Here is a 253489-nt window from a genome sequence, read left to right as displayed (position 1 = left end):
TGGTTTGTTATTATTCTCCTTCCAGTTTCATCTTTAAATATTCTTGGATGATCTGGCTTAATTGGTTCTCAAGTCAAGGTGTCTTAAAACTTGTTTACCTGACACTATTCCTCAGAGTCTTATGAGGCAATGCTGCTCATCTTCTTCCCCCATCCTCCTCTGTCAGATGTTTCAAATTGATTTATACTCTGAGCCAGTGTTTCCCTTGCTTGCCATCTCTCTCTCCTTGGCAAGGAGATCAGATCCTTCCAGGAGATCAAGTTGTTGCTGGCTGAGGCAGTTTCTAATCTCTTTTGGCCTGTAATTGATTTTACATAGGTTAAATTTCTGAAGGAAATGAAGATCAGCTGTATTGTTGTTTGTTTATTTACCCATTTCTTATTTTGTCATCAAACAGCTTGTTTAAATAGGTCAGGTAAGAGCCATTTTTTATGTACTGCAGACCCTATCTTGTCATTTTTAGTTTTTTAATTTGGTGCTCATTTTGACCTTTGTTCCAACAAATATATGCTCTGACTAAACACTGGCAGCTGCTTAAAATATAACCTCCATGTTTGTAACTAGTTAATTTCTGTATGTTAAAACATTGCCAAGATATCATGGTGTTATTTGATGTGATTTGTCTAGTAGAATGTGGGGCATGGGCTTGAGGACAGCGACTGTCTTGCTTTTGTACTTGTGTCCAAAAAACCTAGTCACAGTGTCTGGCAGATAGCATAAAATACTTGCTGACTGATCCAGTGCCTACTGATTCTGTTTTTGAAGAAAATATACATAATAAGTAGGCATAAGACTTCTCTGCAGTCTACAATCCTTTTGTATCTTTTGCTTTTTATCTTAAGTTATATATTTTGACACATTGTTCACCTTGTTCCCTTTTGCATAAGTCACTGAGTATTAAAGTATTTGGTGATTTAATTTGTGGAGGGGGCAGGAGTGTAAAATTGCTAAATTTCCCATGTGAACATTTATACCTTGGAAACCAGTAAATGTTACAAACCATGGCTTGATTTATTGTTTTGTTTATTGTCTAGATTTAAGAAAGGGATAATATAAATTAAACTTTAAAATGTGTCTAGATATACTTCATGCTTTCCTTAGGAAAGCTGATTGTTAAGCATTTACTAGCACTCCCCTGAGAGAGGGTCTTATTTAGTTGTTTAGTGAGTTTTTTCTACCTTAGTCTCCTTTGTAAGAGATGCACATTAGGTACAATTATCTCCGTGGTAGTTTTTTTGTGTATGTTCATCATGAGCATTGAAATGGAGGATGACCAAGAATCCCATGAAACTGGGATTCTTGATGCATGGGGCTGTGCATTAAAATCCAACTCTACTGCTTTTTTTATTCTATTTTATTCTCCCAAGGAAAATCTGGGAGTGGTAATTCTATCTAGCTGCAAACTCTTTATTACCTCCTGGTTTAATTTATATTAAAAATATCAAGATTAACATGACTTGGTTCCTCTAGTGATGTGTTGACTTGTTGGTCATTGGACAAGAACTGTATATTTAGAATACCAACAATTAGACAACAACTACTGGCAGCCCCAAAGTGGTGGGGTTCTAGCAGGACTCTCTGCCCCCTTTTGTTGTTTCTTCCATCTCAGCACGTTCACTGAGAAAAAATGGGAGTTACACATGACTGAGAGCGGCTTCATCTTTTTCTTTGTTTTGTATGATGCCATATTCAAAGAATTCATCACCTAGCATCTGGCCTACTGGTGATAGACCTGTCCTTACTCTTAGCTAGGTCAGTTTGTGGATAGCAGACACAGTATGAAATTGGGACCATGTTTTAAAGTATGGAGCAAACGAGCCAGAGCTAGGGTCCTACCAGCTTAAGAACTCAAGGTCACCACCATATCAGAGGAATCAGAACAGGACTTTGGTCAGAAGGAACCTCAAAAGTGATGTTGTCCAACCTGAAGCTTTCTGTGGAAATAGTACATCTCCGCTATTGCCTCTTATGATATAATTGGGGGCCAGATGGAGGCATATGGTTAGGTAGGTTTGGAACTGAATGCTTGGTTGGATCCAAAGAGTTAACCAATTAATAAACCAATGTCAACATAGAAGAAGGTCTCCAGCACAACTCTTGGATCTGTCCTTGGCCCCATTCCATTCAACACCTCTAGCAATGACTCACAACATTGCTAATAACTGCCACTGAAGGCATAAGTGGCTGTTTATCAAATCTGTGGGTAACATCAATCTGGGAAGGAGAGCTAACATTTGTATGATAGACACGAATAGATGAAATTAACAAGATGAAATTTAACAGGGAGAACTATCAAGTCTTATACTTGGGTTTCAATAAATCATCTGTACAGTTGAGGAAGAGGAGTCACATAGCTAGAAAGCCAAGTAAAAACAATCTAAGTGTTCTTGCCGCTGTTGTTCAGTGGTTATAAGATCATTGTGAGTTAACAATGTGACGTAGCAGCCAAAGGAACTACAGAAATTTTCATTTGCGTTAATAGAAGCAAAGTATCCAGAGAGTGAATACAACCCCTGTCGCATTCTGTTTAGTCAGACAATGTCTGGAATATTGGTGCAGTGAATTCAAATCCAGCCGCAGACGCTTATTAGTCGTGTTACCCTGGGCAAGTCACTCAACCTTGTTTACCTCCATTCCTCATCTGTAAAATGAGCTGGTGAAGGAAATGGCAAACTACCCCCAGTCTCTTTGCCAAGAAAACCCCAAATGGGGTCACAAAGAGTCGAGCATGACTGAAATGACTCAGTAACAACAACATCTGAAACATTCAGTTCTGGGAACCATATTTTAGAAGGGATGTTGACTCTGAATTCATCGAGGAGGGCAACCCAAAAGCTGAAGGGACTAGAAACCATGGCATCTGTGGATCGTGACATGGAGAAGGAAAAGCTTAGGTGTACGATGCCAGAATTCACATATTTCAAGAGTTGTCAGGTGGAAAAGGGATTAGCTTTGTCCCACTTGGCCATGGAAGGCAGAACTAAGAACAACATGGGGAGAAAAATTTGAACCTAATAGAAGAAAATCAGGAATTCCTGATTCATGCTTCAGGGAAGTGTTGGACCAAATGATCTCTTTGGTCCCATCAAACGTTGAGCTTCTATGATTCTATTGCAAGTTCCAGGCATTTAAGTCCTCCAGAAATAGCCCATGGTTTCAAGCCATGGAAGATTGAGGAGGAATTTTTCTTGCTTTTTATTCTGCAGCCAAAATGAAAGGCTCGTACATTCAAAAGCCTCTGAAGGGCCAGGAACATATCTACTTACGGCCGAGGGGCTTATGCTACAAGCCTTGTACAGAAGGGCAGTGGGCACTGCACAGAGGTAGCTTGTACTCTAACGTGTACCTAGTGCAGGGTACTCCTAGTTCTCAACCCTGAACACCAGGTAGAATGACTTGAGATATGAAGATATAAGGCAAGGCTTTCCCAAGCTCCATTCTCCCTAACATGCATTTTTTTTGGAGGGTAAGGATGGTCTGGACCTGTGTTTTCACCAGTATGGGATTCCCCCAATATGGAAACTCCTTCCATGAATTCATGTCACCAACTTATATGTACCTTACAGTTTTAGAGGGAAGCAGCTAGGTGGCTCAGTGGATAGAGCACTGGGCCTGAAGTCAGGAAGGCCTGGGTTTAAGTCTGGCCTCAGACACTCACTAGCTGCATGACCCTGGTCAAGTGACTTAACTTTTGCTTGCCTTAATCCACTGGAGAAGAAAATGGCAAACCACTCCCATATCTTTGCCAAAAAAAAAAAAAAATCCAACCCATATGGGGTCACAAAGAGTCAGAAATGACTGAATGACAGTTTTAGAGAGTTGCTTGGGAACGCAGAGAAATTAAGAGGTTTCCTCATGATCAAACAGTTTATATGTAATAAGGATGTTACAGAGAGGCAGGGCTGGAACCCAAGACTTTCTGACTCACAGGTCTGCCCTGTATCTCTACCATGCCTTACTCCCTCTCATATAATTTACAATGAAATAAAGAATCCTGAGTCATTCCAGCATCCTCTTTAGCAGAACTGTAAGAATTTTGTACCAATGGAGTCCCACAAATAATGACGGTGTCCTTCTAAAGCAAAGTAACCGGAGAGATGGAAGGGGAGTCTCAGCTGGTGTCTGCATGTTCAAGGACAGGACGATGTCTTCAAATGCCTGCTATGATCCTGGCCCACATCCACAAGCAGGGAGAGTCTTAGAGGGGTGAGACCTCAGAAAGAGGCCTGACTTTTTCGGAGTTAACAGAGATGAGGTTCCCATTCTTGGAGGTCATATTTTCCAGTTCAGCAGTCACTTTCTTATTTCAAGCTTTTGGAAGCTGGGTGCTCCACTGGGTTATAGATTCTCGGGGCTGGAAGGGACTTTGGAAAGGTGCCTGTTCCTCCACCCCTTGCCTGACCAGGCTCCATCGAAATGGCCTCAGATAGATAAGAATCTGGACCTTCTTTAAGATTTTTAGCAAAGGAGAGTCAGCAATGTCCCTTGGTAACTTGAATGTTTATTTTTAGTATATGTTTTCATAGAAATGTCTAATCCATCTTTGGTCTCTCAGAGGTGGGGGAGCCAGGCGTTCCCTTTAAGCCTTCCCCTGTGCCCTAGATTTCAAAGACCAAGTGATTTGGTTCCTCTTTTCGGACCTGCCAAGCTTTCGCTTGACCCTTTCTGTGACCTTGCCTTCATGCTCTGCCATGTTTCCATTTCCCGCCGATCTATTTTGAGTGAGTCCTTGTCTCTGGGCTGGAAGGCGCTGCCAAGTTTCTTGATCTCCTCAGCCCTCCCTTTTCAAAAATCTCTCCTCTGTTGCTGTGGGACTTTGCTGGGGACTCCAGGGAAGGGGAATCACTGTGGGAGAGGTCTCTCTCAGTTTGGCGCCATTTCCAAAAATGCCTCTCACATTCAAAAGAAGTTTGAGGTGAGGGAGTCCTCACAACTCACACATACCTAGCAACTCAAGGATGGGTGGGGTTAGCGAGTGGGGAGGATGAAGGAACAGTCTGGTCATTTCCTACCACACTCTATAAATCCTAGCCAGGTAATGGGTATGCCAGGAAACTACTCCTATAAGAACTGGAGAGAGGTGGACCACAAGGGCAAAATGTGCCTTCAAAATTTTGCCACTTCTGCAGGATCTTGTCAGGGGTTAATAGTTGTGTCAATCTGAACCTATTAAATCTGGCATGTCCTCTAGAATCTGCCCTGCGACGCTGGATTCTCCTCTGAATTTGTTTTCTTGGCTTGCTGAGACAAAACCCCAATCACCTCTCTGGCCATACCTCTGACCCTTTCCAAACTCTTCCCCCCAATCCCAGACTTCTGTACTTCACTTTTCTTGTGTTCTGAGGCCAGCATCTTCCCCAGTGCAGGTGTCAATGACTGGCCATCAGTTCAACCCTGAATCAGATGGCTCTTTGGTGACCTCTGCTGGTGGTGGTAATCCCTACCAGTTCCTGGCCTATCTTCACAGGAGCTAAAAACATTCTTCTCAAACCTATGGGCCTAAAATTTGCCAAATTTTCCACCTTCCCTAACTCTATTAAACATTTTCTATCATTGTCAATGTTTGTATAATTTTTAATATTTTTATTTCTTTAGTACCATAGATTTGTAACTGGAAGACATCTCAGACTGAGAAACTGATGCCCCAAGAGGGTAGTTGACTTACAAAGGGTATTCAAGGAGGACTAGTACCTCTGGAGTAAGGACTTGCTGAGCCCTTTTCAGGGCTGCCTGTCCACCTTTGGTGTCCACCTGGCATTCAACTCTCACCTATACCTCTAAGAAACTGTAGCATGCACAGCCACACCTCAGTAAAGCCATCTTGGCAGACAGGCTAAACCAGGTTGAGGGTTACTGACAGGCCTCAAATCTGTGATGAGTTAAGGGAATGACCACCCCAAGCAAGTAAAGACTTTCCCCAATGGAATGGGTGGAGTAGAACAATTTGTTCCAAAGCCCATGCAGGTGGCTGAGGAAGGTGCTGTGTGTGGCTTACTTGGAGCTTGATCGAAGACACCAAGGTCAGCCTCTGCATCCCAGGATCCCAGGCCATTGACAGTCATCCTGACTTTTGTCTTGCTGCTGGACTTCAATGACTCTAGAAGTGAGTGAGGCTGTGCAACTCTGGCTCATTTAAATCCAGTTCTTGAAGAGCAAGTCAGGATATCACCCATGATGTCACCAGTCCTCTTTGATGGACAGAAACAAGGTCACAGCCTGGTTTTAGTCCCAAATAAGCATTTTTGCTTTACTGTTGGTTTTATTTTTCCTTCATTTTTCTAGAGGCACTTTGAGAATTTTTTAGCTAAAAATTTTTAAATTCAAAATATTATCATCTTGTAGATTTCACTTAAGCTACAACCAGACCCTAATCAAAGCCTGAGGCTTTCAGAGCCGAGGGCCCTTAGGGCTTAGTGTTCAAGTGGAATCAAAGTCAAAACAGTCTGAGGTCATTAAGGGAGAGGCAGTGAGTCCATCAAGCCAGAACATAAAATCCAAGTTGGGGAAAGTCAGAAGAGGTGAGAACTGGATAAGCTGGACCAGAGTCAACCAACAGAGCCAAGGTTGGATACACAGGGGGATCTCACAGAAATCAAGGGGAAGGAAAGTTGAGGATATATAGCAGGTTGACACGAACTACAGGCTGGAGGGTTGGAGACCACTCATTAGCTTTGAGAGAGAGAGAGAAACAGACAGAGATAGACAATCAGAGACAGACAGACAGACAGAGACAGAGAGAAACAGACAGACGGACGGAGACCGAGATACACACACATACACACAGAGAGAAAGAGAGACAGACAGACTGAGATAGACAGAGAGAGAGCGAGACTGAGATAGACAGACAGAGAGAGAGAGACAGAGACAGAGACAGAGACAGAGACAAAGACAGAAACAGACAGAGTCAGAGAGATAGACAGAGAGACGGTGGGGGGAGCTGGAGGCAGGCAGACAGAGACAGAGATGGAGAGAAATAGAGACAGACAGACAGGCAGACAGAGAGACAGAGACAAAGACGGAGACAGACAGAGAGATAGACAAAGAGAGAGGCAGGGGTGGCTAGGGGCAGACAGACAAAGACAGAGATAGAAAGAAACAGAGAGTCCTAGAAAATTATATCAGAGAGGCAAGGAGGGCACATGACTATTATGGTTGCTACGTATTCATATTATGTATTCTCTAGGTACATCCTAGAGGTGTCAGGGAGAGACTAGAAATTATTGAGTAGGTGTCAGATCTGTTCTTCAGGATGATCACTTTGACAGCTGAGTGGAGAATGGATTGGAGTGGGGGAAGACTTGAAGCAAGCAGGCCAATCAGAACACCATTGTAATAGTCCAGGTGTGAGGTGATGAGAGCCTGCAACCAAGATGGTGGCAGTGTCAGAGGAAAGAAGGGGCTGTATGCAAGAGATGTTACATAGATAAAATCAATAGGCCTTGGCAACAGATTGGATACAAGGGGTGAGAGAGAGTCAAGGGTAGATGATACCCAGGTTGTGAGCCAGTCTCTAGGAAGATAGTGGTGCCCTCAAGAGTAATAGGGAAGTCAGGAAGAGGGAATAGTTTGGGGGAAAAATAATGATTTGGGTTTTGGGCATGTTGAGTTTAAGATGTCTACAAGACATCCAGTTTGAGATATCCAATGGATAGTTGGAGATGTGAGTCTGGAGGTCAGGAAAGAGGTTTAGGCTGTGTAAGTGGATTTTGAGAATCATCACCATGGAGATGGTAATTCAATCCATGCAAGCTGTTGAACACCAGATAAAATAGAGAAGAGAGAAGGCCTAAGACAGAGTCTTGTGGGACACCCACAGCAGACATGGCCTGGATGAAGATCTAGCAAAGGATATTGAGAAGGTACAGCCAGATAAGGTAGGAAGAAAATCAGGAGAGAGCAGTATCACGAAAACCAAGAGAGAAGAGAGTATCAAGGAGAAGAGTGTGGTCAACAGTGTCGAAGGTTGCAGTGAGGTCAAGAAGGATGAGGATCGAGAAAAGACAATTGAGAGATCATTGGTAACTTTGGATAGAGCAGTTTCAAATGAATGATGAGAGCCAAAGCCAGACTGTAAAGAATTAAGAAGAGACTGAGAGGAAAGTGGAGACACTGATTGTAGACACTCTTCTCAAGGAATTTAGCCCAAAAAGGGAAAACAGATAAGGAACAATAATAGCTAGCCAGGATGGATAGATCAAGTGAGGGTTTTTGGAGGTTGTGGGAGACATGAACATGTTTGTAGACAGTAGGGAAGCAGCTGGCATACGAGGAGAGATTAAAGATAAGTGAGAGAGTAGGGATGATAGAGGGGGTAATCTGCTAGAAAAGACAGGATACAATGGATTTATTCATGCACATAGAGAACTTAGGCTATTCCAGGAGAAAGTCCACCTCCTTATGGGAGACAGAGGTGAAGGAGGCAATAGGAGCAACTGGATGATGTGAGATGAGGAGAGAGAAGAGGAAACTCCAGGCAAATGTCCTCAATTTTTTCAGTAAAATATGAAGCAAGGTTCAAAGCTTAGAAGGCGGGAGAGGAGAGTCATGGGAGGTTAGAGGAAAGATGAAAAGGTTTGGACCTTCATAGGAAAAGACCCTGGGTAGTATGAAGTTGATTCTGGGAAAGCCACTGCCGGGGGAAAATGGAGCATGGTCAGGCCAGGGAACATTGACCTCGGGTGGAACCCAGGCAGTAGAGGGAGGGTGAAAGAGCACCATCTTGGAGCTTCCTTGGTTAATCATTCTTGCTAACTACTTTCTAACTTACTAAAGGAAAAAAAAGTGTTGTCACTAAAGGAAAAAAAAAGTTTTGAAATCAAATTTTTGTGCCTTTTAATTGTCACTGCCCAGAGACAAAGTTCTAGCTGCTCTGCCCTAGTTACAGTTCTACTTGCCTTTGGCCAGACATTGAGCACTATGTTACCCAAGGTGTCTCTCTGGCTTAAGCTGCCAGGACACTCAGAGCCTAAACAGGAGTAATGTTACAGTGACAGTAATTCCTCTCCAACTGAAATTAAAGTGTAACAAAGAATCATATAGTGCTTTCAGTTTTAAGAAGTACTTTAATCATGATAACCTTGTGATTAGTAGTGACAGGTTTAGTATCCCCATTTTACAGATGAAGACACTGAGGTTCAAAATGGGGAACCCTTGTCCAGAGTCATACAACTAGTGACAGAACTAGAACTCCAGCTCAGTTCTTCTTACTCTTCTTACTCTAAAGATGTACATAAAAGCCATTCCTCATACCAAGTGCCCAGTGATATCTGTACTCTAGGCTCCTTTTAAATGCTCTCTCCCTTCACACACACACACACACTCTCTCTCTCTCTCTCTCTCTCTCTCTCACTATTTCTCCTCTCTCTCTCCTCTCTCTTCAGCCTGTAGTACATTTAATTTTATAAGCCACTTCTAATCCTTTTGGAAATCATCAGGATGTAAATGATAAAGGAATAAAATATCAATATAAATTCTGTGCAATAACTCTCCAGTCATTTTGACAGGGTCTGGACTAATTTACCTTTGCAATGAGGATCAATCAGAAGAAAGACCTCAAGATTGTGGGAAGTGGTGGCAGGGGGCACGGTGTCTCACATGTAGTAGGTACAAAATTATCATCAGGCCTAAGACTATTTGGATGGTGTGCTCAGTCTACTGACTCAGCTATGGCTTTGCACACCAGCTAGATTCTCCCTAAACTGCAAGAGCATTTGCATGATCAAAGCTTATAAAAATATTTAAAAAATATTTTATCTTTCTCAATTACCTGTAAAAACAATTTAAAATTTTTGAGCTCCAAATTTTTTCCCTCTCTCCTCCCTATTCCTTGAGAAGGCAAGAAATTCAACATAGGTTATACACGCAGAGTCACATAAAAAACATTTCCATATTAGTCAGATTGTGAAAGAAAACAGACAAAAAACCAAGAAAAATAAAGTTTTAAAAAGTATGCTTCAATCTGCACTCAGCCTTCATCAGTTCTTTTTTTCTGGATGTAGATGACATTTTTCATCATAAGTCCTTCAGAATTGTCTTGGATCACTGTATTGCTGAGAATAGCTAAGTTGTTGATCATTTGTAGCGGATCATTATATGATACCATTGTTACTGTGTACAGTATTCTCCTGGTACTGCTCATTTCACCCTGCATCAGTTCATGTAAATCTCTCCAGGTTTATAAAAGCAATTGTCAAAGGAACCGAATTATCCCAGGGTTTGGAAAGGACCCCAGAAGCCTGTTGGTCCAACTCTCTTTGAATGAGAAACTGCTCTTCAGTGACCGAAGATCCAGAAAGGAGAGTTCTTGCCACTGAAGTCCTTGGCATTGTCAGATGGTGCAAAGTCAGTAACAGATAGGTTTTTATTGGTGGGAATAATGTTGAGAAGGGGCATAACTGTCTGCTTCACCACTGCACTCTGAGGACTACGGGACCTTTCCATATGACTTGCAGCTGAAACCTTCCCTATGTATTGTTTCCTCTATTAGAATGGGAGCTCCTTGAGAGCGGAGAATGTCATCATCATCTCTCCCCCACACTTAGCATGGTGCTTTGCACAAAGCAAGCCCTTGATAATGCATTAGTCCCTCATTCACTCTCTTTCATTCATTCATTCAAAAATATCTCTGATCACTGGTCATCCAGGCTCAGCTTGAAGATTTCTCATAAGAAGAATTTCCCCACTTTTTCTTTCACTTTTACATAGCTCTATCTTCTTAGGAAGTTTTTCCTTGCCCTGAGTCCCAAGCCATCTTAGCTTTCATCTATCCTTTGTATTCTGCTTTTTGGGGTCAGGCAGAACAAGAATAATCCCTTTTCCACATGATAGACCTTCAAATATATCTATCATGTTCCCTCTCCCCTCAACTGCCCAAATCTTCTCTTCCTCAGGGTAAATATCTTTTATTAGTTCAATCAACTCCCAATATATTATTATCTCCCTCTTGGGGGCAGCTAGGTGGATAGAGCACTGAGCTTGGAATCAGGAATACTCACCTTTATGAGTTCAAATCGAGCCTCAGATATTTACTATGTGGCCCTGGGCAAGTCACTTAACCCTATTTGCCCCAGTTTCCTCATCTGTAAAATGAGAAGAAAATGGCAAACCACTCGAGGATCTTTGCCAAGAAAACCCCAAATGGGGTCACAAAAAGTTGACAGGACTGCACAATAACAAGGCTTTTTGAGGAGTCTTATTTTATTTTCATTTACATTATGGCTGAGAGCCCCTGGGATGTGTAAGCTCCCTGAAGGGCAAGAGCTATTTCATTTCTCTCTTTGTAAACTCTGAAGAGTTTTCTTGCATAAAGTTGGTGATCAATTAAAGTTAGTTGAACTGAATTAAATTAAAATAGTTCTGGCTTCTCTAAACCTCTGAAAAGTGCTGACTGCAATATCAATGTGGAATATTGCATGTCATCAAATGTGTTGGCTGGTTTTGCCAAAATGCTTTTCCTCTCTTTCTTTTGAAAATCTTTGTTACAAAAGATGGCTTGCTGGGCAAGGGGAAGGGGGGAAAGAATATATTAAGAAATGAATGGGATGGGAAAATGAAAGGCATTAATTTTTTTAAAGATAAAAAAACAGCAACAGGTCATTCCAAACTAGGGGAGGAGAGGAGACACAGAGACAGAGACAGAGACAGAAAGACAGAAAAGAGAAGAGAAAAGAGAAGAGAAGAGTAAAGGAGAGAGGAGGGGAGTGGAGGGGAAGAGAGGCAGAGAAAGGAGAGAGAGAGAGAGAGAGAGAGAGAGAGAGAGAGAGAGAGAGAGAGAGAGAGAGAGAGAGGGAGGGAGAAAGGAGAGAGAGAGGAGATGGAGGGGGAGAGGAGAGAGAGAGACAAAGAGAGACCGAGACAGAGAGAGAGTGTCTAAAAGGAGCCTAGAGTTGGATATCACTGTGCACCTGGTATGAGGAATGACTTTTAGAGTAAGAACTGAGCTGGAGTTCTGGTTCTGACACTAGCTATATGACTGTGGACAAGTATTCCCCTCTTTGAACCTTAATGTCTTCATCTGTAAAATGGGGATACTAAGCCCATCACTACTAACCACAAGGTTATCATGATTAAAGTACTTCTTAAATCTGAAAGCCCTAGTTGATTCTGAATTGCTATACTATTACTTCTGTTAGAAGAGCAATTATTTCCATGGTAACATTATTTCTACTTAGGCTTTGAGTCCAACTCCCTTATTTTACAGATGTGGAAGCTGAGGTGCAGTGACTTGCCCAGGGTCACACAGCTGGTGCCTGACGCCTCATCTAAACACAGACCTTCCTGTGGCCTATCCACTACACCAGGGGTTGGCAAACTAGGGCCCAAGGCTCATTTTTGAACAGCTAGAGAGCTAAGAATGTTTTTTATATAATTAAATAATATTACATATATTTATGTATATGTAATACTGCAACCTTATTTAAAAATTTTAAAGCCATTCTTAGCTTGCTGGTGCACAAAAATTGGCTGGATTTGACCCTCTGGCCCAGTTTACCACCTCCTATACTACTATCATGCTGCCTCTCAAGTCATGATAGTAAAATTATGTGACTATGGGACTGGTTGATTAATCACACACAAAGAATAGTCAGCATGACCTTGGAGGAAGCCATCTAGTGGCACGTTCCCAAAGTTCTGACCCGACCCTGTGCTATTCGACATTATAATTACTGGTTTAGATACACACAAAGATGGCAAGTTTGTCAAATTTGCAAACGACATGAAGGTTGGAGCTCGTGAAGAGTCCAGATCCAAGAAGATATCAAGAGGTAGAATCAAAGAAGATTAAATATGACAGGATAAGTGTAGGTGCACGTTGCTTCCAAAAATCAGCTTCATAAGACAGACAGCAGGGTGTAGCTGAACTTAGAGATCCAAGACCTGAGTTCAGCTCTTGACTACACCACTCATTACAGGTGTGATCTCAGCCAGGCTCATCACTTAGCTTGTATGGGACTCAGTTTCCTCATTTGCAAAATGAAGGTTCAGACTTGATGCCTCCTAAGACTCCTTATGGTCCTATATCTACAAAACTATAAAGCAATATTCCATACCAATAGTTTACTAAATCTTCAAGGGAGGGAAGCTCGCTCTTGTCGGGGGCCACACTTGATCATTATAAATAAAGATTTTCAGTTTTGACTTTTTTTCATTTTAGTTTTTCGCATCATCTTTCAAATAAATCCCTTCTCTAAGACCTCCTTAAACAAGTATCCCTTATAACGTAGAATAAAAAAAAGAAAGGAATTCAGAAAACTAACCAACGTATCAATTGACTCTGTAATGTTCCTACCTATAGTCCCTCGCTTCTGAAAAGAAGGGAAGGAGGTGCATTCCTCTCCTTTTGTGGAGCAGGGACATGACCATTATAATTAAATTGTCTTTAGTTGATGTATTTATTGTATTACTTTCCTAGTTCTCATTGTACTTCATAGAAGTTTTCCCATGGTTCTCTGTAATCTTCATATTCATTATTTCTTTTCTTTTTTGATGGACCAAAAAGAAAACTTTATAGTTTAAGAAAGTGGAATCAGATTTTTTTAAAAGGCACAGTAATATTCTATTTTATTCATTTATCACAATTTGCTTGGTCACTCCTGGGGGTGTGCTGGTAAATGTTTAATAAATGGCTCTCCAGAAGAAGAAAAAAGTATGAATAACACATTCGCATTATTAATATTGTGTCCATCAGAGAAAATGTCTAGAAAACAGCACAATTAAGAAAAAATTAAATCAGGCCCTGATTTGTAGTTTGTAGATTTCTGAGGTATAGATACTCACACTAAAAAAATTTCACCATTAGCTCTCAAGAGCTAGAACCAGCTGACTCCAGGATGCTCCTGGTTATCCTCCAATCACTGGGCACCTACTTTGCTTAAAATTCTTTGCTAACAAAAAGTGTTGACAGTGAATGTTTTGGTGTATGTGGGACAAATTTTATTACTGTCTTTGACCTACTGAGATAGAACAAAAACTCTCCTTGGGAGCATGTGCCTAGCAGTGGGATCTCTGGGTCATAAAGTGTGAATATCTTAGTTACTTTTTCAAATTAAAAAAATGTATTTTCAATTTATGGAATAAAACAAGCATTCCCAAAACATCATAACTTTTTAAAAAGATGGTTGCACATGAAACTGCAAATCTATCATATTGGATTCCTTTTAAATATGTAATTTATATATTAAATTATATCTTAGTGATTTTTAAAAGCATATTTCCATTTTCCAAACAGCTGAACCAATTCACCCCTCCACCTGTGTATCTGACAGTGCCTGTCCTCCCATAATCCCTTCAACACGATTTTCCTCTTTTGCCATCTTTGCCAATTTGCTGGTTGTGAGGTAAAAACTCAGAGTTGTTCTGCACTTTCCTTATTATGTGTTATTTGGAGCCATCTTTCATATGGCTTGCATTCTTTTCCTAATATGAGCTGCTCATATCCTTTCACCATTGATTCATTGAACCCAAGCCCTCTGACTCCAAATCCACTTTTCACCGTCCTGCCGCTTTTGGGTGCTTCCGCCATTAGAATGTGAGCTCTTTGAGGACAGACACTTTTACTCTTTCTTGTCTTTGTATCACAAGCACCTAGTACAGCATCTGACACATTGTACGTACCTAATGCCTTTTAATTTAAAATAAATTATTTCTCCATTTATTCATTCTGGTTGATACGTCTTATACAATTATGAGCAAAGGTTCATAAAATAAGGAGAGGGAGGAGAAGAAAAAGAAGACATGCATTTTGTACATGCATTTATTACAATTTTTCAACATGAACAACATTCACTGTTCTCACAATGATCCATCTTTACCTGTTTCACAATTAATACTCATTTGAACCCTGATGTACTATAAGGATAGGGGAACAGTAGTGTCCATTTGTTATTACAGAACTTACAACTATCTCCTCTACCCAAGGCCACTCTAGGCTTCCTGAGCCTGAGCTCTCTATTTTCTCTGGTACTCGCATTAACTTAAAGTCCAGTATGGCAAGTCATCATCGTGCCTGCTTCTGTCAGTCAACCTCAGCGGAGAGGCTAATGAATTAAAAAATATATCCTGTGTTTTGAAATGCCATTCCTCCTTCCATCTGAACCCATGTTGGCATTTGAAGCTCTTCTTTGAAATCTAATCCTGTCTCTTTCCTTACGCTGGTTCACTCCCCCCTTGCACATGCCTTTTAGGTCAATTGGTTTTTCTCTTCCACTCCAAAGTAACTGAGCACCAGTACGGTCCAATCCCCTGTGATTCAGGCTAATGCACTATGCATTAGAGCCAGAGCCCAATTTCCCAAGTCAAAGGGTTAAAGACTACATTGGATAGAAGGAGCCAAACCCTATTTGGATCTAACTTGAGTGGAAGCATGATGGACATTGTGTCCTGCACTTTCTCCCTCTCTCAGATGCTGGCCCTATTTCCAATAGTGATTTTCATTCTGTATTTCTCCCACAAACAAGTCCTAACAATAGTTAACAAGTGTCAAGGGGGCAAGGCGCATCTTAAATTGATCACAGGACTTAATGAGACACCTTTGCAAAGCAGGAGACATGCTGTTTTATGAGGGTAAAATACTAATAGGTAACATTTACATTTTGTTCTCACGACCTTGAAAGGCAAGTGCCATTATCATCCCCATTTACAGACGAGGAACAGACTGAGAGAGGTTAAATAACTTTCCCAGGGTCATATAGTTGGTAAATGTTTGAGGCAGGATTCAAACCCAGGTCTTCCTGACCCCAAGTCTGGTACGCTACCCATGAGGCCACCTCACTGGCTCCTCCAGATGGTCTTTTCTAGTTTGGGGTATTTCCAAAGAAAACACTAGGTCATAGATGTTAGATTAAGAATTTAAAGATCTTAATAGTGAATAGAGAAATTAAGGTCATCTAGCTAGAAAGAGGCTGAGGAAGGGATTTAAATGGAATTTAAACAAGAAAATTGGAATCAGGTGGGGCAGCTATGTGGTACAGTGGATATGTGGTACAGAGTGCTGGGCCTAGAGTCAGGAACTCACCTTGGTGAATTCAAATCTGGCCTCAGACACTAACTAGCTGTGAGACCCTGGGCTTAACTTAACCCTGTTTGCCTTAGTTTCTTCATCTGTAAAATGAGCTGGAAAAGGAAATGGCAAACCACTCTAACATCTTTGGAGAAAACCCCAAATGACAGACACAAGTGAAAAATGACTGAAATATATGGGAATCAGGACCTAAGCACATAGTTAGAGTGGGAAGAGATCTTAACGTGTCATTTAGGCCAACCTGCTTATTTTATAGATGTCAGAATAGCGACTTGTCCAAGGTCACACAGTTAAAACCTTGTAGAGCCAGAATCTGAACCCAGGTCCTTTGGCACAGAAAAGACACCATGACTGATGTGTATTGTTAGGAATCAGAGGGAACAGTTTTGGTGCAGTGGAAAAAGCATGTTGTGGGGAGCCATAAAAAGGAGACTCAAATCCTGCCTCTGTTATTTATTACTTGAAGACTATCAAGTAGTAACCTTAAGCCTCGGTTTCACCCATTTGTAAGATTGAAGATACAAATACTGGCATACCTCCTCCCTGCGCTTGAAGCTCCTATATATAAGGCTCATTAGTCAGAATATAACCAAATGGGGAAATCATTGAATTTCAAATAAAAAGCACTAAGCACCTACTATGTGCCAGACCTTGTGCTAGGTGCCAAGGGTGTTGTGAGAATGAAACTAAAATGAAAAGCACCATGTAACACCTAAAGTGTGGTATGAATGAATGCAAAGGGCTATTGTTGTGTCTTAGATTACTTTGGATAAAGACCATAGCTACCCCTCAGATTTCACCTCCATTTATTCCACAAACAGTAGAGATGCTCTAACAGGAAAAACTCTTGCTGCATGGGCACCAACATGCCCGATGCCTAGCGCACTGCTTTATACATGGTGGACACAAGAATTTGTTGAATGAAACATAGTTCCTGATCTGAAGGCTGTTAAAATCTAAGAGGAAATCTGTGCACAAATAACTCTGATTGGAGTGGACACCACATATACGTCGTGGATGCCAGAGGACCATGAATTTAGAACTGGATGAGACCTCAAAAGCCGTCTAGTCCATCCCCTCACTTTAGCCCGGAGAAGTTAAGAGACTTGGTCATGGTCATGAAGCTACAATCTATGGAAATGGCCTCCTAATAATTCGTTGTTCAGTCGTGTCCTACTCTTCATGACCCCATTTGGGGTCTTCTTGGCAAAGATATTTGAGTGGTTTGCCATTTTTTTCTTCCGCTCACTTTACAGATGAGGAAACTGAGGCAAACAGGGTTAAGTGACTTGCCCAGGGTCACACAGCTAGTGTCTGAGCTCAGATTTGAACTTGATGAATCTCCCTGACTTCAGGCCCAGAACTCTTATCTCCACTTCACCATCTAAGCTGCCCTTACCTAATAATCGATACACCATCTAAAAGTGGCTGTGACAGGGATGGGGTGGAGAAGTTTCGCCTAACTGAAGGTCCAAAGGAAGTGAGGATATTGCTTATTGAAGAGGTTCCTAATCTGCTCCAGATTGGACTAAATTATTTCTGAAGTAATGACTCAGAATCAATGCCTAGGCTTGGAAAAATGTAATGTGGAAGAGAGAAAGCTAAGGTATCACAGAATTATAGAGCTAAAATGGATTTTAGAGGCTTTAGTATAACCCTCTTATAAACAGATCACAAAAGTTGGGAGCGGAGAGGGGGATAAACTAGAAAAGCATCTAGAGAGCTCTGAGGAACTAGGATGCAAGGTCTTGAGATCAGTTAACAAGCTTATATTTTGGGGGACACATGGAAGATTGCTTTTCTAAGCAGGAACAACTGGTCAAAGCTTTGTCTCAGCAAGGTTAAGTCTGGCAGTTGTGTGTTTAAGATGAACAGTGAAGGGAAAGTGAAGAAGCTATTGGTGGGGAGACCACAGGGCATTAATTAGTGCTAAGAGGGACATCATCTAGTCCAGTGGGCTCTTAACCTGGGGCTAGATTTCAGGGGATTCATGAACTTAATTTGGAAAGGGAAAAAAAATTACATCTTTATTTTCCCTAGCTTCTGAAATTTAACATTTCCTTCAATTATTTAAAAACTTATTCTGAGAAGGGGTCCATAGGCTTCACCATAGTATTTAGGGGATCCATGACATTAAAATGACCAAGAATCCACGATCTAGACCAGAGGTAGGGAACCTGCGGCCTCAAGGCCACATGTGGCCCTCTACATCCCCAAGCGCAGCCTTTGATTGAATCCAAACTAGAGAGAACAAATCCCCTTAATAAAAAGATTGGTTCTGTAAAAGGACCTAGAGGGCCGCATGTGGCCTTAGGGGAAGTAGCATGATCATAAAAAGCCTATGAAAGAAATTGGATCTTGAACCAGTTATCTTGACACTTGTTACCTTATTCAGTCCAGGTCGACACCCAGGGGCATGATAATAAATGTTTAACAACCAGCTTTCCAAAAAAAAAAGTGCATGACATTTTTAAGTTTAATCTGCATCACTATCCATCACTTAAGTGTATACAATCACAAAACCATAAATCAAACCCTAGTTTGTAGCCTTTGCAGATTTGAGAGGTAAGGATCAACACTAAAAATTAACAATAGGCTCTTGACAGCTACTTCAAGCTGGCTCCACTACACCTGACTACACCCCACTTCAACAATCAGTAGATTGAGAAGGTCTAGGTGTAAAGTAATCAGAGTCTAAAATAAAATACAGGGAAGACAGTGGGATTGGAATAAATGAAAAATTGCGAGAGATTGTGAAAAAATGATTTAAGCACTGACAATATAGGGAGGAAAAAGGAAGAGGCCAAGACCACTAATTACAAGGTCAGTCAAATTTGGCTTGCCTTGAGCCCAAATATGCTTAAAAGCAAACTAAATAGGGAAACTTTATAAGTAAAATATGGGTATTTGGGTTAAGAGAAAGGTATAGCACCTAACCATTCATATTATCACTTCTGAGGGTAGCTGGTGATTTATCTTTCTAAGTTCAAATAAGGCTTTAGACACTAGCTGTGTGACCCTGGGCGAGTCACTTAACACTTTTTGCCTCAGTTTCCTCATCTGGCAAATGAGCTGGAGAAGCGAAACAGCAAACCACTCCAGTATCTGCCAAGAAAACCCCAAATGGGGTCACAAAGAGTTGAATATGAATTTACAACAAGAAACGGATGGCTAAGTTCCTAATAAAAAAATTTCAAAAGCAGATTGCTTTATTTTTTTCTCCCTAAAAGACAAAATTATAAAGCAATACAAGACACATGTATTGATTTTGTGTGGGATTTTAATAGCTACTTCTATCTCTAAACCAGAAACATAATTTTTTAAAGACATCTAATTCATTGACATTTTTTTCTACTTTGCTTCTAATACAATGATAGTGGTTCAAAGGTTTTGTTTTTTTTTGGGGGGGGGGGTTAATGTTTCAGTATTCTCCAACTTTCACCATTTTTTCCATCAATTTTCTGTTGAGATTTGAATTTTGCAAAGCTCAATGCCACGCAAATAATCGCCAACTTTGTAATCGCAAATTACAATTCTTGAGGAAGCTCTTGTTCACTGACATCCTCTCCCCTCAGCCCCACAAAAAAATAAATGTACTTTTCATTTTTGGAAAGTACTGGAATTGCCTAATGATTTTCTCAGGAGCATAGGGGAAGGGTTTAGAAATCACAATGGTAATGAAGAATAAAGGGAAGGGAGGAGACAAAGTTGTAAGGCTAACTACAAGACCAGATGTTTCCTCTTTTCTTTTACATTTTTAAGAGATTATCCAGATAGATTATATATTAAGATTTTGTTATTTGGATTTGTTTTCTTACCAGATTTGAGAGATGATTCCTTAACTGCCTTCTTTTTTCTCTTGGGCAAATCTAGCTAAAGCTACATCAAAGGAGCAATGAAGCATGGAGAAACTATTGAAATGACACCTCCAGAAAGAAGCCACTTGACATACAGAGTCATGTTTTTGAACAGATTTCATCCCATTTTATTTTTTCTAAACAGAATCATACAAAGACAAGGAAACATTAAAAGCAAACATTAAATCATCATCTCTAAATGGCTGCACTTACTGGTTACAAAAACGTTCATAATGTAGAAAAAGATACACTGTTGTTTACATGAACAAAATACTGCAAAACAACTGAACACAAATTGTGGACACATCAACATCTGGTGAATACACGGACAGCAATGTGTGGAGTTGTCATGTTAATTTCCACTGAACACCAGTCTCGGCGATCTTCAACTATTCCATGGTGACTTGGATTTCAGCACCACATATGAAGTGTGCCCTGTTACATCAGCTACTTTAAAACTGGGCAAAGCAAGAAGCCATTTACCCTATAATGCCTCCTCTCTGATCATCTCCCACATGTGCCCTCAGCAGGCAGATCTCCTTTTACAATGGTCACACTCATGCAGATAGACAGACATGTGGGCACCAACACACACAAACAGACATACAGCCCCACAAAAGAGAAGCCCATCTCCATGAGCATGAGAGTAGCATAATTCTGTATGTTACTAGAAATCTTGCTGTGAAATGTACAAAGGTAAGAGAAAGATCAACTATTTTTCCTAAAACACCATTTTGGCACACATTACACGTTCGATGATTTTTCCACCCAGCCGAGGGTAAAATTTTGGAGATTTTGGCTTCCTATTCAGCTGGATTCCCAGGGCATCTGTAATTCCTTCATGCTCAAGAGACCCGTTCCTGTGCAGAGGGGCTAGGAAAACGGGATTGGAAGAAACCTCACTCAATGAAAGATCCAGTGCTGCTGTTCTATGCTCATTAGTGACTTGGAACGTCTGGACTGTATGCTTATGCGCTTTCTGCAATCCAATGGGCTACAGAGGAAGGCTCTTCCCAACCTCCATATCCCTCCCTCCTCAAGAAGTCAATGAATTCTCCTAGAAATAAACAAGAAACCCTGGCCATCTCAATCCCTTTCTCCCTTCTCACCCTGGGGACAGTGCCCTTTTGGGGTTCTCTCTTTATGCTGCCACTTTATTCATTAAAATGTCTCTCAGGATGTATAAATAAATAAATAAGCCACAAATACCAAAAATTCATACCCCCCTCCCCAAAATAACCCTCTACAGATTAGATGTTCAAACTAGAGAATGAAAAGACCAGGAAATAAAGTGCAATAATCAAGCATCCATGTGAAAAAAAAAAAAACAAAACAAAACCAGCCTGTCCAGATCAAAGAGATTTGTCAAAATTGTTCCTCTGGGACACTGCTGCAGTCATGTGCTAAAAGGAGACTTAGGGAGATATCCTCAGAGGACAAGAATAGGTAGGAGAATTTAAACATCAAAAAAAAAAAAAAACTCACAAAAACGACGACGACAAAAATCTCAGTGCCAGACCCTGTTGGACATACTGGGCTCAATTAGAAAATGGATGATTTCTTAAAGGTTGCAATTCATTCTGACCAGGTAAGATGTCTCCATCTATCCTGGATTCTCCCAAAATGGTTTTCTTAGCTCTTATTATGAACAGTTAGGAACAGAGTGCATACTGACTAGCTGCAAAAAAGAAGCTGCATATCTGATACTGAAAATGTTGGCATGCCCACAGGTCTGCCATTTAACAGTTCCACTTGGAGTCTCAAAAGTATTTAAAGTTTACTTTTTACATATTGCACTTTTCGTTTTCAGGATACTTCTCTCCATGCAGCTGCTTCCCTTTTGGGTACTTAAGACATTGGCAACATTTCCAAGATGTTGGCTAGAGCTAGCTAGTGTCAATGCTTTCAAAGACCAAAAATTATTTATTTACAAACCAGAAAACTGAATGTAAAGATTGCAGCAGTTGGAGACAAAAGATACAGGTGTCAACAGCGATCTGAGTCATTTAAGAAAGTAGGAAAGAAAAGGGATATCAGAGAAAATATAAGAATTAGTTTGGGCAGCTTCTTGAAATATAAAACCTGGATTATCATATAACTTATAAAGACATATAAATGAAACACCTTTTAAAAAAAATCTCAGTAACAGTGGCTGCTCTTTCAAGACAACTGGAGCTGAATGGCCTGCCTTCCATGGACCAAAAGCAGATGTTTTGAGCATGGGCTTATTGTTATGAAAAGAGAATATAGACCTCATCCCTACCCAAGACTCACCCTCTGCACTTGAACTGCAGTAATGTGCTAGGGCAGGGATGGAAACATCCCTGGATGCTCATGGAAACACTAACATGGCTGGTCAAATGATTGGAGGGGAAAGGGGGAGAAGGCGAACTAATGACTTTTTAGGAAAGTAGCCAGTTTATTTCTTTATAAAATGTACCTCTCATCACCCAGAAAATAAACTTCAAGAACAAAAGTGGACTAAACAAATCTATGTTCTAGAGCTAGTAAAGCTAAAATGTAACAGTTAGAAAGACTGTTAGCAGGCACATACCAAGAAAAGTCTGAATCCAGAATGAGAAAATATCAGCTTTAGCCAACTTCATAGTTTATCACTGAATAAGCTCAGCTTCCCTGGCATCAGTTAAAAAACAAAAACTTAAGATTTTTTTTTAAAGATACCATCAGTTTCACCCTCAATGTTTAATACAATAAAGTAATGAGAGCATGATTATCAATAATTCAGATACTACAAATAAATCAGGTGGGTGGGGGGAGGCTTTTGAAATTCTTTTTAATTCTCTCACACACATTCATACTTCAGCTTCCTATCCCCAACCCCCTCCTCCAGATTTTTTAACAGTGCACACAGATAACGTTTCTTCAGTATTAACAAGAATTTTGCCCTAGGTTTAAAAAAAAAATCAGGTCACTTCTTTTTGTAAAAAACATACGGATCAGCAGACCAAGCTGGCATATCGTTTCAAGTACACAGGAACACTTCAACTGTTCAACTTCCAGGAACCCAAGACCCGCTTGTCCAGTGTTTCTATCCACCTAGATAGTCAGTGCCGCCATGTTCTAAAGAAGCTCTGGGTGGCCACCAGCAGCACTAGGAGTAGATGGTGATCACCTCCCGGCCTCCGCCTCTCACCAAAAGCACTCGGTTTAGTCCTTCTGTCAAAACTTCTAAGAATTCCATGTCTGTGAGGTGAGAGTTAAGGTACGTCATTGGTCCAGGGTGTTGAAAGAGGAGGGAAATAAGAACCAACCAACTTTTCAATCTGGTAACCTGAAACTCTACTGTTACCTTTTTAAGATAACTATGGTTTTATCTAAGGGAACAGGTGAAGAATCATTCAAGTTAATTTCTAGGAGATAACCTGACAGCTTCAATAGAAACAAAAGGTACCAATTAAGATTCCTCACTACATTTAAATCAAGTAATTCTTGAAAGGCAAACCAGAAAAAGGGAAAAGAGGAGAAGAACCATGAGAGCTGGAAGGGAATCTCAAAGGTCAAACCCTTCATTTTACTGAAACTGAGGCTGAGAGGTTTAGTAATTTCTCAAAAGTCACCCAGGTGTTAAGTAGCAGAGTGGGATTGGAGCTTTGAGTCATTTGGTTCTTTGGTCAAAAGCATTTTCCATTGTGCCAGGAAGTTTCTTCCTAGTCCCAGCCCAAGTTCATCTTCATTAATGAAAATGTAGCAGAGAAAGTGACTTGGGGGGGGGGGGGCAGAGGTTGAGAGGGGAGAGACAAGGTAGTAGGACTTGTGAAAGTTAATTTCAATTTTTGGATATGATGCTAAGCAGGGACAGAAACTTAAAACTGCAGCATCTATGCCCTAAATGAACAAGGTTAGCTCATTTGGGTAACCTAAGCATGTAGTTAGCTAATTGAAAACAGGGCTATGATTCATGACACAGTAAGCTACCAGGAAAACCATGATGCTCGGCAGGGTAGCTGAAAAACCGAGGGCAGGCATGGCGGGCTTTGAAAAAGGCTACTGACTGAGAGGAGCCATTCCTTTGTTAGGGACTGCTGCCATCTGAGGGAATCAGAGTGCTTGCTGGGAAAAGGCATTAGATAATTGCTTCCAATTTTGAGGTCTTTGTTTATTTCAAGGAAATATGTCAGTTTCTGGTTTCTATTAAGAATTACTTACATAAGCTGTATCACATTTTGCCAATGAAAAGAGTGCGAGTTCCCTCAATGGGGGCTGGTCTCTGCATTCTCTCAACCTGTTCACTGGAAGGGAAGCAGGCTACCAAGGGAACACTAGTAAAAATTAGATAAACTGTAAGCACAGGACCTCTGTAAGAAGGAGAAGTGCCCGAGGGGATGTGGGGGGAAGGGTGTACTCCTGATAATTAGGCTAATTACAACAATCGCCACCCCCCCCCCCCAAATTCCCTTGGCTATGAATCTGCCGCACAAGTGGTCAGAGAACTTTAATCTTAAAAAATGATACCGTGTCAGTACCTCAAAATTGGGAGCAATTACTGGTGAGGGATGATGAAATACTATTTCACAAACACTGTGGACTCACAGGGAGACAAGCATCACAAAATTATTAGCACTGTATATATTTGTAAATTTGTGGAGAAACCCTAAGGCACAAACAGCCTAAGAGGATTTCAAGAAGCACTGTAACAACTAAGTTAGAGGGCCAAACCAAGAAGTCCAGTTAGGTTGTATTCCTGAGATTATACAAGGGCAAGTACATTGTTCTCTATTGCTGGCCTTGCCATGTTGGTTTCCTTAACAAGGCAATTAAATCTAGCCTATCCATAGAAATACTGATTTTAATATTTATATCGATATAACACTTCGAGGTTGACAGAGTACTTTACAGATATCATCTATCTCATTTGGTGCTCAGAGCAACCCTGAGAGAAAGGTGCTTTCAATAACCCCATTTTACAGATGAGGAAACTGAGGCAAGCAGAGACTAACTGATTTGCCACGGTCACATATTTGATACATGCCTGAGGCCAGATCTGAATTTGGGTCTTCCCAAGTCCTTATCTAATGCTCTACCCACCTAAGCTGCTTCATAGTAGAGGCTAAGGGACGTGAATAAATAAAATTTGCATTAATCTCAAAACCCCATATTTAAGTCAATGGTTTGGAAAACTCAATTCAACAAGCATTTATAAAGTCCCTACTATGTGTTAGGCTTTGGGGATATAAATCTAAAAATAGTTTCTCTCTCAAGGAACTTACATCCTACCAGGAAAAAGCAGCCCTCTCATACTCCTTTTACCAGGGCTGCTCAGAATTATTTAACTGATTTAGGTCATACCTAATATTCTCCTTATTTTCATCCTTCCTTTTCAGGTCCCCTTTGCCCTTCCCGTTGAGATTTCCTCCCATGTCCATCATAACTATCTGGCATGTACATAGTTATTTGTATGTTATCCTATTAGAATTTGAGATCATTGAGCTAAGGAACCTTGTTTTTTGCCTTACTTTGTATTCCTAGCACAGTGCCTGGCACTGTCTGCACATGCAGACACAGAAAGACACAGAAACACACACACAGACACACCACTTGATAAATTCTTGCTGACTGACCTCCCAAAGAATTTCTCTGTTCACCCAGGTATTATTCTGTCTCCATTGTACTGGAAGAGCACAAAGGTTGGGTGGAGGGAAAGAAGAAAATTCATAACCATATCTAGAACACATCATATTTACTGGTAAGCTATTAGGCCTTTTATATCCTCATTCAGTCCAATCTCCCTTTTTTTATACAAGTCCATTTTTAAAAAAGAATCATTTAGTATGCCTTTAGATGTTAAAGAAAATTCTGTATTATGAAGGCCAGTGTTTAGTTACATATACTAGACACATGTGCTTCACCTATGGGACCTGTATCTTCTTACTGGTTCTAACCTCTGTCTACACACAAGCCAAGTGGACCATGGTGACCAAAGATGAATGTACAAAAACCTTGCCCTCCAGGGCACTCAAGCACTAATTTCCTACTTCTCCTCCAACAAAGACCACGGCTCAGATGCACCATGAAATAGTAGCTCTCCAGTTATAATGGGGGTGGGGAAGGGTATTCATATTTAAAGCCTGGTAGAATCAATGTGAACACTTTAACCCTCCCAGTGAGTCAGAAATGAAAGATCCAAGGGAGCCAGTGTAGACTTGTTCTTCCCTCTTTTATGGCCCAGACCTCATTTTATCTTATATCATAATTATTTGTGAAATGATCTCATCACCCATAATGACTGTAAGTTCCTTGAGGGTAAGGATTAACTTTCATCTTTATATCATCTATACCCTCTACAAATTCTTACACACAGTAAATAGGTGTTCAGTCAACATGTTGAATGAAAAAAGGGGAGAAGAGGAAAGAAACAGCTGAAAAGAAACAGTGTTCATACTCCTAGGAGTAACTGGGGGCCTTTACAATCCCAGATCCAAGATGGCACTAGTTAACTGGGCAGAAAGGGAAGTATAGTTAACTCCACTAAGAGAATCTTCCTGCAGACAGATGATCTGAGAAAAGCTGTTCTAGGGAGATGTTAAATCAACAGAATGGTCGGTTCAAAGGCAGGAAAAGCAGTAGCATAAACCTTAAGAGCCTGAATGTTCAGAATATTGGCTATACTGTACATTTGTTCAGTCCTTTTATGTCAAGACCAGATGCCACTTTATAAAAGCCTTCTTCCATCTCCTACAGTAATGTGGGAAATACCATTTCTCTCTTGTGTATAATGGGGAAAAAACAGAGGCTCAGAGGTTAAAGTGCAGTGATCAAAGTCCAACAACACATTAGTGATTTGGGAATATAATCTTGGTCTCCTTGTCCAACAAACTTGCCAAAATCACCTGGCCTCCTTCCATGCTCACTTACTAACACAAATCCAGTTTTCAGATACGGCAAGTAACCCCAGTATTTCCCAATCAGCAATTGGTATTTCAATTATCATCACCATTTGGACATTTTTATCTGATAAAGGCTAAAGTTTTCCATGTTCAAGTTCACCCCATCTATTATTCTTACTTATGCCCCCTGGGACTCCTTCATGCTTTTCAAATATTTGGAGGATAATGTCACTTTCCATTAAATGTTATTAGGCAAGCAAAGTACATTGAGTTAATTTAGTATTTTCTTGTAATTCAATCTCTGCAGTCTTTCTGTTTCCCCCTCCCACCTCATTATGTGCTGTTATGCTTATCTTAAATTTCTAACAGACACTCTTTTTCTGATGTTTTAGTAGTTCAACATTTGCTGATGGGATTCACCTCTTTATTCTAAATTGTGCCTCATCACCACTTTTTATCTTGATGTATAAAGAGCAAACATACAGTGGGCAGAGCTCTTGCCTTGGAATAAAGCTAGAGGCACCTAGGTGGCTTAGGGGATGGACTGCTGGACCTAGAGCCAGAAAGACCAAGTTCAAATCTGGCCTCAGAAACTTACTAGCTATGTAACCCTGGACGAGCTGCTTAAACTGTCTACCTCAGTTTCCTCATCTGTAAACTGGGGATGATACCAGTACTTCTCTTTCAGGGTTATTATGAGACTCATCTAACGTAATATTTATAAAACACTTTCTGATTCTGATGTCTAAAATTTTACATAAACGTTAGCCATTTTATTATTATCGTGGTTGTTATAGCAGCTAGGATTTCACTCTCAGCTCCACTAGCCACGTTGCTTTAATGCACACTACACAAAGAAAGAGGCTGAAGATTATGCAGACTCATGTCCCCAAAGACAGTCTCCTCCCCCTACAAGAAGACTGACTCTCCTTGAAGATGAGGGACAGTTTCATTTGTCTTAATATCCCCAGCACACTGCTGAGAAGAGGCATTTAATGAATAATGTCTGCTGAACTGTGAAATTCCCAACCTAAGCTTCCTCTGTTTGTTCAGACAGAAAACTACTCTTATAGAAACCTGAGAAGAGAACCACTGGATAGGCAGTGTGGTGCAGTGAAGAATGCTGGACTTGGGGAGCCAGGAAAATGTGGGTACGAATCCCATCCTTGACTCTTCTTAGCTATGTGACCCTCTGCAATCTGTTTAAGCCACAGTTTCTGCATATGCAAAATGGGGGTTGAATTCAATGGCCTCCAAAGTCCTTAGCGGCTCTAAATTTATGATCCCATGAACACAAAATTGCAAAAGGTTACCATTATTTGTCCACCTCAGCATAAAATCCATCAAAAGAAAGGATACAGTTTTCATCTCCTTGTCGATTTTTGGGAGGACCAGGCATATTCAGTAAGACCAGCTGGGCATCCTGGGATTTGTTGAGGACAACTCCATTAAGCTTCACTGCTGTATGCATCCTCCTGACGTTGGACTGGTTTCTAGTGTGTGAGAAGAAATGAAGCATTTATCACTACCAAGCCATGTTTTAATCCTATTCCGTTAAAAACCAACCATTCCTCTTAATCCTAACTGCCCCATAGTGTTGATGACAAATTTATATTTTCCATTGGTTAGAGCGTATGAATGAGATGAAAACCAACTAATTCAACTGACTTTCTCAGACTAATGATAATGTTGAAACTCACAGATGGATGTTAAATCAAATACTAGGTTTTGTTTTTATAATTAACAACTGACTTTATATAATGCTATAAACTTTGCAAAGCATTTGTATTTAAGGCTCACAATCACATAGAAAGATAGGTACAAGTATGATGGTGAGTCTTGACTGTGTCAAGTGTTGTTGGACTTAACCACATTTCCAGTGCTGTATGGGCATCTTTTATAGATAAACATTGAAAGAGAATAGCTACAAAATTATTTCTTAAAACTTCTATTCCACAGATATGCTATAGCAATGGAAAGAGGTTATTATCTACCCAACCTCCTCATTTTACAGGTAACAAAACCTGGGACCTTACTGGCAAATCATGTAAAAATACACCTTTGCAACATTAAGGCAACAGATAGCCTTTTACTACACATGTTTAACATGTGTTACAAATTAAGCATTTCATTGACATCTCTGGTGCCTACATGTGTGACCCTGAGGAAATTATAACCTCCATGGTTTGTAGATTCCTCATATGTAAAATGAAAGGGTTGATGACCTCCAGCTGACCCTATCATTTTAGCTGAGATTTTAAAAATAAAATTTTTTTCAGGATGCTCAAACATTTTCTTCTTAATAATAGCCAATAGTTAGCATTTATATAGTCCCTAAAGGTTTGCGAAACACTCATCTCATTTCATCTTAAAAAGCAAACTTTAGGACGTAGGTGAAAAAAAAAACTCCAAATTTAATTAAGCTTGATTTAAAAATGAATGCATTTCAAGGATACCTCTGATGCTATTATAATGCTTAATTATTTAAATTATTAATGGATAGTCATTGCTTTTTTAGATTAAAGTAAGAACCCATGGTCAATCAGTTTTTCCACCAGAAACACTCATTAGAGTGATCTCTAGTAGGTCCTCAATTAATCTTGGGCAGAGGTCATTCTTAAGACAGTGGTGTTGTTTGTCTTTCATCCTCAAAGAGGACTATGCCATCACAGTGGTGATGCCATGACATGCAAGTGAAGTGGATTTAAGTGAGGGAGGGCTGTGCAAAGTCATCAGCCTCAGTTTCTCCCCTGCAGCTATCTGGGACCAGTGGCAAGACATAGATAAGGATAATGAGATGGTCCTGGATGCAATGGAAGACTTTGACCTTTTTAAGCTAAGATTTTGTTGTTGTTTTTTAAATACATCTCAGTTTGACTGAGATGATGTCCATTCAGTGATTAAGGCTAGGTAAGAAATGAGGCAGAGAATGGCCTCTTTTACCTAGACATAAAAAAAAAAAATCTGGGGGAAGAGGGGCAAGGGAAAACCCTCAGGGTTTCTGGCCAAAAACAGAAACAACTGCTATTTATATTCACTGTGAGCCAATCAGGGCCCAAGCAATGGCCAAGTGGGACATGTCTTGGGACCTCCTGTTGGTCAACCAATGAGGGCCAGAGTGATTTGGGTTTAAGACATGGTCCTTAAGAAAAAAATCTAGCCTGTAAATCCCAAGATATCTTTCAAGGTTTCAGTAATCAAAATGTACATTCTTTTGGGTAGAACACTCACAGAAAAGGAATTGATACCCTATGTGGATAGAGGGAAGGGAAAGGAAGGAAGGGAAAGGAGCTGTATTGCCCAACTGGCCAGTTCCAGTTGGCTCCCCAATGGGGCATCTCCAACTACTACTCACAGAAGTAAATGGGAAAGGGGACTAGTCTTAAAAACAGAGGTCCTAAGTCTCAGGTCTAATATTTGTCAGCAGATCACAATGACTTTGAATCTCAATTTCCTCGTTTGTAAAATGATGATGACATCACTTGTACCTTACAGGACCATCATGGGGAAAGCAGCACTATATAAGCCTTAACATTCCACAGAAATCAGTTGTTATATAAATCTGATCCATTATACTTTCAAGATCTTGATTCACCCCATCACTGTCTAGCATTATTTCTGAGCGAGTATAAGTTTTTCTTTTTCCCTACGGGTCACCCTTGATTCAACTTTCTTGTCATATTATGTATTGAGATCTTTTAAGGAGGAAAAACAAAACTATGACTTACCACCTAAGTAAAAACATCAGAACAGAGGGAATGACAATTGTTATTATACCTAGAGATAAAATGACTGACCAAGGTGAAAGTCATTGATGCCATTATCAGTCAACTCAAGGACTCAGTTGGAAGACTGAACATTAGACAACCCAAGGCATGTATAAGTCATACCGCATCAGGACACTCTAATATAGTTATTAAATACACAGCTGCATGCACATTAACTACAAAACTAATATCTAATGTACAGAAAACAAGACACTGGTATTCTACATGTTTAGATTAAGAGAATGCCTATATCCTGCAAGGTTTGGGCAACAAAAGCCACATCAAAAATAAAAAAAATAATAAAAAAAAAAGGAAAGAAAAGCCAAGTCATAAGTGTTTGCAATGCAAGCTTGGCAATACGCATTTACAGTACATGTCTCCATCCAACCGATTTTTCTTAAGTTCCAAAATTCAATGCTAAAGTCCAATCATCTGGAATAGGATTATGAATTTGTTAGCTTTATTTTTAATCCAGCCAATTTAGTCAAAATAAATTGGGGGGGGGGGAGAGAAGAATGATGAATGTTGTATGTTGTCTGTGTATATAATTCAAGATATCCAATTGTAAATGTAAGAGTTCTGGATAACACATAATATATGTAAAATAGCTAGCCTTTATACAGTGCTTTAAAGATTGCGAAGCACTTTACAAAAATCTCATTTATCCTCATAAGAACCTTGGGGGGTAGGTACTATCATTATTCTCGTTTAATGGAGGAGGAAACCGAGGTAAACAGAGCTTAAGTCACTTGCCAAAAGTCACCAAGTGTCTGAGGTCAAATTCAAACACAGCTCTTCCTGACTTCCAGGCCCAGCACTCTATCCAATGCTGCCTCTACATTTAGTGTGTGTGTGTAAATACTTGCATATAGGCATATGTAGTAAATACATGTATTTATGTACACGATGTGTACATGTACATACACACATTTCTGTATAAAATGTATACATCACACACTACGTTAACATGTGTATACATGCGTGTACATGTAAATACATGTATTTATGTGTATGTTTATACCTACATTCACATGCCCATGGTCTCATGTTTTTAATAGTACTTTATTTTCCTCCTATTACATATCTCGACAATTTTTAGCATTTGTTTCTACAAGATTTTGAGTTCTAAAATTTTTCCCTCTCTCCTCTTCTTTGAAAATGGTGGGCAATACATGTGCTAAAACATTTCCGTATCAGTTACAGTTATGAAAGAAAAAACAGATCAAAAGGGGGAAAAAACTATGAAAAAGAATAAAGTGAAAAAAATGCTTCAATCTGCATTCAGAGTCCATCAGTTCTTTATCTCAATGTGGATAGCATTTTCCTTTGTAAGTCCTTTGTATATGTCTTGGGTCACTGTATTGCTGAGAAGAGCTCACACGCACACATGTGTGTGTGCGTACACACATATTATTTTATGTATGAAATTAAGAATCCAGGAATGTTAGAAATTAAGTGACTTGACAAGGTCACTTAATGTCTGGGTCCCCTGATGCTTACTTACAGTCCAGTGCTATTTGTACTGCAATATGTATCAGTAGAATATGCATTTACTTTTAAAGGCAGAGAACAAAACCAAACTCTATTATGACATTGCATAAAGTACATTAGACTAGGACCTGCTCTTAGTTCTGGCTAATGAACAAAGGTAACCCACGATTCATAATATTTCTCTTCTGGCTAGAAAACACATCAATTTCATAAAAGAAATTGTCATCAGAGACACTAAACAGGTAGTAAAAAAATGTACAATAAATTCTTTGGAACACCAGACCCCTTGGAAAATTGTAAGCTTGGCAAATAAAACTGCAGGTTTGGAATCTTTAAAGGTTATCTCCGTATGCCAAAGAATCATTTTGAAAAGACCATTTTTGAAGATTCAAATGGGAAACAGTTACCTCTCACAACTATTTACTTCTTTTAAAGGCCTGTTCCACCCCCTCCCCACCTCCCAAGGCACTCAAGCATATAAGGCCCCTTCAACATCCCATGCCAACTTAATGAATAGTACCTTTTTAAAAGGTGTGTCTCAACAAAGACTGTAATACTCCATAAACACACACTAAATAACTTAACGTTAGGTTTTTAAAGAGCATTATAAAGGTCCTTATTTGATAACAGAAGAGGAATAACCCTTTATCAGCACAAGTTATGAATAGATCAACTACATAAGGAAAAGATGATTGCTACAGCAAATGGAGAAGAGATGAGCTTTGGCAGGCAAGAGTTAATGCATGTACATTGTTGATGAAATAACCAATATTGTGAACCAGTTATTGGCCTGAAGAGAAAAACTGATGAAAAGGACAGAAGACATGAGTCATCCTTTGTTGAAATTTTCATTTTCAAGCACCACTATTCTAATATGAGTGAATCAAGGGCAATCAATTATAACAATAGGATTTTTTTTTAAATCCAGAGAAGACAGGATTCTAATAGGGATAGATCTCTGTAACAAATGGTGATAAACTAATTTGTAGCCACGGCTCACAGAACAAAAACAGGTTGAAGAGATGAAGGAATTCAGATTCTGAAATCCAGATTCCCAATCTCAGAAGGAAACTTACTTCTAAAATTCAAAGAATTATGAGAAAAGATGAAGAGGAGTCTGAAACCTCATTCTCACCAATATTATTGCACCCACTGGCCTAGACCTCTTTCTTATCCTCTTTTTACTGGGTATCAGTCAAATGCTTTCCCTCACTCTCTCTTCCTTCAGTCATCTCCCCGGAAGAGGTATTTATTCTCTTTGCCAAGGCAAAAATACCTGCCTACTCCAGCACATATCCACTCACTATCATCCCTTTTATGTCACTCATCATCTATTTCCCATCTATTGGTCGTCCATTCCCAAAAAACCCTCACTTGATCCATTCGTCATCACTAGTTATATATTCCACACCTCTCCTCCTCTTGTGGCTAAACTCTCCTTGAGAAGACTGTTTAAAATAGGTGCCTCTACTTGCTTTTGCTCACTCTCTGCAGTCTTGCTTCTAACCTCAAAATTCACCTGAGACTGCTGTCTCTCAAATTACCAGTGGTCTCCTAAATGCCAATGGGCTTTTCTCAATCTTCACCCTACTTGACTTCAGCTCTCTTCAGCTTCTGACACTGTCCATCACTCTTATCTCATTAATATTCCCTTCTCTCTGGGTTTCAATGAGGCTACTCTCTCGGGTCTCTTCTTACTCATTGGATTACTCCTTTGCCAGATCTTCATCCATCTCCCATCCACCAACTGTAAGCCATCTAAGGGTCTGTCCTGGATCCTCTTTTCTCTTCTTTCTTTACTATTTGCTTAGCGATCTTATGTTGGTACCTGCAATATCTACTCTTTCCTATCCTCAAGATTGCCATCTCCAACTTGGATATCTCTAACTGGATGTCCGGATCCAAAATTGAACTTATTATCTTTCCCCTAAACCTTCCCCTTCCCCCCCTTGCTAATTTCCCTACTACTTTTGAGCACACCTCCACTGTCCCAGGCACCCAGGCTCATAACCTAGAAGTCATATGACTTCTCACTCCCCTCACCCCCAATCTGTTGCCAAGTCCAGTTGATTTTACCTTTCTAAGATTTTCTGTATATACCCCCTTCTTTCTTCTGACACAGCCACCACTCTGCTGTAGGCCTTCATCATCTCCACAACTTGGACTATTAATATAGCCTCCTGACTTGCCTCAAGACTTTCCCCACCCTAGCTCATCCTCCATTTAGCTGTTAAATTGATCTAAAAGGTCTAACCATGTTATCACCTTAATTCAATCAATTCCAGTGGCTCCCTACTGCCAATAAGGTGAAATATAACCTTCAAAACCTTACTCCCCTCCCCACGTATTTTGCTACTGAATAACACCAGTTTTCTTGCTGTCCCTCAAACTCCATCTCCTGACTACTCTGGACATTTTCACTGGGTATCCCCCGTGCCTGGAATTCTCTCCCTCCTTACCTTCATCCCCAGGCTTCCTTCAAGGTCCAACTGATATATAAAGTTGATACAAAAAGCCTTTCCCAACAACCCTCAATGCTCAATCCTTTCGTTAATTATTTTTCATTTATCCTGTACAGATCTTGTTTGATTCTGGTCTCCTTGAGAGCCCTTCTTCGTACTCCCGGTGCTTAGTCCAATGCTTGGCACAAAGCAGATGCTTTAAAAATGCTTGTTGACTACTAATAGTATCAGAAAAGGTAGAATGACCATAATTAGATGGAATAAATAAATATGTTGATAGGAATGAATGAGGAATCATGACCTTGATTTCGTTCACAATCTTGTTTTTCAATTCCAATTTTCTCCTTGGTAAACGTAATTACAAAAAATTTTGTATAGAATGTATTTTTTAAAATGAATTTACACAGTGGATATAACAGCACGAAGCAAAGAAGGAATCAGCTCACACTATACACAATTATTCATCTCCCACTGAGTTGTGGAATAAATGCCATAAATTTGCCAGCCATATTTGTTTTTTCACGGCCAGGAGGAAATACAAATGGCAGAAATAATTGTCTTTCAGTGCCATTCACTTGGGTCTTATTCTGCCAATTTGCAGAAGTTATCAAGGTGAAAGCATACTCAAATTCATTTCTAAGATTGACTTTGAGCTAAGTATGCAAAGTCCACAAACTTTTTCCCCATTAGCTAGATAGCTGAGGATTTCTAGTTGCCTGCAGCAATAACCTAGCAGCTTTCAAGAATCTGTATTCCTAAACCTATCAGTCAAAAGCAAGAAAAAATGGAAAAGGATTTTTGACAAATTACATAGTGAGAACATATTATTTCCAAAATATTCTTATTTCCAAAATGTTCAGATCATTGTGAGGGGTATTTAAAATGAATAGACTTTGATATAAATGTATGAAACTGCTCATCTTAAAAAAAAAACTACTCAAATTAATTTGGATTTTGAAGGTAAAAGTGGTTTCAAATGAAAGTTTCCTTGAAATGTAGCTAATTTTAAAAAAAAAAGCAAGAAGCAGCAACATCCTTGATATTTTGGGATCATTGGATGATGGCCCATGGATAGACAGTCAAAGCCTTCCCCTCCAGAGGTACAAGACTTCAGAAAAACAAAGATTTTCAGATGCATCAAGGGTTTCTATTTATTTCAAATATTGGTCTTAGCATACTTTAGGAAAGGTATGTCATTTCTGAGCAGCTGGGCAGAACTGTTCTCATTGGCATATTAAATCTTAACTTTAGAGTGTACTTAAAGGAGAAAGTAATACAGAAAGTGCCATGGACACCTTTTTAGGTAATGTGCTGTTTTCCACTGTAACTAAAACATTAAAAAAAAATTAAGGGAGCAGGGAGGTCAAGAAATAGGACCTATTATAGTTGGGAAAAGGCTAAACGAATGGTACTAAGTGAAAGGAATATTATTGTGCTTTCAGAAAGAACAGATAGAAGAAGCATGAGAAAACTTTTATGAGATGATTCAAAGTGAAGTAAATGTAACAATAAACAGAATAAGGGCTATGGAAGTCAAAGGAAGAACAACAAACCTGAATGCTGCGTAATTATCACGCCTAGTCAAGAAGAGATAAGAAAATGCACCTCTTTGCAGAAGAGGGGGACTACAGGAGTGGAATATCGGATATACTGTCAGACTCATCTCATGGTAGTTTTGCTGACATTTTTTTCACTTTTTGTGTGATCCTTTGTAATAAGAGATAGTTTGCAGGAGGCAGGGTCAGGAAAGGAAGGTGATACAAAAATAAAAGATATCAATATTAAAAACAATAAGGAGAGAGAAAGGCTTAAGTAGAAGCAGGGTGATTGTTCCCATGGAGGAAAAATTTCCACCAGCGAAGCATGGTAGTAAACCCATTTACCATTCCACAAAGCATGGAAGAAGAAGAGTAAAAACATAAGGCATGTGTGCTACAGGTGAAAATTATTCAAGAATTTTACCACAGTGCCATGGTTTCCTTAACCTGACTCACTCTGGGATGAGTTTTTATAGCGCCATTTTATAAATCATCTGATTTAGTCATTTCAAAAGGGCTGGCTTCTTATTCTTGGTAACATACATGACTGACTAGATCATAAAATAACTTCAAATCACGAGCTGCTTCCTTCCCTCGCCCCAGGCATGCTTAGCACACCTGAAGTTGGGATCTACAGCACTGATCTGGAAAAACACCCTTCTGCCCCTCATGCAGGAAAACCACCTGGGGGAACCAAACCTTTGTCAAAAGTTTTGCAATTTTCCATAGAGTTGTAGTGATTTATCCAGGTGATAAATTTATATATGCTTATTATGAATGAATAACTTTAGAGGTGGGAGAAAAGCAAAACATCAAAAGCCCAAACTTGCAGGAGACATTATGCCAATCACATTCACATGCTTCAACACAGGGGTCAGGTAGATACCGTAACTCATGGAAAGGGCTTTTGATGAAGGAGACATGCAATGCAAAACACTAGAAAACAACCTAAAATAAATCAAATGTAACTTACAGATTTCCCCATTCTCTACATGGAAAAGAAACAAATATATAAAACATTGTTACTTCAGGAACAAACACATTACATTTTCAAAACAATTCCCCTTGGGGACTCAAGGCAAGTAAGTGAAGCACTTTCTTCAGAGAAAATGGCTTACCTTCCTGAGGGGAGTAATTCTTACTGCTAGGGCAAAGTTCGGTGCCCCTTGCCACCCATTTTTTGGGACAACAGAGCACTTCCTTTTGCTAGGATCACCCTGAACATTTTTCCCATTGATAATGCCATGTCCTCCCAGAGAACCTGGCATTGAGACATCTGAAAGTGCTGGGGTGAGCAGGAAACCAGCTCTGAGACACCCACTGGAGACCCACTGATGGACTGACTCATAAGGAAATCACCCCATTTCTCGTAAACTTATTTAAAATATTACTTTTTGTTGTTTCAGATCCCAGTCCATCATGAAGGGATATGAAGTCAAAATGGCAATTTAATGATAATTCCCAATAACAAAAAATTTCTACTTTTCTAGAGTGCATACAAAATGAAGAATAATGGTTTGGGAGGTAATGGACCAGCAAGCAATAATGAGAAATTATTAAGTCTTATTTCTGGCTAGCATGTATTTCTCTGACTTGCTCTGGTTGTATGTGAAGGGAACAAAGCCAGATCCCTTCATATCTTTCAGATATTCCTGCAGGGAAAAGAAAATAAGTAGATACTTGATTCTTTGCTTCCCATCATTAATAGAGAATAGCTTAGCCCAGTAGCTGACACATAGTAGGCACTTAATGTTTATTAAATATAATAAGGAGCATTGTTTAATCCAGTCCTCAAGGCCAAAATTAACTTTCTCCAAGCTCACTAGAATTTTCAGTACTAGATGACTACCAAAGTCAAATGGTTATCTCATCTTTTCTGATATTTTTTTTTATTTTTATGTTTTTTTTTGCTAAATGAAGTAGGGATTTTACCCAAAAGGTCAACACATCTACTCACGGTTTCAAAGTAAAAATGTCTCGGAATCCAGCCATGTTTGCGTCTTTGTTTTTATGTTTTTCAGAGACTAGTTTTTCCTTAGTCCAGGTCATCTGAACCTTCTCCGGTGCAGCCACTGCTTTCGTCCTGGCCACTGCTGCAGTGTTTCTGTCGTGTATTAATTGAGCCTGGGGTGAGGGGGAGGGAGGGAGGAAAGGAGGGAAACAGCAAAAGAGGAGAGTTTGTTTAAAGTCCAGCATTTGTGGAATACTTGCACAAAATCAAAGAAGCATCAACGGTTTTAGAAAACTAAGGAATAATGGTTGAAAACAGCTTGACCCCAAAGAGGGATCAAGGCCTGGATTTGATCTATAGGCAAGATTGTGAAGTAAGAGGCCCTAGTCTTCAGAATGTTCCCCCGCTTAATTTTCACTGCCCCTCTCTCCCTTCCCTCCTTTCTTCCAAACAGATGGCATGGGTCCTGATGTCATTCTCTAATTATCAAGGCCCTTCCATTCAGGCTGATCCACACCAGTCTGTAGGCAGTGCCCAAGCTCTAAAATACTATCTCTTCTCACACCAATCAAAATTTACTCTATCCATAATAACTTGATTAACTCTATGGACTCAATCGCTTCAGGATAGCTAACAGTCTTGTAAGCCCTTAAGAACACTTGACTTTTTCAGAGGATACAAGAACACACAAATGCCTTTATCCAAAATGATGCCTTTCTAATGGTGCACTGAAGCAGTGAGAACCATTCTTTGGGGGGGAGGGTGGATCTATGGTGGAGACAGGGGCCAATCCTAGGACCTCTTCATGCCATATTATCTACTGATAAAAGACAGTCTTGCTATAGATACATCAAGAACAGGTGGGATAGCAAGGGGCTAGAGGGAGAACACAATGCTCTACCAAAACAGAAACACACAACAGATAAGACAACACACGTAGTATTGTATAGATGTGCCACCTGAATAGCATTAAAAATACACATTTTTTTAATGCAATATCTAACAAGGCAAATCAAGGTAAAAATATGAAAGCAAGAAGCTTCTTCTTTTCATAGGCATAGAGTAAGCTTTCTTCCTTCCCTTCCCTCCCCTCTCCTACCACCTCACCCATGGGCTAATAAGAGGTACTTATAAGTATCTGTACCTCAGTTTCCCTTTCTACAAAACAGGCATGAAACAAAACATTTGCCTGACCCCCTGGAGGGATCTTATAGGGATTAATTAACGCTTACAAAAGGCTTTGAAGGTAAAAAGCTAAATATTATTATTATATTTAATTACTGAGTGGGTTCTTAAATGCATTAATTTTGATTATGGCTTGAAAAAAGATTTAGAAGGGTTTGGAATAGTATATTCCATCTGAGAAGATGTGAAATCGACCTATCCACAGCTTGCAGCAAACTCTGTGCCAACAGCCAAAGTCTAAAGTTGGCAATGAGTGACAGTAGGAACCTTGGTGGAGTCTGGAGATGGGGCTAGGCTAGCACTAATTTCAAAGCCTGCTCTACCAGCCAAAGCATTTGGATGTAATTCTCTCCTATTCCCTTCTCTATCAAACACCAAAACAGCAGCAACAACAAAAAGAAACGCCAAATATCAAATCACTCATTTTTTCCAGATTCCTACAGCCTCCCCACATTCGTTTCTGAGAGGCCTTACATTTATGAAAACAGGTTGGATTAGTAATGTCTTTCCTCTCAAGGAAATTATTCATGTTTTCAGTGGTTGCCTTCATTTTTAAACTTCAACTAAAAATCCAGGCATGATGGTAAACAAATCAGACCACCATTCAAATACTAGTTCAATGAGTGCTCATTTAGTCTGATATTATAAATGCCTCCTACAAGAAAGTGGATAAAAACAAGTTGGTCCAGTTGGAAGCATGCTGATTAAACTAATCCAGCAAAGATGTGAATGTGCTATTTCCCCAAAGTTTTTCTTGCTGAATCTCTAAAGGACACTTGGTAGGACAGGAAAGGATAGGGGCTTAGACCTGTGATTTCAATCCTATAGAGTATTCCCAGATAAGAAAATTCTTAGTTAACACAGGTGGCACCTTCTCTTTAATACGGAAATTTAAGGGTCATAAGAGAATTTTCCCCCAGCAGTGAGAGGTCAACATAGCGATTATGCCAAGATTTTCCTGGCTCTCTCTCTCTAGTCAATCTTGCTGTGTCTCTTTCACAAAATTCCTAGATCTGTAACTGAGACAGCAAGGGCAAAAGGATGGGGAGTGGGAGGGGGGAGGTGAGGGGAAGAGGAGAAGAAGAGATGTTAAGAGAAAAGCCAATCTGTAGCCCCTGGACAATACCCAGCTCCAGTTCACCAGGGATCCAGCTTCTATTAAATGAATTACAGCAAAGGCAAACAGACTGACCTGACTTAAGCCAAGCATACTCTAGGATGTCAGCATACAGGCCAGTACATTTTTACATTAAATACCCTACTGACTGTTATAAATTTTATTTTCTTACTTTAGGAAGTGAAGGCTAGTCTTCATAGCTCGTTGATCTTGTAGCACAGCTGTTGGCTCACAATTATTTTAAAATGAAGGAACACCGTTTACAAGGCAAAGAGGTTGGAATTCTCCTCCTGGAGGTAGCCACAGCTGTGTAATTTGGTGAAATGTATTCAGCCTACTCTGGTGAGTAAGTTGTATGGGCCTAGTTTAACACATTTTACAGTTCAGTTCTACCTAGAATCTGTCCCAAAAGTCTTACTACATACAAAGACTTTTGGGACACCCTGCAATATAACATTAACTTCACATTAAACACCAAATTTGTTTTATCTTATTAATGTAGTGTCAAGTGCCAAACCGACTGTACTTCTCTCCAAAAGCCTCACAGTATTGTGGGGGAAATCCCACAATTCTTCCTTACTAAAAATACTTATATAATTCCTCTGATTTCTGACCACAACAGTGGCCAGAAGTCTGTGGTTGTTTTGAAGCACACAGAGCTAAATCAGAAGAGATCATATTCATCAAAAGCAGGAAAATCATTAAAATATTTCTGAAAATACTGGAAAATAAATTCCAAGCAATTCAAACCCAATTCAAATCACAGCCCCCTAAAAAAGCTAGAGCAGAAATAATGACTTAAAATATTCCATTCTGCAGCAACTTGACACACAAAATCTTGCAAATAAATGTTAAAATGTAAGTAAAATGGTACGGAAAAGGGGAAAAAACCCTCAGCAGTTATAATTGAAGCTTTTGATTTCATATGACTATTCCAAATGAAATCAAGAAATTATATCTGCACCAGATGGGAAGAGAACAAAATAGTCACAGTGCTATAGAGATGGGCATATTCCTGTTTGTACAGCAAAAACACTTAAAGTGCCATATTTTATCACATAATTTAATTGGCAATTGAAAGATAGAATGGCTCATTTCATTCTTTCATCATGATAAAGCAGACAAAACATCAACAGAAACTGAAAGACAAGACTTTTTAAAAAATTAAACTACCTGAGTGAACTTGGGGTTGAGGAAGGAGGGTCAACAAGGTGACTTCAGATTGAGGTGTATGTTATCACCAATTAAGATGCTTTTTTGTTGTTGTTCATTTCAGTTATGTCTGAAAAACGGAGTGACCCCATCTGGGGTTTTCTTGGCAAAGATACTGGAGTGGTTTGCCATTTCCTTCTCCAGCTCATTTTACAGATGAGGAACTGAGGCAAACAGGGCTAAGTGACTTGCCAGGGTCATACAACTAATAAGTGTCTGAGGCTGGATTTGAGCTCACTCTGGTCTGACTGATTCTCGGGGTCTCTATCCATTGCGCCCATTAACATGTTACTAAATGGAAAAAGAATGGACTCTCTTTGCAGTGACCTAAGATATGAACAAGGCATTAGCAAAAATCAGATCAAGCTGGTTTTTGTTTTTGTTTTGTTTTGTTGGGGGGCGGGGGGGAGATCAAAGTTTCATAGTACTTCTGGAATCAAACTGATGTCAAGCCACATAACCTGATGATTCATGGCACATCACGATCTCAGGAGACTCAAACTTGTAGGTAATTCAAGGGCAAATGAAAGATGTGGGGTGGGTCTAAGTAGGCAATAACCTGCTACCTATAAAGGCAACTAGTGTGGGGACAAACATCATCAGGAGAACGTGACTGGCAAGAATGGATCGGTCACAAAGTGGATGTAAAGACACAAACAACCCATATGAGAATCCACAAATGGCCACAGCATTGGAAGAAGTTCCATGAGGGAGATCTTCGAATGTTAGATTTCTGCAAAGACATGGTCTACTGCATACTACTGCATATGATGAGAAAGCCTGGATCGCTTTAGTTCCACATTGGTGGCAGAGTCCACAAGAATAAGATTATGGAGCCAAAGAATGGAAGTAAATCAAATCATCCAAGTCCTATTTTTTCAAGACCATCAATAGCCACTTCTCTCACAAAAAATCATTTCCAAATTATTTGTGTAAGCTGGGAATTTAGCATGTCTGAATTGAAATTCATTGTCCAGCAGGTAGGAAGTTCAATCTTCATTTTAAACCAATACAGCCAATTAGCAGCCCTGCCCTCTTTCCACCAAAGGTATAATAAAGCTGAAAGCACAACTGAAGAGTGCCTTTGTTTAAACCAGTATTTTGCATCTGTGGAAGAGATAATTCTTTCTAGCCTCAAGAAGAATAGGTGAACAAGAAGTCCACCAAGTGTGGACCTGTTTTGCTTAGCATAAACTCCCATCACATTCAAATAAAAACACAGATCGCATTCCAAAGCTGAATGGAAATAATTTTTATACTATCTACAGCAGAGTTCCTTTCCATTTGGAAGGAATCTTGATTCAACACTGACAAAGCGTTGCGTAATAAAGGCGCTCTGAAAAAAATACCTTATGCTGTGTCTTGAGAGTTTTAGCCTGAGAGGCTTGAAGTAAATGTGTATATAATGTAACTCCCTAGTAATGAATTCTTAAGAGGGAACAACAGCAAGGAAGCCAGGAAGAATGCAGAATGGAGAGGCATTTCTAAAAGCTGCGTTTGAATCTTATTTTTGACACTAACTTGCTGGGTGACATTAGGAAGCTCACTCAACCTCTTTGCCTCAGTTTCCTTATCTGAGAAAAGAAAGTCAGCTGTTTCTACAAGGTTGTGGGAGAATCAAATAAGCAAATACATGTGGAGGCACTGAAAGTGCTACATTATCCACGTCCAAATAATAAGATCCTGGGGACTCAAAACAAATGGTTTCATTTGTAATACAGCAGTCTAATAACTTTAAAACACAAAATGTGTGGGAGGCAATAGAATGAGAGACTGATCTGAAAGATGGAAGATCTGGGTTTGACTTTTGCCCTGGGTTATACTGGATGTCATTCAGCTTCTCTGTTTCTCATTTTCCAAATCTGTAAAAATTAGGGGGTTGTGGAAGACTCCCCACAAGTACCTTTCCAGAGGCGGATTTATGAGCCTATGAAGATGTTTATTTTAAATTATAAAAGTACCAAGGCACAATCCAGACAGAAATCTCAAGAGGTGGTAAGGAAAAATATCAGTCAATAAAGAATCTGTACAGTTAGAAAAGTTCACAAAAGAAAGATTTCTGAATTAAATATACCCTCTTGCAGTTTAACAAGAAAACAGTTAAGAGTACACTGAATGGTAAATAAATATAACTAACTTTACGGAAAATTTCAGATTCTGAGATTGTTGAATTTATTGAATAGAATGGATACTTTGAGCCTGGTTTTTAAAAATATAATAACACTTAGTCACCATAATTCAGGATGCACAACTGTGGCACTTTAAGTGTTGGGATTGGGATGGAACGTGTAACCGGTACAACTTTAAACTACCTCTTCCTCTTGACTGTCATTAGGCAGCAGTGCCTGTACATCCTGACCAATGGACTGTGGACTAGAGCGGCTCTTCCTTCTGATAGAGCATCGAGACTCATTAGAGATGCTCTGAATCTGGGACATCAAGGTCACCAGGTACAAGTAGACAAAAGAAAAAAAAATCATTACTCGTAAGATAATATGTTCATATTTAAAAGGCACTATTATTATATTATTAGAAAAACAGTTATTACTACTACAATTACTACTGCTGCTACTAATACTAACTTATGTTTGATGTCTTCTGACCACAGATGATAGAACATGGAAGTTTTCTTCACTCAGGGAAAACAGCAAATTGGAATAGCTGGCTACATCCGCATAAACTTCTTAAGACCCTCCCCCACAAAAATATAATTTGAACATCAACCATAAAAAAAATTCATTTTGTCTTATTCCTTTTTCTACCTTCCAAATAACCACTAGTAACAATGAGTTGGGGGCAAACTGGATATTAAATCACATATGCAAATTTGTCTACTGAGCCTTAGACACAGGACACAATCAACCACACAAGTATCTACTGAAAATTCACTGTACTGGGTGCTGAAGGAAGAGATGTGGTCTCTGCTCTCCAGGAGCTTACAGATTCAATCGTGGTTTTTATTTATTTGCAACTTTTTGGAATGTAAATGCACTGTGTTCTAATGCCTCTGTTAGGGAGCCGAAGTCTTGCATAAGATGCTGTGTGCCCCATGACCTTCTTTTGCCAATTCTAAAGAGGCAATATTAAGTTCCTGAGTCAGAGTGAAATGGAAAGTAATTATCACAATCATCAGCTGCTGGGTTTTTCCACCCACATCCAGGCAAAGGATTATGTAGATGCATGTACCACTCACATTCTGCTTCTACCGAGGAGAGACACGCATCTGAAATGCAATACTTCCAAGTCTATGGGGTTTCAAGTAAATGTAAAAAAAAAAAAAAGTTTCAGAAACAGAATTACATTAGCTGTCCCAAACAGGTGAATGAGGAAAACCTATGGTGGGAACCAGGTAACAGGGTAGGGGACACACACATTCCCTTCTTTCTCATTTTGAATTTATGTTGAGGGGACCAGATTCATCTTCCATATCTCAGAAGGAGAGCCCTAACAATGGGAAAAATCAAACCTAGTTTTAAGGACTGGGTATGGTAGCTATAGAACATTTGCTCATTCATTCAACAAGTATGTAATAAGCATCTATTAAATACAAAGCAGTGTGCTAGGGACCTAAGAGCTCTGAAAGTATAAAAACATTAGCTTTGTAGAAAAAACCCAAAACACACGGTCCAGAAAGGTCCTGCTTGACATATGTCAATCACAGTGGCAGACTTCAACAAATGCAACTGGAACTTTTGTAGAAGGTTAGCCTTTCCTTTCCAAATTATATTTACAGGCAAATTGTAGTCTTATAGGATGCATGGGCCAGGATGTTACACAGGACGTGACCTACCTTTAGAAGGCTATGCATATAAGCTATGATAGAGGATAGATGCAAAAGCAGGAGGCAGAAATAAGTGGAGGAGGAGGGATAAAAGTAAGACTATGGTCACATCTGGTGGCTCCCTTTCCCTCACTGTATCAGCATACAAGGGTACTTGTTAGATATCTCTGGGGACACCAGAGAATCCCTGACCTCCACCTTGACTCCTCTGAATGGAAAAGCATAGCAGAAAGGGTCCTTTAAGCCACCTGCTGTTTTCTAAAGCTTGGAGAAGGGAATCTTCGAAGATTGTGGAGGAAGAGAAGAGATATATTAGAAGGCACCTTCAGGCTTTCTTCCTTGGAGAAGGCACCATGCACTTCTGACTAGTACCAAATAAATCTCTTTAGGGGAATTAATGGTTGTGATGTGGACTGTGTGGATGGTAGGGCCATACTGTTGTCCTACATATGGATAAGGAGCTTTCAGCTTTTCAGATGTTGGGATAACCTGTTAAGGTTTGCAAAGTGTTCAATATTCATTATCTCATTTGATCCTTACAACAAATCCTGTAAGGTAAATGCAACAGCTTTATTAGCCCCATTTCACAGATAAGGAAACTGAGGTGGAGAGTAACTTTTCTACAATCATACAATTATTAAATATGGGGCGAGAGGGGGGAAGTGAGACAGGAACAGGTCTTCCTAATTCCAAGGCCGATGCGCTATCCACTATGGCACTCAGCTTCCTCCTTGAGGGCAGGGTCCGTTTGACTTGTCTTCCTATCTTCCAGTGGCCAATACAGCGCCTTGCACATGTTACTTAATAAAGTTGATGAATTTAAATATGATACAGCTAAAGCTGTAGGACATCCGCTAAACTCTGCATTGCTTTATTCTGCGCCAGGGCACAATAATCCGGCTTCCTTTCTCAAGGAGCTGAAGAAGACACTGAAATAAGCTGGGAGGGAGAGAGCTTGGGGGACTATTAGAGCAATTGTGAAGGAGTGACGTAAGTCTGGGAATCTGCAAAGTCCTCGTATTACAGAGAAAAGAGCTCTTCACAGAAGAAAATGAGGGCAAACTTTACTGTCTACTATTTTCTTTTTCGGAAAGGACCCTAAGAAAACACATATTATCCTTATTATGGAGAGGTGAACAAAGCTTCCTTTTCAGGGCCAGCAAAAGCTGGCTGAGACTCAGTCATCTGGTGGAAAACAGCTTGAAAGCCATCAGTGACACCAAATGCATTTTACTCTCGTTATCTTTTCAGACGGGGTTTCCTTATTCTCTCCAGACTGGTTGCAAATTCACCAGCCACTTGGAGGCCTGATCCCCCTGCTGCTGACCAGCACAAAGCTTTGGCTTTCATCTCTGACATGAGCTGGTTTATCCCTCCTGCTCTCAATGGCGCACCATCGTGGTGGCAAGATACCCAATCGACTTCCCCAAATACAAGGCTATCCATCCACCACTCTCAGCATCCTCCCCTTAGCAGGGACTGCAGGGGTGAGCCACAACACCCAGTTGCATTCATTTTCTAATAAAGCAGTGAAGATAAAAAAAGTGATATGTGACCAGTAATCATATAGTAGGCTGCTTTTTTAGAATGAACCCTAATCCTCTTCCCCGACAATGCTAACTCCAGTTGAGACATTTGCAGAAGAAAAGAGTGAAAGCTACTGACTTACTACTTACTGACTCAAAATATCATGTGGTTGGTTGGTTAAGTGCCCATATCAAAGCAGACAAGAAGCGGCGACAACAGGCTTTTGATAGATCCAAGAAGAATCAGTCTTGCCTTAACAAGTTTAACAATTATTAACTACTTACCTATACCATGTGCCTTTCATCTGGTTATGCCCACTTTGTACACCTAAATAGCTATTCCTCGCAATGACATTTGGAATAAAAGGTTATTCGTTATTGTACACACTCTATCAACAGGAATCAATCTCAACACCAAAAATCTATAATGAGAAATGATTATTTTTTTCAGTTTCCTCATTTACAGAGATGAGGGGCACCAATGAGAATTTTCAGACATGAACCTCAAGGCAATCAATGCTTGTGCATAAAGTCAACAGGTTTACTACTGAAGTCATCAGAACCTGGGCTCAGGACACTTTTGTCCTCCCCTTGGTCCCTGATTTTAAAGGTAAGCATAGTGCCTGGCACATAATAAGCACTTAATAAATTGCTTGATGACTGCCCAAAGTTCAAGAGGGGGAAAAAAGAAAAAAGAAACTTAAATCTCAGGATGAAACAGCCACCAGCTGCCATGAAATTTTAGGTGACTTATGCTCAATGTTTCTCAGACAATTGGAGGTGAGAACCTCCCAGACTGAAGCAACTGTGAAAGGTGAAAACATAAGGTCAGGATCTTCTTTTCCACTACGGAATGAGGAAATCATGAAGTATTAAAGGAAAACTATCAAAGGTGATGTGTTATAGTAGAAAGAACCCTAGTTTGGGAGTAAGAAGACCTAGGTTTGAGTTGTTACTCTGTACCTATCAGCTATGTGACCTTGGCTAAGGTGCATCTGTGAAATCTGGCTCCAGAGGAAAGAACCAGGAATGATGAATGGGTGTATAAATTGCAAAGAGGAGAATTTACACTTGGGGTAAGGAAAAACTCACTAACAATTAAGGGGTAACAGGAATGGTAGTAACAGTAAGTCCCAAGTGAGGAAACGCCTCACAATTCTAGGTGTCCAGAAATGGAAGGAACTCCTAAATAAAGGCTAGAATAACCACTTGCTGGGATGATGTAGAGGGGATTCACGGTCAGCTATGAGTTGGACTAGATGGTCTTTAACGTCTCTCCCAACTCTGGGATTCTGCAACTGTTTCCTATCTATAGCTGGACCAAATAATCTGTTAAAGGCTTTTTATGTGTTAAAACTGTTTGATAAAGTAACAAATCTGATAGTAGGATTACTATACTATTTAACAGGATAAGAGGTGATGATCCCAGAAAGACATCTGTACAGATGTCTCATGCACAAGGACAGCATGACTGTGACCAGATAAACTGAGTAGATGGATCCCTGCCCACAATCTTATAACAGATGCACAGCTTTAAACAAGTCCTTTCTAGGACCTAGAACTTCAATGATGCCTCCATTTATACAGTTACATTTTTGGCCAGGAGGTAAGCAGTGGAAACTGGGAGGGGTGTGGCATCCCCCTCAGCCAGAACTAACCCAGGGGTGGGGAACCTTCATCCTCAAGGCCACATGAGGCCACAAGTAAGGCCCTTTGACTGAATCCAAACTTCACAGAACAAAACCCCTTAATAAAAGGATTTGTTCTGTAAAACTTGGACTCAGTCAAAAGACTGCACCCAAGGACCTAGAAGGCCACATGTGGCCTCCAGGCCACAGGTTCTCCACCCCTGGTCTAACCTACAGGCTACAGAAGTTTGCTTTACATGGCAATTTATTTCAGCTGAACAAGCGGGTGCTTCAGTGCTTTAAATTTCAACTTATTGAAATTTAATATCTCATTCTCTTCTACAAGGACAGGCCAACCAATTCTACTTTTCTCCTTTCCACTCCCTGATGTAATCCTCAGGGGAAGACCCAATTTGGCTCATTGGGTAATGTTTACATAACTGAATGAAAAACGTAATGGAGTCTTTTTGAATGGGGTCTTTTTGAAACTTCAGATATCCTTCACAAATGATATTTCAGATAGTGTATGGTCACTTGGATTTAAATTTTTTTTGGTCCCCCACCCCACCCCTCCTTTTGTTTTAAAATGAAAAGCTGGAGGTCTTGATGTTCATGGAGTACCCTCCAGGTGATTTATGGATACCTTGCTAAAGTTAGTAGTGCCTGAAAACAATTTCTGTGAATGATACTAATTAAGATCTTAAAAAACTATGTATTTAAAGCCATTAAGATCTGGAGAGCTTTAGAATACTACATCTTAAAAGCAAACTTGTGTTTCATAGTGGAAAAATACAATCCTGTATGAAGAAGATAGGTCTGAGGTTAGAGAAGTTAAAATACACACCACTGCAAACTTTAAATTGTTAAATATCAAAAATTTAAGTTGTAAAACTAAATGTGACAACTTGATTCAGTAACATGCTACAAGGTTAAGAGTAAGATTATCTCAGCATGCTATAAGATGAAATGTCTTCATAATTACATTGCAGTTTTGAAAAGAAAAGGTTATTTTAAAAGTTAAGCTTAGAACATACCTTTAAAAGGTTTATTACTCAGTAAACATTAGTAACACTGGAAAAGTGTTTTTTGCAAACTTACAACCAAACATAAATGCCGCAGAATGATTTACCTCTCTTTCTCTTTCATTCTTAGAAAGCTGCATCTGCTTCAACATCTGGGATCTCTGCTCCATCATTAAGGTTTTCTCATAGGTAAAAGCTGAAATATCATTTTCAACCTACAACATCAAGACATAAAGCAAAATTCATAAATAAAAAAGTTCTCATTTGTGACAAGGACATTTTCCATAAAAAGTATTCCTGTAGAGTATTACCCCTGTCTCACTTGTTTTCCAGAAGATGACTTCTGGAAGAGGTACCAGTACAGCTAGGGCATTTTCTCTTCTCTCCTCTCCTCCTCCAACACTTATCAACTAGACCAATACATGTAGCCTAGGTAACCGAGGCCAAGTGTCTAACCAGCTCTAGGCAAATGGAATTTTGCCCTAGGGTGCCAAGATGGAGGATACAGGTAGAAGGGAAAAGGGGAGAGGGACGGAGGGAAGGAGAGACAGAAAGAGAGAGAGAGACAGAGACAGATCCCCTCCCAGCCCTGTTTCTGACTTTCTGGACTAAATTCATGGCTGCTGTCACATCCTGGAATTTCTGAAATATCCTAATGAAACATGGTCACTTCTGTCATGGTGAACTGACTGTTCTCATAATATTTCTGCACGGAGACAGAAATCAAAGTGATATAAAAAGTCAGACAGCCTTCTCTTGATGCTAATCCCACTGGAGTTTGGGTATTTCTAGTATTTTCTTATGGAGCAAAGAGTCCTAGAACCCCCAGCAGGCCTGATGGGGAAAAGTCACATATATGTTCACAAATATGCTAAAGAGGTATTTTTCAAGTGTTTCCAGAAAAATACAGCTCTCCAGTGGAAAGGCAAAGTCTCACTTACCATTTCCACGACCTCGACCTCAGCACTGATTCGCAGATGGTACAAAAACATCTGAAGATCTTTCTTCATTTGAATGCTGTTGTCATCCATTTGGGCTACCGTAAAGATGCGCATTCTACACTTTCTCCAGACCTATCAAGAGCAAGGAAAGATACTTAAGGGTTTATTTTTTAAACATAATCATACAGATGCATGTGCACAGAAGCGTAAATGTATGCACCACAGCAGAACAATTTCTTTGCTCTCCACCTTAAAGCAATGAATGGGGAGAGATTATACTTTCACGGGTGCCATTTTTACAACTTCCTGCAAATGACCGTGAGTTCCCTATTAGTGCTCCTTCCAAACTCTGTAATTCTATTTACTTTGTATGTATTTTTGTATGTGTTTATCTGTGCACATGCCTCTTTCCAGTAGAATATAAGCTCTCTGAGGGCATGACCTATTTCATATTCTCTTTTTTATATCCCCAGTACCTAGCACAGTGCCTACCCACATAACAGGCTGAAATGCTTGCTGAAGTGAAATGAAATCAATTTATTTAGTAAATCTACCCAAGACACACAGCTGCAGGCCCAATACCAAAAGGAAGAATGGGATTCGTGTATGGAATCTTCTGCTAACCTTGTGCTGGCGAAGCAGAAATGGCAGCAGCATTAGCATGCCGCCGTCATGGACAATCCACCACACGTCTATGTTCCCCTCCCTAAAGCGCTCTTGGTTTTGTGGGAATGTGTCAATGTTTTTAGCCACCAACAAAGCTTGCTGTGCTGCAGTGGTATCTCGGATGGTATCTGTGGGGAAAAAAGCACAGATTCATTCAGCAGATGTGTACACCAGCAAAGAGTTGAGGCCAACAATTAAAAACAACATCCTAAGGTTCCTCTAGCAAATGGACTTCCAACTGTCGACAAACAGAAAACCACCTCCACTCTGAAGGCAGAGAAGGTCAAACCTGGAGAGGCAAAGCAACATTCTCCAGGCTGTATCTTTTGGCAGAATTTACAAGGAAAGGAAAAAAAAGGAAAGCCCAAAGGCTTTCAAGAAGCCATTCCTTTTATAAGCTGGATGGCGAGTCAGAGCCAAATGAGCTCAGAGGCATTCATTAGCATTCAAATTTCATATGCATTGCCTCCAATTATCTTAAGATTTCAAAGAACACCTGGGCGGTATGCATTCGTGGAAATGAAATGGTAGCAAGAGGCAATAAAGCATACAAACCAACAAAGTTCTTCCACGAGAAGGGGTTATCTGACTGTTTCCATGACTCGGGCCACGCCATGAGTACAGTGTTGTGCTTCATGCCACCCAAGCCAGCAGACTGAATTAAGTGGGACATTCCATCTCTCAAGCTGGAAGAGACCACCAACTGGCAGAATCCTTTGGTCTTCTCTACTCCCATCAGGGACCGGATGTTCTAACAAAAATTTAAAAATGGAGTATCACTTGCAATGAAAAGAAAAATAAAGTCAGTATCTAAAGGATAGATTCAACACAACAATAAGGATGGGCATGATACTGTGGTAGTAGTTTCTTTTCCCAAACATTGAATTATTTATTTTGAGTCTTCCAGCTACTCACAATCATTTAAATGAATAAAAGGTCAAATGATAAAACAGTTGAAGACAAGTTCCCAGAAGAAGAGCTGCAAACTACTGGTGACCATATCCAATAAAAGAAATTCAAATCAAAACAACTCTTAAGTTTCACCTCACACCCCAAATAGCAGCGACAACAAACAGGGAAAGTTGGAGCAGCTACAGAAATAAAGGTACACCAAAACAGTTATTAAAGCTATGGATTGGTTCTCCCATTCCAGAAAGGAATCTGGAATGATGTCTAAAATATTATTAAAAAACATCTGTATGCTTTGGCCCAGAGATACTAGTGCTAGGCACATGCCTAAGGTACCAGATGTGGCAAAATATTCAAAATGGTATTTTGCATGAGCAAAGACTTGGAAACAAAGTAGATGTTCACTGACTGGCAACGGCCAATGGGTATATAAGAATGCAATTATTACTTCACTATAAGAAACAAAAGAATACAAGGAATTAAGAGAAATATGAGAATCAATGCAAGTAAGAAGAATGAGGAAACATATACAATTACATCAAAACCCCCTGAAACTTAATGATACATGACAATGAGCTTGGTCCCAAAGAAATGAAAAACGCGCCTCTTAGGGGCAGCTAGGTGGCAGTGAGTAGAACACCAGCCCTGGAGTCAGGAGGACCTAAGTACAAATCTGACCTCAGATACTTGACACACTTACTAGCTGTGTGACCTTGGGCAAGTCACTTAACCCCAACTGCCCTGCCTTCCCCCCTACAAAAAAAAAAAAGCACCTCTCATCCTTTGCAGAAGTAGGGAACTAGCAGATGGAATGCCAAATACACTGTCAGATTTGTTTGATGTGTTGGTTAATTTTGTCAAACTACCTTTTGCCCTCCTTTGAAAAAAATTCTTTCCTACAAGGTATGGCTCACCGGGTAAAGGGAGTGAGGAAATGATATATTTGGGAATGAAAGTGATGTGGAAGAAATTGCTGATAACTTTTTTATTTAAAAGAATGAACAGATAATTAATACAATCTGTAACCAATCCTCTAAATTCTAAAATAATTCCACTGAATGTGCCATGAAGCTTTTCCTTGGTTCCTGCAAATGATGTCAGCATAGCACAGTAAAAAGAGCATTGGGCGTGAAGTCAGAAGCAATCAGATCTGTGTTCAAGTCCCAAACCTGCTATCTTCTGCTTGTGTGGCCTGAAGGAACCAAGTCCAGAAAGGTTAAGACTCAGCTAGTTATAAAATGAGGTCCCTTCAAGCTTTAAATGTAAAACAATCTTGTGTGAAAGATACTGGGCAAAGAGTGTTACACCATTTTGATTGGGGTGGTGCATGCTGGGTACGCTTGTCAATCACGTAGTACAATTCAAACTGGAGTTACAGAGATTAACCTAGTGTTGCAGGGTATAGATAACTAAATTTAGTGTCCTTTTCCTCTTTAATATGAAGACCTACAATCACACAAACTTCCCCATTATTTCATCCGGATGGCTCATACTCACTTTGCCATTTACATGTAGTTAGTTTAAAGCTCGGCCATAAGCAATCCTTCCTTTCTGAAATATTTGTGAGGTATTTTATGAGGCTCAAAAATAAAATACCAGACAAATGATACCTGGCACACCAGACAAAACAACCTTGGTGGTGGTGTTTTTTTATTGTTCCCACATGCAGCAGTGTTCTGGGGCACAAGGATAGCATTTGGCCTTTCAAAGGTTACGTGCAAACTGCATTTGTGGAATTCAATAAAATTTTAGCTCAAAAACTACACTGAGTTTTTGGAAATTCACAACATTTTGCACATTTTAGTAAGAGCTTTTCACTCTCTAACAATCATGCAGAAGACTGTATTAAATGAGACCTAATAGTTGCAGGGTTTCCAAGATAAGGAAATAAAAACAGGTAAGTATAAAGAGAGATAAGTATTTCTTTTGAGTTCGGGTTATTGTTGTGCATTCAGAATGAGTATCTAAACTGGGGAAGAGGAGGAATCTTCTGCAGTCTGATTCATAAGATCATTGTGAAAAATTTGAAAGATATCACCTCTTACTTTATATACCTATGAGAATCAAAAATGGAACATGTGAAAATAGCATGCCTGTGCGAATAGATTAAGGAAACCTTCAGAGTTAAATCCTATCTGGAAATGAAATATCATTCTGAATGTTTACCTGCTACAGCTACAACCGGGACAAAAAAAAAAAGGACAACTTTCTGCAATGAAGGTGGCTTTTAAAAACAGAGTCTAGAATATTTCTGGCTCATTTTTAACATCACCTTTATTTCCTTGTAAGAATAAAAAAGAAAGCTGGGGAGGGGAGGGGAGATTCAGCAAAACTAGACAACATAAATTTGAGACTGACAATGTTTCAGTCTCCCATATCTGCAAATAAAGGAGGGAGGCCCATTCTGTTTGATAATTTCAACTACTGTCATTTAAGGATGTTTGAAGGGCAGCTTGTGTTTACAAAGTTAATCACAGCCCAGTAGACAAACAGCTGTTCACATTTCCTCTTCCCACCTTGCCTCCCACAAATGAATGCTCAGGGGTTAACCCAGAAGCTCAGGAGACGAAGGAGCTGCTCCAGAAAGACTCCGCACTAAATACGACGATCTTTCTAGTTAAAACACAGCAACAGAAACATCCCCTAATAAAGAACTTATTTTGATAGTAGGTGTGTCATGTCTATTATAAAAATGTTTCTTTGCATACTGCTATTACCCTGTCCACATGACGGTACATGGATCCTAACAGCTTCAGCTACATCTAGTGACCACCAGTAGGGGCTTCCCCCCTGCCCATGCTACTTGTTAACAAAGCCTATTGCCAAAAATACAAAGAAACACATGCATACATACATATGTATACATACACATTCTCTCTCTCTCTCTCTCTCTCTCTCTCTCTCTCTCTCTCTGTCTCTCTCATCCACAAAAGGGTAGGTTTGGGAAAAAAATAATGAGTACTTATATTTGTAGAATTCAGTATGTAATCAATAGCCTTTCTGCTACTAATTACTGGAAGTACATATGGGAGTCCATATGCCAAACAAGTAATAATAGTCAACATTTTACTATGACAAGCATTCTTATGTCTTTGCAGTCAAACCCCAAATAGCCCTCCCTCTGCCATGCCAAAAGCAAAGTCTCTAATACACAAAAAAAATACTTTGAGGCAGGACTTACTCCAATCAAACTGATATGGTATAGTAGAAATATGGCCCATTGAGGGTCTGGACTCAGAACACCCAGGGTTTGATCTCCTATAAAGAACTATTTTACGGTAGATGTGTCATGGCTATTATAAAAGTGTTTCTGTGAATAGAGCTACTACCCTCTCCACATGAAGGCACATGGATCCTAAACAGGCTTAGCTACATGTCGTGTTCCGGACACCAACACTAAGGGCTTTTTGTCTGATGTTGCTTTTTTAATAAGGCCTGTTACCAAAATTCCCTAGTCTGGGTAAGGTCTGAATTTACAAAAACCAGTTTGAGAAAGATCTACTCCAAATTGAACTGATACGGTAGAAATATGGGATACTGAGGGTTTGGATTCAGAATACCTGGGCTTGAATGTTAGTTTGAGGGTAGGATTACATGAAATCCAAGGACCCTTTCTAGTTCTAAACCTATGCTCTAATGTAATTTAATTCATTGAGAGCCTACACTTGGGATGGGGTGGGGGTAGGGACAGGGAAGGGGAAGGAGGAAAAAAATGGAATTCAAAATCTTACAAAAAGTGGATTAACAATCTTGACATATAATTGGCAAAAATAAAATACTAGTATGTGGGGGGGGGGCAGAAATTTGTACACAGTTAATTGTCAAACAAATGAGGGAGATGTTAAGCCCAACGAGTGACCAGAGCAGGGAGAGGTCCCTGTACTGAAGTGATAGGAACATTTCACAAAAAGAAGGATTTCTACTAAGCTTTGAAAGATGACTAGGTTGTTTAAATAGTCAGAGAGGTTTGTCAAGGGCCATTCAGGGAGGTAGCAAAAGCAGGGAGAATGAAAGCGTCAAATTTGGGGCAGGGGTTCTCAAATCTCTTTGATGTCATGGACCCCTCTGGTGACACCTATGGACCTCTTCATGGGATAATGTTAAGTACATAAAATAAAATATATAAGATTATGAAAGAAACCAATTACATTGAAATAGTTATCAAACTATTAAAAGCAAAACAAAAATTAAGTTCATTGATCTCAGGTCAATAACTTTTCTACAAGGGACAGCAAGCAGTCTGGTCTAGCTAGTGCAGAAGATCCAAGAAAGCAGGAAACACTGGAAAAGTAGGTAGGAGCCTCACTATGGAAGATCTTCATTCTAGTACCCTAGAAAGCAGAGGTCCCAATCTTATTCCTAATCAATTGTTACTCCTCATGCTACAAGCTAGCACAACTTCAGCTCTTATTCCTATAAAATCAACATCTGTCAATGCCACGAAAAAAAAATTCTCTTCCCCCCTATTTCTCTAGGTACTCTTATTTCACTACTGATTCGACAATGACTTTGGAAATCTTGGATAAGTTCTACTAATCTGTCCTCTATCCTAGATCTCTTCACTTGGAGCTCTTCCCACTTTCTTGGTATAATGGAAACTTGGCTCCCCAAAGAAAATACTATACCCCCAGTTACATAAATGCTCCATTATTGAGAACTCTTCTCATCCCCCTCTTCCGCCTCCAACTTCCGCCTCCACATAGAGCCAACAGGAGGAACAGGTGTGTTCTTCACTCCTCCATGCTATTTCCAGACAATCCCTTTGCTGGAACCAAGCAGCCTTTCCTCTTCTGAAATTTACTCCATCCGCCTTTACTTCCAATCCTACGTTCCCCCTCCACTTCCAATCCTACATTCCCCCTCCTTCTTCAGCGAGTACCTGACTCAGTCTTTTTATGCCATTCCCTGCCCTCCTACTGGGGACTTACATATGTTAATATTCCCTCAAAGACAGTGGCTTCCCAGTTCAACCAGCTCCTAAACTCCCCTGACCTACAGTCTTCATTTCACCTCAGTCGTATAGCGATGGCGATCCACTTGCAAGAAGACACAGTTGTGGTAGAACCCTCGGTCCATGCTTGTCTTCAATACATGAAATTCCTTCAGAAGGACAAGCTGGGCCTGACCTTACAGGAATTAGCCCAAGCGTCTCCTGACAGGTGCTTAGCACACATCTGCTAACATGCTTATCCTGTAAACAATGGTGTGCTCATCAAGCTGACACATCTTTCAAAATATCATCTTTTTTTGGGTAATAACCTTGAAAACAATCAGTTTTGCTATTATCAGTTAATCCCAATGAGGGACCTGAGGGGTGGGGTGGGAGGGGAAGGCTGCAAACTCACTTTGCATTTCCTTAAAAAAAAAAAAATTAAGGTTCTGAGAAAAAGAAAATCACCAAACTTTCCCTATCATCTTCCAATTATTTCACAGCTGAGATGAGAAAGCAGAAGAGACTCCCTCCAACAAATTAGGCTGATTTTATTATACAAATTGGCTTTTTATCTAGCTACTTTAATTAATCGCAACTTTAAACTATAAATGGCTAGAGAATTTTGACTCAATTTGTGAGGTTATCAACCTGTCTGACTGCAAATTAGGCTTAATACCTAAGGAGGAGAATGAGGACCCCTCCCTGACCTCCCCTTCAAAAAAAAAAAACAAAACAAGCCCTAAAGAAGCACACATTCTCACTCTCTGCTACATTTCCTATTGTCCTTCATAGCCGCAGTAGGATGAGAATATAGTAGAAGAGATTAATAACAGGCATTAGTACTGTTACTGATATGTTATAGTTAACATTTATTTAATTTGTTGTTGTTTAGTCATTTCAGTCATGTCGGACTCTTCATGACCCCACTTGGGGTTTTCTTGGCAAAGATACTGGAGTGGTTTGCCATTTCCTTCTCCAGCTCATTTTACAGGTGAGGAAACTGAGGTAAAGTGACTTGCCCAGGGTCACACAGCTAGTAAACATCTGAGGGCAGATTTGAACTCCGGTCCATCCGCTATGCCACCTTTCTGACTCCAGGCTCAGCATTCTATCCATACCAACCATATATACATAGCTCTCATCTGATACTCACAACAATCCTGGGAGGTTAAGTGGTATTATCACCTCCATTTTTCAGATGAGAAAAATGAAGCAAATGAAGGCTTGCCCAAGGTCACACAGCTAGTCAGTGTCTGAGGCTGGATTTGAACTCACATCTTCCTGACTCCAGGACTGGGCTAGTGTTCTGCCCACTGTGCCACCTAGCTGCCCCTCATTTTAACTTTTAGTTAAATACATATAATTTTTACAAATAAAATTATAATTTAAATGAATTAAATTATAAAATAGGTTATAATTTAAATTAATAAAATAGACTTTAAAGAGCGAACAGATGGAGAAATTTGTTGACAGGAATTGCCACTTCCTTCATTTGGCATCTTCCACTAAGTCTTTAGAACCAAACGCAGAGCTTTAGCCAGTGCTTACATATTCACTTTTGATTATGCATATGTTTACTTGTGGCACATTTTTTTTGTTTAAATTTTAGGCTGCCTTCTATCTAGCCAGTCTCCCAGGCAGACATACCCTTCTATAAATGAGGTTAAGATCAATGAATTCAAACTCATTATGTGCTAGGATAAACTGAATATGAGGTTAATGGCTGCCAGCCAAGTAATTACTGCATTCCACAGAATCCAAAGGAGCTAGGCATTATCTGCTCCCCTCTATTACTGTAGAGGGTCAATAGATATGTGTCCCAAGACTGTATGAATGGAAGTTTTAACCAGCTTAGCAAAATGATTCCAGGTCCTCAAGATACAGTATATCACACCTAGTACTACAACACAGGGGAGAAAACCCACACCTCCTCCTCTGAGATGCAATGCTAGTTTCTACCTAGTCTGAAGTGAAACCCATTAAGATGTAGCTAGCCCAAGTTGTATTTCTAAAGATTTTCAGTCATTGTTTCAGAAATTCCTCAGGGCTGTAAATGCCACCACAGATTGTTTAGCTTTCTGCTATAACCTTCTTATGGAGAATGTGCTACATGCAGATCTCATTGGAGAGATCTGCAGGATAATTGTCTACAGAATAATTCTAACTTTCACATGTTGAAAACTGTGAAATTTAGTCCAAATTATGTAGGTTTAAAAATCAGGAGTTAGCAATCAAGTGGTCAGTGACAGGACCACTTCTCCAGAATCCTGAAGCAAAACCAACAACAGAATTAACGTTCATGGAGACTAACAATCTAACAGAGGTTCCTGGATTCAGATTAGAAGACAACAAATATTGCCAACTTCTAATCTCAACTCCATTCAGAGTTAAGTGTGAGTGAAAAGAATTACCCCTCTTCCTCTCCCTGCTGTTAAGGATAGCAATAAAAACTTCACATAGTTGCTCTCAAAGGGCTTCGTGTACAACTATCTTAGGTGAACCTCATAATAAAGTTGGTATTGAAAACTAAATCACAGTTAACATCCACAAAACTGAGTTAAGCAATTAACTTGCCTGTGCCCAGCAGCAAGCAGTCAGTGTTAGGGGCCCAGGTCGCCATGACTCCAAATCTAGTTCTCTATTCACTGGGCCATATTGCCTAAGAGACATCTGAGGTTTCTCAACCCAGTCAGCTGAAATTACAGTCCCCATGTCCTAAATATTAGAACACACTGTAATGGGAGACATTTCTATTTTGGAGAAGAAATGTTCTGAAGGTGCTACAATATGATCATTAAAAAAAACCAAGATGATGTGGATGGTATTTCTGGTTTTAGACTCAAAAAAATCACTGGTAAATTTTACGTGTGCTGATAAAGATGCATACTACATTAAATTAAAAATTAAACATTGGATGATGAAATTTAATTCAAATGCTGCTGCACTTCTGAAACGATACAATGAATTTTCTAACTATTAAACTGTTGGCTTATGCCATTTGTTCCTATTTGCCCCTAGATAACCAAGAAAAATGTCTTGGATGGGCGGAAAAGGGAAGGATGGGTGGGTGTATACCTCTTCAGCTCTCTGGGCTTCTTGGTGTTTATCCAAGTATGTTCCTTCCAGGACGGAGCCCACGATGGTTAACCCTTTGCCAGCCTTCAACTGGGTGGTGAATGAGAGTAACCTTGGATGCTTTACACACTGTTCGGAATCCAAATTCAACATCACCAGAACTTGAGGTCTGTGTATAAAATAAAATTAATAAGACAAAGAAGGAAAAATAAGTGACAGTGAATTGACAGATAAAAATAAAGGGGCTGCCTAGAGAACTGGTCTAAATGGACCGGTAGTTCAAGACTACTGTTTGTTGGTTTGTGGCACCCTCTGCTGGACAAAAAGTCTCATAGTCCTGTCCAAATTACAGTGAAGAATAATTGCTAGCAGAAAGACGACTGATTGCACACTGAATTCTTGCGTGCTACAAATATGTGAATCCGATTAATTTTTTCCCCAACCTACCCTTCTGAGTATGTGGGAGGGCCACAGGTGTTACATGCATGTTTTGGGATGTTTTCAATATATTCATCAGTTGTGCTGGTTTTTTCCCTCTATTTTGTTGTTCAGTCATTTGAGTCACGTCCAATTTGTCATGACCCCATTTTGGGGTTTTCCTGGCAAGGATTCTAGAGTGATTATCCAGCTCATTTTACAGACGAGGAAACTGAGGCAAACAGGGTTAAGTGACTTGCCCAGAGTCACACAGCTAGTAAGTGTCTGAGGCTGAATTTAAACCCCGAGCTAGTGCTCTACTCCCTACACCACCTAGCTGCCCCTCCAGGTCTGTAATTCTATGATTACCTCCAAAATGTCAGAGACCAATATTACCTGTATTCTATATTGGTTATACTTCTCCAAAATAGGGTAGGCAATTTTGGCATAAACATCCTTGAACCTCAAAAAAAGCACTCTGCTTCAGACCTCACCAAGACTTTGTTTTGTAATTCACTGATGGACTTTATCTCATCTCCTTTCCTGACTGTGAGTTCTGGAAAGCAAAGAATGTCTTTCTTCTAAACTCTGTATCTTCCCCAGCACCTGGTGCAGTATTCTGTACACTGTAAGTCATATTTCGAGGTTCTATTTCATTAGAATATGGTATTTTCATTTAGCAACCAGATTCTTGTTACTATTCAGTGCTGTACTTTTATCATTTATTTTAAAGACAAATTTTACATCGAATAATAATTTAAAATGCTAAAAATCAAAACCATAATTATTTAATTCCTGTTCTGGCTCCTGACTCAACACATTAAACTTTTAGCCTACTGAATAATGCATCGACTTAGCTTCAGATGGACATCACAATATGCAGATGAACAAGGAAGTAATTAATACTTGAGGTGTATACTCTCAATATATATAATCATATGTTATATATGTCACATATTATATACATAATATATTGTATACAATTATATATTATATTATATATGTAATACTTTCAAGACAGAATGATCATGGGAAACTTACCTCCAATTTTTAGTGTGAGGTGGACCATGTTCTACCCGCAATAATGCATAACGAGCAGCATTCAAAGATAAACCTCTTATCCCATCGCCCCATTCTTTCTCAGCTCTTAAAAGGAAAAAGAAAAAAGACTCACTTTAAACCAGATGACAATATATGCATCGGTTATGCTAACTTTTCCTTTCTCAGAAAAAAAATACTATTTGTCATATGGGATGGCTCTGCAGGAGGAGGGAGGAGGGTTACATGGGATACTATAGTTATGTAAGAAACAGAAAACATCAATTAAAAAAAATCATTTTTTAAAAAACCAGCTGATACAGAAATTATTATGTTCTAATTAAAATAAGGTCAAATGTCTATATGGGCAGGGATAGGAAGAAGGGAAATATGGTTATATAGATATACTTGCATACATACACACATACACACACACACACACACACACACATACACACACACACACACACACAAAATTATACACATAAAGAGAAATTAACATATAAAATAGGTAAAGAGAATTTGGGAGGGGAAGAGAAGACATTAGCATATGGATGGGTGAAAGCCAGAAAAGTTAAAAAAAGGTGGTCCTTAGATATTGTAAGAGGTGGATTTGAGGATGGAGTATATTCTAGACATGGGGGACAGCCAATGCAGAGATTAAAGAGAGGAGATGGAGTATGATGCATCTAAAACAGGTTTAAAAAAAAAAGCAGCTTGTCTTGCCCATAGAATGTGGGAAGGGGAAGGATGTGTTTTAAGGATGGAAATGTATATCGCCTCCACGTTGTGAAGGGCTTTAAACGCCGAATAGCAAAGTTGGCATTCTGATTTTCCAGTAAGTAGCTCAGAACACTTCACAATTTTTCAGGGGTTTGGCCCAATTTTCCATCAAACAAGATGTTAAAAATAAAAACCACTCAGGAAAAGTTTCTGTCTTTTGTTTTTGGACAGATGTGACTGCAGATGCTTGAACACAAGAGCTCTATTTTAAAGACTGATAAAAATAAGGAAGCAAACGAACAAGCATAGTCAATTTGTCCCCAAAGGATCATGATAAATCTTCCTTTCAAAAATGGTAGTATATGTATGTACACTACAATAATTAGACAGCACAGACACTACAGTCAAATTTTTTTAAAATTTATACATGGAGTGGAAAATTTAAGGGTTATTGTATGAACAAAGCAGACTTCAAAGCAGTCACCAGGGATTTGAGGCTTTTCTCATACATATCATCAGATAGGTACTGTGTCAAAAGACAACCAAATTTGAGCTTCACTTACTCTTCTCCCCCCAAATTGTGTATAGCTCTTGCCTATTTTTGTTTATGTTTGTTCTGTTTCGTATAGCGCAGGAACTAAGAATGGTTTTACATTTTAAAATAGTTTTATCGCATTTAAAAATGTAAAATACATTCTTAGCTCATGGGCCAAAATGTACCCAAAAAGGCAGTGACCTGGACTTCCCCTTGGGAAGGGGTTTGCCATCTCTGGGTTTAATCAAGTGGTGCTTGGAAAAAGAAAAGGGGGAGACTCATGGTTTCAATATAGGCATACATGTATATATACATACACAGTGCATACAACCAGTGCTGATATTCATTTGAAATTTCCCATATATTCTGAGCATTTCTGCCCTCTTTTCTATGAAACTGTTAAGTTCATTAATTCATAATAAGAACCCTAGAAATAAAAACTGTAAGAGAGAAACAGACCCACTTACCCTCTGTATTCAATGTACTTGTAGATACAGCCTGCAATAAGCATGGCAAACAAAGCATAGTACCAAGAGCAAATGAACATCAAGGCAAGACACAAGCTCATCCCAAGAAAGGAAAGAGCCCTGTGGAGGAAAAAAAAATTTTATTTAAAAACTGTAAAATGGAATTATTTTCCCCCATCAACTCTAATACTTCACCAAGCAGATAAAATTCACTAAGAATGGGCTGTGGAAAACAATAGAACCCAATCACTGCGTTGCAATAGTAAAGGTAGAAGGGCAAAGCTGGCAAGTTGGCTAAAGGTAGAAAGTTATTTTACCTGAGATATACGTGAATTAGTAGCCCTCTCTTGAGATAATATGGCACAAATTAGAAAAATGCACAATCTGTTGTCAAAGATAGTTTATAACTTTGATATTAATATATCTACGATGTAAAAAAATGACAAGACTCTGGCATGAATTCCATTAAAGAAACTAAAGCATTGATTAAAATGTTGCTTTGAGTGTCCAGGTTTGAAGTCAGCAAAGATATGACTAGGTGAGAAACATATGGTGTGTGAGAGGCAGTAGCATCATGGATGGAGAGCTAATTTGGGAGTCAAGAAGAACCAGGTTAATGTCCAGCCCCTGACCCATTCCAGCGGGCTGACCTGCAATGGTTCCAGTATGCTCTCAGAGCTCTGGGCAACCCTTAAGTCTGGAAGTTGCAGAAAAAGGTGCCATTCTGCACTAGCACTTTCAACAGGAGCTCCATTAAACCAATAAAATCACAGACTGGATTAAAAAGAACCAGTATCAAGAGTTATCCCAACATACAACCTCAAAGTTGTTAAGACCTAATGAACAGAGGGTACCTTTATCCACCAAATATTAACCATTAACAACTGAAAATGCTCAGTGAGCCTAGCACAATCTGCAGAAATAAACACAGTATTAACTTACCAGTGATAAAACTTGAAACGAGGACGCCAGTTCGGGGTACGCAGGAGAGTCTGTACAGCACAAGCCAAATTCACAAACATGTAGCACATGAGGAAAAACCTGAAGAGGAGAAAGTATAAAAGATCACACCAACGTCGCACAAATGTCAGAGTCTTCGATGGCTGCAGAGAGACCACAGAGCAGGAGTGGTTTGGCTAATTATCCTTGGCCAATGAAAACTGAGTAAGGGTAGGAAAACTGAAGGGCAGGCTGCCTGACCCTACCTGGTTCAATAAACAGGCAGAAAGTGAGTATCCAAAACATAAGCTGTTCTCATGAACAAGCCATCAATGAGCGCCCTAAGAAAAAATCCCCAGGTTCAAATGGATTCACAAATGAATTCTATCAAACATTTAAAGAACAGCTAATTCTGATGCTATATAAACTGTTTGGAAAAATAGATAGGAGTCCTACACCAAATTCCCTCTATGACACAAACATGGTTTTGATACCTAAACCAAAAAACAAAAGCAAAAAACAAAGAAAGGAAACTATAGACCAATTTCCCTACAGAATGAATGCGAAAATTTTAAATAATATCAAGGAAATTACTGCAATATATCACGGAGATCATACATATCAAGAACTAAGGGCTAGTTCAATATTAGGAAAACAATAAGCATAATTTTGACCACATCAACAACAAAAATAACAAAAATCATGATTATCTCAATAGATGCAGGAAAAAAACTTTTCAGAAAATACATCACATTCCTATTGAAAATTAGAAAAATTAAAAATTAGAAAGCAGAGGAATGGAACTTTCTGTAAAATGATAAGTAGTTTCTATCTAAAACCAAGAGTAAGCATTATCTATAATAGGGATAAACCAGAAGGCTTCAATCAGGAGTAAAACAAGGATGCCCATTATCACCACTACTATTCAATATTATACTAGAAATATTAGCTACAGCAAGAAGACAGGAAAAAGAAATTGAAGAATTAGAAAAGAAAATAACAGTAAACAAATCTATCACAACGATTGCTGGGGAAATTGGAAAGCATCTCGATAGAAACTAGGTACAGACCAACATCTCACACCAATTACCAAGATAAGGTCAAAATGGGTACGAGACTTAGACATTAGGTGTTATCATAAGCAAATTAGGGAGCATGGAAAATTTTACCTGCCAAATAGATGGATAAGAGAAGAGTTTATGACCAAACCAGAGACAGAGAAGATCACAGGAAATGCTTACATTAAATTAAAAAGGTTTTGTAAACAAACACACTACAGCCAAGAGTACAAGCAGGAAACTAGGAAAAGAATATTATAGCAAGGGTCTCTAATAAAGATCTCACTTCTCAAATATTTAGGGAACTGAATTAAATCTATAAAAATAAGAGCCATCCATTCCCTAACTAATAAATGGTCAAAGAATTTAAAAGGCAGTTTTCATAAGACATCAAAGCTATCTACAATCATATGAAAAAAATGCTCTAAATCACTACTGATTAGAGAAATGCAAATTAAACCAACTCTGACGTACTGCCTCACACCTATCACATTGGCTAACATGACAGAAATGGAAAAATGACAAACGCTAGAGAGGATGTGAAAAAACTGAAACTCCAATGCACCACTGGTGGAGTTGTAAATTGACTCAAATTATTCTGGAGAAATTTGACCCAGCAATACCACTACTAGGGTCTATAGCCCAAAGAGATCAAAGAAAAAGGACCTATATGTACAAAAATATCAAAGGTCTTTTGTGGTAGCAAAAACTTGGAAACGGAGAAGATGCCCATCAATTGTGGAATGGCTAAACAAGTTGTGGTACATGATTGTGATGGAATACTACTGTACTATAAGAAAAAGAGGAGCAGGACGGTTTCAGAAAAATCTGGGAAGTCTTAGATGAACTCATGCAAAGTGAAATGAGCAGAACCAGGATAATACTGTAACAAGAGTATCAGGATGATGATCAATTATGAAAGACTTAGCTATCTGATCAAGACATGATCCAAGACAAGTTTGAAGGATTCGTGATGAAAAATGCTATCTACTTCCAAAGAGAGAACTACTGAAGAGGTCTGAATGAAGACCAAAGTACAAAATTTTCATTTATTTTTCTTGCCTTTTTTTGCAACATTGCTAATATGGAAATATATTTTCATAATTTCACAAGTATAATTGATATCATTTGGTTGTCTTCTCAATTGGTAGGGGACTGAAGACAGCATGAAAACTCAGAACTCAAAAATTTTTGAAAAATGAATGTTTTAAAAAAGAGCGTGTGTGTGTGTGTGTGTGTGTGTGTGTGTGTGTGTGTGTTTGAAGTTAATTGAAGCCTTCTATAGCGTGGGGGAAGACAGGAGGAGGAGATAAATAAAATAAAAAGTACACAGCACAGAACAAAAGAAAATCTACAAGGAAGCATAGAAAAGCTTGGTTGCTTTGAAAGCAATGCATAAGATTTATTACACAGGTTTTATTGTTTTATATTTAATTGTTTTATATTTAATACTCTCTTCCGTTTTGCTGTATACATGGAAATGTTCTTTTTTTCCTTCTCATTTTGTATTAAGTTTAAAATGAATTTAAAAAATTCTGAAAGCTATTTTCTTATTAAAGTATTCCAAAAGGTTTTAATTACATTACCGGCAACTTAGCTCTGTGAATTATCATTCTCAGCCCTGTTCTCAAATCCACTTTATTATTTACGTACATGGTAAATGCTAAAATTTATTTCCATTCCTATCGAATAGGAAGCATGGAAAAGTTTCCTGAATACCAAAGGGTACAACGACCAAAAAAGGTTAGGAACCCTGAACTCAAGAGTTTGCCTAATAAACTCATGCACTCGCCCAGTATTCACTACCAAATCTTTTTTGGCAAATCTCTCTCTTTAGTGGTTACCTAGCTAACAGACTCAAGGTTCAACATTTCCATTCATGGTAACCTCCAGGCTTATTGTTGACTCCCCAAGAGTCTTGATTTTCCCATATACTGAGATATCAGGTCCTGTGTGATTCTTCTACAAAGACTCTCAGATCCATGGCTACGATCCCTGCCATCACTCTAGTGCATAAACCTAATTACTCTCTCTGGTCCAATCTTCCTCATCCATTCTGCACCCCCATATCTTTCTAAAGTCTTCCATCATGAGCTATACTAAACCCACACCTATCTTGCACAGTTCACCAAAGGCAAAGCCTCTGATCCATTCAAGTTGGTCTTAATTGTCCCCATTCATTTCTTTTTCTTCACTTCTACTTCTCGCCTCCTAAGTATTCCAATCCAATGGCCCTTCAAAGGGCAACAGCCATTGTGAAGCCTCTTGCAGATAATCTCAGTATAGGACTACCCCACTTCCTTAACTCACAGCCATGATCCAGACCACTTGTTGCCACCACCTCTGTGGCACAGCAGTAAGTAGACGATGTTCAATCAGGGGACCCAGGTTCAAATCCCATTTCAACAACTGTGACCAGAGGTAAGTCTCTTTCCTCATCTGTAAAACTGGAGTGGGGTAGGGCTAGATCACCTCTAAATCCCCTTCTAGCCTACACATATGATCCTATAAGATGATGTATTGTATTCTTTATGTATTTGTATATTACGTATTCTATTCTTTTAGGATTGTTACCCCACTCTTCATTAACATGGTTCCAGTTAGTCTGTGAGCTCTGTGGCCTGAGAGGGCATCTTCTTTATATGCTTACAATACTTCAAATAGACTATTTGTGCCCAGCCTGTGGTAGAGCCTTCCAAGCTCGTACTGGTCTGATCAGCCACAGTCAGACACCCTGTACCTCAACCCCAACACAGTGATGTCATTTTGGTCCTCTCAAATTTCTTTTTAAGATGCTAGGTTTTTAAAAATCAGGATATCTATTGTTAAGAGAGAAAGGAATTAGGAAGTAGAAGAATGAAGGAAGGGGAATAAAGAAGAGAGTAGTACTTTAAAAGTCAAACAAATGGAATTTACTCAAACAATATTTACTGTATTTCCATCCTGACAAGTGTACTTACATTGAAAGAATTGGTGCTACGCTGTCCAAGGAAGCAATCAGGATTCCTATTTCACAGATGAGAGCAGTGAGGAGTAAGGCCCATGTGGGCTCCCCATTTGCTTTCCCATGACCAAACACCTAATTCAAGTAAAGAGCATAAATTATTGTGATTATTTTTGAGTCCATTTTGCTGCAGAGGTATGACAAAGGACCACATTCCAGTAAACAAAAGTTCACTTTTTTTTTTTTTTTACAATTAGGGCTGAAAGAAAAAGTCATGCTCAGCTCTCTTTGTGCATGTAACTTTTTCTAAAGTTTTGCTATGTGTGAGGGAGAAAAACAAATAGTGAATTTTCCCAAAATGTCAACATAACTGCAAGACGAAACAACTCAAAAAAGAACCAAATGTTAGGAGCTAAACTGTTTAGCTGCTTCTGAGAAGAAATGTCCAATAAAAATAAGTAAAAGTTATCCTCGAGAACCCTGCATTTGTCTTAAAAAATGGATGACCCTGGAAGGAACAGAACTAGTAGTCCTAAAAACTGTTTTAGTTGGAAAGAGGATCAATGTGTATTCTCTTACTAGCTGACTGATGTACTGACCTCAAATTTGCAAAGGAAAAATGGGCCAAGATCAGGAATTGGCCCCCCCAGGTCCGCAAAATATATCAACTGGGCAGAAACATTCTTCGTGGCCAAACAGCAACTGCTTCTAGCCAAAAATAATTCTGCAACATATATACATCCAGCTGGTGGCATCAGTCAGCCACTTTTGGAAGAATTTTGTTGTTCATCTCCTCCTCCTGAAATACACTCCTCTATACTGTTCCTTCAATGCCTTAGTAGTGCAGGACGGTGACCTTGTATTCCTGAAGACCATGCCAACAGAAAATAAAATCCTAGCTCTGAAGTCTCTGGGGTTAGAAATGATAATGACTGTACATCTATTGGTCGAGGGCAATTACAGCTAAGTCCAGAAAGTGTTGGCACCAAAAGTCACGGGGTGGTGACTTGGGGGAGTAAGATAAATCAATTAGAGGCAGCTAGCTGATGCAGTGGATCTTGGAGTCAGGAAGATTTAGGTTCAGAGGCAGCCTCAGACACTTATTAGCTACGTAGCCCTGGACAAGTCACTTAACCCCTGAACTGATCTGGAAAATGGAGGCAAACAGAAGAAGGAAATGGCCAACATTATCTTTCGTAAGAAAACCCCACAGACATAGTCCACAGGGTCACACAGAGTCAGACAAGACTGAACAACAAAAATAACAACAATAAATCAATTTAGACTTAACCTGAGGCCTGGAAAGAATATGATATGTATCAATGGAGGGAGCACCTACTCTAATGAAGTCATAGATCCATAAAGTGCCTAATGGTAAATGGTGTGCTGTAAACATCTGCTAAAAGGTGTAGTAGGCACTAAATTTTTTTTAGCAGAACTTCTAACAGCAGTCTATGGCTACTGGGAAAAGGATACTCAACAAGTAGGAAAAATTTATCAGTTCACATAAATCATAAAATATCTCAAATATAGAAAACAGTTGACAAAATATTCCCTGGCCATTTTTTTTAAAACATTAAAAGCTAAACACATTTGTGGCACTTTTCATTTAAAGTGAAATGTAAGACGATATTTAGTTGGCAGAGAAACAATTCAAAGTGAAAGGGACACTGTTTTAGTGATGAAGATAAAAACAATATTCAAGGGGAGTTTTTGTTTTTTTTTTTTTAAAAGGAACATGATTCCAAACCAGGAATTTTTTCTTCTGCGTTAGTCAACTCCCTTTAAAGTATCATGCTCAATTCTGTATACTGTCCTATAAAGGGGACACTTACAAGCAATATCTCCAAAAGGACTGCAAAGATGGCAAGGGGTCTCAAAACACATCACCATACAATGACTAAACAAATGGCAGATGTTTAGCTTGAAGAACGGATGACAAGAGCAAGTTCTCAAATATTTGAAGGTCTGCCATGTAGAAGAGAGTATGGCTTACTCTCTGTAGCCTCAGGGAATAAAAAAAGGGCTAATGAATATAAGCTATACCAAGCCAAAGGCCTCTTTATAAAACAAGCTAACAATATGAGCCGTCTCAAAATGGAACATGTCTTTTTTGTTAAGTTATGAATTCTTTGCCCCGGAAAAATCTTCAAAAGATGAGATGGTCACCTCTTTAAAATGTAACTCACAGGATTCGTATGCATAAATTATTTCATGATATATGCACATCTCATTGGAAACCTTAATAAACTATATCCGTATGATGTTTTATTATCAAGACAGAGATAGTGTGGCATAATGGACAGAATGTGGGCTATGAGGCACGAAGTTATTGCTATTCAGTCTTATCTGACTCTTCCTGACCCCATTTGAAGTTTTCTCAGAAAAGATACTGGAGTGGTTTGCCATTTCCCCCTCCAGCTCATTTTACATGAGGAAACTGAGACAAACAGGGTTAGGTGACTTACCCAGGGTTATAGAGCTAATAAGTGTCCTAGTTCAAATCTGAACTCAAGTCTCCTCAACTCTAGGCCCAGAGCTCTATCCACTGTGCCAACTAGCTATATTTGAGGCAGGAAGAATGTGGTCTAACTTGGTTCAAATTCCTTCCTCTGATGCCTACTGGTGACCAGCTTTTCTAAGTGACAGAGAGGGTTTTGATCTATTTTGGAGCAAATTTTCACACTGGGACACTTATTACGGTTATCTTTAGAAGGGATTATTGTATTGAATGGAAGATTGGACAAGATGAGCTTAAAGGCACGTTATAACTCTAAGATCCTAGACTACAGATTCTTAGTCTTTTGGTTTGTATGATGGAGCCCTTTGGCATTCTGGTGAAGCCTATGGACTCCTCAGAATAATGTTTTATCTTATAACACACAGAATTACAAAGGAAACCAATCATTTAGAAATGTGGTAATCAAAAGAAATTTTTTTAAGTTTACCTAGCCCTCTTCTAGACCAACTAGAAGAAGTGTACATAAATCACTTCACACACCTTAAAACACTATAAAAATGTGCACTGCTCTATACAATTAAAGAAGGGAATGAGCATTTATAGAGTGCCTACTATGTGCCAGATACTGTGCTGAGCACTTTTTACAACCATTATCTCATCTGATCCTGATATTTCTGGACTGGTATTACCCTTATTTCCAGTGAAGGAAACTGAGGTAAACAGAGATTAAGTGACTTTCCCCAGGATCACACAGCTAGTGTCTGAGGCCAGATTTGAACTCAGCTCTTCTTGACTCCAAATCGAGCATTCTATCCACTGTGCCACAGCTGCCTCTAAAGACAAGACTAATTAATAATCATTAATGAAAGAATACTTTGCTTTTTGTTCTAAGATCATTCTCTGAAACTTTTGTATGAGATGATTCAAGTCAATAAGCAGTTTTCAAGGAGAGAGAAAACTGACCAGAAGAAGTGGACCATATTACTTTTTCCTGACTGAAATAATTTCATTGTAAATCATCAATATTAATAACAAAATGGTAAGTTCATCCTTCCTTCTCAAAGAGGCCAATGACATCAGGAGGGTGATATCTTGACTTGCAAGTGAATTGGATTTAAATGAGGCAGGAGTGTGCCAAGTCCTCAGCCTCACTCTCTCCTACAGAGTCATCGGGGTCCAGTTGCGAGACATAGGTCAAGATGACTGGTGATGGCCCCGGATGCAGTGGCAGACCTTGGCCTTCTTAAGCTAAGGTCTTTCCCAGGTCTCAGTTTGTCTGAGGCAACACCCATTCAGTGATTTAAGGCTAAGAAATTCATTAAGAAATTATTAATAATTCATTAAGAAATTAATCTTCATTAAGAAATGAGGCAAAAGCTGGCCTCTTTTATCAACTCAAAAAAAAAAAAATCAATCTGGGAGGAGAAGAATCTCTGGATTTCTGGCCAGAAAAGAAATAACTGCTATTTACACTCACTCTGAATCATCAAAACCCAAACAATGCCTTTGGGCTGGAACCTATTATTGGCCAATTAATGATCAAAGTCTTTTTGTTAAATCCATTCTGTAACCCATCTTTGGAGAAGACATTCATGATTCTAGGATACCATCTTCACTAGTAGCTTCCTTTAAAACTACTCCCTCTACTGCCCCTTCAGAGGCAAGCTATGCCCTTGATGGAGACATCTTTATTTTCCCTGTAGTGCTCATCTGGCACATCTGAGGGACAGCAGCATAGTTGTCAGGGCTACATTCCATGTGATAACATGGTTATAACTGTTTCTTTCCCTAAGTACCAATCTATCATTTCAGAAAAGCAATGTGGTTGTGTCTCCCTGGATAGCAAAGAAGCTCCTTGAGGAAGCTGTTCCATAGTTGGTACTTAATGACTGCCATGCCCAAGGTAGTGACAAAAGTCTTTAAAAAAAAAAAACACTTGGCACCTGTCCTCACCTGAAGGAATGGCACAATTCCATCTCTTGCAATAGCCTGCAGTAGCCTAGGTGCACCTGTTAAGCTCTGTAGGCCAGCCCCACAGGTAGAGAAGAAGGAGCCAATGACAATGACCCAGGGAGATGGCCAGGCCAGCATGCCAATAACAAGATTTCCTTTGAGGGCTTCTCCAAACCTAGAAAGGAGGAAAGGATGAGCCTGAGTATTAGTAGTGCCAGGTTTTTGAGGTGCTAAAGCACAAGCAGATGAGTTAATTGATTTTTTTCAAATTTCTTTGTTTTTTGATAGTTTTGCTAAAAGAAAAATGTAGCTAATAATGCAGACATGACTCAGCATTTTTGGTTCAGAATGAAGAAAATACTAATTAAAACTACCTTGAGGTGCTATTAAGGGCTCTACAACAGAAGACTATTCAAACTAGACTCTCTTATGTGGACAGGTGAGTATATATGTGTGTGTAGAATATGTTGTATATTATACACACATGCACAGCATAATACACTATTCTTTATGTTACACATAATATACTGTGTTATATTACATATACTGGATATTATACACACACGCAAAATACAATATGCATAATACAGAATATACAGTATACTGTATACACACACACGCACACACACATACAAGTAAGTAGGCTAATGTTGTGGGTGTATAACATTTTACTACAACTTTAAATAAAAAATGCAAAGGATTTCAATCCCCTATTTAAATGCTGCTTTGCCTGGTGAAATCAAAATTTGCATGTTAGAAACTAAAAATTAAAATGAACATACTTATCTCTCAAAATTACACCTTCTATACAGGCTCCAAAAAGTACAATGCAGGACAAATCTAGTTTGGTAAGTTAAGGGACAATGATAAGTCAAGAGAAATACAGAAATAAGCTCAAGGACTAAGGAAGATATGAAGAAGTGGGAGCTGGCTATACTGCTAGAAGCTTCTTAAAGGCACTTGCCAAAGAGCTCCCTACAGCATAATAGAATACTATGGTCTCAAAAGATTGAGAACATTCTTGCTCAGAATCATGAATCAGCAGGAAAATGTTTAGACTGAGGTATCTCCAATCTCCACCCCACCCCCAAAAGCAAGAACTAATCTTAAATTCCAAAATAATTTCTGTGTTAAAATTCTGATTTTTTTCTCCTTTTCCCTCAAATTTATTGAATAACTTTCTGCTAGGTTAAAAATAATTCTGTTTGCTCCAAGTATTTAGAAAAACGATAATTATGGCCACAGGCTTGAGAAATTCTTTTGGAAAAAGATATCTGCATTCTGATTCCAATCAGCACAGTTGTTAGGAAAGAAATTATCAGTGAAGAGAAGTGGGATGTGAAATTTGACATTCCACAAAAGACCAGAACAGAGGCACCTAACATCTCAACATCTTTGCCCAAAGGATACAGATAAAAGATGTGGTCGCAATTGCCAAAATTGTTCCAGTAGGGATGGATTTCTGAGCATCCCTCAAATCACCAGATCTGTTTGAACCTGCCATAATACCTAAAACACAGACAAAACCAGTTATTTTCGTCTATCTTATAAACTGTGAGAGATATGCGAACTTTTAAGCTGAAGTTAAGAGCCTATAGAAAGCCTTGTTTATTCAGAGATCAAACTCACCCACATCAGAACATGACTTCAATCTGCCATCTACAAAGCCACTGAACTCAAGCCAGATTGGTTTTTCTTTGGGCCCTTACCCCATTCAGATTTTTTTTACTCTCATTTAACACATAATTTCACCAATTCTGACTGTCCACCTTCCTCAGCCACCGCTAGCTAAGAGGCAATAAGCTAGCAAGGGGATGGGAAAACAGGCTGTCAAAGGGAAGTAGAGCCTACCATCTCAGAAATAAACTATCAATGAGCAACAAAACAAAGGTGAAATCATGTTCAAGATCTACTAAGTAGACAAGGAAATACAGACCACATTTTTTTTCCTATTTTTTGAAATATATTTTATTTTTTCCCCACGTTAAAACAATTTTTAATATTTGGGTTTTTTTTAATCTTGAGTTCCAAATTCTATCCCTTCCTTTTTCCTTGCCCTACCTCCCAAGACATTAAGCAATCAGATATAGGTTATACATGTGCAATTACGTAAAACATTTCCATATTTAAGACTACATTTTTTAAAAGAACTTCCTACAAAATAAAATAAATTGGTGAAAGGGGGATTTGAAGGAGTGACCATCAGACATCTAGAAAATTCTCTTAGGTGGAATACTTTGTTTCTTTATTGTTGCTTGGTACCTGAGGCACTACAGCATTGGTTTTTAATAACCAAATAGATTGGTTTTGATTCTATGAAGTGGTGAAACATACAAATGGCAAAGCAAAACTAAGGTAAACTTCCTAGTAACATGGACAAAAATTATGCTATTAAATAATATCACACTTTTAAAGATATATTCCTTCTCTTTCCTCATTCAAAGTGTCAGTGCTCACAGTCAGGGCTGGCTTTGTATCCCTTCCACAACAAGGCAGGTTAGGGATGTGGCATCCCTATGTTCTAGAAAATCTGTGTAAAATGTTTTGGCCCTGCCATCATGCCAGAGAAGAAGCCTGAATTATAATGGTAATAGAAGATAAAAAAAGATATTATACAATACTGTACATACATTTTATGCATTTCTGAGTTTCTAAATCTTTTCTGTCTTGTCTGCTGGTCTTCGCATGTCATCTATGGCTTCCACAAAACTCCCTCAAGATTCCCATTTAATTTAACTTCTTATGCCAACCTCAGATATAGCTAAACCATGATGGGAAAAAGTCGCAATGTGGAAGAGATAACTAACTATACTCACTTCTGTGCCAGGACATTATCTCTCAAATCTCAACAATTCCGTAACTAATCAGTAGGAGTGATCTTGCTAAAGGCCTCCTTCTTTATAATCTGAATGGCCCAAGGAAAAGGAATTCTTGGTAAAGAGTTCCAGCGCTAACTGATGTTACTACTTAAAATGTCACTTCTGGACATGGTCCGGGAACTTAAAAACAAAGTAAAATGAGATTTCGAGAAATATACTGCAATATAATTGGTTTTCCTTGTGAATATATATATTTTATTTCATGCATCTAAGCACATTATTATGAGAAGAGGGTCCATGACATAAAAAAAAAGGTCAATAGTCAAGTACCAGAGGCTATTATTATAAAGCGGCACAATCTCAAGTGTTGCTGGGTAGAAAGCAGGAGGGATAAGGGGGTCTGGGTGAGAAGAATAATGTTAGCTTCTTGTTTTAACTAAGTACAACTGTTTCTGTGCTGCTTATGGGCTACAAGTGCTGGTAGCACCCCTAAATTTCAGTCCCTTAGGGCGATGCTCACCCTTACCCTGACCTAGTTATACTCCACAGAGTATCATTTCCACCAAAAGGGATCCTGCTTCTTTCTGAACTCCAAGTGAATATAGCTGGCCTTAAAAATAGTATAATTGGTCTCTAGGACCCAAGGAAAATAAGTTAGTCCCATAAGGCCTTCTTTGATCCAACTTATGTTTAACCTTACAACAAACCCTGGCAAAGAGCTTAAGGTAAAAATTAAAGAAGACATTTTGCAGGTGCAAAAATTTGTTTCAAGGAAAGAGGCACTGACAATGATTGAAGGGGCTTCTTGGTCATATACGTGTGTGTGTGTGTGTGTGTGTGTGTGTGTGTGTGTGTGTATGCATGTACATCTGTGTGTACATATATGTGTGCGTATATATATAGCACCTATATATACATGTACATATATATGTGTGTGTGTCATATTTTTAAGTTTCACATCTTCATTCATCTATTTTTCTTATTCATCCAATATTATTGCATTATTTCTTGTAACATGAGAGAAAAATGTGGTATTTCCTAATTAAGTGTAGAATAATACAGATGGCTTTTGGGAAGAGGTTCATTCTCAGCCACTTGAAAAAGCATCATTTTTGCTTTGAATTAAGAGACTCCTTTCTTCAGTTTGCAACAACTCCAATTAATCAAGTAGAACTTGTATGGATCAGTGGTACTCAGCCTGTTCCAAGACTCTAGATTATTCTTTCTGTCCCAAAGATAACAGGATTAAATGTTGCCAGATGCAAGACATCCAAAGCTCCCCCAGCTCCAATAACATCTAAAGAGAGGGATCAAGCCTGCGTGCTTCTTGGCTTGGCTGAGGATACAGTGGAACACAGCAGCAGCTGGGTGGCTCTGGGTCTTAACAGCGCATCTGAAGCTCCTTAAAGATATTTTTACATGACCAATGGTAACAATTCCTTATCACTAAGTTAGAAGTTTCCTTATTCTATTCAGAGAAAAGGGAACATTTGCATGGTGACAAAGGCAGGTAGAAATGGCCTGGGAAAATTCCACTGGAGGCTGGAAAACCATTTCACTGGATTTAGTTGCTATTCATCTAATCTGACCCTTTTATGGAAGATAAGATGCATTCAAAGCTATTAAATCTCTCTCTACATGCAGTCATGCTGGGGTATCAAATGAGGACTATGACACAAACCTTCTGAGGATCTGGAACAACTGTGCTGGGCTGACTGTAGCCAAGATAGCATCCTGTCCCATTTAGAAACCCTTTTGTTGCCTCAAAGTAGTAGCACCACAACCACTGGTTCACCTAAATTGGTCTTTCAGAAAATCAGTGATGTTCTTTGACTAGAGAGGGAAATGATCTCTGGCTGACTAGCAGCTTTAAAAACAAAAGCAACATACATAAAGATAATCAGCTATCCAATCTCACCAAGAGGGCATGGATGATCATTCACCAGAAGTAGGTACTGACAGACTGAACTCAAGCAGATCACCCATTTAAAAGCTGAGCTATTCCTGAAGCATTACACTAGCCTGTGATGAAAAACAAGTCTTAAAATATGCCCTTTCAATTCTCATGAAATGAGAAGTGGTTGGGTCTAAAATAAGTGCTTTATGTGTAGAACCTATATCTGATTGTTTACCATCTCAGGGAGGGGAGAGAGGCAGGGAAGGAGGGATAGAATTTAGAACTCAAAGCTTCAAGTAAAAATGTTAATACAAAAAAAAAAGCAAGAAATATTGAATAAAATTATACCACTACTGGATTTAGGTATTTAAAAAATAAAATAGGTGCTTTACTATGTACGGCATTCTACAGTGGCCTCTTAATACTCAAGGCAACTCAAATACCATAAATTGCAGAGGTCTGCATTAGTGGTGGGAATCCCTACATGGGAAATCCTCCCCAGAGCTCCCAAAATATTCCTCTGAAAAACTGCAACACTATTCATAACACAGGTGACGTTGTCTTAAATAAAACTGCTTAAGATTTTGGAATGAAAAATACTAGCCTTTAACTGGAGAGTGTAAAGACTATAATAAATAATTTAGTTTCTATAATTATCAATGACTTCAGAAGACAGGAGAGTCCTGAAAATAGAAGGCTGGAATGGGAAGATAGAAAAAAAGAGCTCGAAGAGATTTGGGGGGGGGGTCATCTAATCCAATTCTCTATTTTGTAGATGAGGAAATTAAGGTTCAAAAGTTAAGTAACTTCACAGGACCTTAAGCGGAGATTTGGAGGGGACAGAGGCCTCTCAGTCCAACTACTCCGTTTTATAGACAGGTAAATTAAGTGCTATAAGCAGAAGTGAGGAAAGATGCAAGGATATTAGATATTTTATGGATGGATATTTTAAAATTGAGTCACCCTAAAACAAAAAAAAAAACCCCACAAAACATAATCTATACAATCCTATGGGCACTCTTTTATCAAAGGTAATATCCTGGGAGGTGGAAATCCAAGCTCTGAAAAGAAATACATAAATCCTAGAGAGTTATAATGTTTGTCCTTTTGCTTACAGCTTAATTAATTCTCCATACAAGTTGAAGCGGCATGTATTATATCATGTGCCAGTGAACCAGTCTTCAGTGAGCAGTGGAAGAAGAGTCTTCTGGACAATAGCTATGGTTCCCTTTTCCGGTTTTTGCTTTAATCTTCTACAGCCCCAAAAGATGAAACTAAATGTCTGGGACTTCCATGAGTGGCAGATTCTGTGCTATGAATCATTCTCATGATGTTCAAGAAGAAAAACATTTTGGAACACTTTTGGATAGGATACAGTTGTTTCTAATGCTGAAAAACTGGGCTATCCCACTAGCTAAAATTCCTTTTCAGTCCTTGCTTTTAAGACAAACTTAACTCTGTGGGATAAATAGGTAGCACATTAGATAGAGCACCAGGCCTAGAGTATGGAGAACTTGAGTTCAAATCCAGTCTCTAATGACACTGAGTAGCTGTGTGACCCTGGCCAAGTCACTTAAGCCTGACTGCCTCACAAAATTAAAAAAAAAAAAAAGAAATTTTAACAGGTCGACTATCTTCCAAAATTTAATGAAAATGTTACCTTAAACTTTGAAAAATAATTCCCACTGGCACATGATAAAATAGTACTTTATGTGATAAAGCACACAATTGGCTGACCAGAGAGAGTAAGTTAACACTGAAAATCATTCCCTTCCATAAAAGGTGTAGGTTTTCAAAATCACTCCAGAAATTTTAGTTCAGGTTACTATTATCTAGCTGTCTTTCTTATTCTTTTTTAAAGAATTTAAGAAAATCACTTCGGAAAAGGTAATTTGGGTAACTGTAATCCACAAAGCTTCAAGGCTCCTTGAGCCTTTGTACAAAGCACCGCAGGGGCAAAGCTGGAAGGAGCCTTGGACATCACCTGGTCCAGGGGTTCTTTCTTAACCTTTTTGTGTCTTGGAGCTTTTTGGCAGTCTGGTGAAATCTATGGATTCCTTCTCAGAATGTTTTAAATGCATAAAATACATAGGATTACAAAGAAAACCAATGATATGGAAATACATCTTTTTCTAAATATTTTTTGAACATCAAGCCCAAGCCCCATCTTTTACTGATCTCATATATATGCTCAACAAAAGTTCTACTTTATTTGTAGGGAAATAGTACCAGAACTTCTGGACCCCCACAACAGCCCTTTCCCCCAAAAAACGCAAAAAGGAAAAAAAACAACAGAAAACCTCCAAATGAAAGAATATGTTACCTGTCACAGATGGGAAATAAATTCCTACCAACATTGTAAAGTAGGTCATGATGTCTGTCAATACATAAGGCAGGCCGCTAGTTTTTGTTTCCTCTGGCACAGGGACTGAAGGCATATCTTTCTTTTCTACAAATGCTCCCTTATCTGCATAAGAACTCCACAGATTTTCTGTTAACAGAAAAGGGGAACAAAAAGATACTCTTATGAAACACCATTCCTTTGACTTGGAACTCAGTTATGGTCTTGAAGGAAATCACTTGGACTTGACAATGTCAATCTCAAGCCTTTGGTAGTACAAAATTAAGCAAGACCCTCTACAGGTTAAGATATTAGGGGTTAAAAACAAAACTCTTAAATTTATTTCAATAATTTATTTTTTTTAAATATAGTTCTCACCCAATTTATGCCTAGTCTTGCACTAAATAGCTCAGTGCTAATATTCCCCCACTCCAAGAGCTTCACTGTCTATAACACAACAACTTTGGACTCATCGGCATGGCTTTCAAGCCCCTCCCTACACTCCCTGCTCTATTGTCTGGTTCTGTAGATGTGGAAGCCCAGTGCTCTTCTTCCTAGATCAAGTGGTCTAAAAAGCTTTACTCATGCTATTCCCTCCACACCAGGGATGCCCCAACTCCAACCTCATTAAATCCAACCCTGCTTTCAAGCCCTCTGTATTTTCCATGAAGCCTTCCCCTGCTTTTCCTAGTCACAGCAATTTTGCTTCAAAAAACTGACTGTATGATGGTTTCATTTGTTCCCAACCAGGCTCCTTGAGAACACAGCTGTATCAGATATAATATCACATGTAGGCTCGTAGATTTTGAGCTGGAAGGGGCCCTGATGTGGTAGACAGAATCAAGAAGACCTGAGTTCAAATCCCACTTCAGACACAGCTGTGCATTTTAACCTCTATGTCTGTTTGTTCATCTGGCCTCCAGGGTTCAGTTCATAACATAATAAATACTCCACTAATGGAACACTAATACAAAACATGATGACGTTCAACTTAAGTAGGGGATGTGCATTTCTAGGATGGGATTTCTATCTAAATTCTCTATTTTAAACTTTGTCCATTTTCTACAAAAGGATGAGGTTACCAGCTTGTCTCATTAGAAGAAAAAAAGTAAATGCAGAAAAATCAGAGAGGATAGTTTTATTCCTATTGTCAATGCTCTTCTGTCCACCTTCCTTTTTCCTTTCTATCCATCATTTCTTCCTTTCCTTTTCCAAACAGCGTTTAACTCATTCTTTTTAAACTTACTTAGTATGACACCACTGGAAATCCCTGGAATTCCCTGAATTTCAGTCACATTGTTTTGATAAAAGTAATCATCGCATGTGGCATTGGGCATAGAACTGTTGCAGAAGAGTCGCCAGAGGTGTGTTGTTGTTACCGTCTCATTATTTATGAGTTGGAATTTAGCACAGACATCAAAGTCGCGATTTGATAACGTGCGATTCCCAAGAAGACAAACCCTAAACAGAATGAAAGCCAATTAGAAGAACATGGAGATCTTGTCTCTTTTCCTCAATTGGTCAAAACCACTGAGAATGCATCATATGGGAAATTTCAACATGAGACCCCTATCACACACCCACACCCACACACACAATGAACTCATCTTTAAATTCTCAAATTTAGATGACCCTAAGTCAGGCCTGCACAACGTACACCAAAGCAGCCCATGGGCAATATGCTGTACAGGCCTATTTTACATGCTCTACATTTTTGTAGGCCTCCTGAAATCCTGGTGGGCCACCAGCACTGTGCGGGCCATATGTTGTGCAAGCCTGCCCTAAGTGTAATGAAAGTGCTTAGCACATATAAGAAATGGGGAAGATACAGACTTCATAATAACCTGGAAAGACCTACATGATCTGATGCTGAGTGAGAGGAGCAGAACCAGGAGAACATTGTACACAACCACAGACATTGATTCTGTGATGAACTAACTTAGATAGACTTGGCTCTTCTCAGCAATACAAGGTTCAAAGACAGCTCCAAAGGACTCATGATGGAGAGAGCTGTCTACATCCGGAGAAAGAACTGTGGACTATGAATGCAGATTGAAGCAAACTATCTGCTCTTTTTTTTCTATATCTTTTTTGGGGGGGTTTGTTTCTTCTTTCTCATGATTCACTCCATTGAACATGGTTCTTCTTTACAACTTGACTATTGTATAAATATGTTTAATGCAAAGGTATATGTAGAACATATATCAGATTCCATGTTATCTTGGGGGGGAGGGGAAGAAAATTTGGAACTCAAAAATCTGTGGAATTGAGTGTGGTAAACTAAAAAGAAGAAGAGTGCTTAGCACAGTGCATGATACACAGTAGGTGCTATATAAGAGCTTATTCTCTTTTCTCTCTTCCCTGCTACCTGAATATACTTTAAAGTTTTAATAGAGATTGACGGGATATACATTTTCTCATCAGCAGTTACTCTGTATTGCTGCCTTACTTGTTCCTTAAGAACTCTTTGGTTTAAACCCATGATTTTTGTCAAAAAGGAACAATTCACTATAGGGAAAGAAATTCCTTACATCCATTGTAGACAGGCAACTCAACCATAACTTACGTAGTCTTAAAGAATTATTTGAAAGGCACTGAGAGGCTCATGGTAACAGTACAGAAAGAGGCAAGGGCAAACCTGGACCCTTTTGTCTCCAAGGGTATCTTACGCCATGCTACCTGCCTCCTCAACTTCCATACTAAAAAGATGAAATGAAATAGGACTTCATAGGCCCAGTGCCTGTTACTATAGTAACATAATGCTTGCTGAATTGTTTGGCTCCATGAAAAATTCAAATATCTCTCTCTCTACACAAACATCTCTCTAAACAGAAACTAGTTTTTCTCCATTCTGTTTAAAAAAAAAAAAAACCACCTCTTCTTCCCCAGACCCACTATGCTATTAACCTCTATGGCCCTTACTTAGCCCCCCGGGACACTGTTCCTGACATATATACAGTATATTACTGCATCTTAACTATGGATCCCAGGTCCTCATAAAGAATGCCAAGGTGCAAATTAAAATGACACCATCATCGGCTTAAATTACTAATTCCAGTGAATGAAGAATGGTGACCTGAACATTAAGAAGATCTCTTCTACAGAGATCGTCAAGACAGCAATGAATCCACTTACCACTGTTTATAACAACTACTCGGAGAAATCACTTTGCCCAACTATAATTTCTTCGGTCGTTTTCCTCAGTTGTGTCTGACTCTTCATGACCCCAGTTGGGATTTTCTTGGCAAAGATACTGGAGTGGTTTGCCATTTCCTTCTCCAGCTCACTTTACAGATGAGGAAACTGAGGCAAAAGGGGTAAAGTGACTTGCCCAGGGTCACCCAGCTAGTAAGGTCTGAGGCCAGAACTGAACTCACAAAGATGAGTCTTCTTTGACTCTAGGCCTGGTACTCTAACCACTGCGCCACCCAGCTGCCCCAAATATAATTTAGTAAAATGTTAAATTGAATAGTGTCATTTTTAACTGGATTAATGAAATTAAACTTGATTAATATAAGAAAAAAGATATCTGTGTCAGGATATTAACTGCTTGGGCAGGAAATTAGCTTTGCCCTAATGAAGGCTTTATTTATTGACTGACTGGCAGCATCTGGAGCTATGCTAATACTGATACTACATACATTAACAAGGGTAACAGAAGATTAAAGCAAGGCAACTTTAAGAGGGAAAATAAGCTTAAGGTCTCAGACTTTAGGGTTTCTGTAAAGACATCAATTGGAAAAGCCATTCTTCAAGTGCTTCAGAGGCAGCGAGGTAGTGCAACAGATAGAGCGCTGAAACCAGAGTCAGGAAGACCTAAGTTTAAATCCAGCCTCAGACACTTACTAGCTGTGTGACCTTGGACAAGTCACTTAACTTCAGCCTTGGTTTCCTCAACTGTAAAATGGGGATAACAGCACCCAAAGGGTTGATGTGAGAATCAAATAAGACAATATTTGTCAAGCACATAGCCCAATGCCTGGAGTATGATAAGTGCTTAAGAAATGCTTCTTTCCTTTCTAACCGAGGGCATTAACTCACCTCAGGTATTTGCAGTTCACAGATCATTCAAGTCAGACTTGAATTTCTGGAATACTGCAGAAAACCTGGAGAGTGATGTAATATGTGATATGTGGATTAAATAGTCTTCAAACCCTAACAAGGGCATTCATTCAGCCTCGGTTCTTTTAAAGACAAACAACCCTCATCCTTTTTAAGATATCAAAACAAAATAATGGCAAAAGATATTTTAAAACTCTTTCAACTCTTTTGTTTACAATAAATATCATAAAAATCACAATAAAAATTAATCCAAGGTACATAATTGACTGTGGGGAAAAAAGGTGAAGGGGACAACACCAAAGAATTCCTTCTCCCCTGCCCCCCCGCCAAAAACCCTTCAAACCTGACCACATACATGTCAATCAATACAAGAGTCATGAAAGACTGCACACACTGTGCACACTCACAAGCGTGCAAGTACAATTAAAAGTTTCCAAAAGCAGGCAGGACTAGACCACATCACACATCAAATAACATCTTGTTCTAGCTATTCGACACAGTACTAAATACGGACACTTGAAGCAAGGATGGGGGCATCTTACGGAATGTCCGGGGGATCGAAGGCGGTCTTGATGACACCAGCATAGATAGCAAGAATCGAGAGGATCACACAGGTCAGAAATACCAGGGCAAGCTTATTGACGTATTTTACGCCTACAAACACCACCATGGCCATCAAGGCGAGTGTGCATGTCCCATAAACTCGCATATTGTTGAGCATGGCTCCATTTTCTCCTTCGACGTCTTCTGCATGAAATATAGCAGCACTCGGACAGATGTAAGTCTGCAAGAAAAGAAAAACACGCCTTTAACATGAAATTTCTTAGAAGTGTACAGTTTTCTACCCATTCGAAAGATAAGTTTTTTGATCCCTGTAGGTTGGACACACCCCAAACATGTAACTTTTCTGGGATTTTCATCAATTAAGTTTTCTCCCCAAAAAGCTGATCACTGACTGTTCAGAAGAAATTGGAAGGGAAAAAAAGTGGAGCTATATCTAATAGTTTTCTCTGGCCCACAAATTCCCATCCATTAAAAAAAAAATCCACTCCTCTCCAATTTCTACGTGGTGACAGCTTATCCATCTTTCAAGAACCAACTCCAATGCTACCTCCACCATGAAGCTTTCTCTGATCTCAATCCCTCTCCATCTATAATCTCTCCCTCATTTGAATAGCATTTTGTACTTCATTTAGGCATCTATGATCTGATCTGTATATTTTAACACACCCACTAGACTGCTGCAGTGACATTTATAACTACATCTCTCCCTGTATGTGCATAAAGCACTTATTAAGGTTTTCCAACATGCCTGGCATGGTACTAGCACAACGTATCAGACACACTGGGTGACTGGGAATATGATGGTGGAACCGAAGGACACTCCACAGATTCAGGTTTCTATCTCTCCCATTCATTCGAAGGCATGAAAATATCATCTAAAAGAACCAACAGCTAAGCCAACCTGTAACCTAATTTCTTAAGCAGCCCCAGAGGAAAGAAGAGGGATTTGAAAGTGTTAGAAAGAAGGAACTAAGCAAAAGAGATACTGGTTAGTGGAAGTTTATCATTGACTGACGCATACGCCATGGCTATATTTAGCTGAAATTCTTAAATGAAATCAGCAGGAATTTGTTGGCAACTGTTTCCCAACATTCCTCTTGCCCCTCCTTGTTCCTCCACAAAACAAGCCAGCCTACCTGGGTGGCTAAATTTAGTAACTGATTTCAATGGAAAGATCTAATGTTCAACTCAATTAAAATTATATCTTTAGAGGCAAGCATACTTTGACAAAACTTTGTTGTTTTGTTTTTTGGAGGAGAGTGGGGGAGAATGAATCTAATGATAGCGAAGAAAACCACCAGAAGACTAGGAATCTCTAGGTTTTGTCACCATGATGAAAAAAAAAAAGACTTGGAAGATTTCCAGTGTAGATGGAGGCATCAGTCTGGCAGCCCTCAAGAAATAGCTGAGAACTCATGCTTTCCCACTATCCCAACTTTAACAGACTTGTTTTCTATCCTTGGTGACCTTGCAAGAGCCCATGGGTTCAGTGATCCATCATGAAGCAAATGACTCACTCTCACATCCAGAAATAAAATCCTAGTCTCTCTCCTGAGTTCTAGTCATATGAGCAACTACTTAGTTACTAGACATTTCAAACTGGTTATCACATAGGTATCTCAAACTCAACATGACTAAAAGAGAACTTACCTACCTCCCCAAAACTCATCTCTGAACCCTGCTCCTACCAGGGACAACACCAACCTCAAATCTGCAACCTTGGAGCCCTCCTAGACTCCTCATTTACCCTCACCCCACATATCTATTCAGTTGCTAGATGGCACTTTGGATCAAGTCCTGGGCTTGAACTCAGGAAGTTCAAATCCTACATCAGAGGCCTACTAGTCATGTGACCCTGGGCAGGTCATTTAATGTCTGATTGCCCTGGTTTCCTATTGGCCCTCTGCAAGTAATTTAGTGGCTGATTGCCTCAGTTTCCTAATCTGTAAAACGGGAACATTATCTACAAATCTTAAAGTATTGCACAAATGCAGGCTATTATCTGTCCCTTTCTTTCCACTCACAGGTCTACCACCCCTAGTTTTAGAACCTCATGGCCTCCCACCCGGACTATTTCAATCCACCCTTTCCAAACCATCTTCCACACAATGGAGAAAATAATTACTTCAAGTACAGAATGGACTATGTCACTCATTTGGACTCTGGGATCAAAGATAAACTCCTGTTTGTCATTTAAAGTCCCAACCCAACTTTCCAGTTATTACTCTCCTAAAATGCAATGATTTGATACAGCTAAAGTTGTCTCCTGGCTTCTCCTCACACATTTTATCTCACTTTCATGTCTTTTACAGGTTGTCTTTATGCCTGGAACACACTCCTGACCTCTCCCCTCAATTCCTAGTTTTCTTCACAGTTCAGCTTAAGCTTTATCCAATTCCCCTAAAAAAAAAAGCCTTGAATTTCTCTTGTATATACTTATGTGTGTACATGTTGTCTCCGCCTACAGTCCTGTAACCTCCTTTAAGAGCAAAGACTGCTATTTTTATCTTGTCTCCCCAGTGTTACTTGAGGCTCCAATAAAATCCCTCAGGTTAAACAAAGAGAAAGCTTATGTTTGGCATAGTCTCAAACTAAAGACCTTGGAAAGGCACAGAGCCACTGTAGGTGGAATAAAGCATGTGAGAGCAACAGTGAAAAGTGTGGCCTGGAGTTTAATGTCTATAGTGAGAGATTAGAGGATGTTTCATAATTAATGATCTTCTAGACAAATGATCTGTGACTTTTGATAACCTTTTTGAATAGAATGGCCAAGAGGTGTGGTGTCACAGATAGGAAGCTGCCCTTTAAGTCAACCTGGGCTCAGGTCCTGCCTGTAACATATAACTGACTGAGGCAAGTCAAGAAGCAGTTATTAACCGCTTACTGTATGCCAGGCACTACATGACCCTGGCCAAGTCCCTTAAACTCTTCGTGCTCTAGGCAAGCCTGCACTTGTCAAGAGGCTTTCCTCACCTGGAAGTTCTCTATAATAATGAAATTACAGGTGCAGTCCCTAATCTAATCCCTGTGAACGGGCTCATAGCTTTTAAACAACTGACCACAGCAACAGAGAGAAAGTGCATTTCAACAATAAAACAACCAACAAAAGACTTACCAAAAAAATCTCAATTGTTCCCAAAATATACATGGCTCCTGCAAAAGTGGTGCCCAGATAGAAACAGAGTCCGACTGCCCCTCCAAATTCAGGACCTAAGGACCTCGAGATCATGTAGTATGAGCCTCCAGCTGCAAAAAGCAGAGGAAGAAATGAAACAAAATCAACAACATGTTTTTATAGAGTAACTGAGGGCTGGAGTAACAAAAAACTGAGAGGGCAATTCTGCTTTCCATATGAAAAAAGGGCTCAGGTTCCAAGAAAAGGGATAGAACATTTTTTTTTTTAAAACGAGCCACAATTATAATTTTGTGTATTCCTGCCCAAATTAAAATGAAAGGCAACTGAACACACACATAGGCAAAGATATTAAGAACTAGTCCTATTAAAGAACATTAAACCCCTGAGATATTTGCTGTTACAGGTTCCTACCCCAAGCTTCAAAATGATAAAGCAACTTCAAACCAAAAACCCATCATTAAAGTAAACTTTGCTGCAGGCTGCATGTTGCTAACCTCTGTACTCTTTAGAAGCCTTTTCCAGCATATCATTTTAAGAACTAGAAAAACCTTGCTTGACTGATTGTTTAAAGAATACTACTAATGTCTAAGAAGCAAAATAAAATGCTTGTCTTTGTGATTTGTTATCTTCTTGGTTCAAGAGAATGTTATGTATGTGCCCCAGCTCTAACTGGCAAATTAATGTGAAAGGAATACTAGGAATGCCCTGTAAATTCACAATCACTTCCCGAAAGACAGAAACAACATTTCTTATAACAGACCAATTTTTATTTATTATTGCTGGGCTGCGAAGCTTATCTCAAATCAATAAGAGGCATTTTAGTTGGCATAAGTCACCACCACACTGTGCTTCTTCACGAAGGCAGCAGTGGTGATACTGAACCAGAAGTCAGGAAGACCTGAGTTCAAATTAGATCTCAGATGCTTAGTAGCTGTGTGACCCTGGAACAAGTCATTTTACTTTTGTCTGCCTCAATTTCCTTATCTGTGAAATTAGGATAATAATATCTTCATAATCCTGGAAAGTAGGTGCTATGAGACAGCACTGGCTTAAGCACTGCAAAAATGCTAGCTAATTATTAATAAGGCAGGCCTCCTTTCAATGGGCCATGCATAGAAGCAAAAATCATATGGTGGTTTTTATGAAAGCCACCTTCTCATCCAGTCACCACCAGCTAAACCTTATGGCATGTTTTCAAGACATTTTACATCTCACTTTTCCTTCCTGCCCCCATCCACAAGCCTAACATAGAGACACACCATATAACACACAACCACCCACCACCCGCATGGGTATGATTTATTAAAACATTCAAAAGAGAAAATAAATGGTTGATTTTCAAAGAAAATAACAGTTCTGTCAGGAAATAAAAATTCAGGATAAACAATGCTACTTCATGAAGAAAATGTAACCTTTCCATAAAGATAAGAGTGTTTAAGCTTTTTAAATGGCTAAAAATAGGCTGGTCTAAAAATACTCTTTAGATTAGAATGAATTGCTGTCTTATTTAATAGGAGACACACTGCACATTTAAAAAGTAGTATCTGAATATGGGAGCTGGTCATAAAACATGCTTAAGTTGCATGAGTCATTTTATATACTTAAGAAACACCAAAATGGTCCATTTGGAATAAGAAATCATTAAGAGCTCTTCAAGAGAAATATTAAGAAAACATCAGGAAGCGGGGTAGTTCATGCTCTATAGAACTTGGAGGCAGTGAGATCACTGGGGTCAGGAAGAGCCACACCAATTATGCAAGGCAAATTACTGCTAGAATTCAGGGGTCACCCTCAAAGACCCGATCTAAGACCCAGGAAGACCCTGCTAGGACGCTGATGCACCACATATGGCAACATTCACACAACAGTAATCACTACCAAATGTGAAGGAAAAAAAAACACAAAACCAGTAACACAGACAGTCCAGTTAGTGGGGAATGAGGGACCCTTGACAACTCAACTCCAAAAAACAACCAAGTAAAGAGCTACCAAATCCCTTTTGTTTCACCTCATTTAATTTCATAGACACCAGATGTTGGCAACCTCTGGCAAACAGAAACATTGTTAGCCCTGTCTTTGGAATAGCAGTCACTACCATAACTGGGAGAGCTGCTATCATTCTCCCCAAGGTCACGTTATAATTAGTCACTGAACCCTAAGGCCTCCTTGACAAAAGCCAGCCTTCAAAATACATTATAAATGTGAAACAAGGTTAAGAGGGTAGAATGGCCTAAATCCGTTACCTGGAACTACACCGTTTGTTGCTATGGCGCTCATAGATATTGCGGTCAGCATCGTCTGGAAAAAAGAAAATGTGAAAGAAAGCATGTTTTCTTAATCACTTTATTAAAAAATTTTATAAATTTAAATTTTATAAAATTTTAAAATTTTATTAAAAAATTTATAAAAAAGTGTTCACCTGAGAAATTTCTGGTCATAGCATTGTGAAGAAGTCAATTTATAGATACCATTTAAATTTCTCTGAAAAGCTCAAAGCATCTTTCTTAGTCATTTGATCCTTTAGAGTATTTTTGTTATCAACGGTATCTGACAAGTAAATTCCGTGATTTTATACCTAATATTCTAAAATAATTCCATAGAAGATCAGATTAGCTTCCTCTGGATTCCTAACTCCTAGGTATTACTCCTTTCCTAATACCCAGAACTGTCTTCTTTAAAAATTCAGGGGTGATCTTAGCCCCTAAATATAGTGTCCTTCCCAGTCATGCATTTATCCAACAAATACAGACATATCCTTCATAGGGGCAGCAAAACCAAAGTCATTTTGCCACTACAAAGTTAGGAAACCCTTATATGACACAATTTGGTCAACTACCCCTTTAAAAATAAGACTGTTTAAGAAGCATCAAAAAAAATACAGTAATATTTAGTAAGACCAGCACAGGGTCCTGCAACCTGACCACCAGGAGAGTGAAATTTGTGAATTTATATAAAGCTGTCTTTGATATCTCTGTTCTGACACATACAAGCTGTGTGCCTCTGACACATACAGGCTGTGCAAGTTGAGGGCAGGTCACTTAAACTCTAAGTGCTCAAAGCCAGAGGTGTAAAACTCAAAGCCTTTGGGCCAAATGTAGCCAACAAAACTCCTGTGCTCAACCAGAACTGGATTAGTAGTTGGCAAGTATTTAACAAAAATAAGTAAAAATACAATAAAGCAAAGATAGTGTTCACTTGTCATTTTCTCTGTCAATATATGGCCAACAGGATCTGTTTCTATTTGAATCTGACCCTACTTTTCTAGGCAGCATTCTAAAATTAGAGAAAATGACCATCTACACTGGTTCCAGTGATATCACACACTTGTCCATTCCCTAGTAACATCATTTCAAGAATGTTATTACAAAACCTATTAACATCAGTAGGGGTATACTTGTATGCAGCATGGCATCTTTTGCCAAGGGAAAAGGGAGAAAAAAACTTTTTAATGTGGTCTATGCCTTCGAAGTTTATAATCTAATTCGAGAGATAAAAGAGACACACATGAAATGTTTAGCTAAGGGCACTTCAAAGACAATATGAGATTAAGAGCTCAAAATGAGCCACACTTACAAGGAGAGTTCAGAGGAAAGATAAGAACCCTGAGGGAAAACCTCTGGGCAAAAAAGAGGACTTTAAATGGCTCTTAACAGATGAGTAAAATCGGAAAATCTGGACAGATGGCAGGAGGGGGAACGGGGGGAGGGGGGAGTCATTCAGATAAGAACATGGGTAGAAGTCTGAAGGCAGGAAAAGAACATATTTATTTGGAGGGTAGTGTAGGGAATACCTGGAACAGAATGTGGAGGAGGACCAGGTTGACTAGACAGAAAAGAAGGTCTGAATTTGGAGTGTTACCAGAGTGATACCAGAATACTTTCTCCTACAAGTAACAGATGACTGGAGAAGGATGGGGTGGTGGGGGTGAGGGTGGGGGTTTGAGAAGGGGATTGACATCATCCGATGTTGTGAATGTCCCCTTCCTTTTTAAACTCAGTGACTGATCCTACTTCTACTCTTACTCATTTACCTTTGATGATATACCCCTTCCTCAACCTGCCTTCCTTCCCCTCCCCTGGGTTTGCTCTTTTGGCCCCATGTTTACATCCATATGCATGAATGTGTATACACACACAAACATCTATTATGGCTATACACATATGGATATGCACACTTGTTCTATTTCCTGGCATCAGCCATCAATATGCAGATGCCTCTGAAACATATTTCTCCAGATCTTCAATATCCTAACATTTACACCACATCTTATACCACATCAACTCAGCCTTCCTGTATGGGATGTCTCTCCACTCCAAACTCAAAGATTCCAAATCGGATCACTATTTTCTTTTATAACATTCATTTTCTAAAATTTTGATTTCCAAATTCCCATCCCCCACCCCACCCCCCACAACTCCTTGAGAAGGCAAGAAATATATTGATTATACATGTGACATTACATAAAACACATCTTAACAAAATAAAACACACACACACACACACACACACACACACTTTAGAAGAAAAATAAACAAAGTGAAAAGGTTATGTTTCAAGCTGCACTCAGGAGTTCGTAGTTTCTCTCTCTGAAAGCATTTTTCACCATGGGTCCTTTGGAGCTGTCTTGGATCATCATCTTGATCAGAGCAGCTAAGTCTTTCACGGTTGATCATCGTTTCAACGTTGCTGTTACTGTATACAGTGTTCTCCTGGTTCTGCCCACTTCACTTGTCATCAACTCATTTAACACTTTCCAGTTTTTTCTGAAATCATCTTGTTCACCTTATAGTCCAATAGTATAAGGACTGCTACTGTTCTTAAAGGTGCTACCTTCAAGTCTCTTAGACTTGAAACTTTAGCATTACTTTGTTTCTTCTTCTCCCTCCTTCCTTATTGTCAAATTTTATTTTTCGTTCATACTCCCTTAAGTGCTTCTTTCTATCTATCCTTCTTGTACTAACTGTAGTTTAGGCCATCAATATCTCCTGCCTGGGATTATTTCAACAATTCTTGAGCTGGTCTACTGACACTGTATCCACCTTAAAAAAAATACCACTTCCCACTTCTAAAGATCGCAAAAAGACTAAAGATGTCTTTGTCAGCAGGGGCTTTCAAATATTTAAAACTCTCTTGATACAACAAACTTAAAAATCATCAAGTTTCCATTTATTTGTCTCTTAGCTCTGAACTTCAGTGACGTAAACTTTATTTTGCATTGTTTTGTGTTTTAACTGTCTCTCTCACCATTCCTAGCCCAAAGACAATTATTTGTTTTTAAACTGATCAGGGTAATTATCTTAAAATGTCTACAGTTAAACCATTTTTTAAAAGCCTGGAGAAAATATTCTGGGATTATAATTCACAAAATATAGAAATTTAAATCTAAAATGCATGAAGTATTTCACACCCAAAAGGTTTACCACTTTGAACTGTGCCAAAGCATTCAATTATCTCTATTAGTAATCACTTAGTTATTCCATTTGTGTATGTTGTCATCCGTCATCTACGTAGTTGAGGTCTATTCCAGTCCCACCACTGACGCCAACAAGCTATGTGACTTTAAACAAGTCACTCTCCTCTCTAGGTCTCAGCTGAAATGCCTCTGGGGATGGGGGTGGGGAATGACTAAATTGGTCTAGAGGTACCTCTCATCTGTGAAACTGATTCTAAAGCTTAATCAAGGAATAAACAAAGGGATAATTTTGTTCTCTTGTCAAATGCAGGCAGAGTAAAACATTTCACTCAGACTAACTAGATAAAATCAGTCTGAATTAGCAATGTGAATCTTGGGACTTTAATTTTTTTTGAAGAGATGCAATTTGCTTTCTTTTCATAAGTATAGTTTGGTCATACTGTATACCATTCTGCTATGCCAATATGAAGTGTTGTCTAGTAAGAGGGAAGAATGAGTACTAAATTAGCCTGTCAGTTAACTGTATGTAAACCATTACTTCAAGAGTATGCTAACATGGTTAAGGCAACGTCCTACTCACACAAGTACAGCACATGAACACGATGATGAAGGATTCAAGGATCCCCGCTGCGCCTACGATCCATGTTAAACGCAGAAACAGAATGACCCCAAGGATGTTCTGCAGGCAGGGCAAGTAGACCCCGATGAAGGTTCCCATCCGTGGAGCCTGAAACAGAAGGCAAATAAAATCTCAGACAACACGTCCTCAAATCAACAACATTGTCTTGATGCCTCCAGCAGAGTGCAAGGTCTGAGGGCAGGGATGTTTTATTTCTGGCTTTGGAGCAGCAGGGAATTTAATATTTCCACAATTCCTCAAAAGTTCTTTTGAGTCCATATGATAGAGAGATGGCCAACAGGGGCACTGTTTGATTTGAGGAGTCTTCATGGAATAATTGTTTAGAAGTCCTAGGATTTGGGAACCACAAGCGCAATACGTGCCTTCACTTTGTCCAATGAGAGAGTTTTATAAACTTATTTTGTCCAACATTCCCTTCAATTAAGACTACATAGCTACAACAGAAAACTCTGAAGCCAAATTGAATTATTATAGGCCCCCACCCTCTTCCATTCTAATTCTACACAAACCATCCTCTGTGACAAAGACAAACAGCTTTAAGCAAGCATACAATATAGAGTGTCCCAAAAGTCTTAAAACTGCACTAAGTCTTGGGACATCCTGTATAAACACACACCCACACCCTGTTTTATTTCTTGAGGGATAATTTACAAAAAAGGATCACTGAACAAAGTTTTCTCTGTGGTGATGTCTATTAAGTGATCTTATGCAATCTTAATATAACATACCAACAAATATTGGAAGATATCTTGTTGTACAAGAACTTTTATGGTTGAATTCTGTTCTCCTCAGAATGTTGTATTTTTTTAAATTAACAAACAGTAATCTTTGTATTCTTTAAAGAAGAAGCAGGAGGAAAAGGAGGAGGAGGAAAAGGAGGAGGAGGAGAAAGAAGGAGAAGGAGAAACAAGAAGAAGGAGAAGGAGGAGGAGGAGGAAGAGAATAGATTCTCAACGAAAATACCTTGATTTCTTTTCTCTTGCTATCTTCATCCTCCTCATGTTCGACCACACCCTGACTCAGATTGGTGTAATTTGCTAGTTTATTAAGAAGCGACGATACCATGGGGTTGCTATCCATTTCTTCCTGTTTGGATGATAGCACAAAAAAGAACATTTTGTTTTGCTGTAAGAATGCACCCTAACATTGGTATTTTTAAAATCTTCCAACTTTGAAAAGAAAAAGTACAAAGAAAAAAAAACCTCTGCTGACATGTAGTGAACAAACCACTCAGTGAAGGAAATCAGTCTCTTCAATTTACAGAGCATAAGTACTTACTCACCCTGAGTAAATGGGTAAATAAGCATTAGAGCCACTTGGGGAATGGTTATCAATGAAATCTGTCAGTGCTCAGGAGGCATAAAATTAAGACTTCTTCCTTCAAAAAAGGCAATTTGAATGGTGATTTAATTCAACAGTTCTCTTTTAACACCAAATACATACCAACATTCTTCCTTCTCTACCTGCTCCCCCAATTTACACCAATAAGAACAACCAAGAAGATTTTAAAAGGCTGTAATTCAGAAAAGGTGGATCTAGCCATTCACTCTTTTTTACTCACTGGCATTTTTTTTAATGCTTCAATTACTGAAGCACTGACATTTTTCTGTACATATTTTTGCAAGCTTTATCCTTAAAGTTTCAAATGCAGAAAAGTTTGGCTCAACCTTAGAAAAGTAACTTCGGGGGTGGGGGAAATTCATTTAACTCACCCTCAAACATTTACTAATTTACACAATAATAAAAAGGCAATTTGTGTCAATGATGAATTAACAGACTTTACCTTTACCAACAAATACCCTTGGTTAAAATTAGTTGTATTTGTACATTCACTACATAAAGGAAAGAAAGCAACTTACCTCAAACAGAGCCATGTTCTTTCCTTCATAAATATTCTCTCTTTCCATGTCAGTATTGTTAATGAAAGGGCTGTTTTCTCTTGGGGTCCCATCTCCTATTAGGAAGGAGAAGAAAAAAGTATTATTAGCCCATTTGGAAAGGAATCTAAAGCTGTAGCCAACCTGCATCCCTAAGAATCTGTCTCCATTCCCTTCAGGGTCACCACATCCATCACTCTTTAGAATATGATATATTAAGATTTTTAATCACACAGGACCATTGAGACAAAAAGGATGGATGTTTATTTGTGAAAGGGAGCAGCTTGGGACTGATTGTTGAAAGTACCGTACAGTTTCTAAATACTCTATGGCACGTTCTCCTTCCTATTGTGTACTGGTTCTAACTTATCATCTATTTGCAATGTCTATATGCCTACAAGTCTACTAGCAGATTGGTCATCCAATGCCTGTTACATTTGGACAACTGACAATTTTTATCATTTTGTTTTTTTCTATATGAATGACTAGATCACTCCCTTCTGTGGGATATATTCCATGACAGTGGATTATTTCAAAATAGCTGACTAGAAGGGGGTGGGGGGTAAGACCCACCATAAGAGTTATACTGGGGGCAGTTAGGCAGCTCAGTGGATACAGCACTGGCCCTGAAGTTGGGAGAGCCTGAGTTCAAACCCAGCTTCGGACACTTACTAGCTGTATGGCCCTGAGAAAGTCACTTAACCCCGTTGTCTCAAAAAGTTATACTGGAGGAATATAATATATGTAAATCAGCATAACAATGAGCTATTAACAGTAGGATTCTAATATATGTACATAAATAAGGAATTCCCAGGTCAGGGTACTTTATCAATGCAGATCAGTTTAGAGAGATGCCTGACCCAAAGTAAATTAACTAATCTCCCCAGGGGGCACAGACAGCATAGTTATCCCTTCCACATCCTGGGGGTTAGGAGGGTGATATCCCAAAATTTTTGGTCCTCTCTTCATACTACAGAAGAAGCCTAAATTTTTTCTTTTTCTTTCATGGAGTACCTTATTATAAAATTTGGGTTGACTGTTTGGTCATAAGCTGTATGTAGGTCAATGTTAAGTAAAAATACTTTTTCTATGTTGGTCTACAGGCCTTCTCATCATCTGCACAAAAATCCCAAAAATTCCCATTTAATTTCTTATGCCGACACACAATACGTCAGAACCATGATGGGGAAAGTCGAGATGTGGAAGAGATAACTTGTGTCAGAGGCAAGACTTTAAGGTCTTCTTGACCCTAAGGCCAGCTTTCTATCAATTGCTAACAGCAAGAAAAGGTGTCAAGGCAAACAAATTATAATAAATGTCCACAAACATGATATTGATTGTACTAAGAAATGAGGCTTCCGGGCCTCCAAGTGTGTCTCTTTGCCATTCTCTGGGTGGCAGTAACAACTCTGCTTAAACCAGTTTGACACAGACCTGGCTATCATAAAACAAACACAACCAAAACACATTCTTGTGGATGTGAAAGTTAGCAAACAAAGGGCTTTTCTCACAACAGCCCTGCAACAAAGTTAGTGAAGTTATTACAAATGAGGAAAATAGAACAGTGAGGGGAGAAGTGATTTTCTTTCAAGGCACAAGGACAGAAGTGATTTCCCCTCAGGTACAAGTACAAAGTAGTTTACACCTGACTGCATCTGACTCCTTTCAAGAACATCGAAAGATGCTTTTTTGGTGGTACAACGGATAGAGTACAGGATCTGGAGTCAGGAAGACCTGAGTTCAAATGTGGCCTCGGTCACTAAACTGGCTGTGTGATCCTGAACAAGTTATGTAACTTCTGTTTGCCTCTCCCTACCTTCCAATATTTGTAAAGCACTTACGTCAGTGCCCAGCACATAGTAAGAACTATAAATGCCAGCTATTATTATTTTGGGGTAACATGGTAAAACCTGACACCTGAAAGAAATGAAAAATGAGAAAATTCTTCAGCAAGAATATGGTGTTAATTCTGGCTCAGCAGATGATATAACTTGGAGGGGGGGGGCGGGGGGGTTGAGGAGGTTATGAAAACCAAGCTGAGCTTCAACATCCACTGACTTAGGTTTACTGAGGTTGCAGTCATTTACTGAGGAAGGGGAATCTACTCAGAATGTCACTCCAGCAATGCAAGGATCTAAAACAATTCCAAAGGACTCATGATGGAAAATGCCATCCACATCCTGAGTAAGAACTATGGAGTCTGAATGCAGAGCGAAGCAGACTCTCTCATGTTTTTTCCCATTCATTATAATTCTTCTATGCAACATGACTAATATCAAAATGTGTTTAATAGGAATGTATATGTAGAGTCTATATCAGATTGCATGCTATCTTGGGGATGGTGGGGGAGAAAATTTAAAACTTACGGAAGGGAATGTTGAAAACTATAAAAATAAATAATTTTTTTAAAAAAGAAAGAAATGCCAATCATTCATCATCTCTCAGCCTCAGTTTCCTCATCCGCAAGGTCCTTTTCCAGTTCCAAATATCCAACTGGAATCATAGATTCATTGGCTGTGCATGTTAAATGTACAAAAAGCCATCCTACATCCCTGTAGAGTCACCACTGATAGATGGCATCTCATAAGTTTCGATCATTTTAGTTCTTGCAGGGCACAGAATTTGAAGGAAAAACTCATTACAAACCTAAGGCAAATATCTCTGAAAATCGAGAACCTAAAGTGCACGGTCATAATGGGGGAAGAAAAGAAAAAGTAATATAAAATCGTCCAAAATGATGCAACTCACAACATGAGGACAATTTCCAGTTTGACACACAATTATTATTTATTACAAAGATGAAACTTTGCACATTTCTCTGCCCCTCTACAAAATTTACAGAATAGATCTAGATATATCTATAGCTCTACGGCTATATTACTTAGTATACACAAATTGGCCACAGAAAGATTCCCTATGCCAATGAAATCACAAGTCTGGAGAGGACAGGGTTATTATTTTATTGGTAGAAGGGACACCTAGTGACCAATGCAGATCAGCACTTGTTCTGATATATCTAGTTTTACAGAATTGCCGAGTACTTCTAGGTTAAATGACTTGCTCAGGGTCACACAACCAACAGGTATCAGAGATGACCCCAGATAGGCCTTGACTGAGCCAGCTAGGTGGTCCAGAGTACACAGAATGCTGGGCCTGGAGTAAGGAAGACAACTTTAAATTCAAGTTCAAATCTGGCCTCAGACATTTACCAGTTGTGTGCCCCTGGGCAAGCCACTGAAGAAGACACAACTGAACAACAACATTGCTTGATTCTGACCCAGTACTCATGTATTTACTTTCTCTCCTTATTTTCACTTGGAACAACGGTACTTCTACAGTGGTAGAGTAGCTATAGTGTTGGTCTTGGAATCAAGATTTGGATTTCCATGTACTTTTGATATTAGCGGCCATGTCACCTGGGAAAAGTCATTCTCTCTTCCCCTCTCTCTGTCTGTCTGCATATCTCTCTCTCTCTCAATCTCTCTCTCTCAATCTCTCCCCCCCTTCTCTCTCTCTCCCCCTCTTTTCCTCCCTCCTTCCCTCCCCTAGCACGGTACTACAGTTAGAATATTACATCATGAGTCAGGAATTCAAATCCTTCCTCTGACACAGAAGGTAACAAAGGCCTAGCCACTTAACCTTAGCCTCATATCTCATAAGCTATGATCTAATGAGATATAAATATTTTCCTTCAATGTCACAGCCCTTTGGTGACAGAATCAGGAAGCTAAGAGTATTTATACCTGTTGCCAGCTCTACCTAAACCTACAAGTAAGATATTATATGGTAGTGTCAAGTTCAAAATTCTCCAATATTCCCCCATAAACATTTACTCACATTTTAATGGCAAAAATTTCCTCCAACAGAATGAGAGCAAATTATGGAATTACCATCCAGCTCCTACTAAGACCCAAGAGTCTGACTGGCAATTGTTGGTCATACACCAGAATCTTAAATTATTACTAAAAAGAAAAAAAGTTTCATAGGCGGTCAGAGGAAATTTAAAGTCACCTAGTACAACAGCTACCTCAAAGAAATCCTAAAACAGATCTGTAAAGTGGCCATTTAGCCTTTGCCTGTAGACTTTCAGGGAAAGAGAAATCCACTAGCTCCCAAGAAGCTTATTACATTTTGGGGCAGCTCTAATGAAAATCTGTCTTTGCATGGAGGTAACCAGTCTTTTTGCAACTTTGCCCTCTTACCTCAAGTTCTGTCTACCGTGGCCAAGCAGAACAGGCCTAAGCCCAAGCCAAAAGATGACAACTAAAGAAAAATTACTTACTCTGGACCTGCTGAGTTAAATTCCATGCATGAATAAGATGAATTTATACATGTGGGTATAAAGATAAGCATACATATAAATATACTGGAAATATTCCTAGTCCTTGAACAAAATGGGCTTCACTCAACTCTGTGTATTCAAAAATCAGTTGGACAAATAAAGCATAGTTTAAAACGGGGGGGGGGGGGGGGGGGGGAGATGTAATGAGAAAGCTACTGTGACTCAGCTATAGTACAAGAAACTGGTCATTTAAACCACTGATACAAGTCACACATGCTTGACTTTATGCAAGTGATGCAATCTTGTGGAAACTGCTTGGGAGTAAAATAGTTATCTTCATTCCTTAGAATCAAAAAGGGGAAAAAAAGAATATATATGAAAGAAATACATGCTCTTGATATGTTCTTCCTATTTCCACTAAGAAAAACATTATCTGGCAATGTTACTACTCATCACGTTGCTAGGATTTCTTTGAGATACTTACAAAAGGTTATTTTTTTCCACTTTTACATACATTATAAAGGACTTTCTAAATGATATCTTCTTAGGAGACTCCAAACATGAAATCCCATCAATTTAGGGGGTAGGGGCAGGGAATGCAGTAGTTGCACTGTTACTCAGTTGGTTTTCAGTCACGTTGGACTCTACTTCATTTGTACTTTTCTTGGCAGAGATACTGGAGTGGTTTTTCATTTCCTTCTCCAGCTCATTTTACAGACAAGGAGATTGAGGCAAACAAGGTTAAGTGACTTGCCCAGTCACACAGCTAATAAATGATTTGAACGTAGGAAGATGAATCTTCCTGACTCCAGGCCCAGCACTATGGCATCACCTAAGCTGTCCTTAAGAGTACTACAGGCATACATAAACCGCTAGCTGGGACGGTGGATAAGACTGTGAACCTGGGGTAAAGAGGACCTGAGCAGATTTTGAGTTGATTTAAGGGAAAAACTCCCTGGAAGAGCTGCCTCAAAGTAGAATAGGCTACCTTAGGCAGTTAAATGCAATCTGGCCTGAGCAAAAACACTTTCACCTCTCTTTGCCCAGGTTGCACCGACCTCCTAGGTTTGCTGTGAGGATAAAATGAGATTTGTAAGTTAGGGGGAAAGAAGGGAGGAAGAATTTATACAACACCTACTATGTGCCAGGTACCATGTTAAGCACTTTAACAAATATTTCATTTGAATATTTTTAAGTTATATTTATACAGCTCTTCTTCTACCTTTAACCCCAGTGAAAAGGCTACTATCTTTTGGTCCTTTATTTCTAATACTTAACAAAATGCTTCCCACAAATTTAAACATTACACGTTAAATTAAAACTTAAAGCATAAATTAAATTAAAAATTAAAAGCATGAATTAAAACATTAAATGATTTAAAGATTAATTTATTTCCTAATATCTAAGTGGGTTGTTTTAGCACCTCTCCCAAGATACCTGTGAGACTCAGGACAAATCATTTAATATCTCTGGGCCTCAGTTTCTTCATTTGAAAAATAGGTAGGCTGCACTAAATCTCCTAAGGATCCTCTCCAAAATGGGCTTTCTATAGTTTTATATTATCAATGTATTCCTGATATGAATTTAATGTTGATGCAAAGCACACCAAAAATGAAAAAAAAAAATCAATTTTTTCAATTAAGTAATTCCCAATATGGGAAATCTCACAATAGGGACTGATTTATTCTACTTATTTTTCTTAACAGACTACGTATTTAATCATTAATTCTGTATGTACAATCAACACATTAATATAATAATTCTGTATGTACCTGCAGAATAATGGCCTATAGAGAAACCCCATTAGAAGGGGACCTCCTCGAGGGCAGGTAACCTGTGTTTGCCTTTCTTTGGGGAAATGGAAGGGAAAAAACATTTACGTAGTCCTACTATGTGCTAGGGACTTTACAATCATCTCATTTGGTCCTCACAACAACCAGTGAGATTAGTGCTGCTATTATCCCCATTTTACAGGTGAGGAAACTTAGGCAAACTGAGGATAAATGACTTGCCCAGGGTCACACAGCTATTAAGCATCTGAAGCTGTATTGGAACTCAGATCTTCCAGATTCTAGGCCCAGGTCTCTTTTCTCCACATTTAACATAGTTCCTGATCCATAATAAGTGCTTTGAAACACCCTGTGAGAAAAAAAAATCTTTAAAGACCAAACCACAAAAGACTAAAATCCATCTTAAAGAAGTTAAAAAGACCAGTCAACAAATTTGGCTGTAAATACTGCACAGCTAAAAGGAAAAGGGAAAAACATGGATTCCACACTTTTGTCATTTACACTGACAAATGTTTACATGGGTCCCTGTATAAATGATACCGAGCTACAGAACACACACACAGCCTAGTCCAAAGGTTCTGTCAAGGGCAAAATACAGTATGAGCCCCAGAAAATCAGGGACTGCTGTCCCGGGTGTCCTCATCTGAACTCTGCCCTTCCCCTAACATAGTACTCTCTGTACCCAGTACGTATTTAATTCATAATTGCTGACAAGCATTTATTAAACGCCTAGTATTTTCCAGGTTTGGAAACAGTTGCATAACATGGGAGACACTGGCAAAGACCTACCCAGCATGGCATGCTCACAAAGAAGCCACTGTACTCTATGGGAGAAGCTGAATTGCAGTAAGTAGCTCAAAAGAATTGTGAGAGGCACAAATTTAGAGATATCTCTACTCCAAAAGTTCACATGGACTATTTGTGCTCAACCTGTGGTATAGCCTTTCAAGCTCATACCGGTTTAGTCAGACACAATGTAACTTTACAAAATAACATAGTGATGTCATTTTGATCCTCTTCAAGGACAAAGGACAACAACCAACCCCTTGCCAGGTGCCCTGGGGGATACAGTATTTAATGAAGGAAGAAACCCATAGAGATCAATGTGGTCCAGGCACTTTGCTTTCTGAAGGCTTAATTTAATCCTAAACTTGGAGGATCTGGAGAACCACAGATCTATTCATCAGGTGATCGACCCCCTCATGCCACACATGAGGAAACCGAAAGCCTAGAAACCACAAGACCCTAGACGCTGAGCTGAAAAACGCTGTAGAGGCTACCTAGTCTACATACCCTCCTTTTTAGACACCTACAGGGAAGTAACCAATGTTCTACCACTGAACCAAGTTTTCAAAGTCCTCTAGCTTTCTTTTTTTCAAAACAATCCTGAGGTGGAGATGTAAATATTATTCCCACCTTACGGATGGAGAATGTGAAACTCAAGAGTCAGTCTCGAAGTTGGATACAGTCCAACTTACGCTTTAACAAAAATCCTGACAAGAATATCCCTAACGTATCCCTAACATAACATCCAGTCTCCCACTGACTTCCTGAAAAGAGGTGGGCCATCACCAGGCATCTTGACTTGTGTCCTACCATTGGACTCTGATGACTCTGATGACTTTGCACAGCTCCCTTAAATCCAACTAACTTGCAAGTCAAGATATCAATCACCCTGCTGCTATCACTGGTCCTCTGGGAGAGCAAAGGATGAACAACAATCCAGTAAAGGGAAACCCACTCTACTGCCTCAGGTGGCCTATTCTATTTTGAGGCAGCTCTTCCGGGAAGTTTTTTTTTTTCCCTTAAATAAACTCAAAATATGCTTCTTGGTAATCTTCACTTTCCTAATAGCTCTGGCCCCCTACGACAATACAGAGTAAGTCAATCATTTAAGTCCTTATAAAGGGAGAGACAAGATCCAAGAAAGACTTCCTATAGAAAATGGTGCTTAATGGTGCCTTACAGAAAAGGAAAGTTTCTACAACACAGGTGAGGAGAGAGAGAAATCCAGGGATGTGGGCTGGCCAATGCAGAGGCAGAAAGACAGAAGATAAAGTATCAAGCATAAGAAGCAAGTGTGGAAGGTACTGGGAACAGCCTGTGAAGGACATGAAACTGCAAATCTACTATGTAAAACTTGCTAAAATCATTATATATAATATATAAATGCCAAAGAAAGAAGTGAATAAATATTTCCTCCAAAAGGCAACAGGGAAATACTGGAGTTTAAGCAAGGGAGTGACAAGATCTCTGCTTCAGGAAAATCTGTTTGGCTGCCGAGTGACGGATGGATTAGAGGGGAAGAGTTTTGAGGCAGGGAGACTAAAGGTGAGGCTTTCACAATAGAAAAAAGGAGACGCATGTGAGGTTATGAGTGTAGAAAGTACAAGATGATAACTGAATGGATATGTGAGGCAAGAGAATGGACTCAAGAATCAAAGTGAGGTTGCAAATATGAGTGACAGGAAGGGTAATGGTTCTTAAATCTAATCCCTTAAATTTTTATTGTTCGGTCATTTTGGCCATGTCTGACTCTTTGTGACCCCATCTGGGGCTTTCTTGGCAAAGATAATAGAATTGTTTGCCATTTCCTTCTCCAGCTCATTTGACAGATGAGGAAACTGAGTCAAACAGGGTTAAGTGACTAGCCCCGGGTCACACAGCCAGTCCAGGGCCAGATCTGAACTCGGGAGGATAAGTCTTCCTGAGTCCAGGCCCAGTACTCTATCCCCTGGCTGCCTATCAACAAGACAGCCCTTCAAATGTTTCAGTAGCAATTTTGTGTTGTCCTAAGCCTTCTCTTTTCTAAAGTAAATTTCCCTAGTTCTTCTAACAAACACCCCTTATTGTTTTGGCAACCAGGAACAAAGAGACAGCTAGCTTCATATTAAGCAGATTTTTAATTAAAAATACAAAGCTATAGGCAAATAAAAATTCTTATTTGGCATGTAGTATTATCTAGTTGACTATGTTTGCAAACACCCCTACCTGTTGCTTGGATCAGCTGTATTCAAGAGATTGAAGACCCACAGATTTTGTTTCACAAACAGTAATTTTAAAAACTCCTGTAAATTTTTCCCGTCTGGCAAGGTTCCAGGAAAGATAAGCTACGCTACTCAAAAGATTAATTCTCAAATTACAATCTTGGTCAATTTGTTCACATGGATTAACAATGTTAGGCCTTTTCTTGATGGGAAAATGAATAAGTACTATCCAGTAAGGATGAGCTGCAGGATATGAAGGCAAAACCCTGGAGTAGGTAGGAGTCTGGTTTCTAGGCCTAGCTCTTCTACCAACCGTGAGTCTATGAACACCTCATTTTCTTTCTCTTGGACATTTATGGGATCACCTGTAAAAATGACTGGGCTGATATTAGCATCTAAGAGTTGGAGGATACATGAGGTCCCTTTTAGCTCCAAAATGCTATGATTCTATTGTTAACCTCTGAGATCAATTAATATAGCTTTAACTGGATTGTCTTTAAGAAACTTCCTCTCATTCTTATTTTAAAGAATTATTTACCACTAACGCCTTGTGCTGAGACACTGGGCAGCTAGGCAGCTCGATGGATAGAGTGCTGAGCCTGGGAGTCATCCTGAGTTCAAATGTGGCCTCAGACATTTACTAGCTGGGCAAGTCACTTAACCCTGCTTGCCTCAGTATCCTCATCTGTAAAATGAACTGGAGAAAGAAACGGCAAACCACGCCAGTATCTCTGCCAAGAAAACCCCCAATGGAGTCCTGAAGGGTCAGGGACAACAACTGAACAATAAAATATCTACTTCTTACAGTGAAAGACAGTGAGGGTAGGATGAGTATTGAATTTCTGGAATCCACACTAAGTAAAAATGTATTGACTCTTCACAGGAATTGACACCTTCTGGGTACAGCACTATAAGGTTTGGTCTTTGGAGGCTAAAAAGTTTTCTATCTCCACAAAGAATAAAACCAAGGAGTCATAGTATTCAATTCAATAAATATTTATTTAGCACCTATTATTATTTAGGCACAGTAAGCATGGAGGATAGAGAAAGAAGCAAAAGCTCCAGGAGCTTACAATCTAAAGAGGGGGACAACATGCAAACAAATATATTCAAAGCCAGCTATATACAGGATAGGAAATAATTAATAGAGGGAAGGTACTGTAACTAAAAGAGGTTGGGAAAGGCTTCCTGTAAGAGTATGAACAAAACAGGTTAGCTGACACTCTAGAGTCTGTTTCAAGATAAGTCAAAGGAAATAGGAGCCTAAAGGGAGAGGCCTACCTAAGGAGAAATCAATGCAGTTTGTCCTCCTATCCCTGCCTTCTTCAGCTTCTCATCTCCTTGCACCAAACAAAAAGTTGCTATTACTTTGAACAGATTCCACATTTTTCCCCTTTAACTCAAAAATGATAGTCTTGTTATAGAAAGATATTATTTAGTAATAAGGGACACTATACTTGAATATAAATAAAAGAAATTTTTAAAAACCATCTCTACGAGACACAGACTGAGGGTGGCAAGCAGGGGGTGGGGTGTGTGGAGGAAGAATATAGAAAGAATGAGTAATAAAAGTCAAAAAGCCACATGGAAAACCTCATTAAATGAGGCACCCTTTTAAAGAATATCTATAGTTTTTTTCAATTACTGTGAGAGGGATGGGCCATCCTATTAGCTCAATTTTTCAAGACAGGAGAAGAACCAGAGAAAGCTGCACATTTTCATAATTTTAACACTTATAGTGACCCTTACAAGGTATCTAACCCAACTCTCCACAAAATATATCCTTACCAGCCACGGCTCAGATTGAGGTTTGTGGCCACAGCAAGTACTGACCACTGTTAAGATCCCAACCCAGGGCAGTGATTCAGAGCCAGACGTATATTCAACATTTTTAGAGACTCCAAGCTGAGTTATGTCCCCATTCTTGAATCCAGGGATGCATCTCTCAATGGTAACACAGAAAGCTTACAACGTGGATACTGTTATTTTTTCTTTGTCTTATAACATAGTGGAACCACGTTGTACGCTGGTATTATAGGGTCATAGACACAATCTTCAGGAATGTTAGAGAAATTTAGTCCAATATCCTCTATGTATGTAAGGAAACTTAGTCCCAGAACAGGTAAGTCATTTGCTACTAAAGTAATATAGTCACACAGCTACTAAAGTAATATAGTATATTATATAATACATAGTAATATAATATATACAAGTCAGGTTTCCTGATGCGCCTCCTCCATACTGACTGGGAAACTGCCTTAAAAGTAGTACAGTGGGGGACTCTCACTCACTGGAAGAGTGTCATGTGATTTGACCGGACGAGACTCTGGGTAGTCTCCCGGCTTTGAAAACCCAGATGTTGGTGCCTTTCTCTCTGGTAACAATGTATGATCTGTTGATAACTGCGTGTTTGTTCTGTTTATATTGTCTGTTTGTATTTCCTCTGAAGTTCAGGGTGCTGGCTTTTCCCCCTGAACTAAGTGAATGATATATGTATGTTTGATTCAAGTGAGATTGTAAACCCCTTAAAAAAAAGTGGTACGGTGACTCCACTGGAAAACTAGTCCATAGCTTTTTGCCACTCGTGAAAAAATGTTTGGGGTCTGGGTAGTTCACAGAGACAAGAAGATAAGTAACACTGAGCAAATAATAAGATATTTTTTAAAAGGAAAGAGGAACAGTGATACCTTATTTTTTTAAATATAGAAAACAAGGGTCAAGGAGTACTGAGATGTAGGACAGACAGCTTTGAAAGCTATTGAATTAAATTATTATACAGTTAAAATGAAAGGCAAGCAATATGTAATAGAGACCTGCAATTTTATGTACGATCCTCTTTATTTCTATTCATTTATGTATATAGAAATGCCCGCTTTATTTGGGATTTAATTTCAGAATAAAAATAACATTAAAAATAGAACTTATAAAGTATACTGCCAACTTTACATAATAACTGATCAAAATTAACTCAGGTTATTCTAAAGTATGGCAGAATCTTGTAGTATTTTAAAGACCTCATTGCACACTGTCTATATAGTACTAAAGAGAGGAAAGGTATATGAGTTTGGAAGGTCCCAGAACTTCCCTTCTCTCCTCAAGCTCCCTAGGCCACAGTCTTCAGCAGGGGGATTCTAAGCCTTTGAAAGCTCCCTCACTACAAATTTCAAAAGGCCTCTGTCTTGGTGCCCATCCTTCACACCCACCAACCTTCTGCTCCTCTCCTGAATTAGAGATGGCCCCTTTCCTTGCCAAGACCAAATTTGCTCCTTGTGCCCTTAATTCCATCCCCATTTGGTAGCTCACAGCAATCACTCCTCCCTTCTTACTGTTCCCTCTATCTACTGGTTCTTCACCTACATTGCCAACAAACATGCCAAGATCTCCTCTGGCCTGAAACCTTCACTTAACTCTGTTGGACCCTCAACTCCTAGGAAAAAAAACACACTTGCTGCTCGCATTTCCTCGCTCTCCACTTTCTGCAGACCACTTGCCATCTGACCCCAACCCTCTACTAAAACTGTTAATGATGATCTCGAAAGATTACGTTTCAGGCACAGTCTTCTTCTGTTCTACTGTATTATAGGAAATGTTCATTTTATTTGATGTCTGTTCAGACTGGAGAAATGTTAGAACAGTAACAACATTCGCAAACAATGATGTCTTAAATGCTAAACTCAGTGGCCTCAGTCCTCATCCTCCTTGACCTCTCTGCTGCTGATGTTGCTTTTGACCTTCTCTCAGACACTCTCTCCTACCTAGGTTTTCATTAGGTGGTGCTCTCCCGGTTCTTCTTTTAATGGTTCAGGAAACTGAAGCAAAATGAAGATAAGCGTCAGGTCACAAAATCAGTGTCTCCGAGGCCAGACTGCTTCACCTAGCTGCCATAGACAGACAGACAGACAGACACACACACACACACACACACACACACATATGCTGCTTTCAGCATTTTCATGTATTAAACTAATGGGGTACATTCCTCCTAGTGGAATCTCTGGGCCAGCGGGTAGGAAATGGCCATGTTAGCTGTCCTATGTATATAATTCCAAATTGCTTTCCAGAACGGTTGCATTAATTCACATTTCCAACAGAAACGTGTTACTACACCTATCTTTCCCCAACTGTCCTCCCACACTGACTATTCTCAGATAGATGATTTCTAATTTCACTTCAAAACTGGATAAAGAAAAGCATTAGCACTACTCATGTTTTTCATAGTTGGTAAGTAGGGTCAATTTTTCTTCCAACAAATTGAAGCAAGAAGGGGAAAGATTACATAAAAAAGAATATTTCGCCTGAGAAACAAGAAAGAAATTTTCTCTCCGCTAAGAAAGAGCTGGAAGAGAAAAGAACATGCCAGACACTGTGCTAAGCCCTTTACAAGGATTATCTCGTTAGATCTTCAACAACCTCAGGAGGTAGATGCTATTATTATCCCCACACTATAAATGAGGCAAACAGGTGTTAAGTGACTTGTGCTCAGGGTCTTACATCTAGTGAGTAGAAATGGATTTGAACTCAGATCTTCCTGACTCTAGCCCTGGCACTCTATCCACTACACCACCCAGCTGCTCCAGAAGCAAAAGTATTGATGGAAACAGCATAGTAAAATAATAAAACCAACAGAGTACTAATCCAGAGGACACCACTAATCCCAGGTTGGTTTCTGTGTATTAAGTGAGCTTAGGTGAGTCACTTAAATTGTCTAGATGTCAATTTCCTTAACAATAAAAATAAAGGGAGTAGGACTAGAGCTAAACCCATGATTAAATAAGGATGAATGTACTATAGATGTGGAAAAAAGTAATGCACAAAGTAGAACTGAGTTAGGACAACTGACAAAGGAAAGAGCAGGGAACACAGACATAAAGAATAATACATCAGGAGACCATGGCTGGGGTCCCATGTCTGCCACAATTTTACTAGCTGTGTGGTCTTCACCTAAGCTTCAAATTCACCATCTGTAAAATGGGGATAAGATGAATACAGCCTGCCTCAGAGTTGTGAGGAAAGCTTTTGATCTACACGTGCGGACCATATTAATAACATTTTTGCAAGCAGGGATACATAGCTCCCCATGACGGTCAGCAGGGGGCAGCAGCAAGGCTAGCTTAGCTGTAATCTGGCACCGTCCTAGGGTGGAGAAAGCTAGCACAACGTGCAACCTGATGTTCATTCATCTACATTCCCAAGTCAAATGTTCCTGGATAGTGCCAGTAGCTAGATTTCTTATTTCTAGTGGGTTGGAGCACCAGTTACTCACTATATACGAAAGCCTGGGTAAGTCATTTCTCCGGAACTTTAAATTTTCTTGTGTGTGTGTGTGTGTGTGTGTGTGTGTGTGTGTGTTTCTCATATATAAAATAAGGGACTGGACTAAATTCTCTCTCTTCTCTCACTCACTTTCACTCCCCCCACCACCTCTTTCCTTCCCTCTCTCCCTCCCCTCTTGTCCTCCTTCAAAAACTATACCTCTGTTTAAAATGTGTATATATAGTCATGCAAAACACATTGCCAAAGTGACCATGTCTAGAAAAGAATCTCAGTCTATAGTCGAGTTCAGCATACCTCTCTTGTCTGTCCTGTCTTTTTTTCAGATAGCTATCTCACATCCAACACTAAATTAGTTGATTTCATCCATTTTAAGTATTCAAGTTATTGGTCTAGCCGAGAAGAGATCCCGTCCAAATTAATTTGTTGATCTTTCTGGATCTTTCCCTCCTATCCAATGTTAGCTATCCTTCCTTACTTGGATATCTAGAAATTTGGTATGCCTGCCATCTGTGCCCTTATACAGATAGCTGATAAAACTGGCCACAGGGCCATAGATTCCCTACAAGAGACTTAATTCCAAGATAACATCACACCACCCATAGCTACTCTTGGTTTCTGGACATTCATCCAGATCCACCTAAATGCACTCTATAATCCATTTCTATATAATAACTTGACCACATGAAGTTCATGAAAGCATTGTCAAATGCTTTGTTAAATCTAACTAAATTAAATCTGCTCTGCTCTAGTAATCCTACCAAAAAAAATGAAATGAGGCTGTTCATAACTTGTTCTTGATGTAATCATGTTCACTTTGTGATCACTGCTTCCTTTTCTAGATATTCTTTAACCATCCCTTTGATAATGTTTCAATATTTTGCCAACAAAATTGAGTCTGCTGGCCTTTGCAGAATCCACTTCCTTTGACAACGGAAGCAATATTTGACCTTGTCCAGTCGCGTAGCTTCTCTCACTCCCCATAATCTATCAAAAATCACTTAGTTCTCAGCAACTACCACTTTCATTACCTTAGTTTATGGCCTCATCTGAGCCTGCTGACCTCAGACTCCTCTAGAACAGCTAAGGGTTGGCTCTCTTTACACCATCCCTGCTTGTTTGGCTTCAGTTTCATTTCCCTCTGAGCCATTTCTGTTGTATCCTTTCCAGTCCAAAGGTCATTGCTGACCGACAACACAGGAACCGAATAAAAACTGAGGAGCTCCACCTCTTCTTCCCTTTTGGTTGGCTTCATCTCATTCATCCTCTACTGAATTTCCGACCCTTCTTTATTCATTCTCTTTCTCAGCAAACCGAGAAAGCAAAAACAGAATATTTCTCCTGAGAAACAAGAAAGCAAACTGACTACAGCAAACTGACTTGTGACTTAATTGATTGGGGAGTCGCTTAAAGTTCAAGACAATTTATTTTTCTTTGGTCAGATAACTAAAAGGCATTCTCTACTTGATTTAAGGAAAACCTTGCTAATAATTAGACATACCTAAAAATGACCTCCACTGGAGGTCTGCTTGACCACCATTTGTTGGCTATGTTATAGAAGAGATTCTTGTCTGGGTGTGGATTTGCACTAAATGACTTCTGAATCCTCTAACTGGGACTCCAGAACATCAGTAGCTGTATAAGCTATTGTGTATAAACAGTACATAGTTTATACTTCTAACAAGCAAACATTTTAAGTTTCATAGATATCTTACTTCATAAAAACATAAAGAGTTAAGTGTTGTATATATTTCCCAGTGAACAGAAAAATAACTTTTTTACTCAAAATAAGTTGGGGGGAAATTGAATACCCTGAAGAACAAGATGATTGGGGTGGCAACTGCTGGAAGCAGGAAGTCACTCAACACATTATCTACATCTCCAAATAAGTCCACATCAAAGGAGTCAGTGTGGTGTAGTGGGCAAAGCACCAAATTTAAAGGAAGATCCCAACTCCACCACTCTCTAGCCATAAGTGAACTTTCTCATCTGCTAAAACAAGCGACTGAAGCAGAGGACCTCTGAGGTCCATTCTACCATTAACACTCTACGGAATAAATTAATTTATAAGCCAAGGCTAATTTGTCCTGTGCATTCAAAGTTGATGTTACTCATGTTAAGTGATCAATTCTTCCAGTCACAGGTAGCACTGGGAGTCTGCTAATAACGTGTTATGGTGTGACAAAACCACTGGGACAATTTTTGTGACCAAGCAAGTTATTTTACTTTTCAAGTTCTTTTCAGCGCCAATACCCTAAGATCCTATAAAGCTGTGGCATCAAGGCCTCCAGAGATTTAAATTCAGTCTAGAATGAATTCCCAAACTCGAGTTTTTCTGGATGAATATGGGGAAAGCAACACAGGGCCCATTACCCCAGCTCTAACCTTCTTTCCAAAAACAACCATAGTTGAGAACTGGAAGAACCCCTGTAGGCTCCCTACCTAACCCAATCTCCTCATTTTATAGGAGCATCAAAGACAGAATTTGAACCCACGCCTCTGGACTCAAGATTCAGCTATCCTTCAACTGTACCATACCGCACCAATGCAGAAGTTAGGCCTATGTAGAAGGAGACAATCAAGCTAACTAAATACTTTGGACTAATTAATTAGTGCCTTTCTTCCCAGAAAGTGTCTCAAAGCAGAATTCTACATTATTACCTCAACATCATTACATTTCACATTTATATAGCACTGAAGGACTCCCAAAGCACTAGGGATATGCTGGTAAACGTTTAACAATTGGCTCTCCAAAACCAAGTTTAATCTGCCTATAAATGTTTTCTCCTTCACTTTCTTTTTTGTTTTTGTTTGTGGCCGTTGTGGACCACAGCATGTCAATACTGTCCATGTGGTTTTCTTGGCCAAGATACTGGAGCGGGTTGCTGTTTCCTTCTCCAGTAAATTAAGGCAAACGGGAGGTTAAATGACTTGCCCAGGGTCACAAAACTAGTAAATCTCAGAGCCCACATTTGAAATTCCATTTAAAGTTACTCTGAGCCCGCAGGTCTTCCTGACTCCAGGCTCTATCCCTGTTCCACCTGGCTGCCCCTATCACTTTTTTAGTCTATTCTAAACCATAATTAGGCATTAATTTGTAGTGTTTGCTTATTTCCAAAGTACCGTTCTCCGAAACCATTAACTCCAACATTCAGAATTATATAATCCGTACTTTAGAAATGAAAAAAAAATTGACTCAAGAGAGGGTGATGCTCATATCCGTGGAAGGATTCAAACCAATACAGATACAGATTTGGCCACCAGATCCAACACTATTTTCTCTGATACCACAATATCTCTACCTCCTAACAACTACCCCAGACCTTTAAAAATAGTATGGGATTCAAGTCCATATTTCAAATAAATATCAATTTCATCAAGGGAAGATACTCATATATCAAGGTTCAGAGTCATTTAATGGTAATTCAATTTCATATAATTAACTGGCTTTTTATTTCTCTCACGTGGTAAGACCTTGATAAAACCAAATACCTGTAATCTCTCCATGTGAGCTATTTCAGTGTCCCCTTACTACACCATACCAAAAACTAAACCAAACAATATCTTGAGGGTCTTTCATTAAATTATGACTTCAGAGAAAAGAAACAGACAAAAAGGAGTTTAGAGTTGTTTTGGATTGTTTTTTGGAGGGAGGGACAAGACATGTAGTTTGGTACAGAGGAACCCAGGGAAGAAATGGCCTCTACCAATGGGGATCTACACCTGCTGTGCAATTTTAAAGTCTTAGGGAGTTAACTTTTTGTAGGTAGAGATATACGAACAAGGATAAGAAGCAATGGACATTCATTTCTTTTTTTACTCTTTAGCAACTCAACTGAGAAAAAGAGTTTAAGGCCATTCAATCACTACCTTGATTGCCCTGCTAAAAAGGAGAAATTCTTAGTTACAGTGGGAAAGTCAATCAAATTTATTCATTACAGACCATGGTCTAACATCTGTACGATACTAGATACAATAAAGCAAGCTTAGTTGATGGTTTCAGGATAACATACAAACCCTGTAGGAGCTACAGGATTTTTGAAGATAAATATTATGAAATTTAAAACAATGTGGAGAAATGTTGTTTCCCTGAGCTGTACTCCATTAAAGGTTAACTGTTAAGACATTAGGTTGCAGTTTATTTTTAATCGAAATTTAATCACTACAATGAAATCAGAAGAAAAACTCCAATAAATGTGCTTTGGGGGGGGTGGAGCGAAGAAAAGCAGGAATACTTAAGCTGTCTCTAAATCCTTTTACATAGGGAAAGATTCTAGCAGCACAGTTACTAACCCTTAGCCTCTGCAATAATGGGGAGAAAAAAGACAGAAAATGCTCATTTTATGCTAAATTGAGGGAAAGAAATCAGGTACTAGCTTATGTTGTTTAACTCATCAAGTTTTTAAAAACAAAAATATTATCGATGTACAATACAATAGCTATCCACAGAAAGGAAGAAGAGGAGCTTGCTCTTCCTAGTCATTAAAAAAAAGAATTTAAGGGACAACATTCCCCCCACTCCGCACCCCACAAAACAATCACAACTCACCTGGGTTTGCCTCTCCTTCATAATCATGCTCACTCATAATAGTAGGATCAAAAGGTTAAAAACAAAATAAGGACGGGAATAGAAATCCTGACTCTTCTTCAGTGATCATGAGTCAACACAGCCAGGACAGTGAGTGACAGAGCACTGCCCCCGCTCACTTGTCTGCACGTCCTCAAATACTCTTAGGAAGAGTGAATTGTGGTAGATAATCCCAAGGCAAGTCCATCAAGGGTCTGGGCAGTTTATAAACCAGACACACGGCACAGAAATCCAACCAGCTCTGCCCCCGCACAGCAGCAGCAGTAACACAGTCCAAGAGAATTAGGTAGAGGGATAATCATCAGTGATAGCTAAGGGGAGGGCCTAAATAACTAAGATCAGGTGTCCTCAAGTACCAACACTTAAAACAGAGGCTTCCCAGGGTAACTGCAGGTACGTTCTATATGCCCCTCCAACCAAGCCTTTGTGCCCAAGAACAAGCACGGAGCCAGCAGGCAACCACATTAGGGGAAAAGTGCAATAGGGAAATTAATCTGGTCTAATGGCTACACTGTCATCTGTCAAATGTTTCACGGTGGCTCTTGTGCGTCAGGTTTTTTAATCCTAGGTATAAGTAAAAGTGCACAGGATTAAATATAATACTCTCTATCACTCTTCCCCTTCTCTTCCCCCCACCCTCAAAGACCAACAAATTACACTTATTTTCCCCTTTAAGCTATAGGGCACTCAAGAATCTCACTTCTGCAGAAAGTTTTTTCAGGGGTTGTTCTTCTGACATCCACAATGAGCAACCACCAAAGTATGCCTTATGTTAACACTTAACAAAATTCATCTCTTACCGTCCATCACAGGATTACAGAAATAACCAGAATTGAGCAATCATCATGTGACCATTACTTTAGTCCCTCAGAGAAAGTCTCGGTTCCTCCTACATTTTTCAGAAGAGATTTTTAAACTCACTCTACTCAGCGACCTTTATATAAACAGTATGAACATAAAGGCCAAAACACCTGGCTCTCCTACTGACTCTGTATGTCTTTGGAAAAGGTCCTTCATTTCTCTGGTCCTCTGTGCACTGTAAATAAAGATCTCTAAGTTCTCTACCGGTGTAATTCTACAATAAACCAGAACACAACCTTCAGCAATGCTTCATAAGAAGGCCTTAGCAGCAGTAGAGGTAGTTCTTCATAACTAGGCCTGGAGATGTCTTAAAATGCTACAATCCAAATCCTGCTCTAGACACTTACTGGCTGTGTGACCCTAGGCAGGTCAATCAACCTTCCCCCAGCCCCAGCTTCCTCAATAGTAAGATAGAGGTAATAACAACACCTACCGCACAGGGTAGTTGTAAAGAGCAAATGAAGTAATATATGTAAAGTGCTTTTGCTCTCCACTGCTAAGTACTTAATAAACTTTTATCGGACTGGAGATCAAACCTTCCCTGCCATCAGGATGGCAAGTGGAACAACATATAGGGAGCATCCTGTAGCCAGAATGGCCTTTGTTTTCTTTGAATGACTCAGTTTACCTCATTGAGCTTCCCTGGACGCTGGGGCTTGCTCTTCCGGGGCAGGACCAGAACTTCCTGTGTGATGAGTCATGGGGCTGGCTGAGGGGAGGTGTTAGCTCCAGAACCTGGTCTACCCTAGGGGGAGGAGCCAACTCAGGAACCAATCGGCCCTGGTCATTTGGGCGGAGCTTGATGATGTCAAAAACCCTATAAGAGGGGAGAGGACAGCTTGAAGATTCTTCTCTTTTCCTTTTCCGGTTGGAGCCAGCGACAGTTACATCGTCAGTTACAGCGACAGTTACATCGTCAGTTACAGTTGCAGCTTCAGTTACAGACACAGACACAGCTGAGGCAGGAGCTGCCAGTGGCAGAACTGATCTACGGGAGGAAGCTGAACAAAGACTTCAGTCCAGTGGGTAATCTTATTACCATAAAAGGGGGAAACATGATTTTGCTTTACGCAATCATGTTTCTCTGTAGCCTCCTGGTTACTCTTTCAAGGCGTACTTATTGGGCCTGGAAGATTATGATCAACATATCAAAATGGGGTTGCTGGTTCATGGGTTGGTTACTGTTGAGCCTAAATAAATGTTTTGATTCTTCTGCCTTCTACTTTGAGAGTTTCTTATATCCGGCGGTTCCGAACCTTTCAGACATGTTTATGATCCTATTTGAGATTATAAACTCTGCCCTCCTGATACACATCCCTGGCTTTGTGCGAATCCCACCTTCTACAGGAAGCCTTTCCCTACCACCCTTGTGATTCATAGAACATTTCCAGTTTCTCCTACACTTGTCAGCCTCTAAATCCATCAGAGCCACTGAGTCCTGATCCCTGCTGGCTTTCATCACCATTTCCGCTTAAAAAGAGAGCCCATTCAAAGCGCTAACATACAGGATTTTGCACACTGTTTCCAGCTTTAGAGAGTAAGCTCCTTGAGGGCAGGGGCTGTCTTTTGCCTTTCTTTCAAACCCCATAAGTTAGCACCATGCCTGGCACATAGCAACGCTTAATAAATGTCTACTGATTGACTGACAAGCTGTAGTTTTATCAGGCAAAACAATTTTCAGAGTTTGGATTCTATTACTATGAAAAATATAACATAGAAAACTATAAACAGAACACATATGCATGTAGTATTGCAAAGCATATGTGTATATATAATATACAACACATATATTAATGTAAGGCATATAATAATATGCAATGCAAATATGATATTGGATATGTATAAGTACATATTGCTATATTAGTAAATATACATATTACTATATATTCTTACTACTGTATTAGTATACAGGGTGAGACAAAATTTCCAGTACTTGAACTCTACCATCAAAAATAAAAAATATTAAAACAATTCACTAAATACATGTATGTATATATATGTGCGTGTGTGTATATATATATATATATATATATATATATACACACACACACACACATATATAAAATATGCATCGGTATGCATATGTAAATACAAGTATATATATATGCACAGCGTACAATACGTCTTATGTATAATATGATACATAATAAAATGTGATACAATACATATTACTACATAGTCCTAGTACTATATTGGTGCCATAACATGTTCCAGAGCTAGAATTCTACTACCAGCAGAAATACTATCCATCTATAAACACACTATTCACTATATACAGTTCCTATGTGTACACAAACAGCATATATATAAATATAAACACACATAATATACAATGTACACACATTCATGTGTGCAGATATAAATATGTAATACAAATATTATACATATTCAATATGTATATGTACATATTGTTATGTTAATACAGATACATATTACTACATAGTCTTAATACTGTATTAGTATCAGGAAAAACAAACTAAAATGGCAGAGCTTGAACTGTTTACTATTATCAGAAATACAATATGTAAAAAAGTTGACTATATATAGAACATATATGTACATACAATATTTATATAGGCACGTATATAGCTACATAATATACAACACACAATTCATATATAATAAAATGTATGACAAAAATATTCAATGTGTATATATATGTTACCATATTAGGCCACATACATTACTACATGTACATATTGTATCGGTATATATTACTATGTACATGTACATGTATATTGCTACATATCCACATTATTATACTGGCAAACTTATAAATTACTATATATTACTAATCAGTTTACCACTAACCTTTCCCTCTTTATCCTTAAAGATCCAAATAAGCTCCTATTTATTCAGCCTCTAAACCCATCAGTCATTGAGTCCTGATTCCTGCTGGCTTCCATCTCCATTTCTGGTTAAAAAGAGAGCCCATTCAAAGTTCCAATATTAACGGAAAAGATCCTAAACAATGTCCATATCTGTCATCGGAATGATTTTAGCAACCTCTCACAGGAAAGGCTCTGAGCAAAAGGATAGAAACTATGGGATAGATTAAATTAAGAACATTTTAGGAAGTTAAGTGTGAACCACAGGGGATGTGTAATTAGGATATTGTGTATCATAATGAGGCAGGGAGAAAGGGGAGCAAGTCTTGAAATATAGGCTGTTCTGGGGCAATAAAAAAGCTTTATTAATGTATACTATCCTTGCTGCCTACCCATGCCCTACACCCCTACTTCAGCTTCAGGTCTCCCTGGCCATGAGTAAAGAGGTAAGATTCTGAAATGAGTTGGCCTAAAAAAAAGAGCAAAACTACCAAAGTTAAATAATAGTTAAACCTTTCCTCACTTGATTTAAAGGGTTCTTCCCAACGATGTACAAACTTTTTTTACTAAGAGTTTGAAGAGATTTCAACAAGTTACAAATCATGTTAATAAACTGGCCTTACAAATGGGTTCAGGAGCACTACTGTCCCTCTAACAAGTAGATCTGGGTAAGGTCACCTATGTCCAGATAAATGGATTGCAAAGAATGAACAACGTGGAACGAATTCAAGATTATTTATAATCCCTATCCCAGCAAATGCATTAATAAATTTAAATTACTTCCTAATGGCTCACTGGCAATCTAGAGGGAGGTTTCTCAATTTGCATGCCATAAAGCTTTGTCCTTAACCTGGATCCAGTTGAACAAAAACTTACATGAAGACATAATAACAGGTTTGTGAAATCTGCTATATTGAAAGAATGAGAACGTCTGTCTCCCAACCCCAAGTCTTGCCCCATCCAGTCCATCCTCCACTCAGATATCAAAGTGATCTTCCTAAAGCTTAAGTCTGATCCAAAACGCAAGAAGAACTAGAGGAAAGTAGAAGAATTCCCTTGAAAAATAGGAAGCTCTCTGCTGATTCATTTCAACAGATAGTTAAGTGCTTCCTGTGTGCAAGGGACTATAAAGAAATGGATCTAGTCCCTGCCCTGGCACCACTTCCCTACCTGTTTCCTTGGGAAAGAGACCTTTTTTCTTTTTTGTACTTGGATCCTGTTCATAACCCAGTACTTGACAAACAGGAAGCACTTAATAAATGCATTTTTATTCATTCACTTATTCTTTTTTTTTTCCTTTTTTAAAGTTTTAATGTGCAGTTTCAATTTCATCCACATTTTTATGAAGGGTCATTGTTATCTAAAAGATGGAACATAGTTCCCAAGGTTTATTTCCAATGTTTAGGCGGTATTACTTACATGAATGGGCAACTGGGTGGCACAGTGGATAAAGTACCAGGAAGTCAGTTAATCAGAAAGACTCCTCAAGTTCAAATCTGACCTTAAGACACTTACTAGCTGTGTGAACCTGGGCAAGTCATTTAATCCTGTTTGCCTCAATTTCCTCATCTGGAAAATGAGCTGGAAAAGGAAATGGCGAATCACTACTATCTTTGCCAAGAAAACCCCAAATGGGGTAAAAGAGTCAGAGACAGGGGCAGCTAGGTGGCACAGTGAGTACAGCACCAGCCCTGGAGTCAGGAGGACCTGAGTTCAAATCTGGCCTCAGACACTTGACACACTTACTAGCTGTGTGACTTTGGGCAAGTCACTTAACCACAACTGCCCTGCCTTCCCCCCTCAAAAAAAAAAAAAAAAAGAATCAGAGACAACTGATAACAACAAATCTGAGACTTCCTACAGTCTAAGACAAGAGTAGGGTGAGTATAGAATTTCTAGAATTGACACTCAAGTAAAAATGTATTGACTCACAGAGTATTGATACCTTCTTGGCATAGCGCTACACATGAGTGTTATTCTTTTTTTTTAATTTAAATTTATTTATTTAATTAACATATTTGGTTTTCAGCATTGATTTTCACAACAGTTTGAATTACAAATTTTCTCCCCATTTCTACCCTCCCCCCCACTCCAAAATGGCTTATATTCTGGTTGCCCTGTTCCCCAGTCAGCCCTCCCCTCTATCACCCCCCTCCCCTCTCATCCCCTTTTCCCTTCCTTTCTTGTAGGGCAAGATAAATTTCTACACCCCCTTGCCTGTGTATCTTATCTTTTAGTTGCATGCAAAAATTTTTTGGTTTTGAACATCTGATTTTAAAACTTTGAGTTCCAAATTCTCTCCCCTCTTCCCTTCCCACCCATCCTCCCTAAGAAGTCAAGCAATTCAACCTAGGCCACACATGTATCATTATGTATAACCCTTCCACAATACTACATGAGTGTTATTCTTGATAGCAACAAAGAGTCGGCCTAAATGGAACCTAATATTATGAAACTAATATGAACCATTAGCATAAAACAGGATTTTTGGAGCATTTTTCACTTATTTTGGTGCATTTGGGAGAATTCATTTTTACACTTAAAGGAGCAAGCAGGAAGAGATGAAGAAAAGTCAGAAAATTTCGGGACACCAAAAAGGCATGTGAAAATCAATTCCATATCAATGGAATTCTAACTCCCAGACTGGGACATAGTATTTTTATTGGCAGGAGCCTAGTATGATCCCTGCACTTGACACTTAGTAGGCAGTTCATTAATATTAATTGACACATTAATGAATTACAAAGACAGTCAACAGACAAGTGTCAAGGCAAATTGGAAATTTAATAAATAATAAATTTATCACAATGTATCTTACATCTTGATTATACAGAAACACTCTGACACAAGTAGTAATTTTCAAATTAATTTAAGGACTCCATTTTATGGAAGAAGAAGCTGCTTAGGGATGTAAACCAACTGGCTCACCTGACATCCTCATGGTTAAAAGCAGAATAGGACTTGAAATGTAGGCTTCTAATTCAGTCCTATTTAGATTTTTTAAAAATTTCCTTGAAGGAACAACTAGGTCCCCAAACACATCTGTCTCCAATCTTATAGTTCCTTTATTTATGCTATGGACTCCTTTGGCAATCTGGTGGTGCCTACAAACTGCTTCTCAGGATGTTTTTAAGTGAATAAAATAAAATATGTAGGATTACAAAGTTTATAGAAAAACTATTATTAAAATATTTCTTAAAAAATTTTCACAGACCCCAGGTTAAGAAGTCATTGCCTTGGAATAACTGCTCCAAGCAATAATTAGGTAACCTGATAGATGCAGGAAATCTATGGTGTGGATTACTGCTCATGATACCATGTCATTCCTTTCAACGTGGTGTTTACAGACAGCTGGAACTGGACACGCTCAGATTTGGGGAGCTTAGCTCTCATTTTTATTTCTGTCATCCGTTTATGTGATCCAGGGGAGTTTACATATAAGAAACAGGCAGACGGAACAAACATTTATTAAGAGCTATGTGCCAGGTGCTGTGCTAAATGCTAGGGACACAAAAAGGCACAAGAAACAGTTCCTGCCCTCAAGGAGCTTACAATGTAACGGGAAAGACAGCAGGCACGTAAATGTGTGTTTGTCTGTGTGTCAGTATATCGAGCTATATACAGATAACTAGAAAATAATTAAAAGGAGAAAATAAGAAGGGTTAGGAATGGTTTCCTGTATAAGATTGGATTTTAAATAGTACATAAAGAAAGCCAGTAGGAAGAGATGAGGAGGGATAGTATTCTAGGCACAGAAGAATAGGGCCTGAGATCCCTAATTTCATTGGTTTAAGGAGATTCCAGTAAAGAACTTCCCTCTACCAAGGCACCTTCTCTGTAATTCATAGGGAACTGTCTAGAGCAGTGGTAGTAGTAGTAGAACATGTGGCTTGACCATAACACTCCAGTATTGGCTTGAACCAGACTAAAATGCAATTGGGAAATTTTTTCAACAAAATAAAATTTTAAATTAAATAATGAATTAAATAAAAATAAATTTTTAAAAATTTAAAAAGAGTAAAATGTAAATAATATTACATTATATCAATACGCAGTCCACAAGGATCCTTATAGTGACTTGCCCAGAGTCACAGAGGAAATGTATGTCTGAAGCAAGTCTTGGACCCAGGTTCCCCCAGAACATCTCTTTATCCACTATACCATAACACTTTCCATTTAGTTTGTACCTATGATTTACCAGGGAACTTAGAAGGAAGATTAATTTCAGTACTGCTGGGTTTGGTTTTTTTTTTTGTTTTTTGTTTTTTTTTTTTTGCATATCAACTTGGATTCTACTACAAAAAAAGTACTTGTCTTGCACTTTAAATGGGTGTGGGGGTAGGGGGTTGGGGAGGGGGAGTCCATGATCCATAATTTCACACTCTTGGTTTAGTACAACCCATAATTCGCAGCCTTTACAGAAAACACCAATACACTATGTTTGCAAAGCTGACGCTGAGCCATATCAGTACAATGAGAACGAGAAGCTCTCACTAACACAGGCATAGCTTCAAAAGAAAGCTGCTACCCAAGTCACCAGTTGTCTTTTTAACATATCTATTCCCAAACTGAGTTAGTTGAAGCATGCGCAGCTGAGAGTTTATTAGGACTTATATCATTTGGCCTTTTTTTCTTTTTTTGCTCATATGTGTTATTGTTGTTTTAAATGAAAACTCACTTTGCCAAAGATGAGGAAAATGGGTTTTGGTGGTCAGTTCAACTAACCAAGTCCTATCCAAAGAAACACACAAATGAGAATTGTCCTCTAAAATATTTACACATATACACGGTCCTAAGTTTCCAATCGGGGTCTTGCTTTGGTCAGTATTTTCTCTTAAGCTTCAAAGATACCACTACTTCCTAATTATAGATAGGAAGCTACCCAGATGCTGAAAATTTCCACATTTAAATGAAATTATCAATGAATGGGGAAGGGAAGGGATGGATTGCTTATTGGGTATGTAGCTAGCAAAAAGTACATACAAAGATGACCTGTTAAACTATTAAAGGGATAATACTTAGCATAAAGGCAAATTAAAAACACAAACAGACCTTTAACTAAAGCATGTATAACTTCAGATTTTTTTTGTGTGTGTAACTGACAAAACCACACACCCATGAACAGCTAATGCCTTTCATTAGAAGTAACAGGAAGTACATTGTTAATTTCCTCTAGATAAAAACTCTTAACGCATAAGGTCTGAGGAAAAGTGTTGGCAAGCACCCGACTGAGATTAACTTGTAAATGTCATCTAGCAATTTCACAGGTTAACAATTATAGGTTCTGAAGGAAACTATGCCAGAACTTCTCAAAGCGATTTGATTCTTTTTAGTAAGATCAATAGCTTCCTTTGAGTAACCTTTTTTTACAGCCTCTTCAGATGCACATTTAATGGTCCATGGCTGCCTGCTCAGCTCAGTTGCTCTGGTATAACCGCATAACCGCTTAAACTTTCAGGGACTGTCTCCCTCAAAAGACCTTTCCTAACCCCCAGTTACTACTTTCTCTCTCTTCAAATCACTTTGTATAAGTCTCGATGAAAATCCCACCTTCTAGAGGAAGCCTTCCCTAACCCTTTTAATTCTAGTGCTTTCTCTCTTTTAATTATTTCCTAATTATCAACCATGTGTAGTTTATTTTATATGTATTTGTATGCTATCTCTCCAATTAGATTGGAAACTCTGGGGCAGCTAGGTGGCGCAGTGAGTAGAGCACTGGCCCTGGAGTCAGGAGGACCTGAGTTCAAATTCAACCTCAGATACTTGACACACTTACTAGCTGTGTGACCTTGGACAACTCGCTTAACCCCAATTGCCCTACCTTCCCCCCCTCCAAAAAAAAAAAAAAAGATTGTAAACTCCTTGAAGGCAGGGGCTGCCTTGCCTCTTTTTGTATTCACAGACAGTTCTTCTGTGAATCTAATGCTAACATTCAACAATGTGGTAATTATTAAGAGCCTACTATGACAGAGAAATCTAGGAATATAAAAACAAAAGATGTTAATAAAAAGAAATGGGGGGCGGAGCCAAGATAGCAGCTGAAAAGCTGGGACTTCGGTGAGCTCCCCACCAGGTCCCTCCAAAAAACTATAAAAAATGGCTCTGAAAAAATTCTAGAACTGCAGAACCCACAAAATAGCAGAGGGAAGCAGGGATCTAGCCCAGGACAGCCTGAATGATCGCTGGATGAGGCACATGGAGTGGAGGGAAGTGGAGCTCAGCGTGGGCGGCGGCAGGACCAACCAGACCAGCAGCAGGCTGGAACAGGCCCTAGCGCCCTGAATCAGTGAGCTGTGGCAGTTACCAGACTTCTTAACCCACAAACACCAAAGACAACAGAGAAGGTTAGTGGGAAAAGCTGCTGGGGACACAGTTCCAGCCACTGCCCCAGGAGCAGCGGGGGAGGTGCAGCTACAGAACTATAGCTGCAGTTACTTCAGGCCCCAGGCCCACGTGGTCGGAGGAATTAACTGGGGGATCAGAGCAGGCGTACAGAGCCTGCTTTAAGATTTGCCTCAGGTCTGGGTTGGTGGTTCTTGAGGAAGGAGGAGTGCTGGTGTGGCAGAGCTGGCTGTACAGAAATAGCTCTGAAACCAAAGGTGCATCCCCTCAAGCTTGGAACAAAGTACTCTTTGCTCTACAAGCAGTCATACTCCGCTGAAAAACTCAAGGGTCAAGTAAGTTGGCTGGGAATATGGCCAGGCAGCAAAAACGCACTCAGATTCAGTCTCAGACTTTGGAATCTTTCTCTGGTGACAAAGAAGACCAAAACATACACCCTAAAGAAGTCAACAAAGTCAAACAGCCTACACCAAAAGCCTCCATGAAAAACATGAACTGGTCTCAGGCCATGGAAGAGCTCAAAAAGGATTTGGAAAAGCAAGTTAGAGAAGGAGAGGAAAAATTGGGAAGAGAAATGAAAAGGATGCGAGAAAACCATGAAAAACAAGTCAATGACTTGCTAAAGGAGACCCAAAAAAATACTGAAAAAAATATTGAAGAAAACAACACTTTACCTCAAGTGGCAAAAGAGCTCCAAAAAGCCAATGAAGAGAAGAATGCCTTGAAAGGCAGAATTAGCCAAATGGAAAAGGAGATCCAAAAGACCACTGAAGAAAATACTACCTTAAAAATTAGAGCAAGTAGAAGCTAGTGACTTTATGAGAAATCAAGATATTATAAAACAGAACCAAAGGAATGAAAAAATGGAAGACAATGTGAAATATCTCATTGGAAAAACCACTGACCTAGAAAACAGATCCAGGAGAGATAATCTAAAAATTATTGGACTACCTGAAAGCATGATCAAAAAAAGAGCCTAGATATCATCTTTCAAGAAATTATCAAGGAGAACTGCCCTGATATTCTAGAGCCACAGGGCAAAATAGAATTGAAAGAATCCATCGATCACCTCCTCAAATAGATCCCAAAAAGAAAACTCCTAGGAACATTGTCGCCAAATTCCAGAGCTCCCAGGTCAAGGAGAAAATACTGCAAGCAGCCAGAAAGAAACAATTTGAGTATTGTGGAAAAACAGTCAGGATAACACAGGATCTGGCAGCTTCCACATTAAGTGACCGAAGGGCTTGGAATACAATATTCCGGAGGTCAACGGAGCTAGAATTAAAACCAAGAATCACCTACCCAGCAAAACTGAGTATCATGCTCCAAGGCAAAATATGGATTTTCAATAAAATAGAGGACTTTCAAGCTTTCTCAGTGAAAAGACCAGAGCTGAATAGAAAATTTGACTTTCAAACACAAGAATCAAGAGAAGCATGAAAAGGTAATCAAGAAAAAGAAACTGCAAGGGACTTACTAAAGTTGAACTGTTTTGTTTACATTCCTACATGGAAAGATGATGTGTATGATTCATGAGACTTCAGTATTAGGGTAGCTGAACGGAATATGCATATATATATACATATATATATATATATATACACATACACACATACACACACACACACATATATATACACACACACATGTTTACGTATATATATGTATATGTGAGTATGTATATATGTATGTATGTATGTATGTATGTATATATATATATAGAGAGAGAGAGAGAGAGAGAGAGAGAGAGAGAGCAGGCACAGGGTAAGTTGAAGATGCAGGGAAGATATCTAAAAAAAATAAAATCAAATTAAGGGATGAGAGGAATATACTGAGAGAGGGAGATAGGGAGAGATAGAATGGGGTAAATTATCTCGCATAAAAGTGGCAAGAAAAAGCAGTTCTGTAGGAAGAGAAGAGAAGGCAGGTGAGGGGGAATGAGTGAATCTTGTTCTCATAAGATCTGACCTGAGAAGGGAATACCATACATACTCATTTGGGTATCTCACCCCACAGGAAAAAAGGAGGAAGATAAAAAAAGGGAGGATAATAGAAGGGAGGGCAGATGGAGGTGGAGGTAATCAAAAACAAACACTTTCGAAAGGGGACAGGGTCAAAGGAGAAAATTGAATAAAGGGGGATAGGTTAGGAAGAAGCAAAATATAGTGAGTCTTTCACAACATGAGTATTGTGGAAGGGTTATACATAATGATATGCATGTGGCCTATGTTGAATTGCTTGACTTCTTAGGGAGGGTGGGTGGGAAGGGAAGAGGGGAGAGAATCTGGAACTAAAAGTTTTAAAAACAGATGTTCAAAAACAAAAAGTTTTTGCATGCAACTAGAAAATAAGATACACAGGCAAAGGGGCGTAGAAATTTATCTTGCCCTACAAGAAAGGAAGGGAAAAGGGGATGGGAGGGGAGGGGGGTGACAGAAGGGAGGGCTGACTAGGGAATGGGGCAACCAGAATATATGCCATCTTGGAGTGGGGGGGAGGGTAGAAATGGGGAGAAAATTTGTAATTCAAACTCTTGTGAAAATCAATGCTGAAAACTAAATATATTAAAGAAAAAAAAAGAAATACAAGCTTACCACATGCAAAACTCTGATCAAGACTTTGGGGCTTGCCTTGGAATGAATTGTGCTTAAGAGACTTCATCAAGCCACGTTTCAGTTCAGTGATGAAGACCTTATTGTCTAGCAATGCTATGCATTTCTCACCCACACACACATATTAGAAGTTCCATCAAATCACTTAGCTTACCTGTCCTTCCTGGACCTTGTCCATGGCCCTATGGAGCCCTGCCTAGCCCTCACTGATTGGCCAACAATAGGTCCCAGCCCAAGCTCCACTGTTTGGGCTATTGGGTCATTGTTTGGGCCAGATGTTTCAGAGTGAATGTGAATTAACTGTCTTTGTTTTGGCCAGAAACCTGGAGGATCTTCCCCTCTCAGACTGATTTTTTTTTAATTAGGTAAAAGGGCCTATTCTTTGGTTCATTTATTAACTAGCCTTAATCACTGAATGGCTGTTGCCTCTGTCAAAGTGAGAACCCTGAAAGACCAGTCATCCTCATCTATATCTTACCACTGGACCCAGAAGGCTCCAGAGCAGAACGTTAGGCTTATGACTTTGCACAGTCCTCCCTCATTTCAATCCAATTTACTTGCAAGTTGTGGCCCTCTTCCAACAACAACAATATGGTAAGAATACCTCTCTCTAGCCATGTAACAAGCTCATCTTTTTTAATCTTATCAAATCAAAATATGTGGATTTACATTTTAAAACTTAACAGTCAACGAAATAACTGCCTTTAATAAAATGGCAGGTAGTTCTCATAAGGTATTTTAATTGTCACCACCACCCAAGGGAGCAGAAGAAAAAGGAATTTCTCTTTCAAAGTTTCCACCCTGGAATATGCCATTTTCCCTTCACTTCTCCAAATATAAGCCCCTCCCCCAACCTAATAGTCTAATTGGAAGACAAGTTCCTCAACTATTTACTATTTATGTGGAAAATTCTTTACACTACTTAACTCCATGGTTCACTCACTTCCCCACCTTCAGCCAACCAAGATTTATTTAGCGTCTATAGAAAACACTTCAGTTGAAGCTAACTGTCAACACTAACCCCTCAATTGGCTGACTCACTCCTATACTCCCTCTTCCATCTGTAGTTTCCTCAATCCAGCGTCAACATTCCTCCAAGTCATCTTAAACCTTAATCGGACAACAATAATACCACAAAATGATTTTTCAGATGTTAATTCTCAAAGACTATCTGCCAAAATGGAGAAATGCTGTGACCAGCATTGGTGAAGGTGAATAGCAATACCTGTAAGAAATCAGGAAACCTTCAAGCATCTATTATTCAGTCACTACTTTACATTTTTATATTTGCTAGTAATTTATATAAATTTCTGGTTCCAAACTCTAATTCTCTCAAATCCTCTTCTGACACGCTGGACTTTGCATCATTCCAGTCTCCCTTCTCCTCCCTACAAGGTGATTCTTCAGTTCTGGCCTGTTGATCTCAACAGTCAAGTTTCCAATGTGGTTAACTGAAAGGAATACGTGACTTTCATTCAACTGTTTCTTTAGGTTTTTTTTTATAGCTAAGCATATACAAAAACCAGAATTATTGTGGTTTTTTTTAAGACACAAAGCAAGTTTTAAAGCACATACCTATGTACAATTAAGAATAAATTTTAATCTTTTTTTCCTTTTTATCTTGAAAGAAAAACTTTTAAATCTGTCATAAAACACATCAGCACAGCTTTCTGTCTCTAAATTTACCTCTGTTGTCTCCTTTTTCTTCAGCCTCTCCCTTACTCAGCACAGAAGTTACAAAAATTAAAAGACAAGAAAGCCTCTTTTCTACCCCACCCCTTATGCATCCCATCTGAGTGTTTAATTCAGCCTAAATGTGCAATTCATTCCCCTATCTCTATCTGCTACTGAAGTAAATCCTAAGGGATTAACTTCTATCCAGAGCTCTCCCCACCAACTTTACTCTGCCTGTAGAAAAGTGAAATGATGGGTAACCCTTCAGCTCCTGGGCTGCTACCCAGGTAGAGTTTCCACAGAGATGTCAGACTATGAAATGGCCAAAGGATCAGTCCCAGAATTCATCAGTTTGCTACTTTTTAGGAAAGTTGCACTGAGACTTGTGAAAAAAGAAGAGATTTCACATTGAGGGTCAAGCAGAAGAATGGCAGGCAGCCCTGGAGTGGTTTTGCCTCATCTTTGGGTGCCTGCCCCTCCACCTCTCTTCTACTCAAAGCTGCCACTACAAGATGGTAGTATCTAGAACTAATAGGATAGCCAGAAACTACCAGGAAATGACTGGCACACTGATGAGGCCTGAACCATTGGGGCTGTCTAGTTGCCACCCATGAAGAGGGCAGAGGGGGAAGGTCAGCTTGATGCCCCCTAATTCTTAGCTGACTTGTGGGAACCTCACTACTTGCCTCACTGTTCTGTTAAAAAAAGGAAAGCCAAATGGGATTTTCTTTTTCTCTAGTAATTTTTCCTTTTCTTAACCTTAAAGATAAAATTGGAGGTTCATTTACACTGAATGGTGCCTTAGCAACCAGCACCGACAACTCCCTTCTGATTCAACTGGCTTGAAGCAAGAGGTCAATGTCACAAAACAGAAGCTTATCAGACATTAACTTAAAGCATACTTGAACAGACCATGAAAAGTTTTGTTTTTTAAGCGAGTGATACAGTAGCTTCCCCATGACTACTCATGGTCAGTAGAGCATATGCTTTCAGTTTTTTCAGTATTGTTGTTCAGTCATGTCCAACCCTTCATGACCCTATTTGAGGTTTTCTTGGCAAAGATACTGGAGTGGTTTGCCATTTCCTTCTCCTGCTCATTTTACTGATGAGGAAACTGCGGCCAACAGGATTAAGTGACTTGCCCAGGGTCTCACAGCTAGTGAGTGTCTGAGGCCAGATTTGAACTCAGGAAGATGAGTTTTTCTGACTCCAGGTCTGGCATTCTATCTATTGCACTATCTAGCTGGCTTGTGACTGCATATTAACAGTCCAGCATTATCCCATTTGTGATCCACAGTACTCACCTGAGATGGGTGGTCTAGGGGGCCAAGAATGTATTTTTGTGACTATGGAATAGCTACCTAATTCCTGTGGGACTGAGACCATCACCTTGTCTCAAGTTGTATTCAGTTAAGGTAATCGGTCACAGATTAGTTCTTGACTGAGGTCACAGAAATCAAAAGGAACAGCTGATAGTAGACCAAAAAAAAAAAAAAAACGAGTATGACCAAGAACACATAACTTTCAAAAATACATAACTAGATGTAATTAATGAACTCAAGCACAGAATGGGAGAAATTCCATGTAAGATCATCCATTTCTTTGAAAAAAAGTTTCTAATCTAAAGGGCCAGTGTAAGTACAGTGGATTTTAGTGTGTGTAAAGTAGATTTTTGTTATTATTTCTTAGAGTTCAGTTTCCCAGGATCCATGACCATAACAATCTCTGTTTCCCATATATTAGATATGAGTTCCCAGGCTCATGGTTCAAAATATCTCCACCACGCTTGCGCAACATTATATAAGGATAAATAATATAAACATGTGTGCTGAAACTGTAAATATCCACTGCGAATGCGCAGTGAGATATAGGGATGAGGTGATGTAAACTTGTGAGGCTGTTGCTGGCAATATGCCTTCTTTGTCTGTTGCCCTATAAAAAGAGGTGGGCATTGGTCAGTGAGTTGGGGAAACTTTATGGTTGAATGCACAAGCTGGGATACTGTGTATGCCTTGATCAGCTCCCATCAAGGCCTGGGAGGGGAGAATCTGTGTTTGCCTCAATCGGCCCCCATTAAGGCTTGAGGGGATTTAGGGGAACCCTGTAGGGTTGATGGGTAGTCGCCCATCCTTCTTACTGGCCCCTGCGAGAAGGGTGATTAGGGAATACTGTAGGAGTTTGTGGTGCTTCTGTTATCAGAAATACTGTATTAGTGAAAACTAGACTAGAATAAAGGTTATTATTAACCCCTTTGAAGCTGCCTTTCCTGTCTGACCAGATCAAGAGTGAACCTGTAAGAGGCTGGAGTCCAAAGCCTCCAGTGCCTCCTCTGTGTGCCACCTGTCTAACAGCCAGCTATACCAAGATCAAACCATGTTTCCCCCCAAACTCCCCAGTGGCAGGGGATGTAAATAGAAAGCTAGCTTAGGACAACAGAAACACATTTTCTGGTAGTGATAAGATTCTGAATACAATTTTTTCAGTTGTTTCTTTAAATTTTTCAAGTTTAAGCATGATTTAGGAATGTCCTTTTCTTGGTGTTAAGCATCATAAATTTATGAGATTCAACAAGAGGGATATGAGGACTCCAGGTATATCTGTTCCATGGAAGCCTTTCATTAGCAAACAATGCAAACACCTCCATTTCAGAGAAAAAAATGAAAATCATCCAGAATACTTGCGTCAAGTCTACTGACAAACATCTAAACATTCAAACAATGTGACCAGGTTGCCCTTATAATCAGAGTTGCCTGGGCCACTGAGAGGTAGCTCAAGGTCACAAAGATGAGATCTGTCAGGAGTGACATATGGTGCAATATAGGAAAAAAATTGAATAACAGAAGAGAAAAGTAGGCACATGATACAATAGGTTTTATGAGTTAATGAGTTTCCTGTCATTGAATGTTCAGAGGCTTGATCAGACACCTGTCAAAAACGTCATAGGACGGCAATTTAGAATGCAAGCTGTGTGAGAAGCTGGACAAGAACCAAGGATGTAAAATTCTCAGCCCAATGGGCTAAACCAAATTAAAATATAACTGGGAAACATCCAATAAAATAGTTAAAAATACAACATAATGTTAATTTGTGGTTTTTCTAAGTCAATATGCTGCCCACAGAAATCAGTTCCTATTCTGAGCTTCATACCACTGAATTCTGGAATCAGATGCAGATTCAAATCCAGCCTTAGACACTTACTAGATACGTGACCCTGGGGAGGTCACTTAACCCTAGCTTGCATCAGTTTCTTCAACTAAAACACAGGATAAGTAACAGCACGCACCTGGCAAGGTTCTTGTGAGGATTAAATGAGATATTTATAAAGCACTTAGCACAGAGCCTGGTAGGTAGTAGATAAATTCTTAGTTCCTTTCCCTTCTCTACACAATAGCTACTTAGATACTGAACTTCAGAGTTTACCAAGTGTCAAGGCAATCCCAAGAGAGTGGGTAGTACAAGTGAGTATTATTTCTCATTAAGAGGAGGAAAAAGAGACAGACAGATTGACAGTCACATACCTGGCAAGGGGAAGGGCCAGAGATCAAACTGTGGACGTGTGATGGCAAGTGGATTACTTTTCTGCTCATACCATATGCCTTCCCCTCCATGAAATCTCTCCAAGGTCCCTTCCACCTAATTCTGAAATTCACAGGGCTCAGTTTCACCCTTATTTTTCATTTGTACCATGGAAACTGACCATCCTTGCTCTAAGATTCAAGTAATATTTATCCTTCAGAATACCCTTCACAGTGTTGTGAAAATAACCCAAGACCTGAAAGCTGAAGACCAGGGTTTAAGACGTGGCTCTAATATTTACCCAGAGGCACACGGATTCGAAGTCACTCTGAAGATCAGTTTCCTTATCTCTAAAATGGGAATAATACCTTCACTACCTGCCTCACAGGGTGGTTGTGCAGGAAATCACAGTAGAAATTTTGTTATTCATTATTTCTAAAACCAAGTACCTCCCCTAGGACTGCAATCAGATCCCTACGTTCTCTCCAGTTCACTTGGATCATTTCCACAAGAAGGCTCCAAAATGGATTTCAAATGTGGCATTTCAGCAAAATCAGTGAGTTCAATGCTTTGGTATGTATAGCTCCTGATTACATTGCCCTTTACTTGTCCCATCTCACATTACAAGCGTATCAAATGAAATACACAGTGGGCCCAAATTAGACTTCCATTATCTGGATGTGAGATCTTTCAACAGTCTTCCCAAGCAGCACAGGATTTCTTTCCTCTCTTTCCTCCACTAGGGTATTTGGGGAAAGGGCGTTAACTGCCGCTGCTCCTCTATTTACACTCTCTGGAGCCACTCCAGAAGAAAGTAACCTTTGTAACCAGCAGCCCAGAAAAGCACCACCAGCCTGGAAGCTGCCAGTTCCTGAGGTTAAGTCTGAGCAATAAAGATGCACTTAAGAGAATGGCTGCATTTCCTCAGCACGACGACAGCCCGGTTTCCTTTGTCTTTGGGTCTTCTAGGATTCCAAGGAGAGCGTTCCCCAGAACAGGAAAAGGATGTACCTAAAAGATATATTCATGACGGCATATACTGCAGTATAGTTATCTGATATGCTTTTCTCAATCTCAGGGGATAAAGGAGGGCAGGAAGGATAAGCGTTAAATCATTCATCAGCCTGAAGTCTAGGAATTAGACCTGATTATCTCACAGCATCTTTTCAGATTAATTTGAAAGGAGGGGGTGACTGTATCCTGACATTAGACCCTCAGCAACTCCAACATGCAAGACTGTTACTTCAAAATTAAAGGAAATTTTAAGTAGCATTTCTTTGCCTTGAACTGCCTAAGTGGTGATACAGAGGTCTCCTTTTTTAAGGAAATCATAGCTAACCTCTGGAGCCTACGTGATCCAAAAGATACTATATTTCTACCTCCTAAATGTTTCCTAATCCCAAAGGGAATGCACTTAGCGCAAAGAAACTGTGGGCTCCCAGTTTCTGAGACACAGAAAGATGGTTATTAGTTGAGCCTCCATACTCACCTATGTGGCCTTATCGCTTCTTAAATGATGGTTACTATTTATTTCTGTTCCCTGATAAAAGTAGCTACATAACACATTTTGAAATTCAAAATGTTACACAAAATGTTACACAGTTTTAAAAAAATAAAGTTAATCAAGCCCTACTTTTCACCCTCTCCTTATAAATTAATCTGAAAAGGACCTATGAGATAATCTGGTTTAATTCTTAGACTTAAGGCTGACAAATGACCAAAATACCCCAACCCCTGCCATCTCCCTAAAGGCTGAGAAAAATTGATTAGATATATCAGTAGATCAGATATTACAGTATATGCTGTCATGGATGCATCTTTTTGGTACATCCTCTCCTGGAATCATAAAATTAAAGAATTAAGAGCTGAAAGGAACCTTATAATTCATCCAGTCCAACCCTGCCATTTCACAAAGAACTGAGGCCCAGAAAGATGAAATGATTTGCCCAAGGTCAAACAGGTAGGAAAACCACTAAGAAACTGTAATCCCTGTAGGAAGAGCAGCAATTATTTGGGAATGCCCTGTCACTGTGGCCAAGTTACAGGGTATAACCACATGGCCTTGGTGTTTTGTAGTCACTTAAAGAAAAGAATTTACCCTCCCATCCCCCATTAAGCAGGTGTTGTATTAATGTGATCAAAATTCTTCCCCAACCATTCAGTAGGTCTCAGATAGGCCTAGGTGGGAAAGCTTGTTTGTAAGTAGGCCTAAAGCCCCTACTTACTAGGTGCTAAGCCCTCAGGGCCCTAAGGGGAGTTGCTAAGACCAGAACCAATGGTATGTGCACTGCATTCTAGTCAATCATTAATTCATCCAATAAGAGAGACCTGAGTTCTAGCCAATCAGATGCCGGCTATGACTACATAAAGAGAGCCCAGAACTGAGAGCAGCAGAATTCAGAAGCAGACATCAAGAAGAGACTGAGGCAGAGCCAGCATCGAGAGAGACCGCAGAGCAGAGAGTGCAAAACAAGAGAGTTGCGGAGATCAAAGAGCAGAATCTGCAGAGAGCTACAGGAATCAGAATTCAGCCCAAGGAGAAGGAGCAGGAACTCAGAGTGGACAGAGCTGCAGAGAGAGCACTGAGAGTTAGGATGCGTAAGTGATTTTTCTACAGGAAGGCCCTAACAGGGGGAAGGTTACAGGATGACGTGGTTCCTTGCTATAAAACTGTGTTATAATTTCCTCATTACTACATTGAGGTGGGCTTACTGGTTTTGGAATATAACTGCTACTATATCAAATCGGGGGTACTGGTTCTCAGTTTTTATCCTCTGGAGTCTAAATAAATGTTATACTTCCTCTGCCTTCCACATAGTTTTTCCATACTTTGCTATTCCAAACCATTCAGGCATGTTCACGGTCATGAATCTTGCAAAGTGGGACTTTCTACTGTTTTTAATTTTGGAGTGCTTCTCAGCACTAAGGCAAACAAATACCTTTGATTGAGTCTTGCCTTTGTTTGTAGGAAGGCCCATACCTTTTTGCTAATTAGGTCATAAGAGGTGTGAAGCTCTTGGGCCCTAAAAAAGGGTATACATACACAGAGCAGAACTCAGAATCAAAAATTGAGAATTGAGAACTCTCAGAACTATGGAAGGAGAGGTTTTGCTTTGGGGCTCATTTATTGGAAGAGTATTCCTGTGATTTCACCAGATGAGACTCTGGGTACCCTTTGGAGCCTCCTGGGCTTTGAAAAACGCAGATGCTGGTGCTTATCTCTAGTAATTGTGTATGTAATCTCTTGGACAGACAGCTAGAAGCCTGTCTGCTGATTTGTGTTATTTTGCTGTTGATATAATTTCTGCTTGTGTTTTCTCTGAAGTTCAGGGTACTGACTTTTTTCTCCTGAACTGAGTGATATATGTATGTGAGATTGTAAACCTCTTAAAGTTGCTTTCCTGAGAAAAGCAGATCAAAGAACCTGTGCTAGCAGCCCTCCTGTGTGCTAGTGTTATTGGTCTTACACAGCCACAGTAGCAGCAAACAGCATTATTGTTACAGTGGACCTGGAAAGTTCACAGTGATGGAGAAACAAAGTTAGTCAAAAGATAAGATTTGCTTTCTGGTTGGGTTCAGGTTCAGGGCTGAAATAGCTCTGTGGTTATAGACTCTCTCGTACCAAAGAACTGTGTCTACTGCCCAGAAGAGATGAAGCCATCTGGTAGCTGCAATTCAATAAAGAAAAGATGACACTGACACCAGGTTGTCTTTGACTCCAAGATTGGCGCTCTATCTACTTGTTGCCAGCTGCCTCTGAATACTCACCAAAAATATCTTTCATAGTACCCAAAATGCTCCCAAACATCTAAATTGATGTATGGTGGGTGTATGTTGCAAGCCATGAATTACTCAAAACGGTATGATGTCAAACATATCATCCAAGAAATTAAGGATAAGAACCAGGGGGTGGGGATATAACTGATGGGCAGCCTAAATAGCAGTGGCTAGCTCTTTTATGGGTAAATTTACAGGGAAGACAATGCAGAAACTATTTTAGGTAGGGGACCATTTTAGATCAATGCTACAGTCCACCCAAGGGAGATCTGTGCTTCCTTATAAGGAACACATGAAATGAATCAGGCAATGTTCTAAAATGTTATGTTTTTGATTCATCGGTGAGGAAGCCTCTCTTCATTGGGAGAATTCCTATCAGTGGAATAAAACTGAGTGCTTGACAAATTCCTTTGTCTCAGAGTCTGACGACATAGATGATAATTATAGAAGAAGGAAAGTGGATAAATTGTGCGCTGTAATTTGGGAGAGAATGCCAAGTATATTTGAGATTAAAGATCCACTGGAATTATTAAACAAATTAATTTCAGCAATATTTGACTTGGGCCATCTCTTCCATCCTTGACCCCATGCTCCTTTTCCTGGCTCTCCTGCTTCATTTTGGTCCCAAACTTCTGTACTTTGCCTAGAGAGATAAGAGAAGGATCCACCTCATATCCTCCAATACCTTCAACTACATTCCTATATACAACCTCACAACCTGTGCTCAGAGCCTAAACCCTTTCTCTACCCCCAGCTCCTTGAGGACAAGGACTAGTCCTTTTGTGTCTTTGTACCTTCAGTGAAAGGCACAGTGCCTGGCACCTAGCAGGTGCTTAATAAATGCTTATTAAGTGAATGATTTCCAGCTGGCCTACATGTTAGTCCACCTGGATATTCTACCAATGCTTCTACCTCTACCACCACCACCACCAGTCCAAATCAGAATTTATTTTTTTACCCTAAAATTCTGCTCCTCTGACTTCCCTGTTTGTCAAAGGGTACTGTCCACTGGCAGCTAGGTGGTACACAGTTGATAGAGTCCCAGGCCTGGGAGTTAGGAAGATTCATCTTCCTGAGTTCAAATCTGGCCTTAGACACGAACTGTGTAACCCTGTGCCAGTCATTTAACCCTGTTTGCCTCAGTTTGTTCATCTGTAAAATGAGCTGGAGAAGGAAATGGCAAACTATTCCAGCATCTTTGCCAAGAAAACGATAAATGGAGTTGTGAAGAGTCAGACACACATGAAACAAATGAACAATACTAACTGCCCATTCACCAAATCTCTCATGTTTTGCAACCTTGGGGTGAGATTTTAGGACCACTCTCCTTTTTCCTCACATTTCCCACGTTCATTGTCAGAGTGTTGTCGATGCCAGGTCTTCAGGACCCCTTTTCTGACCCCTCCTCTCTATCCTCACTGCTACCACCTCAGTGCAGCCATTCACTACCACCCACCTGGACTACTGTCATAGCCTCCCTCTTCATCCCCCCAATCTTCCTTTTATATAGACTTGTTCATGAGACGACCTTTCAATGGCTTCCTACTGCCTATCAAATACAAGCTTATACTTCTTAGCCTGGAATTCAAAGCTTTTCAAAATTAAATGCTATCCTTACTTTCCAGACTTCTACTATTCTTGTACTGCACAGCCAATTAAACTATTGTCATCCCCCACAAGCATCCCATGGAGGTGGGAAGAAGGCAGGTTTTCTCTCTCCAGACTCTGGTCCATTCTACCGTCTACTCTTGCAATGGTCCAACCCATATCTAAAGAGGAATTCCTACTCTAAGAGGGGCAATGGAAAACTTTTACTATCTTTCAAGGCAGCTCAGGCTATTTTTAGACAGCTGTTAGGAGCCTTCCTGCAGTTTCTCCTTCTGACTTCCTTATTTCTATCTTTATCTCTCCCTCCCCTACCATTTCTTCATCTCTAAAATGAGGGGGTTCTCACGTCCTACAGAAGACAATGGTACAGTGGAAAAAACCTAGATTTGAATCTCAGCTCTGGACTTGGTGCTCTCAAAGGTCCATTCTAGATGTAACAAGTGCCTCCCAGGCAACTGTCTCCTCAGTAATTTAAAACTACTAGACTCCTACTGCACACAAAAACCAATGTTAAAAGAGGTTATCTGCAAAGTTAAAACTCTTTCTTTGGGTCGAAAAACTCATGAAAGTCATTCTTTTCTTAGAAATGAGAACAGGAAATTTTAAGTAGCATTTCTTTGCCTTGAACTGCCTAAGTGGTGATACCAGGGTTTTAGGAAAATCTAATGGGTGGCAGAAGACTAGAATGTGACATTTAAGCTCAAAAGAAAAAAAATCATTACGGTCATTGCCTTAACAGTCTACCAGTTGTTACACACGAGACATAACCATGTTTAAATTTAAAATAAGAGGGTTAGTAACCAAATGTCATCTACTTTTAAATCTAATAGGATTAAAATTCTGAACATTTAAAAAAAGTCAAGTAATCCACAGTTTAAAAACAAGCTAGGAAAACGTTTGTGTGAGTTGTACAAGAAAAAGCAACAAACCTTGAATTCTATATGGTATTGTGGCCATGCAGCCAAACAGATGGGCCTTGTTGGGTTAGAATTTACCTCTTTTAAGGTCATGCTAATAAAGAATGTAGTTTCATCAGCATCCCAATACACAGTAAGTCCTTTATCTGGCAATGGAGAAGAGCTCACTTAAGTCAAACAAGAATGTATGAAAATGCATTTTGGAACTATAAAAAGTTAGATTAATGGTGAGTTAGTTATCATATTCTTTAATAATTTCACCTTCTTGTACAACTCAAAGACTGTTGTTGTTCAGTCATTTCAGTCATGACCCCATTTGGGGTTTTCTTGGCAAAGATACTGGAATAGAGTTGCCATTTTCTTCTCCCACTCACTTTATTGATGAGGAAACTGAGGCAAAAAAGGTTAAGTGACTTGCCCTGGGTCACACAGCAAGTAAATGTCTGAGGCCAGATCTGAACTCAGGAAGATGAGTCTTCCTGATTTCAGGCCTGGCACCCTATTCACTGTACCACCTAGCTGTCAACTACAAGACTAGGAATGAACTCAAATTGGTCCCTTGGCCAGGGTGCTTGGGAGACCAAACTCTATCAGAATAACCTTAACAATGACTAAACTACAATGGTGATGATCCCAAGAAAGATGTTTGGCTGTACAGCTACAGTACTACCTAGAATTCAAGAAAACTTACTTATTCCTTTTTTCTTTCTAACTTTTCAACATTTTCCCTGCTTTATGACATTACCACCTTGGCAACAGAGAACGGCAGGTCACATGTAGGCAGCATCAGAAAAAATTGGCATTTTAAAAGTTGTGCTCTTCATGCTCTCATTCCCTACTATACTACCCTGATCTGGATCCCATTAAAAACAAAATTTGTTTTGTTATCTGTACACTGCAGGAAATCACAATCCCAGTCTGCAGGAACTGGAGGCGAAAATAAATCCAACACTCAGCTTCTCATTGTGTGCATCAGCAAGTCAAGCTGTTCTGGGAACACAGGAAAAAAAGGAGAACATGCCACAAGTATTTTCATGTTCACCAAATATTTCCCTGTACCCCTTCCTGGTATTTGGGAAGCTCAGAAGAATTTTCTTCCAGTAGAAAATCAGTTACTTCAGGGTAAGAACTATCTTTCCATTTGTCTTTGTACACTCAAATCCTAGCACAGAGCCTTGAATATGGTGTTTAATAAATGTCTGCTGGACTCAATTGGCTTTCTGTAGTTAAAAGGGAGAGGGAAGCCAAAAACAGGAGTTGTGATGAATTCATCCTTCCTCAACATTTCATTACTCTCTTTCTTTCATAAGTGATAAGTTTGAGAAGCCAGAGAAAGTAAGCATTCACCACATGCTCTAATTTGACATATAGACTCTCACAGGATCATAAATCTAAGGGACCAGACAATAAACATCAGCAAGGGCCTTTTGCAAATAACTTAGCTACACAGGACAGGCCTCCGTGGGCGCAAAAAAAAAAAAAAAAGCATGGAGAATTACAGAAGAAATGAGACAAAGCATGTTTTGGGTCAAAGTTAGTTGGAGCAAAATGAGCAAGAAGAGAAGAGGAACAAGTGAAGGTCTAAATATGGGGCTGAAATTATAATGGGGGTGGGGGGGAATTTGTTTTTCTCTAAGATACAACAGTCCTTTTTAATTTATTTCACTAAAAATAAACTTGGAAAGTTAAGTGGTCCAGAATGGCCCCCATTCATATGGATAAAGCCCAGTTGCATCCCCCACCCCCACCCCTTCCCCCTTATCTGTACATGGCTGTTTACCACTTATCTTTCTTCAGATGACCTCTCAGTAAATGAATGTTAAGAGGCCTTTATCTGCTAGACATTTGCCTCCCTGCAAGAAACACAGGACCATTAAACAATGAAACAATTACTTTAATATTAGCCAAAAAAAACCAGACAGTTAAATCCTGTACTTTACCAATTCTTTGAAAAAGTTCAAATAGTATATGTTCTATATCACACCAGTTTAGAGCTGGAAGGGACTTCAGACATGGTTCCCAATCCCATCATTTTAAGAGGCAAAGAAAAAGTAACCTAAGGTCACTTTGCTTTCCTTGAATATTTCTGTACTTTATAATAAAAGGGCTCTTTAAACGTACTACCTCATGATCTCAGACAAAGTTCAAGTTCAAACAGATTTAATATATATTCATATATATTCAAAAATAGAGAAAGAACACTTTGTGTCGGCAATATTATCGAATATTGTTTTAGGGTCAGACTATTTAAAATACCTGGACAGTATAAAATACCTGAGCACATACCTACTAAAACAGACAGAGGAACGTGAACATAAGCATAAAACACTTTTTATACAAATAACTCAGATCTAAATAAGTGAAATAATATTTATTGTTTATGGGCGAGTAAAGCCAATATAATTTTGAAAATTCTAATTTATTCAATGTCATCCCAATTAAACTACTAAAACATTATTTTACTGAGATAGAAAAAATTTAAAGTTCACTCAGAGGAACAAAAGATCAGAAATCAGGGGAAAAAGATGTAAAGGAAGTAGATTTGGCAGTATCATACCTTAAACTATATAAGGTGAGGGCATTGTTGAAGTATAAAAAGGATAATTTCGATTATTTTAACTTCAAATTTTCTTGTATAAATAAAACCTATCTAGCCAAGGAGAAGGACTGTAGAAAGTTTTTTAAAAACACTTTCACAGACAATCTCTCAGGATATAATTGTACTATGGTGTAGAAAACGATGAGCTGGCTGATTTAGGAAAACATGGCAAGACTTGGACTTGTGAAGGAAGATGCTTTGCACCTTCAGAGAAACAGATGATGGGAGGAAATAAGCATACTATGATCTTATGTGTGTGTGTATGAGTGTACATGTATATATATATATATATGTGTGTTTATAGAATCTGTATGTACATACACATGCATGTATACATACAAATATAACTCCTATACATTATATATATATGTACATATATACACATATTTCGGGTAGTGAGGGAGTAAGGAGAAAAAATGAAGTAAAAGGTGCACAGCAGAGAATAAAAGAAAACTAACAGGGAAACAAAGAAAAGCTGGGCATCTTTGAAAACAATGTGCAGTAGTTACTATGTAGGTTTTCTTGAAATGGAAATTTATTGTTTTATAATGAATCCTCTCTTATTGTCTGCTGTGTACATGATAATTTGTTTTTGTCATTTTGTATTTAAGCTTAAAATTTAAAAAAAAAATAAACACAATACCAAGCACATTGCTACTAATCACTTGTTAGTACCACAGGGGATATTGTGTGTGTGTGTGTCTGTGTGTCTATATATATATGTATATAGCTATATGTGTGTGTGTGTATGTGTGTGTGTCTATATATATATGTATATAGCTATATGTGTGTGTGTGTATGTGTGTGTGTCTATATATATATGTATATAGCTATGTGTGTGTGTGTGTCTATATATATATGTATATAGCTATGTGTGTGTGTGTGTGTGTGTGTGTGTCTGTATCTCTTCCAGTCAACATTGACTCAGCTAGCAATAATCCAAGTTCTACTTTGGAACTGAAGTGAAGTCACTGTCCAAATATCTGTGCTGTGAATGAGCACTTACAGAAACTTTTATCAAACAAAAGGCCAGAGCGGCTGAAAGATAGAGCTAGAAATGATATCTTGGGTTAAGGCTTGAGGGAGGAGGCAAGAAGGGAGGCAAAGGAGAGAATCCAAAGCAAAAGCAGAGGGGAAGGAAAACAGAAAAAAGATAAGGAGAGGGGCAAGGGGAGAGAGAAAGAGGAGACAGAAAGGACAGAGGGGAGGTGAAGGAGAGAGGAAGAGGGAGAGAAAGGGGGAGAAAGGATGGAGAGAGAGGGGACACAGAAAAAGGACAGAAGGGAGCAGGGAGAGAGCTAGGGGAACGGGGAGGGGGGGGCGCGCGGAGTAAGACAGAGATAGTGCACACAGGATAGCGTAGTACAGGGACTGGTTGAATTTTTGCCGCTCCATTGTCTCTAATGCCCTAGTACCAAGAACAGGTAGGGTCGAGACCTCAGCCCAGGACAATGGCAAATAGCCCTGCAGAGTCACAGGTAATGGACCAGCTATGTGAGGGAAGAATGGCAGCCAGGAAGCAAGCAAGCAAGTTCCTGGCTCGACCCTGACAAGAACTTGCCTATCCGGCAAGCATATAGCAGAGCGTGTATCTGCCCTAGCCTCCCCTGCCCAGGGTACTGAGATAAATGAGAAAACATTTGGAGCTTTTCTGAAGGCAGGCAAAATGTGAAACAAAGCAGATTTCTAAAACTCAGAGACAGGCAGACACAGATTATATGGGCAGGTTAAACAGAAAACGCTTTAAAGGATAAGAGACAGCTAGGAGGCGAAGGTTTCTTTTCCCTCTCAAAGAGACCATCTAGTCCAGGGCTTCTTAAACTTTTTCCACTCAAGACCCCTTCATAGCTTCTTAAGCTGTGGGTCTTGACCCCATATGGGGTCCACCCTTCTCATCCGACAGAGGAAAGAAATGAGGTCCAGGCAAGGGGACAAGACCTGTCCAAAGACACATGGATTAAGTGGCAAAATCAGGATCTGAAGCCAGGAAACAAAGAGGAATTTCAGTTCAAACTGGCAGCATCCAAGTACAGGAAACATACAGAGAAAACTTTCCCCACGGTTCCTCCATTCATATATCTAAAATAAGTTTTCAGAAGGACATGAGGTTTTGGGAAATGCAAGATTTCTGGCCTTTTAAAGCCCAAATGAAACAAAAAATATATAGTACCTTTTTCTCAAATCCAGAAAGGAAGCCAAATCAAGAGAATATTTAATGAGTTACTGTCTGTGTGGGAGGAAAGGTAAATTATAAATAAGGAAATGGTTTCTGAACAATCCCACTAACATTACAGTAAAAAAAAATGACATCCCGCCATCTAATCTTGTTACCACACACAAAACCGTAAAACAGGAATTTATGGACTGGTTTAGAACATTGCTATTACATAAATTCATTTGTGTGTGTGTGTGTGTGTGTGTGTGTGTGTGTGTGTGTGTGTGCAAGCTCTCATGCGATGAAGGACCCCAAGAGCATGCATGCAGATGAGCTAGCATCTTAATCACAATTCCCTCCCAGGAGACTTTAAAAAAAAGCCCAAAGTAGAATGTAAATGGGAAGGATTTGTCCATCTATAAAAATGATTCACATTCAGAGGACCTGCTCTTCAGATTTCTTCTGGGCATCTGTCCATCCACCTCCTTTTCTGTGAAAAACTCTGAGGTCTTTTACCAGCAGGATTTGAACCCTTGACCAAGGCCTGGAGGCTGTGTCATGGTCTATGAAGACTGCTGTGACAGCATATTTGTACCTCGGACTCTATGGCACATCTCCTCTTCTAATCTTGCACACTTCTTTGTTCATTTTTTTTTAAGTCTCAAACACTCTGGATCCTATTCCTCTAATACTTTCCTCCCTCCCTCCAAGATCCTAGAAAATGACACAAAGCTGTTTGCCAATTAAAGAAGGAGGAAGGTAAGACCTGTTGGAACTTTGAAAATCCAAACACTAGCTGACAGTTACAAGAGTTGGTGTGGGGAAGGGATGGTGGCAAAACCAGGAAAGAAAGAAAAGCTTAGAGCACGCATAGGTCAGCACATCCTCTTCCCAGTAACACCCTCAAAAGGTTTGAAACAACACACTTTAAATTTTTAGTTAATTTAATTAATTGGATACGGTCGGTTGCTGGTTGTGTTTTGTTTTTTAATAGCAAGTAGACCACTGAGCTTCTCCCAGTGCATGAACCAGCCTGTGCCTTAGTAGAGATTCCTTATTAAATGGAAGGGGGTTAGTCGGAACAATAGTGGCCTGCTTCCTTTTTCATTGACAGATGTCACCATTCAAAGTCATTCCCTAGCAACTGCCAAACATTTCTCTGAGCCTCCTCCTCTAAAGAGTGTGAGAACCTTGGAAAACCAGCAAACTAAAGCCTTAAAAGGACCTTCTTGGGAAGAGGGAAGAAATTATTCAAAAGTGGCAAAACCCAAAAAGCAGCAATAAAATATTTGTTCAAAAACAAAGAAACATTAAGCAGCTACTTCTATACTGAATCTGAAGAAATTAACAGGAAAACCACCAATATTTAGGATATATTCTACCCATTTCTGAGAGTACTAATTACTGGGTCCAAAGGACATCTGAAAGACAAAAAACCTGAATACTTGCACATCTGAATCTGTTAGATATTTGAAAATTTTCTGAATTGGTCCCAAAGACAGAAGTTGCACAGTTCATTTATTCACCATAAAAAACTACATCAAAAACAGAACAATGGGATAGAGGAAAAGATCTTTCCACTATAAAAAAAAAATGGAAAGAATTAAGCCTCAACTACCATAAAGAATACTCCTTTGGGGAATGATGAAGACATTTCCCTCCTTGTGTTTACACATGCACATAAAACTAAATCCTTACCAATTTAAAAAAATAAAACTATTCAACATGTTTGATGCATAAAGTATGTTTTTTAAAAGATTCTTGATAACAAGTAAAAAAGAGCAAAGAAAGCAACCTTTCCACAACTCTAAATAACTATAACAAATTTTCTCCAAACATATTCCAAATACTCATGTAAATCATGTAATAAAATATCTTATTTAGATGGCATACCAAATAAAACAAAATCCAACCAAAATCTTAAAGTAGTAGTTAGAGTGAAACCTCAAAGACACTAAAAACTGTTAGTAAAATCACCAATTTCTAATCATGAAATACATTAAAAGCCAGACTACATAGCTGTTAAAACAAGACACATCACCCATAAAAAAAGTTTTCAAAAAAAGAGCTACTTACTAGGCCAGAAGGTCACTTAAAATATTCATAATCTCCATGCCAACAAGTCTTTCTTTGATATGGCTGCTTAATACCACTGGAGTTGTATGGGTCTAAGTTTCCAAATTAAGTGACGGAAAAAGTAACCATCATTGGACATCATCACCACTAACAAAAGCACCGTATATGGTACAAGTTCTTCCCAACCTCTTTAATCTTATTTTCATTCCCACCATATTCTACCTGCAGTAAAATGCTCACCAATTACATCACACCACTGGGCAACTACTCTCAGGACACAGGCCATAAGAGACAGAGATGAAAAGACGAATCTCCAATACAGCCTTCTCACTAACGCTTTTATTTTTCACCTTATCTATGTGAACCAGATCTCCTCACTGTACAACAAAGCTGTGGGAGTTTCCCACTTTTCTTAAAATAAATTAACTATGTCTATTCCATTTGCTCCCTTTCACATAATACTAATACCGTGTAAAAGAGAAATGATTAGGTAGCTCTCAGAGATATGATACCTATCACATAAGCAATAAACTTCTAGTCATCCAGAGTCTAAGATTCCAGAGCTGGTTGAGGCCATACTCCCCATATACCAAAACTATTGAGACTCTCCACTGGGCTAGGGTGGCGGACCCAACCTTTTCAGGCACCAGCCAAATTAATTATAATTTACACCATTATCTATATATATATGCTCTGATGCAGATAAGCAAAAGCTCCCATGCTAATTATTTAATATTTCCTGAACAACTTTGAATGACAGACTTCAATTCAACTAACTCATTAAATCAGCCATCCTAATGCCTAATTATCCAAGTTTCAGATCTTTACTATTGCAAAATAAATTAATGACTTACAAAAGCAGATATTGAAAAAAATTAAGAAATCAAATGTAAATTACAGATAATTGTCATTTATACTAAACACACTTAACTTTAAACTGAAAAAAACTAGAACTTTAAAAGAAAAAAGAGCAAAACAAAAAGTCCCACTTTGCTTGCATTACATAAACTTAGAGCTTATGGGTACAAACTAAATTATTTTCCCCCTTCCTATAAAAACCTATAAAAATTTAGTTGTTTTTGACAAAGTTAGAACTGGCTGAAGATCCCATGTAGCAACGTCCTTCTAATGTTACCATCACCAATACCAGCACCACTCGTTTCTATAGAGCTACCATGCTATGGTGGGCGAGCGGAAGTTTTAACTTTGAACCTGGAATTTTAAACCGTAACTTTCCTCCAAGGAGCTCTGGAGGACTCTGTGTACAACATGTCATTTGTCCTCACTCCAGCTGTGCTGAGATAGGGAAAAGACAGTTTATCAGAAAGTTTATCACTTTTAGCTAGGGTAAACTAAATTTTGACAAGGTCACCACTTGCCAAGGTCACACTTGAGTCCACCTGGGCTGAAGACCAACACTAGGGCTTCCTGCTCCCTATAGATGTTAATTATAACCAGAGAGCCAATTACAATAAGCCACAATGACTGTCTTCCTATGATACAGTAAAATGTCTATTAAAAAAGGAAACCCAGGGGGTAGCTAGGTGGCGCAGTCAGTAGAGCACCAGCCCTGGGGTCAAATCCTGAGTTCAAATCCAGCCTCAGACACTTGACACATGTACTAGCTGTGTGACCTTGGGCAAGTCACCTAACCCCAATTGCCCTGCCCCCCCCCAAAAAAAAGCAAAAAAAAAGAAAAAAGGAAACCCATCCTATACTCTAAGGAGATCAAAGAAAGAAAAGGACCTTTACTGATGATAATATTTATTAACAGCTCTTTTCAGAGTAATCGAAAAACTGGATACAACAACAAAATACTGTTTCACAGATAGGCCAAGACAATATAATAAAAATAACAATGCTATCTTAATTAACTTATTCAGTGCCATACTAAACTACCAAAGGATTATTTTTATAGATCTGGAAAAAATAAAAGCAAAATTGATCTGAGGTCAAGAATCAAATCTCAAGGGAAATTATGAAAAAAGTAAAAAGGAAGAAGAATTAGCTATACACAGAGAGAACAAACTATACCACAAAGCAGTAATCACAAAAAGACATGGTACTAGCTAAATAACAGAAAGGTTAATTACCAATAACAGATTAGGTATACACATACTGTTGTTGTTTGTCTTTCATTTGCCAAGAGGACCAGGGACATCACAAGGCGATGTCTTGATTTTCAAGTGAATTGGATTTAAGTGAGGGAGAGTTGCACAAAGTCATTAGTCTCACTCCCTCGTCCAGAGTCACTGAAGTCCAGAGGCAGGACAGAAGTCAGGAAGACCGCCCAGGATGCAGTAGATGACATTGCTATCCTCAATGCCTGACCAAACTCCAGGCACTCCACAGCACCTGCTTCAGGAGCCTTCATGGCTGTTGGAACAAATTGTTCTCATCTACCCATTCCACCAAGGGAAGGGAGTTTTCACATGCTTGGGGTAGACATCCCCCTAACTCACCTAGGGGTGTGAGGCCCATCAGTCACCCTCAACCTGGCTTAGCCCAGGGTGTGGCAACTGAGTATGGTATAGCTTCCTGGAAGTGGTGTACACAAAAAGAAGCAAATTAATATAGAAGCCTAGTATTCCATTACTACAAAGATGGTAATAGACATGTGATAATAACTTTTCACCAACTAGGGCCAGTTGCCAAAGAATATCCTCTTTTTAAAAACTGGAAGCTGGAAAAGTACTATCTATAATCAAAGAACATGAAAGAACAATTCTTCCCTTAAAAAGAGTTTGGCTAATTTTTCTAAAATATCTATGGACTTCCCCCCATTCCCACCCCCTGTAAATTCTAAGACCAAGACTTAAAAAAGTTAAAATGCCCTATTTAAAACTATTTATTAAGTATTAATTTGAAATCCTCAATGGCATATTCCAAGTCATAAATTTAATATCTATAACATAGTGTTTATTGATATGTTCACTAAAGAAGCCCAGAGGCTACTATGACAAGGTTCTTCCAGAAAACCTCTAGGCTAGGCACTGGGAGAAGAGGGTTTCATTTCCATATTCTGCCATGGATTTGCTGTATGATTTAACAAGTTGTTTCAGGTCTTAGCACAGTACCTGGAACATAGGAGACACTTTTAAAAAATACTACTTGACTTGACTTTGTCTCTCTGAGCTAATGAACCAAGGGATTATTGGAGTAAGAAATAAAAGCAGTGACTCATAAATGTTTTGGTGTAGAAGAAGCCTTCCAATATTGATTCAACCACCAATTAATTGTGAGCCACGTTCATAATTACCTTGACATGAGAGGGAGAATTTAGAGTTTGAAAAGTTTGACAACTGAGACATACAAGTTATCTGGGTTCAAAATCCAGTTCAGCTAACTTATTAAATGTATAACTTACAGCGAGTTACTTTTAACCCTTAAAATGAAATTGACTGCTGTCCTTTCCAGGCCTAACTTGTGATTTGAAATCTATACATAACTAAAACACTTTATATATTCTCCTCAGGTCCTTCTACCTAATAGAACAATATCTAAAGGTGCAAATTGAAGTAAATTGACTTCCTACACTTTGGATTGATTGAGAGTTGTGAGCACTAGAAATGTTTTAGTCACTGTTCAGTTATTTCAGTCGTGTTCAACTCTTCTTGACCCCATATGGGTTTTGTTTTATGGGGATTTCTTATATGAAGTTTTCTTGAAAAAAATACTACAGTGCTTTGCCATTTCCTTCCCTAACTAGAAAGGCAGACATATTCTAACTTAAGCTAATTTTTACAATGTCAAGCTTTCCCATTAGATTTTAAGCTCCATCAGGATGGGTGCCATATCTTATCTCTGAATATATCTCCCTGCCAAGAACAACACCTTAAGCATAGCATGTGCCCTTATGCTAGTTTGTGTTTTTGCCTTTCTTTGTATTCTCATCACTTAGCAAAGTGCCTGGCACATAGTGAGGACTTAATAAAGGCTGGGTGACTTGACTGTCATGGGAGGCAAATATCGAACTAAACTATGGTGGAGTATTTGTATGCTCGTAATCTTTACTCCTCGATAACACATGCCTCAAAATGAGGAAAATGTGTAGACCAAAAAAATCAAAATAAAATGAGCCCACATTCAAATCTAGAAATTAGGGGCAGCAAAGTGGCACAGCAGGTAGAGCCCTGGCCCTGGAGTCAGGAGGACCTGAGTTCAAATCTATCCTCAGACACTTGACACTTACTAGCTGTGTGAGCCCAGGCAGTCACTTAACCTCGAATACCTTGCCAAAAAAAAAAAAAAAAGCTATCAATGAGCAATTTTCAAAAAGAAAAATGCAAACTATCAACATACGAAAATGTTCTTCCAATCAATAATGAGAGAAATGCACGTTAAAATAACCCTGAGATTTCACCTCACAACTAAATTGGTCTAGAATAAAACTAAGAAAATATTGGATGGGCTGTGGCAAGACAGGCACACTAATACTCTGTTGGTGGAGTTTGGAATTTATACAAACATTCTGGGAAACAATTTTTGAGTTGAGAAAAGACACAAACTATTCAAACCCTCTGACCCAGGGACATCACCACTGAGCATATATCCCAAGGAGGCCAAGGATGGAGGAAGGATCCATATATTTATAACAGCTCTTGTGGGGGGGGGGGGTAGCCAAAAAATTAGAAGAAAATCAAAGAATGGTTAAACAAAATGTGGGATATGAATGTAATGGAACATTACTGCACCATGAGGAATTCAGAGAAACACAAGAGGATTTGTATGAACTGATAACAGAAGTAAACAGGAAAAAAAAATAAGACAATGACTACATTTGGCTATACTAATACACTTGTGGCACATGCCATCAGTTTTGGCAACTTTCAGCTGGTTTTACTTAAATGTTTTTAAATTGAGGGATTCACTGTGTAGGTGGGGGACATTTATATACATACATACATATAAATGACACGTAGAAAAAAGAAAAGCCTTGTTTTACAAAACAATCAAGGGGAATGAAAAGAAAGCTAAAATTTCTAAGAAAAGAACAGAAACATTAGACATTACTGGAGATTTAAAAGCACTGGGATCCAGGACATTATGGATTAATGTCATCTACATGACAGGGAAAGAGTGACGGATGGCAGAGGAGACAGACTGGTACAGAGGATACTTGAGGCAGAAAGACCAATTAAAAAGCCACTGAAATAAATCTAGTGTGAAGGCAATGAATGCCTAAATTAAAGTGATGGAATAGGGTGTTAGTAGGAGAGGTCAGGGGTGAAGAGATGTTACAGAAGAAGAAAGCAAGATTTGGCAACTAGATGGACTTGTGAGATGAAGGAGAGTGAGGAGCGGAAGCTAAAACCAATGTTATCGATCAAGCCTGTAACCTAGTTGAATAACATCTCCTTGCCACTGTTGAGTAAAGTGGCTTTTGAGGAAGGAAGAAGGAGGGAAGGAGAGAGAAGAGAGGGACGTAAAAATAGGAGGCAAGGGTTTAAATTCCCAACTCAGACACTTACCTGTGTGACCCTGAGTATGTCTCATCATCTCAAAGCTACAAAATGGGGATTATAATACTCACACTACCTACTTGTGGGCAGGCAAGGACTTTGTTGTGTTTGTCCTTCGTTCTCGAAGAGGACCATGATATCAGGGAAATGATGACATGACTTGCGGTTGACTTGGGTTTGAGTGAGGGAGGGCTGTGCAAGGTCACTGGCCTCACTTTCTCCTTCAGAGCCATCTGCATCCATTGGCCTTGATATTGACCATGACGACTAGAGATGGCCCAGGATACACTGGGAGACTCTGGCCCTTCAGCAAGGGCTTTACAAACATTATAGTACTACACATAAGCGAAAACAATTTTATAAAATAACTTATTCTGGAAAAACACATTATTAAAAAACCAATTTAGTCATACACTTTAACTCAGTCACAAGTGTCCCAAATAACCAAAACAGTTTTTATAAAGTTCATTCTGTAAAGGTTAGAATGATGGTAAAGGTAAGACCTGTTCTGAGCACTCACGGGGCGACATCAAAGCACAAGTAACGAACATAAGATTTTGGCCATTAGGTGGCCTTCACCAGCCGAGCTCTCAAGGTTTGGGGGCCAAGAGTGTCTGAAGTGTTTAAGTGAAGACAGTGTTTTGGGTTGTTTTCTTTTATTTTTTTAAGTATTCAAGCCACAACTGTTTTTCCATTTAGTAACCTCTCCAGCATTTCAGTGAGCCCCAGGTAAAAAACCAGCAGCACCTGTGTGAGAAATCAGTAATTACCCTATTTTACTTTCATAGTGCGCAAAAGAAACCTGGCCTGCACGTGATAAAGTAGCCAAAGGACTGTGCCTCTAACTAGTTTCTTACAAGGAATTCAATGGCCTGAAGCCCTACCAGACAATAAGCTTCTGGAGGGCAGTGACTATGTCTGATTTAGGAGTGTGATAAAGGCAAGGTAAGACTGGATGTGCTCACCCACAGCAGCAGTCACTCATCAACCATCCACAAGCACAAGCACAGAAGGAATGTTAAAGCTCAGAAGGTACATTCTTCTCCTCCATGCATCCTACCCTTCTGCCAACAGCCAGATTAAGTGACAGCACGATAAGTGTAGTGAGAAAATACACACACACACATGCACACTTACTTGAAATCAATTAACTATCTTTATAACTTCTGGCAAGTCATTTAAGCTTTCTCAGTTTCAATTTCCTCATCTGTAAAATGAGGGGCTAGTTCATCTTCAAGATCCCCTTCAACTCTAGATTTTCCATCCCCTGCCAATCCAAGTGTAAGAAGATTAAACAGCAGAAGAATCTGCACCTAGAGTTTGCAGAAAAGCGAGGGGAGCGCATCTTTATAAGAAGTCACCAAGCAGGCACATTGATGTATTACAGGTGGAGCTGGGGAATTTGGAATTACGCACAAGAAATTACTAAACAGTCATGCCCTTTAACCCAACTTTACCACTCCTCTGCTTATACTCAAAGAGAAGGGAAAAAGGGGAAAAACATTTGTAATAGTTCTTATGGCAGCAAAAAAAAAAAAAAAAAACAAAACGGAAATACCCATGAAATTGAAGAATAGTTGAATAAATTGTGGTATGTCAATTTAATGGAAGAATATTGTACAGTAAGAAATGCAGAAAAAAATGATTTCAAAGAGACAAAGAAATACTGGAATGTACTAATGAAGAGTGAAGTGAGCAGAACCAAATCAATTTATGCTTTTATATCAATATTATAACAATGAACATTTTTTAAAGGCTCTGATATGATAAATGATAACACTGAACTGACGAGGGAGAACACTACAGACCTCTTGACAGACGATGGATGACACGCAGGATGATGTTTCTTTTAGATGTGACCAATGTGTGAACCTTTTGCTTGGCTGTGCTTATTTAATACAGAGATTCTGTATTTCTTTCCCCCCACCCCCAGTTTTTTGTGGGAAGTTAAGATGGCGAAAAAAGAATGCCAGCAATTTTTTTAAAATCTTTAAATATTAAAAATAAAATACCGTCACCACCACAGCACAGGTGGTTTGCTTCCAAGTAACAGCATGCCCATCTGAGGCTAAGTACAGCATCATTCTACAAGGCTAGCTGGTTTTGAAGAGGTCATTATCAGAAACAGGCAAATACACCTTCTTAAAGGAATCCTGATGTAATAGAGTTGGCCTTTTGAGCGAAAAAAACCTGGGTTCAAAAGTCCCACTTGCCACATACTGGCTGTGAGGTGCTGGGCAATTCATTTGTCAGTACCCCAGGCAACAACTCTAAGACTTTAATAAAATTTCAAATAGTTGCTCATCTGCTCAAGTCTCTTCCCCAAGAGTTAACCTGTACCAATGAAATCACTGATAGAGACCAAACAACAACAAAACCACATTCCATTCCAAGTGTTTTATTCAGTTTCCAGGGGATAGCTCTTTATCTCAAAATGTTTTAAAAAGAGGCTCCAGTACAAAAAGGGCACTTTAAAATTACTTTGGTGGGAGATAAAGGGGGGTGGGGGGGGGGAGACAAGAACACACAAGCAGAAAGAAAGAGGCTTGAGATTCTGAAACTAAGGAAAGCTAATACCCTTGTGGAAATTTCCAGGCAGACATGAGAAGGGGTGGGGAGGGTAAGGGGCCAGGGAGGCGGGGGCAGAAAAGAAGAACTAGCTCAGTTTAGGTTAAACCACGTTGTCTACAGTAGAGATTCAAAATAATTCTAACATGGCTTATAGCAGTAGCCTGGTTCTCTTCAGACTGGCAGAAAAAGGCAGAACCACATCATGGAAAATCCTCCCAGATGCACAACAAGTCACAGGCAACTGTGACTGAACTTGTGAATTTTTAATCAATTCCTGTAATTCTCCCTAACCTGCAATCTTTCTAGGAGACAGATCCCTGTGTCCCCTGAGCATAGGGACAGAGAAGTCAGTACTGCAACCAGCCACACTTAAGTCTGCACAGGCTTGACAAGATATCCTTCAAAACAGTCTCTAAAAAACAATTAACTATAGATAGATTTGTTACGGAGAGAGCAAAGGGTGGAATGTGTGCTCCACAGAGTGCCAGTAATCTTGTATTCTATTAGTGGAGGAAAAAAACAACTGGGCACTGAGCATCTCCTGACAATGTAGTACTAACACCTTTCAGTCTAGAATTTCCATAATTAATAGAAATCGTGAAAGGTGGCATAACAGTGGACAGAAAGTAGGCTTCACCTAAGTTCAAGTCCCATGTCTGACACACATCACTGTGTGACCCTGGATATATAAATTGCTTAGCTTCTCAGTGCTCCAGGCCAAATAAAAAGGTATCCCTGCAGGCTGCAGACTGACTTAGAAAACCCAAAATTAACATTATGTTGTACTTTATTTTTATTTTGTGAAATATTTCCCAAGTATGTTTTAGTTTGGTTCAGTCAGCACTCTGGAGTTTCGTGAGCCTGGAGTTTGACCCCTCTGTTCTAGGCAGCCCTCTAAGATTATAAATTGCAGAAGGGTTGCCAATCTAAACTGGGAGAAGGGGTTTCCTATCCTGGGAACAGGTCTAGTCCCTAACCCCAATAATATTAAAATTCTAAATTCCACTAAAGATACAAACAAAAGATACACTCTGTGTCCTAGGAGAGGCAGGGTGATACAATGAGCAAAGCTCAGCCCTTAAAAGGGTCAGAAGGCCAGGCTGCTGTGCAACCTTAAGGAGGACAAGACCTCCTTCAAGTCTAGTTTCCTCAACTGTAAACTGGTGATAACAGACGCTACTTCCCAGGGTCAAAGGAGATAATATAGTAAAGCACCTTACAAACCTTCACACAATTTATCAGTAAACTATGGTTGCTCACAGTGCCATACGGATTGCTAGCCAACTCTAACTGCCCGTCAGTAAAGGGTCTTCGCAAATTTGTGTAATAGAATCTATGTTTGTATATAACGTGTATCTACATATATGTATCCATACATGTGTGTATGTTAAATACAGATATACCTATCAGGTAACCAGACTAGCCATGTGATCCTGGACAAGTCATTTAACCTTATTTACCTCCTAGAAGGAAAACCTCTCCACCATCTTTGCCAAGAAAACCCCAAATGTCGGGGCATAAAGAGTTGGACAGCAATAAAAAACACAATAATTAATTGAAGATTATTTGAGAATAAAGATTCTCTTAACAGATGCTCCTGAAGACAACTAGGTGGTGTACTGACTCAAGCCGACTGAGTCAGGAAGACCTGAGTTCAAATCTAGATTCAGTTTCCAGTTTTATGACTCTGGACTTAAATCTCTTAACCTCTTTTTGCTTCATTCAGTCTCCTCTTCGGTAAAATGGGGATAAGAATAGTAAGTACCTACCTCCAAGGGTAGTTGCAAAGATCAAATGAGATAACATTTGTAAAGCAGTGAGCGCATGGTGTGAGACAAATGTTAGCCATAGAAGATGATGATCCTTCTAAACAGAAATGCATCAAGTTGGGAATACCCCGAATGTAGCACTGTACTGATACATGCCTTAACAAGACAGTAAATATTCTTCAAGTCCTTATAGAAAGTGAATGTTAGTTCTAAGGGTTTATCAAATTGGGGGTGGGGGAGGAGGTTGAGAAGAGGAAAAAAAAATACCAAACTGCAGCCCCAAGCTGAAGGCAAAGTGCCACCATCAGGCATGCTCTGGTTGTGATGTTATCAGTTCTGGCAAGAATCCTCAGGTTATTAAATGGGAAGACTGACTTTATATAAAAGTACAGTACCTGACGACAAACCTACTTTTACTGCCTTGAAATGGTTACGCTGGGTCACAAAAAGTCTATTGGAAATGAACCAAATGAACTCTAATGTTCTTCCAGAACAAGTCAATGATTTTGTTTAAAGTCTGTCAGGCACGTGGATCTCAGGTAAGAACATCTGTGTCCCTTCCGAAGCCCAGCCTCACCTCTGCCCCTCCCATTCATATATTCAAAGTACACTGGGAAGCCATGGGCCTACGGAGGCTCTTTCTGCTCCTCCTCGATCTCCCTCACCAGAAGAGCTAGGTGAGACTGACAACCTTTAAGGCACGAGTTATTATGCAGCTGGGTGGTGCAGCGGATAGAGTTCCAGGCCTGGAATCTGAAAGACTCCTCCTTCCTGAGTTCAAGTCTGGCCTCAGCCCCTTACTAGCTGTGTGACTCTGGGCAAATCATTTAACTCTGCCTCACTTTCCTCATCTGTAGAATGAGCTAGAGAGGGGCAGCTAGGTGGCGCAGTCAGTAGAGCACCGGCCCTGGAGTCAGGAGGACCTGAGTTCAAATCCAGCCTCAGACACTTGACACAGGTACTAGCTGTGTGACCTTGGGCAAGTCACTTAACCCCAATTGCCCTGCCCAAAAAAAAAAAAAAAAAAGAGCTGGAGAAGGAAATGGCAAAGCACTCCAGTATCCCAGTATCTTTGCCAAGGAAACTCCAAATAGGGTCAGAGTCAGATATGACTGAAACAACCTAACAGCAACAACAAAAGCAGGAGTTCTTTTATCTATAAGTGTATTTCAATATAACTGGTTCCTTTCTTAATTTTTATGCATTTTAAGGCATTTTTTTCTGAGAAAGGGTCTATAGTGTCAAACTGTCAATATGGTCTGTGAAAAACAAAAAAGTTTTTAAAAATTTAAAATCCCCTGAGTAATCCAATGGTCCTCTACAGTGTGATAGTCTGCCTAGAACAAGCAGAGACTCCAAGGAAGTTGTAGGCTAAAAGATACTACTGTTCCCCCACTCCCAGTCCTTACCTGGTCTCTACTCACAATGAACTGACTGGCCCTGGGGACCTTAACCCACTCACAATTCACCCAAAATACTGAGAGCATGCTGGCAAAGTATGCACCAAATGGCATGTGAGGATTCAATAAACAAGCTAAGTGGGTCTGGAGCTCTGTCTGCTTTATGAAAAGGCCACCAGAAACATACAAAACAAAACAGCACACCCAAAATAGCAACCAACAAATGCTGAAATTCTCAAATGCAACTTAGAAGCCAGACCCCCTGCCTTTAAGCATGTAAATTCCAAACGTAACAAGACTTTTGGAAAAATAATATCTTCATAGCCGTCATTTCAGGATCTCCACACTATCGTTCAATCACTTTAAGATTTTTGTCCCCACTACGCCAAATAAATCACGTAGTATCAACTTATGCCAATATTGAGCCACATAAAAGTCCACGTTCTCGGTTTGTTCCGTGGCCAAACAAGGATTGAGTTCATACTAAAAATGAACACTTAAAAAAATCATTTAAAAAATACCATTTATATAAAAAGGTAGCCTGAAATTCTCCATCCTCCACAACACAATTAAAAAAAATACTGCAAAAAGCCAAAGGTGTAAATATTTTACCAGAACTTGGGATTCCCAAAGACAACGTCTGCTCGGCTCAGGTGGTACAGAGCGTTACTGTTTTAAGCTAATAAATGTCCTAAAAACACTAAGCCAATAGAAAGAAAACCTGTTCATAGATCATAGACTAAGAGCTCGAAGGAATCTTGCTTGATATTGTATAGTTAAACCACACAGCAGTAAATTCAACCCTTTAAAGACTAAAAAAGAGACTGGAACCAAGGAAGAGGCATAGTATTGAATAGAAAATGGAAAATAGAGATACCAGTGATGAGATGCAATGTATGAACTGGTAAAATGGAAATAAAGCACTGAATCTGGAGGGAAGATGTAACAACTACCTGTGGGACCCTGAACAAGATATTTAACCCTCTCTGAGTCTTAGTTTCCTCCGCTTTAAATTGAGGAAGTAATACTAAGTGATCACAGGTCTCTCTTCTGCATGTTAAAAAAAAATGATGGAACTGGGTAACTACTTCCAGTTCTAAACCCCTGCTCCTTCAAACTCTGAATTGTAAAATTCATGATTTATGAAAGGCCCTAAAGCAACTCTCCAACTTCAGATCAAAGAAATTTTCTGGTTTTCTAGAAATACTGAACAATAATGACAGCAAATGAATCACTTTTCCTCTCACAGTTTTCACTGCAAAGGCATTATCCAGGATCCCAAGGGTTGTTAAATAGGCTGAACAGAAAACTAAAATGTTTTTAATCATAGCAAAATGCAATTCAAATCACAAGAACGTTTATTTTGTCTAATTTGTACCAAAGGATATCATGACAGAATAACATATTCCCTCGTTGTGGAGAACTTAATGTAATAGGTGAGAAAGGGATAAATCTGATGCAAAGGTACAACAGAATGAGATTAGGCTTCTTTGCCCTTGAGGCGTTAAGAAATTTGTAATAACACAGATCACTTTCAGCTGGGGGTGGGAGGAAGGAGAGGAATCTGGGAAGGCTTTATAGAAGTGTCCTTGGAAGTGTTTTGAAGAAAGATTTCCAATGGGTGGAAATGGGATGGGAGTATATTCCAAACAAGATATAGCTTATGTGAATGCACAGAGCCCAGAGAGGGCAGAAAGAGACTGGAAAACACCAAGTATGACTACGGTGATTCTCAAATGCCTGACTCAAGAGTTTGCATGTTATCCTATCAGTGATGGGGAGCCACTGAAGGTTTTCATATCAGGGCAACCGTAGGGCAATCTTTGCAACCGGAAGATTATATTGGTAGCAAGGGTGGATGGATTAGGAGGAGTGAAAATGTAGACTGGGAGTTTATTAAATTTTTCCCTGTACAATTTTAATGAATGCCTGAGTTGGGAAGGGGTGGGGGCGGGCAGTGTGGTAGTGTGAACAGAGTGCAATGGATGAAAGATGGTAGAGGAAAAATCAACATAATAGACACCTGATTGATATGGTGAGAAAAATGGTCTTGTGATCCAGAGGCTTAAATCCTGGGTGACAAGGCAGGTGCAGAACATTTGGGAGGGGATATGGGAGAAGGGGAAGAAAAGAAGGAAAACTGAGTTCATTTTGGACATGCCGAGTTCAAGCTATAGGCAGAATAAACCAGCGGATATGTCCAATAGGGCAGGTGGAGATGCAGGACTGGAGCATTTAGGAATTATCCAGAAAAAAGTGATAGGCTGCCCTCCAGAAGAATACCAAAGCTAAGAGAGTAAGATCAAGGGGATAGAAGGATACAGGATAGAAAAGGTCAAAGGACAAAGGCAACTTCTCAAAACATAATTTATGTGACTGAAAACCTTCTTGCTATATAGACTACTGACATCTTTAATTGACTGAAAACTGAAAGGGACCTTAGATTTTCTAATTCAACTGTCTTTTCATAGTTAATGATAATAAACTGACATTTAAATAGTGCTTTGCAGTTTTCTATGGAGCTTTACCTAAACTGCCTCATTTTAGCCTCACAATAACACTGGGTGCTATTCTTACTCCCAAATGACAACTGAAGAAACTAACGGAGAGAAAGGTTAAGTGATTTGTCCAGGGTTACACAGATAACATAAGTCCAGCACTCTATCCAAGAGGTTTAATGACTTGACAGGTTACATAGGTAGCATAACTAGATTTGAACTCGGGTCCTTTGACTAAATCCAGCATTTTATCCCTTGGATGACAATATGGGGATTTAAAACACTTGGGGAAAAAAAGTTCAGATTCCACAGCTGGAATCTCCTTACATTGGTCATTACAAAAATATGGAAGTTCCGGGGTAGCTAGGTGGTGCAGTGAGTAGAGCACCGACCCTAGAGTCAGGAGGACTTGAGTTCAAATGCGATCTCAGACACTTGACATATGTACTAGCTGTGTGACCTTGGGCAAGTCACTTAACCCCAACTGCCCTACCAAAAAACAAACCCAAAAAAAAACCAACAACAAAAAAATTTCTCTATAAAAAAAATGGAAGTTCCTCAGCAGAAAACAAAAACAAAACTTAAAAGTGTTTTGCAGAGTGGCCAAAGTATTCTGAGAAGAAACACAGACAAAGGGAAATGGAAACTTAAGTTTTGGTTCATATGCTGATGAACAACTATGTAAATATCACCTATCTTCTGATAAATTAAAACATACCTCCACCAACAGATTCCATTATTTTCTCAAAAAAACTCAGGTCCTGCTTGCCTTATTCTTGCACCTTGCTTCATCTTATTAAGCTATAAAACACATCCTTCTCTGAAGGTTCTGCTTGATCCGCTTGGGTATATGAAAATGTTCTTTCTTATAGTTAAGTCGCTTAAGAAGCAGGTAAAGGAAAAGGAATCTAGCCTAGACCCAAAAAGTAGAAAAATGAAAGGGCTTTGGGAAGAGAGGAGTGTGGCAAGGGACTGGAGAGATTAAAGAGAGAAAAGGGAACCAAGACTTTAGTAAGGGGAAAAGCTCAACAATACTGGGCAGGACACTGGATTAGGAGTCAGGAGACTTGGCTTTGTATCCCATCTCTGCCACTTAAAATTGTGTGACAAAGGACAAATAATGTGACCTATCTGGGCCTCAGTAGTGGACTAGCCCAACTTTAAGATTTCTTATCTCTCTTAAGTCTTCTACCAGATCCCAAATCTCATAGGGCTGTGAAAACTGTTAGGAAACTACCCTTCCTACTACCAGCTGGATAAATGTCTTTGCTTTCCCAGGCATCATATCCCCATTTGTAAAAAAAGAGGTTGGACTAGATAGCCTCTAACATCCCTTCCAGTTCCAGTTAGAAGATTCTGTGATATCCCTATAAGTGATGAGTTAATTACTGTCCCAAACTCCACAAACTGTCTAAGTTGGAGAAGACCCAGTAGCAAAAAAGAGCTAGGCGAAAACCTGGAGTGAAGGGGAGGGTGGTAGTGGAAGAAAACATAACACAGATGCTAGGAGTCAAGGCCAGGATACTTCCTAGGAAGGAGGGGCAGCACGGATAAGCATGCTCTCTCTGTGGCAAGGAAATCCCATCCTTCCTTTTTCCAATTGATAGCAGTTCGGTCAAGGTCGCATGATGTGGAAAAAATTAGCTGCGAAGGCAAATGACTCTTTCCACCCATTTTCCATGATAATTGCCCAACAACCCCTCTCCCCATCATATCACCACTTACAGGGTAACTTAACCCTATACCCAACGCACCAACCAAAGGGCACAAGGCGGGAAGGGACCTTCCTACCCTGACACTTTTTTTTGTTCCTTCGGCCCCTTCCCGCACCTCCCAGCTTCTCATTGTGCCCCAACTCCGGCACCCCAAAGGGTTCTCCACCCAGGCTGATATTCCGGGTCCCCAAGGACAACCGTACGGCTCTCCCGTCCCAACCCCCACCGTCCCTTCAGCTCTCCGGCTCCCACCCTCAGCAGCCAGAAACAAAGCCCAAAATGACCCAAAGGAAGAGGGATGGCGACAAAGACTGCCCAGTCTCCAGGGCGACGACCCAAGCCCCGGGGCACGCCAGCGCCTTCTCTTCCGTCTTTGTCCCGGCTCAGGTACACACTCGGTCTCCGCGAGTCTCCTCCCTCTGCACCGCCCCAGCCCGGGCCAGGAACTTGGAAATCAGTTCACCTCGCAGCCGGACCCAGGGGCCGGGCTGGGGCTGCTGGACTACCGTGGGGTGGAGGGCACGGCAACGCGGGGACGTCTTCCCATCGGACGCCTCCTTCTCTTACTCACCCAGGATCTCGGAGCTGCATTCCGGCGGCTCCGGGCTAGGCGCGGGCTGGAGCTTCGGGGAAACCTCCGGCTCCGGAGGCGACAGCGGCTGCCGCTCCTGCTCTTCCCCCGGTGCCCCGGGATTCCCGGGGCCGTCCGCGGCGTCTCCCTGCGCCTCCACGGGCACCACGGTGAAATTCGTGGGCATCGTGCCCCCGGACTATGCTGCCCTCGCTCTTCCTTCTCCTCCCGGGCTTCGGAGGTGCGCGCCAGCGATGGCTCCGAGCTCAGTCCGTGGAGTCGCGCTGTGCCCTGCCGCTGCCGCCGCCGCTCCTGCTGCACTCTCAGCCTCCTCCCGGGCCAGAGTAAGAGTTGGGCTCCCTTAGCTACAGGCTCTCACGTGAGGGCCATTTCCTTATTTGGGGGGATGGGCGGGGGCGGAGTGCTGCAGGCAGCCCCCGCCACCTCCCTTCCCGCCAGCCCGCCCTCCCTCCAATCTAGTCCCACATGACATCACCTGCCAGCAGCAAGTGGCTGCTGTCTAGTTTTTTCTAGCTTTCCCGGACGGCCGGGCACCTCCCACTTTATTTATAAAAAGGAAAGTTTGTTGTGCGAGGACGCCAAGGGACTTGAAGGAGGAAGGGAAGAACTCTAGAGGAGTTGTGTTCCACACAGGTGAATGGTACTGCCCTGCCCTCGTATAAAGAAGGGTCGTCTCCTGGAACCTCGCCGCTGTTTAAACAATAACTTCTGCCGTCTTCTCATTTTAGCATTTTTAGGGCTTATTCTTTGATTTAACAAGCAATTATTAAAGACTCACCACTTGCATTCCTAGCTTCAAGGCTCAGCAACAGCCCCAACCTTTCGCAAGAAGTCCTCAATCTTAAGGTCTTTGCTCCCTGTCAATATCGTTTTAGTACGTGGGGATCCGCATACTGTCCTGCCGATCACACAGAGAGCTCTGTGAGAGCAAGAATTATTTTTTTGCTCAACTTTGTATCCCCAGGGCTTAGCACAGTGCCTGGCACATAGTAGATGCCTAATAAATTCTGAAGAAGGAAATGGCAAACCACTCCAGGATCTTTGCCAAGAAAACCCCAAATGGGGTCACAAAAGTGTCTGAACCGACTGAACAACAACAAAAATAAATGCTGGTTTATTAAGGGCTGGGTATAAAAAGACAAAACAAACAAAAAACCAGTCCTCACTCTGACTTTGGGATTCAAGCAAAGCTGGAGTCATAGCTGGGGGAGGAAGAGAATATACTGTCTTTCTGTGAGCTATTCAAATTAATCATCCACTGCACTCTTACTAATTTTTATGGAGGTGGGGTGGGGGTTGAAGAACCTAAGAAGGGAAATCTAGCATAGAGAAGCTGAAGGATAATCACCTAATTAGATTAGATTATCTAGTCCACTCCTCTTATTTCATTTTACAAATCCTTCTAGGCTCACTTGTTTCACCCATCCATCTCAAGTCCGCACAATCACTCTGAAAGCAGCACTGCCTACAGCCAACACCTCAGTAATAAATATTCAAAGTATAAATATTCAAAAGAGTTCTTGTTTGGCAAGAAGACTGGTTATCCACTTTAAAGTTTTAGTGTTTTCCATGAGGCTGTTTGCAACCCCATGTAACAGAAATAAGACCGACTCATCATATTTTGTATATACTTGTATGTGTTCATGTTGCCCCTAATAAAATGTATACTCCTTGAGAGGAAAAGACTTTCATTTTTGTTTTATTTGTTTTCATTTTCATTTCCAGAGCATCTAGCACAATGCCAGGCCCAGAGCAGGCACTGATAAAGGCTGATTGATTGATAAACCCACAAAAAAAAATTAATGTAAGTTCCTTGAGGACAGAAAGGATTTTATTTTTTTCATGAGGCCTGGCTTTGAACAGTTGCCCTGAGGTGTAGTAGATAAGGTCCTGGACCTGGAATCAGAAAGGTTGAGTTTCCAAACCAGTCTCAGACACTTAACCATCTGTGACCCTACACAAGTCGATGAACCTTTCTGTGCCTCAGGTTTCCTTTTCTGTAAAATGAGAATGCTGAACTGGATAGCCCCTATGATTCTTCCAGCTCTGTGATTCTATGATCTATCATGCCTGCATAGTTATATAATAGGTAATGTGGGGAAAAAAGATATTTGTCTCACTCTCCCCTGAAGCTTTTCTGTTCTTCATTGCCCCAGCTCTTTTCAAATTCCTTCTCCTAAGGAGGCCCAGGCTCCACTTATTATGCTCCCTTCTCAGTTTTCTTCAGGAGAAGCATAGCCACTACATAGGCATTCTTCTGACATGGACCTTATACCTCTTTTCTTTCTAATTCACCCAATTAGGAAGGCTCTCCCACAAACCCTGCCCACCTCTAAATCCTCTGAGCAGTGGGAGTAGTCTTGGCAGCATGGATATTTGGCAGTAGCTGGAACTCCCTACGTCCCCAGACGGATCTGTGTCCTGCATCACTCGACCTTTCTGGTTAAGCTCCCAAAACCCTTTGTTGACTTTCCCCCAGAGTTCACACAAGGCTTTTTTCTGCCCACCAGCCATCTAAATGGACCATACAGTTTGGAATTTGAAGCAGCCAAAGACTTTGTGCTGCAAATAAGTCTTTCTGGCTCTGGTATGATTCCACTGTACTCAATCTTTGCCTCATTTTTTTTTCCTTCCTTAAAACAGCTTTTTGAGGTCATCAAAGGGGTCTAGAAGCAGTGGCTCAGGTTTCTGGAGAATTTGTTCTTCTAGAGGGGGAACTAGAGCAAAAGTAAGCAGAGAGAGAGAGAGACAGTGAAAAGGGCTTCTTAGGGCTGGATAATAGAGATGAGGGCTTTGTACAAGTGAATATGTGATTTTCTCATCATAATCAGAAACCTATACTTTACAATGCTTGTTTTTAGAAACACAGGATTAAAGGAGGCTTTTTACTGTTTATCCTGCCCTTTAGAGCTTCAAGAGGGTATTCCTTGGAGCCAGGCCCTATTTGTTTATCTTTATCTGGGGAACTCCTCTTTTCCCACATTTCTGGATTCAGGAATTTAAAGCAGAAAGGGGCAGTCAACTTCCTTGTATTCCTGGTAGATTTCCTTTCCTGCTACTCCAGCTAGCTCAGAGTTTTCCACTGAGGAGGTTCAGCAAGCAAGAAGGATCTCTCACTACTACCTCCAAATGTTGTGGTTGTTTAACCATTTCAATTGTGTCTGACTCTTCATGACCCTATTTGAAGTTTTCTTGGCAAAGATACTAGAGTGGTTTACCATTCCTTCTCCAGCTCATTTTACAGATGAAGAAACTGAGGCAAACGGTACAGCGACTTGTCCAGGATCACACAGCTAGTACTTACCTGAGGTTACATTTGAACTCAGGTCTTCCTGACTCCAGGCCCCAGCACCCTATTCACTACACCACCTAGCTGCTAACCACCTCCAAATACCACTAGCCTATATTGAAAAAATGGCTCCCCCATATTGTCACTTGGAAGCTCTAGAGGAGACCATACTTTATGTTTGAACATTCTTTAGAAATCAAAAGACAAAAGAAAAAGATTGATCATCTGGCATCCAATCAACCAGCATTTATTGAGTACCTTTTCTATGCCCCACCCCTTTAGAAGAAACATCACTATCTTGGGGCATGCACTGAACATGGGAACAGATGACCCAGCACACCCTAGGGTAAGAATTGCTATCTGCCCTTCCCTTTTATATAGAAATGACCACAAGTGCCACATTTAATCACCCATAAATGTTGTTTCTCCCTGAGGGGGAAGGTAAAAGCCAAAGGTAAATCATGCCTCAGGGTGTGCCAAAAAACTGAGGCACACCCAGCCACAGTCTATGCATGATCATCAAAGCAATGATAGCAATTACTCATATTTCTATAGTACTCTAAGGCCTTTTCCCACAACATTGTGAAATAAAGAATATTATTGTCTCTCCCTTGGAGAGAAGGGGAAACTGAGGCTGAGAGAAAAAAATGACTCTCAATTTCCTTGCCCATAATGTAGATAATAATACTCACAGGTTACTGTGAGTGAAGAGCTTTGTAAACCATAAAAATACTATTATTATCATCATCAGAGGTCTTTAAGGAAATCGTTTTAAAGATTAGGAAAGAATCCTTATAATTAGTGTAGCAAATTTTATAAATTATATCAATAAAATCTAATTTTCCTACAGAAACAATATCATAGTAGCAGACTACATTACTAACTAAAGGCCTGATGCCCAGCTTTTTATAGAAATGATCACAAATACTGTATCTCATTAATCATCAATGTTGTGTTTGGGTACTCCTGTCTTAAGGAGCTTTCTAAAGTTTACAGAAATCAATGAAGCAAGAAACTGATCGATCATAAAAATGTAATTTACGTAAGGTCTCCGAAGAGCCAAAACCTGAAGAGAATTTTCTAATTCTCTGGTTACTGCTCTTCCCATGCTGGACTGCCCCTATGAAAAGGTGAGATCAAGGCAGGAATGCACCAAAACCCGCTTAAGGAATTGGTGATCTCTTAAGTTTACCCAGTTGGACTGTACTTCAAGCATAGGATTAGAATGTCAGAACAAAACCTAGCTTCCCTCTGCTGTCTAACTGCTTGAGGCCTGCTCCTTCTCCTTGTGATCTGGAAAATAAATTAAATTTATGTGATTGGTCACTGTATCGGTTACTGTTTAATTGCTTCATCTCTGCTTTAGAAGGTAATATATTGTATTCAGAGGACAAAACTCATGCCCACAGGGATAAATTGACTTACCCAAGGTCATATAAAAGATAAATTTAACAGATAGGATGCATCTCTCCCTGCCACTGTTGACTGACTTTTCTACAATTCCCCTTAATGGTTATAAACCACTTTACTTACAAATAGCTTATAAAGTCTTTATTTGTCATGTGTTTAATTTATACTCTGGTAACACTGCACACTTTATTCAGAGACAATAATAAAGCAAAATGCTAGACTTCCATTCCCACACTGCTATTGAGTAAGATGAAACTTTTTTTCCTCTCATATCATCATGCTGTCATCCAAATTAGCAATTTTCCACAGTCCTAATAAAGAAACTAGCTACTGCAAAACCCCAAGGCTATGTTATTGGTAAAAAATTAGAAACACTCAAGTTTCCTAAATTCATTAGAAGTCCTGGTTACATGCCAGGTAGAGACCCACAGATAAAAAAAAGTTCAGCTATAAGTATTTACATCCATTCAAAAGTATCATGGCTATCAATGGAAATAGTTGCGATAGTTTTATAATTATAAGGGTTGTTTTTCCCAGGGCATCAGGAGATTGGATTCCAGCTCTGTCATTCCCTTCCTAGGACATGTGGTCTTGGACAATTCATTCACCTTTTCTATTACTCAGTTTCCTCATCTGTAGAATGGAAAAATAATGCAGGTGGTCTTTGCTAATATTTACAATATTAACTGACCTTTATATAGTGCTTTAAGGTTTCAAAGTGTTTTAAATACATTATCGCCTCTGAAACCCCTCCCCTCCCCCCCTTAGATGCAATACAGGCTTGGAGACTATGACAGCCTGGGAATCAACCAAGTTCTTCCTCCATCCCTTACTGGCAGTATCATTCTGGGCAACTTACTTACCACTTCCTGAACCTCTATTTCTCAAAATTGAGATAATATTTGCATGACCTGCCATGAGAAAAGTCCTTTCTAAGTTGTAAAGAGCTATATAGACTGTATAGGTGAGCTATTATTATTTGTTCCATTGGGACAATTCTGAATGAGGACAAGAAAAGAGACTGTCTTTATTATTCAGTGAGTGAGCAAAATGGGGAAATGCTAAACAGGAGTAACATGTACCTGACTAACCTATTATATGAGGCTACAGAAAGGACAAAAAGGAAATCATAAAATAAGTCCTCATTTATAAAGCACCTCACTATGCCACACATTGATTATGTAACAAATCAAATTATGTCTTTTGTGGAGATGCTGATGTACATAGGGAATTCTAAATTTATGAGTATTCACTAGGGACTTATTTATTTTATGTTGCCGCCACAAAAAAGTCTGGTTCCCTCACCACTGGAGTCATGACCATTGAAGGACAACCCTCTCCTTCACCTTTTCCTTCCTCCTCTCCTGTCACCAATACCCCTAGCCCTCCTTCCACCTCACCCCTAGAGCTTCTGCCCCAGTTACCAGCCTCTCAAAAACTGTCAGAATCTTTATCCCCTACACCTCCAATGCTCCTGAACAGACTTCCTCCCTTACTGCCAAAACACATGCCCTCAAGCCTGTGAGGAAACAGCCACCAAAGGCCCTACCCCACTTGTCAATCCTTACCTTAGTTACTTTCCCTCTTGGGGGGGGTCTTACAGAACAGGTGCAAAAGGCCCAATCTCTCAGTTTGCCAGTGTTTCTCTATATCTTAAATTCCATGTCTTGAGCATAACTTGATGCTCTCAGATGATTACAGTGGTTTACAATTTTACCTTTGCCTTTTTTTTAACGTATCATTTATTCTATTTTAGTATGGCATAGTACAGGGCTGTCCAGAATACGGCCCACGGGCCGCACCACAGTGTGATTTAATGTGACCCGCCTGCGGGTTTTAATTTTCATGAGCGAAAAAATAAAATAATAATTTGCATGGAATGTGCATTAGATTTTTTTAATTCCATCACTAATATATAATCTTATTGGTGTTAATTTTCTTTGGTGTTTTTAAGCAGTGTACGGAATTTTCAATCCATCTGTGGGATGCAGATTGGTCAATATGCACCTACCTTTATACTGTTGTCTTGGAGCTTTGTTGTTTTGTGTTTGCTTTTGTGCTTTGCACCTTCCCCTGTCATACTGATGACACCCATTCCCCCACTTTCTATTAGTGTACTATATTTTTTATTCTCAGTGCAGCCCTCGAATACTTGTTTTATTTTAAATGTGACCCTAAGATAAACTAAGGTTGAACAGCCCTGGTATAGTCAAAGGAACGCTGAAATTGGAGTTGGGATCTGGGTTTGAGTACTACCTTTTCCACTTACTTTCTCTATGATTTTGCTCTTTATTTATTGGATCTTCAGTTTCCTTATCTAGAAAGTAGGGATGATAACATTATATATTATAATAATAATGCTGTCATGGAGATTGTGAAAAGTGTTAAATATTAGGCTGAGGATTCAATTCTTTCTATTTTTCCTAGTGACAACAGAGAATTGCTGAAGCTTTGGAATAGCTTTGGAATGGTTAGATCTATGTTTTATTCATGTCAATGTGGCAGCTATGTGGAAAATGGATTAATGAAAGGAGAGCATGGAAGCAGGTGGACCAATTAAGAAGGTTTGGCATGAATCCGGGTGAGATGTGATGTGGTCCTAACCTAGGGGAGAGATTGTTTGAGTGAAGAAGAGTGAATACATTCTAGACATGATTTGAAAGTAGAATCAAGGGTAAGCACGGACTAGAGTGAGCTCCGTACCTGAGTCCCTCCAAAAACCTATAAAAATGGCTCTGAACCAATTCTAGAACGGAAGAACCCACAGAACAGCAGAGGGAAGCAGGGCTCCAGCCCAGGACAGCCTGGATGGTCTCTGGGTGAGGTCTATTCCACACGGAGCTGGGATCTGGGAGCTGGGAGCTGGGAACGGAGTGGAGCAGAGCCCAGCCTGAGCGGCGTGGAAGATCCAGACCAGAAGTCGGGCGGAGGGGGCCCTAGCGCCCTGAATATGTGAGCTGCAGCAGTTACCAGACCCCTCGACCCACAAACACCAAAGACTGTGGAAAAGGTTAGTGGGAAAAGCTCCAGGAGTGGAAGGAGTTCACGGTTCGGCTTCCAGCCCCGGGGGCAGCGGAGGTGGGGCAGCTACAGCTGTTGTTACTTTCCGGCTCCAGGCCCACCTGGTGGGAGGAATTAAGTGGCGGATCAGAGCAGGAGTGCAACAGCCTGCTGAAGATCTAAGCCCAGCCTGGACTGGGGGTTCTTGGGGAAGGAGTAGTGCGGGTCTGACAGAGCTGGCACCTCTCCCCCAAACGTGGAACATAGAACTCTGTAATCTACAAGCAGTCATACCCCACTGAAAAACTCAAGGGTCAAGTTAGTTGGTTGGGAATATGGCCAGGCAGCGAAAACGTGCCCAGAGTCAGTCTCAGACTTTGGATTCTTTTTTTTGGTGACAAAGAAGACCAAAACATACAGCCTAAAGAAGACAACAAAGTCATAGAGCCTACAACAAAAGCCTCCAAGAAAAACATGAACCGGCCCCAGGCCATAGAAGAACTCAAAAAGGATTTGGAAAAGCAAGTTAGAGAAGTAGAGGAAAAATTGGGAAGAGAAATGAGAAGGATGCGAGAAAACCATGAAAAACAAGTCAATGACTTGCTAAAGGAGACCCAAAAAAATAATGAAAAATACACTGAAGAAAACAACACCTTAAAAAATAGACTAACTCACATGGCAAAAGAGCTCCAAAAAGCCAATGAGGAGAAGAATGCCTTGAAAGGCAGAATTAGCCAAATGGAAAAGGAGGTCCAAAAGACCACTGAAGAAAATACTACTTTAAAAATTAGATTGGAGCAAGTGGAAGCTAGTGACTTTATGAGAAATCAGGATATTATAAAACAGAACCAGAGGAATGAAAAAATGCAAGACAATGTGAAATATCTCCTTGGAAAAATCCACTGACCTGGAAAATAGATCCAGGAGAGATAATTTAAAAATTATTGGACTACCTGAAAGCCATGATCAAAAAAAGAGCCTAGATACCATCTTTCAGGAAATTATCAAGGAGAACTGCCCTGATATTCTAGAGCCACAGGGCAAAATAGAAATTAAAAGAATCCATCGATCACCTCCTCAAATAAATCCCAAAAAGAAATCTCCTAGGAATATTGTCGCCAAATTCCAGAGCTCCCAGATCAAGGAGAAAATACTGCAAGCAGCCAGAAAGAAACAATTTGAGTATTGTGGAAACCCAATCAGAATAACCCAAGATCTGGCAGCTTCTACATTAAGAGATCGAAGGGCTTGGAATGCGATATTCCGGAGGTCAATGGAGCTAGGATTAAAACCTAGAATCACCTACCCAGCAAAACTGAGTATCATGTTCCAAGGCAAAATATGGACTTTCAATAAAATAGAGGACTTTCAAGCTTTCTCAGTGAAAAGACCAGAACTGAATAGAAAATTTGAGTTTCAAACACAAGAATCAAGAGAACCATGAAAAGGTAATCAAGAAACGGAAATTGCAAGGGACTTACTAAAGTTGAACTGTTTTGTTTACATTCCTACATGGAAAGATGATGAGTATGATTCATGAGACCTCAGTATTAGGGTAGTTGAAGGGAATATGCATATATATATATATATATATATATATATATATATATATATATATATGTGTGTGTGTGTGTGTGTGTGTGTGTATATATATATATGTGTATATATATATATATGTATATATGTTTATGTATATATATAAGTGAAAGTAGAATCAACAAAACTTGGCAACTGGTTGGACAAGAAAAAGATGTATTTATGGAACGTGGTCTAAATAAATAATGTGGAACTGTGAGTTGGTTCAAAAGGTCTGGAAAATAATTTGGAATTATTCAAAAAAAGAATTGCTAGGTTTTTTTCATGTTCTATTGACAGCAAGTAAAATTACATATATATAATAATGCTCATAGAAACAAAAAGTTGAAAACATAATATATGTCCATCAATTGAGAAAGGGCTAAACATAATTATGTACGAGTAAAAGGGAACATTACTATTCTGTGAGGAATGACTAATATTAAGAATTCAGAGAAACTTGGGCAGATTTATGTGAGGTGATGGAGAGAGAAGAAAGCAGAGCCAAAAGCACAATATACACATTAATTACTACAATGAGGTGTACTGGCAAGAGTGGTGACTTGGAGTCAGAGGACCTGAATTCAAATCCCATCTGCCACTTACTATCTAGATAACCCAGAGCAAATCACTTAACCTGAGTCTCAGCCGCCTCATCCATAAAATGAGGTTTAGTTAGATTATCTCTAAAGACACTTCCAGCTACAAATCTATATTTCAATGTAAACAAAATGAAAATGGAGCCATAAGTTCTGTTTCTTCTTTTCCGTGATTCATTCCATTGGTCATAATTCTTCTCCACAACTTGACTAGTGTGTAAATTAATTCAATTCGAAGTTATACATGGAAGTTATATGGGATTCCATGCCGTCTTGGGGAGGGAGGGGGGAGGGAGGGGAGAAAATCTGGAACTCAAAATTATGTAGAACCATGTGTTGCAAACTAAAAAGAAAAAGAAAAAAGAAACAGAAAAAAAGAAAAAGAAAAAATAAAAAGAAAATCGAGCCATAAGAAAACTCTGGTCAATTTTCAATGATCATTTGTGCCAAATTGTCAATTATCCCTCCACTGTTAGTAATCGGCAACTAAATTCTTTTGTTGGGAAGTACCCATTGTGTAGAAGCAAAAAATACAACAATAATTTTAGTAACTATTACCTCTCAATAAAAAAATGAAACATTTGGAGAAATATGTTAAGACTTGCGTAAAGTGACACAGAATTGAAAAAGGGAGATCCAAAAAAAAACTCACCCTAATATAAGCAATGTAGTGTCAACAGTGTCAAAAATAAAATCAACACTGACTGTCAACAAAACCCATCAATGCCAAAAAGCAAAGTAGAAGGATATATACTTCTCCGAATCTACTTGGGGAAGCAAGGAGTTGTATTTGTTCAGAAGTGTCTACTCTGCCCAAACAACTGTGTCAATCAATACAAATAAATAAATAATTAGTAATCCCTAAACACAAACAATTAAATCCCTTAATCACTAATCCATTTAATCTATTCCTTTTTTCCCTTTTCTGACTTTAAAGGTGACTTTTAATCTCTTTTATCTACTTACATTGATACCCCTCTGGTAAACAGCTGCCCAGCTGTTGCAGTTAAAATCCCAGTAGTTTCTTTCCTTCACAGTGCTGGTCAGTCAGCCATGCCCTCCCAGCCCACAATAGAATTAATTCCCCAGAGATTTTAGCACCCTTCTCTTCTGAACTCCACTTTTCTCATATACATGGTTTGGTAGAAACTGGAAGAGAAAGAAGATTACAACTGTAATGTGCATTAGCACGGGGATGGGGATGAGTGTGTCAGAAAAACTGTACATTCTCAAAAGGAGTTTCTCCCCAATCCCATCAGGCATTGGCTTGAAAGGATGATTCCCTCAATGACCTCTAAAGTCCCATTTAGTTCTGAATTCTGTGACTCACACCTCAGAATATATGGAGGACTAGGAGAAATCTTTCCAGGATGCATGCAAGGAATGGAGCTTCCTAATGACTTTACAACCCAGTCACCCCCAGTTTTTCTCCCTCCAAAAGAGTTAAGAGGTGTCACATTTGGAAAGGTGGGTGGGATTTGGAGGTCTGTCCAAACCTATGATTTCATTTCCCACCATGGAAAATCATTTCACCAATGCAGATCTGCAACTCTCCTATAATTTCTAGCCTTAGAGAATGACTGACTGACTATAGGAGATTTAGAAACATTTTAGACTTGATCTGGTAAAGAGACAAGACGAATGCAGAAAAAGTTGAATAAAAATAAAATAGTTCAAGATGACAGTAGGAAAGGAAGTCACAAAGTAGTGGCAATGATTAGCTATTGAATTATTTATATAGACAATTGCTTCAGGAACTCTGAGAAGAAAGAAATTTGTCACTTCAGGGTGAGATAAACTCGAAACACCAGGATTTAAGCCAGATGTTCGTGAAAGAGTGACACTTGGATACTTGGACAGATGGAAAGGAATGCATTTCAAGCAGGTGCGTGGCAGTCATCAGAAGTGCAGAAAACAGGAATAATAAAAAATAGTATTAGCTCACATCCCAAAAGTGCTTTACTGTTTAACGATTTTTTTTTAAACTTATATTATCTGAGTAAATCAGTGCGCTTGGAGTAGAAGGTTCTTGGGGAAGAGTAAATGGCAAGAGAGAAGGCTGGAGAGGAAGAAGGGTGGAGCCAGATTGTGAAGGGCTTTAAATATCCAATCTAGGATTTACTAGTCAATTGTAAACTCCTTGAGGGCAAGAACCAATTTTCTTTCCCAGAGTCCCTCCCCCCCCCCCTCCATCCTTGTATCCCTAGTATTAGGGCTTAACAAATGTTGAATTGATTTGGATATATTGTTTAAGTCAGTGGTTTCCAAATCATTTTGATTATTATATATTACTCCTACAATAAAAAATGTGTGAGCATGTACCCCCAATATGTATATTTGCTTATTTCTAAATTATATATGTACTTCTAAGCTAATGATTGTATACATTATAAAACATGCAAAAATTGTAAAATAATAAAATAAAGATAAAATAATATTTGATCCTACTGACAATAAGAATCCATTGGAATTTATTAAGTAAGGAAAAGATACAGCAAGACTTGTCAATGCTTCAACTCTGAGCCTACTGCTCCTAGGCACTGTGGGACCCTAAAAGGTTTCTGAGCAGCCAGAAAAATATGGTCAAAGTATGGTTTTAGATTTTGGGGAGATTAGTCTGTGAACAACATGTAAAATCTGCAGAAAAAAACAGGCTCCAACACTATTATTATAGTTTAAATGTGAGAAGATAAGAGCTTTAACTAGGGAATGGAAATAGGGGACATGTAAGAGATGGAGGAGGAAGTCATTTCCATTGGTGATTTATTGTATGTTAGGGACAAGTGATATGAAGAACTAAATTATAATATAACTTTTGAGTCTGGATGACTTGTACGCCTAGTCCACAGCCAAGACTGTACTCAATTTTAGTAGAACTGGTCAAAACTTACACAGCACTGGAATTGTCCTCTGGAACCTCGAAATCACAAAGGAGAAATAGAGTAGGACTTTGTGGAAAAGGGTCCTCACATACCTCACAAAAAAAGAGAAAGACCTGATTTTAAATCTCTATTCTTACTACCTCTGTGTGACCTTGGGAAATCATTTAACCCCTCTGGGGCTCAGTTTCTTCATCTGGAAAAGGAGAGGATTATACTAGGTCTCTTCCAGCCCTAAATCTATGATTCATTCTATCACTCAGAGAATGATAGTACCTGGCCATGAGTTCAGTTTTAGATCTAGAGAGTCTGAAGGAGAGAGAGAGAGAGAGAGAGAGAGAGAGAGAGAGAGAGAGAGAGAGGGAGAGAGAGGGAGAGGGAGAGAGAGAGAGAGAGAGAGAGAGAGAGAGAGAGAGAGAGAGAGAGAGAGAGAGAGATTGAGATTGAGATTGAACCTTAGTGAACATCCACGTATTTTAGGGGACGAAAAGGAGCTGGTAAAAGAGACAGAGGTAGGAGGAGAAAGCACTCACTAGAACCATGCAACTTCCTATTCACCTGGCCATTTTCTACTCTGCTCTTGGCAGCAGCCCCACCCTCTCAATGGGACCTCAGGTATGGTGGCACAGATTTGCAAGAGAACAAGGACAATTGTTGCATGAGATAAGGAAGCTAGGATGGATTGTGATCTTCAGTGCCAGAGGGAATAATCCGTGCAGTTGAAATAATAGATAATTGCAGAGTGAGGTGACTTTCTGAGGAGAAACGTTAGTAGAAATGCCTGAGGCGGGGGTAGTGTAGAAGGGCAGAGAGCAAGAAGTTAAGGAGCTATGAGGAAACAAATGCAGGTTACAAACTAGAAAAGGGAGAAATAAGATACAACTACAGGGTGGAGCAGGGTTTTGTTTTATTCTTTTGAACTTGTACACAAATTTGAAGGTGGAGAAGAGAGTGGAGAAGAAGACATTGAAAATGCTGGGGATAGGAGATAAATGGAAGGGCAAGGTCTAGGAGGAAGCTCCTTGAGTGCAGTTACTTTATAACAAAATAGAGGAGAGTTTAGCCTTGAAGAAGAGGAGGCATATCTATTTCTGGGATATAGAGTAGAGGTCTGCTGGAGCCAGCTCAAACCTAGCTTTCTGAGACAATTGTTAAATTTTCAGTGTGAGCATTTACACCTGGGAAATCAGCAAATGCTAAAAATCAGGACTTGATTTATTGTTTTATTGATGTCTGGTCTTAAGAAAATGTCAATAATGCAGATTAAACCAAATACTATAGTGTGTACATTTTCCCCCTAGAAAGCCAGTCATTAAACACTTACCAGAATGCTCCTAGACATAGAGGGAAAGAAAAAAGGATGTACATGTGGGATAAAGATATTTAGAAATGGAGGGAGTAGAATCTCATAACTGACTGCTTTTCACTGTTCAGTTAAGTAGTGAAGGTAGTGAGGTCTTTTGCTGAAAGTGAGAGACGGTAGTGGATTTGGTATAGATCTGAAATAGCCATTGGAAGCAGTGAGCTATGGGACTAACAGAGGTGAGTAATGGGCACTGCTAAGAAGCTGTGAGAGTCAGATTGTTAGAAATATGTTTGACACAGAAATTCAGGTATCAAGGGCAATTTATTATTATTGAGGAACTCAAAGGAATTGGTAAACATTCCTGTCCAGGAGCGGACTCCACCCTTCTTTAGGAAGGGGGAATGGGGAGTACAGGAGTGAGACCAACTTTATTCTGTTTAGACTGACATAGATTGATGCACCATCAACTCAGTACCTCCCCTCAGAGAGTGGACTGGTCCACTCCACTCTTCCTGATGCGCCTCTTCATATGTTCTCTCCTTGATATGTATAAACATGTCCCACTCCCCTCATCATAGGTCCCATGTTCAAAAATGGTGGAAAACTCCCCCTGTGGGTGTGTAAGGTAATATTCAATTAGCCGATTAAGCATGCCATTTAACCCAGTTTTCTCTTCAACTCTGACCGTTATCTGGCCAGTTTAGACCAGTTTTCTTAACATCCTGAAGCTTCAGTTTCTACAAAACCATAAACTCTATTCCCATTAGCTGAGGATTCTCATCCTGGTTAATTTTTACTCCTTCTTTGTTCAAGTTGACACTTCATTAATTATTCTATGGAACGTAATTAACTCTTCTGTGGAAACCTAACTTTCCCTAACTTTTACCCATCTCTCACAAGATGAAATCAGCAGACATGAGTTTGTAGTGGACCAAATCAACACAGTTCTCTGGCTCTTTTCAGCAATGCTCTGTAACATTAAAAAAAAAAACCTCCCAGATACTAGGGAGTCCTTGGGGATAAGCCAAAAGGAAATTCAAGGAGGTTGAAAGTCTAGGGTGTTAGTGAGATCAATATTGGCTTTCAATGGGAGGAGGAAGGAAAGGGAAGAGTGGGAGATTGGAAATTATAAACCTGAAGGTCATTTAAGATTGTCAACTCTGCAAAGGAAGGCCTAAAGCTTACAAGGAACACAGAGCCTGAATATCTCATAAAATTCCAAAGAGACCTAATTCAAAATTAGGGTTAGGCCCAGCAGAATCAGGCTTGTTGCTTTAATTGATGAGTGATGCAGTCATGGAGGCAATACCCATAACCTATGAAGTCATAGAAATACCAAAATACCAAAGGAAGTCATTTTAAAGTGGAGGTAACAGGGCATGGTGGACAGACAGAGGATTAGATTAGAAATCAGCCCATGATTTTTCTTTACCTCGGTGCAATCCAAGTTCTATAATAACTAGTCTGGCTGCTTACTCTTTGTACCCTCCCCCAAAATTAATTAACAAATAAGTAGATAAATTAATAAATGAATAAAAAAAAGAAAGAAAAATATTATCTATTCTGTCTGCAGAGGGAACATATTTATCGTAAATAGAGGGCAAGCCTCAAGCCAGGGAAACCTGGCTACAAATCCCTACCTATGACACATACAGGCTGTGGGACCCTGGGTAAGTCACTTGAGCACCTCTCAGTGCTCTAGGCAGCTAGGTTTCTAAGACTGTAAGTGGTTCCCGACCTATCAAAACAGGTATTCTAGTTTGAACAGCAACATTTTCCAGGATATACATGAGTCATCTTTTACTTTTTAACACTTAAACATGATTAGCTATAGAATTTGGGGGTAGAGTTTATTAAAGCAGATTGTCAGGAATTCAGAGGAGCAATACTTGGCAGAAAATCTAGAAAAAGTCATTTTTGCTTTGCAAACATTGAATATGGATGTGTCTGATTTGAGAATCCACAATACTTTAATGCTGACTTAATTTTAGAAGATGAGGAAACCTGCAGGTTTTCTCCCTTGCTTCTATGTTCAATTCGTACTTTGTGTATCAGTTTGGAGACACACAGAGCAATGTTATCCTAAAACCAATCACTTCCTTGAGTAGGACCAAACCAAAGAGTGGCCTTAGTTTCTGCCTTTTCTTCAGAGCTAGGGTGATGATAAACACAGATCTTCTTTCTTTTTTTTATAGTGAATTTTTTCCTTCTCCTGCCTTTTTATTTTTTCTTATTTTATATTTATTTTATTTTTTTAGGAAGGAAGACAGGGCAATTGGGGTTAAGTGACTTGCCCAAGGTCACACAGCTAGTAAGTGTGTCAAGTGTCTGAGGCTGGATTTGAACTCAGGTCCTCCTGACTCCAGGGCCAGTGCTCTACTCACTGCGCCACCTAGCTGCCCCTACAGATCTTATTTCTGTGAACGAGCAACTGGATATTAGGTAACAATATCAAAACTTGAAATTAAGATTTACCAAGAATAAACTAATTCAGAAAACCATAATAAATCAAAATTAAGAATTAAAAAAAGACTGCTAGTTTCAGAGGTGGTGCCAACCTATATTGATAGAGAAAGTTTCCTCATCCGAGAGTTTCCTATACTAGTGAAATCACAGGTCCAGTCCCTAGGCATTCTACCTGAGGATGGTAAATATTATAATTATTGCTATAAGATTATCATCAAACTACTTAACCCTGACCCAACAGGTGCTAGGAGTTGCACTAATATTATAGCCTATTGTTTATGAGTGTACCCAAATCTTTATTCTTTTCAGTCACTTCAGTTCACTAACTTACAGCTGCAACTTTAAGTTTGATTAAACAAATATTTATTCTTACTTCAAGGATAGTGCTACCTAATCCAACTGTTTAAAGTATGAAGTAGTAAGAGTACCAGTTTAAGGTGTAAGAGCAGTGAGTTGCTAGGATGCATTACTATTACATTCCTGTGTCCAAATACTTTCTGACAAACTTGTGCAGAATCAGTAAGTCAGTCGATAAACACATATTAAGCACCTACTATGAGCCAGGCACTATGTTAAGGGAAAAGGATATAAAGAAAGGCAAAAGACAGTCCCTGCCCTCAAGGAGCTCACAGTGTAATGGAGGGAAACAACACATAAACAGTAGTTGAAAAGTGAAGACAGGGAAGACAGTACCTGGCAGGGCATTGTGAAGTCTGGCAGTTGGGTTGGAAATGATGAGATTGTGCTGCACTGGGCCCCCTCCTTAAATGGAAGATAAGAGAAATTTTGTGATATTCATCCTCCACTCCTTGAAATCAGAGGGAGGAAGGGATCCCTGGCTAAGGGAATATTGAGGAGGCATGAGTTTCCAAGCTAATGTGATCTTTCAGGATGATGAGTTTCTGGACACAATGACAAAGTTCAAGAGAGTAACCAGGTGGGAAAAGATGAAAAAGCTGCCCTGGATGCCCTCCTTAAATGGAGGATTTGGGAGGAGCTCTCGGAAGCTCACATCTAAAGGGGCCTTCAAAGGTTACCAAGTCTAACCCATGCCTGAACAACAATACCCTCTAAAACATCCCAAACAAAATGGTCATCCAGTCTTTTCTTGAAGACTTCAAATGAAATAAATGACCTCTTGAGGCGGCACTTGGGGATGTTTTAGAAGGTACTGTTGTTGAGGCTCTGTTAGGAAGTACTTCCTTGTATGGAGCCAAAATCAGGGCTTTTTTTGCATCTTTCATTCATTCTATCCCTCTGAGGCCAAGGAAAGTATGTCTGTTCCTTCTTCTAGCTCTCTTGTCTCCCCTCTGAGTCTTCTCATGTCCAAGCTAACTATTTCTTTATTTGATCAAAACCTTCTCCTTCATGCCTCTTTCCCTATGTTTCACAACCCCAGGCTAGCCCTGTTCTTTGTCATCACTGTGACCCACCATTCCCTCTCAGACATTCTTCAACTGATGAAGATCTCTTGAGTGTCCAGTTTTGGGCATGTTTTTTTGCTTTTGCTTTTGCCAACACACACATACAGAGCTGTAAATATTTTTTTTTAATTTATTTATTTTTGGTTTTCAATGTTCACTTCCACAAGATTTTGAGATCCAAATTTTCTCCCCATCTCTCTCCTCCCCCCACCCCAAGACAGCATGCATTCTGATTACTCATTCCCCCAATCTTAGCTCTCTTCTATCGCCCCCCTTCTATTTCCCCGTACAGCAAGATAGATTTCTATATCCCGTTGCTTGTATAGCTTATTTCCCGGCTGCATGTAAAAATAATTTTTAACATTTGTTTTTAAAACTTTGAGTTCCCCATTCTCTCCCTTCCTCCCTCCCTACCCACCCTCATTGAGAAGGCAAGCAATTCGATATAGACCATACATGTGCAGTCATGCAAAACACTTCATAATAGTCATGCTGTGAAAGACTAACTATATTTCCCTACATCCTATCCCGCTCCCTATTTATTCCATTCCCTCCTTTGACTCTGTCCCTCCTAAAAAGTGTTTGCTTCTGATTACCCCCTCCCCCCATTTTCCCTCTCTTCCAGCATCTCCTCCTCTCTTATCCTCTTCCCCCCTACTTTCCTGTAGGGTAAGATAGATTTCCATACCTAACTGAGTGTGTATGTTATTCCCTCCTCAAGCCAAATCTGATGAGAGTAAGGTTCACTCATTCCCTCTCACCTCCCCTTTCTTCCCCGCCACTGTAAAAGCTATTTTTTGGCCTCTTTTATGTGAGATAATTTACCCCATTCTACCTCTCCCTTTCTCCTCCCAGTATATTCCTCTCTCACCCCTTAATTTTATTTTTTAGATATCATCCCTTCACATTCAACTCACTCTGTGCCCTTTACCTATCTATCTGTCTATCTATCTATCTATCTATCTATTCCCTCCAACGACCCTAATATTGAGAAAGGTCTCATGAGTTACAAATATCATCTTTCCATGTAGGAATATAAACCATTTAACTTTAATAAGTCCCTTATGATTTCTCTTTCCTGTTTACCTTTTCATGTTTCTTTTGAGTCTTGTATTTGAAAGTCAAATTTTCTATTCAGTTCCAGTTTTTTCATCAAGAATGCTTGAAAGGCCTCTATTTCATTGAAAATAAATTTTTTCCCCTGAAGGATTATATTCAGTTTTGCTGGGTAGGTGATTCTTGGTTTTAATCCTAGCTTCTTTGACCTCCAGAATATCACATTCCAACCCCTCTGATCCCTTAATGTAGAAACTGCTAAATCTTGTGTTATCCTAATTGTGTTTCCACAATACTTGAATTGTTTCTTTCTGGCTGCTTGCAATATTTTCTCCTTGACCTGGGAATTCTGGAATTTGGCTACAATATTCCTAGGAGTTTTCTTTTGGGGATCTCTTTCAGGAAGCAATCGGTGAATTCTTTCAATTTCTATTTTACCTTCTGATTCTAGACTATCAGGGCAGTTTTCCTTGATAATTTCATGAAAGATGAGGCATTTTTTTGATCATAGCTTTCGGGTAGTCCAATAATTTTTAAATTATCTCTCCTGGATCTATTTCCCAGGTCAGTAGTTTTTCCAATCAGATATTTCACATTGTCTTCTATTTTTTTTTCATTTTTTGGTTCTGTTTTATAATGTCTTGATTTCTCATAAAGTCATTAGCAGTGCGTTCTGCTGCTCTAGGATTTTTCTAGAGCCATTTTTTACAGGTATTTGGAAGGTTTCATTGGGGGTGGGGTGGGGAGCTCAAGCAAGTCCCTACTTTTACTCTGCCATCTTGGCTCCACCCCCTGTAAATATCTTTTGTACCTATACAACCTTTTCCTCTCTCTTTGATCTTTTTGGATATGGAACTAGCAGTGGTTTAGCTAGGACAAATGGCATGCACTGATTAGTAACTTTTTGTGCATAATTCCAAATTGTTTTCTATAATGGCTGTACCCATTCATGGGGACATTTCACTCTCCAGTCTTTACCCCATCTGTTGGATGCTTCTCTGCTCTCCACAAACACTGTGATGACTCACCTATCCTTAAGAAAAAGACTTTTATTTGCTCCTATTATCCCTGCTAAATATTGTCCTATATCTTTCCCCTTCTGAGCTAAGCTCCTTGAGAAAGGAGTTTACCATGTCTACAAACAATGTTTCTACTTCCTCTTTTCTGACTGGATTCTAATCCCTTTGCAATCTGGTTTCTAACCCCGACATTCATTGAAACTGCTCTCTCCAGAGATTCTAGTCATCTCTAAATGGCCAAATCTAAGGGCCTTTGATCAGTCTTAATCTTTTAAGGCTCTATTCAGCCTTTCACACAATTCATTGCCCTCTTCTCCTGGATACTTTCTTCTCTAGGTTTTCATGAAAGTATTCTCTCCTAATTCTCCTCCTGCCTATTTGACCATTCCTTCTCAAGTCTCCTTTGCTGGTTCTTTACTAGGGTCATACCTACTAACATTGAGTGTCTAGGAAGACTCTGTCCCTCCTCTCTTCTCCTTCTTTGATATTCAGTTGTTCAGTTCTGTCATGTCTGACTCTTCATGACCCCATTTGGGATTTTTTGGGCAGAGATACTAAAGTGGTTTGCCATTTCCTTCTCCAGCTCATTTTATGGATGAGCAAACTGAGGCAAACAGAAGTTAAGTGACTTGCCCAGGGCCACTGGGATAGTAAGTATCTGAGGCTGGATTTGAACTTTAGGTCCTCCTGATTCCAGGGCCCGTGCTCTCTCCACTGTACCACCTAGCTGCCCCATAGACAATGTTTTGATGTCTTTTACTTAAACTCTAGTTAGATGTTGCAAAGAAATAGGAGGACATCAATGAGAAGGGACAGTGAAGTTAAAAAAAAGTCACAAATAAAACATTACTTCTGCCTTTACTGAGTTGTTTCAGTTGCATCCAATTCTTCCTGACCCCATTTGGGAAAGATACTAGAGTGGTTTGCCACTTCTTTCTCCAGCTCATTTTATAGATGAGGAAACTGAGGCAAACAGGTTTACATGACTTGCCCATTGTCACACAGCTAGTAAATGTCTGAGGCCAGATTTGAACTCAAATCTTCCTGATTCTAGGCCTAGCATTCTATTCACTGTACTACCTAGCTAATCCTGTCTTTTGATCCTTTAAAAATAAGTTGGTTCATGTGTTACTTGCATATTCATATTGGGCTCCCTTTTCTTGCTCATCTGAATTGTTTCTCTTTATGTATTAAGAATTTCAATCTTGACAGCTTCCAATAACTCCTGGGCTGACTTTCCCTGTAAGATTTTTGTCCAAGGCATCCTACTAATCCTTTTCCTGAACACTTTGAAAGCTGTTCTCCCCAAACCTCAGGTCAACCAGTTAATAAACACTTATTAAGCTCCTGCTGTATGCCAGGCACTATGCTTAGCTCTGGTGTGTGCCAGACTATACCCAATCATTCTCTGACTGGCCATTCTAAATAGAGAAATTGCAACTCTTTTCTTTTTGTTACCCTTTAACCAAATGTCCTCGTATGAATAATCTAGTTGCTATTCTGTTTAATAAATTGCTCTATGTGGGGTTGTACAGATTGTTTGGCTAAGGTGGCTTTGTAACCCTGGCAGTGTCAACAGAGCCAGAGTCATTGGGGAATGTTTTACAGGGTATCTGAACCTAATTTACTACAGATTTAAAGGTTTGGAGGTAGTTACCCCATTTACATACCCTTGACCCTAGTATACTGGCTGTAGAAATAAAGACTAGTAAATAAATCATTCTCTAAAGCATGAAATATAAATGTCCTGGCTGGGGTGCTAGAATTGTGATATAAGGATAGATAGAGTGAACTGAGCAAATCTTCTGCAAATGTTCTATATATAGGAAGTTTGCCACAGAGAGAGCTGTGAATAGGAGAGAAAGGGCTAAAAGACGAGAAAGAGATTGAATGGGAGGGAAGTTTCCATCAATGGCAAATGCTTGAAATCTATGCTCTGAAACCTGATCAATTTCAAGTCCCATCTCTCAGATTCTCAAGTGATTTAGAGATTTAAATGTGAGGTATATGAGGAAGGAGGAAATGGTCATGAGTATTGGGTAAGGAAATTGTGGTGGTAATTAAATGGGTCTCTCTCCATTTATGCTGAAGGGAAAGATATGAAAATATCAACAAACTTCCCAAAAAGATATGCACATGATCATGGGATCATAGATTTAGAGCTGAAATGAACCTTCAAGGTCATCTAATCCAACAATTCAATTCATTTCAACTCAAAAAACATTTATCAAGTACCTGCTATATGGCATCGTGCTAGGTGCTGAGAACACAAGAACAAAAATGGAAGTCCTTGCCCTCAAAGGACTTATACTATTTCCTTTTACAGGTGAGGAAACTGAGGCCTGAGATTACACAGCTAAGAAATGGCAGAGGTAAGATTGGAACCTATGTCTTCTGATTCTAAATCCAATGTTCCAATGGGATTTTTCCTGTACCATACCAATGTACATATTTGTATATATGTATACATACACATATGGAGGTGTATGTATCTCATTGTTCAGTCATTTTTCAGTTGTGTTCAACTCTTTGTGACCCCATTTGGGTGTCTTGGCAAAAATACAGGAGAGGTTTGCCATTTTCTTCTCCAACTCATTTTACAGATGAGGAAAGTGAGGCAAAGAGGGTTAAGCCTAGGGTCACACAGCTAATAAGAGTCTGAAGACAGATTTGAACTCAGGAAGATGAGTCTTCTGATTCTAGGCCCAGCACTCTACCCAATGCACCACATAGCCATATGTATATTACATATATAAAACTAGATAGCCATGTGCACATATATAGTATGTGTTTTATGTGTATATTTTTTTTATGTGTATATTTAAGCATTATATACGTATATTTGTATGTATATGTGTGTGTATGCACACACCAGAGAAAGAGTCAGGAACCCAAATATTTTCTGAATTTCCCTGATTTTAGCTAAGAACACATATAATAGTAATCCTAAGAACCTAACAGCTCCAAAAATTACCTGGAATTAGAGAAGAGAATTTTATAGAAGTATATGTGATCTCTAATGTCCCCATCAGTTCTAAATTCCATGAACTCCTCTACTCTTTGTAGATGGGACAGCATATTTAATTCTAGCTGAGTTCCACTGAGAGCAAGCAAAATAACAAACTTCCTCTTTGGCCCTTGCCCTGCTTTTTCCACTTTCTTTCTCTTCCCCTCCCCTCCCCCACCTCCAAAGATCAAAGGTTGATTGACAATCCCAGGAAAGTAAGTAGATGACTGGGGGACAGTTAGTCACAACGTCAACCATCCCTCGGTTTTTCAGGAATAGCCAAAAATATAGTCACAAAGTGGCCAGGGATCCATTACCAGTGAGAGCAAATTTACCAGATTATTGCAGTATTATGATCTCTCCTGGAACTATCCAAAGTACTGTTTCTCAACCAGTGCTCCAGAATATTTTTTTAACATGATAATAATAACTCCAAATAACCTAGTTAACAATCTTATAACTTTCCTAAGCAATAGCCAAATTGTTTTGGCTGTAACCTCCTCTTAACTACAAGCAAAGGTGCAAATATCCAGTTTCCTAAATTGCAGTTAAAAACATTATAAAGTAGAGTTAGCACGGCTGATAAAATAACATAGCAGGTTTTAAAGGATTTTTGCACTTTCTTTTAGTTGGTCAGTTCATTCTAATAACATCCAAGTTATTAAAAGTTGATCTTCCAGGGATACTATAGGTATTAGATGTGATCAATATACAGAGCCAATGGTGATAAAATGATTTTCTATGTAAGGTAATTTGGAAATGCATTCAAGTAAGTCAAGGTCACTGGATCAATAATAGGTTTATTTCAAGTTTCGAATACATAATAACTGTTTATGGTGTTCTGTTTCTAAATTTTCTTTTTTGTAAAATTTGTTAAACAAACTAATGATTTATTAAAACCTTACTTCTCCAGTTGTATAGCTAATTTAAACTCAAGTGACCATTTTCACTAATTTACCTACCACATTCTAATTCTTTCTCTTGAATTGTTATTATAATTCAGGTATTAGAACTCTTTACACATGCTTAGATTCTATAGCAGGGGTTCTTAACCCTTTTTGTGTTATGGACCCCTGTGGCACTCTGTTGAAACCTATGGTCCCTTCTTCATAATGATGTTATTAAATGCATAAAATAAAATACATAGGATTACAAAGGAAGCCAAATATATTGAAATACAGTTATCAAAATAAAAAAAGTTCAGACCCCAGATTAAAAACCCATATATACATATATATACACACACACATATATAGTGTATTTCAAAGATTCCCTATATGTTAAAATATCTTGGGTTTTCTGATTTCTCTATCTCCCTGCTATATTGCTGGATTCTATGTGTCATTATCAGCAGTTACCAGCCTAAAACCCAAAGACAAAATCTTGATAACTTTCACTTTCTTTAAAGTATATTTCTCCTGTCTAATACTTATTCAAAGATACTAAATAGATCCTAAGTATTCTATTAACTTCCCGAGTCCACCAATGTGACGTGATATTTATGAATAACATCAAGCAAACATTTTAATTAGCAAAGCAATGATTTTATTCATAGTCATTATTTTGATTTTGACAAGTGACTATTTTTTTTCTTACGTGGAATTAATCTTTGACAAATGTTTGCTCTGGGAACGATTGGACAAGGTCACTAGCTGTTCCACTGTATGCCAAATAAACAAAGCACTTTCACTTGACAAAGCAAGATAATTGACTCAAACATGTTCTGAAAGAGTCCACTTAATGGTTGGAAGAAGTACGGATCAAATTCTCAACTCACTAAGGCATATTTTTACTTTGCTTCTTCATTCTGAATGAGCCAAGTTGTTGGGTTTTTTTTTTCATTCAGTGCAAGAAATTGCTGAAACAAACTACAGTCAACCGATTATCCAAAAAGGGATTATCTACATTGAGAAATTATACATGCATGATGTGTAAGCTTGTATGGGAATTGTTTCTTGTGAGCTTGCCACTAGACAGTGAGCTCCATTAGATTGAGGACAGGTACTGTTTCTGCCTTTCTTTGTCTTCTCAGCTCTTAGTAGGGTACGTGGAATCCAGAAAGTGCTTAATAAATGTTTGTTAAGTTGGAGGAAAGAAGGGTGGCCAAAGACTGGGCTTCCTATGACTTACCTGCAGCCAGGTCCCTATTTCCTCATTTCAACTTCTCTGTCATGTGGATCATACCCCTGGCTTTCATCTGACCCTTTCAAGGGCTGTTGGTAGGCTGACTGCTTTGTAATGTAGCTGTGGTCTAGTCAGGCAAATCATCCATCCCTGGTAACACATCCCTAATGACAACATAGTATAACAGATTGAGCACTCTACAGAACAACAGAGTTGAGTCAGAAAACCTGGAGTCAGAAAATCTGAGTTTGAGTCCTGAGCATTAGCCTTTAGTTTTCTTACCTGTAAAATGGGGGTGGTAATATTTGCCCTGTCTATCTCACAGCATTGTTGCGAAGAAAGTGCTGTATTAATTGTAAAGCATTGTATAAATGTGAATCATTATTATGAATAGTCAAGAGTTGACTACAAATTTCTGAACTAAGGGGAAAATGACCAGGTTAAGATGTCACCTAGTTTGTGTCAGACTGCCTAAGAATATACCAATATTTGTGCCAACAATCAAAAGAAAAAGCTTGTAAAAATTAAGACCACAGATTAGTATTTATAAATGACTATCCTGTCACATTGGTGGATTTGAAAGTCAAAATTATTACCAGAGGCTTTTTTCGTGATTTTTTTAAAAAAGGTATAAAAGACCATTTTGCAGTCTGTTCATTTCCCTCCAAAACTGTATTATAATGACATAGCAGTGAATAGTTCTGAATAACAATTACTAAAGCTACTTTATTTAAAACACATACGCAGAACAGTGGTCCTTGTAATAGACAGGTGGCTTTCCTTCAAAATCCTCCCCTCTTCTAAACTTCCTTATTACTATAGAGGGTGCTACCATCCTTCTAGTCACCCAGGCTTGAAACCTAGGTGTCATCCTCAACACCTTTCTTGAGTTAGCTCCTCATTTCCAATCTTCTCATTCCTAACTTTAAATGTTCTGTAAACTTCCCCTTCTCTCCACTCATGCAGTCATGGTGTAGGCCCTCACTAGTGCACACCTGGACTATTCCAACAGCCCATTCCCAATCTCTCTACTCCTGTCCATCTTCCACTCAGCTGTGAATCAGGAGTGTGTTGGAGCCTGCTGGAACCCAGCTCTCAGAAACTGATTATTAAATTTTTGTTGTGACTATTTACAACTCAGAAACTGGCAAATGCTACAGATCAGGGCTTGATTTATTGTTTTGTTGATTACCTAGACTCAAGGAAGTGAGAAAACATTAAAAATGCAGATTAAACATAAAAAGGGGCAGCTAGGTGGTTCAGTGGATAGAGCCAGACATGGATTCAGGAAGAGTCATCTTACTGAGTTCAAATCTGGCCTCAGACACTTACTAGCTGTGTGACCCTGGGCAAGTCGTTTAAAACCCTGTTTGCCTCAGTTTCCTCAGCTGTAAAATGAGCTGGAGAAGGAAGTGGCAAATCACTCCAATATCTCTGCCAAGAAAACCCCAAATGAGGCCATGAAGAGTTGGACATGACTGAAAAAGGACTGAACAACAATAAACTTAAAAGTGTATTGTGTTCCATTCCCCCACCAATAAGGGTGGGTTATTAAACATTTACCAGTACACCCTTTGCTATGATTTTCCTTAAAATCAGGTCTAACCTAGTCATCCCCTTACTCAGTAAGCTGCAATGGATTTGTTACCTCTAAGCATGCTCTGTTTACATTTTAAACCCTCATACAAGACATTCCATCTTGTTTGTTTTTTATTTTTATTAATTTATTTATTTTAGTTTTCAACATTCACTTCTACAAGATTTTGAGTTCCGAATTTTCTCAACCTCTCTCTCCTCCCCCCCCATCTCAAGACGGTGTGCATTCTGATTACCCCTTTCCCCAATCTGCCCTTCCTTCTATCACCTCCCCCTTCCCTTATCCCCTTCCCTTTCCATTTTCCTGTAGGGTAAGATAGTTCGATACCCCATTGCCTGTATATCCTATTTCCCAGTTGCGTGTAAAAACAGTTTTTAACATTCATTTCTAAAACTGTGAGTTCCAAATTTTCTCCCTTCCTCCCTTCCCACCCACCCTCATTAAGAAAGCAAGCAATTTGATATAGGTTATGCATGTGTAGTCATGCAAAACACTTCCATAATAGTCATGTTGTGAAAGACTAAATTTCCCTACATCCTATCCTGCTCCCTATTTATTCTATTCCCTCCTTTGACCCTGTCCCTCCTCAAAAGTGTTTCCTTCTGATTACTCGGTCCCCCAATCTGCCCTCCCTTCTATCATTCCCCCCTCTCTTATCCCCTTCCCCTTTACTTTCCTGTAGGGGAAAGATAGATTTCCATACCCAACTGAGTATGTAAGACATTCCATCTTGTGACTCAGTATCTTTTCATTGGCTGTTTCACTCATTTAAAAACACTCCCCCTCCTCATCTCTACCTCCCAGCGTCTTTTCAAACTCAGCTGAAATCCCACCCTCTTCAGAAGACCTTTCTTTCGCCCTTACTCTGGTGGTGTCTTCGCTCTGACATACCATTTACATGCTTTTTTCTCTTACTGTAGACAATTATTCTCATTCTGTCTCCTACATTAGAATGTGAGTGCCTTGGGAAGAGGGACAGTATTTTTAACTTTCTTTCTATGCTCATGGCTCAGCACAGTGCTTGGCACATGGAATGCCCTTAATAAAATCTTGCTGACTCACTGGCTAATCAGGAAGGACCTCAAGATTGCTAATGTTCCCTTATACTCTAGGGTTTAATCTCTGAAGACTATGTGTCTGGAACCTGCATGCTCAGCTAATCTCGATGTGATTAGGACATGAAAAAAAACTGGCTCCTTCTGGTTCAAACTCACAGAAGAATGCTTTGTGCCAGGTAATCGTTAATCATTTACTATGTAGATTATATATAGACTATATAGCAACATGGCACAGGGACCTAGTCAGTGTATTTTTTTTCCTTCCTTCCAGAGAGTCTTCATGGGAAAATGAATTAAGATGAGACAACTACTTGGTGAATAGAAAGTATTTTGATACTATGGAAATTTGTCCATGCTACTGGTACACCTGGTCAGACAGGTTAGACAACTTCTCCTCAGCCAATCTTAAGAGAGTACCTATGTATTTTATTTTATTCATTTAAAGACATTATAGTGATAAGGGGTCTATAGATTTGACCAGACTGTCAAAGGGGTCCATGACACAAAAAAGGTTAAGAACCCCTGACCCGATCTAATACTCTCATTTCAAAGATAAGGAAACTCAGGCCCAGAGAAGTTAAGTATGCCCAAGGTCATACAAGTAGTAAGCAGCTGAGCTGGGGTTTGAACCCAGAACCTCAGACCCCAAGCTCATCTACAGTCTTTCTACTGTAACATAACTGTCTTCACATTTGCCCAGATTCAGTGTGGGTGAAGGTAAACAATGAGAAATGAGACTGGAAACAGATTGTAGAGAATATCAAGTTTCAGGCTCAGGAATTGGTATTTTATTTAGGAAGCCACTAGAAGCCATAAAAAGTTTTAGAGCAAGGGAGTGACTGCGGTCAGAAGACAACTGGCAGCAGTGTGAGGGATGGATTGGAGAAGATTGAGACAAAAGACAAGTAATACCAGCAGCAGAGCTAGTCCAGGTGAGAGGTAATGAGGGCCAGAGTTCAGTGGCTAATAGTAGTGGTAGGAGCAGCTAGGTGACACCATAGTGCATAGAGTGCAGGGACTGGAGTCAGAAAGACTCATCTACTGAGTTCAAATCTAGTCTCAGACACTTACTGTGTGACCCTGGGCGAGTCACTTAACCCTGGTTGTCTCAGTTTCCTCATCTGTAAAATGAGGTAGAAAAGAGAATGGCAAAGCACTACAGTATCATTGCCAAGAAAACCCCAAGTGGGGTCATGAAGAGTCAGACACGACTGAACAAGAAGTAGTACTGGGTGTGGAAAGGAGAGAGCAGAAGCGAGATACATTATGGAGGTAGAGCCAGTGGTAGACCTGACACCTGGTTGAGTGTGGTAGGTGAAGGAGAGGATAGAGACAAAGATGACTGAGGATTTTAGCCTGGGTGACTGGGAAAATGGAGTTGTCTTCCACAGAAATACAGAGGTTTGGAGGACAAACTAAGAGAAGAGATGGGAAGGATTTGTTAGGCAAAAAGAAATGACGAATTCCATTCTGGACAGGTTGAGTTTGAGATGGAAGCAATCCATCCAAATGGATTAACCCAGTGAGACACCCAGGCCTGGAGCTCAAGCCTGTGGATACAGACTTGGAAACCATCTGCATGACGGTGGTAAGTGAAACTGTGGGTGTGGATAAGGACCCCAAAGGAGAGGCTCCAGTAGCTTTACTCTTTCATTATGCAATGGCATCCTGTGGCTGTCTGGAGAAGTCAATGGGCCCCTTCTCAGGATAATGGTTTTAAAAGCATAAAAGAACACAGAGAGGATTTATAAAGGGAACCAGTTATGTCAAAATACAGTTTTCAAAATATTTTTTTCTTTAAAAACCCACAAGTTCACAGACTCCAGATGTAGAGAAAACATAAGAGGACAATGGATAATACCTTGGGAGGTGCTGTCATTTAGGAGATTTTTTTAAAATAATAAGTTAATTTACTTATTTCTAGTTTTCAACATTTACTTCCATAAGTTTTAAATTTTCTCCTCCCTCCCCTTCCCCAAGACGACATGTAATCCGCTATAGGCTCTACATATTCATTTCTATATTTTCACATTAGTCATGTTGTATAGAAGAATTATAATGAATGGGAGTAACCCTGAGAAAGAAAAACAAAACAAAACAAAACAAAAAAAGAAAATAGTCTGCTTCGATCTACATTCAGGCTCCATATTTCTTTCTCTGGATGTGGATGGCATTTTCCACCACAAGTCTTTTGGAATTGTTTTAGGTCCTTGCCTTGCTGAGAAGAGCTAAGTCTATCAAAGTCAGTCATAGCACACTGTGGCTATAACTGTGCATGATGTTCTCTTTGATTCTACTCATTTGACTCAGCATCAATTCATATATGTCTTTCCAGGTTTTTCTGAAGTCTGCCTGCTGATCATTTCTTTTTATTTCATTTATTTATTTATTTGTTTTCAGTTTTCAACATTCACTTCCATAAGTTTTTGAATTTTCTCCCCCCCCCCCCTCACCAAGATGGCATGCAATCTGATATGGGCTCTATACATACGTTCCTATTAAACACATTTTCACATTAGTCATGTTGCATAGAAGAACTGTAACAAATGGGAGAAGCCATGAGAAAGAAAACAAAACAAAACAAAACAAAAGAGAAAAGAGTCTGCTTCGATCTGCATTCCGATTCCATAGTTCTTTCTCTAGATGTGGAAGGCATTTTCCATCATGAGTCCTTTGGAAAAGTTTTAGGTCCGTGCATTGCTGAGAAGGGCTAAGTCTATCAAAATCAGTCCTCACGCACTGTGGCTGTTACTGTGTACAGTGTTCTCCTGGTTCTGCTCCCTTCATTCAGCATCAGGTCATATAAGTCTTTCCAGGTTTTCCCAAAGTCCACTGTTCTTCATTTCTTATAGCACAATAGTATTCCATTACATTCATATACCACAACTTGTTCGGTGATTCCCCAATTGATAAGCATCCCCTCAATTTCCAGTTCTTGGCCACCACAAAAACAGTTGTTATAAATATTTTTGTACATGTGGGTCCTTTTCCCATTTTTATGATCTCTTTGGAATACAGACCTAGAAGTGGTATTGTTGGGTCAAAGGGCGTTGCTTGAGAAGAGAAAGAGGGACTGCCAAAAAAGACATAAAAAGGAGATGCCCATAAACATTCCTGATGGGGGTGGTGGGCAGTCATATCACGGGCTTAGCAGTAGTGGAGGGATGCAGAGACACAGCAAGCCCTAGGACAGGAGAAGGAGAGAAGAAGCTATCTTGCCTCTGACAGCCTCTCACCCCACCCACCACCGCCGCCCCTTACAGACAGACAGACACACACACACATGCGCACTCTCTCTCTCTCTCTCTCTCTCTCTCTCTCACATACACTCACACATTCTGCCCTGTGCTATTTACAGATCTGCTAGATTGGAATTCTGTTTCTGTCATCAGAGTTACATGATATCTTTTTTATTTTATTTTATTCTTGTCCATGAAATTGCAAATCTGTTATGTACAATGTGCTATTGCTTTTAAATACATAATAAAGTCATAGACATAATAGAGTTGTCACGTAACTTTTTTCCTTTTTTTCTTCCCTCTCCCCTAGAGATGGCTACCCTTAGATACAAATAAGTATGTGTGTGTGTGTGTGTGTGTGTGTGTGTGTGTGTGTGTATACATATGTATGTATATATAAAATCATTCTATACAAAAGAGCTATATGATATCGAGAAAGTCCCTTAAGTTCTCTGGAACTCAGTTTCCTCATTTGTAAAAATGAAAGGGCCTGATTAGGTCATCTCTAGAGTTCCTTCTAGCCTTATAACCTGTGAACTTTCACTTGTATAGTCAACCAGTCAGTCAGCAAGCATTTAAATGTTCACTGTTTGCCAAGCTCTGTGCTAAGTGTTGGGTATACAGAGAAAGGTAAAAATGTGCTTCCCGCCCTCAAGGAGCTCCCATTCTAAAAGAAACACAACTAACTATAGTTACGTAAGATGTAAATGGAATGCAATTTCAGAGGGAAGGTACTATAGAGGTGAGAAAGGCCTCCAGCAGAAGGTGGGATTTGACTTGAGTTCTGTGATATTTGAAAGTTTAAAAAACACTTTATATTATCAATATAAATATTTGTATAACATATAAATATATGTATATAAAAATAGCACCCAACTTAATCCTTATTTGTAAAAGCCTTCATCAATATTTAACATGAACATTGACAAGTGAAAATTAAAGCACAAATGTATAATAAAAAATTAATATTCACTCTTCCATTTTACCCCAGGCTTCATTCCCTCAGGTTATTTTGAGCCAGACCAATGAGTGTTAAAGTAGATGAGAGCTGCCAGCATCTGCCCTCAGATACTCACGCTCATTTCATAGAAGGGTCAGCAGGAACTGTGCCAGCATATGGAGTGTTAAAGCTTGAAACTGACCTCAGACTTTTGAGATTCACTATATACTGAAGTAGAATATGATCCCTAGACTTTACTTCAGAAGCTCTAGCTTCCTACCTAAAAATTAACTTAAGAATTGAAAACCTTTTCCAAATAGCAAGGGACCCAAAAAGTACATTTATAGACTTTTTTCTTCTCTGTAGACTGAAAACTAATAATTTTTTTATTACATACAATCCATTTGCACTGTTTTGTCTCAGTTCATCAAAAATATGACCTGTGCTAATAAGTTCCTTTCTAAGCATAAACACATTCATATCATCACCTAATGATTCAACCACAGTAACAATTCTGTCCTCCCTGCCCAATAATAGATGTTATAAGCAAGATTATAGTGAGCCAATTAGTGGCAGGATATGGGGTGCTAATAGGCATCGCCTCACTTACCTTTCTTTAATTAAAATAATTTAAATGGCTCAGCCAATTAAAAAAATATATTCCTGAGAAATATGCAAGGAGGTTTTGCAACAGGCTACTACATTTAATTACTGTTCTGAAGAAACTTGCCTTAGGAAGGCATTTCTGTAATGCAAGATACTTCGGGTATTTTTTTATACATTACAGAGATTTTGATCTCAGGTAAAGTGAAAGTGAAAATGGGCAATAATTGTGCCATTACAGATCTCCAGGATTGCAGCCCAAAAGAAAAATATGGTCCTTTGTGTGACTTCTCCGGGCATTTTCTTTAAGGGAAGAGAGTATAGTGGAAAGAGAACTGGAGTTAATGTCAAGGAACCTGAGTTCAAATCCCTACTCAGTTCTTACCTGTAGGACCTTGGACTTAACACCTCTGGGACTTAGTTTGCTTCATTTATAAAATGAAAGCAGTTGTACGAAATAACCTCCAAGTCCCTTCCAGTTCTAACTGCTATGATTCTTTTCTAAATAGCTTGACACCGTATTTCTCCCTCTGTCCTTCCTCCACCAGGAAGCTATCCTTGACAACATGTCATGGCTTTTTTAAAAAAATATTTTATTACATGTAAAATTACATGTAAAAATAATTTTTAGCATTCATTTTAAAAAAAAATTTTGAATTCCTAATTCTCTTCTTCTCTCTCTCCCCTTGCCCCTCCAAGATGGTAAGCAATTTGATAGAAGTTATACATATGCAGTATGTATTGACTTTTCTAAGAAGGTCACCGACCTTGACCCTGTGTCTCTGGTAGCCAGAAAAACCGAAGGCTCCATGATGGCAGGGATCCTATCTTTAGGCACCCCCAGTACCTACAATTTTTCTAGTCTGAGATTGCTGAGAGTCTGAGGAATCCATAGAGATATGTGGACGTCAATTTCTTTGTCCCAGAAGATTCCGTCCCTTGTTTTCTCCCAGAAGGACCAAACTAAACAGTGGTGCTAAAAGAAGCTTCTACGATTCCATCAGTTTGACATCCTCACATTTTTGAGCAGACAACTAACTACACCTTAATAAGTTTGGTGTAGTTTGCCTACCACATGTGGTAGTAGCCAGGCCGTCCCTTGTTCCCTTCCCCAGCCTGGGAGGGAGGGAGTTTGTGAAGGAGGGGGAAGCCAAGGAACTTATGGTTACTACTCCACCTAGAAGCTTTTCTTCACTCAATCTGGTTGAAAAATCAAATACAAAGTCCTTTCCTCCTGCCCTGCTCATTTTCCCTCCTAGGAACAGGCAGTAAAAGGAAGGTGAGGCCCTCATGATACTAATAGACTGGGAAGAAACTGTCCAGGGCAGCCATCTCTTCATTTCTCACCTGGCTGAGCTTCTCTAGATTTTTTTTGGGGGGGGAGGAGACAATATTGGGGTTAAGTGACTTACCCAGGGTCACACAGCTAGTAAGTGTCTGAGGTCACATTAGAACTCAGGTCTTCCTGACAGAAGGGCTAGTTGCTCTATCCACTGCACCACCCAGTCACCCAGCTCCTCTAGATTTCATTATACCTACATGTCACCCCTTTTCAGCTTCTTTTTATGTGTTTTCTTCCCCCAATAGACTGTGAGCATCTTGAGAATAGGGACATCTTTTACCTTTTTTATCCCAAGTGCTTTGCCTAGTGCCTGGTGCTCAGTAGGCAGTTAATAACTTATTTATTAACAGACTAATAAAATGGACTCCATCATTCCAAAGGGACTGTAGGATTCTTTGGCATTAGTCACCTCTCCTTTTCAGACTTGGATATTCAATGACGCTGTGGCAGTTTAGTCAGACTGCCAACTAATGGAACCAAAGAGATTTCAGTCAAACTCCTACTAATGAAATAGTGTAAAAAGGAGATACAGACTCTATTGTGGTGGGGAAAAAAATGATAGTGCCCCAATGGTCTTGCCAACACCAATGCAACAAGCTGTTTATCTTCATGCATACTTTTTCAATTGCCTTTGAATATTTTGAAACTTCATAACTATCTTAAGAAATTTGTATTAGTCCCTGTCTTTTCCTCCCCAAAAGCAAAGAAAGTACTCTTCTTCCAGGTATTTGTTCCAGTGACAAAAAGTCCTAAGATGAGAATTGTATGACAGGGACCCTTTCAACTCACCTTTCTGAACCTGAAGAAGACAACAAGCTTTCTTTTGGCACCAACTTAAAACCCCCACTTGGCTCATTCTCCTGACCTAGATACTCACGCCAGTCATCTGGAAGCCATGCTTCCTTCTAAGTCCTGGAAACTCAGGTGCCTTAAGCATCCAGAGCAGAAACCCATGGGATCCTGGTTTGGCACATGTTTCTTTATTATGCAAATATTTATAGTGAAGTTCAAATGTGCTCAGCACTCTAGTAGGCACTGGGGATGGACGCAGAAATGGAATCACACCACCTCCCTGGTGCTTCAGCTTAGAGTCTAGTGTACCATGCTTGGATCAATTGGATCAAGCAAATTCCAAAAATACAATTGAGATGATAAGCACGAAGAAACACGTGAGTGCGATGAGAGATGACTTGCACCTGCAGGCCTAGAGGAAGGGTTTTCTGGAGAACTGGAGAAGAGACATTCTTCTAATTCTCTCAATTCAATGTTGTTCATCCATTAAGAGGACTAGATATCATGTCACATGCAGAATAATGGGAGGCACAGTGGGAAGAGAGCCAGATTTGGAGTCAAAGACCGGGGTTCAAATTCCTACTCTGCTGTATGACCATGGGCAAGGCACTGTGACCTCTTGGCACTTTATTCCTCATCTGGAAAACGATGGCTTCTTAAACTTTTTCCATTCTTGACTCCTTCAGCACTTTTTAAACTGTGGATCTTGACCCTTCTATGACATCATCCGATGATGTCGAAGACTTCTTCCACCTCTATGCATTTGATCCTATAATTGAAGGTTCTGGGACATTTACTCTGGGATCAAAAAAGCTGTTGTTATTGTTGTTGCTGTTCCTCCTCGTCTTCTTCCTCCTCCTCCTCCTCCTCCTTCTGTCATTTCAGTCATGTCTGACCTTATTTGGGATTTTCTTGGCAAAGATACTGGAGTGGTTTGCCATTTCCTTCTCTAGCTAAAATGAGGAAACTGACACAAACAGGATTAAGTGACTTGCTCAGAGTCACACAGCTAGTAAGTATCTGAGGCTGGATCTGAACTCAGGAAGATGAGTTTTCCTGATTCCAAGCCTGGCACACTAACTACAAAAAGTAGTTAAATACAAGTAGTTTAAGAGGAAGGCACTAGCAGTTGTGAGTGGTCAGGAATGGCTTCATTTGGTGCTTGAACTGAGTCTTGAAAGAAGACTGAGATTCTGTGAGGGGGAAGTGATAAGAGAGTACATTCCATGCATGGGAGAAGGCCCAGCTCATACAAAGGCAAATGGGCAGATGGAGTACTATGTGTAAGGAACAAAGAGAAGGCCAGTTTGTTGGGATGCCAAGAGCAAGAAGGGAATGTAAGTGTGCTGTCTTCAGTATGAAAAGGTCTGTTTTGTGTAAGGTTCCCTTCCTAAAACTTAGAAAGATAAGGCCTCCTGGAGGAGGTGGTGTTTGTACTCAACTTTGAAGGAGACCAGGGATTTTAAGAGGCAGAGGTGAGAAGGGAATAGATTCCAGACCAGTCCAGAACAGAAAAAGGATGCAAATGAGATGGGATTGGCTCACTGCTGAGAAACAAAGGACTTGGTCAATGCATTCATTCTTTTGAGTGCCCATTGGGCACCAGGCATGTTTAGCATTCTGTTCTAGCACAAAGCTGTGGAAGGTGGGGCACTGTCAGTCAATAAACATTTATTAAGATTTACTACGTGCCAGTACTGTGCTAAACTGAGAACAGAAGGAAGATGAAGGCTAAAAGCAGCCCTAGTTTCAAGGAGTTCATATTCCAATGTTCTCAAGAAGTTTACATTCTAGCAGGGGAAGTGATACAAATACCACATATTTGTGAAATTCAAGTACATTGCCATTCACCACTCTATTGTAATTACAGCAAAGGGTTTTTGTTTTGAACGTAATTAATTCAAGCCAGGGAAGTGTACATTTTAGCATTACAGAAAAAGTTGCTCAACATTTTTCCCTGAAGAACTTTCCTAGGTCTAGGCATAAATATGAAAGTAGGACAATATACATGAGAATGATGAAGGGAGAAGAAAGAAAAGGAAAAGAGGAGCTCACCTTCTCTCTTGCCCTAGCCCTCAGCTGTGCAGATAAAATTCAGCCACAAGAAACTGCCTGTGATTCACCCTGCAGCATGCACCACTGACTACCAGTGAACACCAAAGAAATTAGTCTAACTTGACTGCCTGTGAAATGCTTAATTCTAAGATATGTTCAGAGTTTATTTGCAATAAGTACTGTTCTGTCAGCCTACTTTGTAAAATCCATGTTATCAGCCAATTTTTCTTTTTCCCCTTGTCTATTCTCATTTACTGAGGGTCCTTTACTGGAGCTGGATAAGTAGTCATTCTGGAAGAAATGCACTTTTGCAGAAAGAATTTTGAATTTGGAGTCAGATAATGTACCCAACCTTAGGTCTGCTACTTATTAACTGTAAGATGGTGGGTAGGTCCCTTCAACACTCAGCCTGTTTCCTCAAAAATGAGGGAGTTGGATTAGGTAACCTCTAAGGTTCCTTCCAGTCTTAAATCTTCATAGAACCTTGATGTTCGTGGTTTTGTGTCCTTTCATTTTCTATTCCACTTATGATCATGAGGTGTGTGTGTGTGTGTGTGTGTGTGTGTGTGTGTGTGTGTGTGTGTGTGTTTGTGTGCAAAATGCTTACTTGGGTGCCTGAAGGATCTCTGGGTTCTTCACTGTAGGTACTCTCTCCCCCAGTGCAGGTCACAACCTCTCTATGATTTATTATATGGCCTTTGAACTTAGACTGGCTTTTGGACATCGGATAATCATCATCATCACCATAATAACAATAACAAATCTCCATTTAAGGAGAGAGTGCAGCTCAGACATCTCCTCATTTCTTGGCTGGCTGAGCTGCCTGTTCTTAAGAAGCTTACAGTCTAATGAGACAGACAACATGCAAAGAAACACAGACAAAGCAAGCTATGTACAGGATGAACAGGAAATAATTAACAGAGGGAAAGCACTGGAATTAAGAGTGATGGGGGAAGGCTTCCTGTAGAAAGTAGAATTTTAATTGAGACTTAAAGGCAGCCAGGGAGGTTGGTCAGTTGTCAGGAGAAGTGAAAGCATTCCAAGCCTAGGGAACAGCCAGAAAGAGTGCCTGGAGCCAAGAGATGGAGGGTCCTATTCGTGGAACAGCCAGGACACCAGTGTCACTGAATAGAGGCGTACATGTTAGGGAGTAAGAAGACTGCAAAGGTAGGAGGGGGCTAGGTTATGAAGGGCTTTGAATGCCAAACAGAGCATTTTGTTTATGCTCCTGGAGACAAGAGGGAGCCCATGGGATTTATTGACTGAGTAGGGAGAGACACGCTCAGACTTGTGCTTTAGGAAAATCACTTTAATGATTACATGGAGGATTTATTGGATGGGGAGGGATATAAGGCAGGCAAACCCACCAGCATGTTATTGCAATAATCCAGTCATGAGGTGATGAAGGTTCGTACCAGGGTGGTGGCCACATCAGAGGAGAGAAGAAGGTTTATTTAAGAGATGTTGCAATGGTGAAATTGACAGGCCTTGACAATATCTTGCATATGGGGAGCGAGGGATAGTTGAAGACTCCAGGATGACTCTAAGGTAGGGAGCCTTAGGGACCAGGAGAATGGTGTTGTCCTCTACATTAATGGGGAATTGAGGAAGCAGGGATGGCTGGGGGAAAGAGAATGAGTTCCATTTTGGATATACTGAGTTTAAGATGTCTACTTCCAGTTCAAGATGTCTGAAAGGCAGTTGGAGACAGGAGATTGGAGGTCAGCAAAGAGTTTGGGGCAAGGATAGGCAGATTTGAGAATCATCAGCATAAAGACGGTAATTGAATACCTGGGAGCTGATGAGATCACAAAGTGAAGCAGGATACAGGAAGAAGAGAAGGCCCAGAACAGAACTCTAAGGACTTGTCTGACTAACCCCAACCTTTTCCCCAAGTTGGGTAACACTTTCCACTGCTTTCAGCTCGCTTTTGTGAATTGTCTTAAGCTCTTGAGGGCAAGGACTGTCTTTTTTTGTATACCCAGCACTTAGCACAGTGCCCGGCATATGGCAGACGCTTAATAAATATTTATTGACATTATTATTATCATAGCTAGAACTTATAGTCTACTATGTGCCAGGCACTGTCCTAAGTGCTTTACAAATATATCACTTGGACCTTACTACAACCCTGGGAGGTAGGTGCTATTATCACCCCCATTTTATAGTTAAGGGAACTTAGGCAAACAGAGGTTAAGTGACTTGCCCAAGGTCACACAGCTGGTGTCTAAGACTGGATTTGAACTTGAGTCACCCTGACTCCAGGTTCGGGGCTCTCCCCACTTAGTCATCTAGCTGCAGAGTCAGTCCATCACTGGGTCAATACTCAAAACCTTTCCAGTTTGGGAGGAACTACCATAGCTATTGAGAATATCCCCCATCCCTGGAGAGCATTCTCTCATTCAAAATGCTTTTTAGAATCCCTTCTTTCCTTCAAAGCTCTGTTCACTTTTTACGTGAAGCTCTTCTTGATCTCCTTACCTGATAGTGCACTCCTCCTCCCTTCCCCACCCCCCATGACCCAGTATTTACTTTGTATAAATATACATTTAACATGTATACATACTATCTCCTTTTAGAGAATACAAGCTCCAAAAGGGCAGCTAGGTGGTACAGTGAGTAGAGCACCGGCCCTGGAGTCAGGAGGACCTGAGTTCAAATCCGGCCTCAGACACTTGACACACTTACTAGCTGTGTGACCTTGGGCAAGTCACTTAACCCCAATTGCCCTGCCATCCTCCCCCCCCCCCCAAAAAAAAGAGAGAGAGAGAGAATATAAGCTCCTTCAGGATACAGAATGTATTATTGTTGTCTGCATCCCTAGCATCCAGCAGAGTGTTAAGTATAAAATAGATGCTCAATAAATATTGTTAATTAATTAACTGATCAATCTCACATCAGAACTGGACTTCAGTGGAGGTTATATGTCCATATATATATATATATATATGTTTTTAATAAGTTTATTTATTTTTAGTTTTCAACATTCGCTTCCATAAGTTTTAAATTTTCTCCCCCTCCCTCTCCCCTCCCTTAGCCCTCCCCAAGATGGCATGTAATCTGATACAGGCTCTACATATATGTTCCTATTAAACATATTTTCATGTTAGTCATGTCGTATAGAGAATTAGAACAAATAGGGGTAACCATAAAACAAAACAAAACAAAAAAAGAAAATAGTCTGCTTTGATTTACATTCAGACTCCATATTTCTTTTTCTGGATGTGGATGGCATTTTCCATCATGAGTCTTTTGGAATTGTTTCAGGTCCTTGCATTGCTGAGAAGCGCTAAGCCTACCAAAATCAATCATCGAATACTATGGCTGTTACTGTGCACAATGTTCTCCTAGTTCTGCTCACTTCACTCAGCATCAGTTCATATACATCTTTCCAGGTTTTTCTGAAGTCCACCTGCTCATCATTTCTTATAGCACAATAGTATCCATTACATTCATATACCACAACTTGTTCAACCATTCCCCAGTTGATGGGCAGCCTCACAATGTCCAGTTCTTGGTCACCACAAAAAGAGCTACTATGAATATTTTTGTACATGTGGGTCCTTTCCCCATTTTTGTGATGTCTTTGGGATACAGCCCGAGACGTGGTATTGCTGGGTCAAAGAGTATACAGATTTTTATAGCCGGAGGGCATATATTTTTGTAGCAAAACTCATCATAAAAAACCTGCCTTTGTATTCCACTCTTTTCCAAAGCACTTCCTTGGCTTTACTAGAGATCACATCCTACACATACAACCCCAATGGCCTGCTCAGGCTTTTCTTATTCTCATTCTTGCATACTATCAGTAAGAAGAAGCAGAGGAATTGATTGACCTGTCTCTGCAATCAACTGATCCCTTTTAAAAGGCAGAAATCAAAATGTGGAGGTGAGACTAGGAAAGTCTTCAAAGACAGCATAGCAGTGAAAGCCAGGAACACTAGCTTGTGGCAGCAAGGGGCGAAGAGAGTTGGGAACCAGGACCAACGGCCAGAGACACTCTGATAGGCAAAATGAGGCTATTAACCAAAAAATCTGGTCCATTTTTACTCCTGAATGGGGACAGTGAAAAGGTAACTCTAGATTTACCACTGAAGAGCAATACCTGATTTCATCAGTTTGGAAAACTCCCTGTGTGACTCAGTGTTATCCCCCTAGAATTCAGAGCCTTACAGAGTTGCCTGAAGTGCAATCAAGTTAAGTAACTCGGTGTGAGTCCCGGGTTGTGTGTGAGCCTGAGCCTACATCTTCTTGCCTCCAAACAGTTCTCTATCCACTGCACCACATTCCCTCAGAAAATAATTAACAGGGGCAGCTAGGTGGTCCAGTGGATAGAGCACCAGCCCTGGAGTCAGGAGGACCTGAGTTCAAATTCGGCCTCAGACATGTACTAGTTGTGTGACCCTAGGCAAGTCACTTAACCCCAATTGCCTCAAAAAAAAAAAAAAGGAAAAGAAATAATTAACAATACTAATAATGATGATCTCTTATATCTATATAATACTTCCTACTTTTCAACATTTTATACCCATTGCATCAACAAATCCTCAGCTGGTTAGGTAAGGCAATCTATCTTCATTTTATAGATGAGAACACTGAGGCTTGAGGAGGTTAAGTGAGTGCCTGAGGTCACATACTTGGTAAGTTATAGAACTGGAACCCAGACCTGCTGATGCCTAATGTGGCATTCCTTGCACTGTACATCCTGGGCTACCTCACAAGACAGAGATTTACAGCATAATTAGAGAACAATACAAACCAGGATGCAATCAGGTGTCCAGGTGGACAGACTTTAAGTGCAATGGGAATTTAAAAAGGAAGATGTCAGTGTGAATTCGAATTGTCAGAGAAGGCTTCAAAGGAAACATGACACTTGAACTAGATCTGAAAAATGAGTAGGTTCAGGATAGGCATACAGGAGTAGGGAAGGCATCAGGCGATCTGATGATAGCACACAAGGCAGGGGTGAGCACGGCATTCATGGGGGTACAAGTTAAGTACCAGCAGCGTTGTGTTGGACCCAACTCAAAGGAACTGAAGGGCCCAATTGTTACATTTTCAGTGTGAGCATCAGAAATCAGCCAATGCTACAAATTAGGGCTTGATTTATTTCACTGATTATCTAGACTTAAGAAAGTGATAGAAAAAATGTCAATTAAGAACACTAAACTTATAAGTGTGCTGTGCCAACTTTTCTTTTTCCCTTCAGAGTTATTTGTTACAGATTTCCCAGCATGCCACTGGTTGTATATTAGAAACCAGTGAGAAATAGTTCGGGCAGATAGGATGAGACTAGATTGTGGAGGACTTTAATTTCAGGATGAGGGTATGAGACATAGGATCAGCAGTGGGGGCCACTAGAATATTTTCCTTAAAAGGGGGGTGACATGACAAGGGTGGTATTTTAGGAAGGTTAGTTATACCATATTCCTGGAATCAAAGAATCAGGTAGACATGGTAGATTGGGATGTATGGAGTGTTCACAGGGACTCGCCCCTCTGATATGAGGGCTTCTGAGCCCTTTTCAGAGCTGTTCATCCACCTTTGGTGTCTGCCTGTCACTGAACTCTTACCTGTGGCTTCAAGAAGTTGTAGCGTGTGCAGAAGCCACATCCCACTAAATGTCTCAGCAAACGAGCTCGCCCAGGTTAATAGCAACCAACAGGCCTCAAACCTATCAATGAGTTAGGGGGAAGTCTACCCCAAACACGTGAAGACTTTCCCTGGCAGAACAGGCTGAAGCAGGCGCTGTGGAGCTCTTAGAGCTTGGTCAGACATCAAAGATGCTGAAGTCACCCGCTGCATCCCAGGCCATCATCGCTAGTCTTGACTTTTGTCCTGCCAGTCTTGACTTTCATCTTGCCGCCACACTTCGAAGGGAGAGTGAGGCTGACAACTTTGTGCCACGCTGACTCGATTAAATCCGATTCACATGCTAGTCAAGACATCACCCTGTGAAGTCATTGGTCCTTTTCAAAGACAAAGGACAAACAATAACAACATGGTGGCTTAAAGAAAGGGAGAAATGAAGGTGGGGGAGCAGTGGGAAGCTATTTCAATAACCCTGATATGATGGGGGCCTAGACTACGGTGATGATGGTGGGAATGAAGAGAAAGGGATGAGACATTTGGAAAGAGTTTAAATATATGTATGTGCATATACATATGTGTGTATATGTATATAAATATATGTATATATATATTTATATACATATACACACATATGTGTGTGTATAATTTTGTTTTGAGGAAGCCAACCCACACAAACCCACCAACAAAATAGTCTCTCTGAAAAGTATTATGCAAAACAGCGCAAATGAATGTTTGAAATGGGTAGCTTTGTCTTACCCATGCCTTCATTCCCTTTGGGATCTTCCTCCTGAGACTTGTCTGCCACATTGCCCCCATGAGGGTGCCCTTCCTTTTTCCTTCCTTTCCAGTTCTCTCCTGAGGGTAGGAACTGTGTGGCTTGTTTGTATTTGTACTCCAGTACTTAGCGTAGTGCCTGGCACAGAGGAGGAACTCCATAAATGCTCTCTGTCTCTTATGAAATGGACATGTTTGTAATTAGCTATTCTTCATTAAGGGAGAAGAAGGCTATGTGCTTTGCGTTTAACAAGTCAGAGCCAACAACCTGCTATATTTGATATTTAGGTTCTGTTGTCATCCAATTTTGTCTTCATTTACATAGCTATAATTTTGTGTATATTTTTTTAGAACCCTTTTCTTTGCTCTTGGAAGGAAAAGTAGACAGCACTTGATCACATATTGAATGTATTGGCTGGGAATAGGTGGGTCCAAATGGTTTTTATGTCTCAATGGCTGGAAAGATGAGGGAACCATGAGAGTTAGGGGGGCTTCCAGAGAGAGAGAGTTGTTTATTTGGATACATTTTGCTTTGATACAATAAACACTTCTCAACCGACTCCCAAATATAAAAGGAGAAGTTATAGAAGAAATACATGTGAGTTTGATGGAATCCTAATAAAGCTGCCCCCAGCCCCAGTATTCTAACTTCCTTATAGGCCCCACTGAATAGCAGGCCCACTGCCCCTACCTAGTCACCTCACCCCACCCCCCAATATCCTAACTATCTATGCCTCACTACTCACTAGAACAGCAGATGTGTCCATGAACTCATATTTCTCACAGAACAGCAGGTGTGTCCATGTGATGGGTTCTCAGCCACTTCCTCTAGCTAGCCATTGCCCCCAGACCCATTCCTCATATTACCCATAGAAAGAGCAGGTGTGTTCATGCACTCAACCACAAGTACTTCCATCTAGTCTCAGACAGGACCATAATACTCAGTCAATCAGAAAGCAGCACCACCAGGATGCCCAAGTAGGATGTGAACCCCAAAACAATAGAAAGGACTTTCCCTAAGTAGGCACCTGCGCAGTAATAGTAAAGAACTGACCTAGAGTAAACTTGTGACACAGAGAGGCTTATTATAATATCATTATCATACATACATACCCCCCAAATGGGTTTTTCTGTATGCATTGTGGGTAATCGCATGTGCAGTTTCACTGAGGCTAGGACCCTTCCCCCATTACCTAATCCCTTAACAGACCCCTCCTTCCTTTTTAATAATCATAATTTCTGTTATATAATTGCATCTGTACCTTATAAAAATCCATCTTTCTTTCTCTGAAGTTGCTAGTTCCTCTTGGAACTTAGCCTGCTTCATGAGCGGCATCAATCTTAATAAATGCCTATACTTGGATTAGAGATGGTCTGATTCTGAATTCTTTGAGATGGTTCCACCACAAGACATCATGAAACTGAAGCAGTTTTTGGCAATCCTCAGTGGGCAGAGTCTAAATCGAAACAAGTTCACCTTTAAATATGCTTGGTTTGAGGGGATAGTAGTTCCTCTAAATAGAAAGGCTTCTTTAAATACAACAGCTCCTTCTCTCCCCATTCTCCATCCACCCCACAGTTATTATTTAAGAAACCTTTACCTCTGTTCCCCCATATTAGTGCAATATTCCATTAGCAACAGATATGCAAAGTGTCCCAAAAGTTTTAGGGCAGTTTTAAGCTTTAATAGCTTAAAGATTGGCTCAAGAATTAGGAATCTTACTTTCCCATCCCCTCCCCCCCAATTTCTGGAGTACTTCAATTCCTGTCAGATTCTAAAACACCAAAGAGCCTTTTAAAGTATTTCTGGCTTGATTTGGTTTGGTCTTTCCTATTAGAGGCAACAAAATATAGAAGAAAATATTGGACTAGCATTTTGAAAAAACCTGGCTTTGCCACTAAACCGACTATTTAACCCTCGGCAAATCACTTGTTTTCCTGAGTGTTTTGCAAAATGAGTATGACAATACTTGTACTACCCATCTCATTGGCGTGAGGTCCAAGGATCTTATGAAATAATGTATTTAAAGTACCATTTATTTATAAGCTATTATTATTTTTAAAATTGATTTTCATTTTATTTCCAGGTCTAGATTTTCTCTCTTCCATCCTCACCCCACAATGAGAAATGAGAAAGCAAGAAAAGCATAACCCAATATAAACACGTGTAATCAGGCAAAACAAATTCCCCAGTTGGTCTCTCACTCTCTCACACGTACATACATACAACCACAACACACATATATACACATACATATATAAATATACATACATACAGATATGCATATATGAGATTCATGACAGAAGATACTATTTGGTGAATAGAGGGTTCCAGTCTTCCCAAACTCAATTTCCTTCTTTATATTAAGGCCACTTAGTGCAGCAATTAAATCATTTACCATACACCATTAACCATTCCTTGAATCCTGTGGCATAAGTGTCTGTGAGTACATAAGGAAAATGAGTTTGGGATTTTCACAGTTACAGGCAGCACAGCTACAGACTGTAGGAAGGAAGAAGATGGTCAAGGCATTTAACACAGGAATAGGAAACAACTAACAACCGAGGCATTAGGGAAAATCTGGCACAGGGGGAATTGTGAAAATGGCAAAAAGAGAATGGCATAAGTACACTTTCTGGGAGTCTTATAGTACTACAAAAACATCAACTTGTTTATGGTCAAAATATTAAGAACTACAGTTTGGGAGAAAATATATACCATTTATTTATCAGCCTTGATATATACCATTTACTAATCATCCTTGATACATACTATTTATTAATCTGCCTTGAATCAAAAACAGCTCAGTTATTATACACTCTATGCAACTATAAATAACATACACTAAATAAATTATTCCAAAGGGAAAAAATGTCATCATCCAGATTTAGCAAAGGATATTAATTGAATGAGATAAACAAGCAAGCTTCCAGGAAGATATAAATCAGGCCAAGTTCTCTGCCTGGGGGTACCATAAACTTAAAACAAAGAAAGAACCAGTGGATTGCCTGTTGACAAGAAGCCGCAGTTATTCCTTTGCCTAGTTCTAGCCATACCGTAGACATTGTAAGCAAACCTAAAGTTGTCTATCAGACTCATTAAAAGCATATTAAACATGTATTAAATACCTGCTACGTGGGATCAATCAACTGGCATTTATTTAGCACCTACTATGCGTCAGACACTGTGCTAAGTATGAGGATACAAAGAAAGTCAAAAAACCAAACAGTCCCTGCTCTCCAGGAGCTCACAGGTTAATGAAACACTGTATTTCCTCTTACACCTCCCTCCACAGTTCCCTCCCCCACCCCCCACCCACCCCCATTGCATTTCAGATAAACACCTGGTCCTCTGATTGCTTAGAGTCTGGTCAGAAGATATTTCAATCCTTCAAGGATCTGGATTTCACAGATAGGGGTATGCCCTTCCCATGAAGCTCACCGCTGTCCTGCATATTAGTAGACTTAGTAGAGTGTGTTCATAAGCTGCTGAGTCTGGAAAAAAAAAAAAAACAAAAACCAAAAAACCCAACCCTTTACTGATGTCTGAACTTCTGAGGGCAAAACTCCATGACCCAAGTTAGACTGATCTTTTGATGACAGACAGACATACAGTCCATTGCCAGATGTGTATTTAAATTCCTTCTAGAGAGGGATGTGATGTACAAATATAAAACAAAATGAGAGACTGTAAGTACCCTGTCCTACACTAAAGGCCTACTTTATTGTCTCATTTGGCAGGGAGATGATCTTAGGTTTATAATAATTATTTCACTGGAATTCTGACTCTTCTTCATAAGCACTGGCAAGTTCCAACCAGAGGGAAAATCACCATGTTCTTCCTTTTAATATTCTGATTCAATTAAATTATTAAGCAATTTTAACGTAGTAAGCACTTCGTTGCACATGTAGGTGGGGTAGTGGATACAGCAATGGGCTTGGGGTCGAAGGAACTGAGTTTAAATCTGGCTTCAGACAGTTACTAGCTGGGTGACTTTGGGCAAGTTACTTCTCCCTGTTTGCCTTAGTTTCCTTATCTGTAAAATGAGATGGAGAAAGAAATGGCAAACTAATTCAGTATCTTTGCCAAGAAACCCAAAAAGGGGGTCATGAAGAGTCAGACATGACTAAAATGACTGAACAACAACAGACGTTTTGTTAGGCTTTAGAGATACAAAGGCAAAAACAAAACGTTCCCTGCTCTGCTCTCAAGAAGTTTACATTCGCTGCGGGGTGGATGAAGGAGAGGTGGTGGTGATGGAACATAATATGTACCCAGATAAGCAAGTATAAGATGTATAGATAGATAGATATACATACTTACATATACATATGTACATACATTTATATACATACTTACATACCTATACATGGATGTATATGTACATCTATATACATACATGTACGTATACATACACACATACACATATATATGAATGAAATATATACAGAATAATTTGGGGGGAAGGGAGGAAATAGCTACTAACAGGTGGGAGAATCAAGAAAGGCCTCTTGAAGGATGTGGCGCATGAGCTTAAACTTTAAGGGAGGTGGGGATTCCAAGAGGCAGAGGTGCAAAAGGACAGCAGTTCAGGGGTGGAGGGTGGAGATTGAGCAGCCTGTGCAGAAAGATGGAGATAGGAGATAGAATGTAAAGGGAATAGCAAGGAGACCAGTTGGCTAAAACCACAGTGTGTGAGGAAGAGTGTGATACCAGTCTGGAGAGGTAGGCAGATTGTGAAGGGCTTTAAATGCCAAACGAATAACTTTTCCCCAAAGTATTAGGGAACCACTGATTATCCTTGAATGAATGCAGGTATGAGCAAAGGAGGAACATAGTCAGACCTGTACTTTAACAAACTGGTGATTTCATCAATGTTGGGACTTTCTAAGTGTCATTTATAATACTGTTAGTATAAAAAGTTGTTTCTTAGTTTCCAAAACTGGTTTATAGGCAAGTTCTTGGAACACAGTTAGAAGTTCCAACTCTCTACCTTCTGTTCTCCTAATCTTTTCATTAATATTGAGGCTATTGAACTCCTACTTGGCCTGAACCCCTGAACTCCCAGTAAGAGATCCATAACGACCCGTGGGTCGTCCATAGCTCAAGATTCATCAGCATAGATCAGACTTGGGAATAGCTCCTCTTTGGTCTTCTCAGCCTAATGTCCTACTTCTAGAAAAATCAAGTAACTCAAGAAGCAATGTGGCACAGAACATCAGACTTGAAAGAATCAGAAGTCTTAGATGAGAATTCCAGTTTCCCCACTGGTGTGACCTTGGACAAGCCATTTAACTAATAAGTCTTAATTCCCACATTTGTAAAATAGGGATGATAATGATACTTAGATTCCTTAATTCAACAGGTTGTTAGAGGTAATCTGAGTTAAGTGTTTGTAATCATAAGGTGCATTTGTAAATGTATGATATTATTTTGGGAGGAGGCAGTACGGTACGATGGAAAGGATGCTGGATTTGTAGTGGGAAGTTCTCTTTGGTCCTCATCTGAAGATGGAGATAATGACACTTGCAGTGCCTGATGTTGTGAGGATTAAATGAAATTATAAAGTAGTTAGAGACTGTTATGAGCTAAATGTATCCGCTATCAATTTTGTTTAGTCATTTGTCAGTCATCTTCATGACCTTCAAAGGGTCTTCATGACCCTCTTTTTGGGGTTTTCTTCGCAGAGATACTGGAATGGTTTGCCACTTCCTTCTCCAGCTCATTTTACAAATGAGGAAACTGAGGCAAACAGGTTAAGCGACTTGTCCAGGGTCACCCAGCTAGTAAGATTTGAATTCAGGTCCTTCTGACTCCAGGGCCAACATTTTATCCACTATGCTACCTAGCTCCCCATCAGCTGTCAATAGAAGTAGTCATATTAAATGTGTTCTGACTTTGGCCACTGAGATCAAGTTCCCTAACGTGATTCCCACCTTGCATCCCAGGCCCAGTTAAAGTGTTCCTGTTTAGTCCTTCCATTCCTAGGACCCTGTCTGTCCCCACGTAGTATCCCATTTTCTGTGGGAACTCCTTCCAGCTTTCCTATGACCTGGAGCCTTGACAGGCACGTGCCCACTTCAATCCCTGTTTGGTCCCAGCAGTGACAGGGACTGCTGGTACTGTACTAACAACCTAATGTAATTCTATTTTTTACTTCATATTGAGAGAGGGAGTAGACTGCAGTCAAGATTTGTTTTAAGAGTGACTGTGCTAAATGACTAAGGTGATTAGATATAATCGCACTCAGTCTCTTACCTGCAGCAGTTAAGATAAGAGTCTGGAGGCTAGGGGCTGAAACAGATAATGCCACGGGTTATTAATAAACATCATATGCCTACCCTGTAGAGACAAGAATGTGCAAAATATTTGCGTGACTTTGCTTAACAGCCAAGAACATGGTAGTCTTAATAAAAAGACACTTTGATTAAACGAACAAGGGTAAATGGAAAACTTGCAATAAAGATTAAAAACTAAAACAATTTAGAGACTTAGATGAGATATATTTCTGATTTATACTTTATGTGTCCTTCATCTCACCTTTCACCTTTCATCTCATGGCACATGTGCAGTGATTATTTTAAACTATACTATACTTACATACTTTCCAAAAAAAATTTATTTTTGTGTCCTCATTTTTCTATAATGTACCAGTTAAATCTGTTTTAGCTATTTATGTTTTTGTTTTGGGTCTACAGTTGTGTTTTCACCTCAGTCAATGCAGATTGGTTACTCATTGTTATTTTTCATCTTAAAAAAGATTTTTGGGTTCTGAAGGTTAGGATTAAGAGGTTAAGTGACTTGCCCCGGCTCACACAGCTATTATTGTGTCAGAAGCAGGAGTCTAACCTAGGTCTTCCTGAACCCAGATCAGCCCCTCTAGCTCTTTTGCCATGAAGCCATGCTACTTAGTTGATCAGTGTGATTGATTTGGAGATATCCAGTTTGAAGAAACTTTCTGAGTATCACTATTTTGGTTTTATCCAAGACACAACCTCCTGCTGCATGCCTTCCCTTAAATGTTTCAGATTCATGAGAAATGAGACCTGTTGGCCCCTCTATTGGCAGTGAGGACATCAGCCACCTGGAAATCCAGTGGCTTAGATGAATCAGGGGTGGGAGTAGAGTGCATCACCCAGATATGCCCTGAATAGATAGATGCCATCATTAGTATTTTTTATTTTTAGAAAAAAACAAACTTTTGAGTCTATCTGCCTCCAAATGCTACTGCCCTCCAAAAGGGATCCTGGGGGTCAGTGGGACAACACCTAACATGAAGTGTGTGTAGGTAAAGCATGTTCTGAAGTCTTAGAGGACAGAAGAAGCCAATCCACTAGCCAAATACTCATGAACCTTAGTCCTGGGTCCACGAGAAGCAAGAAGAACTGGTAGGAGAGCTTAAGAAAAAAAAGGAGTCTTCTTATCTCAGACAGTAATATTTAAATCAAGCATTTAATTTAAACTTTTCTAGGTGTCTCCATGATCCAGTGTTCCACCAAATTCTCCTTCTCTATGGTTTTACAAAGATCAGTTCCACATGGCTCCAATGAAGTGGCCAATGGATCAATTATCCAGTGAATTCAAAGAACTACTATGTGTGTGAAAACCATGATTACAGCCACTGAGACCTGTTTGTAATCTCATCCTGTGCTGGAAATGAAGGACTAGAATATGGAAATAATGAGTCACACTAGGAAAAAAAAATTTTGTCAGGACTGAAATAGACTCAGACACAAACTACAACCCAGCAACAAAATGCTACTTTAAAAAAAATAATGAAGTCACATTAAATATGGTTATCAATCTACTTCCTTCTTATACCTTTTCTTCCTTAAAAGTAGAGGGCAATTGACTTTCAATTCTTCATAGTGATCGACTAAGTAGTAATAGAGATTTAGTCATCCCGACTAGACATAATCAGCATATAGCCAAAACCCACTGATTTTCATATATATAGGAGGAGGAGTTGAAGATGACACCATGGTTGTGAAGCTGCATGATGGGAAGGATGGAGATGTCCTCAAAAGGAGAGGAATGGGTTTTGAGGAAAAGACAATGTGATGAGGTCAGTGATGTAGATCAAAGTCCATTCAAATCTTCTCATCTTTTGAAACTTACCCTGTTCCACCCAAAATGAAAAGGGGGGAGAGTTGGGGTTCTTATACCTGTCACTGCCCACAACCACAAAGTGATCTGGGAGTCAGGGAGCAGGTATGGGAATAGGAGTTAATTTTTTCTATAGCACCTATATAGCTGCTGTTATCAGTACCTGGGTAGTAGTTAGGTGATAAGTGCCCTGAAAAGCCAGTGACAAGCTTGGATGAGGAGATTGGAAGCTTGCACAGCACAGTGGGAAGGAAGAGTAGGAAAGTGTTAGGAGGGAAGGCACATATGGTTGCACTGGAGACAGGCCTCACTATTGGCTTTGATTGGGAGGGTGGGAGGTAGCCCATCTTCCCTACCTCCTGAATGGTTGATCACCTACCCTGTGGCCCCCTATGGGCTTCTGGCCCCTTATTTTGGAGCTGACTAGTATAGGACTTCAATAGAAACATTAGGGGAAAATGTAGAAAAGAAGAGAGAATAGTGCTTCCTGACCTCAAATATATATATATATATATATATATTTTTTTTTTACCTCAAATATATTGAGACAGATGGTACCTTGGGAAACCATCTTAGGAAACTGGAACCTTTAACATGATTATATTATAGAGGGGAATTCATCCTATAAGTTTTCATCTTAGAACCTATTGAAGAGTTAGATACTTAAACACTAAAAAATCCTCATCATGAGGTAGCTCTGTCTATGAGGTAAATCCAATGAATGAAACCTGAAAAGAGCACTGTATAGCCAGGCCCTAGTATCTTATCTTTATTATTTCTATAACTAGTATAATAGCAGAAGTAAAGAGACTAAATACTTTCAGACCACAGAGATTCATCCAAGAAATAATTCATCATGACCATATTAAATTTATACCAGGGATTTTTAAGAATGATTCAACATTAAGAAACGAATGAACATATTTAATCATACTAAAAACAAAAACATCTAAAAATCACATGATTTGTGATACCAAAAGATGCAGAAAAAGCCTTTGACAAAGTACAACACTTATTTGTGCTAAAAAAAAAAATCCTACAAAATATAGGCATGGAGGAATCTTTTTTAAAAATCTTGTTCATTTTAGTTTTCAAAATTCACTTCCATAAGATTTTGAGTTCCAAATTTTCTCCCCATCTCTCTCTTCCCCTCACCCCATGACAGGGTGCATTCTGATTACTCCTTCCCCCAGTCTGCCTTGGAACCTTTTTTTTTTAATACAATAAATAGTTTATATCTAAAACCAAGAACAAGTATCGTATGCAATGCGGATACATGGAGTAAATAAAAAATGTATAATCTCCCCACTATTATTTGGAAATGTTAGCAATAGTAATAAAACAAGGGAAAGAGATTAAAAATGTAAAGATAGATAAAGAAGAGATAAAACTATCCCTATTTGCTGGTGACTTGATGGTTTATTTGGGAAATCCTAGGGAATCAGCAACAGAGATAATTAATAGCTTAAGCAAAGTCACAGGCTATAAAATAAATCCTCAGAAATCAGCAGCATTTCTATATGATGACAACAAAATCCAAGAGGCAATAATAGAGAGGGAAATCTTCTTATTTCAAAAAACTTCCTGCTAATAATTTCTTCAGAACTAGGCACACTAGTTTATTGTTGATGGTGATAACCATAGACACAGTCATTTTGGAAAGTAATTTAGAATTATGCAAAAAGTGTCTAAAATGCCTATACCCTTTGACCTAGAGGTTTTACTATGAGGCTTATACCCAAAGAGGTCATTGACAAAAAGAAAGTCCCCAGATACATGAAAATATTTATAGTAGCACTTTTATGGAATAGAAAAGAATTAGAAACAAAATAGATGCTCATTGATTGGGAAATAAATAAACAAATTGTGGTACATGAATATATTAGAATATTATTGTGATGTAAGAAATGACTAATATTATGAATACAGAAAGGTCTATATGAACTGATGCAGACTGAAGTAAGCAGAGCCAAGAAAATAATATATACAATGACTACAACAACATAAATTTAAAAAAAAAAACTACAAAAACAATAAAATGTGAAAGTTGCAAAATTACAAAGAATGTGTAAGACTCCAAGGAAGAGATATGAGAATGATGGGGTATTTGGGTACTTGTGCTTGGACCTTAATTCCAAGATCACATTACTCTTTAGCCTAAAAACACTATCCCTGACAGTTTTCTCCCCAGCCCAAGGACACTATGCCTAGCAATAACTCATGAGTGGGCCCCAGTAAGAAAAACTATCTTTCTCCATCACAAGAACAAGTTGACCTCCGAAGAAATTGTCTTGTAAAATGAGGACTATTTTGTAACCACAGAATTATCATGTATTGATTCCCAAAGTTAGCATATTAAATCCAGAGATCAAGCTATAGACATCAACTTTCAAAGCTATCTTGCTACGTATGTAACAGACCAAAAATATACTCCTGAGAAACCCCTTACCCTGGTTTCCAGTAGTGAATGACTCCAGTGACCAAGGTTCTAAGTTATCACCTAGTTAGCATATTGGCCAGATAATTCACTATTTTTCCTGTATAAGCTTTAGCATCATTCCTGTTAGATTGCAGGTTCCTTAAGAGCTCTTGCCCACTGAAAAGCTTAACAATAAATCTTTGCCACCTTGTCTTAAAGAATGCTTGAGTCTGTGAATTCATTCCAGGTGACTCTGTTCCTTGAGGGGTCCCTGAACCTTTCAAACCCCCCTCAGATCTCATTAAGAGGGCACTCTGCCCTGCTTTGAAGGGAGGAGAGGTCCACAAATGTGGCCCATTGAACATGTCTTCAGAGTTCTATAAAAAAAGTTTTTATTGATATCCTCCATTTCTTACATTATCATAGTTATCTCCCACGCCATGTCCTTTCCTTTCCCCCTTCCAGAGAGCTATTCTATAGAACAAATAGTATTTCTAAAGATCTCTAGACTTTTTCAATGAATCAGTCAGTTGTGCTCATCTTTTTTCCTCTTTTTCTTTGTATTTAAAAACATTTATTATATGGGATGGATCCCTAGAAGACAGAGAGGGAGGGATAATTGAAGGGAAATATGATAAGGTAAAGAAAAATATATAAAAAACTTATAGTAAGAAAAAAGTAAAGAGAAACATGGGGTTGGAGTGTGTTCTGTAGAATGACTGCTGCACACACTACCCCAAAAGCATCAAAACCCAGGGCTTTCCCCAGATGCCTGAAGTACACAATTCCAGCCATGCTTGTACCTCAGCTTCTCTGGGATCAACTATTTATAAGGTCTATGAGGTAGAAGAGACTTTCATTAGGGATCTGTGTGGGTGAGACGCTGCCAACACATTGCAAGAAACAATGAAGGCAGAATTTCCTGGCATGATCTTCAGGAGCTTGGCCTTGATGGAAATGCCAGCTTTCAGATTTAAAAAAAAAAATTAAAGCCAAATACGGATCATTCGTTATTGCTTAACGCCCATCCCTCCACCCCGAAGGAACTTTTTTTGTGAGGTGATGACTCAAGTCCTCCTCCAGCACCTCCCTGGGGTACAGAAGTAACTCTGGGTACTCAGCATTTATGGAAGCACAAGCTCTGGCAAGTCTTTCCCAATCTGGAAGGGTTTCAACTATGTCCTTCCTCTTCCTGCTCAGTGCCAGTCATTGTTGAGCCAAACCACCAAAGCCTGGTCTGGCCACTGAGCAAGGAGGTGTTTTTGGTCACACAAACTTGTGAAGGTGCTCTATGAAAAGCCTGCAGAGGTTGAGAATTGAATAGGCAAAAGTACCTATATCTCTAAACTGGAAATAAAAAAGTATGCATATGTATGTATATATGTATATACAAATGTGTAACAAAACTATTCTCCTGAAAACTAGTTTGAACCCTCCCCCCAAATTAAGTCAAACATACAGATTCAATTCCAGTCAAGTCAATAAGCATTTATTAAGTGTCTACTATGTGTCAGGCAATATGCTAAGTGCTTAGGGATACAAAAAGAGGCAAAAGACAGCCCTTACCCTCAAGGAGTTCACAATCGAATGAAAAACATTTTTTTCAATAGATTTTTTTATCTAACACCTAAGCAATTACAAATATGCAGATAGTTAGAAATGTTTGATCAATCAACAAGCATTTATATGTCATTATTTTTGTGCTAATTAGATTGTGATTTTCCAAGGGCAGGGACTGTCTTTTGCCTTTCCTTCTACCCCCAGTGCTTAGTACAGTGTTTGGCAAGTAGTAGGCATTTAGTAAATACTTATTAACTGTTGGGTGCAGGGAAATAAGTACAAAGAAGGAAAGAATTCCCTACTCATAAGGAACTTACATTCTAATGGAGACAATAAATATAACAAATAAATACAAATATATACACAAAGTAGTTAAATACAAAGTAATTTGGGAGGAAGAGAACTAGCAATTGGAAGGATCCCAGCTTCCTGGAGGGAAGCAGAAAAAGCTTTATGTTTAAGATGATGTTTGGTTTGAACTGAATTTTATAGGAAGAAAGGGACTCTACAAGACAGAGTAAAGCGTGAATTCATTGCAAGCATGGGGCACAAAGACAGTCAAGGGAGCATATAACAACAATGATACTTGCCGCTACCATGGCTGTGCAAGGCCAATAACACCAGCACAGAGGAGGGCTGCTAGCACAGGTTCTTTGATCTGCTTTTCTAAGGAAAGCAACTTTAAGAGGTTAACAATCTTACTTTAATTAAACATACATATATTATTCATTTAGTTCAGGGGAAAAATTCAGCACCCTGAACTTTCAGAGAAAATACAAATAGAAATTACAAACAGAAATTATGAGCAGAGAGAATAACAGAAACCAACAGACTTCTGCCTGACCAAATCACAATACATAGTTACCAGAGACAGAAGTTTTCAAAGCAGGGGGCGGGGTTGGGGGGAGGGAGTGGACGGGGAGGGGGTCTCTTAACAGCTACCCAGAGTCTCCTCTGGCCAAACTACTCAACCACTCTTCCAATGAGTGAAACTCCCAAAACAAAATACTAACCTCAGAATATATATATACTTCTTCAGGGTCAGAGGGTGTCACAACCATGCAACTCAAGCCCATGTGACCTAGGCTTTCCTGTGACTTAAGCAGGTCATCGAGGACTCCCAATTCAATCAAAGACTCTTGATTGAAACAAAGGCAAGGCTCAATCAAAGGCACTCGAACACCTTAGTGCTGAGAAGCACTCAAACAAAATAAAAAAGTCCACTTTGCTTACCATTACATTTGAAAGGCAAGACTCATCAAAGGCACTTGATTACCTCAGTGCTGAGAAGCACTCCTAAACAAAAAACAAAGGCAAAAAGTGTCACCCTGCTTGCCATCACAGAGCGTCATATGTGAAGAACAGAGAGGACAATTTGCTTGGCTGGATCACAGCGTTTGGGAGGGTAAGTAATACCCATTGAGTCTGGAAAAATAGGTTGAGATCAAATTGTTAAGGGCTTTAAAAGCTAAATAGAGGAATTTATGTTTCATGCTAGGTGCAATAGACAGTGCAGTTTATTAAATAGTAGTCACATGGTCAGATTTGCAGGTAAAAGACATTATTCTGGCAGCAGTGTATAGGATGGACAGGAGGGGTGAGAACTTGAGGCAGAAAGGCCAATTAGGAGGCTGTTGCAAGAATCTAGGTAAGAGGTGATAATTGCCTAAATTAAAGGTAGAGTTGTGAGAATGAAGAGAAGGGGTTGAATGGGAATAGCAAGTGTTCTGTACAGATTTCAAAGAATCGTGAATCTCAACATCAAAAGGCAAAGTGAAAATATAAAGAGTCCATCAGTTAAATTTCTTCTCAATATCTAGCACAGTACCTGGCATTGGGTGGGTGCTTAAAACTATTACTGATTGATTGATTAAAAGAAACCTAAATTGAAAACTCAGAAATGTCATAGTCAAATTTCAGAGCTACTAGGTCAAAGAAAAAATGCTGCAAACAACTAGAAAAAAAAATTCTAGTGCCAAGAAACCATAGTCAGGATCGCACAAGTCTATGCTGCAACTACTAACAAGGGACAGAAAATTTTGGAACATGATATCCAAAAAACAAAAGAAAAAGGCTAACAATCAAAAATAAGTTACCCTGCAAAACTGAGTATAAACCTACAGTAAAAATAGTAGGACCTTAATAGACTAGAGCAGAGATGCCAACACATGGCCTGTAGGCCACATGCGGCAGACAACACCCCAAGTGTACCTGAACCAGATTAAATGGAGTTAGAAAATACTTAACAAAATAAATAGAAGAACAACAAAACATATATAATATTACATTTTAAAACTAAATCAATACCCAACTCACAGGGATCCTTATATACAGATTAGTGGCCTCCATTTCTATTTGAGTTTAACATCATTGGATTAGAGGACGTTCAAATCTTTCTGATAGAAAAACCACATCTGGTAGCTAGAATCTATAAAACCCAACACACACAGGAGATGAGAACTATAAAGATAAAATTCATTTGAATGGCTGAAGAGGGCTAAATGATGAAAAATCAACCATTGGGTTCTTTTAAAACCCTGATTAATAAAAAAATCTGGATATTTCAAGAAATTATAAAAAGTTCTGCCCATGGCTTTTGGAATACCCAAAAGCTCAATCTATAATCTCATTGACTTATGTATTTCTAGCAAAGATATAAATTGTAACCCTTCCATGCTTACCCATCTTGTACAGTTCTAGATCTTGTCTCCCTGAAATATTGCCACAGGAGGTCTACCTTCCTTGCCAACATGGAGGCCTTCCTCAATTTCCTTTCTGGGGATAGACAGATTTTTAAGAGCAGCCAAGTCCCTGTCTTCAAGGAGCTAGCTTACAATCTTGTGTGTGTGTGTGTGTGTGTGTGTGTGTGTGTGTGTGTGTGTGTGTGTAAATAATATATAAACAAATAATTCTGATACAAACTAGAATGTGATAGTGGCAAAGGAAAACAAAATGTTATAAAAATATTTGAGTAGGCAAAAATCATCCTCAGCTAGAGGGATCGGGGAAAGCTTCATGAATAAGGTGACACCTGAGCTAAACTTTGAAGGAAGAAGAGTTTAATAGATGGCAAGCTGGACAGTGGATTCCAGATACAGGAGGCACAGATGATGTGAATGTGCAGATTTGAGACAGATAAGAATGGATGGAATTGGGAATGGCTAGTAGACTGGTTTGTCTAGAATGCAGTGTATGAAAAGAAGGGTATGAAATGCATTAAGCTAAAGTGGGATGGAGAAAGTAGGGAAGAGGACAGTTTAATACCAGGACCTAAAGTCTGGAGGTGGTGGTAGAGCAGAAAAAGGGGATTAAAATGATGTTTTATTAGAAATTCATTCTCTAGGTGAAAATAATGCACATACACTTCTCCATGCTCTTGATTATTTGGTAAGTAGGTTCTTAGTGATCTGAAAGAATTAATGTAATTTATTCCTATTCAATGACCGGTTTAAGATTGTTTGCTGTCAAAGTACAAGTCCAAATCATATGACAATAAAACTATGGGAGTAAATGCTATTAGCTTTTTCCATAGTGGGGTTTAGATGGATAGTGTTTGAAATAAACAGAACGCTTACCTAAAATGTTAGTTAAATGCTTAAATGTATAGGGCTATCATAACAGAAGAATTAGCAGTAAAAAGTAAAGGCTGCCCCTTTCTTTAAGAAAATTCAGCATTTACATTTCAAATATTAACAGTTTTTAAAATGCCTCACCTGAACTAGATTCAATCTATCGCTAACAATGAATAGAATCATAGGATTTACAGCTAGAAGGAACCTTAGAAATCATTTAATCCAACCCTCTCCTTTTCCCTCGAGGTCACACAGGTAGTACCTTGGTCAGAGCCCAAAGCACTCTCAAGACTTGACTCTTATCAAGCTGTCCCCTCCTCCTTCCTTCTATAACTTGATCTGCACAATTTCATGGAGAATAGCAGTTGCTTCATTCACCTAGTCCTAGTGGGGCGCACAGTAGATGACTAGGCTAATCCACAACAGCTGCCAAACAGCAAAGTGATCTTGGACTGCTAAGTAGGTCAGTTCTCACAAGGTATAGAAACACAAAAGGGAGTGGATGACTCAGTATGACACCATGGACTCCCTGGCCCCTCTCCCTTCCTTCACTTTAGAAGCACCTCAAATCTTTCCTTTGGACTTCCTTATCTCTAAAGATGCATCTTAAAATACATACATACATACATACATATATGTATATACATATATAAATATATATATCTTCTAAGAGAGGATATTCTTCCTTTCTTGCTACCACACAATATAAACTTCTATATGCATTATATATAAATTTATCTCTTTGCAGGCAATCTTAATATGCTATTCATCTATTTCCTTATATAATTAATGTATTTGTTCAATTTCTGTTCAGATGGTCCTGGCCATTATATGAAAGCCATTCTACCTGTATTCTGGCTATTATCCTTATCTACCTTTTACCAGAACCTTGGACTCTGCTCCTAGAGTCACCATGAGCTCTGATAAGTGAGCTTTCAACTCATCTTGCCCAAAACCAGGCTTCCACATCATTTCCCAGTCACTGTTTCCAAACTATGCTCCCTTTTCCCCCTGCTCCTCTCCTTCCAGCTTTCCTTTAGGTGTTGTCTTCTCCTTACTACAATCTAAGTTCCTTAAGGTCAGGGACTGTCTCACTTGCTTATATTTGCATCACCAGCACTTAGCACAGCATCTGGCACATAGTAAGCATTTAATAAATTTTGTCTCTCTGTTTCTCCTCTCTCTGTCTCTGTCTCTCTTTGTCTCTCTCCTTCTCCGACTTTCTCTCTGTCTCTCATAAAAGGAGTTGTGGCTAAACAAGAGTTTATGTGAAAAAGACTTAGAAGTTTGGAGAGAGTGTGTGGCATTGTGGATAAAGCGGTGGAGAAGCAAATGATAAAACCAAGCTGCACCTCTTTTTAGCTGATGGGGATGATCTCAGGCCTGAAATGCTCCACCCTTCAGCTCTGCTAGTGCCTCCCCTCTCTGATTACTTTCCATCTACTGTGCATGTATCACGTATATACCTAGTTATTTATGTATTATCTCCCTCATCAAAATGTAAGCCTCTTGAGGTCAGGGATAGGGCTTTTTCTGTTTTGTTTTATATTCCCAGCACTTAGCAGAGTGCCTATCACATAGTAGGCATTCAAGAAATGCTTGTTGACCAACTGACTACTACACTCAAGGTGAGCCTATCCTTGCTTTCAGGTCCCATCTCAAGTCTGATCCAATTCATGAAAACTTCCTGACATCATTCACTTTTCCCTCTACTGACCTCCCATAACGTTTACTGTCTATTTCAATACATTGTGGCACCTGGTTACATTTAGCTTAATTCTTGATGATACACTCTCTTGGATTTTTCTCAAATTATATCATGATTTTGAGATACTTATAGATAGGAATCATATTCTACACTTCTTTGGTATCTCCTACAGGGCATGGTACATAGTACTGGGCATAATATGTATGCTTTTTTTTTAAGTATTGAAAAGAAGAAAATAATTTATTAAGTGCCTACTATGTGGCAGGCATTGTGCCTATCTCACTGATCCTCACAAGAACTGTGGGAGGTAGGTGCTATTATCTAAATTTTATAGTCGACAAAACTGAGGCAGCTTAAGGTTAAATGATTTGCCCAGGATTGCCCAGCTAGTAAGTATTGGAGGCTGGATTTGAACTCAGGTCTTCCTGACTCCAGGCCCAGCACTCTATCCACCGCACCACCTAGTCTAGTGATACCATATGCAGATGGATGTTTCATAAATGCATCTATTTTCTCTACTTGGTCTCTCAAGTCCTATTATGCCACTGTTTTGAAAGCCAATTTGTAAATAAGACATAAGAACATAAGAAATAATACTAGTAGTTAACATTTCAACAAAACTGTAAGGTCAGCCAAACACCAGAAAGTTAAGTGGCTTCCTTATGGTTGCACATAGGGAATATATAGGATTATAACCATGGGCCCCTCCCTCTCAGTCTGGTGCCTTTCTATAACACACTATTGCATTTTAAAATTGCTGATCAAACATACAAACAAACGTAGGGGATATTGAGAAGGTACAATAAGTGCCATATTCAATTTCCGAGGAGAAGAAAGAAGAAGAAGAAGGAGGAGAAGAAGGGGAAAGAGAAGAAGAAGGAGGAGGATGAGGAGGAGAAGGAGGAAGAACAAAGAAGAACAAAGAATGAAGAAGAAGAAAGAAGAAGAAGAATGAAGAAAGAAGAAAGAAACACCAGATTCTGCATGTCAGGAAGAAGGCCTCCCATTTTGGCCCTTCCCCCATTGGAGAAGGTACTAACTACCAGGAGGAATTCTACACTCAAGAATCACTTTTCTCCTCTGACACAGGCCAATGCTGGTTTGCCCAGAGCTTAAGCTAATCATAGCTTTTAAAGTAGATGGCTAATAAAATCAAGGTCATAGTTATTCCAACTGCGAGATAGAAATTCTGTTTATTTTCCTAAAGAGCAGGCACTCAGACCCAAACAACTCCTCAAACATGTCTAACAAAAGAACAATAGGCTGACTTAATCCACTTTCTGTCTAACAAATAAACTTGTATTACTCAAACAATTTTTTAAAAAGATTAAGCCACTGACTTTAAATCCTTGTATTCTAGTCCTGGCACATTTCCCTACAGTAGGATTTAATCTTGTCCTGATGAAGGGAGGCTGCATAGTGTTGTAGAAATAGTACAGGGTTTGGAGTTGACAGATGGTAGCTCATTGTGTCTATATAACTTTGGGTAGGTCACTTAAGGCAGCTAAGTGACACAGTAGAGAGAGCCCCAGGCCTAGAGTCCGGAAGAACTGAGTTCTAATCCAGCCTCTGACACTTAGTAGCTGTGTGACCCTGGGAAAGTCAATGAACCCTCTCTGTCTCAGTTTTCTCATCTGTAAAATGAACTGGAGAAGGAAATGGCAAACTACTGGTAGCACCTTTGAGGAAAACCTGGAATGGGGTCAAAAGAGTTGGACAGGACTGAAAATGACTCAACAACAAGAAAAAGGTCATTTACCTTCTTTGTTTCTTTACCTTGAAAGAGAGGGGTCTGGCTGGGGAGCACTAAAGGTCCTTCCACAAGTCTGCCATTGTCTGATTTTAACATTCACCAGGAAATGGATGCTTGTCATAGCTAGGGCCGAAGGGGCAGGGAAGATGAAGAAACAGTAGACAGAGTTCTGTGTTTGGGATTCTGTCTCCACTTTTTATTGATAATATGAAATTGAGTTGGTCATGATGTTTCTGAGCCTCATTCTCATCTGTAATGATGCAAATGATGCCTGAAGTGCTTACCTCAAAGGGATATTGTGAAGATCCAAAGAAATATTGCATAGAAAGTTCTACGTAAACACAGGCTGCTATCATGAAGTCATTTGAAAGTAGTTTCTTTCTTCATCCACCAAAATATTTCATCTTAATAGGACACTTTATAGTTGTACAGTGCCTAACATACACGGTAGGTAGTTCATCAGATTCTTACAATAGCCCTGAACCAGGGGCAGCTAGGTGGCACAGTGGTCAGAGCACTGGCCCCATGGGTCAAGAAAACCTGAGTTCAAATGCGGCCTCAGACACTTACTAGATGTGTAACCCTGGGCAAGTCACTTAACCCCATTGCCTCAAATTAAAAAAAAATTACAATAGCCCTGAATAGAACTACTTAACACGTTAACACGATAAGGCAAAAGACAGTCCTGACTTTCAAAGAGCTCACAGTCTAACAGGGGAGACAATGTGCAAACAACTACGTACAAACAGGATATATACAAGATAAATTGGAGCTAATCGACAGGGGGTTCGGGAAAGGCTTCCTGTAAAAGGAAGGATTTTAGCTGGGACTTGAAATAAAAGCCAGGGAAGCCAGGAGGTTGAGATGAGGAGGACAGTCAGAAAAAGTGCTTGGATTAGGAGATGGAGTCTCCTGTGTGAGGAACAGCCAGAAGATACAAAACAGGGTTGAGCAAAACAACAGAATTATTGACCAAGTCCAACATTTTAGGCTTGTTTGCCTTTGCATCTTTATGGCCATCTCAACTCATCTCATGTTAATTTTTGTAATGAAGGAGAAACAGTGTGTGGACAAGCCACCATTTTCCAGATTTAATCACATATGGTATAAGTATTTACCATCTACTACTCATATATTAAGACAATAATTATTTATTGATTCCTTAGTTAGAAAATATATAATTCACTCATCAAAAGTACTAGGTAAATCATTATCTCCTGTTGATTAAGTTACTTATTTGACTCTTTCTTCATGTGCATCATTTTTGCTTAAGTCCTTAATTATACAAGATCTTTATCTATAGGATTGTAACAACAATGCCACTTGCTGCTACTGTGGCGTGTAAGGTCAGTAACACCAGCACACAAGAGGGCTGCTAGCACAGGTTCTTTGATCTGCTTTTCTAAGGAAAGAAACTTAAAGGGGCTTACAATCTCACTTGAATTAAACATAGATATATGATTCACTTAGTTCAGGGGAAAAAGTCAGTACCCTGAACACCCAGAGCAAATACAAACATTAATTACAAACAGAGAAAATATAAACAGAGGAAATAACACAAATCAACAGACAGGCTTCTAGCTGTCTGACCAAAGCTATACCTACATAGTTACCAGAGAGAGAAGCACCAATATCTGGGTTTTCAAAGCCAGGAGTTCCTTAACAGCTACCCAGAATCTCCACACCAACACTCTTCCAATGAGTGAGCCCCAAGCAAAATGCTAACCTCAGAGTATATATATATCCTTTTTCAGGGCCTGAGGGCTTCACACTTCTTGAAAGCTTCATACCTCTCCAGGGTTTCACACCTCTCATGACCTAACTAGCAAAAGGGTTTGAGCCTTCCTACAAACAAAGGCACACTCAATCAAAGGCACTTGATTGCCTTAGTGCAAAGAAGCACTCCAAAAGAAAAAAACAGTAAAAAGTCCCACTTTGCTTGCCCTTACAAGGATTTCTACCTGTCCCTCCATTCATAATTCATTCACAACCCTTGGGGAAGGGCTGGTCTAAGTCATAAAGAGGGAGTCTTGCCTTAATTGATAGTTCAAATCTAAGGTCAGGAAAGCAATATCCTAGCTTCAGATCATGGAAACAGGTCAAAGTGATCTGGCAAATGGATTTGACATTGTCAGTACTAACTCTGCATCTCTGGAGGGAGCAACATGCCCCAGCTGGCTGTATTGAGCTAAGCTTTAAAGAACCCTTCAGCAGGGGAGTTCTGTTGGGACCAACATCTTTCAAAGGACCATTTGTATTGATTGCACAACAGTTGTGAAGTAACTCTCAAAACCATATTTACAAAGTACTATTTTGACTAGTTGAAGATGCAAAAGAAACATGGCAGAGAGGGAAAAGGACAGGATTTGGAACCAAATGATCAGGATCATTTAACCTCTCTCAGCCTCACTGGCCTGATATGTAAGATGGGAACAATCATATCATTATATAAATAAACAAATGTATGTATATATACATATTTGTCTATGTGTGTGTGTATATACATATATACAGAGAGAGAGAGAGAGAGATGTTGTTGTTCATCCTTAGTTTTGTCCTTCATGATATCTTGACTTGAAAATGAATTGGATTTAAGTGAGGCTGAATTGCACAATCATCAAAGTCCAGTGGCTAGACAAAAATCAGGAAGACTAGTGTTGGCTGGGGATGCATCGGATGACCTTGGCATCATTTATATCTGACCAAGCTCTTAGACCTCCACAACGCCTTCGTCAGCCACCTTTACGGCCATTGGAACAAATTGTTCTCACCCATTCTACCAGGGGAAATGCTTGGGGTAGACATGGCCCTAACTGTGACCCTCAGTCTGATTTAGCTCATCTGCTGAGACGGTTTTACTGGGGTGTGGTCACTGTACGTGCTACAGTTTCTTGGAGCCACAGATGAGAGTTGGGTGGCAGGTGGACAACAAAGGTGGATAAGCAAGGGCTCAGCAAGCCCTCACGCCAGAGGCTAGTCCTCCCTGATATACATCCCACACAACCCATACATCCTTGTCTACCTTGCTGGGTAGAAGTGTTTCGTAAACATTTAAGCACTATATAGATGTGAATAGAGATTGGTTGAATTGATGCTAATGAGGTTGAATGTGCCTGACCAGTCCTTGAAAGGGCTAGTTTACTTTGTTGTATGCCCATATTTTGTATCTCTCACTGAAATTGGTCATTACCCAAATGAGCATGTTCAGTCAGGAGGTTAAATGTGCCGATTCACCCACAGTCTCACCCAGTGAAACCTATCACCCTTACTGAAAAAAAAAAAAAATCATGCGACTTGTCACATATGCCAAAAAAACAGAAAAGCTTTGTTGATAGTGGGTCAGCCATGTACAATTTATAAAGAAAAGCAGCAAATTATTATGGGCAGAACTTGCTCTGAGCTTCAGGCTCAAGCATTGGTGAAGATGGGGGTGGAAAGGAGAACACAGACAAACAGAAATGTAAGCCCTGAAGCCCCCAGAAACTGCATCTGCTCAAGTGCCTCCAATGTGCTCCAGATGTACCTCAAATTTTCTGTGTTCTGGTCAGACTATTTCTTGACCTGTTCCACTTTAGACCTCTCTGGTAATAAATAGCAGCAGTCTTAAGGAGGGTGGAGCAGCCAAGGCTAGGCCCAAGAGTGATAAATTCAGAAGAACTGCACTTTCTGTCTTTCAACAGCACCAAAGCAACCACAGAGTTGAAACAAGGACTTAATTGGAAGTCAATATATTGCAAATTGTTGGTGAGCTCCTCTCCCATTCTCCTCTGCTCCCTGCACCCCTCTATATGGGGTAGAATCTTCAATAGTAACAAGGTCTCTGTCTCCCTCAAATAAGGAGGCACCTCAGTTACCACCTCCAGCTAAGACTGCTACTTGCTGTTTTGGGGTGGGTGGGGCAGGGAGGGGAAGGGAAGTGTGTTGGTACTTGATCCAAGTGCAAAAAGTTCTAGTTAAAAGCACTGATGAACGGTTTTTATTTCTGGCTCTTCTTTCTGAATTTCCTTTACTCTCTGGGAAGAAGCTCAAACTTCTTCAGGAATAACCCTTACCTACTTCACCCAGATTCTAGATTGTCCTCCACACATTTTGGGAATTGAAGGCCCTACAGGCCTAAGGGCTGCCCTGCAGGCCTAAAGGCTACCCTAAGTCTGCATCAAACCATAGTAAACCTGATCATTGAGAATCCCTATAAAACCTAATCAGTCCTATCCACTCTTAATAATTATGAAGATGGCTAGGATGATGGCATTAGTCACTGAGGGAATCAGAGAGCTGCTGAGGGATAAAAACCAGAAACTGCTGAATATTCTGTTGAATGAGATGAAATCAAATGTGGAAAATTTCTTTTCCCCAAATGCTGGAGTAGAATTGAGAGTTAGTTTTTTCAACCAGTCTAGGGCCAGCAGAAAACCAAAGAAACACAGGAAGAACTATATTACACATCAGCATGAGTAGTACTTTCTTAAAAACCAACTTGGCCTAGTGAGATCTTTGCTGAGTGGGGGGTGGGGGGGTGGAAATTCACTGTTTGAAATGATTCTTTTTTCCTGTCATGGGGTTGGAGTGGGGGAAGAAAGGCTACCAGCTAAAAGATTTAGCTGCAGCTAATTGATCCAGAGTTAACTGTAGCTTACTGACCAGGTGCCCCAGTAGATATAGAGTAACAGGCCTGGAGTCCGGAAGACATCCTCCTGAGTTGAAATCTGGCCCCAGATTCTTAATAGCTGTGTGACCCTGGGCAAACCATTTAACCCTGTTTGCCTCTGTTTCCTCATCTGTCAAATGAGTTGGAGAAGGAAATGGCAAACCATTCCATTATCTTTACCAAGAAAACACCAAAGGGGGTTACAAAGGACATGACTGAAAATGACTGGACAAAAATTTGATAATCTTGCTCTTCCAGGAAAGGTGTACACAGTGACTCATGTATTTGCATTTGTATCTAGATGCAAATAAGAAAAAGAAAGACAATCCCTGCACTCAGGGAGTATACAATAGATTGGGGGGAAGATAGTACACAAAAAGAAGCTGAAAAGGTGAAGGAGGAGGCATGAAATTGCCAGGAATTGAGTCAAAAATGGAAAGTTCTGAAAGTTCTGAGCTCCCTATAAAGGAAAGCTTTGGGAGGAGTTTATTACTTCACCCTCCAGCCTTCCAATCAGAGGGGAGAGACAGGAGGGATTTTCCAAGGCTGAGTCAATCAGCATTTCAAAATATTTTTATAACTGTTTTTCAATCTAATTAGTTTCCTTTGTAATTCTATGTGATTTATTTTATGCATTTAAAAAACATTCTGAGAATGAGTACCTAGGCTTCACCAGGTCCATTAGACATAAGAAAGGTTCTGCCATCACACTCGGGTGAAAAAGGACAAGGCTTCTTCCTTTCAGTCCCAGCTCTAGAGAGTACATCTCTAACTTTTTTGACCTGGCTTTTATCATGAGAGTGACCTAGATCTTTGCTTTAGACCTGACAAAGTACAAATTTTACTTGTTAACCTATGAGGTATCCTTCATCAAGGAACCAAAATCCCATTGGCAAGGGGCTATCAGGCCACCTGATTGTTCCTTAGTTTACTTCCCAGAGACAGCTCAGGGCATATTGCAAATTAAACAACACTCTTGGGTTCCCCGCCACCCCACCCCTGCCTTACATACTGTTCCACAGGGAATTCTAAGATCTCATTGGCTATGTAAATGATCTGACATCATATATTCTAGGGTAGGAACAAAGACAGAAGCTGCAGGTGCCTCGTGGGATATGGGTCAGCACACTGAGCAATGAAACAAGCTACCAGTACAAATAACCAGCTTCACTCTCAGGCCCAATTTTATTATGCATTGTATAGACAGGAGATAAGCAACGGTATGGTGGGATGTGTTTGCTGGGTGTGAGCCCTGCCTTGATTTCCCAACTGAATGATGAACATAGCAAGAGAAGCCAAAAATAACTTGCTCCAAATGAAAAGGGTAGGAGGACCTTACCGCTCAGGTATAGGTGCAGAAAGAGATGCTGAGATAAAGAAAACCAGTCAGTACAAAATGTGATGAGATCATTAAGAGGAACTTGCAAATCATACTACTGTATTGAAAGGGACCATTTTTCCACTTGTAATCTCGCCAGTGAGTTTCCAGAGTAAAATCAATAAATCTACTAAATCTTCTGTGCTGCCACTGTAGAGTATCTCAGAACAGATGGAGTGGGGTAAAAGGGTGAGAGGGATGGCAATAAAAGTCAGAAGGGAGAGGAAGGAATAGGTAGGGTGTGTGTGTGTGTGTGTGTGTGTGTGTGTGTGTGTGTGTGTGTGTGTGTGTTTTTCAGGAAATGGGAGCAGAGACAGAAGGACCTGAGGGAGGAGAGGAGTGATGGAAAAAAGGAAGAGTTTACCAGAAGGGAAAGGAAGGAAGGGTGTGTCCACCAAGATGTTGGGGGGTGGGGTGTATCTTTGTTTCAGGAAAAGTGAGCTAGAGAGGTGGAAGGGATCTGAGGGAGGAAAGAAGTGACAGAAAAAAGGGAAGAGTTTACCAAAAGGGAAAGGAAGGAATGGGTAGGGTGTATACACCAAGATATTGGGGGTGTGTGTATATCTTTGTTTCAGGAAAGGTGAGCTAGAGAGGTGAAAGGGATCTGAGGGAGGAGAAGAGGGACATAAAAAGGAAAGACTCCAGGAGACAGGGAGCAACCCCATATCAGGATTAATCTTTAGAGAAACTTCTCAGTCCAAGGCTGACTCCAATCCATCCTCATATTTTTCCTTGAACCTCAGGTACTTGTCCCTCAGGGATCTGTGGATCTGCTACCCTTTTCAATGCTTCTTGCTTCCTACCAAAGTTTCTTCCTTTGTTCATTCAGGGAACAAAATGCTGTCTCACTTTCCTATTTTACTGTGTCTGACGCAAGCATGCAATGCTTTGGAGGTTTCCAGTGGTATTATTTGCTAGTAATAGGAAACAGGAAGTTAAATGTCCCCCTCCAATATCCATGCCACTTTTCTGGGGTCCTTCCTAGACCCCAAATACACACTTCTCTTTTTTAGTTAGAGCTCAAAACTTCTAATGGCATCTTTCTAAACACAAAGATTAAAGGAAGCTTTGTCAATGTTTAAGAGGAAAAAAAAGAGGGGAACTGGGATGTGATAACTGTCACAAAATGAAGTCAGGAGGACAAAATCAGTGAGGAGGTAACAATGGGGTGAATTGGAGGATGGGGAAAGAGGATTTCCCCCTTTCTTCCTCCCATTAATGGTTTTGTCACCTCAGATCCTAGACTCCATTACAGAATGAGACATGGGGATAGATGGAGAGGGTGTGGTGGGGAAAGGGCAATAGTATATCCCAGGCATCCAGCAGACAAGATGGAAGGAATTCTAGGAACATGGAAAGAAGAGGAGGTCCTGTAGCCACATGGTTGCTCCAATGGCATGGCTATTTTGTAGTGATTATGGAAGGTATCATGGTTGGAATCAGAAATACCTGAATTCCCATCTTATCTCCGATACTAGTGTCATGAACATGGATAAGTTATATCTTCATTTCTAAAATGCAGTTAATGATATCTCTAGTGCATCTCATATGGTCAGTCCAAGGCTCCAATGAGATAACAATATGTGTAAAGTTTTTGCAAAACTTTTAAGCATGATGTAAATGTCTATTGTTTTTATAAGCAAGAGAGGCAAATTTTGGCTTGATTTTAGGAAAAACTTTCTAATAATTTAAGCTTTCCAAAAGTGTAATGGAATGACTCAAGAGGCAGCAAGATTCTCCCTACCAAAGGTCTTCAAGCCATGGTTGTATGACCACTTGTTATGTATGGTATAATATAGAGTACTTTGTTGAATCTAGGTTGGGCTAGATGACTCCTGAAATCCCCACCAACCATGAAATTCTATGATTCTGTAAGAGACACACATAAGTAGGGAACCACCTATATTTGTCAATGGGCATAATAGAGGTATGGAAGGCTTGTGCTAGGTAAAGGATACCAGAAGGGGCCAGGAAGATCAACGATGTCATCATTCACTATTTTTCCAAATGAATGGATCACAGCCAGCCTGCAAAGTTCAAGACAAATATAAAAAGAATTTGAGAACTCTATTTGGGAATCTTCTAACAAAACAATACTTGGGCTACTATTGAAAAGTGAATGTAGTCTGTTATCACATCCTTCTGCAAAATTTTCCCCGAAAATCGGGAGAGAGGGGAAAAAGAAATATAGGACACTATTTAAAATAAGACTCAGCAAAGGCAAGAGGGCAGACGGTCTACCAAAAATCAAATATGTACTGAAAACTCTGGAGTTTCTGGCCAAATAAGAAGTTAATGTTCTCATATAAGGGACTAGAGGGACTTGGATGTGTGGTTAGTTGTTTTCAGTCACGCCTGACTCTTTGTGACCCCATTTGGGGTTTTGTTGGCAGAGATACCAGAGAGATTTGCCATTTCCTTCTCCAGTTCATTTTACAGATGAAGAAACTGAGGCAACCAGGTTTAAGTGACTTGCCTAGGGTCACACAGCTAGTGTCTGAGGATGAATTTAAACTCAGTTCTTCCTGACTCCAGGCCAACATTTTATCCACTCTGCCACCTATCTGTCCCAAGAGAGACTTACAGGAAAGAAACAGTAAGCAAAAATATTATCTCTATTTGAGATTCCATTACTGGTCCACTGCTGACATTTTCTACCCATATAAATGTCCTGTTTCTAGTCCTGGGCCCAAGTCAGGAGGAGTCAGAAAAACCAGTTGTACCCTGAAGCAAACTTGAGAATGGCTCTGGAGTTCAGGAGTCTCAAGGTAACCTTCAGCCCTGTGCATTCCCCACAGGAGTTTTGGTTTCTTTGTGCTTCCAGTTTGAAACTACTCTCCCCAGGAAAAGAGTATATGCAAAAGGAAGAGTGAGCCTCCCAGTTTGGGCCCTGGTTTTGTGCTTGCTATGTTATCAGTAAATATCCCTTTTAAAGCTAAATAATGCCAAATGGTTGACTGATGTCAGAGAAGTTAACTGGTTAACCGATATGGGGGAGGAGCATACTCAGGAGCTATAGAGATTTCCAAAAGTCTCTAGACATTCTTAAACATTCTTTAAACTCAACCCCACAGAGTTGCTGGAAGGAAGAAATAATCAAAGTGTTTTCTGGGGCCAAAGGGAATGGCAACACAAGGTCAGAGAGGGTGCTGCGCAACCCAGTGAGGTAGATAGGATCTCCCCCAGCCCTTTCTCCCTCCTCATTCTCATTTTCTTTCTTTCTTTCTTTCTTTCTTTCTTTCTTTCTTTCTTTCTTTCTTTCTTTCTTTCTTTCTTTCTCTCTCTCTCTCTCTTTCTTTCTTTTGGCAGTTGGGGTTAAGTGACTTACCCAGGGTCATGCAGCTAGTAAATATCTGAGGCTGGATTTGAACTCAGGTCCTGAACAGATCACTGTTCTATCCATTTTGCCCCCTAGCTGCTTCCCTCATCCCCATTTTCTCTAGTGCTTTCTGCAGGTATGATGCAGTGTCTATGCTACTGTAATAATTACTAGAAGAAAACAACTGCTAAGAAGATAGAGAAAAGAGACAAGGAGAAACAGAGTAAATGCTGAGACATATTAGCCCAACATCTTAGACTCCAGGAGGATGTCTGCAGTTGGGTGATTGTACTGGTTAACTTTTTCAAAGGACTCAGAGGAGTCAACACTAAAACACTCCAAATAGGTTTAAAGAAAATGGAACAATTGCCACATTGTTTCACTGAAAAAGTTTCAGCCTGTAATCCTGTAGGATATAATTTCCAGATATGATAAAACAATTTAGTAGTCTAAGAGGAAAAAAAATAAGCAAAAAAGATTTTGGAAGAGATTCCATTTAGAAACCTCCTGGAGCCTGACTTTAAAAGGCAGCATTATCCGTTTGTCCTGAACTGTTGTCATTCAGAAAGAAAACCCTCCCCTATTGTCGTCACAGGTTGGACATTTTATACAGCGCATTGTTTCTCATGTGTTAAATGTTCATTCAATCCCCATTTAGAATAGAATGGAGCCCACAGTTCTAGAATTATACCATTCTTAAGTGTTCTAATCAGTAGAGGCCTCGGGGTTCATTTATACCTCATTTCTTCCTCCCAGCCCTAACAAGTCGGGCATTTTTAATATCAAAGGCAGTCTTTTTTTTTTTTAAAGCAAATAATAATACTTAAAGCTCTTGTTTAGAAAAGAGATTAGAAATCAGAAAAAATATTTCAGCATTAAACTACCACTCAACTGTAGCATCAAGACATCCACTACCTTATCTGTCGTGGCAGCTCTTCCCCTGCCCCAGTCAACTCCAGCTCATTTTACTGATCTCATGTCCTCTGAAGTTGATACAAATCACTCTTGCATGATGGTTGGCCTGCTTATCTTTTTCAAAGAACTGCTTGTTACGAGGAAATACTTAATACGTGATACTTTCATTTAAGGGTATCATTGTATGTCCCCTTTTAAAGGTACATTAATTTAGCAGACACAGTCCTAACTCACCAAGGACACCATTATGAGGGGTAAGCCTATAAACCAATATATATTAAATGGTACCCATGGGATCACAATTTATCAAACATTTAGTAAGTATCTTCTCCACATAAGACACTGTGGTAGGCGCTGGGGATACAAAGATGGAGGGAAAAAAAAGACATTGGTCCTGTCCTCATAACCTAATAGAGAAAATGGCAGCACACAAATAATTATAATGTGAGATGCAAGGATCTAAGACAACTCCAAAATGGAGACTCCATAATGGAAAATGCTGTCCACATCCAGAGAAAGAGCTCTGGAGTCTGAAAGCAGAGTAAAGCAGATTACTTGCTCTCCTTCTGTTATTTTGTTTTGTTTCTTCTTTCTCGTGGTTACTCCCATTAGTTCTAATTCTTCTTTACGTTACGACTAATGTGAAAATATGTTTAATATGAAAGTATATGTAGAGCCTATATCAGATTGCATGCCATCTTGGGGAAAGGGGAGGAGAGGAAGGGGGAGAGAATTTGAAACTCAAAATCTTATGAAAGTGAATGTTGAAAACTAAAAACAAATTAATTATAAAAAATGTTATAGAAGTGAATGTTGAAAACTAAGAACAAGTAAATAATATTGAAAAAATAAATATAATATGAAGTAGTATACCTGACACAGAGCAAATGTTTAATAAATGCTTGATTGATTTATTGATTAATATAAGCTCAAAAAGGACACTTACACAACACTCTTAGAAAATATGAGGAGGGAGAATCAGGGAGAGCTTCCTGGAAGAAGTGACAACTGAGTTGGACTTTGAAGAAAAAAGAGTTCAATGGACTGAGATGTGGACAAAGCTGCTGCTATTGTAGTTCATCCTTCATTTTTGAAGGGCGATGTCTTCACTTGCCTGTAACCAGGCAGTCTGAGCCCCTTCTCCCAGAAAGAAGAAAGTTTCCCTCCATACCAATGGTCTGTGTGCACTTCTCCCTCAGACATCGGGCCCAGATTGCCTGGGTACATGGAAGTGGGAGAGCACAGGACCAGGAAACAAGTGGCAGGTCAGTTTGACTGAAATATAAGAAGGTGTGAAGAGTACAGTATCAGTGTGAAATGCATTGTGTCAAGCTGAAGAATCCCTCACTAGCGCCTAAAATTGGAGAAGAAGCAAAAAAGTTGGATCAGAATGTAATATTTTTGTATTTTAACATGACAAGTGATAAAGTACTTTACATACATTATATGACTGGAGCCTAACAAAAATTCAGTGAGATAGGTTATCCCCCCCATTTACTACACCCATTCACTCCCCACCTTCAGTGTCTTAGAATTCCTAGTTTCCTTTAAGGTTTATCTCAAGGGCCACCAACTACATGAGGCCTTTCCTGACATTCTAATTGCTAGTGCTCTGCTTTAGAAATGTATTTGTTTTGTACTTCCTTATATACTTATAGGTTGTTTCCTTCAGTAGAATGTAAGCTCCTTGAGGGCAGGGATGATTTCATTTGTCTCTTTGTATCCCCAGAAACTCATGGTGGCCTGCGCATAGTAGGTGCTTAATAAATACTTGTTTATTGATTTATCTTCTAGATGGAGACACTGAGTTTCAGGGGGTTAAGTACCTTGGCTGTAGTCACAAAGCCAGTTAATAGATGGGGCAGCTAAGTGGTCGAAGTGGTTAGAGTGTTGGGCCTGGAGTCAGGAAGACTGCTCTTCCTGAGTTCAAATCTGGCCTCAGATACTTAATAGCTGTGTGTCTCTGGGCAAGTCACTTGAGCCTGTTTGCCTCAGTTTCCTCATCTGGAAAATGACCTGGAGAAGGAAATGGTGAACCACTCTGGTATCTTTGCCAAGAAAACCCCAAATGGGGTCACGAAGACTAAAAGCGACTGAAAACAACTCAACAACAACAGAACTCAAAATCACTTTTTCTCAAGTTAAGTTCAGTGTACTTTCTACTAAACCACAATGTCTGCCCCCCTCACTCCAGAGCCCCACTCCCTCTTTCCTCCCCCTTCTCCAAAGCCCAATGAACGAATGGGAAGGATGGGACTGAGGCTCAAAGTGGGGAGACCAGAAAATATTCCATTTCTCCTTTTTTGGCTGACTCAAGTCCTGGCTGTCCTCGTCTTACAGGCTGAGCTGTGTGAATGGACGGATTCTGACTGCCAAGGGGATAGAGAGGCTAGCTCCTTAAGCACCAGGGTGTGACTGCTTAGAAGCCAAAGCCTGACCACATCATAGCTGTGCAGAGCAGGATGCCCCCCAGAGAACAAAGGATGAAAGAAATTAATCTAGAATGAGAAGAAATTAGTCTTCAAAAAAGTAAGCATTTTGATGAATTTTGACAGCCAACTGTCTGTAGACATTCATTGACCCTACACGGCTAAGGGTAGGAAGGGCTCATAAAACTTCCAGTTCAAAATAAAAGTTTTGAAAGCTGTCACAAGGTTGTACAGTATATGGTTCTCTGGGAATCCTTCTATCAGCTGGCTGGTGCAGGCACTTCAGGAGATAAATTATTTTTTGGGCCAGCAGGCATTCTGAAAGTATTTGATTGAGATACATTTTAAAAACATTTTTAGGATGTGCTGGCTGGTATTAATAGAATATTGACACCAACTGGTAGTAGTAATTTACCTTTATATAGCACTTTAAAGAGGCATTTGCTTACAGTAAACCCATGAGGTAGATTATTACAACACTGATAACAGATAACATCTATATAATGCCTTACACTGTTTTCTCCACAATAGCCCAGCAAAGTAGCTAGCAAAGTTTTGTTACTGTTATTATCATCATAATTTTACATTGCTCTTGATTCTGGAAATTAGAACAATGTTCTTTGCTATGAGCCAAGGTGTGACAATAGGCCGCCACTGACCATTCCTTGGACTTCCCAGAGTAAAGTTCTCTTGCTTCGTCTCTGCTCCCCTGGAGTTGTACTTCCTTTCTCTCAGTTCCATTAGAATGTTAACTCTTTGAGGACAACTGTCTCACTTTCCTATTTGTATCCCCAGGGCCTACCACAGTGCCACATGAGACACCTAATAAATATCTGTCCTTTCTTCCTTCCTAATAGCTGAAATTTATTAATTATGCACTCTATATAATTATATTGCTACTATATGCTATTAATGATGAACTATGCTTAGATTATTACTACATTAATAATTAATCATGTTCAATGCTGCCATTACACATTAACAATAATACATTCTATTACTGCTTTATTACTAATTATTATATTGCTACTATGTGATTGATGACTAATGATAATGCTTTTATTATATTATCATTATTACTAAATAATTGATAATGCTCTACATTATACATCACTAATATATACTTAAAAATTAATAATGCTTCATATTATTACATAGTACTACTATATTTTTTTTTTGAGGAGGGACAGCACGGCAATTGAGGCTAACTGACTTGCCCAAGGTCACACATCTAGTAAGTGTGTCAAGTGTCTGGGGCCACATTTGAATGTCTTCAGGGCTGGTGCTCTTCTCACTGTGCCACCTAGCTGCCCCTACGTAGTAGTATTAGTAATACTATTAACCTTAGGTCACTCTGTATGGTTTACATTTCAGCTACTTACTTCCACTCTCACCATGAGAGTGTTAGCTCCTTGACAAATGGATTTGTATATCCAGTTTTACTGATTAGTATTACTAATCAATAATGTTTAATATATTACATTATATTATTAGCAATTAATAATCTGTTAATTTATTAAATATTGTTACCGCTGAGTACTACTAATTACTCATTGCCATTAATGTTTTATTGGGAAGCTAGGTGATACAGTGGATAGAGTAGAGGGCCTGGGGTCAAGAAGACTTCTCTTCCTGAGTTCAAATACAGCCTTAGACACTTTTTGGCTGTGGGATCCTGGGCAAGTCACTTAATCTTGTTTTTACATTTGTAAAATGAGCTGGAGAGGAAATGTCAAACCACTCCAATATCTTTGCCAAAAACAAACAAACAAACAAACAAACAAAAAACCCAACAACAACCCAAAATGGGGTCATGAAGAGTCAGATATGACTGAAAAAATGACAACAATGTGTTTTATTATATTGCTATTATGTAATTAATAACATTTTATATCATATATTGCTGAAATGTAATATTAATAATTATTCATATTTTGTTATGTATTACTACTAGGTATACCTAATAATTGATAATGCTTATATGTTACTGCTCTACTAATAATAACAATATTTCAAGGCTTACAAAGCACTTTATCTCCATCCCATTTGATCCTCCAGATAACCTGGGAGCTAACTACTACATTTATTATTACCCCCTTCTGATAGATGAAAAACCTGAAGGTCTGGGGTGAGGCCCTCAAGGCTAGTAAGTCTCAGAGCTGGGACAAAGGAGGTTCTTCTGATTCTTAAATCCAGTGGTTTTCCCCCTCTAAGCCAGGCTGCCTCTCCCTGGTAGGTAAATGCTGGAAATAATCTCATTTGGAGAAGAAACCTATTGCAAAAATCCCACTGACTTTTTTTTCTAAAACATTTGGAAATGAAAAAGTTGTGTGGGAGGAAGGGAGGAACTGCCCACCCACTATGGGAAATGTATGTGCTCTCTGTGCCAATGATTCCTTAGAAAAGATGACAACATAAGTGCTCAAGCCCTGATGATATAAAAGTTGACCAGAGTGATGATAGCAACTAAGATGCAGGTGGACATTTTGGAAACCAGTAGACTGAAAAATCTGCACAGAGATTAAAAGAAGACAAATCACGTATCCCTATAACATTTGAATTTCATTGAAATAAAAACTTTAGGACTGCACTGTCCTAAAGCTAAACAGATTCATAGTATGCTGGGATTTGCATTTTGTTTTATCATCCTCCTGTCTTTCCCCTCCCCACCACCCACCCACCTCAAAAAAAAAATACAATAAATGAAATAGCTTCTTAGGTCATTTCCAGCTCTAGATTTCAGAGCCTGGGATTAATCTCTTTCTACTTGGGATGAAATGAGTCTAAGGAGGATTCTTTTATTTCTAGACACAGGACATCTCCTAAGATCTCTATCGCCACCTACTGTTGGTTCAATTGCTCACCTCAAATCCCTGACTGAAAGCTAAGAAAGGAATATGAATTTGCCAAGAGCTTACTGAGAGCTGTGACAGTAGGCTTTGGGGGAAATTCAGCAATTAGATAAATACGAGGAATTGTGCTAAGCACCAGACACACAAATCCAGTTGTCAAAGACCTTACACTCTATTGATCAGAATGGAAGCAAGTAGCTGGGATACAAACCCTGTAGGGTGACCTAAGGTCAAAAGAGAGGGCAGAAGGGTCAGGAAAACCTGGAGGGAAAGCTCTTTGTCAGATTAGGTGATTAGATGGGACTCCAAGGAGGTCACAGCTGTAAAGGGTCTTTAATAAAGGGAGAAGCATTGAGGGGAGTCTATTTCAGTATTGTTTTTGTTTTTCAGTCATGTCTGACACTTCCTGACCCCATGGACCATAGCGTGACAATACTATCCTTGGGGTTTTCTTGGCAAAGATACTGGAGTGGTTTGCCATTTCCTCCTCTAGTGGATTAAGGCAAAAGGAAGTTAAGTGACTTGCCCAAGGTCACACTAAGTGTCCGAAGATCAAACTTGAACTCAGATCTTTCTGACTCCAGGCTCAAAGCTTTTATCCACTGAGTCACCTAACTGCCTTCATGTCAGAATCAGGGAATTTCAATTAAAGACTGAAGGCAGAGATGGGAGAGGGCAAAATGAGAACTGAGCATAGTGGTCCAAATTCTCTAGAGTGCTGAGTAACAGAAGGGGAATAGTGTGAGGTACGGCTGGAAAGATAGATTGAAGGCTGATTGGGAAAAGGATGGGTAGTTTATGTGGTAGACAATGGGGAACCATTGATTGTTGAATCACAAATTTGTGGAGCTAGGAGGGACAGAATGAAAGTCTGAAATTTAAGTCTCTTCCAGTGATATTTCAAAGGTTTTTGAAGAGGGAAATAACATGATTAGAGCCAGTGCATTAGGAACAGAATACTCTGAAGTAAATTGTGGGAGATCATAGTGATTTGATTATTCTTTGCCTGGTTTAGTGTATTTGAACAAGTTCAGCTAGCCACAATCTGGAGACTATTTACTGGTCTATTGCAGTCAGGTTACTCTGACGTGACATTCCATCCATGGTCCTACTTATTGAGATCCCTAAAAAGGGGGAAAGGGCATGACTGGAAAGAAGTCCTACAAACCACCTATAAATTTTTGACCATTCTACTGACCTCAGTTTCCTCATCTGTAAAATAAGCCAGAGAAGGAAATGGCAAACCATTTAGGCGTCCTTGCCAAGAAAACCCCAGAAGGGGTCACGAAGAGTCGGACATGACTGAAACAACTGAACAACAAGTGGCATTACAGTCATTTGCCAATTATCTGTCCTAATTGGGATCAAGGAGAGAATGACTAATTGAAATCCACAGGTGGTCACCAAAGCTGATTTTTAGTTACCTTTTTAGCTATCAAACCTTTCACTAGCTACTAATAGGCAGTAATTGGGCTAAATTTAGTTTTATCTCCTTTTTCTCCACCTAGTACAACGCATTCTTTATAATAAGTTCTTAATGAATGTTTGTTGAATGAATGAATGAATGATTCAATCCATACTCTTTCTGGCAGAGTTACAATAAGCCTCTAGGTAGTATCCCCAAATCTCAACAGGTAAGGAAGTTAAATACTAAGCTTGGATAATCCACACAGTAATTAATCAACCCCTATCCCTATCCTCATTTAAACTCTGTTTGCCTAATCCATTGGAGAAGGAAATGGCAAACCACTCCAATGTCTTTGCCAAGAAAACCCCACGTATGGGGTTTTGTATTGACATGCTATGGTCCACGGGTCCTGAAGAGTCTGACCCAGCAACATTCTGATCATAGGAAATGTGTTGCAAAACTGACCTTTTGACTCCTTCGATGCAGTTGGAAGCCTAAATCTTGAATGATCACTAGCTACCAAGCTGCTAAGGGGACTGCCTATGACTTGAGTTCAAATCACAAGCTAACCAGAACATCTGTTACTGTCACAATTACAGCGTCAATCACTGTATTTCACTAAGGAATTTTTATAGCTATAATTTGTGAGTGGCATCTGGGAATGAAGAAGGATAAGGGAACCAGCCTTGAAGTCAAAAAAATCTGGGTTTAAGTTCTGTCCATGACACATACTACCTACATGACCACAGGCAGATCCCCTAGCTTCTCAGTGATCCAGTGACTCAAAGGCCATGATTATAAAGTGATGGGAATTTCTACATCTTATAACTGAAGTGAGAAGCAATATGGTGTAGTGGATATGGGACTAGACCAGTACTTAAGAAGACCAGGGTTGGAATTCTGCCTCAGACACTTACTAGCTATGTGACCTTGGGCAATTAACTTAACTGCTTCCTACCCCAATCTCCTCATCTGTTTTTGTTTTTTTTGGGGTGTGTGTGTATTTTTTAAATAATATTTTATTTTTTCATAATTATATATTAAGACAATTTTTAGCATTCATTTTTACAAGATTTTGAGTTCCAAATTTTTCTCTCTCCCTTGTTCCCCTCCCCTCTCCCAAAAAATGGTAGGCAATTATGTAAAATATATTTCCATATTAGTCACAGTTGTGAGAGAAGAAAGAGATCAAAAGAAAAAAAAACATGAAAAAAATAAAGCAAGTGATAAAAGTATGCCTTGATCTTCAATGAGAGTTCATCAGTTCTTTATCTGGATGTGAATAGCATTTTCCATCATGAGTCCTTTGTACTTGTCTTGGATCATTGTATTACTGTGAAGCACTAATCATTCACAGTTGATCATCAGACAATGTTGCTGATATTGTGTGCAATGTTTTCCTGGTTCTGTTCATTTTACTTTACATCAGTTCATACAAGTCTTTCCAGGTTTTTCTGAAATCTGCTTGCTCATCATTTCTTATGGAACAATAGTATTCCATCACATTCATATACCACGGCTTGTCCAGCCATTCCCCAATTGATGGGCATCCCCTCAATTTCCAATATTTTGCCACCATGAAAAGGGCTACTGTAAATATTTTTGTACATGTAGGTCCTTCTCCCTTTTTATCCTCTTTTTGTGATATAGCCCTAGTAATGGTATTGCTGGATCAAAGGGTATGCACATTTCTTTAGCCCTTTGGGCATAGTTCCAAACTGCTCTCCAGAATGGTTGAGTTTTCTCATCTGTTAAAGAAGGGAGTTGGACTTGACAGCTTTCTATCTCTAAATCTTTGATGCTAAGTCAGAGACCAGGCTTAACCCTTCTTCCCCCCTCCAAAAAACAAAGTCTGATTGGCCTAAAATATCACTGGAAGGGATTTAAATTTCAGACTTCCCATTCTGTTCCTCCTAGCTTCACAATTTTATGATTCAACAGTCAGTACGCTGATGATAAGAAAAAGACCAGAGATTCAGAGATGTATTTTAAGTAATGAAGATGGTGAAGACCAGGCAAATAGAGGAATAGTCTAACAGTTTTTTTTTTTGAGTCTAATAGTTTCTTGAAGAGCTATTTACATATTATTCTATTCCACTGTAACTGCCAAAGCTCATACAATGCAGGACACGTCATCAAATATAAAGACTCACCAAAGCAAAAGCCTGGTATGGTGGGGAGAGAAGCAAGAGACTTAGATTCTAGCCTTTGCTCTGTCACTGGTTGGTTTATTAGCCTAGGCCAAGTTGTATGACTTCTCTGAGCCTAAGTTCTCTCATATGCAAAATAAAGTTACCTCCAAGTTCCCTTCCAACTCAAAAATGCTATCATTCTTAAATTCTTTAAAATTCTTCTGGGGAGGGGGTGAGTGTAATTATACGTTGAAAAAATCTAATTTAAAGCCACAATTTTTTCAGCCCAATTATAAAATCATATGCGGCCAGGAGGGAGCTCTAAAGGTTATTTAGGCCACCCTTCAGATTCAGTGATTAAATCCTCCTAGAGAAAACAATGTTTTTATTAAAGGTCTTTGGAAAAAGGATTTTCCTGTTTTAAAAATATCACCAGAATGTAAAAAAAAGAAAGCAGAAGGGGTCTCAGATAAGCCGGACAGGATTGGAACTGCCACTATTAAATGTGAATTATAAAAAACAAACAAGGGAAATATGACCAAATTGTACATAACAGAAGCTCATACGTTTATATACAATGCCTTTGTATATTAAAATTTTCATGTTTGCTTATTGAGTTCATAATAAAAGACAAAAATTTTTAATCACCTGACTGCCACATGAAAAGAAAACACAGTCCTGTCTTAAAGCATTTGCTATTCTGTCAAATGTGAGGAGCAGAGAAAGAATATAAGAAAATCAGTTCCTTATCTCCTCCCTAACCTTCAACCCTTTTCTTCGGTTGTCTCATACCCTCCTCTTCTTGGGTGTCTTAATTGTTTCCCACTGTAGGCTATGGTTTCATCTTACAGTCTAAATTCAATTCTGTAATGGTTAGACCTGGCCCTATAGCCATGCAGAAGGAGTATGGACAAAACTGGTCTTAGGCATAGATAAGCAGAGTAGGTGGTAGTCACTTCTGCGGTATAATTCAATGGGCACTTCAGGGTCCTCTCTGCTCCCAAGTAATCTTCCCTCCCACCATTTGCTATAGTATTTGACGATCCAAAGTTGAAGATTTATTTCTTTGGGTTAAATCCGTGTCTTTTAAAACACAAATTAAGCTGGGGGTGAGGGGTTGTATTTTTACAGTTCTTTACAGAGCAAACAATGCTTTATGTATTTTACTTCTTGGATCCTGACAACCTTTCCAAACCAGAACAAGGCAAGTATTATTATTCTCATCTGACAGATGAAGGAACTGAGCCTCAGAGAAATGAGGGGCTCCCCCTTACAGGGGCAATGTCTCCCATGGCATCTTCGAATCCAGATCTTCGCATTTCTTGTTCAGTGCTTTCTCTATTACACAAGGCTGAACATCAAGTGTGCATCAGGTGTTTTCACAGCTAGCTAAATAGAGGGGCTGAGGGAATTAGTTCTGATGGAAGGGAGGAAGGAAATATAATTATGGAGAATTGGATAAAAATGCCCATGGAGGGAATGCCTGGATCTCATGCTCATGTGGGAGGCTCCAAGCCATCAGGGAATAGCCCAAATGCCAGGTGGGACTGCAGGAAAGGAATGAAAAAACAGAGAGGAGAGATGGAAGGGAGCTGATATCTTGGTCTGCTTCATTGTCTGGCCTGTGACTCGTTGTAGATACCATTCTTTATAATCTGGAAAGTGAATTTCTCTTATAACAAAAAGACTAAGAACATAGAGCTACACCAGAGTGTTCTGTAGACTTTACAGAACCACTAAACGATAGGGCTGAACACATGGTTCAACCGTGCAAAAAGCTTTTAAAACAATCACCTTACATGCTACCTGTCTGGTACCTATGTGTGAATTCCTCTGTTATCCTATAATTCAATTTTTTTTTTGCCTTGGGCAGCATCTCCTGAGCTGTCACTTAGTATATTGCCAGTTTTCCTTTACTTACTGTCAGATGCATGGTTGGGGAAAGCAAACCTGTCTAAATGTTATTTTAAACAAAATTGGGAAGGTAAATACACTGTGCCTCCTCCTAAAATCAATGAATATTTGAATGTCCAATATAACTGATTTGGGGATTATCAGCCGCTTATTACTTTGGGCAGCTAGGTGGTGTAATAGGTGCTGGGCCTGGAGTCAGGGAAACCTGAGATCAGATCTGGTCTCAGACATTTACTAGCCATATGACCCGAGGCAAGTCTTTTAACCTCAGTTTCCTCCTCTGTGAAATGGGGATAATAACAGCACCTACCTCATGGGTTGTTGTGAGGATTGAGATTATATTTATGAAGTGCCCGAGTGTAGAAGGTGCTATATAAATGTCAGCTATTGTTATTTCTTCCCCTCAACCTGGCCTTCTTTCTTTCCTGCTCATTCTTAAGAACTAGTTGTCTATGTATTTCTAAATAGAGAATAAAACTTCTTTGCAGCAGCTTGAACTTGTTTCTCCAGCCCCCTCCTTCCTTTACTGAGAGCCCTCAGGGAGAAGAGGCAAATGGATGCAGTCCAATCTTCCCCGCATCATCCCCGCAATGTATCTGAGCTTGCTCTCCTATCCCCTCCTACCCTATCCTAACAGCTAAATGTTTCAAAGTCCTCTCATGAGGCATGTTATCCTGGCTCCCCTTGCCTGCTTTCTGAGATGACAATCTCATTATAACAGCATAAAAATGGCACAGTAATGAATTCCGGAGCCATAGTGGCACCAGATGGGGCCAATGTAATTGGTATTCCGATGGACAACAAATACAGAGCCAGCCATCACTAATGTATCTGGCTACTTAGAGTCCTTCATGTTTTAAGGCCTCTCAAACTCACATATTTTCAGAGCAAAGAGTTGACTAACAGAGTAGTTATCTCACAGTGAGTGGAAGATTTTCAAAAGCACAAAAACATGCACATATCTCTTGGGGAATCCACCAATTTTAGTCTCCTGTGGTAGCCAATTAGTAATGCACAAAGCAGAGAGATCCACAAGCTCTGTTCTGATTTGGGTTTGCTCTGTTATCCTGATTTCTTGGTCAACAAGACTCAGTGTGAGAAATACCAATGTGCAGGGAGGATGCCCCCTAAGGTCAGGCTCTGTTGTAGATTCAAAAATGCCTGGAGACAGATTGATGAGACAGTTAAGGCAATTAACTGACATAGCTATTTGCTAATGATCCATAATTGATAACTATCACTTTTCATTGTATTTTGTGTGACTTAAAATTGTTTACTGGAGGAAGGTCAATACCTTAAATAAAATTTTCAGTAAAGTTCATTTCCTTTTCATCTTCTAACTTTCAAGGATTGGGATGTTTTTGTATAAATCTCAATGATGACTAAATATTGTGGAGGCTGGGTGGTTCAGAAACCACAGAAGACTATGGTAACCCCCACAGAGCACCTTGTTCTTCTGTAATAATTACTTGCTGAGAATTCCACGGTACTGGGTTACTTGCTGAGTAATTCTAGACGTGTAGCTTTCTCTCTCTACCAAAACAATAGTTAGGTACAGTGGAATGGAGTTATCATGAATTGTGGACCAGATAGCTTGGTTTTATGGGAATCTCACTAGAGACAAATGACATTGGAATCACAAAATGATGGAATCTTAGAATAAGATTACAGAGTAAAGAGCACTGAATTGGGAAGAAATGGGGTCCTGGCTCTATGTTTACTTTTACTACTAAGCAGTTTTGGGATCTCAAGCAAGAAACTTCATCTCTCTGGTCATTCATTAGCTTCATCCTCTATGGAGTGAAGGGTTCAGATGGAACAATCTGAAAGGTCCCTTCCAGTGTCTATAAACATTTGTTATTTTGAAATACATACAATAATTTGAACTAAATACTCCCAGAAGGTTGCCAAGTGTAAGTCCCATAGCCTGTTTTAATAAGTAGATAAAATTCATGTGTAAATTATTTGTATATGCAAATGTTGTTGTTCTGTGTTTCTGACTCTTCATGACTCCATTTTGGGGTTTTCTTGGCAAAGATACTAGAGTGGTTTGCCATCTCCTTCTCCACCATATTTTACAGATGAGAGACTGAGGTTAAGTGCCTTGCCCAGGGTCACACAACCAGTAAGTGTCTGAGGCCAGATTTGAATTCACGAAGATGAATCTCCTTGATTTTAAGTCTGGTGATCTATCCATTGCTCCACCTACCTGAATGTGCAAATAAATTCTGCTAGAACACTTGGGAAAAACCAACTGGTTTCTTAAAATTAATTAATTTATTTTTAAGTTTTCAACATTCACTTCCATAAGATTTTGAGTTCCAAATTTTCTTCCTCTCCCTTCCCTCTTCTCACCCTAAGATGGTGTGCAATCTGATATAAGCTCTACATTTATATTCATATTAAACATATTTTCACATTAGTCATGTTGTAAAGAAGAATAAGAACCAATGGGAGGAACCATGAGAGAGAAGAAACAAACAAAGAGAGTAAATAGTATGCTTTGATTGCATTCAGACTCCACAGTTCTTTTTCTAGATGTGAATAACATTTTCCATCATGAGCCTTTTGGAGAACAACCTGTTTTCTAAAGAATATTTATGATTTGCCCCAACTGCACAAAGCAATCTTGTTTGCACTATTCATTTCCTTTGCAAACCCTTTAATTACCACTAACATAAAGGCAAATTTCTGCCCAAATCAGGTCAAATAAAAACAAATCTTAATTTAGAGAAGTCTATAGAAATAAAACAGTAAAAGCATGATCTCAGCTTCTTCAGCTGAAAAATGAAAGTAGTGGAAAGGCATGTCTTTCAGAGTGTGGAAGTGTTTCAAGTCTGCCAACTATATCAATATCTAGATGATATGATATGGAATATTTCAGAGGCTGTGCCTTAAATAGTATGGACACCTTAAAGTTAGTCAGATGTAAGCTAAAAACCAACAGCCAATTCATTTTCACTTCGCAAAAATGAAAATATTTTAAAGGGTGCTCACTAAGATCAAAATCCTTCACAGATAAACAAGAATTTGTCCAGGGTTTACTTGTGACATAAAGTTCCAATGGCTGTGAATGATCCACTCCATCAGAGAACTAGTAAAATTAATGAATAGTCTTCTAGGTTATACTTCTAAAGCTCTTTGTTAGTTTAGTTAAAGAATTTCTGTCTCCCTTACAGTAATCAGTAAGTAAAAGGGTACCATTTCCACTGATTTCCCAGATCTTACATTTCAAATCAACTAAACTAACTAAACATTTCCCATGCTCATATTATGGAGTGAAGGGTTTAGATGGAACAACCTGAAAGGCCCCTTTCCATCGAATGAAAATAAAATTAATATTTCCATGCTAACTCTATCCTTAACACTCCACTGTCTGTCTTCATTGATCAAATTCATTCATTCATTCATCGTACATTTATTAATGCCTGTTGTGTGCAGAACACTGTGTTAGGTATTAGAGGAGATTAGATATTTACATAAGACACCTCTGCCCTCATGGAGCTTATCTTCTTGACATCTCAGCAACATTTGGTACTGCTGATCACCGCCTTTCAGATACTCTCTCCTTTGGATTTCTGGGACACTTTCTTGTTCCTGGTTCTCCTCCTACCTGTCTGGCTGCCTTTTCTCAATCTCCTTGGCTGGATCTTTTCCACATTCCTAACTGCTGGTGTAACTCAAGCCTCCTGAGGGTAAGAACTGTTCCTTTTTTTGTCTCTATATCATTAGTGTCTAGCAAAGCTCTTGGCACATTGTAGGCATATTGAATGAATAAATTCAAATGTAAAATTTGAGAGAATAATAAGTCATATCTTTTAAAAAACTAGTTTAGCTTCCATTTGAATATATTTAATAAAGTATGGAATGTACACAGTACCTAAGAGAGACAAAAGTGTGTAGCAGAATGACTAGTGAACCTGGAGTCAGAAGACCAGGACTCTGTTCCTAATTCTGCCATTTCGCAATTGGCCTGCCTTAAGTCAGTGTCAGTTTTTCCCTTTGTAGAATATGCTCCTAATAGTATTGTAATGCTCAAATTAGGTAATGTATGTAATATGCTCAAAGCACTACATAAATATTTTCTACTTAGTTTGGAGGACAGCTAGGGGGTGCAGTGGATAGACTGCAGGGCCTGGAGTCAGGAAGACTCATCTTCCTGAGTTCAAATCTGTTTAAATATGTGTTTAGTGGAAAGCCAAACTCATGATTTGGTAGTCATACCTTGTAGATTAGCCCAGTATGGCTATGTGTAGGCACTGGGCTTGGAACCAGGAAGACTCATCTTCATGAGTTTGAATCTGACCTCCAACACTTACTAGCTGTGTGACCCTGGGCAAGTCACCTAACCCTATTTGCCTCAGTTTCCTCACCTGTAAAATGAGCCTTAGAAGGAAATGGCAAACCACTCTATTATCTTTGCCAAGAAGATCCCAAATGGGGTCATGAAGAGGCAGAAATGACTCAGTTCCCACGAACAACAACAATTCCCATGGACTAATGAGCTCAATATAGGAGAAATGGAAGTGATAAACTGAACCTCAATGAGCTTAAATAGCCATTGCAGATGCCCTCAAACTCAGTCACATCACTTTATTGGCAAACCAGGATAAGAACTTGCATCATTTAAAAAAATAATGATAATTTAATTGAAATGAAAACAGTTAGTAAAGAATTAGGGAAACAATCCCACACAGCATTCAGGGGACTTGGGGTTCGTCCCCAAGCAAGTAGCCTGAGGGAGGCACAGAAACCAATCCCAAGAAACTCATGCTTTCTGATGAGGATGGCATTGCCAAGTCTCTGCTACAGCCTAAGACCAGAAGTTGGAGGTGGTAAAGAGTCATTCCCACAGTACCTGGTGCTTTTTAACCAGGTCAGCCTGAGTGGGAGGCACTCTTCCACAGCTTACTTCAGCTTGCTCTCAGCTGACATTGAGAAAGCACCATGACTGGGCTCTTTGTGCATCCAGGCTCTACCTTCTCCAGTCTCTGGACTTGGCACATCACTCTTCATTTTTAGCACCCTTGGAACATGATGGGACCCCCTGGGCTCCCAGTTATTTTTCCATGCAAATCACTTTCTTCCTTTTCCTTTTCCCTTTCTTTGTCCCAGGACAAAATGTCTAGGCTGCCCAGTCAGGGGATTTCTTTCAGGATTTGGAAATCTAATTAGTCCTGTCCTATGACCTAGAGCATCCTGGGAAATGGAGTTCCTTTGATCAGATGGACGCCCCTTACATAAATAATCAGTTGTAATTGCCATCTGCTCTATTTCCCTTATTTTATAGACAAGAAATAATCATAGCGTTTCCCAATATTTATATAGCACTTACTACATGCCAGGCGTTGTGCTAAGTAAGTGCTTTACATTCATTTTCTCATTTGGTCTTCATAACAACCCTAGGAGGTAGGTGCTATTATTTTCTCCATTTTAACACATAAGGAAACTGAGGCAAATAGAGGGTAAGTGACTTGTCTCTCATCACACGGCTAGTAAGTATTTGAGGCTGGATTTGAATTCAGTTCTTACTGACTTCAGGCCCGACACTCTAACCACTGTACCTCCTAGCTGCCCCAAAGTCTGGGCTGGTTATATGACTTATCCAAGGTCGTACAACTAGGGACTGAGCTAGTACTTAAACCCAGGTTTCCTGACTACAATTCAACGCTCTTTCTCCTATGCCCTACTGCTTCTTATTCTAACTTAGAATAGAAAAAATAAAGAGAGGAAGGCAAAGAAATGAGTGGTTTGAATTGTGATGACTAAAACAGGGGGGCACCTTTCCGGCAATTTATAATCTTGGAGAGTTTCCTAGGGCACTTAGAAGTTAAATGACTTGACCAGAGTCATATAGTTAGTACAAGTCAGAGGCCAGACTCAAAGCCAGGTCTTCCTGACCTTGAAGTTAGCTCTCTATCCTTTATTCCACCCAGTATTAGTTGGTGGTGCAGTGGATAGAGTTCTGGGTCTGGTATTAGGAAGGCTTGAGTTCACATTTGGCCTTAGACATTTACCAGCTGTATGGCCCTAGGCAAGTCATTTAACTTCTGTTAGCCTCAGTTTCCTCAACTGCACAATGGCGACCTCTCTTGGAGCATTGTGAGGGTCAAATAAGATAATATTTGGTAAAAAAAAAATGCCTGGTACATAGTAGGTACTATATAAATACTTATTCCCTTTCCCCCCACTCCAAATTGTCCTTTTCTCTTAAATTTACATTGGGAATGATTTCTTCTTAGAATTTAAAGGAAACATTCTTGTAATAATGACATAATGAATTTTAGAGGAAGTAAAAATGAAAAATTTTATCAATTACTCCATAATTTATAGGAGCATCTGTTATCTTTTATTCTAGATCAAGAATTTGTATTATATAGTGAGGTAAATGGGAAGGAAACTAAGAAAGAAAAAATTCATGCCAATAGGATTTTTAAAAGATAGTGGTGGTCAAAAGGATGCAAACTTTTAAAATGGAGGCTTTGAAATTTTTTCTTTTGCCCCTAAGAACATAGTCAATTTAAACTTTTTTTGGGGGGGAGTGGTAGGAAGACTATACAGAGCACATGATTTCTTACACAATATTAAAAACCCCAAAGATATATTTAATCAGATTTGTATCTATTAATTCAGAAGCATTTAGGGAATTAAAATCTAAAACAGAGCCCTCCAAAGAATTTGAGTGCTTTGAAAAATAATATATATATATTATGGTTGAATGGTCTCCTGTTCAATATAGCCTCTGTCTGTATCTTAACTCTCTTAGGCACTGGCCCCAGACTAATTTGCATTCATTGGATGCCAGATGACAGCTGTGTCTATAAGCATGAAATGAGTGCATTGTACCTCAGTCCATTCAATCATTTTAACCACTTAAGATAATCTACTTGGTTGCCCCATAATCCAGCCCTAACAATAGTTATGGGTGATGAAGGCTAAAAGGATCCTAGAGTCCTTGCTGTGGTGCACCTTAGGAGTTATGATTATTGTTGGGATGACTTATGTTCTCCTTCCCTTCTAATCTGATTTTCAAAAGACAACCGCAACTTTTTGTAATGGAGAATCACTATTTATTAAACCACAAGATGTCTACCTGACCATCATGGAGATAGAGTACTAGCAAATAAAAGTACTTTATACCGTTATTACCAGATGAAGGTGAAAACCAAACCATATGTATAGTCACACTGACAAGGCCTATTGACTTCTACTTCCACAATATCTCATCTCTGCCATTTCTCACTCAGTCTAGGCCAGGCTGCCATCACTCCTCAGCTGGACTCCTTTAAGAATACCTTGATTGGTTTTCCTGATTCTAGTCTTTCCTTTCCTCAGACTATCCTCCATATAGCTACAGCATAGGTCATTCCCCTCCTCAAAGACCTTCAGAAGCTGCTCTCAGCAAGAAGGATAAAAGACAAACTACTCAGCTGCCATTTAATTCCCTCTTCAAATCTAGCTCTAAACTACCTTTTCAGACTTATTTCATACCACAACCCTCTTCATGAATTCTACATTCGAACAAGACCCAACCACTTACAAGCTATTCCCTGAATTCTCCACTGCCTCTCCTGCTCCTGTGCATTCATTCATCCTTTCGCCCATGCCTGGTATAGACATCTGCACTCTCTGAATGCTTATCTCCTTTCAAGGTTCAGCTCAGGTGCTACCACCCACCTCCCATTCCATCCCCCAGTTAAGGATCTCTTCCTTTTCAAATTACCTTTTATTTACTTAAATGTTAATACGTTACATTTTCTTCCTAGCCCTTACCTTAAGTAGAATCTGAACTCTTTGAATTCAGGGACTGTTTTGTTTTTGTATCCCTAATACCTAGCACTTGTGAATAATAAAGGTTAAATTTGGCTGAATTAACTAAAGCACGATATACTGTATCATTTCTTCTCTCCTCTTCCCCACAAATATTATGGAAGACATTTCATTGTGCTTATCTTAATATGGTTACTTACACTTCCTGCATATTCCTCCCTCTTCCTGATATTCAGGAAAGCTATATATTTTTGAAAATGAAAGCCAGATATAATTATATATGTTTTAATTTTTAGTGGAGGTAGTTTGTCATAGCACATAAAGAGCTGGCTTTGAGGCTAGTGGGACTTAGATTCAAATTCTGTCTTTGACACGTACTGGCTGTGTGACCCCAGGTGACGTATTTAACCTCCTAGTGTTACAGACAACTCTTTGAGACCAATAAGGTGTTGAGAAGACTATTTAAATAAGCAGAAGAAATTAATTACTAGGTGTTCCCTATACCAATAAAACCACAGTTCTTGTTATCTATATATTAATTTTTTAAATGTGATTATAGATGGTAGGACCATAGTTTTAGACCCAGAAGGCCCTCTGGTCCCAACTTTTCATTTCACTGATGAAGAACCTGAAGTGATTTGCCCAAGGTTACAAAGACTATATGTGTAATTGGGGTTTAGAGTCAACCATTCCACATATAATCTAGGTAAGGTGGTTATCTCTTTCTCTATCTGCTACTAGCCCATTTTCCTTATACATTCTCATCCTGGTTCTAAAGTATTCAAAGTGTATGTTTTGATATTTCCTTATTAATGACTAAAATTGCAACATCTCATTAATTAGTCAGTTAACTCTGAGCTACATCCCAGCTTATTAAATTTTTTTATATGATAACCTAGAGAAACCTCTTTTCCTATAAATAAGCTTTTGCTCATCTCTCTAAACCCAAATCCTTCATTTCCTAGGTAACATTAAGGCTATTGACCATGCTATTTATTAATGGTGTAATCAACAATAAAATAATAAATAAGCAATAAAACAAAAGTACAAGTATTTATGATACATTAGCTATGAGAGGGATCACAGCCAAAGTTGCCTTTAATTATCACTACAACTGCTAACTTTCCTCAGTTTCAGAAACACACCATTCAGTTCTCTCAGTAAATTAAGGGCTTTTTTCAAGAATCCTCTTTGTGTCTCTTCACAAGAGTTAAACTCAGTTCTCTCAAGAAATAGTCTTTTTTCTTTGTTCTTTCCTCAACTATTACAATTAAGGTCTCTCCAGAATGATAGCTAAACTGTTTCCTCACAGAATGATGGTGTTAAACTCTCACACCAGATTCCATTGACTCTTAAAGAGA

General features: G+C 39.5%; 1 protein-coding gene across 2 annotated transcripts; it reads right to left on the bottom strand.

Annotated features, from left to right (window-relative positions):
- Window positions 1-19974: 19974 nt before the first annotated feature.
- On the bottom strand, window positions 19975-161405 carry SLC12A7 (solute carrier family 12 member 7). Of its 2 annotated transcripts, XM_036754591.1 has the most exons (25): window positions 161078-161405; window positions 95191-95285; window positions 94295-94417; window positions 93272-93418; window positions 89522-89576; window positions 87258-87388; window positions 84121-84362; window positions 80763-80977; window positions 79499-79666; window positions 73870-73968; window positions 73242-73299; window positions 72460-72634; window positions 68062-68180; window positions 64047-64145; window positions 63105-63224; window positions 61383-61487; window positions 59925-60093; window positions 51563-51758; window positions 50966-51135; window positions 50342-50473; window positions 49508-49615; window positions 37936-38102; window positions 36952-36966; window positions 28080-28213; window positions 19975-23079 (listed from the first exon to the last, which is right to left on the bottom strand). In XM_036754591.1, exons 1-25 carry the CDS (start codon window positions 161262-161264, stop codon window positions 22988-22990), a joined length of 3321 nt encoding a protein of 1106 aa, XP_036610486.1. In that variant the 5' UTR covers window positions 161265-161405; the 3' UTR covers window positions 19975-22987. The 2 variants fall into 2 exon arrangements, with proteins under 2 accessions (XP_036610486.1, XP_036610495.1); XM_036754600.1 differs by lacking the exon at window positions 36952-36966.
- Window positions 161406-253489: the final 92084 nt, after the last annotated feature.

This window comes from Trichosurus vulpecula, chromosome 1 (genome assembly GCF_011100635.1).
Source record: "Trichosurus vulpecula isolate mTriVul1 chromosome 1, mTriVul1.pri, whole genome shotgun sequence".
NCBI lineage: Eukaryota > Metazoa > Chordata > Mammalia > Diprotodontia > Phalangeridae > Trichosurus > Trichosurus vulpecula.
The sequence above is the reverse complement of the archived record's forward strand: the minus strand, read 5'-3'. Positions and strand labels throughout refer to the sequence as shown.

Excerpts from the sequence above, each read along its gene's own strand:
- SLC12A7 (XM_036754591.1), bottom strand. The coding sequence starts at position 161,264 with ATGCCCACGAATTTCACCGTGGTGCCCGTGGAGGCGCAGGGAGACGCC. Across the intron at positions 84,363-87,257 it reads GAACAATTGAGATTTTTTTG|ACTTACATCTGTCCGAGTGC; the intron begins GTAAGTCTTTTG and ends CTTTTCTTGCAG. Across the intron at positions 49,616-50,341 it reads AGGTCGAGGTCGTGGAAATG|GTTGAAAATGATATTTCAGC; the intron begins GTAAGTGAGACT and ends TTGATGTTGTAG.